General features: G+C 36.5%; 22 protein-coding genes across 37 annotated transcripts in view; 14 read left to right on the forward strand and 8 right to left on the reverse strand.

The window, feature by feature from the left end:
- The window catches only part of LOC109094016 (zinc finger protein 638-like), a 27,534-nt gene extending 27,300 nt beyond the window's left edge, over positions 1–234 (reverse strand). Inside the window, exon 1 of the mRNA XM_042759648.1 lies at positions 98–234. Coding sequence (XP_042615582.1) covers positions 98–219 — 122 coding nt within the window. The 5' untranslated portion in view covers positions 220–234. The remainder of the gene's footprint in view (positions 1–97) is intronic.
- A 19,012-nt stretch (positions 235–19,246) lies between these two features.
- On the forward strand, positions 19,247–36,635 carry tkfc (triokinase/FMN cyclase). The gene is made up of 16 exons (XM_042759653.1): positions 19,247–19,345; positions 19,524–19,713; positions 30,144–30,436; positions 30,526–30,604; positions 30,722–30,811; positions 31,303–31,337; positions 31,640–31,724; positions 31,829–31,918; positions 32,176–32,292; positions 32,598–32,714; positions 33,274–33,411; positions 33,544–33,650; positions 33,779–33,882; positions 34,020–34,053; positions 34,820–34,912; positions 35,009–36,635. Exons 1-16 carry the CDS (start codon positions 19,328–19,330, stop codon positions 35,159–35,161), a joined length of 1,743 nt encoding a protein of 580 aa, XP_042615587.1. The 5' UTR covers positions 19,247–19,327; the 3' UTR covers positions 35,162–36,635.
- Positions 36,636–37,023: 388 nt separating this feature from the next.
- Positions 37,024–48,079, forward strand: LOC109094030 (circularly permutated Ras protein 1-like). Of its 3 annotated transcripts, XM_042759656.1 has the most exons (21): positions 37,024–37,163; positions 37,289–37,435; positions 38,095–38,178; positions 38,616–38,708; positions 40,032–40,124; positions 40,337–40,423; positions 40,509–40,606; positions 40,696–40,896; positions 40,983–41,033; positions 41,120–41,209; positions 42,249–42,400; positions 43,006–43,087; positions 43,336–43,460; positions 44,021–44,105; positions 45,180–45,286; positions 45,422–45,531; positions 45,703–45,814; positions 46,046–46,186; positions 46,270–46,363; positions 47,045–47,095; positions 47,237–48,079. In XM_042759656.1, exons 3-21 carry the CDS (start codon positions 38,097–38,099, stop codon positions 47,330–47,332), a joined length of 1,950 nt encoding a protein of 649 aa, XP_042615590.1. In that variant the 5' UTR covers positions 37,024–37,163; positions 37,289–37,435; positions 38,095–38,096; the 3' UTR covers positions 47,333–48,079. The 3 variants fall into 3 exon arrangements, with proteins under 3 accessions (XP_042615590.1, XP_042615589.1, XP_042615588.1); XM_042759655.1 differs by lacking the exon at positions 37,024–37,163 and having other exon boundaries at positions 37,226–37,435; XM_042759654.1 differs by lacking the exons at positions 37,024–37,163; positions 37,289–37,435 and having other exon boundaries at positions 37,451–38,178.
- Positions 48,080–49,084: 1,005 nt separating this feature from the next.
- On the forward strand, positions 49,085–56,513 carry LOC109093691 (zinc finger protein RFP). 2 transcript variants are annotated; one of them, XM_042759657.1, is made up of 9 exons: positions 49,085–49,204; positions 49,764–49,945; positions 50,137–50,828; positions 51,954–52,049; positions 52,247–52,480; positions 53,518–53,665; positions 53,767–53,826; positions 53,939–53,965; positions 54,528–56,513. In XM_042759657.1, exons 3-9 carry the CDS (start codon positions 50,139–50,141, stop codon positions 55,067–55,069), a joined length of 1,797 nt encoding a protein of 598 aa, XP_042615591.1. In that variant the 5' UTR covers positions 49,085–49,204; positions 49,764–49,945; positions 50,137–50,138; the 3' UTR covers positions 55,070–56,513. The 2 variants fall into 2 exon arrangements, with proteins under 2 accessions (XP_042615591.1, XP_042615592.1); XM_042759658.1 differs by having other exon boundaries at positions 53,767–53,811; positions 54,528–56,508.
- Positions 56,514–60,496: 3,983 nt separating this feature from the next.
- On the forward strand, positions 60,497–66,658 carry LOC109094022 (putative transcription factor Ovo-like 1). The gene is made up of 4 exons (XM_019107701.2): positions 60,497–61,058; positions 64,036–64,274; positions 64,505–64,796; positions 65,706–66,658. Exons 1-4 carry the CDS (start codon positions 60,959–60,961, stop codon positions 66,041–66,043), a joined length of 969 nt encoding a protein of 322 aa, XP_018963246.1. The 5' UTR covers positions 60,497–60,958; the 3' UTR covers positions 66,044–66,658.
- An 830-nt stretch (positions 66,659–67,488) lies between these two features.
- On the forward strand, positions 67,489–73,689 carry mus81 (MUS81 structure-specific endonuclease subunit). The gene is given in 18 exon segments (XM_042759659.1): positions 67,489–67,585; positions 67,830–67,994; positions 68,105–68,118; positions 68,120–68,232; positions 68,367–68,479; positions 68,555–68,671; positions 68,819–68,899; positions 68,983–69,071; positions 69,160–69,336; positions 69,463–69,648; positions 69,748–69,875; positions 70,619–70,731; positions 70,895–71,014; positions 71,094–71,189; positions 71,302–71,430; positions 71,797–71,900; positions 72,231–72,314; positions 73,491–73,689. Coding segments are annotated over 17 exon segments (1,884 nt in total). The 5' UTR covers positions 67,489–67,585; positions 67,830–67,841; the 3' UTR covers positions 73,558–73,689.
- Positions 73,690–73,822: 133 nt separating this feature from the next.
- Positions 73,823–81,824, forward strand: LOC109093688 (transmembrane protein 151A-like). The gene is made up of 2 exons (XM_019107378.2): positions 73,823–74,530; positions 77,598–81,824. The coding sequence occupies exons 1-2, from the start codon at positions 74,471–74,473 to the stop codon at positions 79,362–79,364; spliced, it is 1,827 nt and encodes a 608-aa protein (XP_018962923.2). The 5' UTR covers positions 73,823–74,470; the 3' UTR covers positions 79,365–81,824.
- Positions 81,825–87,134: 5,310 nt separating this feature from the next.
- Positions 87,135–92,063, reverse strand: LOC109094029 (transmembrane protein 179B-like). Its single transcript, XM_019107708.2, has 5 exons — positions 91,873–92,063; positions 90,557–90,747; positions 89,471–89,608; positions 89,269–89,347; positions 87,135–88,504 (listed from the first exon to the last, which is right to left on the reverse strand). The coding sequence occupies exons 1-5, from the start codon at positions 91,966–91,968 to the stop codon at positions 88,349–88,351; spliced, it is 660 nt and encodes a 219-aa protein (XP_018963253.2). The 5' UTR covers positions 91,969–92,063; the 3' UTR covers positions 87,135–88,348.
- Positions 92,064–92,967: 904 nt separating this feature from the next.
- On the reverse strand, positions 92,968–97,362 carry prox3 (prospero homeobox 3). The gene is made up of 5 exons (XM_042759660.1): positions 97,093–97,362; positions 94,654–96,196; positions 93,921–94,028; positions 93,421–93,621; positions 92,968–93,329 (listed from the first exon to the last, which is right to left on the reverse strand). The coding sequence occupies exons 2-5, from the start codon at positions 96,160–96,162 to the stop codon at positions 93,141–93,143; spliced, it is 2,007 nt and encodes a 668-aa protein (XP_042615594.1). The 5' UTR covers positions 96,163–96,196; positions 97,093–97,362; the 3' UTR covers positions 92,968–93,140.
- Positions 97,363–102,725: 5,363 nt separating this feature from the next.
- Positions 102,726–108,376, reverse strand: snx15 (sorting nexin 15). The gene is made up of 8 exons (XM_019107688.2): positions 108,173–108,376; positions 107,686–107,721; positions 107,497–107,617; positions 107,172–107,287; positions 104,953–105,292; positions 104,697–104,846; positions 104,381–104,590; positions 102,726–103,769 (listed from the first exon to the last, which is right to left on the reverse strand). The coding sequence occupies exons 1-8, from the start codon at positions 108,272–108,274 to the stop codon at positions 103,657–103,659; spliced, it is 1,188 nt and encodes a 395-aa protein (XP_018963233.1). The 5' UTR covers positions 108,275–108,376; the 3' UTR covers positions 102,726–103,656.
- A 1,684-nt stretch (positions 108,377–110,060) lies between these two features.
- On the forward strand, positions 110,061–111,676 carry sst5 (somatostatin 5). Its single transcript, XM_042759666.1, has 2 exons — positions 110,061–110,300; positions 111,418–111,676. Exons 1-2 carry the CDS (start codon positions 110,169–110,171, stop codon positions 111,607–111,609), a joined length of 324 nt encoding a protein of 107 aa, XP_042615600.1. The 5' UTR covers positions 110,061–110,168; the 3' UTR covers positions 111,610–111,676.
- Positions 111,677–112,115: 439 nt separating this feature from the next.
- Positions 112,116–120,959, reverse strand: LOC109094014 (thyroid receptor-interacting protein 6-like). Of its 4 annotated transcripts, XM_042759664.1 has the most exons (11): positions 120,830–120,959; positions 120,344–120,462; positions 118,892–119,114; positions 117,488–117,645; positions 117,100–117,204; positions 116,225–116,788; positions 115,144–115,237; positions 114,874–115,043; positions 114,589–114,767; positions 114,273–114,393; positions 112,116–113,915 (listed from the first exon to the last, which is right to left on the reverse strand). In XM_042759664.1, exons 3-11 carry the CDS (start codon positions 119,103–119,105, stop codon positions 113,784–113,786), a joined length of 1,737 nt encoding a protein of 578 aa, XP_042615598.1. In that variant the 5' UTR covers positions 119,106–119,114; positions 120,344–120,462; positions 120,830–120,959; the 3' UTR covers positions 112,116–113,783. The 4 variants fall into 4 exon arrangements, with proteins under 4 accessions (XP_042615598.1, XP_042615597.1, XP_042615599.1 ...); XM_042759663.1 differs by lacking the exon at positions 120,344–120,462 and having other exon boundaries at positions 118,892–119,115; positions 120,831–120,920; XM_042759665.1 differs by lacking the exon at positions 120,830–120,959 and having other exon boundaries at positions 115,144–115,234; positions 120,344–120,797.
- A 9,450-nt stretch (positions 120,960–130,409) lies between these two features.
- Positions 130,410–137,174, forward strand: LOC109093686 (B-cell CLL/lymphoma 6 member B protein-like). Its single transcript, XM_042759667.1, has 12 exons — positions 130,410–130,546; positions 131,141–131,205; positions 131,631–131,859; positions 132,220–132,450; positions 133,120–133,266; positions 133,387–133,582; positions 134,124–134,347; positions 134,476–134,573; positions 134,660–134,800; positions 135,141–135,271; positions 135,529–135,666; positions 135,788–137,174. The coding sequence occupies exons 3-12, from the start codon at positions 131,639–131,641 to the stop codon at positions 135,935–135,937; spliced, it is 1,677 nt and encodes a 558-aa protein (XP_042615601.1). The 5' UTR covers positions 130,410–130,546; positions 131,141–131,205; positions 131,631–131,638; the 3' UTR covers positions 135,938–137,174.
- Positions 137,175–138,713: 1,539 nt separating this feature from the next.
- LOC109093685 (monocarboxylate transporter 13-like) lies at positions 138,714–146,326 on the forward strand. Of its 2 annotated transcripts, XM_042759669.1 has the most exons (7): positions 138,714–138,909; positions 141,478–141,719; positions 141,827–141,970; positions 142,059–142,315; positions 143,080–143,350; positions 143,480–143,605; positions 143,965–146,326. In XM_042759669.1, the coding sequence occupies exons 1-7, from the start codon at positions 138,902–138,904 to the stop codon at positions 144,252–144,254; spliced, it is 1,338 nt and encodes a 445-aa protein (XP_042615603.1). In that variant the 5' UTR covers positions 138,714–138,901; the 3' UTR covers positions 144,255–146,326. The 2 variants fall into 2 exon arrangements, with proteins under 2 accessions (XP_042615603.1, XP_042615602.1); XM_042759668.1 differs by having other exon boundaries at positions 143,080–143,605.
- A 382-nt stretch (positions 146,327–146,708) lies between these two features.
- On the reverse strand, positions 146,709–165,165 carry LOC109093684 (arf-GAP with coiled-coil, ANK repeat and PH domain-containing protein 1-like). 4 transcript variants are annotated; one of them, XM_042759674.1, is made up of 24 exons: positions 164,940–165,165; positions 164,500–164,674; positions 162,513–162,570; positions 161,444–161,563; positions 160,502–160,555; positions 160,306–160,362; positions 159,904–160,089; positions 159,702–159,746; positions 159,490–159,585; positions 156,176–156,250; positions 155,964–156,076; positions 155,161–155,212; positions 154,808–154,908; positions 154,511–154,622; positions 153,214–153,413; positions 153,068–153,137; positions 152,851–152,945; positions 152,564–152,757; positions 150,985–151,032; positions 150,721–150,893; positions 150,493–150,602; positions 149,472–149,582; positions 149,289–149,344; positions 146,709–147,526 (listed from the first exon to the last, which is right to left on the reverse strand). In XM_042759674.1, exons 2-24 carry the CDS (start codon positions 164,550–164,552, stop codon positions 147,432–147,434), a joined length of 2,274 nt encoding a protein of 757 aa, XP_042615608.1. In that variant the 5' UTR covers positions 164,553–164,674; positions 164,940–165,165; the 3' UTR covers positions 146,709–147,431. The 4 variants fall into 4 exon arrangements, with proteins under 4 accessions (XP_042615608.1, XP_042615605.1, XP_042615604.1 ...); XM_042759671.1 differs by having other exon boundaries at positions 164,500–164,770; XM_042759670.1 differs by having other exon boundaries at positions 164,500–165,165.
- A 2,366-nt stretch (positions 165,166–167,531) lies between these two features.
- On the forward strand, positions 167,532–181,801 carry LOC109094013 (arf-GAP domain and FG repeat-containing protein 1-like). 3 transcript variants are annotated; one of them, XM_042759675.1, is made up of 14 exons: positions 167,532–168,937; positions 169,515–169,608; positions 170,985–171,100; positions 171,253–171,403; positions 173,656–173,776; positions 173,981–174,085; positions 174,667–174,699; positions 176,382–176,570; positions 176,711–176,795; positions 176,964–177,010; positions 177,398–177,481; positions 178,463–178,567; positions 178,767–178,837; positions 180,661–181,801. In XM_042759675.1, the coding sequence occupies exons 1-14, from the start codon at positions 168,771–168,773 to the stop codon at positions 180,706–180,708; spliced, it is 1,416 nt and encodes a 471-aa protein (XP_042615609.1). In that variant the 5' UTR covers positions 167,532–168,770; the 3' UTR covers positions 180,709–181,801. The 3 variants fall into 3 exon arrangements, with proteins under 3 accessions (XP_042615609.1, XP_042615610.1, XP_018963228.1); XM_019107683.2 differs by having other exon boundaries at positions 167,538–168,937; positions 173,650–173,776; XM_042759676.1 differs by lacking the exon at positions 174,667–174,699 and having other exon boundaries at positions 167,535–168,937; positions 173,650–173,776.
- A 1,077-nt stretch (positions 181,802–182,878) lies between these two features.
- LOC109109299 (insulin receptor substrate 1-B-like) lies at positions 182,879–224,936 on the forward strand. 3 transcript variants are annotated; one of them, XR_006160413.1, is made up of 5 exons: positions 182,879–183,670; positions 201,128–204,505; positions 214,854–214,955; positions 223,869–224,171; positions 224,365–224,936. XR_006160413.1 is itself a non-coding variant. In XM_042759677.1 (4 exons), coding segments are annotated over exons 1-4 (3,831 nt in total). In that variant the 5' UTR covers positions 182,879–183,321; the 3' UTR covers positions 223,871–224,936. The 3 variants fall into 3 exon arrangements, 2 of the variants coding, with proteins under 2 accessions (XP_042615611.1, XP_042615612.1); XM_042759677.1 differs by having other exon boundaries at positions 223,869–224,936; XM_042759678.1 differs by lacking the exon at positions 214,854–214,955 and having other exon boundaries at positions 182,880–183,670; positions 223,869–224,936.
- Positions 224,937–232,063: 7,127 nt separating this feature from the next.
- LOC122145589 lies at positions 232,064–236,164 on the reverse strand. The gene is made up of 3 exons (XM_042759679.1): positions 236,075–236,164; positions 235,928–235,986; positions 232,064–235,367 (listed from the first exon to the last, which is right to left on the reverse strand). Exons 1-3 carry the CDS (start codon positions 236,092–236,094, stop codon positions 232,216–232,218), a joined length of 3,231 nt encoding a protein of 1,076 aa, XP_042615613.1. The 5' UTR covers positions 236,095–236,164; the 3' UTR covers positions 232,064–232,215.
- A 666-nt stretch (positions 236,165–236,830) lies between these two features.
- Positions 236,831–238,373, reverse strand: LOC109109297 (RING finger protein 227-like). The gene is made up of 2 exons (XM_019122439.2): positions 237,812–238,373; positions 236,831–237,642 (listed from the first exon to the last, which is right to left on the reverse strand). Exons 1-2 carry the CDS (start codon positions 238,368–238,370, stop codon positions 237,584–237,586), a joined length of 618 nt encoding a protein of 205 aa, XP_018977984.2. The 5' UTR covers positions 238,371–238,373; the 3' UTR covers positions 236,831–237,583.
- A 5,628-nt stretch (positions 238,374–244,001) lies between these two features.
- On the forward strand, positions 244,002–247,767 carry LOC109109686 (E3 ubiquitin-protein ligase RNF186-like). Its single transcript, XM_042759229.1, has 2 exons — positions 244,002–244,305; positions 246,886–247,767. The coding sequence occupies exon 2, from the start codon at positions 246,969–246,971 to the stop codon at positions 247,575–247,577; it is 609 nt and encodes a 202-aa protein (XP_042615163.1). The 5' UTR covers positions 244,002–244,305; positions 246,886–246,968; the 3' UTR covers positions 247,578–247,767.
- Positions 247,768–253,623: 5,856 nt separating this feature from the next.
- Positions 253,624–268,140, forward strand: LOC109073613 (segment polarity protein dishevelled homolog DVL-2-like). Its single transcript, XM_042759681.1, has 15 exons — positions 253,624–254,184; positions 260,531–260,600; positions 261,554–261,699; positions 262,245–262,354; positions 262,487–262,616; positions 263,232–263,319; positions 263,621–263,690; positions 263,797–263,936; positions 264,278–264,354; positions 264,834–264,901; positions 266,001–266,123; positions 266,219–266,350; positions 266,478–266,654; positions 266,781–266,999; positions 267,113–268,140. The coding sequence occupies exons 1-15, from the start codon at positions 254,024–254,026 to the stop codon at positions 267,667–267,669; spliced, it is 2,268 nt and encodes a 755-aa protein (XP_042615615.1). The 5' UTR covers positions 253,624–254,023; the 3' UTR covers positions 267,670–268,140.
- Positions 268,141–270,473: 2,333 nt separating this feature from the next.
- Positions 270,474–286,585, forward strand: part of LOC109073618 (very long-chain specific acyl-CoA dehydrogenase, mitochondrial-like) — a 16,189-nt gene continuing 77 nt past the window's right edge. Inside the window, exons 1-21 of one of the 2 annotated variants that reach the window (XM_042759682.1) lie at positions 270,475–270,739; positions 270,819–270,971; positions 271,513–271,582; positions 272,351–272,425; positions 272,637–272,709; positions 272,952–273,016; positions 273,378–273,512; positions 273,628–273,772; positions 275,314–275,443; positions 279,120–279,245; positions 279,397–279,595; positions 280,672–280,776; positions 282,378–282,464; positions 282,594–282,656; positions 284,192–284,293; positions 284,471–284,568; positions 284,687–284,759; positions 284,928–285,000; positions 285,279–285,351; positions 285,799–285,874; positions 285,964–286,585. The exon at positions 285,964–286,585 is cut by the window's right edge and continues 77 nt beyond it. In XM_042759682.1, the coding sequence (XP_042615616.1) occupies positions 270,898–270,971; positions 271,513–271,582; positions 272,351–272,425; positions 272,637–272,709; positions 272,952–273,016; positions 273,378–273,512; positions 273,628–273,772; positions 275,314–275,443; positions 279,120–279,245; positions 279,397–279,595; positions 280,672–280,776; positions 282,378–282,464; positions 282,594–282,656; positions 284,192–284,293; positions 284,471–284,568; positions 284,687–284,759; positions 284,928–285,000; positions 285,279–285,351; positions 285,799–285,874; positions 285,964–286,101 (1,980 nt within the window). In that variant the 5' untranslated portion in view covers positions 270,475–270,739; positions 270,819–270,897 and the 3' untranslated portion in view covers positions 286,102–286,585. Of the gene's footprint in view, positions 270,740–270,818; positions 270,972–271,512; positions 271,583–272,350; positions 272,426–272,636; positions 272,710–272,951; positions 273,017–273,377; positions 273,513–273,627; positions 273,773–275,313; positions 275,444–279,119; positions 279,246–279,396; positions 279,596–280,671; positions 280,777–282,377; positions 282,465–282,593; positions 282,657–284,191; positions 284,294–284,470; positions 284,569–284,686; positions 284,760–284,927; positions 285,001–285,278; positions 285,352–285,798; positions 285,875–285,963 lie in introns of both variants that reach the window. The other variant, XM_042759683.1, reaches the window with a different exon arrangement.

Genomic DNA, 286,585 nt, shown 5'->3' on the forward strand with positions numbered 1-286,585 from the left:
TTAAGCGCTGAATCTGGATCAACTCCTACCATGAAGTAAATCACAACTGATCTAAAATCAGAGTAATAGGATGGTGTTAAAACACGTCTCCACTTACCTATTTGGGGCATTTGGTTGAGAGAAGAGAGCCAGGCTATTAGCCTGTTTGTTGACATTGTTAATTGTGATAGCATTTGTTGAGCCATCTTGGGAATTTAGTTTCTTATTGTTCTTTATCATACTTCTGCACCAGAAAAGCTGAATGGAGGGTAAATGTGCTCCTGTAGCACTCACACCTGCTCTGGGATACTAAGAGACCTTAAAATCCACAAATAAACCAACCCACGGGAATACAGGGTCTGAAATGCTTTCAGAAGGATGAAAAAGTGTCTTATTGAGGAGAAATCAACACATGATGGGATGCTGTTGTTGTGGATATTGGATGTTGTCTCAGGATGATTGATTGGTTGCTGATCCTTACCTGGTGGTGCAAACAGGGTATTGTTTATGGGTTGCTACATAAAATGACCTGGTGAATGGGTAATAAATAAGCGCTGAAAGTCCCAAAATAATGACTACGTCCAATAGATGATACCAGAGCTCTGTAGTTAGAAGATCTTCATTTGACATACATTGAAGAAAATGTTCTTTCTTCAACAAATGATTTGATAAAACCAAGCCGGCATTGCCTTGTTGACAAAAATGACACACTTTCATTTGCTGCAAATACTCCTTTAAAAAATGGAAAGTCTCAAAACAAGGTTGGATTGCAAAGAGTGTCCTGGGATTTCAAGCCACACAGCTTCTGCCTCCCGGATCAGTCAGTTGGTGTAGCTGGGCCAAAGTGTCACATGCCGGACGTCTGTAGGGAGGGGAGACAAGGGCGAGAGAGAGAGAGAGATATGGTATTTCCCTCTCTCCATGCTTGGTAGCAAAGGGTAATTTAAAGAGACATTCCTTCCTTCTATATCCTATGCCCCCATTCCTCTCTCTCTTTTTTATCAATCTTTTGTTCTCATACCTACTGCTGACCCCATGTGCTGGCTCAATCTCTGGCAAATTTACTTTTTAACTTTAAAAAGAGTAATTTTAGCGATTGAATTAAAATATCCAATTATTAAGATTAGCAGCACTCCATTTCCTTGCAAGGCCTCAAGATCACATCACCTGTCCTTAGTAACGTCCAACATTTAGAGCCTGGAATCCTAGTCAAAAATTGTTCACCATTCAGAATTAATTTTAGATTGCCTTATAAATTCTTCAAATTTAATCAAATTTAAACTGAGATAGAATTAGAACATTTGAATTTGAATAAAAAGGAAGTGGAATGAAAATTTTAATTACAAGACTATGTTTGAAAAGACTGAAAATAGCTTTGAAGTTTAATAGGCCTTATGGATGGGTGGATGAGCTCACCTTGCTCATATATGACAAATCATAAGTTTTGTGACTGTACAATAAATTTGGATTTATTCCCAGTCAACTGTGTTGAAGCCTCTATGAATTCCCTTAATCAGATCTGGAATGCAAACTTATCCTCCACTCAAACTCAGCTGTCCCTGGAAGCTCAAGAGATAAAATATCATAATAAGTGTGTCCTGTGTGAGTGGACAGGTTCAACTGTACCTCTGCCCCCTCCATCCACTGGCAGTAAATCCCTCACTTTTGACCTCCCAGATATCAATTACTACACTCCAACTGTGTGAAGAGGAAACTGCATGGCTGTACAACTGAAAGTGCTGTTAAACATATGAACCCAGTTTTTTGTGTGTTCATTTCCTATTGAAATAAGATGGGGTGGGATATATTAAAAGGGCATGTTCTTTTTAGAGATGTTGCGAGGATCCTCTTAGAACTGCTCTGTAGATTTTTAATTAGTTCAAGCCTGATAATTCTAGGCTTGTAAGATTTATAAATGTGCACATTTTATACATTTTAAATTTGTATATTTGCTAAAAGTTTATTTTGTTAACACATGCATATTGGCAGCTTAAAAAAAACAACAGACACAGACTAAAATCCACAAAACTGGAGATGGACTGCAGGTTAGATATAATTTTAGGGTAAAATGCATGTCCTGCCTACATTCTTGAAATGAAAGCAAATATATATTTAGACCAGGACAACAAGCATCGAGCCCAAAATTGTGATCATGTACAAGAAGCATAAAATGCAGGTGGTGATAGATGTGGCAGTTCCAAACTTATCAGCAACATCAAGTGTATAAAAAGCAGAAAGAACATCAGCGACTAAAGAAGGAGTACAGTTGCAGTCCCTTTAACCATTGCTTGTTGAATTTTCATGAGCAAATTCAAGTCACTCCATTAGGCATCAGTGTAAACAGGAGTTTCGCATGAGGGAGAAAAAAATCCCCATCAAGATCTTAGTTGATCACAACAGAAAGCTGCTTGCTTTGAAAGCAACATCTCTTTGCTATTGACAATATTTCACTGAAATGCCACTAATGTGATCACAACTTTAGAGATTGTGGAAAAATATCTTCAGCAGGTACGGGAAAATCAGCGAAAGCTCTTAAACTAAAAGAGCACATTAGACTGATAAAATGCTCTGATTCTTAATAGATATACATATATCCAGAGTTTGGGTGACACACTGGTGCTGACAACACTTTTGTCACCTAAGGTGTTTGCACTAAATATAACACATAATAATACACATAATAAAACTGCGGAAGGATAGGCTCTGAGAGGAGGCACTATTATTGTCACCTGTTAATGTCCTTGCCAAGTAGTGTCATCAGAGACGGGCTTAGCACCTTGTTCTAGGAAGGTTAAATGCTGGTTATGATAATATTTCTGTTATGGGATTATTTTAAGTACTGACACACTACTATTAAAAGTAAAAATTAGATTTGCATCCATTGCAACCATTGCATCGGTGAGAGGTCATCTAATTTGGGTCCGTAGTTAAATTCATTAGATACTGGTGATTTATCTCCTGTATTCAAACTGGAATATGAGAAACATGAGGTCTTTCAAATCTTCAAAGGTTGTTTTGAAATGTAAAGGTATGTCATTATACTATGCATCAAGATGGCTCTATACATTATACAAAGTCTATATGTTTACTGTTTACCGTTTCTTATACAACAAAATTTGGTGGTTGGAGATTCCTGCTCACTGACCATGTGTATATGTATTTCTACAAAGCCATCTATCTATTCAACCATACTAAAATCACCACCTGCAGAGCAAAAAATGATATTAAATGGAGAAAATGGAGGTAATTTGGCTCAGGTTTTTATTGACTATAATTTTACCTGAGGGTGTGCTATGGTATGGCAGCAACATTGTCATAATTCTGCATTTTGGTTGGTTCATATTGAAAGGGAGACTTAACCTAAACATGAAAATGTTTGTAAATATGGTCTATATGCCTATGTATACTGCAACCCCCCTCCCCCACCAAATACATTACTTAAAGGGATACTCCAACCCCAAATGAAAATTTTGTCATTAATCACTTACCCCCATGTCGTTCCAAACCTGTAAAAGCTTTGTTCATCTTCTGAACACAATTTAAGATACTTTGGATGAAAACCGGGAGGCCTGTGACTGTCCCATAGGCTGCCAAGTAAATAACAGTGTCAAGGTCCATAAAAGGTATGAAAGTCGTCGTCAGAATATTCCATCTGCCATCAGACGTGCAATCTGGGTTATATGAAGCGGCGGGGAACACATTTTGTAATGTTATAAGAGAAGAATAATGAATTTATTAATTTATTCATTTATTGTTATTCTTCTCTGTGTATATACATATCACCGTATGCTGTGTATGCTCTTCTGTATCATCCGCGCCAGAAGGATGCGCTGTTTCTACGTGTATTTAGCTTTGATTTGAAAGAAAACAGTGCAAATCAAAGCTAAATACACGTAGAAACAGCGCATCCTTGTGGCGCGGATGATACAGAAGAGCATCCGCAGCATACAGTGATATGGACAGACACAGAGGAGACTGTTGACAAAGGAATTGTTGAATAAAGTCGTTATTTTTGTTTTCTTAGCTTACACCATGATTCTTGTATTTCTAGCACCTTGCTTTACTGATTGAGCTATATAATGCTTTTCAACAGACTTTCTCCTGAACTGCAGCTGCTCAAACTCATTAATGCTGTTAATCCTGAAAATGCAACTAATACATATTTTGATTCTAAACGTTAAATGAAATTGTACTAATATTTTAACTTAAAAAGGAATTATTCATGTACACAATTAACAGAAATCACAAGAATTGTTTGATGTCTGTGTACTGGTTTTATGTGGCAATTAAACGTAGTTGCTACGCCTCATTCTGCTCTTGCCCCCGTTTGCCACCCTAATTATAAAATCCTGGAAATGCCCCTTACCCTGATCTTTTGTAGCTTATGTTGCCTGTAAAGATTAATTAATATAATTAATCAATTAATATAATAGTCAATTAATATAATTTTATTTCACTTTGAGTCCAATGATGTTTTAGAATAAGTCTAAAACATGAGTAATAAGAATTAGGTTTGATTACATAGCAGTCCCTCTGAAATCTCTAAGCTCAATATAATCGCACAGGTGGGAGTTCAATTCCAGTAGCATTTGAATATGATCGTTTCAGGCATAAGTTTAATCAGATCTCATAGGTACTTCAGAAACATTGTTGACCAGGTTGGCACAAACATTGTCAGTGTGAGGAACGGAAGAAATATCATCTCAAGGCTTCTGTAAACACTCGACCGGGTTAGTGGGCCACTTTTGATGTGTTATTGTACTGTGTTTACACCATGTCATCCATGTGAAGTTGGAAAGTAATTCATCATAATTATTATTATTAATGTGAGCCTTGCTTTTCAGTCTATTGCTTTTATCTTAAAAAAACATTTGTTTAATTTGAAAAGTGAGAAATATATATATGAGAAATAAATATAAAACAATAAAAAGGAATGATGTTAAATATATATATATATATATATATATATATATATATATATATATATATATATATATATATATATATATTTTAACATCATTCCTTTTTATTGTTTTATTGTATTTGGGGAAGTCGTGGCCTAATGGTTAGAGAGTCGGACTCCCAATCGAAGGGTTGTGAGTTCGAGTCTCGGGCCGGCAGGAATTGTGGGTGGGGGGAGTGCATGTACAGTTCTCTCTCCACCTTCAATACCATGACTTAGGTGCCCTTGAGCAAGGCATCAAACCCCCAACTGCTCCCCGGGAGACGCAGCATAAAAATGGCTGCCCACTGCTCCGGGTGTGTGTTCACAGTGTGTGTGTGTTCACTGCTCTGTGTGTGTGCACTTCGGATGGGTTAAATGCAGAGCACGAATTCTGCGTATGGGTCACCATACTTGGCTGAATGTCACGTCACGTCATTATTTTGTTGACTTCAGCAAAAGCAGTTTGGATGGAAACATGAACACCAATATCTCTGTCAACCAAACGTCCCACAACTATGAATGTTTTGACTCTTACCCAGGGATTGTCATTTTTGCCTTTACATTTCTGGATTCTTTTCATATGCTTCAAAGAGCTGACTAAAGTGGAGGGTATTCCATCGACTGATGTCTTTACAGTTGTCTTGTCTGTAATGGAATTATCTCATTCTTAGGCTTTTCAATGTGTATTATTTCACTAGTTTTTGAAGTTTATTGGACCATGTACATGGCTGTGTTCTTGCCTGGGAAATACCTAATTGGACGGTCCATAATGAACTGCTTGATTTGTCTGGAACGCCTCGTTGCTGTCATCTATCCTGTGGTTTTCCACAAGTTCGGCACTCTGAGGCTCAGATGTGTTGTGATGGCCTGGCTGGTGACCTGGTCTTTTGGAGCATACGCTATTTTCAGTTTTCCACAAATCCCACTGCAAGTCTACAGTATCTTTCTCACAGTCAGTCTCTTGTGCATCACTGCCTGTAATTTACGAGTGCTAAAAGCTCTGCTGAAACCCAGTCCTGGAGATAAAGAGAAAGAAGGGATGCACAATAAGAAAAAGAGAGCCATCTGGGTCATAACACACATTCTAGTCCAGTTATTTTTGTCTTATTTCTCATTGTTGGTAATTGTATGTATAAGCAGACATTTCATATGACACTTTTTGTTTGTTGGGAGGCATTAGCATGTGGTTTCTGAGACCAAGTAGTGCAACCTGTCTTGTATTTGTCCAAGTACAATAAACTGCCATGTTTCAAAATAACATGAACAATATTCCATTAATATATTCAAAAATATTAAGGAACAATATTCTTTTAACAATATTCCCAGACTCAAAACACTATTAAAAAAATTATAGCACTGTATTTTATATGTACTCCTTTTTTATTCTTAACTGTTTTAATTCATTTTAAATCAATCTTTGCTTTTATTGTTGTGATTATATTTATGATTGATTTAATTCCTTTTTTACGTCAAGTATTTTGAATTACCATTGTGTATGAAACTTGTCTTGTCTTGCCTTAGGAAGACTTGTGTAGGGAAAAAAAAGTAAATAAAATAACTAAAAAATAAAAAAGGTATGTTTTAAAATTATTTTATGAATATTTATTTTATAAATATGAGATCTGTTAACTTAATTTTAGTGAAAATAACACATATCATGGATTTTTATGTGTACCTCCTACAAAACAAAAGCATTAATAATGTATATGTAATGGTGTAAACATTTATTTTTAAAAAATTGTAATCTAAAGGTTTTGTATAGTGATGATGATACTTGATGAAACTTCTGGATATTTATTTTTGATTCCTACAACTGGTTAACTATATGTTTGATTTTTCATGTATCTACTGATCTATAGATAAACAATGCAATTTTTTGTAAACTATAATCACACATTTTCTTCTCCAGTTTCCTCATAGGCCTCTTTCAATATGGATGAGAGGAGTGGCTTTCACATTCACATTTATTGTATTCTTACAGACTCTATCCTCAGATTACCTACAGCTACAGGCTGCACAGTTATGCATTTGAGTATGTGATTTTTTTCTGTTTGAAATATCAAAAATCTATGATGGCCTGTGAAGATTTTGAAGATATCAAATATGTTGTATCTTAATATTTTGTAAATTTCGACAATTGCCTACATGGGATTAATAAATGCAATTGAATCATTAATGATTTTCATATAATCTTATGAACTGATTTAATTTAACAAATATTCCACACAGAAAGCAAAGAAACTCCCTTTTCTGTCCTACTAGAAAATATACTAGAAAAAGTAATAACCTCACAATTATATTCCTTTTTAAAGAAAAATGGTATCTGTGAGGATTTCCAGTCAGGATTTAGACCGTATCATAGTACTGAAACAGCTCTCATTATAGTTTCAAATTACCTGCTCTTATAATCTGATCATAATTGTATCTCTCTGTTAGTACTACTGGATCTTAGTGCTGCATTCAACATTATCAACCACAGCATTATTTTGAATAGACTAGAAAACTTTGTTGGCATTAAGTGCATTTACATGGTTTAAATCATACCTATATGACTGCCATCAATTCATAGCAGTGAATGAAGAGGTAACTGTGGTCTAATGGTTAGAGAGTTGGACTTGTAACCCGAAGGTCGCAGGTTTGAGTCTCGGTGCTGGCAGAAGTTGTAGGTGGGAGGGAGTGAATGAAAAAGCACTCTCTTCCACCCTCAATACTCATGGCTGAAGTGCTCCCTGGGTGCTGGATATATGTGTGTGCACTTGGATGGGTTAAATGCAGAGTATGGGTTACCATACTTGGCAAATGTCACGACTTTCACTTTCACTTCATCATATCGATCACAAGTGCAGTATGGAGTACCTCAGGGCTCAGTACTAGGGCCGTTACTTTTCACGCTTTACATGTTACCCTTGGGAGATATCATCAGGAAACACAGTGTTAGCTTTCACTGTTATGCTGATGACACTCAGCTCTATATTTCTTCACGACCCAGTGAAATATACCAATTTGAAAACTAACAGAATGCATAGTCGATATAAAAAACTGGATGACAAGTAATTTCTTACTGCTAAATTCTGAAAAAACAGAGGTGTTAATTATCAGACCTAAAACCTCTGCAATAAATAACCTAGAACGCTGTCTAAGACTTGATAGCTGCTCTGTCAATTCTTCGTCATCAGTTAGGAACCTAGTTGTGCTATTTGATAGCAATCTTTCCTTCGAAAGCCATGTTTCTACCATTTTTAAAACTGCATTTTTCCATCTCAAAAATATATCTAAATTGTGACCCATGCGCTCTGTGTCAAATGCAGAAATGCTAATTCATGCATTCGTGACCTCAAGGTTAGATTATTGTAATGCTTTATTGGGTGGTTGTACAGCATGCTTAATAAACAAACTCCAGCTGGTCCAAAATGCAGCAGCTAGAGTCCTTACTAGAACCAGGAAGTATATGACCATATTAGCCAGATTCTGTCAACACTGCACTGGCTCCCTATTAAGCATCATAAACACAACTGCGGGTGGCAGATCCTTTTCCGATTTAGTGCCCAGACTTTGGAATAATCTACCTAACACTGTTCAGGAGGCAGACACACTCTGTCAGTTTAAATATAGATTTAAGAACCATCTCTTTAACCTGGCTTACACATAACACACTTACACATTTCTATTACTCAAATCCGTTAAAGGATTGTTAGGCTGCATTAATTAGGTCAACCGGAACTGGTAACACTTCCCATAACATAGGATTTACTTGTTACATTGTAAGAAAAATGGCATCTACACTAATATTAGTCTGTTTCTTTCTTATTCCGAGGTCACCGTAGCCACCAGATCCAGTTTTTATCCAGCCCAGATGGTGGATCAGCACCTAGAGACGACCTCTACAGCCCTGAATTTCAGCGGAGACCAGGACAACTAGATGAGCCCCAGAGACAGATCCCCAGTGAAGACCTTGTCTCCTAGACGGCCATCGGGACAAGACCACGGAACCAGATGAGCCCTCTTTACAATCTAACTTTGCTGCAGCATGGATCAACCTGCTGGTTCGTCTGGCCGGAGGAGAACTGCCCCCCCCCATTTGAGCCTGGTTTCTCCCTAGGTTTTTTTCTCCATTCTGTCACTGATGGAGATTTGGTTCTTTGCCGTCGTCGCTTCTGGCTTGCTTAGTTGGGAACACTTAATTTCCAGTGATATCGTCGACTTGATTGCACAGATAGTAATTAAACTGAACTGAGCTGGATAATGACATCACTGAATTCAATGATGAACTGCCTTTGACTGAAAATTGAGTGTTTACTCATTTTCTTTTGCATTGACACAATATTTTCCTAATTTGATACTGTAAAGCTGCTTTGACACAATCTGTATTGTTAAAAGCACTATATTATAAATAAATATCCAGGAAATATTCTCACTGCCATTGGCTTACTGTTCAACACTGTCCTTTTCTTGCCTGTGAACTGCTGGATTCTGTGGCTGGTGAGTAGAACGGCTGCGATCCATCCGTTGATTTAACTAAAATACACAAAAAAAAAAACCCTCAGATGAAACAGTCTTTAGCTGTGCTTGTCTGGCTGATTATCCTGATAATGGGATCTTAAATTGTGAATTTTTACCCAGAAATGTCTGTATGGCTTGCAATGGGAATTTTTCTAGCAGTGTTAGTTGTGTGTTCATCTTGCTCTGTCATGATTTTATGGGTGTTGAAGCCAAGCACTGCAGTTCAACCTTACCTTTAAGGTATTTTTTGTGCTGAAAGTCTTGAGAAGTCTTCATAAAACTCTTGCAAAATTTGGTAGCAAAATGTAATTTTAAACTATTGTCCCTTCACTAAATTTATTACATGCTCTTGATTACTTGACTCTGTTTGGTCAGTTGTGGAGAATGCAGGTGAGATTATGAAAAATGCAACTCAAACCTGTATTTAATAATACATTAATAAAAATAAACTTTTAAATTAAATGATGGATAGTAAATGACTGTGTGTAACAAGAAGATCAAGGGAAGCAAGAGGAAACAACACTCTAAAAAAGTGTTGGGTTGTTTCAACTTTGAGTCAAATATGGACTAACCCAACTTTTGGGTTAAAACTTGTATTTAAAATATTTGACCCAAAGTTGGGTAGAAACAACCCCACATTTTTTAGAGTGAAGGATCTAAATTCAGCATTTAATCAGTGAGGGGAAAAACCTAGAAAATGAATCCAGGAGAACTGAAAACATGAATCACATGGAAACCAGGGGCCTGTACCATGATGGTAGCTGAACAAATTCAGAGTTACAGGATTAGTTTCGATTTGACAAAACCAAACCTCTGCTGGGGTTGCTGATCATCAACTTTGTCAACTCAGGCTTCGATCCTGAATTTGTGGAGCGCGTGCACATGAATGTGTGACATCACTAGTGAACAGCCAATCACGAGCCTTGCAACAGAAAGCAAGTTTGATTTACTTCTCAGATAGATTTATTTTTAAAATGAATATTTATAAATATTTATTTTTTAAAATTAAACATATTATGGATCAGATCAGATGATGGCATGTAACAAGAGCATGTTTTCTTTTTCAAGTGTGGCAAATACACATGACTCCTGCAGTTACCTAACATCTCACTGTGTATTGGAGGAGTGGCCATCAGAACATCATATACAAAGAGTAAAACCTCACAATGCACTGCAGGCTGCACATATGTAAAACTATTCTTGTGTAAGTACAGGGGTGGGTTTCTTTCTCAAAGCAGTTGAATCTTCTTTTTATTATCTAGTTTATCTGGTATTATCTTAAACACTGTTTGCTGTATTATCTACTAATAGTAATGTGTGCTTAAGCCGTGGTAATATAATGCATCTAAAATGGATGTTCACCTTTTCTGCTAAATGTGCAAGATTAACAGTTTGTGGCTTTATTTGGAATATTCTGACCATTTCTGAAATGATACATACAAAATATGGACTATATTTTTCCTCTATTTCATACCAGGGCAAATCTCACTGAATATGGAAGTGAACAGCACTGTTGACTTTTTATCCAGTTGCACCTCTCAACCTGGAAGCAACTGTTCTGGTGATCCATTTTATGAGTGCATGGACTCCTATCCAGGAAATGTTTTCACTGGCTTCTACATAGTGCTGAACGTCATTCTTTTTCTGCCTCTGAACTGCTGGATTCTGTTTCTGGTGTGGAGGAACAAAGGTGTTGTATGGTCAGACTTTGTCATTCTGAACCAATCTGCTTCTGAGGTCATTTGTGGGATTTCCCTCACTGTTTTTCTGTCAGGTACTTTGCTTAATAAGAAAGTTGTTGTTCTCATCTCTAATTACCTATGCAGTACATTTCTGGTGGGTCGACCAGTCTTTCAAACCATTTTTTGTATGGAGCGCTACCTGGCTGTGGTCCATCCTTTGGTTTATCTAAAGTACATGAATTCCCCTAAAGCTAAAGTATTATTTGTTGGGCTGGTCTGGCTGTTAATCATGATGTTTGGATGGCATACAGTGGATTCCTACCCTAAACTGCCTGTATGGCTTGCAATGGGACTGTTTCTAGCAGTGTTAGTTGTGTGTTCATCTTGCTCTGTCATGATTTTGTGGGTTTTAAAGAGACCCAAGCCAGGGGATGGAAAGGAAAAAGAAGGAGCATATCAGCTGAAGAGAAAGGCTTTTGTAGTCGTCACAGTCATCTTTATCACACTGGTGTTTGGCTATGGGACAGTCTCATGTGTTATTATACTGAGGGATCAACTTCCATACAACATTTTTTGTTTATTAATAAGTTTAGGTTGGTGGACCCTTTTGCCAAGCAGTGCCATTCAGCCATATCTCTACCTGTCAAAAATCAACAGGTTGCCTTGCATCAAAAATGCTTAATATTTTCAGAGATAATCATATCATTTGTAGTTTCTTTGATCAGTGGTTCCTTTGATTGTTTAAACAAGTGTGTCTTATTTCCCTGTTAACACTTATGTATTTAAGTCCTGGATTCCTTGTGTTCCATGGTCACTTTATACAGTTAGACGTGTTTTCAGTTTTCCTGGATTTTGTTCCTGGTTTGTTTTTGTTGATTAAACTGCTACATTTACATCCTTCCTATTGCTTCCCTGGATCATCTTGTTACACATAATTATTTATAGGCAGAACTGTATTATTATTTTTTTTAAATTGTGTTATTAATATAGGCTTGAGTTGCAATTTGTATAATCTTATACCTGTGTTCAACTTAGCTTCTGTGAATGACCAATCAGAATCAAGTATTCCAGAGAGCCTTGTAATAAAAATGCTTAACTTAATCTGCATGTGAATATACTTATTCAAACTCCCTGTTTTATGTAACTGTCCAAGAGCATGTTTTTTAACATACTATGTGCGAAAGCTTTAGGTATGGTACAGATAGTATGTCAATTTACAATATGGTTACTTTTTCAAAATGTCACACTGTCTGCTGTAATCACCACATAAACTTCACTATGCATGATTTTGTGGGTTTTGAAGAGGCCCAAGCCAGGAGACGGACAGAAAGAAGAAGCATATCAGCTGAAGAGGCTTTTGTAGCCGATACAGTCATCTTGATCACACTGGTGTTTGGCTATGTGATAGTCTCATGTGTTATTATACTGAGGAATCAACTTCCATACACATTTATTGTTTACTTAGGTTTAAGTTGGTGGACCCTTTTGCCAAGCACTCTAGTTCAACCTTACCTGTCAAAAGTGGACAAGTTGCCATGCATCAGAAATGTTTAATGTATCCATAGATGTTTAATATAGATTATGTATTAAATAGTGTGTTTGAATTTTTTTGAATTGAAATCCTTAAATGCTCCAATATTTGGTTGTCAATCTTACCATGATTTTCTAAAAATTAAGTTTCAAATACTACAATACTATTTGTCAAAAACTTTGTCAACATGTGGTCTATAGGCTTTGGTAGAAACTACTACAGAAAACACAAACCTACAGCGCCATCAGGACGAACTATAGTGACAGCCTCTTTACAAAAGACAAACAAGATTTTTAATAATCATGGTCCTTACACTTGCACTTGTCTGTATACTGTTTAATCAAGGTTGGAACTAAACTCTGCAGGAAAGTGGATCTTAAGGGCCTGGGTTGAGAACCCCTGGTCTAAAATAACACAGCCAATGGTAACCAATGTAGCACATGCACAATAAATTATGTACAGCAAAACCAGTTCACTGGTGACAGTTGTTTTTAATCTTTTTCCAGGGTTTGTCTCCCTGTAAACCCAACGTTTGAGTTTTTCAAAATAAATAGTTATGTTTAATGTCAAATAAATTTGTAAACATACACTATAGATAGGCTAACCATTTTCTAATTTACACCAGTTATTAAAGGAAATACTCAGCTTATACAAGTTACAAGAGTCCCATTAGCAAACACTTTTCTATGACATCATTTACTAGTCACCCCTGTCAACATTTGGTCTATAGGCTTTATGGAAACATGGTGCTTACAGGAGGCACAAACCCACAGTGTCATCATTTTCAGTTCATTTGAATGTAATGCAATCTGTAGTAACAACCTCTTTACATTGTCACATCAGTGTTTTTCTTTTTGGAAAATGATCAGACATTGATTTGCCTGAACTGGGTATGTGTTGGTTGAATAATACAAAGGAAAATCTTTTTTTCTGACAAGGGATCAGCTTTGAAGCTCTTCTTAAAAATATAAAACTCATATGTCTTGGATGGAAAGAAAGAACAGCAAGAATTATAAATGTTTATTATTTTTTTTCAGTAAATGAGTTAAAGAGCAGCATAATATAAAAATGGTTATAACATAAACACAGATTAAAATTGTATTAGCCTATTAATTTATAAAATATTAATTTAAGTATTAACTTACCTCATTACTTAACATGTACCTTATTACAGTATATATAATTTTTTTGTCATTGTATGGGATTATTTTCTGAAAATATACATTACTTAGAAATTCAAAAATATTCTTATAAATTAAATAAAGGGGTTTCTAATAAAGTGACTACTGGGTGTAATTAATTAGAGAAAGTGAGAGTAAATAAATGCTGTTATACCTGCAACACTTTAACACTATACGACTTTAATTGATTTTTCTGGACATTTCTGCCATATGTACATTAACTGACATGGTCACCACTGATAGGCTACTACTGCTTTGCAACGTATTGTGAATTTGTATTGTGAAAAGCACTATACAAATAAACTTGAACTGAACTGAACACTGAATGACAAACGTAATCTGCATGTGACTATATATTCATTGTTTGTTTTTCTGTAACTGCCCAAGAACATGTTTGGTTCCTAAACTTTCTACATAATTATGTATGAAAAGATTAGATTTGATCAAATAAATAAATAAATAAAGCAATATGTAGGTGCATGAGTACTAAAATGCTGTAATAACCCCACAAAACTTCACTGTTGGAGGGATTGGCTTTACACTACAGGCTGCATGTATATGTGTGAAACTATTCAAATTATGAATTTAATCCATTCTGAAATAAGGCTGAAACATAACAAAATGGATAAAGCGAAGCGCTGTGAATACTTTCCAAATGCATTGTAAATAGATAGATAGATAGATAGATAGATAGATAGATAGATAGATAGATAGATAGATAGATAGATAGATAGAACATTAAATTATTAAAAAAAAAATAATAATTATTAATCGTGAAATTCACATTCAAATGTTACAATATCAGCTCCCTTCTCCTCTTTTGAAGAAATTTTGGAACTGTGTAAACATTTTATTAAAAACAACAAAACATGAAACGCCTGCTTTCTATTTGCATATTTTCCAGGTATAATTCATCCTCAGACACACAGCTGTTATAAGTCATGCACACCCATGTAAGATGAACTTCACTGCATGAAAATTACGGAACCAATTTATCTGTCCCGTACTAGGTCAGTATACAATCTATTAGCTACATTTCTGTGTCACTATTGCTAACAGTTTACTTTTTCACTAAAGTCTGTACTTTCCTCTGTTTATACCATTTAAATGAATTTTCATTGCACCATTTTATTTTAAATGGCTCTTTAGATACTTGTAGACTGAAGAGCAAGATAAACACCAATTACTCAGTGAACCAAACATCCCCTCTTGTTTTCACATGCACAGGCTCTTACCCAGGGAACTTGATTGGACTCAGTGTTAAAGTATTCCAGATCCTGGTCCCACTGCCCATTCATACCTGCGTCCTTTGGCTTGGCACACGTGACATTAGAAATGGAGGAAATCTGGCAACCTCAGATATCTTTACAGTGAACCTGTCTCTATTAGAACTTATGACTGTCTTAGTTTTTTTTTTTGTTTATGCTGGTTGCTTTCACTCATAACTATCAACACACATTGATCCTTGCTATGTTCTTTTCTGGAAGCTATAGCTGGTTGGATGTCCAATTATGAATTGCTTGATTTGTGTTGAGCGCTACGGGAAGTTGTGGCCTAATGAAAATTATTAAAGCAATTAAGCAAAAATTATTGCAAAATAAAGCTCTTCACAAGATCACTGACTCTATATTAGACCCCATGCCTTCATAAGCAATGAACACTCCATACAGATTTTTAAAGATTGTTGTGTTTGTTTGATGAAAGAGTTGTACTTTTGTCATATTCTGCAGTGCAGTGCATGGAGAGCATGATATACTCCATTGTTCGGTGTTTTGCTCAAGACCTTTGGGTAGCAAGTCTGACTATTAGGCCATGACTGTCCCTAATTATTTTGTTGTTTTATGAACTTGTATAATATATGTACTTAAAAAAAAATTTTTTTTAAATTGTCGAACTGCCAGACCAAAAAAAAAAAAACGCACTAATGAAGGCAAAATAATTAAAATAGGTTAAAATGTTAAAAGAAACAGTGACCAGAAAAAAGACCTACGACTAGTGGCAATTTCAGGTCTGGAGGGCGACTATCATGCAAAGATTAGCTCCATCCAATCAAATCAATCTTATTTTTAATAGTATAAGAATTAAACTGTATTTAATTGTGGTATCAGAAATGTTTGACAAGAGGACCAAAATGAATTGTAAATGAATTGAAGGCAAAAGGGTGATAAAGTTGACAAGATGCAGGATGTACAGACTTTCCCAAAAATTCATATAAATTTTCAAATCCTGATTAGTTTAACTAGATTAATAAGCATCAACCCTATTATCATATTTAGAAACCAGAGCATTAAATATAAAACTTACTGTCAAATGCTGCAAAATGCTTCTCTATCTGACAAAGCATGGTACATTTTCATGCATCAAAACATTTCTTATTAATACAGTACAATTTGTTGAAGCCACTTCCTCGTCGAAACCTCAGTGGGTCTCAGACAGGAGACGCAAGGCCAATTCTGGGTTGGGCTTTGTAACCATCTTTCTCCCTGTCATTTTTTTATTAAGATATCAAGAAAAAAAAATCATGAATTTAATTGTATAAGATTGAAATTGTATTTAAATCTGATATGAATAAATATTTGCCAATGAGGTTCAGCCAATTAAACAATAAAATACTGTAAAAAGTGATTTTAAAATGATTGAGAATGCTGATGATGTGTGTAATGTAAATTAACTGTTTAATAATATTACTGATATAATAACAAATGTTTTTTTTAATAATAAAGAGATGCTATACCACATTTAAAACTATTTTGCAATATTATGCCATTTTTACTGCATGTAATATTTATACTTTTGAAAATCAGTTTGGCACACAAAATGAAATAAATTTGAAATGCAAAATGCAAAAAGGTATTCAAATACATACATACAAATATATTTTTACCTAAATATATAAATCAAACATCAGGATTAAATGAAAATCTCCATCGACACATTATGATGCATGAATGTCAATATGCATCAACCCTATTGTGACAAATCAGAGCATTAAATATGAAATTTACTGTCAAATGCTACAATATCAGCTTTCTTCACTTCATATTTTGAGAGTTTAAAACTGTGTACACAAGCTCCAGTGAACAGATGTTAAAATACTGCTTTTCATTCCATATTTGCATATTTCCATATATGGTTTCCTTTCATAATTTACACTTAGACATATAGATGCAAACATACACGTAGCCTAGGTGACAAAACCAACATGAGAAGAGCTGCAGGAACAATGCTTGAACCACTCTGAAGGTCCAACATCAGGTCAGAGTAAATGACATTTCTTTATCGTTCATGGTCACAACAGAGGATAACAGGTGCTGACTTGTATTTATTTATTTATTTATTTATATTGGAATGCATTTTCATTGCTTCTATTCTGTTATTTGTTCTTCTTGATGTCTTTTAGTTCTACTCGTGTGTCTTGAACTTGAAAGGAAACATGAACAACTCTTCTTTCAAGAACCAAACATCCTCTCTTGTTGTTGGATGCACCAGCTCCTACCCAGGGTATTTAATTCAGCTTTCTGTGCTAGCACTGGACCTCACTGTCCTCCTGCCCATCCAAATCTGGGTCCTCTGGCTGGGCATAAGTAATATTAGAATAAAGGGACGTCTGGCAGCATCAGAAATCTTTACAATGAACCTATCTGCACTAGAGTTTCTTGTGATCATACTTTATTTCCTTACTAATGTTACTTGTGCTTTTAATGATCAAGACACAATCTTTCTTGCTATGTTCTTTTCCGGAAGCTTACTGGTTGGACGTCCATTTATGAATTGCTTGATTTGTGTTGAGCGCTACATAGCTGTGGCTCGTCCAGTGATTTACCGCAACCCAGCCTTTGTGAAGCACAGATATATTGGTGCTGGATTGGTCTGGTTGGCAACTTTGGTTTATGGAGGACTTTCTGTTTCCACCTATCCAATTTCCGTAATTAAGGTGTACATTTTTTATCTAGCAATCAGCCTGTTGGTGATCACAGCTTGTAGTCTAGGAGTGCTTAAGGTCCTGCTGAGACCAAGTCCTGGTGAAACACAGAAGGAAGGGATGCATCGTCAGAAAAAGAGGGCATTTGTAATTATCACTGTCATTCTAGTTTACATATCTGTTCCATATGGCATGGAGATTTTCCTGCTCATTATGAAGAAATATTTGGCAAATGATACTTTTGGCCTGCTAGTGGGCATTAATTCCTATATAATGATACCAAGCAGTGTAGTACAGTCCATTCTCTATTTGTCCAAGCGAAAGAAATTGCCATGCACTAGAAAAGGTTATTCATAAAAATGTGGGGGCCTGTATGTTTATAACAAATGTAGCTCTTTGCTTTGTTGACTATGACTATAATTGTTTTAGTTTTGTTGATCTGCATTAAGAAATGTTTACTCACATTTCACTGCTGGTTATATATGCTCTATATGATCGTGTATGTGATGAATAAAAATCTTGAATCTCGAATCTAAACACTTGGAGTGTTATGATACTATAAAAATAGATATATGTGTATATGTGTAATGTGTAAATGAAATCTGTGCCTTATTATATAGGTGATGTGGTAAATTGTAGTCATTATATTTAACAATAAAGAGAAGAAAACAGTGTCTTTGAGAACTTTATGAGTTTTTTATTATCATTGTTATTATTATATATCATGACATTCAGAGAACAATAAACAGCAAACGAGAATAGCTAATCTTTGCATTGCAACATACATCCATACAAAAAAAAAGAAAAGAAAAAATTGAATAATGGAAGAATTAAACTCAAAATTAAGTATGAAATTTCGCTTAAATTGTTTCAAAATAAAACGTAATTTCAAGACCTATTATTTCCAACTGGAGACGAGCACTCATGATCTGGGGCAGCTCTGTGACATCATCATCGAATTCAAGAGAGTGATATCATTTGAAGTAAGTAAGAAATGGCAAAGTTATGGAATAGTGGGTTTAAAGGAAGACATCTTTTCCAGATTCAGGAGAGTGTTGGAAAGGAGAGGAAAAGATATGGAGGAAGAAAGATGTAATCTTTTCAAGACTGAGAACTGGACATACAGCATTGAACTATAGTCTTTATAAGATAGGTAAGCTTGAATCGGGAAAGTGTGACAAATGTGGAGAGTTAGAAACAGTGAGGCATATTGTTTTTGAATGTTCTGCATATGAAAGGGAGATATTTCAATTAATTTAAGAATTAGGATGGCTGGGAGTTGATAATATTTCTTTAAATGTATGGTTAGGAAATGGGTCAAGGCAATCAAGAGTGCATGAAATATTGTTTAAATACCTGAAAAACACAGGAACAATAGGTAGAATCTATCTTTTATTTATTTATTTTTGGTTTGTTTCTTTCTTCCAAATCTATGCACACTCCACACAAGTAGGTGGCGGTAATGCACCTTTTTCGCTGGTTTGCCAAACCGCCATAAAACACTAGAAAAAGAAGAAGAAGAAGAAGAAGAAGAAGTAGTAGTAGTCGCTTGTTTGCGGAAGTGATCATAGCCAAAGGGCGAACGTTATGCAGGCAATAATGGAGGTATGTAACGGTTTCTCCTGCATGAATCTTTAAACAAACAGTTAAATTTTGACTGAGCAGAGCACACACACTTTAAGATTCCTTTGTCTCTGTGATGATTTTAAAGCAGTATGTAACTGCTGAATAGTGGCAATTAAGCATGCAAAGGTCTCAAATTATTTTTTTATGGTCGGAGCAGGTGCGGAGGAAATTATTGAACTCGGTTGAAAAGTGCGTGGACGAGGCTTTGGAGGGTCTCGTCAGGAGTAACGTGGGTCTGGCGCTACTGCAGGGCCACAGAGTTGTGCTGCGGTCCGATCTGGAGAGCATTAAGGGAAAGGTAGCGCTCCTGTCCGGAGGAGGATCCGGCCACGAACCCGCGCATGCAGGTAATGCATGATACACCAGCACCTCCCTCTTCCAGGCCCCGTCCCAAATGGCGCACTTCATGTGGACTTTCGGTCACGTGGACTTAAATTGCGCGTGCTCGACGAGTCCGTAGGCCGTCCCATTCAGCCTTTTAACGCTCTGAAGGCATTCATACGATCTAGAGCCAGGTGGATTGAGGAAGGGGAAAAAAATTCTTCATATTTCTTTAATCTAGAAAAACAAAAACAAGCTTTGAAAACTATTAATAGACTTAGCATTGATAATTGTATAAGCCAAGAAAAAACACAAATTGATGACTACATATATTCCTTCTATACCGATTTATATAAATCTAAATTTTCAGAAAGCGATTGTGATCTCTTCTTTTCCTTTATAAAAGATAGAGTTCCTATTATAGACTCTGATTTTAGAAATATGATGGATGCTGACATTGAGATTTCAGAATTAGACACTGCTATAAAGCAAATGTCTAATGGAAAGTCGCCAGGTATTGATGGCATCACAGTAGAACTATATAAACATTTTTGGCACGAAATAAGAATTTTAGTTTTTTGAAGCACTAAAGGAATGTATAGATAAAGCTGAATTATCTCCATCAATGAAGCACGGTTTAATTATTCTAGCTCCAAAGTCGAACAAAGATAAATTATTTTTAGACAATTGGAGACCAATAACTCTTTTATGTAATGATTTCAAACTGCTCTCTCATGTTTTTTGCAAATAGACTAAAAAAGGGTATTGGTGAAATTATCAGTGAAACACAATCGGCTTTTATTAAAGGGAGAAGTATTCACAGTCATATTAGACTAGTTCTTGATATGCTTGATTATAATTTTTTAATTCCCCAGACAAGCTTACTTCTATTTCTAGATTTCTTCAAGGCATTTGATACCCTTGAACACTCCTTTTTGTTTAGATCCTTAGAAACTTTTGGTTTTGGCCCTATGTTTTGTAAAGTAATTTCCATGTTTTATAATGATATTTTTAGTAGTGTTTCTCTCAATGTTGGTTCATCACCCAAAATCCAAATTAAACGAGGAATTCGTCAGGGATGCCCTGTCTCACCATTACTTTTTAATCTTGCAGTTGAACTTATGTCTTTATTTCATTAAAAACTTTGAAGATAATATAGGCATAGACATTCTTGGTAGAACCTTTACTATAAGCCAATTTGCAGATGACACTCTTTTATTTCTTAAAAATAAAGAGGTACTTCCATTAGTTATTGAAAAAATTTCTGTTTTCTCAAAGGCATCAGGCCTGACTCTAAACTTTAAAAAATGTGAATTAATGGCAATCCATAATTGTAATTTAGACGTTATAGAGGGCATTCCAGTAAAAAAAGGAGATTAAGTATTTAGGGGTTATGATTACAAATAATGTTGTTAATAGAGAACATTCAAATTTTAACTCTAAAATAGAAAGTATGAAAAAATCCTTAAATCATTGGTTATCTCGAGACCTATCTATATTGGGTAGAATTCTCTTAACTAAAACTGAGGGAATATCCAAACTTATTTACTTATCTCAAGCCTTGTATACTGCCCCGAGAGTAATTAAATCGGTGAATTCAATCTTATTTAAATTTATTTGGAAAAATAAAACGCATTATCTACGTAAATTTCATATGGTAAAAGAGTATGAACATGGAGGTTTGAGAGCCATTGACTTTGAATCTCTTCTTGGTACATTCAGAATAAAATGGTTGAAAGAGTGTTTAATAAAGTCACATTCAATATGGTACCATATTCCCTAACCACATTTTTTAAAAAAATTGGCGGCCTTGATTTTGTGTTGAGATGTGATCTCGACCCTTGTAAAATTCCTCTGAAGGTATCTAATTTTCATAAACAAGTACTGTTATTTTGGAAAATGATGTTTACCCATAACTTTTCCCCTCACAACTCCACTCTTTGGAACAACAGGGTTGTAATTATTAATAGAAAATCTCTGTTTAAAAGTGATTGGTTTAGCCAAGGTATTTTTTTTATTCATGATTTGTTAGATGATAATGGCTTTTTCTTATCTTATATTGATTTCATTAGTAAATACAAAGTTAAAATTACATTAAAAGGTTATAATAAGGTATGCAATGCTATACCTACTGGATTGTTAAGAACAATTCAAAGTAGTTTTTCTGATCTTTTATCTAGACCAGTAGTTTCTCTTCCCTCTTTGAAAATATGTAATGTTGACCTCTTAGACTATAAGTGTAATAACAAACTTATTTATAAAGAACTTAAACGTATCATCACTGGTGATTATAAATGTTATTTTCTGGGAGATGTTGAAACCTCAGTAAGGGACAAAGCTTTTACCCGTTATATGGCTTACCCAGTTGCTCCAAAGGTCAAGGAGACTCATTATAAAATTATGTTTAGGATATATCCCGTTAGTGACTTATACAAAAACGATTTCATTTCGATGTGGATCCTTGTGGTTTCTGCTCTTCATTTCCTGAAACACTTGATCACCTTTTCTTTTACTGTGAGGTTTCTTCTAAATTTTGGTTTGATATACATAGCTGGTTGTCAGTAAAAATGAAGACAGTTTCTCCTATAACCCAGCAAGATGTGCTCTTTTTTAAATGTGATTTAAATTCATCCTTCTCTGATGTTGTGAATTTTGTTTTGTTGATGGGTAAATATCATATACATACTTGTAAATGGAAAAAATGTAAACCTTCCTTCAATATATTCTTATGTGAGTTTGTTAAAATGTTTCAGAGCTTAAAATGCCTCAAAAAAACTTAATCGAAAATCGGAAAAGTTATGCTTCTCTTTGTCAAAATATCTATTATTTTAAAAATTTTTTTAAATAACTTTATCGACTACAATTTTGGTTTCATCCTTGCTCCTTGTTATTGTGTTTTTGTTGTATTTTATTTTATTTTATTTATTTATTTATTTATTTTTATTTTTATTTTTTTGTTCTTTAATGTAAACTCTGTGCTGGTCTATATGAAAGTGTCTTACAATGTTGGTTCCCTGTCTTGTTATGTAAATTAAGCAATAATAAAAAAAAAAAAAAAAAAAAAAAAAAAAAAAAAAAAAAAAACGCTCTGAAGTGTGCTCAGCAGCGCCCCCTTTGTACCCTTGAAGCGGTCTTCCGCGAAGCCCGCATAGATGCAGGCTCCGCACACTTTAACTACCCAGCACTGGTGTCAAAAGTATTCACATTCATTACTCAAGTAGAAGTATAGATACTAGGGTTTAAAAAAGACTTTTGTAGAAGTTGAAGTATCAACTCAAGCTTTTTACTCAAGTAAAAGTGTAAAAGTACTGGTTTCAAAACTACTTAAAGTATAAAAGTAAAAGTAATGTAAGGAAAAAAAAAATCCATTAAGAACAAAAGCTTAGGTCGCGCTATTGTGCACTACCGCACCTCCTCAAAAAAAACTTTTTTTTTAAAGGCCATGGGCCATAATGACTATAATGTTATATTAAAATGTTCATGTTGAAAAATTTGGGATTCACTAGGCTACCTGTTTCAGCCGCATATATGCCCATTGAAAATGAAGGCACTTTAGTACAATGCAAATACATTAAAGAACTAGAGATATGATGACTAGTTGCCTATAGTATTGTAATGGTGCAAAAAGTCAAACTTCAGAGGCATGTCATCAATAACCTTTAGTGGAATGTAAATGTACATCCAAGCTTAGCTGCAGGAATCTGCGAGGGCAATGGACAAGAAAATTGGTGCAGGCTTAGTAACAATTATCCTTGAATGGTAGTCTATATACAATAAACATTAGTGCTGTCAAAATGAATGATTAATCCAAGCGGTGAATCAAAAAATAAAAATAACTCTTAATCCTAATACTTTCTCGATTGATAGCTTCCTGTATTCGCTGCATACGTCTGCTATGTCCAGTGTTGGGGGGGGGGTAACGAGTTACAAAGTTGGTATAGCCTACTTATCACAACATTGTCAATCCCGTTGTCAATCGCAAACGCTTATTTTTCAAAAGTCTCGCTCCCGAACTACCTACAGTAGCTTAATTTTCGGAGGAAGAAGAGAAAGCACCCATTTGATAAATGAGCCAGTAGTGAAAAATAATAACTTTTAAGAAATATATTTTTTGATAAACGAACCCAACACTGGCTATGTCCTTGCTGGAGTGTGATGTGATTTGTGTCACGTGCAGGTGCGATGGATCGCGTACAAACCAATAGGGTGTTGGAATGGTATATGTTTATACTTCTCATCCAACCACAATCAAATTCACTTCATCCGGATGGCGTGATTTATCTCGATAGGGTTTTTGTTTTCTTTGAATGATGACAAGCCGGAATGAAAACAAGATAGAATGTGTAGAAAGTACAGAAAAGTAGAAAGTACAGATAATTGCGTGAAAATGTAAGGAGTAGAAGTAAAAAGTCGGCTGAAAAATAATTACTCCAGTAAAGTATAGATACCCAAAATTTCTACTTAAGTAAGGTAACGAAGTATTTGTACTTCGTTACTTGACACCTCTGCTACCCAGGAATCCTTGCGAAATGCCAATCAGACAACGGATGGGAGGAGATTTCGCTCAAGAGCAATTGATGACATGGCTAAGAAGAAAATATTTAAGTGTAGGTATCATTACGGTTTTTATGACCTAGGTGTACATTTTACCAGTTGTAACCTACAGTTTATACAAACATTATGGTCGACGAGCCAGTGGTTAATATCTCAAACATAATAATAGCGCGTTGAATAATATGATCGCATTATGATTCATTACATAAATAGAACCGAATATCAGGGCTTTACTGAGTCATATGTAAACCTAGTATTTATATTTAAACCTGTAAATTCATCTGAAACTCACGCACATGTTTATTGTGTGTTAAAATTGTAATCTTAGTTCAAATTGAACATAGGCATCATATTCCCTGAACCTGCAGCTCCTGTCAAAAAACAACCAGACCGTTATTTCCGGCGTGACGATCGAGTCTGTCCCAAAAATATCTCTCAATGCGCCCTCGTGGACTCACGCCAAGGGCCCTATAGGTCTGCACTACATGACATCACCAAAGTGTGGACTCTGAGGAAGTCCACAAGTCCGGAGTGTGTCACTGGCTCTCTGGCCCTGTCCCAAATGTACCTTAAACCCTTGCAAGTGTCCATTTGGGACAGAGCCACTCTCTTGTCTCTTTCTCGCTGGCACAGACACGACCATGTTTATCTTTCTACTTAATATAGCTCTTAAAAATACATTGATTGGTGTACCCTAATGTAGTTATTTGGAATCCGAATCAATCATTACAAATGTTTTAAAATATATACAATTTTTTGACTTGAACAAAAATAAAGGTCATCTGACAAAATATTATATATTAGAGTTAAGTTAGAGTAAATATGATATATTCCTAAGTGGACCTTTCCACACTGAGGAAGAAAGTATTTTGACAGAATTGCAGCCAGTGGTCAATTGAATGGGCCGAATAACATCAACAATGCAACGGATATTAACTAAGGGTGCTCCGATCAGGATTTTTGGATCACAGGAAGCAGTATCTGCCGATACGATCACAGATACCGATCATTTTGAAGCCTTCTTTTTATCATGTAGAATTAATTATAGTGATGCTCCAATCAGGATTTTTACAGACATTCATCCAGGGCCTGAATTTCATTTTAAATGAGGGGAATTACCCTCTTAGGTGACTCTAATATATAATTGCCCTTACCAAAAAGTAGTATACTTCAAGTTTATTTTATTAAGTATACTTAAGTAAAGTTCAAGTATATTTAGACTTTTTGTAAGTATAAGTCAAGTATACTTAAATGTCATTTTAAGTATATTTCTGAGAAGTACATAAAAAGTAAACTAAAAGCATACTTTCCTATTTTTTGTTTAAAAGAATTATACTAATAGCACACTTGAATAAACTTCTTTTTCGTAAGGGTGATCATGCAGTGCATTTTTGTTTTCACAATGGGGCAATTGTGATTACGATTACGATTCTTCCTGCCCCGTTATTCTGCCTTTTTTTGTGGTTTAACCATATGTTAAACCCGTATGACCATGATTCAAATAAAGCTGCAGATGGATCCCAACCATAGTGATGCCTCATTAAAGAAGACTTCATTAACACACGATCCAGCAGTGATCTGTATTCTGAACTGTCTGCTCAAGCTTCACAACTTGCCACTCATCAACACCAGCTCCAGAGACTTACCTCTTTCACTGAGGAGGTAGTGAAAACACTACAATCACTCCAAGTAACCCCATCTGAGAATGTTGCTCCCCAGACCAACGCCTCTATTTTATCCACGCCAGGACACACAACCACCGTAAGTCCCCATTTGGCATTCCTTGAGAAATAAGACGGTAATCCACCCCAATGCAAAGGACTTATTCTCCAATGTACCATGTTCGTCAGTCAACAACCATCATTGTATGTTCCTGATGCCGAGAAGATTTTGTTTGTGTTCTTTGCTCACAGGAAAAGCTTTAGAATGGATGACGGTGATCTGGAGGGATAACGGCACATCATTTCCTTCATTCGAAGCCTTTCTGTAATGCTTCTAGGAAGTTCTCAATTATTCCAAAGATGGCAAAAGTGCAGGCGAACATTTGCTGGCCTTAACTCAGGGTAAAAGGACCGCTGAGGAGTAAGCATTGAGCTTTTGCATGCTCGCTGCCCAGACCACTTGGGTGGAGGACACACATAAAGTGCTTTTCAGAAATTATTTGAATCATGATCTATAGAACGAGCTGGCATACCGTGATGAAGGTAAAATCTTGACCAATTTATTGAACTCACAATCCAGATCGATTATCTACTTCGAGCTCGCAGACCCATGTCATATTACCTCAACTGAGCATTGCCTGTGATGTCGTCCGATCATGCTGAACCCATGCAAGTCGGTTCATATCATATCTCTCCCGAAGAAAGCGACGTATAAATCTAAGACTCTGCCTTTACTGTGGCGAATTGGGCCATATGAGATTCTCTTGTCCATCACGTCAGGCGAAAGATTCTTCTTCACGAGTGAGTGTTACCATTCAGGCACTCAATGCTAAGATGTGTGTCACTGTACCTGTTAGCATAACCCTTTTCAATGAGATTTCTGATTCTGCCATGTTGAACTCAGGGGCTGCGGTGAACCTTTTGTCAAGTGAGTTTTCTCAGCAACACAGAATCCAGTTAATAAAATGTATGTCTAAATGGGTGCCCGCTGCTCATGTATTTCCAACTTCGTTTTACTCCTAAACGAAGAATGAAAAAGAACTTTGTTTTGAGTATATTGGGGCCTTAAACAGCAGGTCATATGGTATTTTAAAATGTCCTTATATTGTGTTGGAGGGACCAACAACAGGTTTAAATGCATCTATTGTCAGAAAACATTGTAATTTTCTCAGAATATACATTTAATATTAAAGTCATTTGCCTATGATTTCGAAACGATTCGTTCCAAGTAAGTTCGGAGCAAACCCCTCCCTTCCATAGGCCTACTCTGCTCTGATTGGTCAGCTGGACAAGCCTATTGTGATTGGCACAGAGAGGAGTCTTTGAGCCAGTTAGCCAGTGCTACCATTGACAAAGCACCTTTACATAAAACAATATAGTGCTCCAATCCATTCTTATAATAATGTCATAAAATACAAAAACACTTATGTAAGCGAATCGTGCCTACAGCTAAAGTTTAGGTGCTAAACTGTGAACACATGGTGTATACGTTAGCCGAGTGCTAAACCAAAATATGTCTACTGTAATGTTTGAATAATGAAAGACAAGCTCTGTCATAACTTTTAATCAAAACGCAGAACAGTATCACAGGTGCAGCAGCCTGATAACTCGCTCGACTCTCCCACATTAACCCTATAACGGCCGGTGCAGCAAAATAAACAGCAATTTCACAATGATTATAAAGTCTGTGTGCTACACTACATTCTTTATTATTAAGCAAAGTAATTAGAACAACATAAGTCTACAATAATTGAGGAATCAAGGAACACTCTTAGGAAATAATAGGTTCACAGCGAATTATCAGAACTACTTCGGTAAGACCGTAATATTGGGCTTTACCTGGAAACCTAAAGCTGCTCTAGGTATACATCACATACTGTATTAGCACAAAAACTTTTTTTTGAGCACCCAATTGAAAACGTACACATAACGTATCAATTGTACTTACAGTTTGTGGTTTGGAGATCTTGTTAGTCCAAATTAAGAAGGAAGATTAGAAGCCAACGAAGATAAAAGCCAAGATTAGAGAAGCAGTCCTTGATAAAATGACAAGCACAAAACAAAAGCTTTGAGTTGTATTTCTGTGGTATCCTTGAGAATAGCGTCTTCTCAACATCATGTAAACACACTAATAGCATAAGTGTTTGTGGGCAGGTCAGACTCTGTTCGTATTTCGCGGGCAGGCAGGGATTATGCAAATATGTTACCCAGTGACATATACCTGTAACAAGCAAAAGATTTGAAAATATAACCACTCGTTGAGGCGATTCAGAACTGACTCTCTCTTTTGAGAGACAATATCTTTATTTATCATGCACTTTTTTGATTAACAACTTTGCAGATTGTTTTCATTTAAGGATAGCTACATTATAAACTGCAAAAGAGATATTTTTCAAAAACCCATATGACCTGCTCTTTAACACATAAACACACGCACTCAAACATTCACACAAGTTGCAGAAAGAGAGAAAGTGAGGAAAGAATAATTTTAAACAGAGTGAAAATGTGAATCCCCAGTTTATAGCAGTGTATGCAATTGCTTAGATCTGAACAACCATCAATCATTTAATTAACCCTCGCATTGAGTTTCTCAATGAGGCTATTAAACTTTATATTAAAGGTGCTGTATGTAAGATTTTGACTCTACTAAAGCATAAAAATAACAATATTTTTGCAGATATTTAAGAAACATGCTAAGTTAACATACTTGTTTATCTGAAAAACAATGCTGCAGTCAGTTATTCTCCTTTGAAAATGTGCGTTCCAGGCTGGAATGTCTGTCTTTGTTTTGGTTTGTGAAACCCGCCCTCTGCCAGTTTATCCAATTGTGTGTTCCGGCCCAGAATGTCTGTTTGTGTTTTGTTACAGCGTATTTCATTTCATTCGTTGTCAAGTGCGTTCGTTCCTGTTTGTGTCGTCAATCTGGTGACCTGCATGTGAGTCAAGTCAGAGGAGGAGGGGCCGGGTGAAAAAACCCTCTCCAATATTTAGAATTTGGACTGCAATACCTAGTTCAACCACTCGGTGTCAATCCTACATACAGCACCTTTAAATGCACCAGTTCAGCTAGAATCAGAGGGGATTTAATCCGTCAATGAAATCTGTTGGGGGTTTCCTTCGGTGATCCTCTGGTAAAAAGGGGGTTCCCCAGGTTGTTGATTCGCTGGAAGTCTAGTAGGTGTTCAGAGCCAGTGGTTGGGCATTGGCTGAAGAATGGTGCAAGCCAGAGCACACTGGGAAGGGCTCGAAGAACTTGAAGGCAAAAAGCCATGACAAAAAACTAAATTTGATTGTGTCCTGAGCTTTTAAACTCAGCTTTTGGACACATCCCAATTGGTGTCTTGACTAATTAGACATTGTCTTAGCTCGGGGTGTTACTACATTTCTCCTTCTCCCAATACAGAAATCAACATGTTATCTTATTAGTCACATGATCCGAATTTTCCCACTCTTGCAGAGCATAATTTGCACAATGGTTTCTATAACAAGAAACTGATACATTTTTACAAAGAATTGATTGATAGAAACGTTTCAAGTAGGACTTTTCACACACATGCATACCAAACTCGAATATAAACCTATAAACTATTCAGTAGTTATTCGAAAGGACATGCACAGTGAGTGATTAGAACGTGATAGTCAAATGTGTGGGTAACATACATGATATGGAGTAATGCAATGGAATGAAATTTCATTTATAAGTCCTTTTAGCATCATTTTGTTGCATATATATGTAAAAGACTGTCTCTATATATCCTACACAGCCTTGGATAAAAATACTTTTTTGTTACAGATTAATTTTGCTTAGTCTTTTTATTTTACATTTTTGTTCCACAAAATTATTAAGCAGCACAACTGTTTTCAGAATTGTTAATAATAAGAAATATTCTTTAGCAGCAAATCAGCATTATTACAATGATTTCTGAAGGATCATGTGACACTGAAGACCAAAGTAATGGCTGCTGGAAATTCAGGTTTTGTCATCACTGGAATAAATTACATTTTAAAATATATTCAAATAAAACAGTAATTTTAAATTGTAATAATATTTCACAATTTGACATTTTTTTTAAGTTTTTTTTTTAATCTGTATTTTTGAGCAAATAAATGCAGCCTTGGTTAGCAATCTTACCGACCCCAAACTTTTGATTAGTAGTGTACATGTATGCATGTGACAGACACTTATTATGGTCTGCTATTTTGAACTATTATGACATTTGACAAATCTCACTCTCACTCAGGTTACATTGGTGTGGGAATGCTGTCCGGAGCTGTGGCGGGGGCAGTATTTGCGTCTCCTCCTCCAGGCAGTGTGCTGGCCGCCATTCTGACTCTCTGGAAGGGAGGTGCTTCGGGAGTCCTGCTCATTGTGAAGAACTACACAGGTGACCGCCTAAACTTTGGCATAGCTGTTGAACAGGCCCGGTTGCAGGGCGTGCAGGTGGACATGGTCATTGTGGCCGATGACTGCGCCTTCGCTCAGCCCAGCAAGGCCGGCAGGAGAGGCTTGTGTGGAACTGTGTTAATTCATAAGGTACCATAAGGAGTTTAAGTGGCAACATTAATGAATTGTAATCATCAATTATGGCAAGTTTATTTTAAGGAGTGCTTTTTTATTTTTAGATAGCTGGAGCTCTGGCAGAGAAAGGCTGTCCATTGGATGAAATCGTAGCACGGGTTAACAAAGCAACAAAAAATATTGGTGAGCGTAGTACTATCTGGGTTGTTTAGATTAAATGTTGCAGTCCTGCATTAAATTTGTTTCTGGTGTGGATGTACATCCGCTGCCCTATATTTAAATATTTTGGTGTTTTTACAGGCACGCTGGGTGTTAGTCTGTCTCCATGCAGTGTGCCTGGATGCCTTCCATCTTTCCAGCTTCCACCAGGAGAGATGGAGCTGGGACTGGGTAAGAGAGATTAATATCTAAAGAGTGAAAATAATTTATTTAGTAGTAAGTATACATACATATTTTTTTAAATGTTATTTTTAAAAAGTCTCTTTTGCTCACCAAGGCTGCATTTATTTGATCAAAAATACAGCGAAAACAGTAATGTTGTGAAACATTATTACAATTTAACATATCTGTTATCTGTTTGAATAAATTAAAAAAAAATTAAATCCTGTAATGGCAAAGCTGAATTTTCAGCATCATTACTCCAGTCTCCAGTGTATGCTGATTTGGTGCATAAGAAACATTTATTATTGCTATCAATGTGAAAATACTTGTTAATATTTTTGTGGAAACTGTGATGAATAGAAAGTAAAAAAAAAAACATTTATCTGAACTGGGAATCTTTTGCAATATTATAAGTCTGTTTACTGTCACTTTTGATCATTTTAATGCATGTATGTATATTTTATATTTATTAATTAAAAAAAACATATTTATTTATATAGGGATCCATGGAGAACCAGGTATTAAGAGATCAAAAGTGAGTATGTTCAACGTGCCGATAATCTGGTAACACTTTAGAATAGGGAACACTTATTCAATATTAATGATGACTTTTCCCTCAATAAATTCCTAATTTGCTGCTTATTAATAGTTAGTAAGATAGTTAAGTTTAGGTACTGGGTAGGATTAGGGATGAAGAGTCCTAAAGAAAAATGAATAATATGCATGCTAATAAATAATTAAGAGACCCTAAAATAAAGTGTTACCAATAATCTCTACAATGAAGAGCAGTGTATGGTCTTTCAGATTGATGTTTTTTTCTTTCTTTTTTTCACACAGGTGGCCTCTGCTGATGAAGTTGTGCAAACTATAATAAGTCACATAACCGATTCCTCGAGCAAATCACATCTGTCCTTGAAATCAGGTAAGATGTGTAAATGGTCAGCACAGAGTTGATTCTGAAGGTGCGTTTACTGCGTTTGCATGAATGTGTATTTAAACGTGTATTTGTGTGGTTTAAATACACAGGAGACAAGGTGGTGCTGTGTGTGAATAATCTTGGTGGACTCTCATGTTTGGAAATAGCTGTGGTTTCTAAAGTGGCTGTACACTGCCTAGGTGAGACTCAAGTAGCACAAAACATTATTTTATATATATATATATATATATGTGTGTGTATATATAAAAATTTTTTTTTTTTTTTTTTTTTTTTTTTTACATAAATAGATTATTCAAATAATCTTGTTATATCCTAATATTTGAATTTTACTATACTGTTAAGTTTTTTTAATGAGTTTTGGAAACTGTTGTATTTATAAAATGAGATGTCCCTAACAGGCATTGACTGTGTCTGATTCGATGGTTGTCATTTTCAGAGGAGCGTGGTGTGCTGGTTGTCAGGGTGATGGCGGGATCATTTATGACATCACTGGAGATGGTGGGAATGTCTCTTTCTTTAATGAAGGTCGATGAAGAGATGCTCAGACTGTTTGGTGTGTTCTGTTTAAAACCAATTTTACAAGCATATTTACCTGGATGAGATTGCAATCATTTGTTTATTCTCAAAAATAGAGTAATATGACAGATATAGCTAAAATTATACCAAATTAAATGCATGGACAATGTTTCCCTGCCAAAGAAATTGCTCAATTGCCAGTATACTCTGAGTCTGAATTGAAAATGTAGTGAATATATGTATATACTGTATATATGTGTGTACATGTGTATATATATATATATATATGTGTGTGTAGTGCAGTGCATATATAGTAAAGTATCTCTGATTTGTGTTTCTCAGATGCTAAAACCACAGCCCCGGCCTGGCCTAACCTCAGCACAAGCTCTGTGAGTGGGAGGAACATGTTCATCAAACCTGAAGAAAAACTTGCTGCAGCTTCAGATAATTATAATGAAGGTAGGGAAGAGACAGAGAGACAATCCATTTATTAATTGTTCAAATTTCAGTCATATATTCCTCAGTTTATTTGCATTTCATTTAATGTAGTTCAGATTTAAATATACAATTTAAACCTTATTATTTCATTAGTAATATAAATATAATATTTGTAATGAAAATTAACATGGTTAAATATTTTTTGACAAATCATATCCCATTTAAAAGGTTATGGTTGGTTAAATTTTTAAATGTTTTTGAATCTCTTTTGCTCACCATGACTGCATGTGTTTGATCAAAAATACAGAGGTATTACAATCCAAAGTAGCAATTAGTTTTGTATTTTAATCGATTAATTAGGATTCTTTGATGAATAGAAAGCTCAAGAAAAGCATTTATGTGAATTAGAAATCTTTTATAACATTATAGTATATGTCTTTACGGTCACTGGGATCAATTTATTACTTCCTTGTCAAATAAAAGTAATAATTTCTTTGAAAGAAATGTCTTACTGAACTCAAACTTTTGAATGGTAGTGTATATACTTGAAGCACTTCAACACAGTGGTGCTGATCCACAGGTTCGCTGTCTTCAGTCATTCGTCTGGTGTTGGAGTCCGTGTGCAAGATCCTCCTGCAGCACCAAGAGGAACTCAATGCTTTGGACCGTGCAGCAGGAGATGGAGATTGTGGGAGCACACATGCTCTCTTAGCTAATGGTAAAACATTTTAATTTAAACAAACATACTGGTTCACAATCATGTAAACCAACATGTTGGGTAATTTTGTGTTAATGTATTATGCTGTTAAAATTATTGATTTACTTGATCTCTAAATGTTGTCTACTTCAGCCGTTCAGGAGTGGCTCCACACTAGCAGGATCCCTGGGAACCTTGGCAAGCTTCTAGCAGATCTTGCTCTGTTGGTTCAGCAAAGCATGGGAGGATCATCAGGGGCGGTATGTGAATATACTTCAGGTTCAAACACTTGACTTACTAAACCAGTGCTTGAGCTGATTTATTACTCAAAAAAAAAATTGTCTTTCTCATGAAATTATCAAAGTACGCTTGATCTTTTTCTCCCCAGTTATACTGCATCTTTTTGTCTGCGGCTGCCCCTCATCTAATGCAAAGCAGTGATGGTGCAGCTTGGGCAAAGGCGTTGCATGCCGGGACAGAAGCCATGAAGAGGTCAGTGACAAATATTAGCTGAACACTTTCAGTCTGAATTGTTTTCCTTTATACTAGAATGTAACTGTGAACTTGACGATGTGTATAAAGTATAAAGATTTTATTGCACATATAAATATTTCCTTGCTTTCCAACAGATATGGAGGAGCTGAACCAGGGGACCGGACCATGGTATGATTGGTATAATGGAATTAAGAGTCATATTTTAGTTGTAGCAATTGTTGTATACAAATTGGTAATCTGAGTTATTAAAAAGTAAATGTAGATTAGGTGACATATGCATGAATTCATGAATTACGTTATCGTTTAAAAGTTTTTTTTTTTTTGCATTTTTACTCCAGTCTTCATTCTCATATGATCCTTCAGAAATCATTACAATACGCTGATATGTTGCTCAAGGAACTTTTTTTTTTATTTTGGTAATGCTGAAAACAGTTGTGCTGCTTAATATTTTTTGTGAAAAACAGTGTTTTTTTTTAAGGATACTTTGATGAATATAAAGTTCAAAAGAACAGCATTAATTTGAAAAAAATAAAATAAAATAAACAATGTAAAAGTCTTTACTGTCATATTTAAGTAATTTAATGAGTCCTTGCTGAATAAAATAAAATAAATTTCTTTTAAAAAATCATACTGACCCAAGACCTTTGAACAGTAGTGTAGATCCCTGTTTACATTTCAGAATATATTGTTTATTTAATAATCATAAGTTTATTGGGTAAATGTGTAATATAGTATTGATCAACACTACTTTTTGTGAATGTCGAAAATGGATTTCTTTTTTTTTTCTTTTTTTTGTAATAATTGATCCCTGACACAAATAAAAATCTACTTGAGCAGTGTTTTGAAATAGTCTTATCCTAGGACCTTGATTAAATTGAGTCTTTTATAGTTCTACAAATCAGTGATAAAACTGACCTTGTGTGTTATCTTTTAGCTTGATGCACTGTGCCCTGCTGTGGAAGAGCTGATGAAACTTTCCACGGCGCCTCCTGATGGCCACATAGCTATACTACAATCAGCAGTGGAGGTATGGACTTTAATACCTCTTTAACCATTTTTTGCTTTCCTGTTTTCTCATAATTTCTTCCATCTATAATATTAGCCTCTTGCTTATCTGTTACAGAAAGCCGATCTGGGGGCGGAATCTACCCGCAATCTCACTGCAAGGGCTGGACGTGCCAGTTACATTGCGTCTGAACATCTGACCCAGCCTGACCCTGGTGCTGTAGCGGTAGCTGCCATTCTGAAGGCTATACTCAACGCTTTGAAGGCCTAGAGATAGAGAAGCTCACCAACAGTTTCTTAAGGAACAGTAATGCAAAAGGCTGTAAACAAAACACGAGTTTGCAAGATGATGTGTGGAATTTTAAAATACATTCTCCGATCGCTGTTAAATGTGATTTTTCGTAGGTTGACATCCTTAAAAGAGTGTAAAAGCTGTTGCTCAACACTCAACTATGTTTGGCCCACATAGAAGCAATGGCTCAATCAGTTGTGTGAGTTTGGTCCAAGAAACTCTTCGTCATTTTTGCACTGCAATTTGGTGCCACTTTTTAGCTTTAGCTTTTAATGCTGGATATACTGAATAATTAATCAATGCACTTTCATTAATGAAACAATGAGTGACTAATACCAACCTGTGTTAAAATGAGTGCTTTTTAGCTGAATTGTTTTTTTTTTTCTTACTATTATAAACAATTATGGTCATTTAATGCATGTAATTTGTTTATTACAAGTTTTGTTGATCGCTTTGGTACTATTATCTCAAGTATGTGGTAAAACCTCACAACTGTTAGTACAAAATTCAAAGCAGATCATCAAAAAGGCTGTTTTTTCAAACATCCAATCACATGTTCAGTTGACTAAGTACAAGTCACAAAATTACACATTAACTTTTTCACCACACCTAATCAGTGTGTCATCAAAGAAATACCTTTCATATGAAGTACTTGTCTTTCACAATGCAATGCTCACAATTCTTTTGATATACTTCTCTTCTGATTTGAGTAAATACATTTGACCAACACTTAATCCAACTGCTCTTAATGGTTAATCACTGAACCGCTTGGTAAACCTGTACATTTTAAATAGGTTTGTTAGCTATGCAGTATATGGATTTTGAGATCCATAATAAAAAAAAATGTGTTTTTGTGCAAACATCTAAATTTCATGTAACCACACATGATGAATACTCATTATTGCTAATTGAGTTCACATAGTGGTAATCACAATTGGTCACTATATATAAACGTGGGGGTGTAAATACTGGAAATTTCTTTCTGTAAAAGTTGGGTAATCTAAGTATTGCCTATTATGAAAACTCTAATCTGTCTTTTACAGTACTGTAGCATACTTATTTTAGCACTAAGGCCGTACTAAACTGAAAGAAGATCATACTGTTGTATTTCGGTGATTAAACCAAATGTTGTCATTACATATTACAATAATCTTGTGTTTGAAACCATGATTATGTGGACTGAAGATATGTGCAACTGAATAAAAGTATTACATCAGGTTTTGAAAAAAAGAATGACAGGCACAAGCGTGATCAGTTTGGATTTTTGTACTAAGAGTTTTGAAAAAGAACACCTTGTGAAATTAGTACCAAAGAGATCAAAAAAACTGTATTATAAATAAGGTGTAAATGTCGATTTCACACTAATAAAGATGTTTTAACATGCAATTTTGAATGCAAATTTAAAGTTGTAAAATGAATAAATGTGACTAATAAAACATGTTTTAAAAAAAAACATTTGCCATATTTTAATCTGTGGTGACCATTGACTATAAAAACAGGTGGTGACATCATTTTTGAATAATCAGACGTTAAAGGGATAGTTACCTCAAAAATTTAAAATCCGTTATCATTTATGACTTACTTTCTTATGCAGAACACAACATTTTGAAGAAAGCTGGTAACCAAACAGTTTTTGTTACGACTTCCATTGTGTGAATAAAACATCCCGAGACTTTTCTCAAACTATTTATTTTATTAAATAAAGTCATAATTAATTTTTTTTGGCTTAACTATCCTTTTAATATGATGATAACTCATATATGGTAATATGTTTTTCATGCATGTTAAGGATTATGTGTTCATAAACCCCCAATACATGCCTGCACAAGAAACTTGACAATCCGGTTTTAAGCCTAGGGTAATATTTATTGTGATGACGTTAGTGTGATGACTATTTTTATAACACTTAGTGTGAAAGCCTTGCCTGCTGTAAATGACTGAATGACTGAGTTGTCTCTCTGACATCCGACTCAAAGCCCATGTAAGATGAAAGTGGAAAAAAAAAAACAAGTGTATTTAAATCTACACAGAGACGCACAATCGAGCTGGTCATCTTGTTTCGTTTCTCTCTCTCGCTCTCTCTTTCTTTACCTTTTATTTTTCTAGTCGTGCACCCACAGTTTCCTGACTTCCTGTATCATCAAGCACACAGTCAAACATGCACAGTATGTGTGCGAAGAGCAGGACCATAATGTTACTGGCTTTCTACGCAAGCTAAATATCAGACACTTTATTTTGAGCTCCCATCACCAGGTAGGTACATTTCAAACGTTGCAGAGTTTGGAGTAACCTCAGCTGTTTCTATTATACTGTATGTCACCATGTATTTTTGTATTAATAAAGTAAATAATTATTTTCAATCCCTCATTTTTTTGCTTGTAGTTTCACTGAATTGAGTCATACTGACGTGATATTATTTTATACATCTTATACAAATTGTAACACCAGGGTGTGTTGGCTCTTGGTTTTTTGCTAGAAAAGAAAAGAACAGAGAATAAAGATAAAACGCCATTGACTGATGATGGCTAAGGCATATGCTAGCTTTGCTTTAATGATTAATCACTTCATTATCTAAAATTAAAATCACTTTTACAAGGAAATCAAACTGTGCCACAGTGTTTACTGCAGGTGTTACTCCCTTCAGCAACTGAGATCAAGGTGAAAGAAAACCATTTGAGCAGGAAATGAAAGTCTTAAAAAAAAAAAAACACTAGAGTCTTGCCTAAAATGCTTTGAAAAACACAGTATTATCTAGTTTTTCTGTGTACACAACACAACCAGGAAAGAGTGAAGAGATACATGCTGAAGTTGTTTATTTTAAAGTGCCTGGGCGTTACAGGTTCTAGTTTAATTAGACTGTAAAGAATAGAACTTGATGCAAGTATCAATTCTGACTGTTTTTTCACCCACAGAGATGGAGTTTGCTTGCAGTCATGTTGTGTGTAACTGGAGGTCGGAGAGCTTATCAGAAGATGAGGCTAAAGTCTCAAATCAAGGTCAGTTGTATGCTGTAAAGTCATGAATGAGAATGGAGAACTGTTGTCTGTTAATATTCAATATTACAGCACACATAATACTGATATTATTACATGTAAAGAGACAGAATTACTGAATGAAAAATAATAAGTAAGTATTAAGGGAAAGCTCGGCAACAACATTTTGAGACAACAGTCCAGTTACACATGACTGATTTCTCTAGCTATGTCAGATTCAATATCAGGTTGGAGCAGGTTTTTATTTTTGTACGTTGCTTTTTATATTTTGCTGTTTTGTACTTGATAATTGTTTCATTATTAAAATTTCACTGAAAAGACATTAAATAGTGTCTAATAGGCAGGTTCCCATTGTGACAACAAGGCCCATGTTGTGTATTGGGGTATTTTTATATAGTTTGGCCCAAATAGTCAGTGTGTAACTCCATCATGTTTTGTAGGTTGTGCGTCCACGCTTCCCTGTGGTCTCTCCAGAGCTCAGTCTGTCTCCGATCATCCTTATGACAACCGCGTTACCTTTGTTCCGAAACCAGGTGAGTAATTGAAACCTTGTTTCTCACCTTAGCATTGCTTTATGAATGTTGTTACCAAATGTGTGAGGTGGCTTGTATGCTCTCTTTACATGTGAACATGCCTGAGAAAATGTTACTACTTCAATGTTGTTTTTGTACCAATTGTTTTGTTATTAGTTCTGATAAAGAACAGCAGGATCGACTCACTTTATTTGACTGATTTTAAATGTTGAGAGGAACAGCTCTTTCAGTTTAAAAGACATGCCCGTTCCTTTGAAAAGAAAATGGGGGTTGGAAAAAATAAGAAAAAAAGAACAACATCCTTTTTTGGTGTGAAAAAGTTCATAGACATTTCATAGGTGCAAATTGATATGTGATTTATGTACAAAGGTTGGACAAAATGATGTGAATACCCATTATTATACAATAGAGGTTAATATAATTTGTTTAGACTACAGTGAAATAACAAACATTGCGATTATATATTTATATTTTCATTGTTTGTACTCTCTAGGTTGTATATTAGTGTAGTACAAGTTGTGTTCAGCAGTGGATAGTACTAGTGAAGAAGAATAGTGGTCAAAAAATGGAAACTGAATGATAGGGACTGTTAAACACTAAGGATTGTGACCAAACAACGCAGAACTAGCTATTACAGCAAAAAAAAGCTGCAAACTTCATTTTCACTTTGAACACCATGTTACCACAAAAACCGAGAACTTCAAAAAGATACAATCACAGATACAGATCTTTTTAAAGCCTTCTTTTTATCATGTAGAATTATTTATCGACAGTGATGCTCCAATTAGGATTTTTACAGACTTTTATTCAGGGCCTAAATTTTATTTTTGAAATAATATTGGAGACCGACGATCAAACTTCCCAAAGCGATTATTGGCCGATAGAACTGGCCGATAATCAGAGCACCTCTACTAAGAAGGCTGGAAAGCTGTATTAAAGGGGTCATGAACTGCCTTTTTTTATTATTTTGTACTGTTCTCTGAGGTCCGCTTATAATGTTACCAAGATTTTTACATCAAAAAACATAATTTAGAAGTAACAAGCTATTTTCTGTCCTGTTGTTTTGGAGGGGATCAGAAGGAAGGCAATGCAAAGACTGTGTTTTCCCACATCTTGGCACTGCACAGAGTCTTGTTGTCTTCGGAGTCTTCTTTATTGTTTGATTTCTGCGTAGACCTGCATTTGCCTCTCTTGTTGTTTACTCACTACATGTGTGAATCGGTGTGTAGGGCTAAACAGGCAGTGATGTAGAAGCAGGCGTCAATAGGACCTGGCTTCAGTTAACATGCACTTGCACTCTCAATTTAATTTTATTTTTTACAGCTCCGTCAGTGGCTCCACCACCTGTACCACCCCGAACCATACAAAGGAGAGACACTCTGTTTAGCGCTCTCCCACCACCATTACCGCCGAGAGGTGAGAAGACATTCTCACACTGCCTTCTGAAGATGAACAAGCACAGGAAATATTCAGTTATGCAAAAACTTAATCGATACACTAAAAATACTAAGATGTTTTACAATAAATGGATTCAATGAGTTGTTTTATTTGATTTTGTGAGCTGAATTACACAACAAACTCTGTGTTCCAACCTTTTATATATTATTTTCCTTCACTCTCTCTCTCAGGTCTGGATAATAATGGAGAGACTCACTTTAAAGCTAATGTAAATGTGGTGTCGCTAAAAGTGGGAAGCCTCGTGGACATTAGTAAAGGTGTGCTTAACTGTTAAACAATCTTTTTTGAAAGCATAAATATCCTAAATGTTCCATTTGTTTAGTTCACTTACTGTCTCTTTAGCATCTGCTATACAGTGTAGCCAAAAACCAGTGCATTGTGGGAAATGCAATGCTGTCATGTCCTCAGCCAGCAGTCCAGGGACACACCATAAAACAATAGTAAGTTATACCAACATGTGTAAAACCATCAGATTGTGTTTATATGGCATTTACTTATTTTCAAAGTGTTTCATGTCCTTTTTTTCTAGATATGGATGTGTGAGTTTTGTGGGAAGGAGAACGTTTACCCCCAGACTACACTGAAGGGAGGCCGGTTTCATTTGCGCAGTCCTCCAGGCAGGGATATACTTTACATGGAAAACGATGAGGACACAGAGTATGAGAATCTAGATGACAGTCTTATTGTCCTGTGTGTGGACATTTCCGGAAGTATGAGCGTCACTTCTGAGGTGTTGATCACTTTCATTACAGACGTCCAGAGCTGTTATTATGTTCTCAACACACTAATATTAAATTAAATATATTTTCCTCTCAGATCTCTCCCGGGAACAGCATGCGATCGGCCACATATGTTTCACGACTGCAGGTAAAAAAAATAAATAAATAAATAAATGTTTTGCTTGTGTAAACAGGTACATTAAATGTGAAGTTACTCCCATTTTTTTGGTTCAGGGAGTCCAAGAAGCTCTTCAGATGGTGCTGTCCTCCCTACAGAAAACCTCATCTCACCGAAGAGTGGCACTGGTGACATTTAACAATGAGGTAAAGATACTTATGGGAAGCACAAACCGTTTATTATTCCCAGTTCTGAAGATAAAGATTTTCTCTTTTTTTTCTGTACACTTGTTTGCAAAAACTGCCAGACTATTATTTGAAGTTTTTGATTTTTAAACTGGGTTCTGGGGAAAATGAGAGGAAAAAAAATATTTTGTATTTTTATATATTATGTAAAATATATTATATGTATATTATTATATATAATGGAATTGTTAGGTGTAATTTTATATATTTATTGTGAAAAGCACTATACATTCATATTAGTTCATAAAGTTTATACTGTACAACATTATTCTAATGTTAGGTAGAAAAAAAGATAAACTTAATACAAAACATTTGAATATTTGCTTTGCCTTATGTGCAATTTCAATATAAAGGCCAGTTATTTATTTTTGCCAACATGTTCTCTTTATATCATGCTTTTTCTCGTTTGTTATAAATGGCTTTGTACATGAAAATATAGAGCTTCTTTTATGTTATTTGCAGGGGATCATTATATTTGAGGGGTCTTAGCGTCAGAAAGTTTACAAATATCTGGTGTAATATATTTTGGATAGATTAGTGGCTAAACAACACCAAAAACTGTGGCTGGTCATTTTACATTTCAGTCACATGGTCTCTTCCTTTCTAAGTGGGCTATTTTTTGTCAGAATAAGCAGCCCTGTGACCTAGAGTTTATGCTGGTAGATTTTGGCAACACGGGACCAGGTTGTAAAACTACATACTTCTGAAGCCAAAACTCAACAGACCTATAAAACTTACTGAGATGTCAAGCTGTGATGACTGAGCATTTCCCATTCTTGGTTTTGACAAGCTTGTGGCTACTGATTTGTGGAAACCTAAATTCACTGTGAAGGAACTATAAGAAGCATATAAAACTACTAAGATTAGCCATTGAAAAGTAATTTTAGAGAACTAGATACAGAGATAAAGAATAGCATCAGCATAGTTCGCATAGAGGTTTATTTTACTGTCGTGGGAATAGATTATGGTTTAGAGAAGCATGAATGTGTGTGGTTTTCAGGTGACAGTATATGGTGATGGAAGAAAGGTTCCTCTCACTCTGAGAGACTGGGCACTGTTGGACTATGACTATCTGAAGAAGGAGGGCGAGAACTACAGCACCCCTCACTGCATCGCAGAGACTATCCAACCTCTCACCCAGAAAATCAAAGAGTGAGTGGCACATTCTCAAGCTGTTATTGTATGTACAGTGCGCGTAGAAAAGAATCACCCTCCTTTAAAATAATCATATTTTGTTGCTCTGTGCCCTGAAATGAAGACGGACACAGTTTTTGTTTTATCCAGCTGTATCTACTCAGTGCAACTTATAACACCCAAGTGAAAGAAAAATTTGATTATTTTAAAGGGGGTGATTATTTTCTATATCCACTGTATATCTGTCAGAGGTCATGTAATCTTGTCTGTATTTTGTGTGTGTGTGTGTGTGTGTGTGTGTGTGCATGTGTGAGCACTGAGCATCTTTCTGCTGGTCTGTCTATTTTGTGTGTGTGTGTGTGTGTGTGTATGTGAACTAGAAAAAAACTGAAAAAATATTTCTATAAATATATATAAATGCTATAGTTTTGCTTATGACTACATTTAACAGTGTTGTCAAATATAAAATGTTTTGCTGATCCTAATGTTTCATGAAAATGCTTCAGTATTATTTTATTTCTGTTTTTATGTTGTTCATGAAAAGCAAACTATAGTGTTAAGTCAGTATTTGAGTTGTCTGTCTCAACTTTAACTTTATAATTATAGTTTCTTTTTCTCGGCAGACTCAGAGAACATGGAGCCACAGCACTGGGACCTGCCGCCCTCATCTCTGTTGCCATGGCATCTCAGTTCACAGGGTCAAAAGTCTGTACCCATAATTACATGTTCTGTATTTTGTTATGATAAATGTGTGCTGTAATGATAAAACCACTATTCACTGAGTTAAGCCATAGTCTAGAAGAGGACTTCATTATTTAAATTACTCACTTAAAGCATACATTACATTTCATACTTATACAAATAGTTGCTGCTTTAGTTACTGATGCTATGCATTTACTGTACATGATTATATGTATGTGTCTGTGTGATTTTTTTAATTATTTTTTTTCCAGGTTATAATTTGCACAGATGGTCAGGCCAACATAGGCCTAGGCCAATTAGATCAAGAGCTTTCCCATTGCCCCATCCCCTCACCTTATTTTTACAGCCAGTTGGCCCATTATGCTGCTGAAAAGGGGTGAGCGACTGCAAAGCACAAATGAATTTCTGAATATTATATTAATTTTAACCAGTGTTGGGTGTAATGCATTACCAGGTAATGAATTACTGTAATTTAATTAGTGGAGACCAGGGGCAATTGTAAGATTTTTTACATTTTCTTTCATAACTCACAGACTTTTTGAAATAAACTTGTCCTCTTTTAAATTAAGAAACAAATATAGGTGCACTAATTAATTATACAGTTCATATATTTTCACTAATAAGAAAAAGACTATAATATTAATTGAAATGCAAGAAGTCAGAGTGTTACAATTGCCCGTTTGTATTAATCTAAAATAAAAGCCTACCTCAATGATCCCAAGCATCAAGCACCCCGAACATCTACCTCAATTCTAATTACACTGTTGAAGATGTAATTACCTGCTAGTGATTAATTACTTTTTAAATGTAGCTTACCCAACACTGGTTTTAATGAACAACGATGAATGTAGACCAGTGTACCTAATGAAATCATGTCATGTCAACTGTTTTCATGGTAAATAAGTCATAGATTTCTGTTGTGGTGGTTATTTATAGAGTGATAGTGTCCGTGATGACCTTTGAAGGAGAGGACTGTCGTTTGGCAGAGGTTGGGAGATTGGCAGATCAAACAGGAGGCAGAGTGAGTTACTGCGACTGCTCATCTGCAGTCTGCCTTTTTTACTGGTTAGCGTTCTGGGTCATGTTGCTAATATCAGAAGATAAGATGGTATAGACTGACTGTTTGAGAAACCTAGAGGTACATGATTGCAGCAACAATCTATTTGAGGGTGTTGTCTTTCACTAATTTGGTTACATCTCACACACTTGCAGCTCATTGTAAACTATGTGAGAAATGCTCACATTTTCTGTATGACCCCTTCACTCGACATTTTCTGCTAACAGCAGCTGTTTGTCACTACATTTGTTACATTGCAGACTTCTAACACATCCTGAACCTCGTCTGCAAAAACCCCTCGGTAGAAGCTCAATCTATTTTTAATGAGTTTAAGACATGTAGCTTGAAGCCTATTTCAGAGAAACTGACACTTATCACCAGTGACACCCACACATTGGGTGCGAAGAACGATTTGTGTTCAGTAGTTCCCCTTCTGCTGAATGTCAAAAGGAGATTTTTGCTTTGAAACAATGATAATAGGAAACTGGTGCAAGACATCAATAACTTTAGTATCATGCATAGTGTGTACCACAAGTTTATTAGTTTGCACCTAGCTTGAATAATAAGCACGTAAGGGTTTTTTTTCTTTATTTGTAAATGAATACTTCTATTAAGCAATGATGCATTAAATTTATCAAAGAGACAGTAAAGACATTTGCAATCTTACAAAGGATTTTTACCTAAATTCTGTTTGTTAGACCTTTCTATTCATCAAAGCCATCGAAAAACAAAAAAAAATCATCGCAGGTTCCATAAATATTTTAAGCAGTTGATGATAACAAGAAATATTTCTTGAGCAGCAAATCAGCATATTACAATAATTTCTGAAGCATTATGTGACTCTGAAGACTGGGGTGGTGATGCTGAAAAATAATCTTTGCCATCACAGGAATACATTTCAAAGTATATTGAAATAGAAAACCGATGTTTTAAGTTGTAATAATATTTTACAATATTACTGTATTTTTTATAAAATACATGCAGCTTTGGTGAGTATAAGAAAAAAACAAATTATCTATTTTTTCCTCCACTTTCCAGATAAATATTGTTAATGTTGGTACAGTTGCCACAGAGATCCAGAGCGCAATAGCTGACAATGTCCTAGCAACAAGTGTCATGGCAACACTGCTGGCACCAGATGGCATGTAAGTATCCATTAATACCATTCACAGACACAAACACAAACACATGTAAATACATGCAAACACACATATGCACTATACACTTTATACACATTTCATAAAGGCTCTATTTTTATCTGTCTTCTCTGATTGACGCAGGTACTTCCCATATGAGGAGGATAATCATCGGTTAGTACGAGAGATTGGCAACGTAACAGATGGTGTTGAGATCACCTTCCAGTTTGCAGTCAGACCAGAAAAGGTTGAAAGTAAGCAGAAAATATACAATGCATTAAAAAAAAAATATTAAGCATTAGAGAAAAGATGGAATTCTTTTTTTTCTTACTCCCCCTCATGTTGTTCCAAATCTGTTTACTGTTATTTTTTTGTATGGAACACAAAATATAGAACTTTTTATGTATCCTTAAATGTGTTTTCAGGTTTCCAACAACGGGACCGGGTCCCTTTTCAGCTGCAGCTGAGTTTCAAGACTCGAGATTTGCAGAAAGTGACGAGAGTCATCACTCAACAGAAACGAATCACCACCAGCAGGCAAACCACTCAAAATATTACACAATAACAGCAAACACCCTCCAGATCTACAGCTCATGACACATCTCACTTTATAGTCTTGCCATAAACTACATGGTGATTTATAGTCAGCTGTTTCACATTCAAAATAACTGCAAAATTGTAATTGTAGACATAGAAGATCAATTATTTATGTATATATATAAAACAACCTTCCTTTGTCCATCTCTGTGTCTTGTTCTGTGTGTGTAGCTGGGTGTGGGCAGGCAGTTTAAATATGTCTGTGTTGGGCGTTCACTGTGCCCAGCTGTGTGCCAGGCTGACTATGGGGGGCCGAGTACAGGAAGCACAGAGACAACTCATAGCTCAGCAGGAGCTTCTCAAAGACATCAGGTACAGCAAACTTCACCAGATGGCTCTCTGCTACATCATATGTGTATGTATAAAATATGTCTCTCTCAATGTTTATCTTACAGTCAACAGAAGCCGAGTCCTAAAGAAGAGAGTATCTATGGGAACTGGATTAGTACCATGACTATGATCTGTGACGACCTCACCATTATCAACCAGGTCTGAATACACTCTCAACCATCCAAATAATAGTATATAGTATATATATACATATATATATATATATATATATATATATATATATATATATATATATATATATATTATATATATATATATATATATGTATATATATACATATATATATATATATATATATATATATGTATATATATATATATATATATATTATTTCAGTTCATTTTTATATGTTATGAATTTTCAGCAGTCACTACATTTCCTGTTATTATCAGTGCTAAAAATAGCTGTGCTGCTTAATGTTTTTGTGGACTATGATAAATTTTTTCAGGATTCTTTGATGAATACAATGTATAAAGTAAAAATAAACAGCATTTATTTAGATTTTTTTTCGTAACTTTGTAAAAAAAATTTGATGAATAAGTTTTATAAATAACAAATTAAAACTATATCAAAAATAGACACTTTAGCAGAGCATTTATCAAGTAATGTTATTGTTTACTTAATTCAGCATACCACAGTCAAGATTGACACACTCTCACATGCTTGTAGATATGTGTCAGTGATTGTCTTTAACATTCAACATGTTTTGAAATCTGCTCAGCTCCAAAAGTGCCCCAAGCCATATAAGCATTCTAGATGAATCATTGTGACTAAATAAGTCCTTGTGCTAAAAGCATGACACACTTTTACTCGAAACAGAACACAACAGAAACTGATCCCAAACAAGTATCCCGAACACCTTCCACTGCGGTGAGTTAAAGATCTCCCACACTTTATATATAACAGAGAAAATCTGGGAATCTTTTTAGGATTTGTAAAAAATGTTATTCATAAAATGAACAAATCATGCTTAGATATCATGGATCATCACATAATTTTTTTCTCCTCCAGAGTCTCTCAGATGCAGCGGCCAATGTGGTCTACCAAATGAAGAGAGCGAAGAGCGTGGCAAAAAAGGGACAGAGAGTTGCCATGATGGAGAACTGAGCTCAGATGCCATCAAGAATTGTGAGCAGTCATTTTAAGTGTCATGTAGGCTGCTATATCAATCTCAAACTATGGACAATGAATACTGCTTGGAATATATGCAATATAAAATATATGCAAACTATGAGTTGATAACCTAGTATCCGGCTGGTGAGCTGCTTTCAGAGTCAGAATCAGAAAGAGCTTTATTGCCAAGTGTGCTTACACACACAAGGAATTTGTCTTGGTAAGAGAAGCTTCCAGTGCACAGACAAAAAAAGTGAGTAAAAATAAATATGTAAAACAACACACAATAGGCAAAGAGACAGTAAACAGTATATTGTATGAATAGATGTGCTATATACAAATTATGCAAGGGAATGTGGATAGATGTATGGATAGAAGTATAGATAGTTGGGTATTGCACATGTTTTATTGCACAGTGGGGAGAACATTTAACTGTTCATGAGGTATATGGCCTGAGGGAAGTCACTTTTCCTATGTCTGGCTGTTTTGGTGCTCGGTGCTGTGTAGACAAAGATGAAGTGGGCTGGATGTGATTTTGACAAACCTTTTACTCACTTTTACTTTCCATGGCATCACTGCTGTATTTATTTTTGGCTGGTTTGTGCATTTTAGACATTTCTGCATGAGTAACATATTTGACATACATTTGCAATTGTGTAAATGCAGTCAAATTACCAGCTTGGATACTAAGGACTGTATTAATAAATATAATGCAATAAAATAAAACATGTTTTAAAGAAATCACAGACTGATTCTTCTTACTCTTTCTACTTACATCACCTTAAAACTGTCAGTCTTCAAATTATTTTATAATCTATGCTGATTTAAGGGATAAACACCGGTGAAAGTATGTCAACAAGAAATGGTGAGAACTAGTTAGAAGCAACTTCAGTGAGGTACGTGACTAAAATGCCCTGATCAGTTGCACTCTTAGTGTTCTTTCTTATCTCTCTTTCTTTCCCTAATGTTAATGGCAGATGCAGAGCAGTGTTTGACTTTTGAAAAACATCTGCCCACTAAACTATGTCAGGTTTTTCCATACTGATGTTTTATTTTGTAAACACGACCTCTGATTCACCCCACAAACAGACCGCAAAAGACCTTTAATTCAACCGTATTCAGTCATGATCAGGTCCAGATTTCTGAAGAATCGTAGGTTTTGCAGCTCCATCTCCTACTGTTATTTGTTTAATTATTATTTATTCATCCTTTGACAATTTTTTTAAAAATATTTCAGCTACCAATAAGCATGCTGTGCTTTCATCTCAGTTTAACATGTTTTACAATATTCAAAATCATTTAATAGAATTCCACCATTTTCTCAAAAAAGAAAATGCAAAAATAAATAAATAAAGTAAAATAAAAATGTTAAACAAATGATGCAAAGCCTTTTCTCCAAAGTAATTTTTCTGACTTTTAGCAATGACTTTTCTCCTACTGGTGTCACTGTGTGTAGTTCATCATATAAATATTTCATTCATATTAACAAATGAACTTTTTTTCTTAATTTTGAGCTGTATTGAATAAAGAGAAATCTTTGCAGATTCTGTCTGGGTTTGGTCATGTCAGCATTAGTTACATCAAAATGTAAACTACTTATGTTTCTGCATGATTTATTTGACAAAACCTGACACTGAAGTGTGTCTGAAACAAGCATGTAATCTTGCTTGGAATCTCATCAGACAGGTTTGACCTTACTGTGTCTGGGAGAAGGGGGTGGGGGGTAGAGAAAGAGCTGAGGAGGGAGTCAACCAAAAGCAAACCACATGTAAGATTTTCGATCATACCTGTGAAACTGAACCGTCAAGATACAACACAAGCACTGATGAGAGACCACCGGATAAAGAAAAGAAAAGGCTTACAGAGGTAATTTTCTCAGAGATTTAATGTAAAAACAATTTAATGACTGTTAACATAGATTTGGTTTTAAGCATGTAAGTCAAAAACTGTTAATAAAAGATATAGTCATACTTAATCAGTATTTTTACAAAAAATATTGTTGACACTTAAGCCACACTTAAAAATAATGAATGTCATTAATCAGATGATGAATGAAACCAGGTATTTATTTGAAAGAAAGATGGCACAAGCCCACCTCTCAAGCAAAACATTTTTTTTTAAGTTGTAAAAAGGGACAAAACCTATTTTACCACTTGTCAAATTTGGTTCAGACACACTGGTGAAGAACACTGTGAACCTAAAATCATGGGCCAGCTGGTTAATAGTCACTGGAAAAATGGCTAAAAAAAAAAAGGTTTGTTCTGAGAAAATGGTTAATTTGTTAGTAGATGTTACTTAGTTTGATGTTTTGATTTTATTCAATGAGATTCTGGAGTTTTAAGTGCAGCTGGAGTTTTAAGCGTATAATAGTACAACTGAATGGTTGCATTTGCATTTGTGTGCTTTTGTTCATTTGTTTCCTCAGTTACAAATAAGTTTGGATTCCCAGACCCCACTAAGCTGCTCCACAGGACTAAGATAATTGGCAGCTAAGGAAGGAAAATACCACTGAAGAAGACAGATCTAAAACGTGACAAGTGCTCTTACACAACATATGCACAGTTTAGCCAGTAGTGCCTCATTCCAGTGTGAAACTGCTGATTAGAGGTGAGAACACCATTTTCTTAATCCGTCTAATTTAGTGAGATTTACAAAACATTTGAAGTCATCTCAATGAAACTAACCCCGATCCTGGATTATTACTACAAACATTCACTGATCCAGTCATTCTATAGTCATTTTCCCTCGTTGACATTTTTCCTTGTCTCCTCTGTATTTTTTGCCGTCCCTCTGCACAGCCATGCCATTCTCGCGAAGCTTTCTGTCTGAAGAGCAGCTGCTGTGCTCCATCTGCTTGGATGTGTTTGACAATCCGGTGTCCACGCCATGCGGCCACAACTTCTGCGTGACCTGCATCGGCCACTACTGGGACTCAGTGAAGCACTGTCAGTGCCCCCTCTGCAAGCAGACCTTCAAGAGAAAGCCTGATCTCCACATTAATCGAACTCTCCGAGAGATCACTGAACAGTTCAAGCACATGAAGGGAAACCTTGGGACCTCTGGAGGGGACGAGGCAGATAGAGACGCTGAGAAAGGGGGAACGACACAAGAGCCAGTTGGTAGTACACTTAGGCCAGGCCAACTTCCAGGTTATCTTCTTGAGGAAATGAAGCAGAGACTCACACGGCACAGGGCACACAGCAATACTCTGGCCTCTCAGAATGAAACGTGGTCTGAACAAACTGTTACACCAAACACCAATAGTACTAGTGACACCCAGCCACCTGATTTTGCCAGACAGGTGTCCCTGCGAAGGTATACCTTGAGTGGGGCGGCAGATACCATGAAAGTCCCCCTTTGTCCAAAACATCACAGAAACCTGGAGCTGTTCTGTCAGTCTGATCTGGAATGTATTTGTGTCGAGTGTGGACAAACGGAACACCAGTCACATGACATCACATGTGCCGAGAAAGAGTGGCAGAGTCATAAGGTAGGATGAAATGAAGAATAAGTTACAACTGGTAATGACAGAAAAACCTTTAAAAGCCTTCACATCCAAACCAAGAAAAGTGGCCCCAAAAATATTATTACTTAAGTCACTTTAAAAATGTGAATTTCATTGTATTAGGTTAAAAAAAATCAAATATCAAAGTTGCATTTGCAAACAAATAAATGACCTTTTCTGGGTTTTAGCAATGACTTTTAACTAGTGTCACTATACTGCAGTTCATCAATAATTGGTTACCTGGGAAAAATTAAAATAAAATCTTGTTTGAAAAGTGTGCTTGTGCTATTGATCTTTAAAACAAAAAAAGTACAAAATAAATGTTTGTGTTATAAATAAAACATTTAAAAACATTACAAATAATAATAAATAAAAAAAAACAGCAGAATCGTAAGGTATGATAAAAAAGGAATAAGTAAAATTGGAACTGACAAAATAAATCTGTAAATCCCCTGCATCATTACCCCTTCAGCAGGCCTATCTATACAGTGGCCCCAACTAATATTAATACTTAAGTCACCTTACAAATATGTGAATTTCATTGTATTGGATATCAAATCAAAGTGCACAAACAAATGAACTAACTTTTCTGAGTTTTAGCAATGACTTTTCACCAACTGGTTCATTACATTAACTGGTTTTTGATGCAAAGATGAAACTGTCTTAATTTTAAACAGTATAAATTCTTTGTTTGAAAAGTCTGCTTATGCTATCAATCTTATGAAATTGAATAAAATAACAAAAGAAAACAAAAGAAAAAAACTAATTTATAAACAGATCATAATAAATGTGAAATGCATTGTTTTTGTTCTTTTGTAAACTAACACATGAAAATGAAACCTTGTTTGAAAATTGTGCTATCGATAAATAAATACTGTAACAATTCTTGTTTGAAAGGTATGCTTGTGCAATCAATATTTAAAACAAATGTAATACAAAATTCCACTTGATTTGATTAGCTAATCAAATGGTGTTCATACACTTTCAGAAAAAAAAAACTGCAAAAATTTTACCTTCTGGGGTACAATGTTGCATTCCCACCATGCATTGACTGGTAAAATCTGGGGCACTTCCTGTTGAATCATTTCCTGTTTTCTTTCACACATGCAGATGAAGATTGGTATCACAGAGAACGAGATACAGGAGATGACCAAGCAGAGGATGGAGAAAGTGGAGGAGATCAAACAATCACTAGTTGATATCAAAGTGAGTAACGCAGTAGCTTCACTTGTTTTCTTCGTCCCACAACATCAAAAAGTGAACAGCTACGGGTTTAATGTCAACTGATATTTAATGATAACAAGTACTGGACCTTTGGTCACACAGTAGGGTTTTAAATCACCCTAAATCTAGATCCATGATGAAAACCTACATCTTTGCTTCTGCTTTCCCCTGTGCTGCAGACGCTGTCAGAGCATGAGGTGCAGCGCAGCATGCAGCTGTTTGGAGCTTTGATAAGCTCCCTCGAGCGCAGTCAGGCAGGGCTGCTGGAAGTGACTGAGATAAACCGTCGCTCAGCAGAGCACCAGGCTGAGCTCATGATCACAGAGCTGGAGCAGGAGATCACAGAACTGAGGAGGAGAAGCACAGCGCTGGCTAAACTGGCCCAGACGGAAAATTACATCACCGGACTGAAAGTCTGTAATGTGTCAAGACAACATACTCATACCTTAGGCATCAGATTTCATCTGAGTAATAGACTCTCCAGTTCTTACATCTTTTCAGTTTTCTATTTCTATGTTCTATTTCAAATATCACAGAGACATAAGTGGGTTTGTTTGACATGAGCCAATGAGAAATCACCTCAACACCCTGGTGAAGGCATAGCAACATACTAAAATTCCTCAGAACACCTTAGCAACCACATACCAAAGCCCTTAGCATTCATTCACAACACCACTGCATTATGCCGTGTTTTGTTCTGACAAAAGCCATTCTGTGGAGGACTATGACTGCCAATTATCAATTTATTAATTAAAAATAAAAACATGCACACTACCGATCAAATGTTTTACGTTGGTTATTATTTTTTTAAGAAGTCTCTAATGCTCACCAAGGCTGCATTTATCTGTCCAAAAATTCAAATGTAATGTAATTTATTTCTGTTATGGCAAAGCTGAATTTCAAGAAACAGTTTTTTATTATTATCATAACTGAAAACAGTTGTGCAGCTTAATAAACAAACAGGGATTTTTTTTTAGGATCCTGTAATAAAGAAAGTTCAAAAACAGCATTTATTTGAAAAATCACTTTTTATCAATTTAATGCATCCTTTCTGGATAAAAGTATTACTAACTTCAAAAAAAAAAAAAAAAAAAAAAAAAATCCCAAAGCTTTGAACAGCAGTGTAAAAACTGACAAATAAGTTATATTTAAATTAAATTAAATTTCTAAGTTAAAAAAGTTAAATATGAAATGTAATTAATTATTTCCATTCTAAAATAGACATTTAAAACTGTCTATTAAACTGTTATATTTAATATTTGTTTAAGAATATATAATGTATTATATACCGAACACCTTTCTTTATCTATTTGCCAGTGGAGTTAATAATGCTATTAGACATTTTACAATGGGAGCAGTCAATGAATAACTGGCAAATTATGACTATAGAGAGAAAATAAGCATGATTTGACAAACAAGTTCAAAAATTGCTCCTGGTCTTCTCCAACAGGGCTTCTCTGACGTCAGCACTCCCAAGACAATGAAAGACTGGACGGGTATCTCACTGACCTGTGACCTTGGAACTAAAACAATTTACACCTCTGTCTGTCAGCTACTGGAACAGTTTAAGGAGGAGCTTCAGAAAGCACCTGCATTCTGTAAGTGACACTGTCAAACACTACACTGCCATCAAGTGGCAGATGGAGAAGTTACTTCATGCGCTTTGCCTCTTTCGATTGACAGTTTCTTTCTGCTCTAGGCCTCTCTGTGTCCGCTAACCAATCACCTGTGAAGTCACACCCAAGTAAGACTTCTGTTGGCAAGTGTTCGTCTTACCATGATTCATTATAAAACTATGGATCTAGAATTACGAAATGCATTTTTAAACTTCATCTTTTCAATAACAATGATCTTATTTCAATGTTTTGCAGAAGTAAAGAGAATACAGGAATATGCAGGTATGTGTTAGAGATGGCATTTTATTGCAGTGTATATATAAGCAGGTGCTATAAAGTGTTTTCCCCCCCTCTCTCTCAACACTTGATAACAGCTTTGCCCTGTTATGGATAAAGTCCTAAATAGTTGAGATAACAGTTTATTGATTGTTAATGCTTGCACATCACATCTGCATCCATTAAAGGCCATAAAAACTTCAGTTTGTTCTTGTGCAAGTAGTTTTTGAGTTGAATGTTTTTGAGCATTTGCTAAATAAACAAATTAACTTAAATCAATACAAAGTTAGAATTTACATATAGCACCTAATTTTAAAATGTAAATTATTCCTGAGGTGGTCCTTCAGAAATCATTCTAATGTGCTGATTTGGTGCACAAAAAAAAAAACATGTCTTTATTGTCAATTTGATGCATCCCTACTGAATAAACATATTCAATTGTTAATAAAATATATATATATAGTGTGTGTGTGTGTGTGTGTGTGTGTGTGTGTGTGTGTGTGTGTGTGTGTGTGTGTGTTAAACATCCTAAATATAAAAAGATAATTATTTTAACTTTTTACACTAGTGGATGTAACCCTGGACACCAACACTGCTCATCCACGTCTCATCCTATCAGAAGACAAGAAGAAGGTGTGGTGTGGTGAAAGGCATCAACAAGTTCCCAACAACCGTGAGCGCTTCGACCGTGTAGTGTGTGTCCTGGGCTGTGAGGGATTCACCAGTGGCCGACACTACTGGGAGGTGGAAGTGGATGGAAAGACTGACTGGGACCTGGGAGTGGCGAGTCATTCCTGCAACAGGAAGGGTAAGATCACAGTCAGCCCCAGCAACGGCTACTGGTTTCTTAGCTTGCGGGACAAGAATAACTATGCCTTCAGGACTGAGCCTTCTACTGCCCTACCCCTCAGCATGAGACCTCAGAAGATAGGGCTGTTTGTGGACTACGAAAAAGGCCAAGTGTCCTTTTATAATGTGGACGCAAAGATGCACATCTACACGTTTATGGACAACTTTTCTGAGACTATTTACCCATTTTTCAGTCCCTGTACCAACAAAACAGGTCAAAATTATGCTCCGCTGGTGATCTCACCTGTCCTTATGGACTGAACAGTGAAATGGAAACATTTTATGAGCAAGCATCTGGTCCAAAATGTTACGGACTTTCCTTTTTTTACCTTGTAAATGAGTGTAAATAAGTGTCTGCTACCATCTTGGCACTTAATTTTCAATGATAACACAAAGAGAAATTTCACTAGGATGACCATATGTCCTCTCTTTCCGGGTTTTGGCTTTGTTTTCCTATTGACATACTCTCTACAGTCGTCATACATAATATTTAATGCAGATTTGGATTGCTTTGTTCATTCACTGTAGATCCAAGCCATTTTGATAATGATTATTATACAATGCTTTTATGTTATTGGTCAAACTAATTTTCAGTCATTACCTTCAGCAAATATAAAGCAATATAAAACAATAAGAAAACAAACCCAAATCCCAGACATTTTAGGCAATATAGAAATCCCAGCCAGGACATGTCTGGGGAAAAAGAGGACATATCACTGCTGAAAGTCTTTTTTTGCCAACAAATATGCAAATTCCCCTTGTTACATTAACATAACACCAAAATCAACAGGAGTTTTTAATTAACCTTCTCTCCAGGATGGAAAGACTAAAATAATACAGTATATGTTTCTTAAACAAGACTGCACTGCAATCCACTATGAATAACAGTGAATACTCATTGCTTTTCAGGCATTAGAGAGAAAGTTAATACTTTAATACAAGATGAGTATTAGTAAATTCATGTTGTTCTGTTTGTAGAATTGCTTCATTCACTGTTGCAGGCCTATACAGTTCATTTGGCCTACTTTGAAATGTAACCTAATTCTCATACACTGCACTTTAAAGTTTCTGTTAAGATGAGTGTACTTACCCATGATGAAATAAACCTTGCGGTGTCAGATGGCAAGTTACTGCAGGTAATTTGTCTCTTTATGCTTTATGACATCCCACCCTTTCTCTCTCTTTCATATATGTAGCTAGTACCAAGACTGGGCCCCATTTCCCTACAGTGGAGTGAGACTAAAGTTATGCTGCTTACACTTACAATACATTACAACCACACGTGTCTGTTAATGGCACTTTTTAATCAACACTAACTGTCTTTACATTGTTGTTTTTACCGCTATAGGTAACTCCCAAACCAAATCCTAACGGTATTTTCTCTCTGTACATCGTTCGTGTTGAAGCATGTCAAAAGTAACTGTCGGACTCGGAGAGAAAATACCTGAGGGCTCACTGGAGTCGGCGAGGCTGCGTTTCCTCAACGCACCGCCAGGTGGCACACCTACTGATTTTATAACTGCTCTTTTTTCTTAACGTGAAGCAAACACGTGGTTACATTCCTCTTCGCCATCTAGCCAAACTGCCCTTTATGACTTATTATTGGCATATAAAACTACATATAAAGCCAACTTCACAGATGTCGACCTGTTTTTCCTTGCCACTGTCAATCTGTTAAACTAATCCATACAGAACATAATACAGAAGACTGAGGCTTGTTGTAAAGCATTGAAGTAGTCACAACAGCAATATCTCAGTATCTGCATGATGTTCTATGTTTTATATAATCGTTTTACTATTTAAATTTGACTGAAAACTTGTAATAGAATGCTTAATGGAGGTTTCCATTGTGACAACATGCTACACTATATGCAAATGTGGGGAGTAATACAGGAACTGTTTTTTTTTTTTTGCCAAATTTTTTAAGGTAGACTATTTTCTATTCAGAAATTGACTTCCCACAGTAAACACAGAAAGAGAATTATTCACTGGAGTACAAAATTGTGACATCTAGCTCCCTGAATGCCTTATTTAATTCATCCACATTCACTGATAATTATCATTATTATTATTTATTTATTTATTTATTTGCAAGAAATCAATACAGAAAATTCATTCATATTAAAACATTACATTTCTACAGACTTTTTAGCATTTTGTTTTTATTGTATTTAATGGAAACTTTTTGTTCAAGTTCTCTGGCACCATCTGTTTCTGTGTTTTTAAAGGGGTCATATGATGCGATTAAAATTTTTACTTCCTCTTTGGAGTGTTACAAGCTCTTGGTGAATAAAGATCTGTGAAGTTGCAAAGACTAAAGTCTCAAATCCAAAGAGATATTCTTTATAAAAGTTGAATCAACCACGCTCTCCTAAAACAGCTCGTTCTAACACGCCCCCACATCTCTACGTCACTATGTAGGAAGATTTGCATAAGATGTTCACGCAAAGAAAGAAGGCGTACCTTTTATTCTCATTGTAATATTGTTGTTGCCATTGCTGCAATGTAGTATAGACGCTGTGTGTTTCACTGTGAAAGCGAAACTACTTTGTTTGACCTTCCAAAAGAGGACGATATCCAGACTGCGGTCGTCACATGTGGTTGCCGCAAGCCCAACGGACGCTCCTTCGTAGAGTCCACCGGCCACACCGTTCTCAAGCCTGCTCGCCTCTGCTCACTCAAACCGGCCAAGGCTCACTCTAGGCCTCCGGTCTCTGCTCACTCAAGGCCACGGTGTGTGACGCTGTTACATTGAGAAAGTGAAACTACTTTGTTTGGCCTTCCAAAAGAGGACACGACTAGAAATCATGTTTATATCACGTTTATAATGGGATTTAATGTTTATGTCTCGTCGATCCGGCCGGACAGGGCATCACAATATGTTAAGGGGAGTAACATTTCTGTCACATGCTTGAGGTATTCCGCCAATCACAACACATCTAGCTTTCAGACCGATGAGATTTGTAAAAGTCAACGTGTTTCAGAAGGCGGAGCATAGAGGAGAAACTATAATGTACAGTATGTGAAAAATAATGTGTTTTTTGAACCTTAAACCACATAAACACATTTCATTACACAAAATAATGTTCTTTTAAGCAGCATCATATGACCCCTTTAAGTACTGATGGTAAATAACTTAATAGTATTGATTAATGTTTGCTATTTTCACTTCTAAACAACATTAGATATGAATTTCAGTAACTTGTAGAATTAGATGTACAATCAAATATGCCATGTGAACTTAACAATTAAATGTGCATGAAATGATAATTCAAGGGAAATGAATAAATAATGTATCAGGGTCAGAAATTAACCAGAGACAAAAATTCCTTTTTTGTTTTTATTTTTGAATATTGATGCATTTCACTGATATTCTTGGTCAAACATGCTCAGCATGGTTTAAATGTCTCTATAGATACTGTACTAATCTACAGTAGCTGTCAGGTGCTTATATTTGCTGCCTCAGAAGTGTATGTTGTTGTATGTGTAGCAAACATGAAGTGTGTTTTTTTTTTATTATTAAAATTATTTAATTAAATCTCTGAAAACACTGAACGTATAGACAACATTACAAAAAAAGCTTTGAATCTGTGAACTTGTATACACAGACACCAACCGGTTATTTTAAAATGAATTCAAGCAGAGCCCTTACTGTGCTGTTATATTTTGCACATTAGCTGCTGCTGATATAATGATCCTCATAATGAAAATGAATTCAGTCCCTTTCAGTAGAGGAGGGGGGAGGATGCCCTCATAAAGTAAAAGAAAAATGCATCAAAACAATTCCACGTGGCAAATATAGCAACTTAATAATAAAGAAAAAAAGGTAGTGATGAGAATAATAAAGCATTCCAGGAAGCATCATGTGAACTTTATGTTTCAACATAGCAGAAATCACAGGTGTAACAAGCCAAGCAGGACATAACAACTGACATAACAAAAAAGACAGAATGAGACAGCATGTGTGTGTGATGACTATTACCATATTTCAATAGTAACCAACATTCCGCACTAATACACTCTAGAATGTGGATCTGTGAGAAGAGTTTTTCCAAACTACCTTTTCAGACCGCAAATCGATTCTGGACAACAGCTGTGACGCACGCTAAAGGCATGTCACACAAATACTGTGACAGTAATGCATGCTGGTCACAACTCCACCCAGCTGTGAAAAAAAAAAAAAAAAAAAAAAAACATAGCTTTATTAAAAGTCACTACCAGTCATTGTTATGGCTTAGAAGTGAATGAAGCAAAGCAGGCTCTGAGCAAGATGAGAAGAAGAGAAATGGGGGAAGGGATGGGGTGATTGTCAGAGAAATGGTCGTAGGCCGTCTATCAGGTTGAGCTTGAATGTACTGACTCTTGCCCTCCTGCCAGATCTACTTGCATGCAAGCCAACGGCTCCGTCTTTGAGACCAATGTTTGTAACAGTAAAGTTACAGTGTAAGGTGCACCTGACATCCGTCTTGTGGCTGAACTGATTTATAACGGCGAATGCAAGCCCTGCAGATATGAGTCTTGTTCACTGGAAACACTGAATGTATTTTTGAACTATAGACCCAAGTTTGAAATTGTGATAATTTCTCAGATTAAGTTTTAGTGAGGGATGGATGGAGAAGCTGATTAAACAAAACAAAACAAAACAAAACAAAACAAAAAAAACCTTAAGCCAAATGTTCTGCCGCAACCTCTCCAACAGCCCAGACAGCATACCTGTCATTCTGCACACCTCCTTCTTTCACTCAAAGTCTTTCTCTTTCTCATTTGTGCTATCATCTCTTCATCTTTCCACCTGTTTGCTTTTTTTTTTTTTTTACCTCAACCTGTTTTCCATTTATAAACTGTTCTCTTCTCCCATTATCTAGGTCATTTACAGCTAACGCACATGATTGAGAAAAAATAAGCATATTAGGAATTCGTGTAAAATTTGGTTTTCATATCATGGGAGCACTCTGCAGGCCGAAGAACAGCATGATCATTTTGAGAAATATACAATATGTTTACTGCAACTTCAGCAGACATTTGGCTTACGCGAAACTACAAAACAGCAGATATGGTCTTCAGAAACTTGCATGCCATCAAGAAACTGTTGGAACCGAGTATTTTCCTAATTGTTCGATTAGCATCATGATGAACTGCTGTTTTGTGTACACTTGAGGTGTTTTTGTTAGCTCAACTGTCATTATCAATTGCCTCATAAATAAAGTGTGAAATGCTGGAGGGATTAGGTCTCAGAAGTTTCACTGTAACATTGTGAAAGTTTTATTTTTTAGGGACTAAGAAAGAGTGTTCAGTTGCATTTGGCAGCTGAGTTACACAAAACCTATCATCATCACATTTCTGGCTGTTCCCATGTCTAATGCTTAGTCTAATGAACAATTAGCAATATGAATTTGAACTAAACAAGTAAATGACCTTCTGTCATTTGAGCTGTTTCGACCATATATAAATGCCCAATGCTCTTAAGGTGTCAGAGATTACTATCGGTGTATGATTTCTTTTTAGTTCGTTTTTTGGTCACATCCTGCCTCGTAGACTATTACCTCTACATTCACACCGGTGCCACCTTGAAGCGGAATTGTTCAGGGGAAGGGGGGAGACAGAAAGAGAAAACCGGTTGGACAGGTAAGACGTAAAGGCCGGACTGGGTCGGGTTTGTTGTCACCGTTATATTCAGACGCATGCGCATTGTTACCTGTTTCCTCATGAAATGAGTACCTGCGCTCTAATCAGCCGCTGAAATTCACTTTGTAGTCCGTCGTTGAGCAGCTTGGACTATTTACCTGCCACAAACATCACCTCCCGCCTTGACAAAGACACCCAGCTGTGTCTTAAAGTGAATTTCCGAGGAAGACTTCGTGAACTCGGGGTAGCGGAAGACGGCGGAAGGTGTAAGCAGAAGCGGGTGAAGGTAGTGGGAAGCTCCACGGAAACCTGCACAGGTACAAAAGTTTGGAGTGAAGAGGTGTGCGTATCGAGCGAAGAGCTCGGCTTTGCTTTTCCTAAGGATAAGGCAACTGAAGACACCATCCAAGAAGGACTTGACGCTTAATTTGTATTGTGGAGCAGTTTTTCCAAAAGTAGGATTGGTATTAGAAAGCCTGCTGTTTAATTTTGAGAGATAGCGGGGAAGGACCTCGGGAATAGACCATGCCACGAGCTTTCCTAGTGAAGAAAACGGGAAATTCACCCTGGAAGAGAAACTGGAGCGATCTACCGGATCATGAACGCGGAGACATTTATATTCCAGGTGAGACGATACAAGAGTAAACACTTTTAGCTCTCAATCCGGATAACGGTACGGATGCATCGAACGGCACATTCAGTTAAACATGAGTTTATTCCCAGGAACAGGGTTAGGGACAGTCCTGCGTAATTTAAGATCTTATTTCGTGTAGGCTATTTTGTTTTTACAATTTTTAAAAACTTTGTGTGTGTTTCGCGTAGTCTTTTTTTATAGGCTAGCTATACACTAAATTGAAAAGTAACCTGTATATAAAACTTAGGCTGCCTAAATTTGACCATTTCTTTGTGAGTGATGAACATGATCTTATAAAATGAGTTTGTGTGTAAGAGGGCCGTTATTGCTCTTTTGGTTGACCTTCAGACCCAGCTGTCTTCCTTATAACGTGAAACTCATTGCAACACACGGTGCCAGTGGCCTATAGCTACACAAAACCTTTATAGTCGTCTGAAATTAAAGCACTAAGTTATAGCCTGAAAGGTTTAGCCTTTTTTGTTTTTCTCGAGAGTAAGATAAAAATTTCCATTGAAAGCTGGTAGGCTATCTAGATCAGAAAAATCACTAATAACTTTTAGATTGGGTGATATTTATTTATTCGTATTGCAAGAAAGTTACTGATAATTGCTTCATTTTTTAGGGTTTTTGGAGGTAGCTATAATCATATTACTGCGGATCACCTAACGGAGCACACACAACCGTTCATTACGAGCCCCTTCTTCAATCTCTGCACTTATCATTATATTACAGGCCTAATAAGATATTCTGAGATATTAGGCTGCTCTTTAGTGTTTTTTTTTTATTATTATTATTATTTTTTTTTTTTAATTATTATTATCTTTAATTACGGTTAACGATTAAGCAATTCAAATGTCTGTAGCCTAGTAGAAATTTGACATTTAAAAGGAATGCGTTCAGATGTTTTCTGTGTTTGTCAGCCTGGGAGTTTTGTGAAAGTTTAATCCATTTGCATAACAGCCCATTCATAAACTGAACCAACTTGAAACAGAGACATTTATACTATTGATTCATGCAGGTATGTCAGAAGGTTGTTGTACCTGTTCCGTGTGTTGCCATAACGTTTACTGACTTGTATAGGCTATATAGCCTACTTAAAAGACGGTATAGCCAAGGCTACCTATTAATCGGTGAATAATGGATTTATTCTGATATTTTCTCTACAGCAATCCTGACATGAATCGTTCTTTCTTTCTTTCTTTCTTTCTTTCTTTCTTTCTTTCTTTTTTTCTTTCTTTCTAATCAATGCAGCATCCGTTTTAAAGCTCTGTGGTCCTTTAGTTTGTCGTCCGTGATATGGTTTTGGGTTAATGTTTACTGCGGTAAAGGAAATAACGGGCTTCGCCGCGCTGTCTCCCTTTTCCCGCTACACCCTTAGTAAACACACACACACACACACACACACACACAAACACACACACACACACACACACACACACAAACACACACACACACAGTGAGTGTACCTTTCACCTCACTTTTCGATATCTGCTGAACAAACCCGGAGCACAAGCATTGTTATATTTATCGACGTTGCCTACCCATTTTATGACTCTTGTTTTAAACACATTCATTAACTTTAGTTTCGTTTTTTTAAATTGTTTTATTCTACTTCGCCAGCCATGTCACGCATAGAAATTGTCAGAGAAGTGTGAAACTGACTTTGAAACACAACGAGCAATGTAATAAATTGAAAAACTAAAATAATAGCAATCATTTGGAAAATGATACACACTTACTTGAATGACTGAGAAACCAGTTAAGATCAAATATTATTTTTTATTTTTTTCGCCTAATAGTTATGGCTAGGCCTAATGCATTTAATTAAAATGCCTTTTTTACCTATCAGAAAATCCCAAAATATTTTTCAAAGTCGAATCTGTTTGTGATATTTAAGATAAAATCTGTTCGGTTATGTTATATTTGTGGTGTGACTTTCTGTGAAGGGAGGTGTTGGCAAACAGGTGGTGTTGGCAAAGGCAAAAAGAAAAAAATCACTGCTGTTTTTACTTGTAGATTATGTTAAAAAAATAAAATAATAATAATGAGAAGAACTTATGAAATATATAGCAGTCACATTAATAAATCATACAGACATTCGGGTCTCTTCAGCATCAAACTACTAATTACTAAACATACAACTAAATATTTGGATTTCTTTATGATAGGAAACCAAGTAACCCTTCTCTGCTTGGATTATATGGTCATTATGAAATAGATTGTTGGATTTTACCGTTAGCCACTGCACACATAAGATATTTGCATTATAATTTGCAACCCAGTTGATTGTGCCCCGCCAGAATCAACAGATTCATTGTTCAGGCTACTAGTATTAGTGTTCTTGACCATCTGAAATCTGTCTCCATGCAACCAAGTGTTTTTTTTTTTTTTTTCTCCCAGTGACCCAATAATCTCTTCAGTAGATAGTATGATCGAACAACCTCTTAGGAAAGAACATGATCGTTTACCGGCAAACATTTGCCGATTATCCATCTGATGTATTGTGTTGCAGGAGGTTTGTATAAAGGGAGCTCGAGCCTGTGTCTCTAGCTCAGCTGGTCTGACTGGTAAAGCAGTAACAGGAGTGGTTTGACTTCAGCCCGGCACAATAAGCTCACACACTCATACGCACCAGCCAACCCACCCACTCACACTCTCACACACCTAGCCCGGAGGCACAACTGTCCCCCTTAGCCTCGAGAGCCACATACACACCCAGTTTCTGATTGTCTAGCAATAACATCCTTCATCTTCAGCTATGTAGGATGTAATCCACACTTGTTCACAAAGCCAAGATGTTATGCTGGAAAGATTTGTACATCTTGCGCTTGTCATCGTTTGTCTTTAAACAATACTCAGACCAAATAAGCAAAGCAAATATTGTTGGGACACAATGAATGATGCTTTCTGTTCTACCTCAATTTGTACTTCTAAAATTTGATGCCAGTGTGTTTTCTGTTTCCTCCAGTCTCCATGTCTCCCATTGTGCTTCAAGAGGAGACCGAAGCCAGTCCAGCAGAGGTGGCGCTGTGCCTGTCCACTCGCAAGAACCACAACATGTACACGTACCACCAGATGTACACCAATGACCCCGGTGCAGTGGTTCCTGCCGCTGAGCTCCCATCATGCACTGCTCTGGGCCAGAGTCCAGAGACTGAGCACATCCGAAGCACACACAACAATACATATGAGCGCACTAAAATAAAGGTGAGGCTTCTGGAAAATGTTTACTTTTACTATATTGATCTAAGATCTAGTTACAGCGGCAATAAGCTCATATTCAGCTGCAGAGAGCCATTGTGCCACCATTGAACATAATTGATTTGTGAATTGCTTGTGTGTGTGGGTCATACTCGTATCACTTTACTAGTTTGAGTGTTTACACTACCACTAATTTTGTCTTTATATTTCCCTCTTTGTTTGTTATCTCACTGCAGGTCACCACAGGTGAGCTTCCCAAAGAGGTTCCACCTATTGCTCCTAGTGTAACTACAAGTACACCTGCTTCTATAGCGACATCTTGCTCCCCTCCTGCCACTAAGTCGTCTTCAGTGCAGTTGAGTGGTGGTACTTATGTTTGCCAGGTGTGTCAAAAAGTTTTCCAGTTCCAGCGCATGCTAAACAGACACCTGAAATGTCACAGCGAGCAGAAGAGACACCTGTGCGACTTTTGCGGAAAAGGCTTTAATGACACCTTTGATCTCAAGAGGCACGTCCGCACACACACAGGTAAGAGCTTCATTTGTTTGCGATGAAGTAGAAGTAGCCACAAATAATTGGTTGCTGATTGGATTTGAGATTTGGATGTTGTGGAGGGGCAGGATTTAAGCATTTTCACTGAAAGATCAAGACACTTTGATTGAAATATTATGAGGTCAAAAAACTAAAAATATATATATTTATATTTATATAGATATATATTGATAGATAGACTAAAGGTCAAAAATGCTTAGAATAATTAAAAATGTTTTTAGAAGGACCAAAGCTGCATTTATTTGATCAAAAATACATTAAAAACAATAATATTGTGAAATATTATTACCATTTAAAATAACTCTTTTCTATTTGAATATATTTAAATATTTGATTTTTTATTATTATGATTTGAAATAACATTTTTAGCCATTACTCCAGTGTTTAGTGTCACATGATCCTTCAGAAATCACTCTAATGGGTGCTCATGTATTATTATAATTGGTACACAGTTATTAATAATTGTTTATTATTATCCATACTGAAAACTGTATGCTGCTTAACATTAACATATGTGGAAATCATGATACATTTTTCAGGATTCTTTAATGAATAGAAATCTTTTGTAACGTTATAAATGTGTTTACTGTCAGTTTTGATCAATTTAATGCGTCCTTGCTGAATAATTTTTTTTAAGTTATTTTATTTTACATCACTATACTTTACTTTACTTTCTTTAGAATAGTAGTGTATCAAAACTGTTTTCAACATTAATAATAATAAGAAGTGTATTATTGCTATAGACGTTGAAATCATATTAATTAAAAAAGGGCAATTTCCTTCTCAATTTGATTTATTTTTATTAAAAGAAAAAAGTGCTGTTATACCAACATGCAAAACAGCTTCAATTTATAAAATAAGAATATTCTTCTGTTCCACCTGCAGGTGTTCGTCCATACAAGTGCAATCTCTGCGAGAAGGCCTTCACTCAGCGCTGCTCTCTGGAGTCCCACATGAAGAAGATTCATGGTGTCATGCAGCAGTACGCTTACAAAGAGCGCCGCAGCAAGCTGTACGTCTGTGAAGAGTGCGGCCTTACAGCTTCTACCCAGGATTCATTGCTGCGTCACCTCCACACTGAACATCCAAACAGTGTCCTCCTGCGGGCAAAGGGCGCACGAAGACTGTCACCAGTGGGGAATGCTACCAAAGATGACACCTCCCAACCTGGTTCCCCTCTCTCTCATAATAGCGATGATACTGTAGGGTCAGGAGGGAGGTAGAGAGAGGGATGTTTCCTAAACAATATTTTTGTATATATAAAGGGATGTGATTAATGTGCATTCTGATGATTTCATGTTTCATTCAGAATACAGACAATAAGGGAAGAGGTCATTTAAAAAGGGAAAGTAAAGTCATGCAAAATGCTGTTTTAATGGCAGTACGCTGAGATTCAGTTTACACTTTTGCTGCAGAATGGGGCTGTAGTTTTCCCTGTGAAACACACAATAGCAGATTATAACCTCTACAGCATAAGTATGCACTACTTCAGTTTACATAATAATAATATTATTATTATTAAAATAGATGAGATGAAACACAACTCAGGAGAAATACACAGATGAATGTGACATTAAATTGTTCCATTTGTACTGTGCGTGACAATGATTTTATGTAGCAATGTTTCAAAACTAAAATAATACCGTTGTGAACTCCGTGGTGACTGATAGTTACATATCAGCAGTCTCTGAATGTTTGAAAAAAGGGATTTTGAAAGGAAATTAATTTTGTGTTGTTGCTGTACTACTGTATGTAATATATACCTGCATAAATTTATCATAAAAGATTTATATTTATCCTGGTGTAGTTTTTATATTTTCTTGGGTATGTTTTTGCTAGATTTTATACATTTACTTTCACATGTAACAACCTTTAATACTTTTAATACTTGTGTATTTTGGGTTGCATTATTATTATTTTTTTTTTGTACTTTTTTATATTCAAAAGCATCATAAATGTAATAACATTTGAATTTCTTGTCACTGTTAGATAAATTAAGTAGTCTCTGTGGCAATCTATAACAACACACCTCCACAATAAATGTGTTTTTGTTGATGGTTTAAAAAGAAGTGTGTTTCATTCTCTTGTATTATTTCAGGAATAAGCAACATGCTATCAGAAACCAACTACTTAATTATTGATGTTTTAAAATAATTTTTATGCATAATTGCATGCATGCAAACATTTATGGTTGGAGATAAGACCTATAAAGCATTTTAGAATTTGCATGCAAGAGAGAATGGATAAGAGATCACAAAAGAGAAAGAGATTCAGTGGGCGCATGTTGGCGGATTCCAGATCCTTGTTTGGTCTTGTTTGTGGAATTCAGTGGCTGTTTCATTGTGGGCCCATCAGGCATTAACGGCTCAAAGGTGCCTAGGATTTCCCTTTAAAACCGTTATTTATAATAATATAATAATATTTTTAAACGTATATAATACTGTACAATAATTTCTCATTTAAAACAAACATAAGTTGAATTGAGATTAAATGTAGGCTACTTATTAATCGAGCCCAAGTTTGGTAAGTTAACCACTATAGTTATATCTTACTGAAAAACATTAATATCTAACATCATCCAAACATTTTGTGTATGTGTAGTCCAAATAACTCTCATGCAATATGCCATGTTTCTACGTTTTGAGGTTTACTAAAATGCACCACCAAACCTTGGTGTGGCGCTACTTGTGTATCGTCGGGCGGAAATGACGTAACTACAATAATTTCGAAAACACAGGCGGGGAAACGGTGGCAGCTAAACTAAGGTAAATAAAGCATCCCAAAACATAGTAATAATAATAATAATTTACATGCATTTTAAAAGATGATCACTCTAGGATTTTAGCACATCAGTTGCAAGCAAATAACTAAACGTGTAAATAGGCTGCTCATTTAGTTTTTAATGTAACGTTACATACATTTATATAGTACGTGTCCACGCTTTTATAATGAGGTTACGTCAGTTGCATTACAAATATTTAAGCAACATGAATGTCTTTTGCTTTATAGGATGTAAATTGCATGTTCTATGCAAATATGCCGACGGATCAGGTGTGTTTGGGTCGGAAGCGCCCGGTTCCTTCATGCCCGAACCCTCTGTTCTTGCAGTGGTTAACAGAGTTGCGTGACAGCGCCAAAGAGAAAGGCCTGAAAACGCAGTACGTGTACCAAAAGGTGAACGACTGTGTTAGATTTACCTTCGAAAGCTGGAACGCAAATACACGTAAACAAATGCATTAGTAACCGATTAAACTCAGCGACTGCAATGCTGTGCTTTTTCACAGGCCATAAACTCTTTGAAAATATCCTCTGCCGCTGAAAAACGGGAAAGAGGCGAAGATCCTGCAGAATTTCGGTGACGGGATCTGCAAGATTTTGGACGAGCGACTGCAGAAGCATTATAGGGAACACGGTGAGGGACCTCAGTTTAGCGCAGACGGTGATTTTCTCTTAAATGTTTAGAGCATCCACAACCTTTCATTATCTTAAACCGTTGTTTAATCTCTTGGTGTCATGTTTACAATCCTGTTTTATTCCTCCTGAAAGGTTCTGATGCTCCAATCCATTTGGCTACTTCTTGCCAGGGGAGCAACGTGGCTTCCTCCAAACAGATGGAGGAACCCCGAAAGGAGCCTTCGGGAAACTTGAGTGAACCTATGGTTGGTTTTAAAAAGGAAATGAGTTGCAAGTACTTGTTTGGGTTAATATTAGAAAACTAATGACTCGTTTTGCAGAAGCGAACACAAAGAGAAGTGAGAAAGGAGAAGGGAACTAAGAAAAAGAGAGAGTATGTGCCCCAGAAGAGGTCTGGAGGTTACGCTGTACTGCTCACTTTGTATAGACACGCACAGGTAAAACGAGCACGTTTATTTTCATCTCATTTTATGTTATATTTATGTAAATTGTCAAAACTAAGATATGCTAAAAAAAAAAAAATGGCGGGTACTAACTCACTCTATAAAATGTAAGGGTAAGTTTTTCCCTTGTTGTTTTTTTAGATGCCTGGCAGTAAAGGCTTCATGTTTAGGAATGAACTACAAACTGAGGCACAACCCTTGTGTGAGAAGTCCTTCACAGTGGTAAGGCAAACAGCTCACTTCTGCACAAGACTCACTGTAACCACTGCTCGTACCTTAAGTATGTTGTTGTCCCCTACTCATAGCCGGATCTTGGTAGCAAGTACACGGCATGGTCCTCGGTGAGCACACTCATTCAGAAAGACCTTCTGGTGAAGACACACAATCCTGCTAGGTGAGATGTAAACTGCAATCCCAGCCCTGGATTTCTGCTTTACCTTGAGTTCAGTCGCTCATCTCTGTCTTTCTATGTTTTATTTCAGGTATTCATTGACCGATCAGGGTCTGGCTCTAGCCGAGAGGCTGGATTCTGAAGAGACGGGGATGGCTAAAGAACATGGGGAGCAAATGAGTGGAGAGGAGGACTCTCGGGATGGACCAGACGTTGTAGACCTGACTTTAGTGGAGGATGAGGAGGAGCAGGAAGACAAAGAGAGCTGGTGAGTAGAAGCAGGTTGGCTTTTGCAGAAGTGCAAAGATGTGCCCAAAATGTTTTGCATGTTGGGAGGGTATGAAGCAGTGCCACTAGTGGCATATTAACTGTATAAACTTTCATCTGCCAGTAGGTCCAGCAAGACTTCAGAAAGGCTTGCAACAGCTCTTTCTGTAAACCAGGCCACAGGTCACATCTCTGAATCAGATGCCGCAGGAAAATCTCAGACCCTAGAGACGGGGAGAACAGCAATGGGTTGGCATCTTCCACCTGGCTCTTACGACATTGTGTTGTGTGTCGACGTCATCGAAACAACAGGGTAAGAGGAAAAGAGACTGAATTTTCTCTAATGAATTGTCTTTTATAAAACAGAAATTAGTTAGTAGAATTATATCACAGTGATATTCTGAACTCAAAAGGGAAGCAGTGGGCGCAAACAAGAATTGGTTAAGGAACTGCAAAGGAATTGTGTGACCTTTGACATCAGAAAACTGAATGTGGGCGATTTCCTTTGGGTGGCGCGTGAGAAAGTGACACCTGTTCCTGGTAAGTCAACTAGCAATTTTTCCTTTGTTTAACAGAGATTCAGGACTAGTTAATAACCAGCAGAGGGCATTGTTGCTCTTAGAAGAAATGCACAATAAAAGTTTAGTAGGTCAAATGAAGACATTTATATAATGTTGTTCTCAACCCTTCTAAGCTGATATGTACTTCTGTTGTAATAAAAAGTGTAATGTTGTACATCTTTATTTTTATTTATTTATTTTACATTTTAATTAAAATTATGTCAATATAGCAATTTAACAGTTTAAAGTAATAGTTCATCCCAAAAATGAAAATTTACTCATCTTCAGTTCATCCAAGATATAGATGAGTTTGTTTCTTCATTGGAACAAATTGGATTATTGTGATGTTTTTCTCAGCTGTTTGGACTCTCATGCTGACGGCACCCATTCACTGCAGAGGATTCATTGGTGAACAAGTGACGTAATGCTAAATTTCTCCAAATCTGTTCCGATGAAGAAACAAATTCATTAACATTTTAGATGGCCTGAGGGTGGTTCAGTTTTATGCTAATTTTTATTTGTGGTTGAACTATTCCTTTAAATAATTTTAAGACTTTTTGCCCCACTTTTTGATGATTGCAGAGGCCCCCTAGTTGAGAAACACTGTTTTAATAGATTCAATCCATTAAGTTTATTATTATTATTATTATTATTATTATTATTATTATTATTATTATAAAGGTTCAACATGTACAAATTCCAAAAAATTGTGTCCTCCTTCAGGACAGCTGCGTCCACCTGTGGGGAAAGAGCTGGTACTTGATTACATAATTGAGAGGAAGAGGATGGATGATCTGTGTGGAAGCATTATAGATGGACGCTTCAGAGAGCAAAAGGTTTGAAACATGATATATAAATATGAAAATGAACCTCGAATCCCTTTTTTCTCGATAACCTGCTCTATTTATCTGCTTTCTAGATATAATGAAAAGAATTGAGAATTCATTTGTGTTTTATTATTTTCCTATTTATTTTTTCCTTTCACATTCTCATGCTTAGTTTCGACTGAAGAGGTGTGGTCTGCGTAAGCCCATTTATCTAGTGGAGGAGTGCGGATCAGCGGCGGCTCATCTCAGTATACCTGAGAGCACATTACAACAAGCTATAGTCAATACACAGGTATACAGCAGGCCATACAGAGCATCATGAAATAGTGGATGACGATGATGATGTGCTTGTATAAGTGTGTAATTCACAGGTGGTTGACGGCTTCTTTGTGAAGCGTGTACAGGATGTGAAAGAGTCTGCTGCTTACCTCACCATCATGACCAGATACCTCCAGAAACTCTACCATGTATGTTTTACAGTCAAATCAATGCAGCATGCGTGAAGCACTTCTTAATTCATGTCAGGATTTTTTGTGCTTAATTTTTGAGACTTTTTTTTATTTTATTTTTTATTGTCAGAATTGCACATTATTCTGTCACTCCAGAGAACTGGAGGGCGATGGAGGAGATGAGAGTGAGCAAACGGCAAACCTCTCTTGTTCTCTCATGGCCTTCACAGAATTTAACTATGGGGCTATTAAGAACAAGGTAATGTCAACAAATCATTTGATATTTGAGAAAGTAGGGTTGCACTGATATTAAAATTATGCCCGATATGATTTCATGATAACATGAAAATAATTATTGCTGGTATGATGAATGACTATTAAAAAATCTGTACTAAAATAAAAATATAGCACTAAAAGTTTAAATTGGTATTGTGACGCATAAGTGAATTTAGACATCACAATATTATATTATACATTATGGTTAAATATTCATTTTGAAATGAGAAAGTCCTGAAAACAGCCTTTGTTGAAAGAACATTTAAAGAATTAAAAAAATATATATATATTTTTCATCATAAATCTTACTATTATTTCTAATCAAGATCTCTGTCTCATGCAAACACAGTGCCAGACAGTGCGGGAAGTATTTGCACGACAGCTTATGCAGATCAGTGGAGTCTCTGGTGATAAAGCAGCCGCTGTTCTTGAACACTACAGCACAGTCAGCAGGTGTGACTCACTCTCCACTTTTGCAGGAACCCTCATCATTAAAACTAATTTACATTCCACTATCACAGACACTCACTCATTAAATGACTGTCTACCGTCCTGCTGTCACAGACACACACTCATTAAATCACTCATTTGTATTCTACTATACCAGACATTTACTCACTGTATGATATGAAAATTACTGTGTTCTATAACAACTGATTGGTAACACATACAGACGACATTGTCATAAAACCCATTGGTTTGCTTAATCATCTGGAAAAGCCTATTGGCTTTTGCTTGATTTTTATTCTTTTTTTTTTTTTAAATCATTCATTCTTTCTGTAGTTTATTGCAAGCATATGATCGGTGCTCCAGTGAATCAGAAAAAGAGAAGCTGCTTTCATCCATCAAATATGGAAAACTCAAAAGGTTTTTGTTCTTTAATTTGTTTGTACTATATCTATCTATCTATCTATCTATCTATCTGTATGTATTTGAATTATACTGCTTTTCTGCTAAGAATAGCTATATATATATATATATATATATATATATATATATATATATATATATATATATATATATATATATATTAGGGCTGTCAAATGATTAATCACGATTAATCACATCCAAAATAAAAGTTTTGTTTACATAATATATGTGTGTGTGTATACTGTGTATATTTATTATGTATATATAAATACACACACATGCATGTATATATTTAAGAAGAATATGTTATGTTTATATATTAAATATATTTATATATAATATAAAATATAAGAATATAAATATATAAATGTATATACATGTAAATATTTTCTAAATATATAATTTATGTGTGTGTATTTATATATACATAATAAATATACCCTGTACACGTACATATATTATGTAAACAAAACTTTTATTTTGGATGTGATTAATCATTTGACAGCCCTAATATATATATATATATATATATATATTTATATATATTTTTATTTTGGATTATATATATATATATATATATATATATATATATATACACACACACACACACTTCTGTTCAAAGCTTTGGAGTCAATAGGATATTTCGAAAACAAATGATTTTTAAAGTATTTATTAGGATAAGTCATTTAAGGAAATGTTTAATTTTTATTCAGCAAGGTTGCAATAAATTTATCACAAGTGACAGTAAATACCTACATTTTATTTCAAATAAATGCTGTTTTCTTTGAACTTTCTATTCATCAATGAATCTTGAAACGAATGTGTTGTGGTTTCCACCAAAATACTAAGAAGCACAACTGTATTCAACATTGATAACAACAAGAAATGTTGAGCACCAAATCAGCATATTGAAGGATCATGTGACACTGAAGACTGGAGTAATGATGCTGAAAAATTCAGCTTTGCCATCACAGGAATAAATTACATTTTAAAATGTAGTAAAATAAAAAAACAGACATTTTAAATGGTAATAATATTTTTACAATATTACTGTTTTTACTGTATTTTTGATTAAATGCATTCTTTGTTGAGCCTAAGAGACTTAAATTATACACATTTTTAAAGTTGCTTTATTATGATGTATATGTATTTTTTTTTTTATTATTGTTGCAGGAATCTCGGACCAGCTTTGAGCCGCACTATATATCAGCTTTACTGTACACGTGGACCTCTGTCATAGGCCTTTGCCTTATTACAAATACAAATGTGTGCAGAACTTCAGTTTAATCATTGTATTTTCATTTTCATTCTGAACATTTGTTGACTCAAATAATGTCTAAAGTAATAAAGATATAAATTACAGTTTTTCTAACTTGCGTTATATATGTTTCTCACCCCTCTGGAGTATTGCAGTTCAATTCTATGCTTCCAAACAAAAACTGCTAACTTGCTGTGCCTAAGCATTAATCACTGAAGCGTATGGTTTAAAAAAAGGCAAAATGTGCATTAAAATGAGGAAAAGAACTGCAAGAGGCATTGGTGCAATGGATTGGGACTAGCTGTATGGGGAAGGTGGGTGACATCAGTGTTAAGAAAGGAGTGTTGAGGTAACAGCTGTTTTGCCTTACAGGAGATTGGAGGGGGACTCCGCTGACGTCCTCTGAATTTTTCTCAAGGAGAAACACGCTTGTCAACAAACAAGGGCGCCTAGGATTGACGGTGGTTGCTTCAGTGGAAATGTGTTATAACGTTTCGCTGCCTGCATCCAGTATTCAGACAGGCGCGTGCGTTAAAAAATCCTCGATGCATTCTTTTCCCATCGTCCATGTTTCTGAATATACAGTCATAACAACAACCTCATCACCAACACAGTGAAGGTGATGAAGCTGATGGTGAAATGGTCAGAACCGAGAGACTATTTGAGAAGATATGCATGCACTTGATGTGTGAAGGGCAAGGAGGAGACGCAGAGTGCGGGTGGGTAATGTGGCGTTGTGTATGCGACTTCGCCCGGGCTGCCGGTCTCGACCAACCGTATCGGGACCAGCGGCGGATGGGGTGACTTACCCGCAGGGGAAGACCCAGACGTGGGCCGCCACATCCTGAAGCCATCCCCGGGGTGTCTCCCTGGGACTGGGGGGACGTGGGGAAAGATGCAGGAGGCGACGGCAGATGGAGAGGAGCCCATTCTGAACGGAGCTGGGAGGGAAGAGGTGAGACGAGGGCGTGTAGATTCTACAAAATCCTAAATAAATGGTGTGTTTTGTGTTTACATAGACAGGTAAGCTGGTATTGTAAAGTACAGTCGTCATTAATGCTGAGCACAGGAAGACTGTCACGACATGTATGGCAAGCCGTTTTAACATTTTTCCCCTCACAATTTTTAATTACTTAGTATACAGTCCAGTAATGAATACAGTGATATTTTTCTGTTTCACCTGTATTCATTTGATACTAGTTCTTATTTCATATTTTTTTTTCCTTGCCTAGTACTTTTTAGATAATTAGACCTCCATAAGACAAATCTATCCCATTTGCTACTTTAGCAACATTTCTTATCTTGTTACAGTTCACTTATAAATGTTTACTTGTCATATATCATGACTAGTCAGAATGGCTTATTTATAATTTAATTAAAAATATTACCAATTACATAAAGCAACAATAGAAACACAGTACTGTCTAATACATAAATACCAGTGTGTCTATTCAGTTGCTACTACTAATACTAGAACAAACATTTAACTTGTTACTGTTACTAAAAAAAAGCACTAATACCAAAGTAAGTTCTTAATAATAATTTAATTAATAATGCAAATAAAATTAATATGTAATGAATAAGTGTAACCCCTCTCTCCCGGGTCCTCACCGCCACACCTTGTACTTGCTCCGAGTGGGCCTAGAACCCAAGTCTCCGGCACGGGAGGTGGACGCACTAACAAGGAGGCTAAATGACTGCAGCCACTAGCATCAGTCGTTAGTGCATCTCTTGAGATCAGGGGAATGAGTTTTTTTTACCTGCACAGCACCTACTCGCTGGCCTCCGTTACATAAGTATAAGTGACTGTTATAGTATACATATTATTAGTGAATATTATGAAGAGTTATTAGTGAAACTGAACAAGATACAGGTCTCTGCTGCAACATAAAACAGTAACTAGCTAATAATAGGAATAAATATCATAAGCCATATAAACAGCTTGCCATATGACATGATCAAGCTGTACTCTTACCAGTATTTCAGTCTCATCATTGTTTTGGTGGTGAACAGATCAGTTTAATATTATGTCTCTCCACAGTGAACATGGTGCAGTATATTTCCTGTTAACTATGTGTTTTATCTCTGAACTTCAGTTTGTTGTTTTTTCTAGATTTCTTTGTCCTCAATCTGGCTATCTTTTCTCTCTGAAAAAAAAGAGGTCATATTGGCACCAAATTTAATTGAACAAAAAAGGGTTGTATTGATACATTTATGGTATCATATGCTAATATTGTCATACAGAATGATTGCCATGTTCACATAACATAAGATTGCATGGTATTATAAGGTACTATAAGAAAGGCATGGTAGTAACAGATTAACATTTCATTTTTTTTTTTTTTTTTTTTGCCGTCTTAGTTTATTAATCTGAATATGTTACTAAAAAAAGTGTTTTACCTATAGAACACAGTTTAAGTAATGCATTGGTGTATCATAAAGTGATACATATTCTCCACACAAGGTAATGTTGTCTTTTTTCCCCTCAGGACTTGGCAGAGCTTTTCCCTTGGGGCTGTTGTCTTACTACCAGCCTTCTTGGCAATGTTTCTTCCTCTCTTTCACATTTTGTCTGCCACTGTACTTAGCTCTTTCCCTTTAACATTTATCATGCTCTTCCATCTGATAGATGTCCTCTCACTGGTACAGTATCTGATCAAAGGAGGTCTGTGTTATTTCAAGGCAGATAATGACTTCGGTTAGGTCAACAAATCTGAGACAAAGCTCAAGACCAGAGTCAGCACTGACCTCCAGGCCATCTATATTAACAAACTACAGCATTCACCCCCCCCCCCCCCCCCCCCCACACCTCCCTCTCTCTATTCATTCATTGGTGCTGAGTTAACCTCCTGTCTCTTGTTACATGAAGATCAATAGAAATGGAGACAGCTTGAAGGGAAGAAAGCTGTGAGTCATATCAGAAATGCAATTTTAAATTAATTTGGATGGCAGCAGTAATAGGCTACAACAGATAGTGTGCTGTTTCTGTGCATTTTAGTATGGCATTAGTGTGGCACAGGCTTTTGAAGGATAATGAAATACTGAAGTACTGAAATACTGAGTCTGTCTTTGGCATATCACTCTACCTGCCAACATACTTATCTCTCTGACTGTAAAGATGTATCATATTCCAATGTCTTTCTTTGTGTTATGTTCCTCACTCTTGCATAGTCCATGTTCTTTCAGTCATTTTCAATTAACCAAATCACAAATTCAGAATCTTAAGATTCAGATAGCTACACCAGTCATTCTATAATCCTCCTGCTACTTACACTCCAATGTTAATTTCTGAATTTGTGGTTTGGTTAATAGAAAAAGACTGTTAGAAAAGGGGTTATGGCTTTATGGAAGAGAGGAGATCATTATGCAGAGTATTCAAGACAGAGTGAAAATGCACATTACAAATCTAGAATGTGCAGTTTTGGTTTTTTTATGTCATGGACAAGATTTACTGTGATTTTTTTTTTCTTTCAGAAAACTTCACTTGCATCCAGTTGAAATCTTATACACATAGAAAGAAGCATTTAGCATTCCTCATTCTTTCATTATTTTTCATGGTCCTGTGACATCAGACTGTTAAGGATTCTCTGTCATGGCAGGTTTTTTTTAATGCACGAGAGAACTAATTAATTGCAACCAACACTACTGTTAATAGACTAAAAATGCTTAAAAATTCAGAATACAGTTGATAATAAGAATTTGCATAAGATCCATTAGGCTCAAAAAATAATATTCCAAAATAAAACAGCAGACTGTTTCTCAAATGGCAACGCATTTTCTGACAATTGCAGTAAATAATACTTGTTTGAAGTAATTAAGTCTATATTTTGTAACCTAATGTGCATGTAATTTATTTCAGGCCAGGCCATGAGTGTTGTTTAATTTAATCATACAAGTAATTTGTAAATATAAAATGAGATTTTTCTCCAGGCAATATTCAATCCTAAATATGTCTTTATTATTATAACCTATTGTCCACATGCTCACTCTAACATATTCTCTTTGTCCTTACCTCTCTGCAGCAGCGTCCAGTGAAGCAGTCCTTGGCTCCCTCTCTGTGTCGAGAGTCTCACTGGAAGTGTCTTCTCCTCACTCTGCTCATGTTCGGGTGTTTTGGCACACTGGCCTGGTGCAAGCTGTGTAAAGTTCCAGTGCTAGCTCCGACAGAGCCTGAGGCTGCTGTTGTGGAGCCTAGAGACCCTTCTATGACCTCAGCAAGCTCCGATGTCTATATCCCCCTAGAAGTGGATCTGGATAGTCCCTGTTCCAGTGGCTACATTTATATTCCTCTCGCTTTTCTGGCCATGCTGTATGTGGTCTACCTGGTGGAATGCTGGCACTGCTACTCCAAGACGGCCATGTTGACTCAAGCAGAGGTTGCGGAGGTGTATGAGCGTGTACAGAGGCTGCAGCAAGCAACGCCGTGCATTTGGTGGAAGGCCATCAGTTACCATTACGTGCGACGGACAAGACAGGTAACGCGCTACCGCAACGGGGATGCCTATACCACTACGCAAGTGTATCATGAGCGTGTAAACACGCATGCCGCAAGCTCAGAGTTTGACTATGCGAGGTATGGCGTCAAAGACGTTTCGAAGGAGCTTAGAGGCCTAATGGATTGCCAAGCGGTACGGCTGCGCTTCACCAAATGCTTTAGTTTCGCCAGTGCCCGAGTGGAGGCTGCCTACCTCACCCAACGTGCACGTTTTTTTGGTGAAAACGAAGGACTTGATGATTACATGGAGGCACGGGAGGGAATGCATTTGAAGAATGTGGACTTCCGTGAGCACATCCTTGCTTTCCCAGATCCAGCCAGACTTCCCTGGTATGCCAGGTGTAAAGTTTTCTGGCTAGCCTCAGCCCTGCTCCTGTCCTGGCCACTTCGGGTTGTTGCGGAGTATCGTACTGCATATGTGCACTACCATGTAGAGAAATTGTTTGGTGATGCTGATGATAACAGTAGGGGTGAGGTAACTGAGAATGGTGGAGGCAACGTGAATGGAAATGGTCCTGGACCTGTGACTGGATCGAGCTATCATGCCATTTCACGTGTCAATACGGTGGACATGACAGAGCTGGAGTGGCACATTCGCTGCAACCAGCAGATGGTGCCAAGCTACTCTGAGGCCCTGTTGATGGATCCCGGTTCGGGGGATAACCAAGGTACCAACACTCCTCCAGCAGGGCAAGGGACTAACTCAACAGTGGGTGGCCCGACTCTTCCTGTGGCCTTCGCTTCGGCCTACTTGCTCCAGAACTGTCCTCGTTGCCGCCGCACCACAAGTAGTGTTTCTCTGCCGTCCCGGCTGAGAGGCCCGACTTCAGCTCTGCTGAGTGGAACCATGTCTGGGATGAGAGCTAGTGGATCAGGAGTTGGTCCTGGAGGCCCGGGACGGCTGGTTCTAAGCAGGAGCGGCTTCTCATTAGGACGGCTCCAAGCTCCTCGGCCATCATCCCTCTTCCACTCCCGAAGTGTTGGTGGAGGACTTGCGACAAGAGGAGAAGAGGCAAGTGGGGGAGGTGGTTTCTTATGTTTGGGAACTAGACAAGATGAAGAGAGCAGAAGAGTGCTGTGGGGACAGGTCGATGAGGATGAGGAGGAGCCAAATGTGGTGGACGGAGAAGAAGGAGGTGAGAGAGACGGGGAAGAAAGAGAGCAACAGGAGGACGCAGAAGAAGATGAAGCCAGGGAGGGAGACGGACCTCCTACATATCAGGATGCCTTTTTCTTCCCAGTGTTGATTGTGCATGGAGGGGAGAGTTGCCATTCAGGTGAGGACATTTTCTGAAGACCCCCCCATCAAAAAGTGCATTGAGGTGGCAATAAAAAAGAGAGATGATTAGAAAAGTCAAACTGACATATAGAATGTGAAGTAATTTGTTAGTTGAGCTCCACTCCCCTTGGTCACTGTTGCTAATTCAGACAAACTTTGCAGAATATACTATAGGAAAGAACAAGATATATACATACACTGTGAGTTTTTATGTTTTAAATTATGCATGCATATGAATGAGTAAAAAAAAAAAAGGTAAAAAAAACCGACGTGAATGCTGACCACAGGAAACTGAAAAGAGACACACCAATTTTTAATAGAGATGAATCAATACGTATGTGGTTAAAGATTAGATGAAAATATGCAGCCTATATAAACTCCAGGTACCTCGCGCCACTATTATAAGTGACCTGGCAACAATGTTTTACCATAATATCTTGCATTTAAAAGTATCCATTCACTCAGATCCACCATAGACTTTCATTAAAAGTGCAAAACTTGTCTGAGAAAAAAACTAATGCCAACAATTGCTAAGTGGGATTGGCCAATAAAGTTTATAAGACAGCATTTGGAGAATGGTCAGTTGGTTCAGTTTAAAACGGATGCATAAATTGACCAAACAATGATTGATGTTAATATAAACTTATCTATGCAATAAAGAAAGAGGAAGAGAGTGTTTGTAAAAATGTAGGGGGATAAGCAACAAAAGAAGAACTTTTAATAAACTGCACCTCCTCTGGTCATGGAGAAAAATGCACCAAAATACATGCTATTGAAAGACAAGACCATTGGAAAGTCTTCCAAAGATGATGAAGAGAAGAAAACCATTCAGTTCATCAAGAGGAAGGTTAATCTATACACATAGCCAACATAGAGCTGTGTCCCATAAGTAAAAAAAAAAAAAAAAAAAAGGGCCCACCAAGAACAAAGTGAAGACCCTGATAAACTTGCACAAAATGTTGGGATTCAACTTCTTGAGACATTTCATTGTAACTATTTGTTTAGTTGTTCTTTTTTTAAAAAAAATGGATCTTTGCTAAAACTTATGGATTCCATTAATATTGCAAGGAATATAATCATATTAAGCTGTTTTCTTGCAGCTTTATTGAGAGTATTTTCTTTCTGCAGGCATACAAGTCCCAGTAACACGTTTTTGGTTCGCTTATAAAAAAAAAAAAAACTAACTACAGCACTAAACTAAATCTTGCTTTAGTGAGGTGCTGTAATCACACTGTGTTCACTTTCTTTTTATTGTTTGTCAATAATTGTTTATTGGTACATCATAATATCACCAATTTGCCTCATGAAGAGCTTGACACAGGTGCAACACACAGACAAAAATAATGGTACAGCATGTTGCCCTCCATCGTAGCCTCTTTGCTTGTCTTTGATTGGCTGAAGTGTCATGTGAATAAATAGGCCAATCATAGATTAGACTGCTTAGTGTGCCAAGATACATCCATCTCCTGGTAACTGTGGATCCTCGTGAGACATCGTAGTAGTGAGTTCACTGCAGCACACACGTGAGTGTGCTTAATAATTGGAAAATGTGTACAAACCACTGATCTATATTATAGATCAGTGGTACAAACGCAAAATTTCCCACCTGTGTTTGAGCTGTCAAGCTATAAATATAATCTGCAAATACACATTGGAAGTCCAAATGCACATGCTTAGTCCTAACATAAGCCTAGAGCATGCAGATACGCTCTCATTTATCCTTTAGCAGGTCACATAAATGTTGCAACTGTACTGCAAATAATTTTAAAACATCTTTGATTAAGAAAAATAACGTGTTTTTGCAATACTGTCAAGTGTGCTGTCACAACGTGAATGTTGATCTAACAGTGATGTGGTGTCTAATTAAATCACAATAAGAATGTAAAGTATGCCATCTGTATTTTACTGTGCAGTGCATTTTATCCATTCACCTGTTGTTGATACCAAGATGGTGGAAACGGAGTTTTTTTAGATTTACTTTTAAATTGCAGAAGTTTCAGGTGGTCTTGAGATCAACTGTCTGTATGTTTGGCATCTCTATGTGTGTGTTTTCAAGGAAATGCAAGTTTGTATTTTTTTCCCCCAGACAGATGAAACATAAGGACCGTTTAATATTAAAAGTAGCATCAAAATTAAACCAATACTTTACTTTTTGTCACAATACCATTTCTGATGTAGCCAAATTCATTGAGATGTCTGCGGGATACAGTACATTTAATTTGTTCAGTTGAAATAGACAGGAGCTTAATAGTTGTCCCTCCCCAAAATTACTATGTTTTTAGCAAGCAAAATATTGCTGTTATGCCTCAAACAGGTTTGCCTGAAATGTTTTACAGTGATTTTTGGATTCTTGGAGTTATGAAAGGTTGTTTGAGTGTGTTGGAAGGAAGGCTGAATATAAGGATTGTCACAACTGATGAGCATGATAAACATAATACTGATGGTACATAATAAACAGCTTTATTTGAAATCGTATTTGTGCCTTGACATTGTTATTAACTTGGTGTCCAGTTATCATTTCGTAAATTTTAAGTCCCCATGAAATCATAATAGAAGTTCTTTGGCTTTTTGTAGAAATATGCTTGCCATACGGTTATCTATAAGCTAGTATGCTCCAAAACAATGACAAAATTTGCATTTACAAGAATGAAGTATTCAAACCTTACAGTCTCTCACTTCGGCCAATATAAATCATCGATTTTGATGACATCACCCTGCACTTCAGCTTCTCATCAGATTTTCTGTCCAATCAAACGCTCTTTAGAATCCGAAATGTCCTGCCCTCTACACTATAAATACACACTGAAGCTGCAGCTAAAATCGATCACTTGTTCACAGAGGTAGTATTTTCTGTATGGTGAATGGCACATAGTGCACTATATAGTGGACAGGAAACGATTCAGATTGTAAATATGCTTTCCATCGGGGTGAATGAAGAGTGGTTTTGCATTGTGTCATGCAAACCGTCGAAGCGCATACACAGTCTTCTCCGGTCTAGTCTTGCGTAGCCAGACCTTCAGACTGATGGCAGAAGGTCTGGGAACCTTGGCTGCTTTGAATAGCCAAGGACTGCTCAAGAGACCATATGACTGACAGGTAAAGCAACCAATCACATTTTATTTTTGTGCCTTGTCCTGTTATTGACAGACCAGTGGGCTTATTTTCTTGGACTTATTTTAAAGGTTCTGTTCCATAAACTTTGAATATTTCACATATTTTTGAAAATATAGCATTTAGTTGATCATGATAAGAGCTCATTGGCACAGTTGTAAAAATTATGTCTTTCTTCTTCCATGAGGTGGTTTGGTGTCACGGCATCTTTTTTCCCAGGCAGAACGTTAAAAAACGTGACATGCACGTCTCCCGGAAATCCTGTATATTTCAACAAATCCAATGACAACTTTGAACTTCCTGAAGTGTTTCCAAATTTGTGTGCCATATGCATTAGACGTTCAGCCAACAAACGGTCTGTGGGGATCACTGAGACTAGATCCATTCCAGAGACACGATAGTATGGAGTGGATCATATGTGGGAGTCACGCTATCCACAGAACGTATTGGACCCATTTGAATTCTACAGAATGCTATATTTTATAGCGATATGGATGAAATTAGGACAAGGAACTGTTAGAAAGACTATGTATTAAAAAAAGCACTGGTGAGTAGAAGCAAGTAGGGGAAACTGCAAGTCAAGTCACCTTTATTTGTATAGCACGTTATACAATACTGGTGGTGTCAAAGCAGCTTTAGAGTGTCAAAATGAAAAATAGTTTGTCAATAATACAAGAACACAATGACAGAGTCATAAAGTCAGTTCAGTGATGATCCAGTTCAGCTCTCTTCCAATAGTGTCAGTGCAATTAGTCAAGCATCTCCAACCAAGCAAGCCAAAGGTGACAGTGGCAAGGAACCAAAACTCCATCTGTGACAGAAATGGAGAAAAAACCTTGGGAAAAACCAGGCTCAGTCGGGGGGGCAAGTTCTCCTCTGGCTTGACAAAACCAGCATGGCGTGGTTTAATTCCAGGCTGCAACACAGGCTGGAGCAGTATAGGCATGGCGAAAGATTACGGCATGTGGAAAGGTACAGGGCGTGGATAAAGGTCTTTATAATTGGTTAGGGGTTAGTTTCTGTTGTAGCATTCACCTTTCGGCACGCCAGCTTTTGCCATGCCCATTACTCCTACCTGCAGCTACCCATCTCAGTAGAAGAGATAACACAGTACCATTCCCCAATATAAAACACGCTTTTAAAACAACACATCCTCAGTATGATTATGATCACTGAAATAAATGATAAATGAAATGCTAAGGGCTATTTTAAAAGGTGGTGGGGCTGCTCGATATCTCCCGCCATATCTTCTTGTTTCGGTTGAAATTACGTCACCACATAGAATATGCTGTGCGTTTCAAAGCACTTCAGTGGACCTTTAACCAAAGCCACTAAAAGGCAAGCCTGCAACCTTTAGCCAAACAAGCATAACAGCTAATGCTCACACTTCCGGTTTGCCGGTACGTGGGAAAGGAGACCAGAGGCCCTTTTTTTGTCAATGGAGGAGAGGCTTCATGCACTACGCTAAATAAACAGCTTTTTAGAGGAAACAGCTTATTTAATGAATCGACAGCCCATCAGCTAATCTCCAACATGTTTTACACTAAGCAATACCTTTCACTCAATGTATTTTCACAATAGAATGCATATAGAAATACACATTCGTATAAATAAAACAAACTGCAGGCCTGCACAACAATAAACAATCAAAATAAAGAACAGTATGCACAGACAGGATTAGAACTAACAGACTGTGATTCAGAAGCACCAGGCTGTCCTTGTGAAGTTGTAATTTCCCCACTTTATAGAAACAGACACCGGCCTTTTAGGCTACTCTCACAGGAAACAGTCCTTGTCCTCCGCAAAATGCGCTGCACACATCTGAATATTTGGGTTGAACTGTTCCAGAACAGTGTTGTAAATACAACTTAAACACTTATTTCCAGTTGTTTCCTCTTTTGGAAGTCCAAACAAAGTAGTTTCGCTTTCACAATGACACAACAGCGGCTCCACAACATGGCGGCAGCGGCAACAGCAAGAATAAAAGTTATGCCTTCTTTCTTTGCGTGAACATTTGGGTGGTGTTATGCAAATCTTCCCACATCCTGACATAGACAAGTGGGGCGTGTTAGAACGAGCCATTTTAGGTAGGTGTGGTTGACTCAACTTTCATAAAGAGTATCTCTTTGGATTCGAGACTTTAATCTTTGCAACTTTACAGATCTTCTTTATACACCAAGAGCTTGTGACACTCCAAAGAGAAAGGAAAACTTGAAATCGCATCGTATGACCCCTTTAACTGTTTATTTAGTAGCTTGTGCAAAAATGTAATTCACAGTCCGATCATATGAAAAATATACTTGTGATTCATTCGTCAAACTGTAAATGGAAGATCAAGACAAATGCATTTGACCTTCCCATTGCAGTGTTTCCCACAAATTGTAATGTTAAAATGCAATCCTGACATGTCCACAGGTTTTATCTCACATTTTAAAGTTTTTAATTGCTAAACAGCCCTCGTGTGTAGAGGTGCTTCCCTGTATCACTGATTAAGTTTCTTGTTTTTAAGCTTAAGCCCCCAGATCTAGTATTACTTCATAAAGAACGTGTTAAAGTTATATGGAGGTCAACATACCTGGAACAACAGCAGTGGTCAAAACGAATCCATGGCATTGATCATCCAATCCGAACCAAGAACTCAACAACACCGGATATGATGTTGGACACACAGGTTGTATTATGCCAGTATGCGGCCAATGCTGGTATTACAAGTTTAAAATCAATTCGGTTTAAAATTAATTTACTCACTTGTAAGAACTTTTCTCTTTTAGTCCAGTCTATTTACATTCAAAGGGGTAAACAATTGTAAATAGAATCCTGTTATGAAAATGTCTCTCCCAGTCTGTCCCTGTCTCTCTCTCTTAATCCTGTCCTATTTAATTTGAGGTGAAGTAGATTTAAGCCACACACAGAGAAAATCTCGGATTTACAGTAACAGTCACTCTGAATCGCGTCCGAGGCACAGCAAGCAGAAAAACTACATGACCAAGACTGAGGGAAAAATCTGGTAAGTCTGCTAATTATTACGACTTTACCTGTTGTTGTTTTTATAGGGTCTAGTGTTTTAACAATGTTAGCTATTTGAAGAGATTGAGAGAGGCTCGGTAAGCCTCTGTAAGCCGCTTGACACCGCTTCAAGCCCGGCGGATCAAACGATAACCGCTGCTGTATAATGAGGCGTTACGACTGATGATGATTGACGCATTCTCACTTTGACCGAGTGTAAATGCTCGACTGATGTCTGCCGGTATGCGTTTAATGACAGTCCTTGGCAAGCACTGTATAAGTCATCTATACTTTGGGACGCAGCTCGTGAGTTTCTGTCGGTTGTAAGTGTAGAAAATATTGGATCCACAAAACGAATAAATACATAAATACAATGAAAAAAAAATAGCGAATATATATTTTAAAATGATTTTACAAAATATATAGATATATAGGCATGTATTTTATAGCCGCAAAAGTTTGTATTATATTAAAGGGATAGTTCACCCAAAAATTTTAATTGTCATCATTTACGCCCCTTCCTCTTGTTCCAAATCTGAATGAGTTTCTTCTGTTGAAAACACACACACACACACACACACACACACACAATTTAGATAAACTTGTTTATATGGCAGCCACTGACTTTTCCATAGCAATTTTACTTCCATAGCAAACTATATGAAAGTCAATGGCTACCAACACCTGGTTATCCACATTCTTCAAAATATCTTATGCGTTCAACAGAAGAAAGAAACATTATTATTGATGTTTTTATTGTATCTTTCAAAAGACATCAGAAAAATCCATCAAAAATTTTAAACGCCCCGTATTTGCATCTTCCTTCAATTTCTCAGCTTACTTCCCTCCCATCTTTACCCATGACCATGCTCACCTCTTTTTCCCTCTGCCAGATGATGACTGAGATAGCAAAGGCACAGACTGATTCGGTGGTGTCCAGTGTGGAGTCCATGTTGGCGGATGCGGCCCAAATACAAATACAGTGCAAGGAACGCAGCGCGGAGCTGGCTGCAGCCTCAGTGGAGCTGCACGAGGAGACCCAGAGCCTGCGGGAGCACTGTGAGGCCACACAGCTGGACATGGCCCGCCTCCGACGGATGCTAGACGAGCTACTGGATACAAAGCATGCCTACGAGGCCCGTGAGAGACAGACCCGAAAACTTAGCAAGCAGCTTTAAAGAAAGAGTACCATATTAGATTAGAATTGTCAGAAAGCGAATGCATGAGAGAGAGTAGGCTACAATGTAAAAAGTTATTTATATAATTTCAAAGTATATAAATAAAGTTTCATTATGAGCAAACATGCAGTCCTCTAATGACTCTGCATGTTTGCTGGAGTGGACTGGAGTTGTGTGGATTATTTGTGGATTATTCTGAGGTTTTATCTTTTTTGACTCTTATTCTGATGGCGCCCATTCACTGCAGAAAGTATTGTAATGTAATGCAAAATTTGTTCAGATGTGGGAACAAACTCATGTACATATTGCCTCAAATTGTATGGAAAAGGGTGCCATTGTTTCTCTAGGCTTATTTTTTAATCATTGTTATTCATATACTTATTTCATATAGCAGCTGAATGAAATCCCTGGGCATAAAATCCCATACACTAAAATATCAAAGAATTCATCATGCACCTTTAATACATAGACATATTCTGAGACCATAAGCTCTTGGTTGATAAATTTAATTGCTTTGAAATGTTCACATAGCCATAAACTCTGACATAGTGGGTTATACAACAGATTTAGTATTCATAAAAAAAAAAAAAAAAACATCAGTGCATAATCCATAACCAGCAGGTCTAAAACAATAGTCGTAAGTTAAATGAAAACGTACAAAAAGTTGCACGAAAAGAGGAGGTGAAACGTTTTGATGATGATGAAGCATTTAGTGGACAAGGACACTGTGTTTCTGGGGACTTTAGTGCTGTGGGCAGCACCTCAGATTTGGCACTTCGCCTGTGGAAAGCGGATACCATCACAGGCCAAATTATGGATTTATGTCCCTGTCATCCCAAACACACACACACACTCCTACCTCCCATGGTTATGTGCAGGAAAAAGCCATTAAAAATGACACATCTACTGGGCACAAGATTAATAGCCAAACACTCTCGGAAAGACACTCTCAAGCAGTTTTGCCCATGTTAAGGACGCCAAGGACTATGAGTTGGAGAAATGTGAAATTGGGGGGAAAACACTTATAAACACATAAAAAATATGCATAGGAGCACTGTCCAATGGGATTTACAGAGTAATTCATATAAACAGACAGCAGAGGGCGAAAATGTTGTACATTGATATAGAGCAGGTTTTACTTAAGGTTGAAAGTTACACTACAGTTGTTAACTTGGTTTGACTCCAGGTCAGTTAGGTTCAATTTAAAGGTTGTTATAATACAAGTCTTTAAATTGACTTATGTACTCATGAAGTGTTTTAGCCAGAGAGTCATAGTGTAGAAATATAAAGCCTTTTTTTTGTGAAGATTTGAGTATCAGCTCCTCAAGTTTATATTTTTTTTTTATATTGTTTTACCGCTTATAGAAGCACTGAAAATGCTGTCAGATTTGATCTCTTTACATAAAGCAGTGTCTCAATCAGTTCAGGTCGCACCACCAATCTGGCAACCGCACACTATCACCTGCCAGGTCTGTGCTGCCAGCCACAGATCAGTAACCATGGCAACTAACCCTTGGCAATGCTAGTGAACAAAATCAAGACCGTATACTGGCGCTGCCAAAATCCTCTCGGCTCAGCTAGCCAACTGCTAGCCAGCAGTGCGATTGTCAATGCAAGCGTATGTATGTATGTGTGTGTGTGTGTTCAGGCGGCACATAGACTGCTTTAGTGTGGAGCGACATAGATTAGCCGTGTCTCTGTTCACTAAGAGTGTCCTGGGCGGTTGAAGAAGGGCTCAGTTTCAGAAGGGGTCACTGATGGGTCCTCTGCTACTGTCTGGATTTCTGACCCTTTGTTACGCTGGATCAGGACCAGAACTGCTATGATCAACCAAAAGAAGAAATTCACCCATACTGCTGTCTGAGAGAGAGAAAAACAACAGTTTCTTAAAGATGATGTCCAAAATAAATAAATAAACCAATAATAAAAAGTGATATTTGTAGGGCATTGTAACTGGAGACATTTTTCCAAATAAATAAATAACCAATGATAAAATAATTTCATGATAAGGTATTGTATCTAGCTTTTCTTTATATTTTATCCTATTGATCTTTTATTTTATAAGATATTTTGTTTTTTAAAATGCCATCTCTCAAATTTCTCTTTATTTTATTTTTTAAAGAATGATTTCTGAAGTATGTGACACTAAGGACTAAAGTATTAGCTGATAAAAAAATGTATTTGCCATCATAGGAATAAATTAAATATTTAAGTATATTAAAATAGAAGTTATTTTATATTGTAACAATGTGTCACAATATAATTGTTTTTTCTGTATCTGTAAATCAAATAAATGTAGCTTTTTGACCAGTAGAGTGTAATATATTTTTAGCTATTGCCAAAGCAACCATTTTAATTTTTAATCAGTTAAACATAATGTACTAAGACAACTAAAACTGAAATAAAAATTATTAAAAAACTAGACATGTTAAAAAGACACCCCCCCACCCCAAAAAACAAAACAAAACACAAAACTAATAAAAATGGCAAAACACAGAACAAAATTACTAATTTAAAAATAAACAGACAATACAAAAATAAACACTAAGTAATTCAAAATAGATATGAAAAGCGATTACAGTATCTATTGTGTTTGTGATCAAGAGAGTTTGTAACTACAGTACCTCTGCACTGTGTAGTCTGGAGTAAAACTGGCTCCCATTTACAGGGCTCATCCAAGGCTTATTTTGCCCTTCTTCACATCTGCAAATGCACAAAACAGTTTAGATACACTCATAAGTTCTACAAGTCATTTATGGCTGTTATCATGTTCAATACTGTCTGCCTGCAATATTACAGAGCTCTCTCTCTCTCTCTCACACTCACCTGGTTATATTCTTCACTGTTTGAATCACCGAGTCACACAGTCTGTCTCGGCCGATTTTCAGGATGCATCCCGTCACCAAGAGGAAGAAGAGGAAGACTCCAGACAAGCCAAGAGTAACATTCATCCATATTTTCTCTCTGATATCAGACAACATTGCACAATGTTTGCATTACATTTTAGAAAAAAAAATGTTGCTATTATTACATTTTTTTATCTTAATGTATTTAACTATTTTTATGAGTATTCCTAGTCACTTACAGATTAACAGTCTTAGTGAAAAACCTGTGAACCAGGTTTACACTGACAGTACAAGGACTGCTGTAACATCTTTTACTGGATTTGAAATTATTATTTATTTATTTACATTTAATAATGGTACATTGAGGGGATTCTGATCATTTTGTGTATATCATAATGTATTAACAGCTTGTTATTAATATATATATACCACCATTTAACTGTATTTAATATGTTTTTGTAGTTAATATTTTTGCTCACCAAGGCTGCATTTATTTGATTAACCTACAATAAAAAAGTAATACTCTGTAATATTATTAAATTATTACAATCTGTAATATTACAAAAAGTGTTTTCTATTATTTTTTGATTTCCTTCAGAAATCATTCTTAAATGGTGATTTGGTGTTTAAAAACATTTCTTATTAATATCAAATCTGAAAACATTTGTGCTGCTTAATATTTAACCATAACCATGATACTATTTTCAGGATAGATAGTTCAGAAGTGAAATGATGAAATAGATTTCATTTAAAATCTTTTCTGACATTATTTAATCGTTCCCATCACTTTTGATCAGTTTACTGCATCCTTACTTGAAAAGAAGAATAAACTTCTTTAAAAAAAAAAAAAAAAAAAAAACCTCACTGACCCGAATGTCACATATCTAAATACTAACAACTTATTTTTATGAGTTCGCATCATGTCCATTTAGAGTTCCACCTGCAATCCATTCGTACTAGTGCAAGACATAACAGGAAACAGAAACAGAGGTACCTTCAGATAACCCCTCTTCCCATTCTTAAACCAAACTCACTAGCATGTGATTTACTGTATTCCTGGACATACCTTTTCACCTCTCCGTCAAAACAGGCGATGTAGATCCAGTAGAGTGTGAGTGAAAAGCAGAAGACAGCCACACACACGGAGATGGCTGACACAAAGTAACAAAGGGAGGGAGAACTGGATGAAAGCACAGCGATGGATGAGGAGTTCAGACGTACTGAACCATACAGCATGCACTTCCCATCAAAACTGCCCTGTTTTAGTGAAAAAAGAAAAGAGAAAATTCTGGGTTACAAAAATTGCATCGTGTAATGACCAAAGTAAACACTTTTCAAGAATAAGATATAACAGAGGTCTGAGAAAAAAAAAAAAAAAAAAAAAAAAATTAAATGAGCAGTTTATATTTTTTTAAATTCATTTTCTATGGGGTTATAGATATAAAAAAAAAAATTCAATTACTAATTTTTTTACAACAATGGACTGAATATCAATTTAATCAATTGTCAGAATTATGATTTATTTTTAATTTTTTTGGATGCAGTTGGTTAATTGTTGGTTCAATACCTCAAAGTCCAAATAAAGGAGTGGAATATAGACATTTGATGCATTTCAAAGATACTGCTGATGTTTATTGTTATGTTAGATAATAGTTTAACAAACATATCTATTATCTGAAATACAAACAAACAAGGCTTGCTTCTAAGCCTTTAAAAAAAAAAAAAAGTACATCTTATTAATGAAATGTGCCTGTACTACATAAAGACCATCATTCTTGGTGGACAATATCTTGACTGTTTTTTTTTTCTCCATCTCTTCATTCTTCTCCTTATGCTAGCAGGATGAAACCCGACTGAGGTTCCTGTAAACATTTTTTACACAATCTTTTTCTGCTCATCTGACTTTAATAAGCCAATTACTCTTGGAAACAGATGGTCACATGACAGTAAAAAGCAGAGAGAGTGACTGAAGTGTGGAAGATTTACTTCTCACACTTTCAGTTTGACTTCACTTCCGGGCTTTACCTTTAAAACCTATTAGTTCTTCTACAGCATGGATAAATAGGCTAAACTTGACATCTTTAAAAGGACTTCTGGTCTTGTTTTCTTCAGTCACATGACTATGACGATTTTAAGAGCAACTCGTGCGACAAGCACAAAATACCTCCAGAGGGAAAGTTACGATTTTACATATCGATATTGCTAAAGAAAATACCAAAACACATTCCATGCAAAGAACGGTGCTAAACAAAGCTGTAAACTGTAAACAAGCTTTCAGCTAACATTATCAAAGTTTGAAACTCGCATTTTGTTTCCGGGCGCAAAATACACACCGTGTATCGCCAAGGTAAAGTTCTGTATGAAATAACAAACAGCAGATACCTGTGAGATTGTAACAGAGGCGGCTGTGACGATCCCGCAGATGAAACAGCCACCGTACAGCAGCAGCTCCAGCAGCAGAGGCCACGGAAGCGCCATAGCGTGTATGTGCGTGCAACAACGCTACAATGTCTTTAACCAGCCGCGGCGGCGCGCTTACACACTCATGCGCCCAAAACGCACCACGAGTTAACGACGATCATGTGATCGCACAAAATCTTCAGTTGAACCACATTCCCTTGCATTTTTAAGGATAGCATCAAAATAGATCACATTTATGATAATGACCATACCACCTTATTTTAGTAAATACATAAATGTTTTGTTTTAAATGTTTTACCTACTTCTAACTAGATTTTAGCGTATAACTAGATTACTATATCAAGACCTTATTACTTGTAACTGAATTATTTTAGTTTCTGTTCAGATCAGTCCACACACAGCAAAAATAAAAAAATAAAAAATAAAAACCCTTACTTTTCCAATTGGCAATACAAATCTAAAATTGACCATCTCTATTGACTGCAGTAGATGCTCATTCCACTGTAGACTCGTGGTAGCTGTCAGGTGTTTGGGCTTAGCCTTAGGGTAAGTAACTGTCACAATTTCATAATTTGAGAGCCAGGGTCTCCTTACTCTTCCACAGTAGAGCATATGAAATTTTCCTGTTGTTTAGGGTACTCGGCCAGTATGTCATGTAAGACTGCATACACAATAATAATTTATACTATAGCACTAATTCGTAGCGTTGACTGCCAGCAAGGAGGGTCGACTTATTTTATTACACGATACCACAGGTTCACATAAACTCAGCAACAGTGTATAACGAGTAACAAGTAATATATATATATATATATATATATATATATATATATATATATATATATATATATATATATATATATATATATATATATATATTTAAAAAACCAAAAGCCAACCAGGCCTGCATTTTTAGATAAATTAATAAGCATGAATGTAACAGCAAATAAAATGAGAACATTTTTTTTTCCATATAATCAAAACATTTTTCAGTGCTAACTGGAACAATGCTGGACTAAAGTAGAATTATCAATCAAGTAATACGTTAAAGCATCATGATGATAATAAACCATTTATTCAGTGTTCTCGATCTTTACAGAACAATTTTGTATTTCTTTCTTAGTTCTTTGTCACTAATTGTTAACTGCTCTGTGCACACTCATGATATCAATCCGTGCACAATGTTTTTTTATGTGGCTGTGGATGTGTGTGCGTGTGATAAACTCTATTTAACCCATCCGGTAAGTGTCCGTGGGGCAGCCGGGCAGACGGAAGCTGTCAGGCACCGGGCTGTCTAATTTACAGATGATCTTGTAGATGGCCTTCTTCCAACACGGATCAGCATCCCGTCCACTCTGTATGGCAGTGAAAAACTCCCTCAGGGCCACCTCAGATATTTCCACAAACCTCTCTGGAACCTGGTAAATGGGCATGATGTTTTTACACATAACTGAATGGTTACACGTACCACTTTACAGCCTTTACACATGTGCACATGCACACACTGACCTGGTAATCATTGCTCTTATTGTAGTGCATGTTGAGAATGCGGTAAAGCTCAGTGTCTCTGCCCAGGCGGAGTGCTCTTTCCCTGGCAGATGCAAGCCCCTCTCTGGCTGCCTGACGGGCAAAGCGCTCCATCTGGATATAGAAGAACTCCCGGAAGTTACTGAACCACTTAATCAGCTGGGAAGTGACACAGCGATTGAACTGTGTAGAGAAAAACAGAAACGCAGAGTTAAATCCGGCAGAATATCAATCAAGATATCAGTACAGCTTTATTATAATACAGTCATGTAATTTTAATAAAAATTCCATTGATATTAATGCATTATAAATGTAGTGACATTTCTCTGACTGTTCTGATTGATTCAAACTGTTTCAAAAGGAAACACTGCTGTATATAGGTCAGCATAAATTCATTCAATAAGTCATTAGCCCATATAATTTGTGCAGGTTATGCACACACAGCTATACTATTTTGTGTTCGGGATATGACTAATGCTCACTTTGACATCAGGGAAATATGTCTTGAGTGTGCTGGAGCTGGGGTAGCGTGTGTAGAAGAACATGAGTTTGGCCTTCTTCAGGTGGCACGGAGAGAGACCTTCCTGAGAGTGTAGATGGTTAAGGAATATTTGGTACAAATAAACAAACAAACAAATAAATACATGAAATATATACTACCGGTCAAAAGGTTTGGGGCAGTAATTTTTTTTTTTTAATTATTATTAATTTTAAAGTAAGTCTCTCATGCTCACCAAGGCTATTTAATCGAAAATACTGGGAAAACTGTAATACTGTGAAATGTTATTGTAATTAATAATAACTGTTTTCTATTTTAATATATTTTAACATTTATTTTAAATAAAATGTTATTTATTGCTGTCATGATATGGCTTAATGTTTAGCAGAAATTAATTCAATCTTCAGTGTCACATGATCATCATCATTCTAATATACTGATTTGCTGCTCAAGAAACATTTCTTATCATGCTGCTTAATATTTTTTGTGGAAACCATGATATGTTTTTCTTTAGGATTCCTTGATGAATAGAAAATTCAAAAGAACGGCATTTATTTAAAATATTGAATGACATTATAAATGTCTTCACTGTCAATTTAATACATCCTTATTTATTTCTTTTTAAAAAAATCTAACTGACCCCAAATTTTTGCACAGTAGTGTACATATATTTATATATATGTGTATCTATTTTCATCATTTTTATAAAAGGATATTGACCCAGCAGCAAGATAGAGTGCTGCATCTCCTCCATCTACCACTCCTGCTCCGCCTCCTCTCATCCCCCCTTCCCTCGCTCTATCTGATGGAGGGGGTTCTAGCTGGCCCAGCAAAGGGAGGGGTGGGAACGCAGAGTTGTGTGAACGGAAGTCCATGAAAGACTCAGACAGGCAGTCCTTGTGAAGAGGCAAACTGGAGAGGGAGCGGGCAAAGAGATTCTGCATGGTGTAGTGAAGAAGGGGCAGGGGAACGGGGTTGTCTGGGGGATAGGAGGGCAGGAAGTGCTCTTTGCTCCTAGGGGGTAAAAGTGCCGGGAGAGGAGGCTGGGGTAGCGGAGTGAGGCTGGGATTTGCTTGAGGGAGGAGGAGGTCCTTGGGCACACTCTGAGCAATAGGGGCCCTCTTATCCTGAGGACTCTTTGTGAGAAGTGGCAATGCTTCCACCTGCTCTGCCGGATGGGGCCTCGGCCTCTGGTCTGGGTTTAGATCCAACGTCATGCTGGTTTCTTGGGGAACACTGGTCATTGTGACTGCTGAGGGGTCGGTTTCGGCATAGAGACGGACAACTCTGTCGATAACTTGAGCCACAACATTTGCCAGCTCCTGTTTTAGAGCTTGAGCAAACTTCTGACCTCCTTCTGCGCTCTCCCACTCACCTCTGATCAGGCTGCATCCCAGCCACACTTGATCACCATTTAACTCCAAATCCAGGTCCACGGACGTCTCTGGAAATATCCCAACATTGCCATTGGTTTCATTGGGTTTCTTAGACGAACAGCGCGGAGGAGAAAAACCACTGCCAATGAGCGGATCATCGCTGTCGGAAAACATCTCCGCAACCTCATCGAGATTGATCGGCCCGTTCTCTTGTTCTTCCTCTCCTCCTTTCTCGTCATCCGCCTGCCCTCCATACACTTTCCACACCTTGCGTTGGAGTTCTAGAAGTTTCCCTCTGGTTTCCTCCAGCTGAAGCTTCAGTTCTTGCCGCTGTCGCTTCCTACCTTCCCTGCTTTCCCTCCTCTTCCCTTGTTCTGCTCCCCTCTTCTCGTCCATTCTAACCGAAGCAGTACTCTTCCTCCCCCTCTTGCCTTCTTTCCTCATTTCTTCTTCGCTTCTAGCTGCCGAGTCCATCCTGAGTCTCCTGACTCTAGCAAAATCCTGCCCCCAGTCTCCAGGCTCAGGAGCCGAACCTTGTCCCCGTTCTCCCGGACAGCGCTGCAATGATGGCGTAGCCCCAACGGCAAACTCTCTCTTCCCAAACACATCCTCCTCACTTACATCATCATCTACCAGAAGCCCAGGGAACAAGCCCTGACGCTGTCGGAAACTACCCCACCTTTGGGACACGCTGTTGGGGTGCATGAGAGGGGAGAAGAGCGGGTGGGAAGACAGGTTGCCTGGGGAAAATCGGTGGTTTGAGGGGTTGGAATCTGGCAGGCTTCGATACAGTTCGAAGGGACACATCTGGGAGGGCTGCTGATGAAATCGATCCGAAGGGGAATCCATTGCCCCCTTTTCCGTTCTAATCTGGTTTCAGGATCTTTAAAGAGAGCACAATTTGCTAAAAAATTAATGCATAACAGCAGACAAAAAATGCAGCTATTTGGATCGGTTTAAAAATTGTTCATAATCCTCTCATTGTTATCGGCATCATCATCACCTCTTTTTTTCCTCTCTGCATGTGTGCGTTATCTATCCGCTGACAGCTGTACCCTGTGTTTGTTCAGACTGTTGACTCTATTGCTCTCTTCCTTCTTTTTCTCTCTCTCCCTCTCCCACACATACTCAGCACAACACAAATATACGGATGGCGAGACAGTAAATATTTTAATGAGATTACCATAGTCCCAAAGCTCTAAATCTGAATTTTTACTTTATTCATACCTTGTAGTACTAAATAGTTTTGTTTATAGACAGACAGACAGACGGATAGATAGATAGATAGATAGATAGATAGATAGATAGATAGATAGATAGATAAAACCTCATTTATCCTAAAATCAGATTAATAGAAATTACTCTCCTAAATGGACGTTTATGCCTTTTCCTCATTGGCACAAATGCCACAGATGTCATCAGATTACTGCTCGAATATAAAGCCGTTTAACTGCCATGAAAAAAAGTAGCAGATGGAAGGACAACACCCTCATGGATAAATTATAGAAACTGATTTGCGTTAATTACTGACACACGAACCAACTCGCCGTGAATAATATCGTAGAGTTCACATTAAACTTTTCTTCTCGTTATGAAGACGGATATATCGCTCCTGCTCGAATAGCGGTGCAGAGCGCCCGAGCGGACATTTGTAAACTCTGTGCGCGCGCCTCACAGACTCATTAACAGATAATAATGAGGCGCATTTGACAAGGACAAACAAATACGCAGATGTCCCAAAAGGTAAAAAAGGAATTTTTTAAAAATCTAAAAACTTACAAAATATTCAGTCTGAAAGCATCCCCCGGTCCGTCGCTTTCTTGTCGTGTTATATTTCGGTCTTGTCGAGGTGTCCACTGGTCACCGGCAGCATCAGCGTTAAAAGCGACACCGAGTTTCCTGTTATTGCTGTCGCTCCTGTCTCGCGCTGTCCATCTCTCATCCTCGCGCACTCTATCGCGTGGTGATCAGCCAGTAGGCGTTGAGGCGTGAGGGAGGGATGTCCGCTGCTCCGTTGCGCGCGCGCGCACGCACGCACGCACGCACGCACACACACACACACACACACACACAGAGACAGAGTTCACTGTTCCTCTCTCACTTTCACTCTCACACTCTCCACGTGGGGCAACTACTTGGTTATGAGCGTCCACCAATCAAAAACGACTTGATTTACCAAAATAATCTGAAGTACATATAAGGTAATTTTACCATGGTGACCTTTTTTCCCCTGACAAAATTACTACAGTTATTGCTAATATTTTAAATTAATTATTAATTAGTGATATATCTCATTCAAGCAATGTAAGAAGCTTTCTGCTTCATCTGAAGTCATAAATCAAATGGATAAATCATAAAACAAATGGAATTGTTATTATGATTGAAAGTGATACTTAAAAGAGAGAATTTTCTTAGAGCAGAACACACAATAGATCTATATCTTTTCTGATACATATAGCTCGCCACAGGACTACAATGTTCCCAATAGGATAAAATGTCTATCTATTACACTACCGCTTCAAAGTTTGGGGTCAGTGATCATATTTTATTCATCAAGGACACACTAAAGTAGCAGTAAATATTTTGCTACAAAACATTCTATTTAAAATAAATGCTATTCTTTTTGATTTTCTATTAATCAGAGAATCCTGATCCTTAAAAAAATTGGGCAGCACAACACAGCACAGTTTTCAATATCGATAATAATAAATGTTTCTTGAGCAACAAATCAGCATACTAAGGTGATTTCTGAAGGATCATGTGACACTGAAGACTGGAGTAATGATGCTGAAAATTCAGCTTTGCATCAGAAGAATAAATGATCTTTTAAAAATATTAAAATAGGAATCAGTTATTTTGAAATTATTTCACACTATTAATGTTTTCACTGTACTTTTGAGTAAACAAATGTAACCTTGGTGCACATATAGAGACTTCTTTCAAAAACATTAATAAATCTTACCAAGCCAAACTTTTTATCGGTAGTGTATATAACAAGAAATGTAAAGAAAATCTTTCATAATTTAAACCCTCTTATAGCTATTTTAAATGTTTACTAAGATATTATTACAATAGTAGGTTTCCGATAAAGATCATGCAAAATTCCATAGGACTCTAAAAAAAAAGAATTTGTTTATCTTGTAGGGACATATTTGGTAATGGGATGATTCCTTTTTCACTGGAATGCTTTAGGAGAGGTTCTAAATAATAATAGAATTCTAATAGGAAATGTACACATTCTTTTTTAATGTATTTTTTTTACATTTTCTTTTTATTGACAATTATGACTTATGCTACATAAGAGCTAGATCATAACAACACTGAGTTTAGTATGATGGAAACCTATGATTACAGTTTTTGTCAGGAAGCCTGAATAAACTTCTGACTTAGAATTGAGTGTTTTGAGAGATTATGAATATCTACCAGCGTGCATAAAATGATGTTAGTAGATAATTGGCTGATACATAATATACACAATATTTCAGAACTAAAGGGTCTGTTTTTTGTTGTTCTAAATGAACTTTTTTTGATTACGTATTCCCCCAAACATGTGCCCTATGAGGCTGTATGCCAAGGCCAGAATGAAAAAGCAGCAACAGAGCTCTTTATAATCAGAGACTCCTCCACCCCTCAATGTGTGAAAGCTGATTATCGGTCCCTTCACTCCTCTTCATAGCACCCCTTCTCTCTCTTTCATTGTTTCCATCACTCCCTCTCTCCCCCACTTCACTGAAATACCCCTCAACCAACCAAACTGTTCACAATAACCCTGTTGTTATGGAAACAAGAAATGTAACACAAAGCCTTATTAATAAAAGGTGCTTGTGACTATAGAGCGATCCAAGTGTAATTGAAAACATAAATATTGGATAAATACAGTACAGACAGGACATTAACACATCCTGCATACTTTGACAAGTGGCATTAATGCTAACGGATTCCTGTCTGTTTCATTTCATTTCTTTGTAAAAACTGTGCAATGCAGGTGTTAAATGCCTTGCTAAATTCCTTATCCGTTAATACAGTCCATTTGCACTGTAAACATACACACACCTTTTGTAAGGTCAGGCCAAAAGGCTTTTGAACTACATTAGCAACTCACACTGAATCCTTTGAACTGGAGCCAAATGACTGACAGCAAACAATATTAAAATGCATGAGCAATTCTAACAAAGAGCTATGAAATACACCAAAGGGACGCAGCCATTTGCGAGCAGTGTTTTAAAAATGCCACACGAATGTCGATCCTTTCAAATGGTGGGAGACATATCAAAATGTCTCATTTGAATGAGTCACGATCAAACATATTGCATTATGAGTTGGTAATATGCACGGAATGAAAATGTGGTTTCCAGCAGGGAGAGAGAGAAAGAGAAAGCAGGAGTGGAGATAGACGTTTGAGGGGGTCGATGGACAGGCAAAGTGTTTGCCCATTGGCCGCCTCTGAGGGAAAGTGTGTATGAGAGAAAAGAGCACTCACACATTCAGCCTTGGGCAAGGTGACTGAGGAGAGACAGTGAGTGACAACTGCAGTTGAACTAGAGGATATTTAAACTGAAGGGACAGAATAATGAATCGAGTCCTCAGGAATTAGTACCATATAGATGTAAAAACACCAAAGAAGACACATCCACACAATGCAGGATGTGAGAGTGTTTAAGAGGATATTTTCTATAGATGCATACATCAGCCAGGCTGATCAAATGGGAGATATTTTGACATTAGCAGACAATAACTGTGCAGAATGACTGAGAAATGCTCATTTTACTAGTGTCAGTATGGGAAAAAAATCACTTTATGCACATGATTATGCATATCATGTTTTCAAAAATATCTTTAGCGACCTTTGCAACAAGGTTTAGCCTGTTAACATTAATAAATGAATTTGGCATCATAATTTCACTTCTGCAATACTTTTTTTTCCTTCACTTTTTCCTTCTGCAATATTTCATGTTTAATTCAATGTGTTACTTGACATTTCTTTGTTAATTTCTGAGTGAAAAGTGTTTCAAAGCCATTTTTCAGTGTACTGTAACAAAAAAAAAAAATATATATATATATAGGCCTATATATTTTAACAGCGTTTGTATATAAGTTTAAATCTAAATTATATTTGTTTGAGGTTGTCAGGATTTTTTTAATGTTTTTGAAAGAAATCTCTTATGCTCTCCAAGGCTGCATTTATTTGATACAATTAATAAATAAATAAAAGTAATATTATACAAAAAACAAAAAAGCAAAAACAGAAATATTATTCAAATTTAAAAGAACGGTTTTATATTTTTACATATTTTAAAATGTAATTTATTCCTGTGATGGTAAAGCATCATTACTCTCATGATCTTCAATCATTCTAACATGCTGATTTGGTGCTTAATAAATATGTTTTACTGTTATCAATGTTGAAAACAAAAGAACAGCATTTATTTGAAATAGAATAATTAGTAACGTCATAAATATTTCACCGTCACAATACTGGATGCTGAATGCAGTCGAGCCACTGTTTCAGCAGCTTTCTGATAAAACTGAAGCTCTGTTTCGAGTTTACGCCTCTGACCTTGAGCTTCACTAAACTGACTGCGGTAATGCACATCATTAAAACGGTGAGTGTGTGCATGTCTTCAATGGATTGTCCTTGTCCTCTCAGCACCGCAAACATATTCTTTGATCTTTGACCGAAATGACTCTCACAATGCGGTGGAGAACCTCAGGAACACAATCAAATGCACCGACTCGCGCTCTCACAGATACCACAGACGTGAGAAAACGCGCTCGCGCACACACAATTTCACTCACTCTCCCTCTCAGTCGCTCCGCAGTACTCAGGTTGCAATTATCCTCTTTGGCTGGAGTGTTTTGATGGTATAATTGCCATGGACACTGAGGAGAGAGGGATTGGTGAGTGAGAGATAGAATGAGGGATGGAGAGGGGGAGAGAGGGACATCGAGAGCTGACACTCTCAGCATGCTAATGCCCAAACACACTCCATCTCCCCCCGGTTTCCTTTTTGTCACTCTCTTCATCACACACACACACACACACACACACACACACACACACACACACACACACAGGTGCGGTAACATCTCTCCATTCCACATTCTCCCCAGGCAGCTTAAAACAGCAAATACACAAGCCCGACGGGAGAGCGAGAAAGAGAGAGAAAACAACAGTAGGAGGGAAAAGAGGGATATTTTCCATCCACTGACAATAGAGATGATCCACGCTCATCCTCTGCTCATCCCTTAGTTCTTTCTGCTATGTAATCTTTTTTTTTGTCCTTTATACTCGTTACTTCCCTTTTACCCCACTCCAGAAACAGAGCCAAAGTGCGCCCGACACACGATGGCTCTAAGACATGGTGATTTATCTGCGCTGATGTCTTGATCTAGTTCAGGCAAAACAGCGACACCTGGTGGTGTATTAAAGAAACTGCACCCAAACTCATTAAAGTCAACATGATATGAAAACGGACCTATTCCTGGTCCTATTGTGCACGATTCATCAGTTTTGTCTTTAAGGGGCTTTTTTTGACATCACCTAGGCCATGCAAGCTGTTGGTTAATATCTAACAATATTCAAACAGCCATTTAGACGAATATTCCATATTCAAAAAGAACTGAATCAATTTAATTCATTATGTTAAAGAATAGTTCACTCAAAAATGAAAATCTGCTCAGAATGTACTTGCCATCCAAGATGCAGATGAGTTTGTTTGATTTGGAGAAATTTGCTCACCAGTGGATCCTCTGCAGTGAATGGGTGCCGTCAGAATGAGAGTCCAAACAGCTGAGAAAATATTACTATAATCCAGTAATTCATAGTACAACAATAATACAGTAATTCACATGATTCAAGTATACAAATTATTGTCTTGTGAAGTGAAAAGCTGCATGTTTGAAAGAAACAAATCCATCAAGATGTTTTTAATCTTTAAACTAGCCAAAATACCAGTCCATAATCCAAAATAACGCTTCCTTTAGTGAACAAGTCCATCGCCTGTTGTACTTTCACATCAAAAATCCATATTTATTTAAAATGGTTTAAGACTGTTTTTGCTTGTAAACAGTGCTCGATCAGTGCATATCTCTCCTGATTCAGACAACTTTTTCGAAAGCAAAGCATTAATATAGAGGACTTGTATTTTAGCAGAAAGCAACAGTTTGAAGTCAAAATGTCTTGATGATGGATTTGTTTTTAGTTTTTTTTTTTTTTACAAACATGCAGCTTTCACTAGAGTCGTGTGGATTGCGTGTGGATTATTGTTGTGTTTTATCAGCTGTTTGGACTCTCATTCTGACAGCACCCATTCATTGCAGGGGATCCATTAGTGAGCAAGTGATGCAATGCTAAATCCAAATCTTCAAATCTGTTCTGATGAAGAAACAAACTCATCTACATGGCTGGAGGATAAGTACATTTTTAGCTATTTTTATTCATTTATTTTGGTGAATGATGTGACTTCTGTAACAGTAACTATTCCGTTACAGTTCCAACTTGTATTGTACCTGTAACTTTTCCTTAAGCTACTGTTGTATGAGCATGCAGCAATTTAATGCCAGCTAATGCTAATGCAATAAAAGCTACAGCAATAAAAGCCAATAATGACAGCCTCCCCAAAAAAGAAAAACACAATTTCAGGAGTGGAGTAGCATTTTACAATCGACTGTAAACTCTGAAATGAAACGCCCACCATCCAATCAATTCCCAGTGGATGGAATCAAACCCCTTCCCTACATTTTGAATACACACTCTCACTGAACATCCTGTTCCATAATGAAATGTCACATTACGGAAGTAAAATAGTTCACAAATGCCATTCCATGTTGATAACAATAATTCATATTTTAAATAACTTATTTACAAAACAGGCAGAATTCATTGAAAAGGCAATGTCTTCATTTAAACAGTCATTTACATAACATAACAGCTTCATACACACAGCAGATCAACCACTAGATTATTAAAAGACATTTCCAGTGCCTTAGGATCAGAAAATGTATCAGATTATCAAGTTAAAATAGTGTAAAATGAAGTAAAAATCTGTTGTGGTGGTCTTACATTACAGGGAGTATAGTACTGTTGGACAGATCCTACAAATGTAACTGAGTAAGTGGGAAGGTTAGTGTGGGAGTCAAGTGTGTGTGTGTATGTTGACTGTGTGGGTGGCCAGCGAATTGCACTTAAGTGAAACTGTGGTGGAACTGTTTCAATATATGTGTGTGTGTGTGTTAGTCAAAACTCAGGTTGATGAGAGTACGTATGTGGGAGTGTGCTTGGGTATCCCAGGTTTGATGAAGCTTGAGTTGGTATGTATGTGTGTGTGTGCTTAAATTGTTTCTCTATGTATTGTGCTCGTGAGTGGGAGTCTGTATGGAGAGAAGTATCTCGGCATGCTCTAGGATTTCTGCAATCTTCCTCTTCACTGCTTCTCTCCTCTTCAAATCTACATCTCCTAGCGAGAGAGAATGAGTAATAGAAAGAGAAGAGAAAAAAGGTAGAACAAAGGGATGTTGTGAGGTTTAGTTTCGTCCTACCATTTAAATATTTTGTATTGCATCCAAATAGAGCTCATTTCCTGCTTTGAGGGAAAAAAAATACATTGCATGTTAACAGCAAACTGGTATTTGGCCGATTTAGGATCTTCAGTCTGCATATGTAATCTGCCAGTTTTTCAATTTTGTTTTTATTTAGATTAAAAAAACAAAACAAAATAATTTATTATTTATATATTTTTTATTAATAGATAAAATGAATGTAATATGTAAATAAATATGCACTACCGTTCAAAAGTTTAGGGTGAGTATGATTTTTTTTTTGGAAATAAATGAATATAAATAAATGAGTATTTTTTGGATCAAATAAATGCAGCCTTATATAAGCATAAAATATTAATATATTTTACCGACCACAAAAGGGTAGTGTAGATATTTTGCATTTTACCCTCAATTTTGTACACATTATAACTTTTAGTTCATTAGTCACTCTGGAACTTGAAGTCAAGTCAAGCATTGTGGGATACTGCTGTTTGTTAGTACACTATCAAGAACAGCCTCCTTCTCTTACCTTGCACTCCTTTCATAAATATATCAACAGCCGTCCTATATCGTTGTACTGCTGTACTGTATTCACCCTCTCGCTCTCGTTCCTTGGCAGCATTCAGCTCTTCATTGGCCTGGTACACATAGCTCACATCTCCAGCAGACTCCGTCCCATCTGGACCGGTTAGAGGAACAGATAGGAGTTCAGCATGGCTGGGTGATCCATACGGTTGATCTGAAAGATTGAGTAAGGTGATGAGAGTGAGGTTTGCATTGAAAAAAAAAACAAGAAAACCAATTACATGTAGAAATGATGAGTAAAACTGTGCAGACATCATTACCTTCTTTGGCACATGGGTCAAAAATAGCAAGGTCTGTATCTGAAAGCGGAGGCGGGGCCTTGTATGAATGTTCATCCAATCCAGAGTCAAACAGTGAATCAAACTCTTCTGATTGGTCAACTGGAGAGCCTGGAATTTCAAGTGAGACCGCTGGAAGATGAAGAGCAGCAATTGAAAAATCAGCTAAATTAGCTGGAAATCAAATAAAAACAGAATGAAAAGACTTTTTAGGATTGATAACTATAAGGGAACTAACGTGTTGTAGTGTCGGTAGCAGCAGAGCATTGGTCTGTGCCATTATTCTTATGTGTTGTGATGTCAGTCTCTCTCTCTTTTTCTGTCAGTCCTTGTATTTCTGTTTCTGTTTCTTGTGTGGGGCTGCTTTCCATGTCACTGAGAGCCTCTACTGCCATTTCAGGTTGGCTGAGATCTGTCAGTCTTTGGTTGGACTCCAGCTCCTGGACCTGGATTGGAGCCTCTCTCCCTGTCTCCTCTTCAGCCAACAGCTCAGCGTTCCTCTCAGGAAGGGGAATGAGAGGCGGCGGAAGAGATGCAGAAATGGCAGCTGTCTCCATTGGTCTTCTCACGTCTCCTCCCTGAGACAGGAGAAAAAAGACCAAAGGGATTACTAAAAAAAACATTCTGTCATTTACTCACCCCCATGTTGTTCCAAACCTCGACATTAGGATGATGGGAAGTCAACAACAAGACACAAACACACACACACACACATATATATACAGTACAGGTCAAAAGTTTGGAAACATTACTATTTTTAATGTTTTTGAAAGAAGTCTCTTCTGCTCATCAAGCCTGCATTTATTTGATCAAAAATACAGTAATATTGTGAGATATTATTACAACTTCAAATAATAGTTTTCTATTTGAATATACTTAAAAAAAAGAATTTATTCCTGTGATGCAAAGCTGAATTTTCAGCATCATTAATCCAGCCTTCAGTGTCACATGTAACATCCAGTCTATCACATGATCATTTAGAAATCATTCTAATATTCTGATTTATTATGAGTGTTGGAAACAGTTCTGCTGTCTAATATATTTGATGAATAAAAGGTTAAAAGAACTGCATTTATTCAAAAAAAAAAAAAATTCTAATAAATATATATTCTAATAAGATATTTTCTTTACTATCACATTTTATCAATTTAACACATCCTTGCTGAATAAAAGTATTGATTTTTATTAAAAAAAAAAAAAAAAAAAAAAAATTACTGACCCCAAATTACTGACCAGTAGTGTATATTTTTATTACAAAATATTTATATTTTAAAAACATAGCTTTTTTTTTTTTACTTTTTATTCATCAAAGTATCCTAAAAAAGTATCACATGTTCTGAAAAAATATTAAGCAGCAGAACTGTTTCCAACTTTGATAATGAATCATCATATTAGAATGATTTCTAAAGGATCATGTGATAATGATCCTAAAAATTCAGCTTCGCATCACAGAAATAAATGATAATTTAAAGTATAATAAATTGAAAAACATTCTTTTAAATTGTAATAATATATCACAATATTACATTTTTTTTCTGTATTTTTGATCAAATAAATGCAGGCTTGATGAGCAGAAGAAACTTCTTTCAAAAACATTAAAACTAGTAATGTTTCCAAACTTTTGACCTGTACTGTATATATATATATATATATATATAACACATTACAGATTATATATTTATAAAATTCAATATTTTATCTGTATCATTAAAAAAGTTTTTAGTTTTTATTTAACTTATTTAAATTTTATTTTCAACGAAACTGCATTATAAATATTCAGAAGAAAAATTGTAAAATCTTGAAATGTTATTACAATTTCAAATATTTTAATTTATTTGATTTATTTATTGATTTTTCAGCAGCCATTACTCCAGTCTTTAGTGTCACATGATCCTTCAGAAATCATTCTAATATTCTGAACTAGTGTTCAGAAAAAAGTGACAGTTAAGACTTTTACAGAAAATTCTATTTCACATAAATACTGGTTAGTTTAATGTATCCACAGTTTATATGTCACAGTTTAAACATTTACCTTTATTATTATCAACATTGACAACTGTGCAGTTTAATACTTTTGTGAAAACTGTGATACGTTTCTTTTCAGGATTCTTATGCTGAGTAGATTAACCAGTATTGAAGAAGAATTTTCTGTAACAATGTAAAAATCTTTACTGTCACTTTTTTTTTTTTTTTTTTTTTTTTTTTTGGAGGCACGGATGGGCTACGAACCCTTCGGTTTACGATACTTTACTGTCACTTTTGATCAATTTAATGCATCCTTTCTGAATAAAAGTATTAATTTCTTTAAAGAAAAAGAAATAAATAAAAAAAAAAAAAAAAAAAAATCATGCTAACCCCAAACTTTTAAATGGTCGTGTACAGACTTTATAGGTAAAAAAATAAAAACAGAATAAATTATATAAATGTATATTTCCATAAGGTCTGTATATGTCTTACCCTGAAGAATTCTTTGAGTTGAGGGCTGTTGTACAGAGCAGGAATATTTATGGTGAAGAGCAGCATGGCCTCAGCTGCTTTCCTCCTCTCTTCAATCACAGCCTCATCAAAACGCCCTGTGAGAGCGAGACAGAGAAATAAATGACAAAACAGAGAATAGAGACAGCAGTGAGAAATGTTAAACAAACACAAAGAAACAGACATGCAGTCATAAAAAGTGAAGTCATAAAAAATGCAACTGAATTTATTAATTTTTTTTTAGAAGGTGAAGCAGGTCATAAATCTTTTGTTTGTATCATGTCTCAGCAATTCTGTGTCACCTTACCAAAAACCTGTGCTCGTGGAAAAGGCGGAAACTCCTCTTGTCGCCTGAACAGGTTCCTATGAGTGTACACCAGCTCTCCATGTAATTTCTTCAGCTCTGAGTACCTCTTCCACACCACAACCTGCCAATCAAACCAACAATGAGCCCCACGTAACGTGCACAAATGCAAGAACACAAGGATAATGATACCTCTTTAACATTCGCCGGCTGTGTCTTTGATACAAACTGCGGAGAAAGACACATATAAGTTAAACCACATTACACCAAAAGGGAGAGGATCTGAAAGGGCTGATTATTGTCAGCATGAATGAGGAAGGGGGAGACACTGATGTCACGTGACCTCGTTCCAGACTCTTTAAATCACGAGTTTCAAAGCAAACCAGATTAACAATGCCTTGTACTAGTACTTATTAACACTCTCTACCAGTATAAGTTATCTTGATATATTGTTTTTGTAGTTATGAAGCACAGTTTATCAAAGTGTACAAAGCAGTTGACGAGTAAATGATAAATATCTTGGTTATTTAGAATATTAATAAATAAGATACTATTCCTGAAATCAACACAACAGTCCATTCGAAACAAAATGCTCAGAAATCTGAGATCAACTGTAAATAACGAGACTGTATATACAGTATTATTCCTCTCTGTGATATAGAGATTTGATGCTACTAACCCTTGCTGTTATTTTATATTCCGTGTGTCCTTTCTCGTGTGTGCGTGGATCTGTCACAGTGAAGAAGCGATAGTATTCCTCTTTTTTGGTCTTTCGAGACATCACTGTCACATATATGTTTGAATTCAGTGTAGTATAAATATGGGGACAGGATCGAGCGGCCGTGATTGGTCTGTTGTCAGTTTGTAACAGATACTTCCTGCTTTGTGACGAGCGCATGCGCAGACTGATAACAGCGACACTTCCAAAATACAAGTCATGTTAGGGCAATGATTTTTGTCTGTGGTGTCTCCATCGAACGTGCTGATAAATGAAAGCGTTTGACCAAGCTTTGGATCAGCAGCACGTACAGAAGAAAGAAAGAATCCATGTGAGCGCCTTTGTTTAGGGAATATTTGTATGAGTGTGTACATTGATAACTGAGGCACATGCTAAATAAATAAAATAAAATAATTATGTGACTATGTAAGTGCAATGTATTTGTAATCAAGTTATATCAAACCACTGTGAGCCTGCCATTTAGTGAAAATTCTTCTTTATGCAACTGTAATATTTTTTATGTACAGGTACAGTGGATTCAGAAAAAAATGTCGACATTTTAATTTTTCACATTTTGTTATGTTGCAGCCTTTATGCTAAAATGATTTAAAATTATTATGTTTTTCAAATACAAATGTATTTAAAAAAATGAAATGAGAAATTATTAACATAATAAAATATTAAATATTATTATTTAACAAAATTATACATCACACACACACACAATTTTGTTTCATGTTTCTATTATATATATATATATAAAGGTTTGTCTGCACCTTTCTCATAGGCTATAAATGTAGCTCAGAGTGCAGGTCAGAATATAACAACATTTTTATTTAATAAACAAATGAATAATTAAGGATAGAACAGTAACAGCAATATTTGTTTACATATTTATTTAGCTAAATTTAATTCAGCAGCCCATTTCATGTGTAGAATGTTGCTTAAAGTGCAGGTCAGAATATCAATATTAATAACAAAATATATTAAAAAAGAAAGCACAATGATCGATAGATAGATAGATAGATAGATAGATAGATAGATAGATAGATAGATAGATAGATAGATATATAGATAGATAGAGACAAAATAAACTTCACGCATGTTAAACCAAGGATGAGACAGGCCTCATTTACATGCTCAGCATGATGCCCATAGCGCTGACATGCCCACCTCTCCTTTGTAAATGTTAATGGCCACCCATTGAGACGGCCAAGTCTGAGTAATTGCCCTCTGAGATCTTGAAGTTGGTTTATGTGTGGGATTTAGACTGTCACGTATAGCTGCAAACATAATTGATATCATCCACACACGAGTATCAAATTTGATACAGGATCTCTCTATATACTGTATTTGCAACGCAGTCAACTAAATCACCAGAGATGGAAGACGGTGTGAAATAATGACAAAGCAGACCTATTAACATTTGAGTCACTTTGCATCATTAATCCCTTAGTCTAACGAGGACCTCATAGTGAGAACAAGACACAGAAATGCATGGCTCTTCAAATTGCAAGTGACACCACACGCCTTACCAGAACATAACAGCATCATCACCCTGTAATAATTAACACCCTACCAGTTCATTAGGACCTTTCCACTAAAGTTAATAACATTTCACCTGTCAAAAAGGAGTATATTTAAGTCCTAGACAATCCATTTTTACTTGATATATTGTTGCAAATGACAGAATTGATAATGCTTCTGATGCAAAAGTAACATCTTGGTGTGACCTTATCAAACATCATTCCTACTGGGACTGAGAGTCCCTCCCCATGCACAAATGTCTCTTCACCCTTCAGCCCTGCTCCTCTACACCCACCACACACCACCACCGTCCTATGTGGTTATGTTTCGACCAATACATAAACCGACCCCAGGATGCCACCTTTGGCGCCTATAAAAGCCTGTCATCCTTAAACCCCTCCAAAAGGCAGTGTTTTACAGTCCTGAAAAGATGTTCTCCCCTTTACAGGTGGTTTTGGCGACTCTGTCCATGTCTTTGCTGCTTTGCAGCGTCAGTTCGGCACCAAGAGGAGACATGCTGCTCCAGCTGCTACGATCAGAAATGGATCCCAAAGAGAATGAGGTAAGACAGAAACTCTTCTACAATTTTTTTTATTTATTTTAAAATTCCATATTTGATTCAATGTGTTAATTGTTTCTACTCCATTTTTCAGTGTACAATAAAAAAATGGCAAAAATTGTAAAAAAAAAAAAAATTCAAAATTGTAAATAAAAAAAGATTATTGGAGTGTTTTACAAGAAATTTCAGTTTAATTTCATGCTTAATTTAGTGTTACTTGCCATTTCTTTATAACTATTTGTAAATTTGACTGAATTAATTTGTGATTAAAAATGGTTTCAAAGCCATTTTTGAGCATTTTGAAACAATTCTATCTCAGAAATTGGTAGTATATTTGGTAAAACTTTACAATAAGTTTTAATTTATTAACATTAGTTAACTACATTAGTAAAAATTGAACTAACAATGAAAAAATACTTCATAAACCATTTAACAATCTTAGTTCCTCTTAAACTTTTAGTATAGTTGAAGAGTTATATTTTTTATTAAGTAACATTATCAAAGATTAATAAATGTTGTGACAAATGTATTGCTATTTGTTAGCTAATGCGCTATTGTTAACTAATGGGACTTGGAAGTGTTACCATTAATTTCAGCTGTTGGCTCAGTTCCATTAAATACTACAGATACAACTTTTGCTTTTAGTATTCATTACTATATATTGAATATTTAAGAATAATTACTATTTTAGAAATATTTTTCATGTTAGTTATCTAATGTTAATATATAAACCCTTATTGTTAAACGTCGTCAAATTTACTAGCAATTTCTGAGTGAAAATTGTTATTAAATTGTACACTGAAAAATGTCTTTAAAACAAATCTCACTAAGAAATCGTTAATGAATACCACAAATAATTACAAATAAACAGCAAGTAACACATTTAACAAAATGTGAAATTTCAAAGTTGAAAGAATGAATGGTATTTTCTTTTAAAACACACCAATAATCTTTATTCACAACTTAAAATTTCAGTGCACTTAGTTGTGAAGGTAATGTCTGTGTAAATATAGAAAATAATAACATGCATGTCTAAGCACCAAAGCAAGTTAAAATTAGAGTCTTGTTTTTCTTTTTGACAGTGAAAAGTTTCTGAATCATCAATCTTTTCTCTCTTCAGCTTCAGGATTTCTCGCGTTTGCTTCTTCTGAAGCAGCTTTCTGAGTCAGTGGCACCTGAGGAGAAAGATGCTCTTGAAAGCATTGATGATCTTGAGGCTCGTAATGAAGTGGTTCGCCAGATTCCTCTCTCCCAACGAGAACGCAAAGCAGGCTGCCGGAATTTCTACTGGAAGACCTTCACTTCTTGTTAATCAACCTGCTTGGTTTAAAATTTCAACACCATTTCAAACATTGTTATACTTGTGTAGGCATCAATATTAAGAGGATTTCTGGTCATGTGCATACATCATGGATTGTAATAACCAATCTATATGTTCTTCAGTTTCTCCTCTTATACCATCTGTATTAACAAACAATGTTCTTAAATTCACTAGCACATGACACCAGTGATACTATTCCAGTACAAGAGACTGTATGCACTTTTATGTACTGTATTCTATAAAGTATCTGTTTCATGGGTGGAATTGATTGCCAAGTGATTATAGTAAAGTTTAAATTAAATTAAAACAATTCTTGAGAGGTTTTTGTGTTGACCATGCAACAATGTCATTGGACTGCCTCTGTAATAAAGCGTGATCAGAGAAAGTGTGTTTATGTGTGATTGGCTCTATGCAAACAGCAATTGTCTTTTTTTTTTTCACAGTTCATCAAATCATAAATCAGAACATGGCCAGTACAAACTACAAGTCAATACACATTTGCAGTAAAAACAGATGAATTTATAACTGAACCTTTTCTCTCCCTACAATCAACATCAGAGAAAAAAAGCAAACTCATCCAACCATGCCCTGAAATAAATTGGCTGCTTACAAAGTAAATCAGTCATTAAAACAGACTGTGCAGTTCCAGGGCAGTTTATCAATTAGCAATCATCTGCAATGACGGGTTTAGAAAAAGTTTTTTGGCAGCAAACTGACCAGATGGACACTATGTTGGAATACTCTTACAAACTATTCCAGACAAATCAATAAATAAAGCATGCAACCATCTGAACCACTTTATGCTTTTAGTTTCTAGATAATTGTGTCATTCATCAAATGCAAACACCAGCACTTAATTATTTTGCTTCAAACGATCAACAGCTTATTTGAAACCTTTTTATATAACAGCATTAAGCAATTGATGCTTGCTGCTACACATTATTCAAATAACAGACCATTAAAAATGCATTTTGACATAATACAAATACAGAAAAGATGTAAAAAAAAAAAAAAAAAAAAGCCAATCAGTAACAATCTGTGTAACAATCTGAAAGTAATTTCTCTAGTACGTACTTTACCTCCTTGTAACCTTCATACTTGACCACTTACATTCTGTTAGTCAAAATTGCAACTAAGTTCCTTGATGTTATGGGTTGTTTCTAATGAGAAGCCACATTTGTCATTCATCTAACCTAGTAGATTCCTTTCACTAATCGCTCTCTATTTCTCTCATATTCAAACTCCTTGAAAATGATGCACCCTGCTGCCAAAACCAAACCACTGAATGTAGCAGAAAACTCAATTACCTGACAGCAGCTACTCAGCTTTAATATGAAATCAACCACTTTGATCAAACACACACACCTGTCAAAAGATTTCCTTCATTGAAGCGGTCATTAAATACACTGACCCTTTATTATCTGACAACACGTCTCATGTAAGAGTTTCAGAAATCAGCATAAACCAGCTAGAGACTGAAGGGAAATCAGAACAAAACAGCTGCCCGTGTTAAACTTTTCCCACCTTTTTACCAGAATTATCATTAGCATCATGATGAATGAACCAATATCAAGCCAGTAAACGAAATACAGTAATAATATCCTTCAACATTCGTGATTTCAAGTATTAAAATAGTGAGTATTGGATATCCGCCGACAACACGTTTTTGTTTTTGAGAGGATAAAGAACAGATGATCTGAAAGGGGACAATATGAAGTGACCCCAACTGCCAGCAGAATTGGAGCATTATTTGAGGAAACTGTGTCATTGTTACTATATTTCCATTAAAGGTTATTATTTAAGTGTTGTAAAAGTGACTGCTTCTCCAAAGGCAGAAATGCACCCTGTTCACAAGACTCCCATTTTTTTTTTATAAACACACATACGCTGAGGATTATACACAAATACCATCATATTTCATTCACCACCTGTTTTTCTATATTCTGGAGGAAACAGCTTTCCAGTGGAACTACTCTAAGCACAAGAGCTATTTTTTTCTCCTCAGCTCTATGCTACCCTGAGAGGGACGACTTCATATTATTTGTGTGATCAACACGTAAAGTCAAGGATGGAAGAAATACCAGGTGGTGGATGTTTAGATAGTGGTACATTCTGAAGAATAACCATGAAGGAGAGAAAGGGCACAGAGTGATGGCACGGGGGCATTAGCAGTCAGTGGAGATTTTGGCAGAAAGATCTTGGATGCGACGGGCGCTGCAGCTCTTGCACAGGATGTGTCCGTCCAGGGGATAGCAGCCTCTTCCCTCACCCTCTGAAGAGAGGAGAAGACCACAGTCCTACAACCCAAACACAGTTTTCTGTAGCACTCATTTAGTCCATTTCACTTATTATTATGCATTTACATTATTTCATATTCAATTTTCAACATTTTATATAAAAAAAATCTCATAGTATTATTCATGCAATTGCAACTGCAGTGTAAATGCATTCATGCCACCTCTGAGCTGCATTTAACAACGTGTAAATACATCTAAATGTCTAAATATGTCGCCTCTCCAGTGCAAAGATGGCTTTTGTTGACGCTGATTTCATTTGATCGCTAACAGCCCTGAAAGTGTTGTCTTATTCTAATTTAATTAAGGCACTGCACTACAGGAAACAACTGCCTCAAAATTTAGCCTTAAAGTTCTTACCTCACATACATAGCAGTTAACATGGAAACTGCGATCCAGTGCAACGATCCTCACTGTCTCCTCCTGCCCAGGCTCTGGCATTATGGGCTGGCTGCATACTGAGCAGCGGGGAGCAAACTTCCTGTTCAAAGCAGCAGCAAACAAGGTTTTAATAATAAAATCCATGTAGTAACTGATCAGACATTTGGTAGAACCTCATATCCATTCAAAAAACAACAACATGGCATTCCACTATCTGCATTTGTTTGTTTATCAATAGAAACAGAGACTACACACCACACAGTAACAGCAAAAAAAAAAAAAAGTTGCTGAGTACCTGTGAAAGTCATCAATACAGTGGATCTGAGATGTGGCATCCACAGTAAAAGGCACTCCATCCAGGCAACAGCCGCAAACCACACAAGTGAAACAGCGAGGGTGGTAAGCCTTTCCCATCGCCCTCAGGATCCGGTCTAGGATGGGCTCTGAGCATTTCGAACAACGCTCAAGTGTGCTCTGTAAACAGAGAGGAAGAACAAGTGAGAAAAGTTTCAATATCAATAGAAAAAACATATAATAAAGGACAGAAACCAAGAGAAGTCGACAGATAAATAGAACTCACTATATAGCAGCTCTCGCAGTAGCTCTTCCTGTCTAGTGCATAGAAGGGCTGGCCTCTCAGACGGGCATGACAGGTGATACAGGTGAAACACTCCACGTGAAACACCTGCTCCATGGCAATGCAACCACTGCCATCTCCCAGAACATTATCCCCACACCGAGCACATCGACCTGAGAAAAAGACAGAGAGAGAAACCCATTACAATGATTGAAACATAAAAAAAGTAAAAGCAAAAGCACAGCAATGAGGATGTAAAATATTGGAGCATACCAAAATATTCCTCAGTAGGGGGATGATTCATGTCATACACTAACTTCTTGGTGAGTCGTTCCAACTCTTCCTCTGGATGTGGTGCTGCCCCCTGCTGGCAGAACATAGAAAGACATTGATAAGTATACTGGACATATGAAACATTTTTGCTGTTCACTTTGTACACGTTATCTGTCTTATACGGATGCATTCTTTATACAGTCTCTTACTTTTCTGAGTTAAAACACACAAAATCATACTACCTCTCAGACATGTTCACATTCACAACCTTTGTGAAATCAAAGTGCAGTTAATTGTATTGCATGTACTTGTAGTGTGCGTCAAATCTTTTCAAGTCTTTTGTCAAAAAATGTACTTGCATATATTGAGAATGTTTCTTAACACTTAATTTAAGTACACTTAAAAAAAGTACTAATAATGTCAAATTAAAAGTTTAACTTTAATTATTTTAAATCATTAATAATGTTTTAATAATCTTTTTGTCCTAAAGTACATTTATTTTGATGTGCTGACTAGCATAATAAAGCACAAGTAGTTGTAATTGTAACTGTAGTGTGTTCATCAATAGAACATTTAAAGTAAATTTCAAATGTGTAATTACAAAAATATTTAAATACAAATTTCAACAGAAATTACATTACAATATATTTTAATTTACCATAAATTCTTGTCACTTAAACCATATTACAAATACAAACAAGTAATCATGCAATTACATATAAAGATATTATATTCTTATATCCTACTTAAGCACTCTAAAAAGTGTAGCTTATTGTATTCAATATAAATGTACACTACAAAACATTTTATCTAATTGCATTGAAGGACAATTGATATTATATATTTTTATTGATTTATCATCAAGCCACATATATCAAAAGTATTTTATTTCGTATCAAGTCAGAAAATAAAGGACCATTCACCTACAATGAATAAATCAATCCAGAAAGATAAAAAATCACTTTTTTCTTCTTTTTAAATGACACTCAATAGAAACCGTGTTCATTTTCATGACAGAAAATTTCCATCTCTGCTACAACTTGACAAACCAGCATCAACCTCACTGACAAATAAGTCTTACCTTGTTAGACTGATATGCTGACACTTGGTCTTGACTCTTCTTCACCGGTGGTCCCTGGCCGGCTCGCCCTCCTGACATATTTCCTGAGCCCCCCTTATAGGCAGCTGGATCTCCATGAGGTTCTTGTGCAGGAGGTGGTGGCGCTGGGTACCAGCCTTGTCCCTGTGGCTCATAATGCGGCCGTTCTTGTTGAGGGGGACGAGGGGCATGCTGGCAGGGTGGTGGAGGGGTGTAAGCTTGCTCTGCCTGCCGTCCGCTCTGAGAATAGGTGACGGGTTGAGCCGTTTTCACCTGTACGGTGAAACGTGGACCGGTTGGCGTGGAGGCAGTGGTATAGGAGGCAGGCACTGGTTGTGGATAAGGTTTGTGGACGGAAGAGGCGACGGAGGAGTAAACATAGTCTGGCTGAGGCGTAGAAGTGTAAGGTGGGGCGGGGTGGTACTGGTTTTGGAGTGGAGGGGGGTAGCCCATTGATGGTCTGCTTGGTGGTGGAGCCCCCATCTGGTTGGGAGGGTTATAGCGGTCAATAGGAAGGTGCTTGCTGTAAGGCACATTGTCATACAACTGTTGGAAAAAATGAGAGAATTTTATTTTATTTTTTGCATACAAAATGCAGATTTTGGGCAGACTGAGACTGGAGTTAACAGACTTCACAGAAAATCAAGTAGTGTATCATGGGTAGTTTTTGACTAATATTGTTTTTTTGGTGGCAGATGCCAATATCTCAGAGAGTAGGGTGGCTGATGGTCAATAAAGCTGAAAATATTATATCAAGCAAAACGCAAATACTATAAGTTGTGTAGTGTATTCCAGCCTTAACAAACACATTTACTCACTAGCATACCCAAAAGTGTTACAGCATAGGTGTGCTGTACCTGTGTGCTTGAGTTCTGAGGGTGACTGTCCAGGTCAGCCAGCATGCATGTAAGAGAGTCTATCTCTGCATCAATAGTAGAGATGTGCTTCTCTGATCCCCGATTCTGAGCAAACAACAAAAAATGAATTAGAAGCCATGCCAGTATTCTTCAAAATATCCCCTTTTGTGTTTTGCAAATGAAAATAAGTCACAGGTTTTGAAGGACATGAGGGCGAGTAAATGATGACAGAACTTTTACTTTTGGAAGGACTTTCCCTTTTTTTCCATTTTTAGGGATGTTTAAGGAATAATTGACCAATTGAATTGTCTTCCAATCCTATTTAGAACACCACAACAAGTCCTGCTGAATAATAATAATTATAAATGAACATGCAGGCATCACTGACATGAAGTTCATGGCTGGTCATGTGGGGGTTCCATGTGTGGTGGTCTTCTTTAGGTCCCTGGCCAAGAGCATAGTATCGGTCTCCTAATTGTGGAGACAAGGGGTGGTAGGTAGTAGACCCTGAGCGATCATCTTGATGCTGGTGTTGCATGGTTACACCTGAGCACACAAACATGAGTTCAGCTTACGAAGCACAAACTGTCAAATAGATTCAAAGTGTGTCTTAAGATAAAAATTCAACAAAACAGATAATATTACAAGCTTCATAAAATTTTCTGTGTTTCATATATATCTGTGTTTGTAAGGTTGACAATTCTAAACAGTTTTAAACGTTGTAAACACATGTAAAAAGTTTTAAAGGGGACATCGGATGACATTTTTTTTTGCATTTGTATGGTTCCTGGCATGTCTGTCATCCAAGAAATGCTGAAAAGAAAACACAAGTCTAGTTTGTTATGGGCTGTCTGGGTCTGAAACTGTGTCATTCAGCGAGCGGTTTCAATTTGCAGCCGGTTTCTACATAGATAGTTAGCTATATAATTAAGACTACCTCCAAGCCATATATGGATATATTCATATGTCTTGTGTCGACACGCCCCACGGAAGAGAGGGGTGGGGTGAGCAGTAGCTCATTATCATTTTTAGAAATGTGCACCAAAACGGGTAGCTCTGAACAGAGCTGTTTTTTAAAAAAGGTAAAAAGGGTGTTGTTTTAAACAACCATTGAGGAATTTTAACCAAAGTATGTTACAGACATTTCATGAGGTCCCTAAAGAATCATACCAACTTGTGGAAAATGGGCATCTGATGTCCCCTTTAACTACAAAAAGTATTCAAATATGCAACCCATAGATGTACCAGAAAAGATCTGGGTCATTTTTGCACTTTCTTCCATCACTGGCCATAATTCTAACCTTAAAATCAGGATTAGGCATAAAATATTGTCTTCAGAATCATCATACATGTGAAATGAACAAACAATTTTAGCCTGGCTCCTAAAATTAGGAATCATGTCTTTGTGGCAGTTTTCCGGCAATTAAGGGAGAATGCAAACCTTATTCACCTATAGCTGTTGAAAGCAAAACCTTATTCACAAATAGTTGTTGAAAGCTAAACATATTTTGTGAGAAAGTGTGGCATGCATGCTAGAGCAAAACAGGCACTTTTTTAGAAATTAGCCACTCAAAATTGGCAAGAAACAAGTATTGGATTTCATTCAGCAAATATGATGCGGGGCAGTGTAATCTATTTAAGATATTTAAATTCTAAACTACATGGATTTACTTGATTAAAATCCTTTTTAAGTGTATCAGCAGAATAAAACAATTTTCTTCTCGGAGGAGAAAACATGATGCATAATCATGCACTAAAAAAAGTTTAAATGTTTCTGTTATAAGTCTCTTACCTGAAGGTCCAGTAGCCATATATCTTACAGGCATACCATTTCCTCCTGTTCCACCATTTTGGTCATACATGCTATATTTGGGCCTCTGGTCGGGTAGACCTTTCTTGGGAGGTCTGTAGAGAGCGGGGGCAGAGTGGCCAGAGTGTGACATTGGTGTTGTGGCTCTATCTGGGCTACCCAGGGTTCTTGGAGGCAGCCAGTTGGGGCCAGACATACCAGGTTTTCAAGGACAGCACAAAATGTAAATGATGTCACTGTTGTGTAACTTCTTTAATTTAAAGTGTCTTATTTGTACATTCTGAACATAATTACCGCAAACCTAAGAGTTAAGGCCCTAAAGCAGTGCTGTCCAAGTTTGTAAAAATGCATAACTGTAACTACACAAAACAGGTTGATGTTGGGTTTCCAGTGGCAACGCATGGTTTCCACGATAACAATAGGTGCTAAGTTAAAAAGCAGGAAAAGGCAACCATTCTCAGCCAAAAGGGGAATTCCAGGGTTCCTTAGTTGAATTGCATTTCTCTCTCACACATGCATTCAATTCCCACAGGTGCACAGCACTCGCAATGTATTCGTTCCTTTCTCAAGTCTCCCATTGGAACAATAACCATTGTTCCCAACACTTAATCCACAATCCTTTATCTACAGAGTCTGTCCATGAAAATAATATAGGAAATGTTGAGTAATGACCAATTTTTCATTTGTGCCATCTGGTGTCCGCTGGACAATGTCCTGTGTATCCAAGTGCTGAGGAGTGTTTGTTATTATAAGCTTATGAAAACAAAGCAAATAAACCTCACAACAATATAAGAGTCTAACAAATGCTGTACAATAACAAATACAATAAGAAATGATCTAATCTTAAGTATTAAAATACAAACACATCCTTTAAAACTGTGCAGGATGGTCCAGTTTACGATGGTAGCTGGTTTCTAACTGGTAATTAGCTGGTTGATCAGTTATCATAACTACCTTAATATAACCAACTAACGTTAATTGCTGGGTTGTTTGTTGCTGGTCTTCCAGCTTGGACCGGATAATAACCAGCTATCATGTAATGGAACAAATAACATCTTGAGATGGATTTTTCACCTGTGACTTTTGCTCTGATCTCTAATCACCGCAGTGGACTACATCCAAACAAATGTGCAAGTTTGCAACTAGAGTAATGTCCAACCTCACCGCCTTGGATTGCACTGCAATCCTTGAAAACTCGTAATCAAAGCCGGGGATTGTTAGGCCGATGAATCACCCGTATGCATGACAGTGTTTTTCATCGTTTAAAACCCGTTCATCTACTATAGCCTATATAGTGTTACATCGCAAAGTTACATCGAATGATAAAAGCGCGCCACTGCCGCGCATGAACGTTTGCGATAACTCATCTAATGTAACTTGTGTCCTGTGTTTACTGGGTTGTTTAAACAATAGGACGTTAACAATTTCCCGTACCTCTTGAAAACGCCGCAGACTCCCAGTCTACCGAGCATCTGCTTCTCCTCGCTTCGTTTTCATCTGCAAATTCAGCTTATGAAATGAACCGGCGCGCTGCGTCCTTGTGTCTGATATTTCTATAGGGTTTCATTTGTAAAGTTCAGTTCATGCAGTCTCAGATGACCCGTGCACAACTAAGTATTATATATTAATGAAACTGTTAAACATTATAAATAAACTCTCTGAGCATTAAATAAAATATAAACTATCGTTCGCTCTATCGGTGAGTAACAATAAATCCAGTTTATGTGTTTGTCAGATAATGCGAATACTGCAAGTCGCCTCGGCTGATTTAACCGAGATTTTTTCTTCTAAAAATGAACACTTTAACACGCTGTGAGTAAACACTATCAGCAAGCTGTGTTCGCTTTAGGTTTGTGGTTGACCTAATACACTTGTGAAGTACTTTTTTAGCTCTCTGTCGGTGTCATTTTAGCAACCTACTTTTCCTGGAGGATCCAGCAGCGTCTGACAGAGGCCTGTGTGGAGCAGTCCAAACGCATGACGTCACATGGCAAGCTGTTTTAACATTTACCTGTACACTATCTAGGATCTATTTTTACGTTTCAGTACAATATTTTTCTATTGCTATTAAGAAGATAAAATAGAGACTTTTATCCCTTTTTAAAGTTTGTATTACATATTTATCTATTCACATAGTTACACTTTCCCAGTGCAAATTAAACACACTCACACCTATTTTACAGACATGCAAAATTTCGAATCATCTAAGGCTACTTGTAAGACTTTCAATTGAAATTTTAAATGGCGATTAAAATTACTAAATTGTTTAAATACATTTTATAGGTTTTTATATTAGCTGCCATTGTGGCTGGTCATTAAATACTACAGACAGATATAATCAGTGTGCGATTTGTGAACAAACCAGAGGGAGATGTTTTGAAAATATAGATTTTTCCCCCTTGAAAATATATCACAGTGGAGCTATAAATATATCGATTATTTTTGGCATCTACAGAAACATTTTTAAAGGGGTCATATGATGCTTTTTTAAAGATCATTATTTGGTCTATTTGGTGTAACAGAATATGTTGACATGCTTTAATGTTCAAAAAACACATTATTTTTCAAATACTGTACATTATTGTAGGTCCTCTATGCCCCGCCTCTCTCAAATGCATAGTTTTCTACAAAGTCCCTCTTCCGACAAGAGCAGTCTGCTCTGATTGGCCAACTGACCCAGTGCATTGTGATTGGCCAATCACCGCAAGCACTCGTCAGAAATGTAACGCCCCTTTCCATAATCGCCAGCTTCATCTTTCAAAATAAATGTAAAGACAGTTAATAATGTCCTTAGTTTTACCATCAGTTCAAGCCCGAAAGGGGAACAGAATCGCGTGACAGACACAGTGATGAAGCTCATATGTGTTTGCAGTACACAAGCCACGGACGGTTAAGACAGCTGACTCCACTGTTTGACCCTGTCTCTCTCTCTCACAAACACACGCAACTTATCCAAATATCTCTTTGGATTTGAGACTTTAGTCTTTGCAACTATACAGATCTTCTTTATGCACCAAGAGCTTGTAACACTCCAAAGAGTAAGGAAAAATTTTAATCGCATCATATGACCCCTTTAAAACAAATCTTTTGATTTGACCATTATTTATGACAATACTTGGTAACAATGACTCTAATAGTTCTGATTTCTGCTAGGAATGCAAAATCATATTCTGTAGTGTCAGATAAAAAACGCGATAGTACTAGTGAAACTGAAAAAGGTACTAAGAAAAGTGACCATTGGATTACTTACTAATAATTTAGAGATCAGTGCTAGTAACAAAAGAGAAACAAAGATACTAGTTAGTTTAAAGGAATACATGTTAAATTGGCTTTCCATAGATGTCGGGGTGTTGTGAAGCATATTTTGGGATACCCGCTGTGTGTGTCCCATATTGGAATGACATATGGTCCTTGTAAAGGAAGAGAAAAATAGGGATTTATTTATTGCCTAGGGCAGCTTAATCCAGGGCATATCACTTGTTCTCAGATTGTAATGGAATGTTGAGCTGTCTTCAGTTGCACTTTGATAGATGAATTTATTATTTAACTCTTGGAGTTGATTAAACCAGCCAATGCAAAAGCAACTAAATAATTAACAAAACTGTAGAGTGTATGGATAACAACATGCATGTCCATTATTTTAAGTCTTTGTAGAAAGCTTACAAAATTAATTTTTGGGTCCAATTTTAACCAATTAACAGAATCTCAGCCCTCTTGTGCGAGACCTTGAGATTTACTTGCCAGGTTTGGTTTTGTCAATAACCAATTATTACAACTTCATTTTTAATGAAACACTTACACAATGTGCTCCACTTAAACTCCTGCCTAGATAATATCTGCCCTATCACCTCCAGACCAGCATGTGAAACACCCTCCAGCGTCTGGCTCTCTGAAACCATACGTGACCATCAGACTAAGCTCTAGGGCTCTTGAGAGGAAATGGCTGACATGAACCAGTATCAGTTTCTCTTCTCCTCTTTCTCCTTTAAATTTTCTGCTGTCAAGGTCAATTACTACCTGACAAGATCAGGACCACTTCAGACACCCACACACCACAGTTCATAACATTCACCTTCTTCCACCATCTCTCTGACTGACTCTCTGATGGCGATTGCTTTCTGAAAAAAATTCACACTCTAACAATAGAGCCGGCCATTAAATTCTGACCATACATACAAGGTATTTCCCATAGTTGTTTAACATATTGGTCACTCTCATTGCTGCTCTTAGAATATTTCATTAAGAGAGATCTGGTATTTAAAGAAAAATTATGAATGAATGGTCTTCATGTGAGCATTCTGTCTACAAGTTGATCTGATATGATCAGTGTATTTCAGACTACAAGGAAATGGGTTTGAGACTCCCATTACATTTAATCATTTAGCAGACGCTTTTATCCAAAGCCACTTACAAATGAGAACAACAGAAACAATCAGACCAACAAGAGAGCAACATTATACAAGTGATGTGACATGTCTCAGTTAGTCTAGCACTGTACACATAGCAAGTTTTTTTTAATAAATTAGAAAAAAAAATAGAATAGATTAGAATAGAATAGGTAAGTGCTAGTATTAATTGGTCAGCTGCTGACAAAAAAAGATGAAAGTTGAAAATGGCTAAAGACTCAGCTGCTCGAATTGAGATTTATTCCATCAGCTGGGAACAGTTCAGGAAAAGGTCTGTGAGAGTAATTTTGTGCCTCTTTGGGATGGCACCACTTGCAGTACTCAAGCTTCCGGAGGGAGCATAAATCTGAACTAGTGAGTTTAATTATATTGGAGAAGAACCAGTAATTGTCTTGTAGGCAAACATCAGTGCCTTGAAAATGATGCTAGTGGCTATTGGCAACCAGTGCAAACTGATGAAGAGAGGTGTAATGTGGGCTCTCTTCGACTCGTTGAAGACCACTCTCACTGCTGCATTCTGGATCAGTTGCAGAGGCTTGATACTACATGCCGGAAGGCCTGCCATGCAAAAGAGCATTGTGATAATTCAGTCTGGAGAGAACAAGAACTTGGACAAGGAGTTGTGTGGCCTGCTCTGATGGGAAGGGTCTAATCTTGCTAATGTTGTATAAGGCAAATCTGCAGGACTAGACAGTTGTAGTAATATGGTCTGTGAAGCTTAACTGATCATCAAACACAACTCCAAATTTCCTGGCTATCCTGGAAGGAGTTATGGTTGACGAACCTAACTGTATAGAGAAGTTGTGATGAAGTGCTGAGTTGGCTGCAGAGATCATGAGCAGTTCTCTCTAAGCAAGATCATGTTTTTGAATGACAGATCCTAACGATGACATGTAGATAGAGAAGAGAAGTGGTCTAAGCACTGAGCCCTGAGGAACCCCAGTAGCAAGAAGTTGTGACTTCAAGACACTCTGAAGGACCTACCTTAGAGGTAAGACTTGAACCACTGAAATCCGGTTCCAGAGATGCCCATCTTAATGAGAGTGGAAAGGAGGATCTGGTGGTTAACTGTGTCAAAAGCAGCAGACAGATCCAGCAATATGAGTACTGAGGATTTGGAAGCTGCTCTTGCCAGTCTCAGAGTTTTTGTAACTGAGAACAGGGCAGTCTCAGTTGAGTGGACGCTTTTGAAGCAAGATTGGTTGTTGTCCAGGAGGTTGTTCTTTTTGAGAAACATAAAGAGTTGGTTGAGCACAAATCGCTAAAGTGTCTTTGCAGTGAATGGAAGAAGGAATATCGATCTGTAGTTTTCTAAAAGTGCTGGATTTAGAAAGGGTAAGCAGTGGGGTTACCTTAGCCTGCTTAATTGCTGTGGGAAATGTACCAGTGTTAAGAGAGGTGTTGAAAATGTGAGTGAGCGCAGGTATAATTGAAGAAGAAATGGCTTGAAGGAGGTGAGTGTGGATAGGATCAAGTGAACAGGTAGTAGGATGATTGGAGAGGATAAGTTTGGAAACAAAAGTGGAGAGAAGGAGGAGAGAGTGTGTATTTGTTGTTATGATGTGTTTGTCAGTTTGTGGTCTGGAGAATTGGCCGCTGATGGTTCTTGTTTTATTTATGAAGAATATTGTCTTTGCTAAAGTCTTCAGCTGTAAGAGGTGATGAAGAAGGGGCGGGGGAGGACAGAGAAGAGAAGAAAAGGTTTTGAAAAGTGTGCGAGAGTCAGATCAATTATTAATTTTGTTGTGGTAGTATATCGTTTTGGCAGTGGAGACATTTGCAGAGAAGGAAGAGAGGAGTGACTGATACAAACTAAGGTCAGTAGAGTTTTTGGATTTGCACTACTTCATCTCTGCAGCCCTGAGTCTAGAGCGATGTTCCCAGAGAACATCAGACAGCTAGGGGGCAGAGAGGGTCGTGCGTGCTCTTCTGGATGAAAGGGTGCAAAAGTTGTCTAAGCAAGATGTTAGAGTGGAGCAAAGAGTGTCAATAGTGTTAGTGTCCAGCGCTGAAAACTGAGAGGGCGGAGGAAGTGAGGATGAAACCATAGAGGATATGCGAGAGGGAGAGAGTGAGTGTAGGTTATGCCGAAAGGTGACCTGCAAGGAGAGCTGCAAGTAACATGTGTATGGTCCAACTGGTTACCTGATTTGTGACTAGCCATAGTAGACAATCACTTGAGGTCAAACTTGAGGAGACAAGCAGAGTGTTGAAGTTAGTAGCCTGTGGTTTTTCTAGGTGGATGTTGAAGTCAGCAAGTAGTACCAGGGGATTACTGTCCTCAGGGAAGTTTGAGATTAAAGCCCAATTTATACTTCTGCGTCGTAGCCTGACGCGCACCTCTCCAAAAATCTAACAGCGCGTCAATTCTATGTGGACCACAAGCGCTGTGATTGGTCTGCTAGAACCCCTCCTTCCATATGTACTTTAGTTGTGTTTTAATGTTACACCTTCTTATATAAAATAAAACAAAGCAAAGAACAAGTGTCCTTTCATTTATTATACTACATAGCATTTTACATCACTTGTTGTCCGCGACCAACAATGTTGATCTGCTGTGGAACAAGTCCTTGTGGAGATTGAAAGAATGCCATCTTCTTTTGTTCCATTGTTGTCTCCTTTTGTAGTTTTAAATTATGATTTAATGATTTGATATTTATTTGCAGCCATCATGGCTATAATGCGTCTCTGACGAGCCACTTCTTCTTCGGCTTTTGCCGTGGTACCGTGGGTTACACCAGCAACAATGCCCGTGGACACTGCAGACTAGCGGTCTGCATGAGTACTGCACGTCGACGCGGACATCGATGCAGAAGTATAAATGAAAACTGACGCATAGTCTATGGCGTAAAGGCTACGGCGTAGGTCCAATGCAGAAGTATAAATCAGCCTTAACACATCCAACTCCTCCAAAAAGTACCAAGTTGACCTGGGGGACGATAAACAACTAAAAAGTGCTATTTCTGATTAATTTCTAAAGATTTTAATAAAATTCTCTATTAAAAAAAGAAATAATATCAGTACAAAAGTTTGCTCTTGGCATAATTTTCTTCAAAAAATACTTGCTGACAGCGATATGAATAGGGTATTGTTGATTGTGGGAATTGTTCTTAGATCTTTTGCTGATAATTGTAAATGTTGCATTAGACTCTATGAATAGCCATGTAGTGGTTATGAAAGAGATTAACTTATGACCCAAAATATCTTACACATTTTTAGCTGCAGACAATTCAGCAAACATCTTGATTAGTTGGCTGCTCGTCTAATGATCCTGGCACAGCATTTTAAGAGAAACATTGTTCTCTAAATGGGGAGCACTTACATCAAGATTTCTAGGTTTTGGAATGTTAATAATTTCTGGCTCATACATGGTTTATTTATAATATTTCCACAAAAATATTAAGCATCCCAGCTGTTTTTAACATTCAACAAATCAGCATATGATTTCTGACGGATCATGTGACACTAAAGAATGCAGTAATGATAATGAAAATTCAGCTTTGCATCACTGGAATAAATTATATTTTAAAATAAATTTTAAATAGAAAAACCACAATTTAAAATGATGCTTTTTATTGTATTTTTGATCAAATGAATGCATCTGTGTTGAGTATAAGAGACTTCTTACAAAAACATTTTAAAATCGTACTGATTTCAAACTTTTGAATGGTAGTGTGCATGAATTTTCTTTTGCATATGACTTGATCTTAACATGTGATCCCTTTCAGTACATCCTAATTTTCTTTGTCCATTTTTGTCCATGACTTTACCTCCTACCACCTTCCTCAAGAGGACAAACAACCCCCTTCATGCATACTCCACACCGGATGAGCTCAAAGCATGTCCTTATATGTGCAAATCTCTCCGCTTCAACAGGAAGAGGCAGTTTATTAAAAGTGCAGTCATTCTTTCTGCACATTATAAATACAGTTAATATGTACATCACATAGTATGAACCACACTGATTTTAATTTTATAAGCAAAACAGAAAAAAACTTTTTTTTTTAAATGATCATCTTTTGTGTTCCACTGAAAAAAGTATAGTCATTGATTTTTGAGTGAACTCCTTAAAAATTTTCATCTTCAGTGCATCTTTGTCAAAACAACATTATATAATTTTTTCATTCCATGATTCATGATTTTTAGAAAGAAAAAGCAGTGACTCAACTATGCTGCAGCTACATAAAAACTCATTAGAGAGTCCCAGCAGCTCTGAGAATCACAATGCAGCGGTTCCAGCCCACTCCAGCCGTGCTGCCGGACACTAGCTGAGGCACGCAGCTCTGAGGATCTGTGCTGCTGCCAGTCTGTATGGTTTCCGCTAATTGGCCGAGCTCGTTTAGTAATGGTCTCACTTTTCCTCGGCCGCCCCCTCTCTTCCGTGGCTCGCACAATGCCTGGAAGTCGCCTAGACCCACAGCTCCCTCTCTGTTTTTTTCTCCTGTTGTTTTTTCTCTCTCTCTTTTTTTCCCTCACACCAAAGACACAATTGATGCAGTCAGCATCAAAACAAATAGGAGCACAAGGACACACACACTCAACACCCTCGTCTAAAAGATACTTCCGACTCACATTAACAAACATGGTGTGTGTTTCAACAAAAACAAAGGATGAATTCAGTAATTGCATAATAACTTCTCAAAGCTCAACACCTATATGCTGTTTTGTGATGGATGGCATTATTATTTAATGCAAAACTGAATTATGATCAATTTCACTTTAATACAAGAAACTGACTGATTTTTTAGAAATTTCAAATCATTTGCACGTATTTGGTTTTAATTATTTTCATTTCTTAATTTATTTAGTCCTAATTTTAAGTAAGATATGTTAAAGATTACATTTAAAAGTGTTATTAAAATTATTAGTGTTTCTATACGTGAATGTATAATGATGTCAAAGGCAATCAAAATGTAAAAACCATGGAAATGCACTATTGCAGCAATATCAAATCAACTGACAGCAATAAACCAAAAAATTTCAAAAAGAGAAAAGTTTCATACTAATATATTATGCAATGTTAAGCAATCATTGCCTGGTGGGCAAGGAAAGAGTAAACTAAAATGAATTTAAGAAACCTGAACAATATAGGTGTTGGTAATATTATTTTTATATTTTCTTTTTTTTAAGCTTTTGTAATGGCTCTTTTGCTCACCAAGGTTATTTGATCAAATATACAGTAAAAACAGTAACACTGTGAAATATGATTACAATTGAAATTACTTTTTTTTATATTTTAACCTGTAATCTTTTTCCGTCATGACAAAGCAAAGTTTTCAACATCTATGAATCCAGTCTTCACTGTTATTACATTAATACTGTTTTTTGAAACATACGTTCTAAATGTGAAAACTGTGGAAATAACCATGCACAATTAAATATAACCTGATAGCAATAACTAAAAAATAATATAGCCTAACACTGGCCAAAAACCATGCAAATGCAATATCAAAGCAATCATTGCCTGGTGCATGATAAAATAGTGAACAAAAAATTAATTAAAGAAACCTGAAGCTAAAAATTTCATATAGACTTAATTATCTTTGTCTTTATGCCCATTGGTAAGTTTTCCCTCCAAACTCTCCATGAACCATGAGTGAAGAAGTTGAGGTAACTTTCCGCTTGTTTTTGAGCTATTGTTGGAGACCTACACGGGCCCCCATATCCCCTGTCTCATTCTCCTGCCTGCATTATTGTCGGATGTCCTGCGCAGGCGTTTCATCCCTGTCTCTAGCTCTGTGTGTGTGTTTAATTGTATGTGTCTCACAGGAAGCCTTAAGGGGGGCAGGCGGTGGAGTGGAAGGGGTGTTCCACAGTTCCTGCACATCTGCAGGCTGCATTTCTCTAGGTGTCACTCAGTTGTTTTTCGATCGTGAGAGAGGGATATCACCCATATCAATTTTTTCTAAACTCTCCTATTTCCTTCCGCTCATTGCCCATAACAAGCTTCCAGAAGCAAATACATACACACACACTCTCCTGTCACAGGAAGCCAGACAGAGGTTTCCGGCAACCCTTGAGAGAGGCAGGTGAGGCCTAATTTGGCCGTACCTGCTGACCTGGCTGCATTCATGTTGCTTATCTTTGGTCTGAACTAAGGTCATGCCCTTTGTTTTGGCCATGTTTACTGTGTAACCTGGTTCAATCAGTCTATTCTAAATTACTTATAGGAAGTTAACTCTCAAGACTCATTTCAGATGGCCTACTTAGATTACTAATGTATCCTCAAAGTACTGGAGTTGATTTAGTTAAGACAAGACTTTGGTGCAATACTTATCCTGCAATGTTTGTGCTATACACGAATGACGTCTCAATGTAGATAATAAATATTGGAATCATACATAAAGGATTCTGATTAATAATATTCATTTTGGCTAAGCAGTTTATCCTCAAACGTAGATTAGTGGAAAAAATTATGTAAAAAGCTGTCAAAAAATTAGGTATAAAAAGCTGGGATTTTGTTGGATTTATTTGCTTTGCCATTGGTCTCAATCCTCAAAAGACAAGCTTGTCAGAAGAATTCTTATATGACTAAGTTGATGTATTTGCACAAACTTCCTCTGAGACAGTTTCCCTTGTCCTGGACAGAGACTGGGTCATGCACGTTTGCTTTGGTTAGCTGAACTCCTGGACAGTGTTGAAAGGACATCTGACCCGTTGACAATACTCATAAGCCCACGCAGGCCAACACACCCTACACACTCTAACACACAAACCTACATTCCCTGAATTCTTAAGTTCCATACAAACATTTGCAAAACACCCATCAACGTGCATCAAAACGCACTCTACCCACTTTCCTGTCATCATTAAACACAAAAGAGCTCTAATACACAACTATAAATACTGACACACAGGGGCCTGGAGCCTTTTCCCGCTGAGCTTTCAGCACGTGGGCAGCAGAGGGGGATTCAGCTTGGTGTTTTTTTCCCCTGATCAGAGACCATCTAGATCCGGAACTCAGTCATTATAAGAAACGCCAGAAAACTGACCCAGGAGCAGTGTGAAAAGGCAGCTTCTACTAACACAGGAAATAAACACCCTGACTGAATGAGACTTCCTGCACAGCGTTATAAAGGATGCTCTCTCTTAGGTCAGACTGGTCAGTTCTTCAGAGACACGTTTGAGCGAGGGAAGTTAGACTGTGTGTGTGTGGCTTGTTTAAAACTGGGATCAGAAGAGAGGGGCTGTAAGAACAGGGTGGCGTGTGTTCTCGTCCCTGCTGGTCGGGGTGAGTTTTCCATTAAAACTTTTTAATGTATATTTAGATTGTATAGATATTTTCTTGCAGACAAATAGTTTTACTTTTAACATATGAATTCCCATTTCCATTTATTTCCTCAAAAATGTGATGCTTTTTGATTGTTATGCTCAAATCACATGGATCCTTACTCAGTTAAAGAGGTGTTATGAATGAGGTTTCATCATTTTCATGGGTGGACTAAATGTGATGAATGAATAACAACTTGGTCATTTTTCCACTGTTTTCAAATTCAGCAGTTATTTTTTTTTACTTTGAATTATTATGATGCATATCTAAAAGGTGGTGTGAAATTGAGTAATTTTATTTAAAAAAAAAAAATTTTTTTTTAGAAAGCTTTACTGGCCCAGTTAGACGTTTCACTACTAACTAAACTAATGCGATAGTCAGTGCATCACAATTTTATTGTGTATGATATTTCACAGTTTTGCAGAATGCTTCTGACACCTGCAATTGTTGTATTAATGATATTGTTTTTAAAACGATATTTTATTTTAAAGATGTTTTACTTGATGCATGCGAGTTAGAATTAATTTTTTTTTTTTTTTTTTTTTTTGATGGCAGGTACGAGTAGGGAGCTGGCCTCCCCATATAGGTGCTTTTGAATCTCATTTTGTCATCTTTGTCAGGTAAAGATATGCTTATGTTTACTGATCATATTTTCTGATAAAGCTTCACAGGACCATAATTCATATGACTGGACTTGTTATTTAATTAACCTTAATTAAAACTTTGGTTTATGTTTTTAACATTTGATAAATATACAGATGTAATTATAATATTATTTATAAATATCAATAAGTCTTAATTGGCTTTAAAAGTATTTTTTTACATTTTGTAAATATGCATGTTAAATTATAATATTATGTATAAAAATAAATGCATATTTTATTTTTAGAATATTCTTTCCAACTGCATTTATATATATATATATATATATATATATATATATATATATATATATATATATATATATATATATATATATATATATATATATATATGAACAGCATTATTATTAGTTAAAATTATATTTACATCCTTTATCAAACAGAAAAATCAATGCAAATGGAAGAGGGATACAGAGGCTACTCCGAGCACGCTGCTGCTGCCGCCGCCGATGTGATGGAGGTGAAAGGCTACATAAAGGAGTTCACCCGTCACTCCAGCGACGTGTTGCTAAACTTAAATGAACTGCGGCATCGGGACATCCTTACAGATGCCACGCTGCTTGTGGGCACCGCCAGGCTGCGCGCCCACTGCGCCGTGCTCATCGCATGCAGGTTGGTCTACAGCGAGTGCCAGGATGTACAGCCATTCACTTTCTCTCACCCTCCCTCATGTCTTCTGTATTGCCCCCCTCTGCCTTTTTTCCTGTTTGTGCCAAGATTTGTCTTTGCTGGAAGACATTAGCTCACTCCTGCATGAGATCATATTCCGTCTGCGGATCTTTTATCTCACAAGTATTGAATCACAGCTGACACACTGTTTTGTTTTTAGAGTCTACTGTTGATTGAATCTTTGTTTCTCTTATTAAGATCTTCCACTGTTTCCACAATCAAAATTGTAATAATTTTTTTGAAGGTTTGGTTACCTTTTCTTGCACCTAAATATATATATATATATATGTGTGTTTTTCACAGTGGATTCTTCTACACTCTCTTCTCTCGTCGAGCGGCCGGTGCTGGCGGTGAGCGGGGGTTTTCTCTCACCCTCCCGGTGGGGCTGGACGCAGGCAGCGTGTCCCTGCTGCTGGACTTCATGTACACCTCCTGCCTCCCTCTCACGCCCCGGACAGTATCTGGCGTGCTGGCCGCTGCCACCTATCTGCAGATGGAGCATGTCGCTGACACCTGCCGAGCATTTATTCACAGGTGAGAATGGGAATGAAGACCAAAGCAGAGGAGGTAGCAGAACACTGCAGTCGTAACGAGACAATGGTGCTACAAATTTGGTCAGAGCTCAAACTTTATGCAAATAAGCAGCAATGTGACACAGAAACGACCCAGCTAACAAAACAATTACATTTGAAAAATTGAGTGACCCTTGCCAGAAAGTTCTGAGAACATTCCTTGTTAGCAGTGTACTCTACCAATGATTTCTTAGAAAGAAAGTACAAAGCACTCACTGGGTCTGTACCCTAAGGTACAAAAGCTAAAAGGTGCATCTTTGTGTTCTACTTACTCCTAAATGGTACATATTAGTAACTTTTTAAAGGGTATAGTTTTACATATTTTTAACTGAGAGTAGGAGTTCAGACAGTGATTCATTAACTGACACAGGATTGGATTCCACAATCAAGTAGCCAAAGAAACTCAGAAATCACCAGTGATTTTATTGCTGTCATTGTGAATGCCTTGTGATACACATTTACATTTATCAGTTCATGCATTCCCTGGGAATCAAATCCATGATGTTGGTGTTGCTGTAGTGCCATGGTCAGATTGTTTCTGATTTTGCAGTATTGTGGCCATCCACTTTTTAATGAAATGTAGTAATGTTCTGGAATATATAAACTGAAAGTTTGTTCTTTTCTCATTCAGTGAAAGGATCTCTGTCAGTCCTTCTTTGATGGAGCCAGCCTCTAGAGCGCCCCTTGGTGGAAGGTCACCACCTGCTCATCCCACCATCTTCTCCTCCCCCTCCAGGCCTATTGCTGAGGCAGACGATCCCATCCCAGACAGAGCCAGGTAAAAGGGTTATACAAGGATTGTCTAATAATAAGTATTTGAATTGCATTTGATACTTAAACTGTATCCCATCTCAAAAAATTATCAAAAAGGCATGAAATGCATTGACTGTATCTACAGGGTTCCAAGTGAGAGCTTTGCCTCACCAGATCTAGAAACTTGCCTGATTGCTGTCCCCAAGTCTCAGACCCTAAAATTAGAGGAATCTTCACCTGGAACCCCATCTACACCATCTCCAGACAGTCCTTTTCATTCCAGCGGGCAGCCCAACTCACCTGCCGAGTCCAGTGGCTGCAGTCTGTCTCCCCAGCTAAAGGTGTGTATGTTTATATTTACTCTACCATTCAAAAGTTTAGGATCAATATTTGTATTTTTTGATAGAAATTAATATTTGTAATCAGAAAGGATGCATGTAAATTGATCTAAATTGATGATTAAAACATTTGTTACAAAAGATTTTTAAATAAATTCTGTTGTTTTTTTAAATTTTCTATCCATCAAAGAATCCTGCAAAAAAAGTAACACTGTTTCCACAATAATATTAAGTAATAGAATTGTTTTCAACATTGATAATAAGTATCATGTGACTGAAGACTGGAGTAATGATGCTGAAAATTCAACTTTGCCATCACTGGAATAAACTTAATTTTAAAATATATTCAAACAGAAAACAGTTATTTTAAATCGAAATAATATTTTCACAATATTCAAGTATTTCCTGTGTTTTTGATCAAATAAAATACACTGCATTGAAAGTTTCCTAAAATGTCTTTCTTTATCCTTCAATGTAAATCTTTAATGTTTTGCTAAGCCTAAATGAATTAGTATTCACTGATTTCAATATTTCATCCTTACAGAAGCGATCTGAATCCAAGCCTTCTCCTGACCCAAAGGCCTGCAACTGGAAGAAGTACAAGTATATTGTCCTCAACCCTCTGTGTGCCACACCTATAAAGGAGGAGGAGCCTGGAGAGGGGCGGCAAGCACAAAGCCACACCCCCTTTGCCAGTGATAAGATGGAAGCCTCATCTAAAACAACAAATAACATTTGGACAGGGGAGGAGCCTGGACTGAATAATAAGTATGTTTTATCTCTTCTCACTTAATTGATTAAAGAACTTCTGATGTAACTGATTAATAAAGTATTGTTATGTAGGAATGAACAACATTTTCAATGTAATGTATTGACCATTGTTCTGTTTCCTGTAGGAATACCTTGTCTCTTCCATATAACACATCAGAGCAAAAAATATACTTTAGTCCCCATCATGTTATGGACAGCACCCTTCCAATCAGTGAGAATAAAGGTCAGTGAGCATCTCTTAGCTTTACTATGAATACATGTGCTTACAAAAATACACAGACTGATCTGATCCTCTTCATTTTTAAATAGGCCTCTGCAGTCCTTATGTTTGTACCCAAATTGCCAATCAGAGTCATTTACTGAGCCAACACCCAATCAAGTTTGAGAAGCCCTCTACACAGCTCAGTTACCCTGGAAATCAAGCCACAAACACAAAACCTTCCTGCTCCGGTGAGGCTGCTGACTCAACAGATAATGTTGGCTGAACTTACTTACAAATTCATTTGTGGAATCTACTTCCAGTTGTGATTTGTGAGGCACAGTCACTTAGTGTGTTTAAATCTTACTTGAAAGTAACATTTTCATGTATATGTGTGTATTATTGTTTCATTATGTAAAGCACTTCGAGAAGGCTCTTATAAAGGCACTGTTTAAAACATTAAAAATAAATTATAATTATAAATTTAAAAAGATAAATTGTATTATATTTGTAAATAAACTAACATTTTAGTATTATTACTACAGACCTCTTTCTCATTCATTTCACTCTTTTATGTCCCCACTGACTCAGGAGACAAGCCTTACTGCTGTAATGTATGTGGAGCACAGTTCAACCGGCCTGCAAATTTAAAGACTCATTCCCGTATCCACTCTGGAGAAAAGCCCTACCGCTGCGACACATGTGGAGCCAGATTTGTCCAGGTACATCTGCACAGAATCGCATGTATCATTTTAATTGGGACAATAATTTATAATAATTTATTAATAAATTAATTATTTATTTATGTATGCACACACACACACACACACACACACACACATATGCATACATATATGTCAAAACAAATTTATTTGTTGATTTATTGTCTTTTTCCTTTTTTATCTCTTTTTTTGAAAAGCATCAATAAAAAGAGTTCAACTAAAATTATATTCTTGTAAAATGTGTATGTGTGTTGTAGGTCGCTCACCTGCGTGCCCATGTTCTGATCCACACTGGGGAAAAGCCGTACCCATGTAACACCTGCGGAACACGTTTCCGCCACCTGCAGACGCTGAAGAGCCACCTGCGCATCCACACTGGAGAGAAGCCTTACAGCGTCAGTTATATTTTAACACGTATATTTTAATATCTAATATATATGCACGCACAACTTCACACCTCTCTCTACTGTAAAATGATGTTGAAATCTCACTCTCTGCACTAATTGTTTCTTCCAGTGTGAGAAGTGTCACCTGCACTTCCGCCATAAGAGCCAGCTGAGGCTTCACCTGAGACAGAAACACGGCGCAATCACCAACACCAAGATCCGCTACAAGGTTCTGGTTGACCCGTACCAACCTGGGCCCACACTGCTACAAGCTTGCTGAGGGGCATGTCGAAACATCTCGGGCACTGTTGCTATATGTGCTATCTTCAGATAGGTCAAGATCTAAGGCTGAATTTGATGGATCTATTAAAAAGTATTGTAAAGAGTTTAAAGAGGTGGAGTGCTGCACTCGAGGACAGCTTGACTATAATTATATCAATGAATGTAGTCTTCCAAGAATGCAGTACTCCTGCACTAGATGTGCTGACTATTATCTTTATTATTTGTTAAAATGTTATTATTTATTTTGCTTTGCATACTTTATGTTCTTCGCGCTATTTAATATTTTTAATTTGCAAAAAAGTATTTTGTTGTCATATTGGCCACTTTTTCTGTGGCAGGAAAAATGGTGAAAATCATTGTGATAAAGTGTGCAGCCCTATTCAGATGGTAATTGTTCCCCTGGGGAATATGAAAATATTGTGACAATATGATAAACAATTATCATCCAAATAAGGCTTAAGACAGTAAAATTAAGAGAATACTTCAGTAGATATGGAATGATTTTTTTGTTGTTGTTTGCTGTTAAGACTCAAAGATGGTTTGTGGCAGAGTGTGAAGGCGTTTATTAGGAGTTCAGATTGGAAGTGTAAGAGCTGAATGAAAGTAAAAATGATTGCATAAATGGAATTCTGCAATAAAGTGAGAACAATTATGAAAGGAAGATAGATAAAAAAGAAAGAAAGTGTAATGAAGGATTTAAGAATGTTTGAGAAAGAACATATAAAAGATACATTTGTATAATTTTTTTAATTAATATGCTGTCATTTTATTTATTTTGTTTGTTTGCTTTGCCCAAAAGTATTACTCTTATTTGTTAATGGATCCTTTGTGGTGTTTGTACTATATTCTGTTTCCTATTTAAGAAGATAACAGAACAACCTGAATGGCAAACTTAAATGTAACCTCTTAATTGCTTATTTACCAGTTATTCAGTATGTCAATATCCTAATTAAAAAGGCCTGGAGCCTATTTGTGTTTAAGTAAGAAGAAAGAACGAACATTTGTAGACGATTAGCCTCTCAGTGTATCTTTTTTTAATGATACCTATGTTGAAGAGAGCATTTGATGGTTTTTATGGTGTATTATAGTTGCTGAGAGTCCAAGCAGGTTGAGGACTCACACTAGCCAAACTAATATACATGTAAAGAGTGATGATTATGATGATGAGGATAATGATATCAACAATATTATGTTGCGCTCTTTTGCTGGACAAAGACCTATTTTATATAAATTAAAGTTAAATTAATTTCTCTTAATTGTGTTTGTGTTTGTCTGTTACAGTTTTAGTATCATGGCCATGTTATTACATAATTTATTTTATATTATTTTATATATTTTATTTTTGTATTTTAATTTAGTTAAAGTTTTAGTAATTTTGATATGCGTTGATTTTTTAAACATGTTTATATAGCCTAGTTTTTATTCCTTTTTATTTTAGTTAAACAATGAAAATGCGAAATTTTGCCTTGGCAATTAGATGAAATAAGTTTAAGGGTTTTTACTCAAATTTTTATGGTTTTAGTTTTAGTTTACCATCATAACCCTGGTCAGCTGTTCTCATGCAATTCTACTTCTTCAAAATCACATGAATAGTGAGAGACAATGTCAGTTATGAAACTGGTTAAACCTGAAGGTAGTCAATCAAGAAACTTATGAAGTAAAGTGAAATATTTCAAGTTCAATGCCTGTGTGATTCTTGGAGCCCAGAAGAACAAAGAATTCACCTCTTAGCCCTTCCTTCCTCAGATAAGCTCACAACGACTCACCCGATTAGACCCCTCGACTAAAACGTGTCTCAGCTTCTCTATGGGTGGTGTTGGAATAAGAACAATGGAGCAGCTGGCACCTGTTTCCGGCCTTAGACAAAAACTGGCCTCATGTACAAATTACCTGTCTGTCTATATATGTGTAATTCTGTATGGAAGTTTTCCTCTTAGGTTGACCTAGGAGCACCACCCGCTGTTTCTTATTTTATTAAAGATCAAACACTGAAACTGCTCTCTGGTATGTAGTTCTGAGGTTTAGTCCTGTTCCTGTTTTCATCTGCTCCAGAAGGCAAACGTGGCATGTGGAGATCATTGTATGGCATAACTGATCACAGCTCGAAGCATTTGTCTCATATAAGCCACATACATGCAAAAGTTTTATACAGAACCGAACTAAACAACTATCAACATCAAGTAGGTTAAACTTCTTAATATGTATATAGATAGCAAATCTGTGTTAAACTAGATTTTATTTATTTATTATAATTATTTGAATATGCTGAGCTAAATTTTTGTTTAATCTATAGCTGTATCTTGTGTCTTGTGTAGAGTTTTATTAAATGAAACCAGAGCAATGCACAGAGGTTGTCAGGAAGATGGAAGTAGCTATGAAGTGTTGGTAAGAAACATGGGCTGCCGATATAATTAAAACACATGCACAAAAACTTTAAATAAGTCTAATGTGTTTTGTTCATCTTAGCTGGCCACAAGGCCAAATCACCTTTTTTTCCCCAGCAAGGATACAATAACCATATTGTAGCCAACTGCTTCTTAAGTGTTTGTATCTGATATATAACATTTAACTGAACTTACAGCTAGGGAGCTTTTATTTCATCTCATTGAGAACGTTAATCTTCACTGACACTAGTTTTAATGTTTGACAGCATGCTGAATGTGCTCTGTTGTTGTGTAACTTGAACCTAACATTGCACGCGTGGTTTATAAGTGACCAGAGATACATTTTTGTAAAGTAATGGAAACTCAAGCTTGCTCGTGAGCGCGCTCTAGAGGCGGAGCTTTGCTGAAACTAAACCGCACGTGCGAATTATTGCCGCTTATGTCAAGAGCAGGTGAAGTACAAAGTCTCCATCGACGATGTGCTTAACAGTACGTGTTGATTATCAATGCATTTAAAAAAGAGGCTGTTTATCTGATTCAACCTAATGATGAGTTGACAGGAAAGGGGTGAAGGAGTTATGGGCAGGTAACTACCGATCTGTTCCAGACACGTTAACCTGAAACAAATGCATTTTCAAACGGATTATATTTTGCTTGCTTTATTTTACACTAGCCTACTTTAGGGTCGTATATGTCATTCAGTCCGCTCATGTCACACTGTTTTGTCTAAAATGTTTTAGTGTTTCATTGCAGCACTACCGGCAGTGTTTTGTTCTAACACGTTTGATCAAGTCCAGCGGTTCGCGTTTGTATTGCTAGTTATGTTATGCGTCATGAATTCATGACTAAATCGCGTCTTTGTCACTGTCATGTAACAATATGCTAAATATCAATAATGCAAGATGACGAGACACAGAAACAAGCTGTTTTTTCTACGTCACTATACAACAAGACTCATGCTTATGTTATATGCTGTCACGTTACTTAATTAATATTTATAATATTATTTTTACGTGTGACCATTTTTTTAACATTACTTTATAATAATTGTCATAAATCCGGATATCAAGTATGTAGACCAGTTGACCGATATTTGAAACTGAAATGTAATACCAAGCTATGAAATAAATATTTAAAATAATTTAAATATAGTTTTGAAATATATATTTTCCATATTGTTCCTCATCCTAAATGTTTACAAATTCATATCTGGCAATAAGGGGTGCTCCGATTGATCGGCTACTGATCACGGGATGTTTGATCTGCAGTACTTTTTTTGTAAAATTAATTTACATATACAAACATAAAAATGTATAAAGTGTATTTAGTGGAGGAAATTATATTTAGGGCAATTTGTATTATTTTTTTTTGTTTGTTTGTAAAATATGATTTTATAAGTAATACTTATTATTTGCTTATTATTTACTTATAAGGACTTTCACAGAGTTCCCTACATGATCAACTATATTTTGTCTGATGGTCTCCATCGTTCACAGTATAACATGTAGAAACATGTTATGGCACACATACCACAAAGTCTAGATATCAAATTCACGACTCTATCCATCATCAAGTGGCTATAGGTCAACAATATGCTTATATATCAAAATAAGTAACATGAAAGTGTCACGCGGTCGTGGTTGTAGTAAGAGCGCACGAGGAAGGAGTAAACATAGGGATACTTGAATGAACAAACACACTAAGACCATTCAAAATAACATTAATCCGAAACAAAGAACATCTAGAAACTGAAGGTAATACAACACAGGTGAACAGAATGAATGATGATTAACTGATAATGAGAACAGGAACTGAACCAAATAAGACAAAACAGGAACTAAACGGGAAACACAATGAAAACTAAAACCAAACCAACTGAACATGTGACAGAATGTTTATTCATTGATATGTTTTATTGTATAATTCTAGTATAGATTTATAATAATAAAGATGTGCTTTTGAGGTAGCTGTACTTAAACATATATTAGGTATTTTTCATGTAAAGTAGTTCATTACAGTTTTTTGGAGGCTTGTCATGTTACATCTACGTTTAATCTGAATTTATCCGGTTTGTGATATTCTTCTCTATCTGCAGGTATTGATTTGTGGAATACTTTTCTTTACCGATAGAGTTTAGAATGTGGTTTTGGAGGTGTTTAGGTTACCATTAAATGTGTAATTAATTTAATGTAAATATATAGGGTTTCTCATTTGTTAGAGACTAAAACACAGCTGTCTGTGCATGAAAACACTGTTAAGGGATAGTGTATGGGTTTGGTTTAGGAATATACATATGTGCTGCTTGACAAAATGTGTTTTTAACACATTTATTACAATGATAGCTTTTTATATGCACTGCAAATGTTTTAATGCATTTTGTTGGTAGTACATCCTGTTTCTACCGATGTTTTAATGTTAAAGTTTGCTCATTCTGAGAAAAAAAAAAGAATTTTGTTGATGTCCCAGGGGTCATCCTGACCTGAGCGATAAGCTTTTCATTGGTTCAAATTGTCAAACCATTGTTAATGACTGTTCAGAGTCCACCTCATGATCAGCGTTTTGTTACAGGACTAAACTGGTATGTGTCTGTGTGCTAGAGGACACCTAGCATGGACACCTGACTGTTAAATGAATGTAGATCTTCTTAGTTTTAGAATTTAAACTGGTAGGTGTTTATCAGCACTGTGATGCACAGTGAACAGATGTGTCTAATTTCAAGGTGATGTTAAAGAGACCATGAACAGTATGACAGAGGCCAGTTATTTGTCAAGAAACAAAGCCCTATGTAGTAGATGGGGTAAAAAAAACTAAAAGTAACTTAATTAGTTTCATTGTTTGGTTGAAGTAATTAAGGTTAAAGGTTTTGTAACTTGATCTAGTCTTCTCTTAAATGAATAGTTTATTAATTTACTTCACAATATGTAAATTGATGGACTGGAGTCATGTGGATTATTGTGATGCATTAATCAGCTATTTGGACTCATTTTGACGGCACACATTCACTGCAGAGGATCCACTGGTGAACAAGTGATGTAATGCTACATTTCTCCAAATCTGTTCCCATTAAGAAACAAACTCATCTACATCTTGCATGACCTGAAGGTGAGTCAGCTTTCATTTTTCAATGAACTATTCCTTTAATCTGTCTCTTCAGTGCAATGATGGAAAAGCCCCAAAAGACGCAGGAAGAGCAGCAGTCGTCCACACAGATGGCGGCACCTGATGGGTGTTGGTGGTTGGTGGTGGTGGTGTCTTTTTTTGTGTTTTGTGCTGTTGTTTTGGGTCTTATGCTGTGTGTGTGTGTTTTTTTTGTGGAGTTTGTGCAGTACTTTGGTGAGAGTGCCCAGGCGGTGTCCTGGATAACATCTATTGGCTTGGCCATGCAACAGCTAATGAGTAAGTTCACTCATTCATTTGTTCTCGTATATATCAACAAACACAATATGGTAAAACAACACACTTTGGCTTTCAGCATTCAGTTGATTATATGTGCTTGCCTGCAGGTCCAATAGGCACAGCCGCATCTAATGTGTATGGAACTCGTCCAGTAGTTATGATGGGAGGATTCCTTTCAGGCCTGGGATTCATTCTGGCTTCCCAGGCAACGTCTCTTTTACATCTTTACCTGACCATGGGATTCATTTCAGGTAGATGCTCTTGTAAAGAGTGTCTTTAATACTAACCAATGGCAGGATCCTGATTCTTGTTTTTACTCTCTGTGTTTATTTCTGTCAGGTTTAGGCTGGGCGCTGGTCTTCACCCCTACAGTTGCATCAGTAATGCAGTACTTTACCATGCGGAGATCTCTAGCCATAGGCCTGGGCTTCACAGGCGTTGGTCTTGCCTCTTTCGCCTTCTCCCCACTTTTTCAGTATCTAGTAGAGGTCTATGCTTGGCGTGGAGCTTTGCTTGTCCTCGGAGGCCTCAGCTTCAACATGATTGCTTGTGGAGCTCTCATCCGGCCTCTAGGGAAACCAAAGGTTGTGTTGAAGGTATGTATTTTGATATTACTGAATAAATTAATGAAATTTTCTATACATACATACCATTTAGAAGTTGGGTCAGTAAGATTTTTAAAATAGAAAATAAGAATTTTATTCAGCATGGGTGCGTTCAATTGATCATAAGTGACCGGAAATTACATTTATAATGTTACAAAAGATCTCTATTTCAAATAAATGCTGTTCTGAATGTACAGTTCATTGAAGAATTCTAAAAAAAAATATTTCCACAAAAATAATATTAACAACTAGGATGCCGAATTTTGCAATGGAAAAAAAGTGACAAAAAAAAAATGTTACAAAATATTTATTTTTCACATAAATCTTTCTATTCATCAAAGAATAGAAATAAAAATAAAATGTATCATAGTTTGCACAAAAATATTAGGCAGCACAACTGAAAATTCAGCTTTGGCATCACAGGAATCAAATATATTTGAACATTTATTTTAACAGTAAAATGTTATTTTTAATTATTATAACAATTCACAATGTCACTGATTTGGCTTTATTTTTAATCAAATAAATGCAGCCTTTGTGAGCATAAGAGACTTCTTTTAAAAACATTAAAAAATCTTATGGTAAGAGAATATTTGAATGATGGTTTATATATTTTTTTTTTTTATTATTTTATTTTTTATTTTTTTTTTACCATTAGTGATTAATACATATTATAATTATTATTATAATATTATAATATTAATGTTTGAGGCTTAATTACTATATTGGCTGGTTTCTTTTTGTGCCCTTCTCAGACTGAAAACCTGACCAAGCTCAACAAATGTTCTTCTTTATTGTCCCGTATCTTCGAGTGCTTTGAGCTCTCCCTGCTTTCACACAGAGGCTTCCTCACTTATGCCGTGGCCATCACCTTCTTCAATGCTGGCTACTTCATCCCTTACATTCATCTGGTCGCCCACAGCCGTCACATTGGTTTCACTGAGTACCAGGCAGCCTTTGTAATCTCTGTAACCGGTGTGGCAGATATCGTGGGTCGCGTAGCCTCCGGCTGGTTCTCGGACTTGGGTAAAATACGGATGCCGCACATGCTGGTGGTGTGGACTGGGTTACTGGGGCTCTCACTGATGCTCATTCCTGTTGCTGTGGTTTACTCAGGACTTATTGTTATTAGTGTGGTCTATGGGTTTTGTGCAGGAGCGATGACACCGCTGGCCTTCGCGGTGTTACCAGAGATCGTAGGCATAGGTCGAGTGCTGGGAGCCCTTGGCCTGCTGCAGCTCATAGAGAGTGTTGGAGGGCTGCTGGGAGCGCCACTGTCTGGTAGGAGCTCATGAGATCATCACATTAATTTTATTTGAAGCAAAAGTTCACCCAAAAATGAAAATTTGCTGAGAATTTAATCAGTTTTATCAGCTATTTAAACTCTCATTTTGACGGCACCCATTCACTGCAGGGGATCCATTGGTGAGCAAGTGATATAATGCTAAATTCCTCCAAATTTGTTCCCATGTAGAACAAACTCATCTACATCTTGCATGGCTTCAGGATAAGTAAATTTACTGCAGATATTCATTTTTGGTTGAACTATGCCTTTAAAAGGCCGACATTCAATTGATTTAGATCTTTAGGTTCACAATCAGCAATGAAATGATAATTCCATCTCTATTTTTCCCTCCCAGGCTGGCTGAAGGACTGTACTGGGTCATACACAGTATCTTTTATTGCTGCTGGAAGTTTCCTTGTGTTAGGTATGTTAGTTACTATGTCTCTTCCCTATTTCTGGTCTTGTACGGCCCCTCCACTCCCATCACCTTCAAAGAGGAAGTCTCAGGATGGCTCCATTGAAGATGGACTACTGAAACAAACTCTATCCTTAAATTCTGTACCTGAGAACCTGTGCCCTTTGGATGATACACCCTACTCGGATAAGGAGTTGAAAAGTGATGTTGCATGTCCAGTGCAAGAATGAGATGAAATACCTCAGGAAATGGTGCATCATACTAATTTAGGGGAAATAATATGATTGTGTGATGCTAGAAAATAATTAGTTGTAGGCATAGTAGTAGTTTTTAGAAGGATATTTTGCATTGTCATGCGGGATATAGGCAACTATTGGCATTGGAATCACAAATCATGTTGCACTTTTGGTTTTAAACCACATTTTGCAGAAATTTTTTTAGTGGGTAATTTCATAAGAATAAGTTCAATTGGATCAATCAGATGGACATTCTCAGGTTTTGAGAGAGTTTGAAAAGCAACAGTCTACAGCTCAAATTTTAAAAAATATAAAGTTCAAAACAAATGTGGATTATTTGATCATTCCTTATAAATGCAAGTACACACATTTTTGAACATGCACCATGAAATTAGTGCCCTTCAAAAGTTATAATAGGTCAATGGCAGCATAAATGTTTATCATGACGTAAATGCAATATAGTAATCAAGTTATCATTTATCTAGCCCAGCTATTCTTTTTGATTACATAATAATGAAAATAAGGTTAAATTATTATTACACTTAATTATTTTTAATTAATATTTACGTTTTCAAACATATTGTCAATTCAAAATCACCACCAAATAAGGATTTTTGCTGATATTGTCCAAATACCCCACTTTGACTTGAGTGTTTCTGAATTTATGGAGGGCACTGTATATCAAATACAATTTTTTTAAATTAATTATTTTTATTGAATTATTAACATTTTTATTGTAAATTATTGTGACATACTTGACCTGTGGCATTCTCTAACAGGAAGTTAATTATGATGCACAAATACAGCTTCAGGGTTTGGTGGAGAGACTGATGCTTGTGGTTTTTGTTAATCAGGTACAGAGGAGAATTTTGTATTCATGGCTAGTAAAACATGAGGGCTGCTAGCAAGAAGTCCCTAGATTCCACACAAGCTTTTAACTGCTTAGTCAGCAGACTCCGCACATGCCTGACGTGCTGTCACATCAAGTAAAATCCAAGGTAAAGACAGTACATTTTCTTTTGCCAGTAAGTTTGGTGATGGAGGCTACTTCAGTATAGTATACAAAAGCAGGAAAGCAAGCTAAATGCTAACGTAGCCGTGCTAATCCTGTTCTGCTCCTCATGTAGAGCATTATTCCTTCACTTTTTTTACACACAACTTACTGTACCTTACCTTGATTACAGCTGGACTGTTCTTGAGTTGCATATGGAGGAATATGATGATCACAAGATATTCTTTGTGATACTAGCATTGTCAGAGACATGACATTTTGATGTTGTCCTTTCAGGGTTGAATTGGACCATGTGATTTGTGTATTTCATTGATGCTTGAAGTATTGTATGATGGGAATCTTGCACATCGTGAAGGGTTTTCACTGTGATTTTTCAAGTTCCATGTTTCAGAGTGAAAATTGATTTACATTTTCCACAGAGGTCGCTGAAAAACAAAATTCACTTATAAATCATTGACCAAAGTGTCACACACTAAAGTCTTTGTTACACCTTTTTGTTTTTGCTTAAAATTTTTATTTTTATTAATGCAAGAGATCTACTGTTCATAAACTAGTATAGATGCATTTAAACCTTCTTTGAATACTAGTCAATAATGCTGTTGTAAAGATGCACTTCTCATAAAACCAAACACGTGAGCCTTAATCTCCATAGAGTGCGAGTCAATGAGCTCAGCTACAGACTTTGCTTTCTCATGTGAGAGGGCCTTATTGTGTTGAGATTGACAGCACTGCCTTTACCCACAGTTGTCTTCAAATGCACTGTATTAATGCATTTAAACATGCGCTTTAGTGTATTGACCTCAGTATGCTTGCATAGTGTGAGAAGTGAGACTTGAATGAATTTGGATCAGTTTAGTAGTATTCTAAACTATACTGCAGTGCAAGTCTGTTAACTTTGGAGTGCCAAAGCAGGAAATGACTCTTAAGTTATGTTGTAATTTTCCAAGAAGCGCACAGCATGACAAGATGGGTTTTAATTGAACAGTACAGTACAAATCTGTGTTTTGGTAAACAGATTTGTGTTTTAATGTGGTTAAATAAAAGGCTATTTCTGTTTTTACTGTGCTATTGTTTTCTTGCTATATTTTATGTTTGTTTTTATATTATTATTTACAGACTTCATAGGTTCTAATATTATGATCTTTTGGGGTTTTTTTGAATTAGAATTATGGTATGAAATATCATTTAAACTAAGATATCATGACAGATGTACAAGTAGGAACATTTCATATTATTGTCAATGTTGAAAACTGCTTTTGTGGAAACCATTATACACTGTTTCAGAATTATTTGATTAATAGAAAGTTCAAAAGAATAGCATTTATTTAAAATATAAATATTTTGCAACGTCTTTACTGCCCCTTTTTAATTTAATATTGAGAAAAAAAATCTTACAGACCCTGAACTATTGAATGGTATTAACAGTAGTTCAAGTGTTAAAGGTGTTTTAGGTTTTATTGCAAAATTCTCAGAAATGCAAGTCACGTAATTCATGAATCATTTATTTATTTAGCTACACATTCTACCGTTTTCACGGTTATTAATTTCTACATGTTAACATTCTACAATTGACCATTTTCAAACTTTTTTTTTTTTATATAAAAAGAGAAATAAAAATTTTAAACAATAAAATAAAATAAAATAATTCAGGAGAACCAAGCAAACAGTGATCTCTCACCCAAAGTAACAAGTACATTCAAGTTGCATTAACACTGTGGCTCACAACATGGTGATTAAAAAGAAGAAAAACAACTTGAGCAAAAATTAGGAAAAATCCATTGCTATCTAAATGAGAAACATAGAAGCATCCACTCCACCACTACAGTCTGGTTTGATGCCTTGCTTTCATACCATTTGGAATGTAAACCTGCTGAAATGATTAATTATTCAGCTACAGAAAGTCAATGAAAAGAACTGACAGGAAACACCAAAATGATTGATGACATCCTAAAGCCTAAACTGGGATAAATATGCTAAAACCCAGAGGTTTAGACCCACACTCATGTACGGCAGACAAACCAAATGAAGCAGCATTTCATAAGAGATGTTTACGGCAAAACAAAGAAAAGCAATAGTATGTGGCAACTTCATTTTGTCTACTGGAGGTTGTGTAAGAGTGTGTGTGTGTGTGTAACATTGACATCTAGTGGTCAGGTGGTTCATTTCATGTCAGCACTACGGCGCTTAAGCTTCTCTGGATTGTTGGAGGCCATTTGGGAGAAATCCCTGAAAATATCATGATAGGTATCATCACCTGCAGGAGGAAAGAAATACAGAGAGAGAAAAAATATTAGCTGAATATTGCCTAGGGGGGAAAAAAGGTTTAGACAATCTGAAAAACATAATTTTTTTTTTCCTTTTGAATCCTTTACATATTTGTTGCATGATTCTCTCTGCACATGATCTCACAGAACATTACGTTTTACTTCCAAAACAAACAAGACTATGTACTACAATCATATACTGTATGAGAGTGTAAATTATATCCCTGTGCATGTGAAATGATTGAAACCTGGAGTCTAAAAAGATGTTTGAATCAGCCTGATGAGAACACCAATCACCTAGAGGAAGAGCTTTGATTTGGATTTGTAACTGTACGTAAGTACAGCAGTTATGCATACATAAAGGCGTATGGTAGCAGTGGATTACCTGTAGCACGCAGTGCAGAGGACACACACTGCAAGCAGTAGACACCTGGCCACCCGTCCCAGGACATGCACATATGCACACACACACACACGCTCAAACAGCAAAAACAGATTTGTATACAGAGACACAGATGGACAAACTGCCATAAACAAGATGCAAAAAGCAACAGATGCAAAAAGCATAAGCACCACAAGATAGCACACTTGTAAACAACTGGCACTGCAATAAGAGCATCAGATTCAGAGTAACAGAATCCTACAGGAAAGCCAAATATTAAATTAAAAGTGATCACAATAAAATGATCACCAGCGACTGAACTTTTGACTTCAGTATATTTATGATACTTAATTGTACACATTTTGGTTGAATGGTGATGATAGCACATACAATGCCAAATATCCATGGACATCCCATAACAGCTGAATCCTTTGCATTTTCTGAAGGAAATACTAGTGCTTGCAAGATAGCAGTTTGATGTTTTTTGGTATGATTAGATAAACGATTAGACAATTAGAGGAAGAGAAAGAGACAGAAAGAAAGAAGGAATGAAATACAGATAGATAGATAGATAGATAGATAGATAGATAGATAGATAGATAGATAGATAGATAGATAGATAGATAGATAGATAGATATGTAAGTCAATGGGAGCTTTTCTAAATCAGGTTATATACAAAAAGCGGGGTCTACAGAACATGTTAAACAGTTCAAGTTGAATTGTGTAACTGCAGCAAATTGTAAAGAAAAATGAAAAGAAGAAGAGAAATTCCAACATGCTGATTTCTTGCAAGCACTGTAATGACCGGCTGTTGAGTTATGCTTTATCTTAAAGTGTTAATGCCTGATCAGGTCTCTGAACATTAAATAAATCAAATTTAGCTTGTTAATGGAGTAGTATTCTGATTTTTCAATCATCTGAAGCCTATGACAGACAAAGAGAAAACACTATACATTCCACTTGAGGTGTTTCTAATGGCTGAACAAACACCAGCCATACAACAAGATCAGATTTGTGTAAACGCAAAATAAAACATACTATATAACATTTTATTAAAACTTGACCACAGGTACTAAAAGCACTGAAATTCGATTCATTTCTTGCTACTGAAAGTAGTGTTATCTGTTGACATTCAGTGTTTCTATATGTTTTAAAGTGCTCAAATCCACATACTGTCCTTTCTTTTCTGTAATTATATTTTAAGCTCAGTTGTCCTCTGTTGTGTCATCTAAGTTTACAGTCGGTTAATTCTGGCCACCTGGTGCCCGACCACTGAGATGGTTCTTGATAGTTTGAAAGCTTTTCTTAGTGTGTCCAATCACAGACCCAGTCCCGCCCCCACCACCAGAGCCCCGCCCCTCAGAATGACCTGATGGAGTGCCGTCCATCTCCCGCATCTCCTTGTTCATCTTGGCTATCCGGAGTCTAGGAGGAAAACAACAGTGAATGATATGTTAATTGCGTTATTAGCAGGAAGCACCTCATTAACTGTACTGAAAGCTAATTAGTGTCCTTTTCATCTGATACTCTCTGTCTATCTATGTCTACTTACAGCGTGACAATGTCAGCGTTGGCAGCATCTATGGCAATGCCGATCGGATCCTTGTCATCAATGTCTTTTGCGTTGTAGTCCGCTCCTCTCTTAAGAAACAGACACACCAACCTACAACAACACAGAGACACATTTGAGAAATGTTTGACAGTACATGTATGACAGCAGCACTGGGTATTGATACTGATTTGCTTCACAAGCTCTTGATTCATTTTTTATTCTGATTTCATATAGATTTGATTTGATATAATGTCAATTTTGCTTACACATGAAAAAATATTTATTATTCAAAATTGGTTCATTACAAAAATGTTAATTTAAAAAATGTCCAACAGGGCACTAACCTATGCAGTTCACTTTCTAATATTTTCATTTTGTACTTTAACAGATAATAATCAACAACCAAATACTGCTCGGTGGGTACTAACTAAAGTAAAATTTAAATTGTATTTCTTATGTAAAACTGTCTTTATAACAATATGTAAAATTATTATACAATCATAAACTCCCATGAATGAGTATAAAAAGGTTGCTTCTCTAGTTGAACAGTATGTTTTTTTATTAACACACACACACACACACACTTTAAAAGAGTCATTCAATGAAACAGACTACACTAGTAGTAGCTTTTATGTCTCATATTCTATCAAATGAAAATGAAGGTATGCATTAAAATGATTATTTTCTTCAGTTTTTATTTTTTTAAGTCTTTTTATGATTAATTTGTTGTGTGTGCAGGCTGTGAGAAAACACTAATAGAAAATCATGTTTTCTTGGACCACCAGCACCAGTAAAATCTTATTTTCCACATGGCTTTAAATTCAACTGCAGTATCATATATTCAACAGCAGGGTGCACCACTGTTGAAAGTGTTGCAGGAAACACTGATGGAGAGTAAAAGATCAATCTTAGGATTTTAAGAATCAGTATTGCAATTCTTCAAATGAAGATTAATCAGAATTATTCAGAAAAACGAAAAAAAAAAAAAATTACGCAGCCCTAGTATCTAAGCCTGTGTTACCCTGTATGTCCCAGTATGGTAGCATGGTGTAGTGGTCCCCTCCCGTCTGAGTCCACCTGGTTAACATTAGCGCCGTTCTGTAGGAGAAACTCACAGGCTGCCAAGGAATTCTGCAGAGAGAATTACACAGTGATTATTCACTGTAACACTTAGGCAATACACACTCACAACATGAACAATGGACTCTCTCTCTCCCTCTCTCTCACACACACACACACAAACACTTACAACCATAGCGGCTTGTATTAGTGGAGTTTTGCTGTCTTCAGCCACATTGACCCAGTTGACATCAGCGCCGTGCGCCAGAGCATCTGCCATGAGAGGGAAATGCTGCATAGCCGCAGATCGATACAGCAAAGCCCCGGGATGAAGACCACTCAGATCCTCCTCTTCATCATTCTCTGTACAAAGAGAGAGAGAGAGAGAGTGAGTGAGGAGTTGTTTGTTTGGTCAGATAGATGCGTGAATATCATGTGAGTGTGTATGTGTAACCTTTATGAGAGCTGGAATTGTTCTTCATTATCTCACTTGGGTTCAGGCCTGTAGGGGAAACATCAAGTAACAGCACACTGATTAGATCAGTGGAGACTGGAAGAGACACTTATTTTCATTGTTTCAATTAACTAGTGTCTTCAAGCTTGTTTGTGTATGTGTATGTCACAACTACATTTACTACAGTTTTGCATTTTTTTTTAATACTATTTTCAGATTAAGTGTATTTCAGCTTGGTTATTGTTTGCATTTCTTGTTTAAGTGATAACAGTAAAGGAATCAGTTAGGAAAGCAACAGAAGCAACAGAGTTTAAATTTACTTATCATAAAACCCAGACCTTTGTTAATAGACACCACATAAGTATTGGTTCTCATACTTTATGACCTATAAATTTCCATGTTTTTTTTTTTTCCCAGTCGTTTGTGACCAATACAGAGGTTACACTCTCTGTATTTATACTGGCAATAGAAATTCCAATGACTTTTTAAAATTGTATTGATTTCCATGACTTTTCCATGACCTTTTTAACAAATTTATTAATTTCCATGGCAAAGTTTAATGTCGCTCTGATGCAGTGTTTAATTTACACTGAATTATTACACAGCTACATCTTCAGTCTTTCAGCTGCATCTTTTAAAAACAGAAACAAAAGAGGATACAGTTTAATGTTTACAAAGCTGACCTTGACACAGCATACTTGTGCGCTCTTCACTGCAACCTACATGAAAGTTATTTCATAACAAAATGCAAGTTTCTCTCTGGTGTCTGTGTTATAATTAGTGTCCATCTTTGTTTTCAGTAAAAGTAACTTTACTGGCATCTCATTGCCAACTGCATGTAGGATGTCTTCCCCCCACACAGACACAAAGGTCAAATTATTCCAAGTGATGAGTATTTGAGGACTTTTAAAAACAGTTATGTTTTGTTCGATTTTCAACTACTATTTTTAGTTTAGCTGCATTTTAGTTTTTAATTTACTTTACATTGAAGGAATAATTAATGATAAACGACTCACCATCAGGCCATGCATGATGTAGATACATTTTTTTCCTTCATCAGAAAAGATTTGGAGAAATATACCATTGTATCACTGCCTCACCAGTGAATACGGTACCTCTACAGTGAATGGGTGCCGTCAGAATAAGCTGAGAAACATATCCACAAGTAATTCACATGATTGCAGTCCATCAGTTAACTATCATTCTGACGGCACCCATTCACTGCAGATGATCCATTGGTGAGCAAATGATGTAATGATTCATTTCTTCAAATCTGATTTGATGAAGAAACAAACTCATCTACATCTTGAATAGCCTGAATGGTTTTGTAAATATTCAGAAAATAAAAATTTTGGGGTGAACTATTCCTTTATTTTAAAAAAATAATATTTCTTTCTTTTTTATTATTTCTGATATTTATTTTGTTTTAAACCTATAGATTTTGTCTTATATTGCAATAATATACTGTGTGTTTCTATGCTGAATTGCAGGGGATAAACACAAATAAAACTACAGCTTTTTGGGCGCGTGACTGTGGAAGTAAATGTGTAAATTATAGCATGTTTTTGTGTCTGTGTACCTGTGAGTCGTGGCAGAGTGGCTCGGTTGGGTTTGGGTTTGATGGCAGGGCGTGTGTTGTGTCTGTCCTGTGTGGTTTCTCGGTTCCGTCGGGCACTGGAGCGCCGCAGGACCGTTCCTCGACCAGTCTCTGGGAGCTTGTGGATGAATTTCTTCTCTACATATTTAGAGCGAATCCACGACTCCTTATCTTGTCTGAGGAAACAGTTCATATACAGATTATATTTAATAATAAACACATTTTTTTGTGGTTTTCTGACTATAACACCAATATATATATTACTGTACCTCGGACTAGAGGAGTGGGGCTTCTTGATTGTGATCTCATCAATACGTGCCTCATAGATCTTGTTAATGGCTGTGTTTCCTAACTCACACATGAGCTGAAGAAATAGTGACAGTGGAGAAACAGAAAGAGCAGAATGGACAAAAAGAGAGAGAGAGTGAAAAATACTGTAACTATTCATCTCATACATGAATATAAGAACATGACATCCTTGCTTACCTTGACGAGCTCTGGCTCCCATGAGTCCAGCGTCAGGGATCGTACCTTCGAGAAGTGCACACCTAAACTCCTGCAAAACACAAAAAACAATTCAGATGCATGTGCATGTGATGCATTATATAATTCTGTGTGTGTATGTGTGGTACCTGTGTATGCCAGAGCAGGTGATGCACAGCGTGATGCCCAGATTGATAGAGGCCCAGTCGGGTCCAGGCTCCCCGCAGTCACAGCACTGCCCGTTCCCCGAGATGGCCTGCACCTCCTCCAGGGCCTCCCGGCCAGATGTTTCCGGCTCCCCTGCACTCAAACGCACGCTTCCCGCAGACACTGAGCTACAGCGATCTCTCTATTTAACACATACACACACACAGGTTTACTTAGCTATCTAAATGGGGCCATTACATAGACTTCTATTGTTTTTATATACAGATAGCTATACACTTTTGAACCTAAACCCACCCCTACCCCTAACCCTACCTCTCACTGTAAACTTTCTGCATTTTCACAACTTCAAAAAAACCTTGTTTACTTTATTTTTATACCAGTTTTACAAATGAGGACATCCCCAAATGGAGGTTTTTGGTGATTTTGTCAGGTTTTGCTAACTTTTGGGTACACACACACCCTTTTATAACAAATTTATGTTCTTCATTAAAATCTAGCATTTTAGCTAATTCTGTTTTAATTCAACACACTTTTGGGCATGGTTGTGTAAGTGGAAAAATATAAATTGTTTACTCTAAAAAAAATAAAGTATTATTATATATAAATTCTAAATAAAAAATATAGTCAATCTAACAATTAACTGCTGCAACTACTGTACTCTCTAACTAAAATAAATCATATAAAAAATCTAAATAAAAATTATTATTTTATATTACATAAAATATAAAAATTATATTATATATAAATAATGATTATTCTTTAAAGAATAAGGGGTAATGTTGTGGTTACAAAAATTCACAGTAATCAATACTAGTGTAATTTCAAATTAAAAATTAAAAAAGGAAAAAAATATCTGATTAAAATATTAACAAATTGAATAAAAACAGTAACATATTTTTCACGTATTTGTCAATTAAGTAAAAGCTGCTTCATTTTTTTCCAAGTAATTATTTAAGTAAACAGTGGAGAAACAAAACAAAATAAGTAAAGGCTTTTCAGTTTTTCCTCATATTAGTGTAGTTCGATTAATACTGACAACATTTTAAATGGCATGATAGCAAGATGTGATTATTCAGACAGCACTCACTGACTCAGTACTACCAATACTGTGAAACATCATTATCATTACATTATTATTTATTTTAGTACAGACTGGAACCTGTAGTAATATAGTTATTTAATATAATATAGTATTATAATAGGTTTATATAAATCCGTAGAAGTCTATGGTATGTCTACAGTTAGGGATTTAGCTAAATGGATATGTGTGTGACATACAGGGCCAAGGGTGTCATCTCTTCTGTCCTGGAAAGCTGAGGCGATGCTGTTCTGGACAGCGGTGATCCAGCTTTGCTGCTGTCGCTCTGAATCAGCCTGTAATAAACAGCTCCTACACAAACACACACACACACACACACACACACACACACACAGTTTACAGCACTGTTTACAGTCTAAATACAGCGAGAACCCAAACATTACAAGAATCAGAAAAATGTTGCATGTTAAAAAATACACATACACATTATATTCCAGTTCTGACAGATTTGTGTACAGAAACAAAGAGAGACTAACTTGGAGGGAGAGACGACCTCAAAGCAGAATCGTCTGTCTTGTTCACTGCAGGGCTTCACTGTGCATAAACGCAAGTCCTCCACAACAACAGTGATCTGCTCCTGATACAGAGAGAAAGAGAACTTGTTTAAATAAAACAAATGTGGTCTGCACGTGCGGTGTAAGTTTATAAGGTCACCAAAAAAGAGAACAAATAAAACAGCCTCTTAATTCTCTATAAATTTCCAATTCCCAATGTTTCGTCTAGTTTGTGGGTGGGTAAATGTATCAGTATAAGTGTGTGTAAATTGATGTGTCATTACTGTTATTGGTTAATGCTACATTATCCTTATGTTAGGCAATCTGATACTTACATTATGTTTCTTTTGGTAAACCAACTGGTTCTTCTGAATGGAGAACCAGCGCCTGCGGTGTGAACACACACAGACACACATATCATGGCCATGTAAGGTATTAATAATGCAATCAGATATATGATTGTAATTCATCTCAGAACTCATAATCTCTGAAATCACACTCAACCGACAAATGTGCAAAAGAGAAAGAAGTAAAAGAGCAAATACATCTATGTAAAAGAACATTAGATTAGATTAGATTCAACTTTATTGTCACTGCACATGTAAGGTACAAGGCAATGAAATGCAGTTAGTATCTAACCAGAAGTGCAATAAGCAGTAAGTACATGTGTGTAATATTAAAATTATATGAAATAAAACATGTTTCAAACAGAATATTTGCCAATAATGATTGAAACTGAAATCTATTGAATTAAAAAAATATATTTTTCAAATGGACTAATACAACTACAAAAAAACAAATAAAAAGAGACAGATAGAGAAAGACTGCTCACAAAACTGCACATAAAATGATTACACATAAAATAATTAGCATTTACGACAGCTTCAAAAATATAGCTAAAAACATTGTGAAATCACAGACCTCCAAAAACTATACTTAAACAAAACCATTAAATTTTTTTAGCAAATTATTAATGAATTTAGATTACTATGAATATTATATTAACATTAATTAATAATATTAACATTATTATTTATTATTTCATGTTTAATAAAATCATTTATTCATTTGAATTATTTGTTTTAAAATCATGTTAATATTTCTGTGATTGAAATCATAAATTGCTGGAGTGCTGTACCTGCTCCATGTTTTGAAAGCATTGCTGGCTCTTTTGTACAGGTAACCTTCCATTGCAATGCCATTGGGTGCATCTGGGCTGAAGTCCATTATGGAGTCATCATACGACACATCCTAAAGACAGACACACACATATATCTTCCCTTAGATGCATGTTTAGTGTCTTTGTGTACAGATACAATAGTGAGTTTGTCTGAGAAAGAGTCTTACTACCTTTTTCTTGACAGCACCAAGTCTCTGCTCCATGTCCCTTTTCTCTCTTGCAGAATTCAGGACTAGTTGAGTATACTAGAGAAAATGACAATCACATTATTTGTGCCTAAACCGAAGTTACACGGTCAGTGTTCACAACACAGTGGCCCAAATCTGATTTGTTTTTTTTTTGTTTTAAATAAATGTGCAACAAGAAAAAGTCACAGTGACTGAGATTTTAAATTCTGATCTAGGTCACTTTGTTATATGTAGAAATAAAATGGATTCTAATCAGTTGGAATGAAATTATTTGATTTTACATCAATCTAATTTTCATCATAACTGCATGCTTGATTTATTGTTAATGTGACCTATAAAATAAAAAATATAAAATAATCTTTATACATTTAAATCCATGTATTGCCAGTGCAAGTCCAAAGTTTATTTAAGTATATATATTTAAGTATATCTATATAATTATGTTTTGTGGATGTTATAATGGTTATTTACACATGCAGTCAATTTAAAAATCATGTGACAACCTCACAAACATCAGATTTAAGCAGAAAATCCAAATTGGGCATGTTTGGCACATAGGATAAAAAATCCTGAAAAGATGGAAACTCTTTAAGACTGAGGTTTGGACCATTTAACTAGATCTCAGAATGGAAGTTTAATTGTATATCATACAATTATAAACACATGCAAAGAGGCTCAAGTCTAAATCCCCACTGCTGCATATAGTTATTATGTGACTTTTCTAGTCAAGAGCTGCAAGGATAAGTCTTCTATAATTGTAGTCTATCTGGGGTGCAACAGGATTTTGGACCACATTTAGTGGTCAAAGTGCATGTCACTCAAATCTGAACTGAATGAGAAAGAATGTAAGACATGTTGGCACTTGCTCAACTTCCTGACCTATACCAAGAAGAGGTCATGAAGATCACCTCCACTTTCGCTTGTTATCTTCCACAGACTTTCCTGTTCTCTCCCCCTCACTTTTCCGCTCCCTGCTGTCACTTCGTTAAAACACTGCTTTTCCTTTTGTCCCTGGTTCTCTAACACTATATTTGTAAAAACACATCTCTGTCCCAGCCACCTCTAATTAGGGCCAGAGCTCCAATGGTGTGAGAACCCTCTTGGAATTGCTTTGTTTCTTCTTCTTCTCCAAAGTGAAGCAAAGTTTTGTGGGCCTAAACATGCTAGAAAACTTACGAAACTTTGCACATGTCTCAGAACTGGCAAAAATGTACATCTGATATGGGTTGCAGAATTGGGCGTGGGCGTTTCAAAATGGCTCAATAACGCCACCTATAAAATTTCAACAAAGTGCCCCTCCTGCTACTTTTCACATGTGTACAATATTCAGTACATTCATGTAATGTCCCAGTACCTATAAAAAAATTATCTTGGAGCAAAGTCCTAAATGCAACAGGAAGTCAGACAATTTTAATTTTCTCTACCATTTTTTGCCATTTTCAGGCCTCGTACTTTAAAGAACTCCTACAGTTTTAATCGGTTCATCTTTAAATTTGGTGTGTGTAATCATAAGGCCTTTGTGATGCTAAATTGTGAAGATCTTGAGTTTTTGTCGAAGGGCATGTCCCTGGCAGCCTGACAAATTTCGATGTTTCACCATGAAACATAAAGTTGTTGTAACTCAGCCATACAATGTCCGATCTGCCCCCAACTTTACTCGTTTGATAAGAGTCCTGGCCTGAACACATCTAAAGGCCAGTATTCAGTTTTAATCATAGCACCACCTGCTGGCAACAGGAAATTACTTGTTTTACACTAACTTATACATGCAAAGTCCTGGTGCCAGTTGCATAAACTGTTTAGACTAAAAACTCTTAAAAAGTTAGTCATCTAATTTTTTTTCTTTAAGACTTGTCATAATTTTTTTAATTCAGTTATGAATTACTGACGGCAGATTGGTCTTATTTGTATTGGAAAAGTAAGACTGATTACCCCTTGACAACAACTAGCTGGTCAAACTAGTTCTTAAGTCACAGGCTTAACATGGTGGCTAAGTTTATGCAACTGGCCCCTGGTCTACATCTACATGCCAAAAATCAGTTATAATTTATAGTGCCACCTGTTGGCAACAGGAAATGTCATGTTTTACTCTAACTAAAACATGCAATGTCAATTTTTTCCTCAATTTCTTGTTTGTTAAGAGTCCTGGCCTGAAGACATCTAAAGGCCAATATTCAGTTCTAATCATAGCGCCACCTGTTGGCAACAGGATATGTCTCAAATATACCATGTTCAATCTGCACCAAACTTCAGTTTGATAAAAGTCCTGGCCTGAAGACATTTACATGCCAATATTCAGTTACAGTCAAGTTTAGCACATATAAATGACTTTGACATATTCCTCTTATATTTACCACTTTAAATGCATATTGCCCACGTTCACTGTGTTCCTAAAGCCTACGGGTGGAGGTGGCTCTGGTTGCGAGGGCTCTTTCAACACTGACTGCAGCTTTAGTTATAAATTGTTCCTCTATGTGTGTTTTGATTTTTCATTTTTAATCTGTATATTCCTCTAATGAACATCACTGATATGAACTGGCTCTAGAGATCTCTCTTGACATTTGTATCGCTAAGCTTTTCACCATATCCTGTGCTTTCAGGAAGCTATGAGCAGGTTTTGTGGTTTTCGCAGGCCAGTAGAAGGTGAGTAAGTTTCCTGTCTAAAACTTCTACATTTCAACTTCACGCTCCTCAGTAACATCAAGTCATTGCATGTGTTAAAACACTGCTGCATAAAAACATGAATCTTCAATCACTTTTAAACATCAAATGAGCAGTTTTTGATCTAAAGTAACTTGTCAGTAAAATTAAAAGAAAACAAATCTTAGAATTTGCATCTGAGATTTAAGTCCACCAACTTCAATTGGTGTTTGTAAAATTGGTTGGTGCTTGCTATTTTTCAAGCAGTTTTACAATTCTGCAAGCACAAAAGTGTTTGCCAACACACACAAACCTTGCGTGATACATACTGTTTCCTGTTGTTGCTCACTCTGGCAGAAAACTTCCTGTCATGATGGGCCATCATGTGATCTCTGAATGTACCATCACACTCCTGTCATTAGACCTTCTGTCCTCTATTTCAGTTCAAAATTTACACTTCTGAATTATTTTATGTTTATGTTTCCCCCTCCAAGTAACACTTGCATTTGTCCTAATTGGTACTTCACACTTTTCCTTTCCCACCTTCTTTCCTCTTTTTTCAGTCATGTGTCCAAGCAGCTTTACATGCTTTTGGCATACATATCAACTGGATTGATAGATGAACAGATAGACAGACCGACAGACAAATATCTTACCTCATCACTCAGTTGTTTTTGGTAGTTTTTCAGTTCTGTGAGTGACTGGTAGCCTTGATGGAAGAACAACGCCTGGGCCTCCATAAGAGAAAGCATCTGACAGACATTCACACAGAAGGCAAACACACAAGCAAGAGTGACTGTAAGTTACCATTTAGTCCTGATTATTATAATAAGATTCCCAATTATATACATTACATCATGACACATACCGCCATTAGAATTTCAGTCTTCTTCCTGGACTCAATGACATTAATCTAAAGTTAGGAGGAAAGAAAATGTGAAAAATACATAAGCACATGAAGCATAATACAAGAAAAAGTGCAATAATGCAAAGATATTTATACATTTAAATGTGACTCAAGTGTCCAAATACATTTTGAGGCCACTGTATATGGAAGTATATGTTTGTACCTGCAGCACATAGTCCAGTGCCCCTGATCTGAAGGCTCTGCGTGCATTCAGGAGGTTATTGCTGGCTTCTTCCACCTCATGTTGTTTCCCGCGTGGTGCCTGTGCGTTCCTGCTCAGTGCCGCCTCCAGGTTCTCACTGCTACGCTCAAACTCCTTCCGTACATCCTTAAAACGCTTCACATCCTCAGGAGAGATACAGTAGAGAAGAACTTAATAATCACAATAAAACCATCCTTTCAGTAATAAAGAGATGCAGAAAAATGTATGAGTTTTCTGACTTTTTCTTTACTCTGACTCAAACGTTCATGCATATGTTTACAAACAGCTTCATATTATTGGTGGAGTGGTACAGAAAAGCAAATGTGCCTTCGTAAAGAGCCAGAGGAAGAAAACACCTTACTCTTTCACAAAATTCTGCAGCTTCAACTTCACAGACTTTTGTGTGGTTTCAATCACCTCCTGTTGGGAGAGGTATCATTCATGGAATGGGATACAAGCCAGAAGAAAAGTAAAAACAGGAACAGGATCCCCAGATAGATCTCTGGTACACTGGTTACTAGTAGTAACAGTAAACGTAAAAACGAAGAACTTGACTCACCTCTTGAGCACTAACGATATCTGACAGCTTTTTAGAAAACTTTTCTAAACACTCCTGAAAGAAAGAAGCACAGCCTCTATTAGGATTCTATAAACTCTCAATCATTTTCAACTCATATAGCTACAAAGGATCTTCCTTTTCCATTTTCAATTTAGCAAAGATTTTCTACTGTTTTTGTAAAAAAAAAAAGTGGTCTCTTATACTCATCAAGGTCAAAAATACAGTAAAGACATTAATATTGTGAAAATGATTACAATTTACAATAATTTCTTATTTAATATATTTAAATTTTAATTTATTCCTGTGATGGCAACGCTGAATTTCCAGCATCATTACTCCAGTCTTCAGTGTCACAAGATCCTTCAGAAATCATTCTAATATGATGATTTGGTGCTAGAAGCAACATTTCTTCTTATTATAATATTAATGTTGAAAACATTACATTTTTAATATTATAAATAACTTATACCTTTGATCAATTTAATGCATCCTTGCTGAACAAATGTATTAATCTCTTTAAAAAAAAGAAAAGAAAAATGGATTTTACTGACCAAACTTCTGAACAGTCGTTTATATGTGGTACATTTTCTTTTTTTATAATGTCTAGGCACACGTGTTCTGTTTGCACGTACATTAATATTTTCAAATCTTTGTTTCAAATACTTAAAGCTTCCAACCTGAGGTAAACCATCCCGTATTTAAACATCTTCACATCCCATATTTTACACTACACTGGAAATTTTTGTTGTTCTTGAATCTATTGTGCAGGCATATGTGTAACTGTACAGGTCTGGAATTTACAATAATGTTGTATCACTTCCTTCTTATTTTGATGCTGTTATGGGTGATCACATGTTCATTTACCGTCTCAGGTATCAGCTAGCCCACATGGGTTTTGTGTACAGTAAGAAAAGCTCATTTAAAATCTGTTGATACACTCACCCCCATGGTTCGGTCCTCAGAACAGTGGTTTCCAAGCTCTTTGAGGCCATTTACAAAGCTCTTACTGTTCTGGCAATAGGCACGGCCTGCATCCAGCATAGTGTGGCACTGTTTCACCAACTACACAAACACACATTTTTTTTTTTTCAGGACGTTAAATAATGTCATATTATTCATAACATAACATAAACCTTACAAAACCCTTTACAAATGAATTTTGTGAGCAATTATTTAACAAATTTTCATGAGATGAATAGTAGGTCTCTGTGGTTTGAAACCAGACAGTCTAATAAATTCAAGGGAAATTATCTTGGATTGTGGTTAAAAGCTTTTCAATTGGCAATTCCTCTTAGTAGTTCCTCTGCATAACACTATACCTCTTCACAAGACCATAGAGCAGGATATGTATGCCAGAAGAGAGGAACAATGACTTTGTTTCAAATTAGGGAATTGAGCATTAAAGTTCCAAACCATAAACCCTGCAGCAAGGATATTTGGGTGTTTATTGTGTATTTATTGTGTAAGTCTAAATATGAGACTGTGTTCTGTTATGGTTAAAAAGAGTAGCAGAGACTTCAAGCAAAGTCCAATAGTAGAGAATGCATCTCTGGGAGAACTGTAAAGTCAAGGTGCTCTCTGGTCTAGGGTTTATAATAGTCCATCAAAGAAAACTTTAGCATGACCATGGCACTCTTTCAGATTAAAAGCCTTTATTATCAGATAGCTAGCTGAGACTGAAGAAAATGTGAGTGAGTGTGCAGCTTGAAGATGCAAAACTGCTGAAAATAAATACTGGCCCAAATCTCTAAATATGATGCCAATATCATTTTTTTCCACCTGTTTTATGTTTTGTCATGCACAAGGCAACAATCATAAATCTGAACACTTAAAAAAGTAGTAGTACTTTCACTTTTCTCTTTAACAAGCCACATGTTTTGAGGTATGAATAAAGTCTGTAGTAGAACGAGTTATATGCTGACATTTAAATCTAAGTGTTGCTGGTTTGTTCGTAAGTATGAACTTTAGCGTGATTCTGCCATTAACGGTGAGTCTTTCAGCATTTCCTCACCTTCTCAAGTCTTGTCTCCAGTTCATTAACGTTGACCTCCACCTTCTCGATTTCTGCCCTGTTGAAATAGCAGATACTTTTTTACCATTTACTTGCACAAAACACAACCAAGTTAGTCAAGGGAAGTATTAAAAGGACTATTATTATTTAAATTAGTGGGACAGTGATACTGTGTCCATTTATATCTGTATTCAAATGTGTGTTTGTATCAGTGAATCTTCACTTATGTGTCGTCAGACTTTCTCATAGAACACACAGTAAAATAGCTCAGCTCTTTGTGGTTTCCCGCTTTTTCACACGTACAATTCAAACAGACATAGAAATAAGATGCTTAAATATAAAAGCATACTTTAATTCAATTTTTAATACAGAAGTAGTAACTGAGAAACATAATATTACAAAAACTTGTCAAATAAATGGGCTTTTTAGAAAATTTGCAAAATTTTTAAAGGCTGGAAAACACTATCAATTTACAGTCTAGATGAGTTGACGCTAGTTGCCGAAAGTCAGAGCAGGTCTTCAGAGCTGACAGATTTCACAGAAAATCACAGTGTATGATGATCACAGACCAAGATTTTTTAGCTTCAGACTATGATTCTATCCGATCTGGAGATATCAAACACATCTGAGCTGATTTTTAAACACATTTCCTAATGAGGTGCATGTTATTGCATGAGTTTGATTTCGTCTAAATGATTTGAATATTCGGTAATATGTGATTCTCATGATGCCCAGTTTCTGTATTCTCAAAGTTGGCAAGTGTATGATACCTAGTGTTTTAAAATCTATCATGTATTCCAGCCTTAATGTGTAATGTGAGCTTACATGCATGTGTACGCAAAATAAATGCACTTTTTTTGTGCATGAATGTGTGTGTGTGTATTTAAGAAAAAATTTTAGTTTCCGAAGCAATCCACCCCTAATACACACTTCCTGTCTCCTGTTTATCATTTCAGTATCTCACTCGTCTCACTTCCTGCTCCCCCACCACTACTCAGCCGTTACTTAGCAACCGGAGGCAGCCGCAGTCTGAAGTAAACTAGGCCTCGAATGTGTTTGTGTCAGTGGTCTTCTTACATCTTTATGCAAACTCTTTCTTTTCAGTTGCTTTCTGTGCATGAAGGTCAAACGCGCCCATGCACGGCTGTGCATTTGGTGTAGACGAGTTCCACATGTTCTGTATCTTTAGATCCGCATATGACAGATAAAAAGGGATATTGCGTGTGTTTATGCAAGTAAATTTCTAAGTGGCGATGACCTAATTTTTGAACTCACTACACCCTCTGAGTCTGTTCCCTCTGCAGCCACTAAAACATGGCACTCAAACTTTCCATTATGCTGCCCACTAAATCTACAGCCAAACCAGAAAGAAAGAAAGAAAGAAAGAAAGAAAGAAAGAAAGAAAGAAACTTTCACTACAAGTTGCATATAACGATTTTAAAAAATCAAAACTTTTTATCCTGATTACAATATGCTTTAAGGAAACTGTTTTCTAGCATTATATATTAATGTGAATGGTCAAAAAGAGCTAATACGGTGAAAAAATAATCCCCTCCTACTGTCCACAGATCCATTTAATCATCATCCCATTCATTCCTTGGGACCTAGGCCTAATTAAATTCTTTCCAGTGCTGTGCGCTACACTGACCGTCGCGGCTACATTCGTCGCTGATCTGAGATCAGTTTTAATCAAGCACGCACGGGCCAAAATCATTAAACTGAACCCATTGACCTGATCCTGGAACTGCTTGGAAAGAAACCTGCTACGTCATCCCTTCTGCACATGACAGTGAAGTTTATCATTTTAATGTGGTCCACGTGATCTGTCTTTTGTAATATATATATATATATATATATATATATATATATATATATATATATATATATATATATATATAAAACGGTGTATAATGTGCAGTCGATAATATTATTTTTTGCTGTTAAATATTTTCACAGTGACATGAAAAAACAACAACGAGTATCTTACCTGAATCGCGGGGAGTCTTTCAGGCATTCTTCAAAATCCAGTTTGACAGTCATTTTGAAAATTACAAAGAACACAGTCGAAGCGAACAATTCTTTTAATTCCTCACAGTTCTTTATGTGGTTTGTCCTAATAGAGTTCCTTTATGCTGTAAACGTCCAACGCTGCGAGAGCACTGCTGTTGACAACATCAGGAATCGTTTAGAAAAGATGACTTAAACCAGTCGTTTCCATTGGATGGTTTTGCTATAAATACCGGTCAGTCGGGTGTTGCCTTGCGAAAGCAAAAAGCATCTTTTCAAAACTAAACCCAAGTTTGTGTTTTTCAGGGAATTCACTTGAACGACCAGTCACGGAAATAAAAAATAAAATAATAATCATTTGTTAATAATATAAATACAAAAAGAACGAGCACTGGGATAAGAAAATTAAGTAAACCGTACCGATAATTATGGCCTCATCTCGTTCTAAATGTTCAAGAGCGCGCTTTCATTAAACGTTCCATTCTGCGCGTTTCTTCCATTTATTAGTCCATAGGTTCGTAGTTTATACATCGATATGTGCTTCAACTCATCAAGCAGCATGTCCGTGTACGTTTCCTTGTAAGACTGAAACTTGTTCGCACTTCGCAGGAGAACTTTTTTTTTTCCGCTCTTGAATTTGACACAGTTGGTCCAGCCCACTTCGCGCGAGCGCACATTATTTCCGGGTTTCGGATTCTGGTGCACCACCAACAAAGTAAAGCAGGCTGTGGATTAGCTGTTTTCAAGAGAGATTAGCATTTATTTATTATGCTTCTAATGTTATTACTGATTTACTATTTATGTTTTAGGTGACCTGAAAAAAGATATGTTTTAAGCATTTTGCTTTAGTCTCACAGTCACTGATTTCAAAAGGAAAAGACATGACTATGATGAATGACTATTCCTCCACATCTCAGTTTCATATGAAGGGTTTTTCAGGGAGTGTTCCCCAGAGTTTCTACATCACGTGTCAACAAAGCCCCACTGGTTTTGTCACTAAATCTGTTAGCAGTTTATACATACTTGTCCCGGTTAAACCTGTTGTTCATAACACAGCCCCACCTGACAGCAGTGAAAGAAATCAAGCGAAAACCGAAACACAAGCAAAAACTGTGACTGAGTCAAAGATGTAAACTTCAAATAATCCCATGCAGCAAGTGTACGTCTAATACGTCTACATATGTAGGCTAAATAAAACTTTACCAACACTGATCTCTCTCTCTCTCTCTCTCTCTCTCTCTCTCTCTCTCTCTCTCTCTCTCTCTCTCTCTCTCTCTCTCTCTCGATGTAATCAAAGTAGTAGCAAGTCTACTCTTGCTACTCATTTTTCAGATTTTAGCATAATAGTCAGATCTGGGTATCAACTGATTACATGTAATCTGTATTATGTAATCAGATTCCAAAAATTAAGTACTTGTAATTAGATGAAATTAGCCTACATTTTAAAATACTCGTAATCAGACTACAGTTACTTTTTTATGGTTTACATGATCACATATTATTCACACAACAGCAATAAATTATTCATAATTTATCAATTCTCCTAATTCCTCTTTTTCAACTTTTAAATGTTCCTTTCTAAAATATCCTATAGCCTACTGCTTATATATACAATCAGAAAGTCTTCCAGTTTTGTGGACATCACTAGTCAGATGGCTACACAGCATTTGACCACAGGATTTACAAAAATCATTTCAAGTGTTTCAATGTTGCATCAACTGCTGATGACCACAATTCATTTTTATTTGAATTATCACTCAGTATGTTATTTAACCATCTATAATGTCTTTGAAAGGCATTTGTCTTTCAAACACATTAAAATGCACATTATTTCTTATTTATATAATGCAGAAATTCCCAAACCTTTTCTGATTTCTGAACATCTTTCATCTAATACAGTATATTTACTTAAAGTACCCCTAAAATTTTTATATAAATATTTTAATAATTAAGTATCACATTTGCATGTTCACGGTTCTCTGATGTTGGTTAATGGTCACATGATATGCAGGTAAACATATATTTTTTTTTTGGAAGTTTTTCAGTTCTTTCTATGTATTTTTTAAATTATTTATTTTAATTTTTACATTTTTATGATTTAATTAATGATTCACTTTTCGTTAAACTCACAAACCTCCTGCAGTTCCTTCACAAACCCCTGTGTGGGGAAACCTTGACTTAATGTAATGTTTAATCCACTTTATGTTGTTAATTTCAACAAATGGAATATATTTTCTTTCTTTCTTTCATATCAATATAAGATTTTCTTATTTAAATCAATGTGATAAGTGAGTAAGGTCAAACGTAATCAAAAAGTAATCTGATTATATTACCTGAAATGTGTAATGTAATGGATTACGTTACAAACTACAATTTTTGTTATGTAATTTGGAATCGGTAACAGATTACAATTTGTAATTAATCTACCCAGCTCTGATAATAGTAAACTAATTCATATCGAAACAACAAAAAAGGGTTTCTGCAGGCTTTATTGAGATAAATGTAAAACTTTTTTAAAGGCCTTTAGACCAAGTAAAAAATAAATTAAAAAAAAAACCCAGAATAAATGGAAGGGAACACAATACATCAACGTCGTAAGTGTCTGGAGCAAAAAAAAAAAAAAACTTTTGTAGAAATTTGTAGAAAATAAGCAATACTTTCAAGTTTAAAAATACAACTTCCATCAGCTTACCAATACTTTTTAATTTATAAAAAATATATTGAGCCTTGAATACCTGTGTTTCTAACCACTAGAGAATATGGAAATAACTTTTACACCCTTCTGAACACACTGCAAAAAGTGTTTTTTCCTCAGAAATTGTCTTGTTTTCCAGTGCAAATGTCTCAAGATTCTTAAATCAAGATACATTTACTTGAGAAGCAAAATTATATAAGCCTTGTTTTCTGTGAAACTGAGAAAAAAAGTAGATTTATGATTAAAACAAGAACAAATATCTCCCAATGGCTCATAAAAATCATGGGGGCCCATCAGGACTGCCTATGCATAGGGCCCGGGATCTTGTGTAACGCCCCTGAATACGTCTATAGGATGTTTCCTATCAGATGTCAAATAGACGTTTAGAAAATGTCTTTAAGATCTTTATGATTTAGCATGTTAGGTAAAACTGACTGTCAGATGTTTGTACACAGCAGATGCTTTGCAGATGAACCGATCTTTAACAGACATCTTGCAGACGTACGTGTGCTATCTGGATAGTGACCTTGCAGATTACATTTCTGTTAACCAATTTAAATTACCCCTAAAGCTAAATCGGATGTTTGGCGAAGCAGCTACCTCTGCTGATTGGATATTGCCACTGCAGTTCACGCATCCTGCGTTTTCACCATGGTTTTCACTCACTGCAAGACCAGGAACCAGCTCAACATTACATCAGTATAACTGGCGAGATGTCTCCGTTAATGTGATTTAACACAAGAATGCGTCAAAAGGAGCCACTCACTTAAATTCATCAAAAGTGAATTATTTTTTATTTTTTTATCATTATGCTATTCTTTCTTTTTTTTCTTTCAGTCGTGGTCCACACTGCATATTTATTGGATTCTTCATGTAAAGAGTTAATAAACACGAAGGACAGCATTTTTTATTTCAAACGTCATACAGAAGGGCGTGATAAACCCTACTCGTGTCCGAGATAAAAAATCTCACGTTGCTGGGTAACACTGGGAATAAATAAGCACAAAATAATGAGCACACAGCCATCACAAACAATATACTGTTAAGCAGATTAGTCCCCACTTATCCCGCTGCGTCTATTCGCTTTCCAGAGGCACAGTGTGCACTAAGTTGCCTCCTTCATCCTCGTCTTGGTTTCTGTTCGCAATCCCCTCAGAATCGGAGAATCGGGTGCGCAACAGCAGAGTCTGCGCGCCGTGAACGTTGTGACACTGTGCGAACGGAGAGGAATCAGCAGAGCGCGGAAGAATAATGATCCCGCTCCGGGAGAATCGGATTTTCTTTGCGCCCAGCAATGAATAAATAAACAGGACGGTTGGAAAAACTCCGGGCGGATCGGCCAGTCGTGACCACGGGAGACTACGCATATAAGATCGTTTCATGTCAGTTCAAGTCAGTGCATGAGAAGACCACCAACCGCATAGTCGCTCTCAGAATGCAGGCGTGAGAAGAAACGTACTACGGCGGGGGAATTAAAGTGCGACGACGGGCGAGTGAACGGCACCCCCACAACAGTCTTGAGGGCCAGGGACTGCGCGCGACTGCAGGGCACCAGCATGTCGAACCGAAAGCACCGGGACAACCAGGAGATATGCGCCCGCAAGGTCCGAGAGCTCGCCCAGACGGGAGTAAACAAGCACTGCTTCGAGTGCAACCAACCCGGGGTGACTTACATCGACATCACCGTGGGCTGCTTCGTATGCACGTCATGCTCCGGAATGCTGTGAGTAATAATGCATGTGATTATTGCATATCAAGATTTGTATTCGTATTCTTCAGCAAACTCCGGAAAATATGTGGCTACAATGTGGCGCTGTCAGCGAGAGTTTGAGAGATCTCTAGTTGTGTTTACATTCAAGACAGTCGGTAATTACTACTTTATCGTTTTCAGGCGTGTCTCGGTCTCGCTTGCGTTACGTATCATTTCGTCATGATTTCAGGTTTGCCATCTATATAAGCGTGTTTTCTGCATGTCAGCAACGGAATGGTGTGATTCCACTGAGCGGTGCTACTTCAAGTTCTACACGATTTCAGTATGCAACTGCACTTACGAACACAAATAGCTAGTTCTTCACTAACACTGGAGAGAAAAGAAAAAAAAGCAGCACACTTCCTTCACGGTTTTGTAATTTGTTGCTGCAAGAGGTTGTTGTTCACGTTCACAGCCCTGTCACGTCCTGCACCGTTTATCTCACACGTTTTTCCTGTTTGTATTAAAATAAATGACAACCCACTGAACGTTTCCTCCCAGTTTCGTGTTTAACCACGCAGTTTGTGCTTGCTGTTTGTTTCTGTTTCAGGAGAGGGCTCAACCCACCCCACAGAGTTAAGTCTATTTCCATGACCACCTTCTCCCAACAGGAAGTGGAGTTTTTGCAAAACCATGGGAACGAGGTGAATGACAGGTCTAGTAGTACATAAGTGATGCTGGTAAACACTTGCCTTTTATTTTAGAGGTCATACAAGTTGGCAAACTTGTATTGGTGTTGTGCAAAATCATATCCTCCTTGGACCCCAAAGTAAATAAAATGTTCTTCTATTTGGTGCATGATTAAAAAAACTACATTATTGCATGTTAATATATGCCGTATTAATCATTAAATATATGTCATATCATATACCATATTACAATATGGTCATAATTATAGATAATTGCTTGAAAAAAATGTCAGAATCAGAATAAAGGGTTACTTTTGAATGAAACTTAATGGGGAAACATTTTTGCCATTGTGGTAAAAATTCCTGACCCCTGGACTAAACAGTAAACCCGAAGGTCCATCCATAGAAATGAAAGACTAAAAACATTTGATGCCTTCCATCATATAAACTGCAAAACCAGGCTAACTTAGTAGTGCATTTAGCAAATGTTGGATAGCTTGACACCAAGAGCCTCTTTTAAGTTTTGTATTAAATCATGGGTGCTTAACTGGTGTGTGGGCAAATAATAATATATAGATTTTTTTAGTACTGTGGTTTTCCCGTGAGTGTGTGAGCAAATCTGAATGGGGTTCAAGTACAGACACTCCTCTTTCACTCTCCAACCAACACACACATACTCACATTCACACCCGCGATTGGCACTCCAGGATTCTTGCTCATTACAGTTGAAGCCAACTCTGAATGCTCAGAGGGTGGGTGCCATTGCTTGTATAACACTGGCAAAAATTAATGTGACTCATTCCTCCTTACTGTCAGTTAAGCACTTTGAGTATGAGAAGGAACAGACAGGCACAGCAAATATCAATGCTAGTGATGACATTGAAGGGAATGATAAATGAAAACTACATGGCTAAATCGTTACTGATCCGATCACAAATCACAAAGTGTAACTGAGCCTGATAACTTGCATCTAAGCTTATCTATGCTAAAAATGTGTACATTTGGACACTTTTTTATTTATGTTACTGAGCATCTGGGTCAGAGTCTAATTTGTTGAAGTACCTCTGAAACATCAGATTAGAAGAACACATATTAGTTTCCTTGTAATGCAACAAACAGTAGCTGTTTGGCATGTTAACATTAACTATTAATGTTCAGTAATAATAAAGCTTTTAAGTTAACTGCAAATATAGCCACAAAGATGCAATATGCTTTCTAAATAGTGGTGCACAGTCTCAATTTTACATTAAAATGCTAGTAAACATCTCCTCTGAAGTCTCTGAGGAAGAAGTCTATGCTATATGACGATTAGCCTGTAACAGGCTGAATAAACTCTGTAAATGAGGCTTTAAAAGGAGATTAACTATGTTCTTGGTTTATGGGATCGTTAGGTTGGAAGGAGGACCTGGCTCTGCACATTTGACCCCAAAACAGATGGCTGTTTTGACGTGCGTGACACACAGAAGCTGAAAGAGTTCTTGCAGGACAAATATGAGAGAAAGAAATGGTGAGTGAGTAGAAGTGTGGTCATAAAGGCAGTTTCAGTGTGGATCAAACTGAATGATCAATGCATGCCCTAAACCATTCTGCTTTTTCTCCCTGCATTATGTGTAGATTAAAGTCAAAGAATGCAGTACTAAGAAGTGTCTGTTTTTCCAGGCATTTCTCTAAAAGCAAGATTCGCAGGGATGTGAATGAGTCACCATGGGGTCCAGGGGTTCAGGCTGTTCCAGCTCCACACGGACCCGCTCAGAATCAGCCTCCGCCTGGACATCCTCTGAACCCCAATGCCAGACCCACTCGCACACTGGTGAGGAAGAAATGAAGAAAGCTCAGGAATAAAAAAAGATTTGAATAGACAAAAGAAAATGAGAGAGAAATTACAAAAAAATTCAACAGTCTTATCAAATTTATTTAGTATATTGGATTGATCAATTTGTTATCATTATGCTAAATGAGAATCAATTTATTATTATTATTATTTGCATTATAGCAAAAACATTGGCCATAATAATAAAATTCTTAATGTAATTGATTTTCCATTATTAATAATAATAATAATAATTATCAATAATAATTATTATAAATGCAAATTATTTTTTTAATAAAAAACAATTATTGTCAGTGCTACTATAATTTCACTTTAATTGTTACAACTTCCTTATTTTGATCTAGGGTTAGAAGAGGCAACATTGAGATTGCGATCATTTAACGTGCTGGTGATGGTGCAAGAGACAAAACGCTACGCAAATTTGCCAACAAATGTAGTTTATTTTTACAATTAAAGAAGGTGGTGTGAGATAGCGTTAGTAATTATAGAAATAATGGAAAAGTATCAAAATAGCAAAAAGGAAAAAAAAAATACAATTTTTACATTAACATTAGAAGAGAACAAAATCATAAACTGGGGGGAAAGGACACAAGTGGCACCTAAGAAAAGAAAAAAAAAACAGTCTAACTCAAGTTCAACGTCTAACCTAACTAATAATAAAAAAAAATAATAATAATAAAATAAGGAAAGCAAGTCTTCAAGTTTGTTCCATGCCCTAGCTTACCTTTTCTACCTAACCAAAGCATTATTAAGATCTAATAATGAACCAATATGAGCACATTTCCGATGTATTCTTCTGACTCCCAGCTATGTACTTTTGTCTTCTGTAGAGGACATTATCTCTTAGTGAATTCTGGTCTGGATGTCCTGTACAGAGCACATTCAGAGCTTTTCAGAGATATCAAATGTTTGGAAGTTTCCCAATGACCACTTCCTCTCCTTAGTCTTTAAAAATGGCTTACATTAATTTAGTGTTCAAATTCAAAACCCTTAGGGAAATATAACAATATTTTGTAATTATCATTTAAATCTGACTAATTTGCGAATTGTTAGTCATAAATCAACATCTTAGGAAAAAAAAGACATCGATTTCATACATGTCCAATGTAGAGGACACCAGGACTTAAAGCATGTTTATTACGGATTTTAGAAGGTACAACAAGTGAATAGGGAAAGAAATTATATATCAGTATTCCTATGAAATATTAGATATTATTATGAAAATCATGTCAATTATTACTCCCATTATTACACTTCTTTTTTCATTACATTTTGCCCCAAAAACACATTAAAATGCAAATTAGATACAGTGTGTAGATACATTGTATATAACGGGAAAACCTGTTGAAGGCTATTTCACACATACTGCATAAAGCAAACTTATATATTAAATCATTCTGTTATATCTTTCATAAAAGTTGAGAATCATCTTTATACAAAGTTTGGTGAAAAAAAATAAAAATTGATTTGTGAATTCAAAAAATCCCACCTTTTTTTGCCTTTTCATTTCTATTCATGTCTTATTAATAAAAATAAAAAAACACTGAGTCCTGGTGTGCTCTATAGAGGACAGAGCATAACAAATAAATATATTTTTTCAAAAATTTTCCCACTATATTTCTAAGGCTTTAAACAAATGTAATAACATGAACAAAATTCTAAATTCACAAACCTTTTTTTTCTGGTAGTCAGGAGGGAATTGCTTGAATTGAACTGTAAGAGTGAAAGAGGGTTTTGGTTCGAGCTGTCTAAAACCTTGAATACACAACACAACTTTTCAGTGATTTACAGTCTGGAGAATTTGATGCTAGTTGACGAAAGTCAAAGCCAGTCTGCAGATTTGAGTTGACAGATTTCATAGAGAATCGCATAGTGTATGATGGTCCAAATTCCAATTTTTTTAGCTTGGTTCCATCCATGTTTGATATTTTGTGTCTCATGTTTCTGCATGAGATTGTTGTGATTGGAACAACTTGAAAGACTGGTAGTGTGTGATCCTCAGTAGTGTAGTGTACGATGACCAGTTTTTCTATTGTGATTATTTACAAAGTCGGTAAGTGTGTGATGCACAGTGTTTTAAAAGTCTGTTCAGATTTTAAAAGTCATGTAAAGTATTGCAGCCTTAACATGCTTTCATCTCAGATCTGAAAACCAGCCCCAAAATGTGTCACACCGAGGGTGCTGATCTGATTTTTAATACTGAACGCGTGTGTGTATCCCCACAGTCCCAGTCCCAGTCCCAGTTGTCAATATGGGACAGAGGTCCTGCTGTCTCCCCAGCTGATAACTGTACTGAGGTGTTCACTGCCAGACCAACTCGCTCACAGAGCTTCAGAGATCATCCCATTAAAGGTACAGCCTTCAAACTCTCTTCTCTACCCATCTGCTTTCCTTTCTTCCACTTTTCCTTTTCTCTCTTCCCCCTCCTTCTCTTTTCTACATCCCTCTTCTGATTATTAACACAGATGTACTGTTCCATGAGTCATCATTAGACTATGATTTATTCTTTGATTTTTATTGAAAAGATTTATTGTCTGTTCCTCTCTCTCTGTCTAGACACATTGTTAAGTGGTGTGGAGAGACAGAGACCAGGAACGATTTCTTCTGGAATGGGACACCAGAATCATCCCTCCTCCTTTCCAGCCCTTCCACGTCCTTCAGGTACACAAAGACAAACACGTATTGTGTCTATCACATAAAATGCACTTCTGTACAGTATAAAATGGGGTTCAAAAATCCACATCGAAAATCTGGGGTTTCATTTTATTTAAACCTGGAAATAAATAGAATGTTTTTGAAACACTTAAAACAAAGAGTTTTGTTTGAAATGTTACGATTTAAATTTAAAAGTAATCTATGATCTAAATTTGAAAATAATATATTTAATATAATTCAGATTAGAGAGTAATATTTAAAATTCTGGATTATTTATAAGCCACTAATCAATTGTAAGCAAATTTGTGACATTGACGTGTAAACAAATGGAGAAAAATAATAATACGAAGCTATGAAATTCATGTGTATTATAGAGTTAGACTTTTCACTTCAAAATCAAAATGCATTGAAACATTGTATTAAATTTGAAGCATTACAAATCTGCCGACTCAAAATTTTGGATCCCACTGTATTAGCTACATTTCTGTAGTGTTTAAAAATGTATTGTCCATCAATTCTTTCTTCAATATTGAGCCATAATAGTTTCATTTCATCTCATCTTCCTTCCCTTATCCTTTATTTCACAGCAAGTAGCACTTTCAAAAACAGCTTTACTTTAGGTAAGTCGCTTAAACGTTATATGTGATTATGAGTGATTGCACAATGCAGACACTTTAGTTATACCTCAGACCATCTGGCTGCAGTGTTGAGTGAGCCGGCCATGACAGGCAAAGAAAAAAAAGACATATAATCTTTGTGCATATGTGAGCATGTCATAGAGAAAGAAACAGAAAGAGGCAGAGGAAAAGTTTAACGCTATGCATAATTGAGCCCACATGGAATAATGCTGTTAACAATAAACCAGTGGAAAGACTGTGGTTTAGATCAAGATCAGATGACCAAGCTAGTCTTAGAAAAGAAAAATACAGACTATTCATGATTTCAGCAGTTTGTGGCCACAGTATTATATAAGCCAGTAAAGTGAAACACGCTACAAAAGCTAGGAAACTATTTTGAAAACACCTTAGCTCATCACTCATTTCAGCCAAGCTTCGGAGATGTTTCTCACTGCAGAGTTTCTAAATACCAGCAGTGCCATGCTAAAGTCACAGAATGATATTGAATGTGTCCTGCACCCTGCTCCAGCCAGCTACATCAAAGCCCTGCCAGGTCAAGGAGAGACAGTCTGCTCTTTGATAATGAAAAAGGCACAGGCTTTAAAGTAAAGATATATTTAGACAATAGCCCAGACCAGCGCTTGCTTTGTCTCACGTCTGTACTCACAAATAACTTGTTGATGTGGAAGAATGTGTAGAATTATTTGTAGAATATACTGGAATATTAATGTTATACTAGGATGTGGTTGAATCATCTTATATATTAAACTTAAGCACATAATGCTTTCATGCTATGGACATGTGTGATCATCACAACTCATGCAGTTTGTTGAGGAGAGGGGTGTAGTTACTTCTCTGAAGTGGTCGGATGTATGATTTTTGCCTCACAGGCAATAAATACAGGCAGAAAAATCCTATCAGCTAACATCAAAGGACTGACATGAGCCACATCTAGAGACTAGAATATCACAGAAACTCAGGGGTGAGACCTTTTGGCTTGGGCCAGTTAGCAACTACCTAGCAACCACCCAGAATACTTTAGCAACCACTGAACGATGCTTCTAGAACAAGCATAGTAAGCGTATAGCAACAGCTTGGCATCACTCTAGCATTGTGTCAGTAAATTTTGCATGGCATTTTGAACATTCTTCATGAAATGTAAAAATATGGTATAGAATTGCATTGGTGTTTGAATTTTTCCTTTGAATCTGAACATATGTATGTTTAAGATTTAGATACTTTTCAGAATGTATGGGGGAAAATGTAGATGTTACATTCTTAAATCTGAAAACCTAAAGCATTAAGTTAAAATATTTTTCATGCATCTCAAACAGTGTCTTACTTATTTAGCATTTATTAACATAAGAATAAGCTTTTTTTTAGATTCATATTTTAATTTTAGTTTACATTTTAGTCATTTTCATGTGTTGGTTTGGGATTAAGGTTTAATTTTTATTTTATTTTATTATTATTATTATTATTTTTTCAGTTTAAGGTTTAGTAATTGTAGTGATTTAACTTGAACTTATTTCAATTAGTTGCCAAGACAACATTTCTAATTTTCGTTTAAGTGTTAAGTGCCAACTTTATTTCAGTTATTGAAAATAGATTTAGTAGCTTAATAACAGCAATAACTGCAAAATTATTTTGAATATCATCACTGATAGATTTTCTGATTGGTGCAGGTCGCACTCTGTCAACTGGGCGTGGAGCTCCATTTAGAGCTTTTCCTAAATCGCTAAGTTTGGATTTTGGGGGTCTAAGCCACGCCCACAGCACTCTAAGTTCTGCTGCTCCACCCCCTGTCACTCAGGATAAGTATGCAGCCTTATCACAGCTTGATAAAGTGTTCTCAGACAACACACCTGTCACAGGTAAGAAATAATGTTATGGATATTATCTGTGCCTTTTTCTTATATCATTATTAAGCCTATCTCAGTATATCAAATAATGTAAAACTTTTTGTTGCTACACACAGTATGTAGATTTGACAAGCCCTTTTACACTTTTGTAGCCATTACAACAGCTCCCTCTGATGGACCCCCTCAGTATAGCACCCTCTTTAGTAACCGAGTGTCCTCCAGTTCCACCCCTGCAAGGTAAAACTTTAAATAAAATAGAAGTTATTTCACATAAACCACAACTAAATAGAAAAACAATATCCTCCAACCCACATTACTGTTAATATGTTTGTTAATGGCATTTCTGTGAACTAGTTAATTGTCTTTTCCTTAGTTTCCCTCAATCTATTTTTCTCTCTTTTGCAGCTCTCCAGGTGTTCCAGAGGCCACCTCTGGATCTCAAACATTTGCATGTAAGCAATTCAGAGTAGTATTCTGTATTTGAGCTAGTTAGCCAGTTCAGAACTGATTCTGATGTACAGTAGACATTGCCTTTCAGTTTTCAACTTTAACTTAGTCTTTAAAGTAGTTCTTTTTGAATAAACAATTTATATTAGATTGAAATATATAGATACTAAATTATCCCATGTCCCAGAGATTTTCTAAACCAAACCATAGCTTGGGGGTGACACTCAACATTTGGATGATCTTATAGCAAAAATTCTCTTGAGATGGAAACATCTGCAAATTCACAATAATTAAGTGAAAACAGGGATTGGATCCAAAGTACAATTTGTGCTAATGAGAGACGTTCTGCAGTGTGTGACACACAACCACACTTTTTTCTCTCTCTGTTCCAGATTTCCCAAACCCCTTCAATTCTACAGCCAGTTGTACCCAGCCTGTTCTGTCTCCTAGCAACCCCTTCAAAAGCACAGCCTCAGGTAAGAGATGTGCATCCATGTCCACTTCATTTTTGCCTTTTGGAAAACAGGAAGACTGTAATTCAGTACAATGCAGATTTTTGAACTGTGATGTTATCAGCACTTGTGGAAAGAAATCAGAGCCTATACCTTTAATATATCAATAAAATGTGTTTATGGACTGAGGTTATCTTAGAAACTGACTGTAAAGAAATGATGCAACCCCTATAGTTTCTTGACTGCAGATTAACCAAGCCTTCATTTTACCAGTGACATATATGGACATTTCCCACTGAAAGGTCTATGCAGCCAAGGGTCATCATTAATCTGATTTTGGGACACAAGCCCATGGTTATGTCTTGCGAAGGATACATTTTTACAGTGCTATAAATCTGACAGAGTGTCCTTGGCTTAAAAGGAACTTAATCCATAAAGCAATGAATCTGATAACTGGATATGCTGGTGTTCCCGTACGGAACAATTGTCAGACCTTACTTCTAATAAATCAAATAAAATGCTTACTCCCACAAATGCTGTAAACCTAGTGGTAGATCTCAAAGCCAACACAAACAGTGATGTCACCTGGTGAAATTCCAATGCAAAGAGAGTGGTTTGCTGGATTTATTGTTGGCTGAATACACTTTGTTTTTAGCAGTCAGCACATTTATCATGATGTCCTGAACGCTGAGTTCAACACTCTTTTCAAACATGCAAACTGTCTTTTATGTCCAGAATAAAACTCAACACTATCTATATATTGTCTGACTGCATGTCTGCTGATCTACACATACATATAGACATAAATATGACAAATAGATGGACAGACAGATAGATAGATAGATAGATAGATAGATAGATGATAGATAGATAGATAGATAGATAGATAGATAGATAGATAGATAGATAGATAGATAGACAGACAGATAGATAGACAGATAGATGTTCATATGTTTGTTGTTTTCAAATGCAATGTTCAGAACATCATGGCTTTCTGATTGACAGATGATGCCTCCTCCTCAGCCGTCTTTCCTCAGTCTGTCTCTTTTCCTGCACCTGCCACCCAAAGTGCTTTTTCACACCAACAGTCTAGTAACCAGGAAGCGAACGGTGAGTATAGCTAGCTTAAGTCTTTAAATCTCCTTAATTGCAGTGAAACTCTTGTTCTTAAATTAGTCCATTAAGAATCAGCCAGGAATTAGTGCTTAAGAAGAGACTCTGCAGAGTGAAGATGACCTCAGAGAGAGGCCGTTTCATTGAGCTGAACTGAAATGTGTGCTATTTTTATCCTGTTGGTTTTTGTTTGTAGGTTTCAACTCGTTTCCTGCCCCCGAGTCTGTACCTAAAGTCCCACGACCAATGTCTGTCAACCCCTTTACTGTAAGCATGATTCTCTTTCTATGCTAAGATTCAATAAAAAGAGTGTAGTAAATAACCATAGACGCGTCCCAAATCACGTACTTATACACTATTCTATGACTTTTTTTAGTATAAATAGTGCAAGTAGTGCATTCACACTGAAAATTCCAAGAAGAAAAAGTGCACTTTGAATACCTGGATGATGCACTTAAATAACAGAAAAAAATGAAGTGTGAAATCTTGAACACTTCATGCATTCAACTGTCACTGCATTAATTACGTAGCAAAGAGGGAGGGGCTATCAGACTCTGATTATGAATGACAAAATACCCTTATATAATTCATGCACTACATGGTTGAGTACATAGTGTATGAGTGCATAGTGTATAGTGCGTCATTTGGGACGCAGCTCATGTTCCTCTACATCGTAAATCACTTACGGACTGTAGTTTCAACTAAATGACAGACTATTACCTTATATTGTGCTGGGTAGTAACTGATTTTATGTAATTAGATTCCAAAAATTAAATACTTGTAATTAGATTACATTTCATACATCAGGTGGAAGGAAGGAAGATTGAGAGGCCATACAGCATAAATAAATTAAATTAAATATTTTGTCTTTTTAGTAAGTGTCTTGATTGTTTTTATTTTAAAATGGTTTATTTCTTTTACAGTTTTTAAGATTTAAAGGAATAGTTCACCCAAAAATGAAAATTTGCTTAAAATGTACACCTGCTCAGGCTATCCAAGATGTAGATGAGTTTGTTTCTTCATCAGATTTGGAGAAATTCAGCATTCCATCACTTGCTCAACAGTGGATCCTCTGCAGTGAATGGGTGCCATCAGAATATGAGTCCAAGCAGATGATAAAAACATCACAATAATCCACATCCAGTCCATCAGTTAACATCTTGTGAAACAAAATGTTGCATGTTTGTAATAAACAAATCCATCAAGACATTTTTAACTTCAAACTTCCACTTTAGCTTCCAGCTAAAATATGAGTTCTCTAATATTTTCTTTCTCCAATGAAAAAGTTGTCTCACCTGAATCAGGAGAGAAATGTGCACAGATCAAGCACTGTATACAAGCAAAAAGTTCAAAACAGTTCTAAACAAATGTATTTTGATTTGAGAGGAAAAGAGGGGATGGACTTTTTGACTGAAGGAATCGTTATTATGGATTATTAACTTGTATTTTAGCCAGAAGTGATGGTTTAAAGTTAAAAAACATTTTAATGGTGGATTTGTTTATCACAAACACGCAGCTTTTCACTTTGTAAGATGTTAACTAATGGACTGGAATTGTGTTGATTACTTTTGAATTATTGTGATGTACGTCAACTGTTTGAACCGTCATTTTGACGGCACCCATTCACTGCAGGGGATTGGTTGGTGAGCAATTTCTCCAAATCTGTTCCGATGAAACTCATCCACATCTTGGATGGCCTGAGAACGAGTACATTTTCAGCAAATGTTCATTTTTGGGTGAACTGTTCTTTTAATTATTAGTTTATTAATTTACGAACCTCCTGCAGTTCCTTCACAAGCCCTAGTTTAGGAAACCCTGCCTTAATGTGGTGTTTAATACTCTCCATGTTGCTGATTACAAAGTATGGAATACATTTTCTTTCTCTTTGTAATTACGAGATTATCTTGTTCAAATCAATGTGATGCAATGTAATGGATTAATAGAAAATTGATATGATGTCATTTGTATTCAGTAATGGACTACAATTTTTAAGTAATCTACCCAGCACTGGTCTTAGATTTCTATAAGCACATAACATTTTTCAGTATGTGTGTGTGAAGGGTTAAGAGCGTTTCTATGACTTCTCTTAGGGGAATGTTTACCCGAGCAGAGGAGCATCACTGAACCCTTTCATCTGAACCACCTCGGCCATGGAAAAAGAGGAGAGCGAGTGGAGCTTGTTTACTTTGCCATACCTACAAAAAACACCCAACACTTTTGTGTGCGTCTTCTTGTATGTTTAAAGGTGTGTGTGCGTTTGTTAGCAGATATTGTACATGTACAGTAACTACTTGTACATGCTTTGTTGTATGTGTGTATGCGAGTGTGTGTTTGTACGTGCCCTTTTGTACCAGATGCTATAAATTAAGCTGTGAGTGTGTGTGTTTGTGTACATTTGTGTGGGTTTTGCCTAATATCAGAGGAATTTTTCTGTTAATAGGAGAACTTCAGATGAAAGGTGCTTATGAGAGCCATTCACTCACAAACACACACACACACACACAAGCTGCTGCTTTGACCTTTCTACACATTAGAACTTCTCGTGCCAATATCACCCTAACCTGAGTGCCCACGTACTTCACTGAAACACTGAGGTCGACACATTATAATAAAACAGTAGCAATTCAAGCTTCAGATTATCTCAGTAATGCATTTCTCCTCAGTGCCGATTTGGTTTATTTGATTCAGATGCATGTTAAAAAAAAAAAAAAACGGCATAAACAAAACAGTCACTTTTTTGTCTGTGTATGTATGCCAAGCTTGTTTCTATTTATTTTGACGTTGACGTTTCATTTCAAACGTTAATAAGTATTTGTGTGTGCGTTGTTGAACTGCATGCGCTTCTCAAGCTGAGCAGGAAGCTGCTGAATGTACTGCAGTTTCAGTTATTATGAGGGAAAAACCTTTCTTGTATGGACCAAAAATTGTCTAATATCGTCAAGTTTTCTGTATAATGTAGAGATGACTTCTTTTGCAAAAGGATTCATATAGAATGTCTTTGTATCCAAATGTATCCATATACATAAAGCTGTCCATAACTGTTGTGTCATTGTGTATTGTTTATGTGATGCAAATCAAACTGAATTTGCTGCTTTTGGAATTTCATGCAATATCTTTTTATGACAGCATCATTTGTATTCTGTGAAGATCATTATTGCATTTTGAATGTATTTGCACTCTATGAACATTAGGGCTTTCAACTGAAAATTAAAATGAAAAGTATAAATTTCACCTCACACTTGACCTAGTCTAATTTTTATGATCGGGTGATTGAGGTTTAATAGAGTTATAGTTGAAATAGCCATGTCCATTTGTATATGTACTTCTAAGTATTACTTACCACTGCATCTTCTAAAAATGCACACATCGCCATATATATTTATTCATATAATTTTAATTTAATTTTTAACTTAAAATTCCTGTCCACGTTGTCAAATACTCAGCTGCAATGGACCAATTAGTTCACTAGGGGTCGCAAGTAATCTATTTGAATACGAGTAAATAAGTATTCAAAGTATTTAATAAAGAATTTGAAGATTTCATTTGTTTATTTTTTCTATTATTTATTATTTTTTATTTATAATGTACGCCTGCATTACTGAGTTATTTATACTGTGCAGCCAAACCCATTTTTTCTCCTCACGGAAAGTAAAACCAAAAATGTTTGCCAATGTATAAAGGATAATTAAGCCTGCCTTATTTTTAAGTCTTTTGCTCATTGTTTTCCTTCTACTGTCACTCCTACTATTTTTCTGCAATAAATTAAGAGATTTATGACGACAAGTGTAACAATGAACATTTATTACTTCAAACAAGTGTGTAAAAATAGTAAATAATCCAACAGTGATAAGTATTCAGTTTTTTTTTTTCAATTGCAATAGTAACTATTCATTGGAAATAAATACTAGTTGGTACTAATACTTATTGTTTTTCTTTTTAAAAAAAATCCCTATTGAATTAAATGGCAAAATAAATCAGTAAATTTTTGCAAACTTAAAGTGCATTAGAAAAATGACTACGCAAAGGAATAAAATACTATTATGTAGGCTACTGAACATAATAAAATCTATACTAATCACAGCTAAGATACCCACAATTGAATTCCTCAGTAAAAAAAAAAAAAAAAAAAACTACTACTTCTATCATTACTACTACTAACAAAACAGATACTGTTTTTTAAAAGAATAAATTTTTGACCTTTAAAAAAAGAGAAATTTGTTTAAGGCAGTGTTGAGTCAGGACAGTCCAGAGGCGAATGAAACGCAACCTCGCGCTCTACGCAGCTTTAGCTCTCCGCGCTCCCTCTCTCTCTCTCCCACACACACACACACACACTCCAGAAGACTGAAGAGTGACAGAGCTTCACAGTAGCAGTGAACGCTGCGCTGGAGAGGAGGGGTGACGGGGAGCTGTCTACTGTACACTACAGTAATGAGATTATTCACCTCCTAAAGCTTCTTCTAAATAGTAGTAGTTGCGCTATTTCTCGCGCGCCGCGCCACATGTGCTCGCGTGTGCGCGGACGAGGACTCGTCTGCTCCCTCTTTCTGCTCGACTCCTGCCAGGAAAAGCGTAACGTTTAATGACAATATTTTTTGAAAAGAAACTGCTTATTGGAACCTCTCTGGCCATATGCGCACATGACTTTTTTAATACAGAAGAGGTGGACGGAGGTTACATTTGTTGTCGTCTGCTACGTCTAGGGTTGAACTTTTTTTCAACGCGGTTGAGCGAAACAGACCCCGCGAGCCATGGAGAACCACACAGACTCGCAGAGCAGCACAGAGGACGTTCGTAAGAGCGGGTATCTCCGCAAGCAGAAATCCATGCACCGGCGGTACTTCGTGCTGCGGACGGCTTCGGAGCGTGGTCCGGCCCGACTCGAGTACTACGAGAGCGAGAAAAAATTTAGAGGTAAAGCGCCCGTGCCTAAAAAGGCTTTGGCGCTGGAGACGTGCTTCAACATCAACAAACGAGCTGACTCGAAGAACAAACACATGATAGTGCTCTACACACGGGCTGAGAGTTTCGTGGTGGCGGCGGAGAACGAGACGGATCAGGAGGAGTGGTACCAGGCGATGGTGGAACTTCAATGCAAGAGTAAGTCTGAGAAATAAAGCATCAAGAGATTGCAAAAGAGTGGTCAACTTAGGTGTTAACGTGACAATCTTCGTTTCATTGCATCTTGCAAGCCATATCTCCTGTATAATAAAATAAATTTGTGGTAGCATCATGTAAAAAGGTAGATTAGAGCACATCCCCAGACTTTCTCGTTGCTTCAGAAGCCTAATGCAGACTTTGGGTCCTCAGCTATGGAGGACCAAGCATGCACAAATAAAATAAATAAATGTAATAGCACGAAAATAAAGAAAGAAATAAATGACTTGATAAAAACAAATATAGTTAATTTGTAATAAAATTTAATCCTGAATTTATTTTTTAACTTTTTCCTATATGTATTATTTTCTGTATTTATTTTTATATCTATTTTTATTCATTTGAACTTTAATTTACTTATTCTCTCATTTCTCTGCGATTCCAAACCTTTGATGCAACTGATTTATGAAAAACTTAATGCTTTTGGGAGTCTTTTCTCTGTGATTACAAAATGAACACAACTTCGAAACCTCCACTGAGTGTGTCTAGAGGCGTTATCAACCTAGAAATACATCGACGATATTGATGGTTCCAGGCTTAATGACGAAGTTGTTAGGATAAGTAGCTGAATTCAGTCGCTATAAAATAATTCAACATAATAATGTAAATCTTTGAAAATATCTTGCAACTCTCCAGTTGATCCCACAAACTCCGATCTTTATCATTAATTTGATCTGACGCTTCTGTGTGAGCTCTTTCAACCAATGATTCACCGGAGCTCCGCAAGGACCGCCTCCCTCATTTCCATGTTGCAATGCACACGGAAAAGTAAAACGAAATAAATGAATAAATAAATGTGGAAACAAATACATGTGGGAATTAAAAAATATATAAAAAAGGAATAAATGTAAAAATAAATGAAGTTATAAAGTTCTAAAGAAGTTAAAGTTATAAAGAATAAAAATAAATGTAAAAATAAATACATAAAATAATAATATACTGTAATACATAAAGGAAAAATACATAAAGGAGAAAAGTAATAAAAAAACCAATTCAGGGTTACATTTTATTACAAATGAATTTAATTTGTTTTTATGAAGTCATTTATTCCTTTATTTATTTTCCTGTTATTTTATTTATTTATTTATCTATATATTTATAAGTTTTTAATTTCTGCACGTTTGGTCCTCCATACTCAGCTGTTGGTGGTGTTGAAACAACAGTGTTCTTCTTCCTCTCCAGTAAAGTAGATGGCCCCCCCAAGTCGGGCAGAGGGGCCTCCTGTGTTGTTGAAGCCTGTTACTGAAGTTCAGCTTGCTCCTTATCCACGCTGCCACCTGAGCGCATGTTATCGTGTCTTCTCACTTAAGCTCAAGTTGAGATACATTGCGCGCTCCCTCAGTAACATTTTCCCCAATCTTTCTTTGAAGGCACTGCGTGTTTTTGTACTTCTATTTATATCTGTTAAATAATATTTAGAATAGCCCAGTGTTTAGGACATTATTACAGATAGTGTGTGAATTATTCAGTGACTTGTTTGCTTTCAGTCTGCTGATATTTAGTTCAACTTTTCTGATTGCAAGTAATTTTCAGTTTGTTGAAGTTCATCTCAAGCAAACCATATAGTTTGTAGGGTATCCTAGCAAAGTTAACGAAATGTTAAGGCGACTTGAACAAACAATTTTTCTGATATATAATAAATTCTAAATAATGATATTACTACTTAATCAAAAGTGTGGATTGTGGCATTACATTTACTGTAGATTTGTTCACATTTCATCAGATTTCTTTTTATGCGTGGATTGCAGGGTTGAGCATTATAACCAGTCATATGCGTTTCTGTTTAGCTAATGAATGTGACAGCCAGTCAGAGACGTTTTGATTCATCTCAGCGGAGAATGCCGGAGTTGTTCAGTACACACACTCACTAACTGAATTTTGAATCCACACTCTGACAAATTCTCTCATCATCATTAAACAACAAAGTGCAGAAAAGATGTCATTGAAACACTCATTCTGTAGTGTAATCAGCTTCGAAAGTGAACTCTTACTGGACTGAAGTCATGCATCGCTTCAGTGTTCTGTGCTCGCTGTCTTTATATAATTTATTCTCAGTTTGAATGATCATTTTGTGTTTCACTCTACTGAAATAACCATTGAGAAATCTTGATTTTCTAAACTGTAAAATATCCCTCAAAATAATAAAAGGGGACTCATTTAATTAAAGGGCTCATAGTCTCTCCACACCCCCTGGTTACAGAACTACCAAATTAACTTAGCAAATACATAAATGACAGACATACATATTTACCATGTTTCTTTGTTTCAGTTACTACTGTAAAGCTTTCTATATTAATTTATATAGGCCCCTATTGGCCTATACAAATGATCTGCATTTCTGTATTATTCTGCTTTTGTGATACCTGTCAAAAAACACAACTAAATCATCTCTGTTAATGCTTTCTAAAAGCTGCTAATTAAATCACACAGACAATTTCTTTACATAATGTGAATTTTAAAAAGATACTGAATATTATATAACCCCTCACTCCTCTTAGAATGAACTGTACTGACGAAAGCAGGTACACTTGGAAAGAGTAAACATACAAAAAGGGCAGTGACCGTGACTCCTACAGCAATTACACAGCCTTGCTTGTTCCTTGGCTCCGGGAGATACCGCTAACAAACCCAACATGTGAGGCAACCCTCACAAACCAATATCAAGAGTCCAAGCTGCTGTTACTGCATTACACAATGAGTGCATAATGAAAGCACCAACCATATGCACAAATACACAGAAACATATGCAGATTCCTTATATATATATATATATTTGTGTGTATGTATGTATATGGGCTTTTTTATGCCTTTAATCGGAGAGGACAGTAGAGCGCAGACAGGAAAGCATTGGGTGGAGAGAGGGAAGCAGGATGGGCAAAGACCCTCGAGGAGGGACTCAATCTCTTGTTGCCGTGAACGCAGTTGCACTATATGTCGACACACTACCCAGGCGATAAGTGCCGACGACAAATGCAGTATCTGAAAAGGATTTATTTGCAACCAAAGGGTTGAAGTTCATATGTTAACTCTGATTGCAATTCAAAGACTCCTTGAATTTACATAGGATAAAGACAGAGAGACAGAATGTGTGTGTGTGTGTTAAGGCACTTTGTGGTGGTTAGTAAAGGAGATGACACCTTAACAAGATGTGAGGGTCAGGCTAGAGATGACCCTCCAGCTGTCATCCAGAAACCCCCTAACTGGATAAGCTAAACAAACCAGTCTACTGATTGGCTGGTTAAATATTTTGACATCTGTCTTACCTCCATAGTTGCTTTCTGCTGAGTTTGACATGTTGATGGGCCGGACAACTGTGAGATGACCTGTCGGAATGTTGTCCATATCTACTTTACACATCTTAATGCTCCCTGTCCATATTCTTTACAGACATTACTAGCCATGATAATTGAGAATCTGTCCAACAGTAATCTGCACCCTGCTTTTCAAATTACGATGTGCTTTTTCATGCGTTCTTTCATTCATTCTCATGCATGCATCAGTTATCTACATATCGACATAACTTGACTTAGGCATTAGAAATTGTATTTATAAAATGTAATTTGGATTTAACTAGTAATCATAACCTCATACTGATAAGCACAAGAATTTGCACTAAGAACAACAATTGCATTGTGGCTAAGGAGTTAAGTGATGCAAACAGTTGAATATTTTCCCTTTGACTAAGGTTTTGGACTTGCAGCTGTCTATTTTGTCTTTATATTACTAACCACTTACTGAACACAGAGAACAGTCATTAAAAGCATCAACTGTGGAAAGTTTTGAAAACAGTAAAGAACAATGATGAACAATCTGGTTTAGGGGGTGGACTTAATGAAACATTCAAGCACATGCACATACAGACAAAGCTAAAAACAGTTAGTGTTAACTATTTTTTCACGTAAAGGAAATCTTTAAAGGACTGTTTATTAGATGGGCCAAATAAACATACATTTCACTTCAAAGGTTTGGGGTCCAAAAAAGAAATGAATACTTAGTTTATTCAGCAAGGACTCATTAATTTGATCCAAAGTGTCAGTAAAGACAATTATAATGTCACAAAAGATGTATTTAAAAAAAATGCTGTTTTTTATTTATCATAGAGTCCTAAAAAAATGAATCACAGTTTTCACAAAAATAGAAAGCAGCACAACTGTTTTCAACATTAATAATAATAATAAGGAATGTTTATTGAGCATTAAATCAGCATATTAGAATATTTTCTGAAGGCACATGTGACACTGAAGACTGGACTAATTGCTGCTCATTCAGCTTTTCTATCACAGAAAAAAAAAATCATTATAAAATATATTAAAGGGATATTCCATCCCAAAATGAAAATTTTGTTATTATTCACTTACCCCCATGTCGTTCCAAACCCGTAAAAGCTCTGTTCTTCTTTGAAACACAATTTAAGATATTTTGGATGAAAACAGGGAGGCTTGAGACTGTCCCATAGACTGCCAAATAAATAACAGTGTCAAGCTCCAGGAAAATATGAAATGCATCATCAGAATAGTTCATCTGACATCAGTGATTCAACTGTACATGAGATGATACAGAAGAGCCTACACCGCCTGCGTACAGCTCAGATTTGCCAAAATGGCGCTACGCTGATTTGGAGAGAGACAGAGGAGAGGAATTGTTGAATAAAGACGTTATTTTTGTTTTCTTCGTGTACAAAAAGTGTTCTTGGCGCTTCATAACGTTATGGTTGAATCACTGATGGCAGATGAACTATTCTGACGATGCTTTTCATACTTTCCTGCACCTTGACACTGTCTATGGGACAGACTCAAGCCTACCGGTTTTCATCCAAAATATCTTAAATTGTGTTTTGAAGATGAACAAAGCTGTTACAGGTTTGGAATGACATGGGGTTAAGTGATTAATGACAAAATTTTCATTTTGCGGTGGAGTAACCCTTTAAAATATACTTTTTATCAAATTTGATCATAAGAGCCTTTTTCATAAACATTAACAAATCTTACCAACCTCAAAACCTTTGAAAGGTAGTGTATACTGTATGTTACAAAAAAGGGTCCTGGGAAACTCACCTGCATGTGTTGTGTGGATTTCTGATGCCAAATTCGATTGAACAAATAGCAAATAGGCTCGGCACTGTGAGCAGATATTCCATGTTCTGGATTTGTACAGCTGCAAAAAGAAGGAGGAAATTAGGTTGGAGGAACTGGTTTTCTCACCACTGGACACAAATGGGCATTATTTGCAGGTGATACACACTTTACTATGTAAGTTGTCTGGTATTTTGAGAAAAAATGCTACTTTCTGTTTAATAAAAAAGCAATTTATTAAATTAAATTCTTTGTTGTCAATTACAAAGATACAGTCAAGTCATGCATGTAGCCTATTCTGACTAAATGTTTATATGGAAACAGAAATGACCTTTGTGAAATCAAACAAATCTTTCTTTACTTTACAGCACCTCACTACATTGACACTGCTGTCTCAAGTACAACACATTGTGTTTGAGTATTAGTCTGTGTGTATTTGTTCTGTATGTGCCTGTGATGCTGGCTCATGGCTGATGCTCAAAGGTTAAACTTCCCTAAGCGTCACTCATCTCCTTAATATGGTGGTAATTCTTGTCTTTGTGAGATTTTGGACACACAGACACACACATACAAACACTCGCATGCACACACAGTCACTGCCAACAGCAGTGAAAGCTTGTTCTATTTTAACTGCTAAATCTGATGTGATTAATCAGATCACAGAATTCCTTACTACTGTATGAACCCTATGTACCCTGTATTACAACTTAGTTTGTCCTTAAGTGCTGTTTAAACATGACCAGATCCTGAAATGTAAGCCTGTGACAAAAATTTCCATTAGGCTCCTCACAGGGTTTTTCCTGGGTCAAAATTGGTCTTCGGTGGTGGCTGACCGACATGGTCATACACACACATCAAGGAGTAACATAGTACCCACATGATCCGCAAGCCCAATATCGACAATAAATGTTAAATTTAAAATAAATACAAAGAAACAGTTTGTGATTTTTTTCTTATCCTATTTATTCATGAAAAAACGATCACTGTGAGGCTAGATAGTAAAAGAAAGCGATTACAACTTATTTTACATGTAAACATCATCGATACCAAAGTATATTTGAAATGTCAAAGGTATCATAATTTATCTATTTACAAATTATGCAATTATCAGACAGATATTACCTGTCACTCTCACTGTCATCCTTTCTTGCCCTCTTTGCAAAAAAAAAAAGCTGTGATTTTTCCACGACTGGCTTTCATAGTTTTGAAAGATAAAATCCTTTTTTGATCGACCTGATAATTATTTTAGTATAATCATATCAATTAAAAAGCAGCATTAAAAACGTAGTTAAAAGGTGTAATAGTGTAATTTTTACCATATATAATTTAATAAAATTAGCAGCTAGATAGCAACAGCTTGTTTTGTGCTTTGATCTAGTTTCATCTCACTCCAGTCTAACTTTAAACTAAATGATTTTATAGGTAATTTACTACACATTGTCATAGGTCTATACATACTGTGGATTATTAAGGCTAAATTTTACTAAACACTCTTGCTAAATGGGGTAAGCACACTTACTTTCTCATTTCAGATGTGTATGTTCTTCTAAGAAGTAATGACTTGTTATACACCGATTCAGACACTGACGGGCAGACCAACTGCTTTAATCATTAATTAAAATGAATCGGCTCAAAGGAGTCATTAGGTCGCGAATCGGACTTTAGCGGACTGTTAGGAAATTGCGAAAGATTTGTCAACAAACACGCGCGGGCGCGCACACACACACACACACACACGTCATAACTGGATAGACTTTTTTTTTCTATCGTTTATTTAAAGTTATGTCAGCTGCATGTGCGGAATGCTTGTCACAAGTTATAAGAAAAGATAAGGCAACTTTTTTTTTACTTCAATTCTCACCCAGCGGTAATTCAGCAAAAATATTCTCCGAATGCACCACGTGAAACATGGATTCGGTCTTCCGAGCTTTAGGATCAGTTGATTTTGATGCGAGGGAGAGAGCAAAGACAGAACTGAAGACGGAGAGTGCGCGCGCGGGGGAGGGGCGCTGTGCTCGTTCTCTCCATCACTCAGTCTGTAGGCTGCTTCATTTACAAAACACAATTACACATCAAATAAGGCTTTGGCGGGACAAAAAATCGTTTTGGCGGCCGCCAAAAAATTTTCAATGTAGGAAAAACCCTGTCCTCAGTGTATATAAAGCAATTCACAGGACTAGCCCAGCAACAGCATGCTTCTGATCATTAAGTTGCTTTGGATACCATGTCTGCTAAATAGATACACTGTATTTAAGTAACACATTAATACATATTTTTAAAATCATATTTATGTGTTAATATTAATTAACATTATTTTATATGTATATATTCAAATACTTGTGTTTTGAAATTGAAACTTGCATTAAAATTAAATACATATTTAGAAAATTTTGATAATTTCAGAATAGACACATATATGAAAGAAAATAAATAGTTTGTTTTCTAATAATTCTAAGAATGTTTGTATATATTTTTTCAGGATACTTAACAATAAATATATGAAAATAATCCTGTGTTAATCACAGTAGTGATGGTGACCTCAGAAGTGACGCACTTGGAACCGCAGCAGAGAGATCAAAACAAAACAATTAGAAGGACAAAACGAGGATTTGTAAAGAAGATTGTTGGAGGATTTTGATATAAGCCAAGAGTAGATTGGTTTTCCTGGATATTTTTCTTACAAAAATGCATCAAGTCGCTACAGGAGGCCTTTGTTCACCCCCCGGATTTCTTATGGAAGGGTGCTTTTTATTTAACTTCTTTTGGACTGAAGCAATGCAACACCCACTGACTGCAATGATAGAGCTTGAAAGATCAAAAACAATTTTTAATATAACTCCGACTGGATTCGTCTGAAAGAAGCAAGTCATATACACCTAGGATGCCTCGGGGTTGAGTAAAACAGCCTAATTTTCATTTTTGGGTGAACTAACACTTTAAGCTTTTTCTACCTATTTTCTCGCATTATACACACCCTCACACTTATTTTGTGCCAAAATAAAAAAAAGTTGACTTCATTTTATTGCTTCTTGATTTAATTAGTTCCGTTGTGAAAAGGATTATTCACAATGTCTTTTGTTTTCTTTCATGGTTGATCTCTGAGGACTGTGAGTCAGAGAAAGGTTGTTGGGTTCAGTTGTTCAGGACTAGAGCGATATTTCTAAAATATTCTAGACTAAGCCTAAAGAGAATGTATGGTCAGTAGTGTGAGTAGTATGGTGGCAATCACTCAACCGCTGAAGCACCACTTAGACTGAAAAGACTTCTGGGAAATGATTGTAGTTCTCATGGCTTAAACAACAAAGCAGTGTTTTCGTGGAAGTCAGCTTCTTATTTCTATAGCTTGTTTTGAGTAAAAATGGCTTGTTTTTAAGGTTGTTTATCTCTAAATGGTAGTGTGCTAGACACAGTTCACAGTGTACCAAACAGGAGAGTGTCACTATCGTAGGCGTCATTTACAGTTCACACTGTCTCTTACCATGACCAGTTTTGTTCTCACCACTTTATGAAACATCTCACAGCAGAAATGTATCTAACTCCACTGAATGGCCTTTGCAGTTTTATATATATATATATATATATATATATATATATATTTATAAAATATTATATATATATATATATATATATATATATATATATATATATATATATATATATATATATAAAGTTATGATCAAACTGAACATGCCCCTGTTAGTTTGACCCTCACCACCAAACTTGACATTGTACGTTCTTGCTGTTTATTAAGTAGCTCATACTAAATTTACTAAAAGTTAACTTTAAGTTCTTATGCAATGTCAACTTTCTCTATATTTAGTAGTCCAATTAACCTTCAAAATAGAGTTTGTCTGACAAAATTGAGGTTGGATGTTTTACAGTATATGCAAGAATTGGATGGTTGGATGAAAAAAAAAGTTTTTTAAATTAAATATGTCTTGGTAAGTGTGTTTGTGTGTGTGTGTGTGTGTGTGTGTGTGTGTGTGTGTGTGTGTGTGTGTGTGTGTGTGTGTGTGTGTGTGCAACCCACACACAATCACTTAACCTTGTTTAAAATAGTTACTGCATTGGGCACAAAAGAATTCCTGTAAGCCTTCTTCCTAGCCAAAGGAGTTCTAAACCGGCAACCGGTGGACAGCAGACTTTTCCTCTCGCTTGTTACGTCTTTCATCACTCCAAATCTGGTTTGGCAGAGTGAAAACCACTAATATGCTTCCATATGGCACTGAAACCAAAAATCACAAGCAGATCTGGAAACCTCATGATAATGCTGACCAGCAAAGAGTTCATCTGGGTTAACATGGCAGTGCCAGCATTTGTGTGAAAGTAACTTTAAAAGATAGTGTGTTTGTGAGTGGGGGACACTTGTGCATTCCTTGTGGAAAAACTAGCCTAGATAAACTATTTGAAAGGTTTTGTGTCAAGCTTGTTTGTGAAGGTGACAAACTGTTGAGTCTTCTCAGTTGGATCAAGATCACTTAGTCTTTAGGAAGACATTTGGTGCAGCATAATCACCAACCTTTTTTATTATTATTGCCACTAGCAGCATGATCACAGCAATCATGTCTTGTTAAAATATTTTCTTATGTAATATTTAATTATATATTTATGATGTGTAAATTTGTGAAGGAATAGTTCACCCAAAAGTGAAAATTTGATGAAAATGCACTCACCCTCATGCTATCCAAGATATAGTTGAGTTTGTTTGTGTGGATTACTTGTGGATTATTGTGATGTCAGCTGTTTGGACTCTCATTCTGACGGAACCCATTCACTAGAGAGGATCCACTGGTGAGCAATTGATGTAAAGCTAAATTTATTCAAATCTGTTCTGATAAAGACAAACTCATCTTTTGGGTGAACTATTCATTTAATATTTACATTGTTTATGTGTAGTTACTATTTGAACTGCATAGCATTGTCTATTTTGTGGAATTTGTGTTGAAAATTTATGACTGCCTGTGCAGTTGACATGCTACTGTAAAGCTACTGTATAAAGCCTAAGCACTGTCAACTTGATATTGTTGCATCTGCTGTTGTGCTTTGTGACCCATAAGCCCTTGAGATGGAATAATCTACCTTTGTGTTTTTGATTAATGTATGACTTCCAAATAACGTATACAATGCATTCTTTGTACAATAATGTGTACATAATTGCTGGTTGGAAACTTGGAAATGATGTTTTAGCTCTATTTGATGCTTTTGTAAATGGCAAACAGTTTTGCATGAAGTCACTAGTATTCCCTTTGGTGAATGTTGCATAATATTAGTACAAACGAAATGATTTCAAGAATTGACCCATTATCTCACCATCGACACTGTAGGAGCTAAAACATTTTTTGATTTGTGTCAATTTGCAAGTAAGAGACTACAAATAGAACGCATATTGAAGTAATTTAAAACCACAACAGCTGTTCGAACTTACTGTACACCTAGTTTGAGTTTGATGTATGTATATACCTTTAATAACCTAAAGTGTTTCACATCTAAGTCCATAATTTAAATGTCACCCTGAAATTTCTTTAGAGTTTTTGTGTGAATACTTCTATTTGCTGAGGGAAAAGGCAGTAGGGGGAGACGTGAGACAGACAGGTACGTTGGCTGTGAGCGGCTCTCATACACACAGCTGTTTCTGTACTCTGCTGCATTCTGCTTAACTTTCAAAGCGCCAGGAGAGAGAAAGATCAGGACTGAACTTTGGCCCTAAAAAGAGCAATTAGCCCTTATTTTAAAACCCTTATGTGCTCACATGCACACAAATCTCAGCTGAATTGCTCTTTTGTTGAAGTGATTGTTCGTGTTAATGGCTATCACACTAGTTTTATGCAGTTAGCTGTTAAAACAGGAGTATATCCAGAGTCAAAAATACTTTCATTTGCATAGAATAATGTATTCAAGTTGATGCAGTCATAATAAATATTTCACTTGACCAAAACCAGTTAATTTTTAGGTTGCATGTTCAGTATTTGAATTTTCCGTCGACATGTGTTTATTTATTTACAGACAGCTGCGATTTGTGCTGCATCTACACTTCAAAACAACGCTTATGTAACAGTGCCTGTTCACCTTAAATGCCCCCCCCCCCAATCCTGTCCCTCTGCTGGTGTATGGTAACACGCATACCGCCAGCGCGGCTATGCTGTCCTCCTCCAATACGCTGAGTGAGTATGATGATAGCAGACTTAAGCTCAGATGAAGCACAACATTGGATCAAATGTGGTTTATGGTTGCAGACGAATCAAGATTAGAAATTTTTTTTTTTTTTAATAATTGATTGATTAGATCTGGATGTGGCCTGTAGCTGATTTTAAGGTCATTTTGTTGGTTTGGTTTGTGCCATACACTGTGCCACAGCTGCAGTGACCTTGCCAGACTTTACTGCATTGTTATTTGTGACCTACATTCTTAGTGTTTGTGTGTGTGCTGAACAATTATCAGTGTGTCAGTATCCATTGGGGCGTGTTTGTCTATATCTAGACACCTGAAAGTAGATAGGTAATGTTTATTAAGCAAGAAAAGACAGCCCCAATAAACAAAACAATAACAGGCATACACACTATAGTGTGAGTTTATCTGTGTTAGTGGTTATATTTATATATATATATATATATATATATATATATATACTATATACATAGTTTGCATATATATATATATTTATGCAAACTATGTATATATATATAGAGAGAGAGTTTTCCTTTCTCTTTGGAGTGTTACAAGCTGTTTGTGAATAGATAAGATTCCTAAAGTTGCAAAGACTAAAGTCTCAAACCCAAAGAGATATTCTTTATAAAAGTTGAAACTTGTCCACGCCCTCCTAAATGGCCTCATTTAAACACGCCCCCACATGTCTACGTCACAATATGGGAAGATTTGCATAACACCGCCCAAATGTTTATACAAATAAAGAAAGCATACCTTTGATTCTTGCTGTTGCCGCTGACAATGTTGTGGAGTCGCTGTGTGTTTCATTGTGAATGTGAAACTACTTTATTTGGTCTTCCAAAAGAGGGCACAACTAGAAATTAGTGTTTAAGTTGTATTAACAACACTGTTCCAGAACAGTTCAAACCAAATATTCAGATGTGTACAGCACATTTTATGGAGTCCGAGGACTGTTTCCTGGGAGAGTAGCCTACAATGCCGGCTGTTCTGTCTCACAGCCTGTAAGTACGTTTTCATATTTAAAGAATTTGCCACTGATGATTCCAACGCTAGTTTTGAGCAGTGTAGAGTAGAGCTTGTTGTTTGTCCTTTCTCTGATCACAAATGCAGACATGGTTTTATGTTTACGCCGCGTGGTGCAACACAACGCATAAAAAGACAGTATAAGTCATTATAATCAGTAATTATGTCCACACTGGATGCAACAAATGCCTCGTTTGTAATGGGTTTTATTGGTTTTGTCTGGACGTGCCGGGACATGGCTACACAATATGGTAGGGGGCGTAACATTGCCGTCACACGCTTGAGCTATTCAGCCAATCACAACGCACTTGATAGCTGGCCAATCAGAGCACACCTCACTTTTCAGAACGATGAGCTTTGTAAAAATCGACGCATTTCAGAAAGGAGGGGCATAGAGGAGAAACAATAATGTACACTATGTTGAAAATAATGTGTATTTTTAGCAATGTAATATGACCCCTTTAAATTGTTTATTACTTTATTGTAAATTGTAATTTCACAATATAACTGGTTTTCTGTATTTTACTGTATGATCAAATAAATACAGTTTTGATGAGCACAAGAGACTTATTTAAAAAACTTAAAAAAAAAAAAAATCTGGTAAAACTTTATTTAGTAACACTTTATTTTAAGGACCAGTTCTCACTATTATCTCGTTGCTTATTACCATGCATATTACTAGCATATTGGCTGTTTATTAGTACTTATAAAGCACATATTAATGCCTTGTTCTTCCTGACCATATTTTAGATCCCTTAATCCTACCCCATACCTAAACTTAACAACTAACAAACTTCCTAACTATTAATAAGCAGAAAATTTATGTTATATTGAGGAAAAAGTCATAATTAATAGTTCGTTAATAGTGAGAGTTTGACCTTAAAATATAGTTTGACTGAAAATCTTAATGACTACAAACCTTTGAATGGTTATCTGTTTATGTGTGTGCATGTGGGAAATACTGCCATAGCAGGAGAGATACACCAGGACAGGGGTATAATTAATCTGATCATATTTAATGGGCATATTTAATCTGATCTAGAGCTAAGGTAGATGACCCCATCATGCAAAATCAGAGGAAAACCAAGGGCAGTGCAATTAGATTAAAGTGAAGAAAGACTATTTGCCCTGCCTCCCTTTGTGTATGAGCAAGGGAGAGTGTGTGTGAGGTTTGCAGATGCTTTGAATATTTAGCTACTGTAAGCTTCGTTGGTCTGTGTTTGACCATTGCTACGTATTTATAAAATAATTTACTTTATGCTTTAAAAAAATCCCATCCCAAATTCACACCATTGGTTGAGCTAATTATCGAATAGAAAGAGCAGTTTTCAAAGCACCACAGTCCCATTGTGTTTACACTCCTCATAAGCTCAACAGATGATTTAAAGTTTTCTCTGCAGATTAAACTGAATGAAAGGGAACATTTGATATACAGATGCATTAACAGTAATAGCTATTTTCAGTCTTTCCATAAACATGCCTTTCTTCTCATGAAAGCTTTAGTAAATGCTGAATTATGTATGACCATGCTGCTATGTTTTTTGGAGATGTCACGCTAGTGTTTAGCAAGGCCCTCATAATTGCAGATGTACTGTGAAATGCTGTTCTCATGAGATCATAGCTGTTAAAATGTTGGTCGTGTTCAGATGTGATTTATTTATCAAAATATCAAAACGAGGATGGCATGTTATGTTCAAGAGATCAAAGGTACATGGGCTATAGCAAGCCTCAAGTGGTGGGTGCTTGTGCAAAATTTGAAGCAAGTGATCTTATGAACACCAAGCATGCTGTTAAAGCAGTCTTTTAATGAACAAGGGGTGGCTTTTTAGCATGGTCTAATGTCAAGAAAATGCCATGCATTGAAGAAGAGACCCAAGCCATATCTATTAATATCATAGAGACTTGCAGGTGTGTTCTTTTGATCTTGTCTAACATGTAACCATCTGAAAATGACTTAGCAACCACCTAGAACACACAGAACAGAGTTTTTTAGAAGTCAAAAATCTCTTAATTTCAGTTACTATTAGCCTCTTCAACGCTCTCAATTTCTTGCTTTTTAAAAATGTAGACTGAATGTGTCTGAGACTGAATGCATTGTTCAAGAGTGTAGGACCGGCAAAGAGAGAATCTTGTATGGATAATCATTAAAAAGTCATGTGCGGCTTTGTCTATGACTCATCTAATGCAGGCTACCAGCCTCACTTAAGTTCACACAAGCATCCAGGGGAGGCCCACATCACATAAAATCACACACACATAAAGTGGGGCAAACCACCTTTAAAGGAAGCTGCTCATTCTTCCGTTTAAGTGAAAGACCGGAAGAAAGAATACACGCAATTTTGTGACCACAACAGAAATATTCTGGAAAGGGTAGCGGATATTTTGGTCAGACAGCAGAGGAGGGTGTCCCTTCTTCAGCATGCTTGGTGTGCTTTTTGTGCATATGGTTGTAATTCTCTCATTTGTGTTGGAAGCATTGTGATGCTCAGATTCACAGCAAGAGACTGGGTACAATGATGTGTTTTTGTGTGTGTAGAGTGTGTTTTTCCAAGCAATATGTACAAACCCTCAAGAACTCACTTATTTTCTAACATGCTCTTATTTACTGGGAGCCTGGGACACTAACAAACTGACTATATTTAGTGCCGTAAACACATAAATATGAATTATATAGTATTGGTAATGCATTTTGCATAGTATAGTAATGAGAAGTTCATCTCGCTCCATTATTTCCAGATTATAGTGGGTGTTGATGCAGTTGGTACATTTATCCAAACTATAGGCAAGCAAATTTTATGCAAAGACCAGAGAGCAATGATTTTGGCAAGCAGGTTTTGGAGGTTAAGCCACAGCAGACTAGGAAAAGCCTTCAAATTTAAACCAGACTTAAAGAACGAGTTCCTAGATGATTATGAGCATCTTGTGTGTTTTCACAGAACTGTTGGTTGTAGAAGTTTGCCAGCAATTGTACTAATAGAGAGTGAGAGAAAGAAAGCCTTTACTAACAGTGAACACCTAATGCGGATGAACACAGGCTGCAGAGAGGAGAGTTGATGAATTGAAGATGGGATGCTTTCTCAGTAAGAAGTAACCAATCTAATTGCCTCAAAGTCAAGGTTTTTCTAAAGAAATTAAGTGGAACTTGGGAAAGTTTGACACTGCCTACCACATTCTCATAAAGTTTCAAGCCATGACTGTACATTTGTGTTGAAAACCATCAAAGGCGTGTATGATATTTGATAGAATGATTTCCTTATCTTATTACCTTATGGCCATACATCACATTAGACAGGCCCTGTCTCTGACTTGATTACAGCATCATATGAAGTATGCAAACTTTTTTAAATATTTGCAGGTGCAATATTCAAAACACTAAGGGCCCCATAAGAGTGGAGTTTGGGGGTAGAAGGGTTCAGTCAGGCGTTTCTGTGGCTGTTTGCAGATTTGGAAAGTGTGTGTGGGAAGCTTGTTGGTGTAAGTGATTATTCCAGAGTTTTTGTTTTAAAAGACATCTTTTGCAGCTCATAATTATTTATCTGTCTCTGTAGGACACAAATGTTAATTTTTTTTTACTTTATGGGATACATTGCATACACTGCAATATTGACTGTTGATTCATACTGCATCTCATATGAGTATCAAGTGTTCATTTGAAGTTGTATTAATAATGGCCTATTGACTTACGTCAGTGACCTTTGTCTTCCTTGTTTGCACTGTCTAACAAACCACTTCTAGTTTAAAAAAATTAAGCTCTCTACTTTCTCAGACATTTCTAGAATTAAGTGTATGTTTACTAAATTGTCCTTTGGTCACATTCACATTGGTGTTGCATGATGCACAACATGAATTACAAAAAGAATGTTAGTTATTTGTAGATTAGTTATTTATACATGATGCATGACTTTTGTTATTTAAACATCCTTATTTATGGGGACATCGGACGCCCATTTTCCACAAGTTGGTTTGATTCTTCAGGGTTTTCATGAAATGTCTGTAACATACTTTGGTTAAAATTCCTCAATGGACATGTAAAACAACACCCTTTTTACATTGTCAAAAACAGCTCTGTTCACAGCTACCCGTTTTGGTGCATGTCTCTTAAAATTATAATGAGCTACTGCTCACCACACCCCTCTCTTCCGTGGTCTTATTCAAATAGCTAGCTATCTACATAGAAGCTGGCTGCACAATGAAACAGCTCGATTTATGACAGTTTCAGACTCAGACAGCCCATAACAAACTGGCTGCAATTTTTCTTTTTCACCTTTTCTAAGCTGCCAGACACACCAGAAACCTAATTAAAAGCAAAAAAAGTGAAAATTTCAGCCGATGTCCCCTTTAAAGGGATAGTTCACCCAATAATGAAAATTCTGTCATTAATTACCCTCATGTCATTCCAAACTTGTAAGATGTTTGTTCGTCTTTGGAACACAGATTAAGATATTTCTGATGAAATCCGAGATCTTTCTGACCTTGCATAAACAGCAACAGAACTTCAACATTCAAAGCCCAGAAACATAGGAAGAACATTGTTAAAATAGTCCATGTGACATCAGTGGTTCAACCGTAATTTTATGAAGCTATGAGAATTCTTTTTATGCACAAAGAAAACAAAAAGAACAACTTAATTCAACAATTCTTCTCTTCTGCATACCACCTCCAGCATCAGTCAAGCAAAGGAATGCACATGCATGCATTGTGGTGCTCTTGTGAATGGTGGTGGAGACTGATGTGAAAGAGAATAATTGTTGAATAAAGTCATTATTTTTGTTTTCTTTGTGCACAAAAAGGGTTCTTGTAGCTTCATAAAATTACAGTTGTTCTTATGGTTTCTTTGAAATGGTGTTTTTTAATGGTGTTTTTTATTTATGTGCTTTTTACATTTTTGTTCTTTTGGTGTATTTGTTGGTTTGGTGTCTATGCAGGCTTCATAAAAAATATATTAATTTGTGTTCTGAAGATGAACAAAGGTCTCACGGGTTTGGAACAACATTAGGGTCATTAATTAATGGCAGAATTTTCATTTTTGGAAAAACTATTCCTTTAGGACGTGCTTAATTTCGGTTTATATGATGGATTGCTGAATTTACCTTGTGGTGTAAGGTTAAACTGACATGTTTGTTTGTTTTGCTCTCTGTAGGTAAAGCACTCTGTGACAGTGCGAATGGGGGAGACTATGGATTACCATCCCCTGGTCCTGCCTTCAAGGAAGTCTGGCAAGTAAAAGTTTGGCCTAAAGGTCTGGGCCAAGCCAAGAACCTTGTTGGCATCTACCGGCTCTGCCTGACTGAAAAGACAGTCAACTTTGTCAAGCTTAACTCTGATGCAGCTGCTGTCGTGCTCCAGCTTATGAATGTGAGGCGTTGTGGTCATTCTGAAAACTTCTTCTTCGTGGAGGTGGGTCGCTCTGCAGTAACTGGCCCTGGAGAGTTTTGGATGCAAGTGGAAGACTCTGTGGTAGCACAGAATATGCATGAGACTCTGCTGGAAGCCATGAAGGCTCTGAGTGAGGAGTTTCGCCAACGTAGCAAGTCTCAGTCAGCTGCCGCTGGAGCGGGAGGTGGCACCACTTCATCAAATCCTATTAGTGTTCCATCTCGACGGCATCACCCCAATCCTCCACCCAGTCAGGTTGGATTCACAAGACGTCCACGGACTGAACCACCTGGGACTACCGGAGGATGTAACAGCACTTCTCCAACTTCTCGCCACAGCTTTCCCCGAACTCGAACATCCAATGATGGTGGAAAAGTTGATGATGGAGGTGGTGCAACAACTGGAGGGATTGCATCATGCTCAAATTCCACAACTAATGGATCATGTTCTAATACTCCTATACTGAGATCAACATCCGTTCATGCACCAACCCCAGTCAAAGCACAGCATGCACTAATGAGATCCACCTCAACCCCTGCTCCTTCAACTGCACCAAGCCTGCCTTCTGGCTCAGGACATGGATCTGAGTTTTGGGCAGTAGGAACTGGGACAAGCAGCAGTGGTGGGGGTGGTAATGGTAGCATGTACAGTCGAATACCTCTCCGACAGCCCTCTGTCTCTGGTTCTCTTAGCGACTATGGTTCCTCAGATGAATACGGCTCCAGCCCTGGAGATCATTCTCTGCTAACTCCAACAATGCAGGCAGAGTCTGCAGGCAGCTCAGGTGGGCATTCTGTTGGGGATGAAGCATCCAACTACATCCTAATGAGTCAGAGAGGAGCATCCAAACCTCAGCCAGGCCAAAATGCATTGCCACAAACCAGGAGAGTTCTGAGGCGCTCCTCTAGCAGAGAATGTGAAGCGGAGCGCAGGATAATGAGCAAGCGGGCTTCCTTGCCACCCATGGCCTTAGAGAGACTTGCACCACACCATCGAGCTGGGGATGAAGCTGTTGAAGAGGATGACTATGCAATTATGACTCACACCACCACCAGCCGAGAATCCTTTCGATCAAAGCAGGATTCTGGAGCGGCAGCAAGTGGAACAGGCTACTTGGAGATAGCTGCGGAGCCTAAAAGTGATGCTGGTAGCGGTGAAACAGGTGTCCCTGATGCCACTGGAGTAGCTAATGGAGCAATGGATAATGGCTACATGTCCATGTTGCCAGGAGTTACAGCTCCCCCAGTATCCCTTTTTCATTCCCTCTCAGTAACAATTTCAGATCCAGACTCAAAATCTGCTGATGACTACATGGCCATGACCCCCAATAATAGCATTTCACCCCCACGGCAGATCCGTCCACCATCTTTTGGCACAGATGGCTACATGATGATGTCTCCCAATAGTAGCTGTTCACCAGACCAACGAGGGGTCCCTACTGTCTGGATTGGCAGCAGCAGTGCTGACAGCCGAACTGGCAGTGACTACATGAATATGTCACCTATCAGCGCCCGCTCTGCCAGTAGTACCCCGCCACCAGCTGAGCCCCACACTCCATCTGACCAGCATTCTCAGCAGCCTCCACCTAAGATGGTATATTCCTACTATTCTCTACCCCGCTCCTACAAACATAATACTTCAACACACTTTGGGGAAGGGCCAGGAAGAGGAAAGCATCTGGTTAGTGGTGATAGAGGTCTTTGTGGAGGTAGGGGGCTTATTAATAGCAAAGCTAAGCATCAGGAACCCCCTGTTGGCCGACATCTGTCCCTTTCATCGTCCTCATACTCCTCCAGTTCTGCTAGCAGTGAGAGCCTAGGTGAAGGGGAAGAAAAGACTGTCAAAGTGACAGGAGGAGCAGCAACAAGTACTTCTGCAAAGGATGCTGAGCAAGGATCCTTGCAGCAAAGACAAGGGTCTGGAAGGGTAAAGCAAGGACATCTTGGTCAGAGGGGCAGGCCTGTTAGCCTGTTTGTGGATGTCTCTAAAGCCAACACTTTACCCAGAGTTCGTGAGACACCCCTTCCTGCTGAGCCTAAGAGCCCTGGGGAGTATGTCAGTATTGAGTTCAAGGGTGAGAGGAACCTAAAGGCAGGAGGAAATGGAACCAGTGGATTTCGGCAAGATGCTTCTCTTCCACCCAATACCCACCGCAACTTACCCAGGCCTACCTCTTGTGTCGCTGGGTTCTTGCCTTTCTCGCATAGCTCTTCAACCCCTGTCCCTCCATCAACTGCCTCTGAGTATGTCAATATGGAGCTAGGAGTTTCACCATCCCCCTCACCAATCTCCCTCACATCACTTGGATTTCCACCATTTCCCACCCCTCCTGTCACACCTGTAGCAGCCCCTAAAGCTTATGATGAGCAAAGATCAACAGTTCTAAATGACGATGATGAAGAGAGTGAGATGGGACATAGAAAAAGCAGGCAGGTATCAGTACCACAGCCAGAAGACTCACCCCCAGCCTGTGGTGACTACACAAAGATGGCCTTTAGCCTGAACTTAGGCAGCACGTTAAGTTGTTCATCACCAAAAGCCTCTTTGCTAGACCAGCCTGAGTCGGTAGTTCCAGCCCTAGGTTTGGGACTAGGACTAGACTTTCCACTTGCCAAAATCCCAAACCCAGATCACGGGGCTAAAGTAATCAGAGCAGATCCTCAAGGTCGTCGACGCCACTGCTCTGAAACGTTCCAAGCTCCTTCCTCGCTTCTTTCTTGCTCTGCAACAACATCTTCCTCTGCATTCCCTGATCACACCCAAATTATGGCCCGTCGGCATGGTTTTGAGGGTATGCTTTGGGGGAACAGTGGCTCAGCAGACATCTCATCTCAGTTCATCAATCCTGGACTACCCAGTCTATCTGTTTCACAGACATCCTCCATGGAACAGGGCCTCAATTACATAGACTTGGACCTGGCTAACAAGGAAAACTCCCATACTGCCACAGATGGGCAAGCAACTGTCCACACACCTGTTGCCCGTATCTTTTCCTCTGTGCTGGGTGGAGGAGCAGCAGGGGGCTCTGTGGGAACTGGTGGTTCAGGCGGTAGTGCTTCAAACCTCAACATGTACGCTAGCATTGACTTCTACAAGTCAGAGGAGCTACGGACACACCAAGGTAGCAGCAAAGATAGTACAGGTAAGATCAACTCTAATCTCTAAATTAGTTTAGTCTAAAAAGTAGGGGTGCACGATAAATATCGGCCGATAATTAATGCGCATCTCGTCGCATTAATTATCGGCCGATATTTATCGTGCACCCCTACTAAAAAGTATAAAATCCTGAATCTCACATACAGTCTAAGTTTTATTCATATCTTCAGCAAACTGAACATATTGTATGTCATAGAATTGAGTGTATAAGTACTCATTTTGCCTCCTCAGGTTATAAATCGCTTGCAGAAAAGATCCATCTTATTTTTTATTTAGCACTGCTCTTCAGAATATTTCATAGGATATTTTTCACAAGACAAACAAGACAAAAAATAACATTTTACACTTTCTTGTTGAAATTATTTTTCAATTCAATTTTTACAAAGGATAATATGTGTAAAATCTGTTATTATTTTATATTGTGAAATAGGAAAATAAATTAAGTGAAGTAGCTTAATCACTGAGGAGAGTACTACATAAAAATGCTATTTTAATGGTCTCTCTTATTTTTAATAAATGAAATACATCTGGCAGATTCTGCAAGGGGTATGCAATCTTATATGTGCAACTATAATATATTGTCACCCCATTAATGCACCTATAAAGGTGACAGAATTGTGCCTGGTTGCTTGCGTGGCTGATTTTAACTCAAAGTTCCACTTTAGTCAATAACAGGTTGTGATGATACACTGGAAACAGAGTACAGTCTGTTCTATAACAAAACTTTATGAGGCCATGGTTTTGTTCTTTATTCATATCCACCTGGTGCCTCTAGATACAAGAGCCACCTGTCTGCCAGGCATTACAATGCCAACAATACTGGTCAGAGAGCCATGGAAAGTTCCCTTTCGCAAATCTCATAACCTTTGGTTTTCTCTGCCGCTTGTGTCATTCCCTGGGATCCTAAATTTGATTTACCATTTTAAATGTATTTTAGAAATTTCCAGTGTTTATCTTTGAGCCTAAACATCAAAGCATCCTCAATAGTTATATACATAGAAGGGTTACAATGACAGGGTAAATGGCTAAATACAGTGTTTTCATTCTGTTTGAGTTACTGTTTTTTTGAGTTCCCTTTGTATGCTTTTAAATGCACTTATTGGTTTGTGGCTAGATTTGGGTTTGCCATTCAGTGATGGGATGTTTGCATAAATTGTCTTTTTGTTCAAATAGTGACAGAGCAGGCTAACCACATATGTCTGAATCTTCATGTTCAGTTTATGTTATGCAAGAAAACAGTGACTCTTGTGGATTAAGAGAAAGCCTACAGTGGTTGTTTGCAGAAATCTCTGATCTGACCATCGCTCTCTTATTTTCTTACTAAAATGTTGATGGCCCAGATTTGGTGCCTGCTTTTAAATCTAATGATAAGATTATCACAGAGTGTAGAGTTGAATTGAAAACAGAGAGAAATGAAGAGAGAAAGATATGGGCTTATTTTTGCAGCACTAAATGGTTGAGCGAGTCTTTTGCATTTAGTGGACAGCATGGCATCAGCGCTGGGGGGGAATGCGGCGAGCTGGCTGTGAATGTTGAGAAGGGGCCAACACTGCGCTGGCCCAACGTGGTCACAACCCGCAAACCCCCCTTTTCTGCATGTAATAAATGATCCTTTTGTTCGTGGCTTTCCTCCCTGGCTGCGGTGTATGTGTGTGTGTTTGTGTGTCTATGCCCTTGCGTGTGTGTTTCAGCTCCAGTAGGCTTGAACTCATCGCTCCCTTGCACCGTTTTTCTCTCTTGCGTTTTAATAAAACGTTTCTGTCTGAGTAGAGTAAGAGAGCACAGACAAAATAGATTTTTGGGAGAGAATGTAGAATGGGAAGCCCCCCCCACTCTCCTTCAATCTGAGAAAGGATTAAAGCAAGTGAGAGGAAGAGAGAGAGATAGTACAAGGGTGAGAAAGAGATGGCACAATGGGAGGGAAAGAGAGAAAGTGAGATACAGACAGGCAGTATGCGAAAGGCAGATGGAGTAAAAGATGGGAAGAGGGAAAGAAAGTGAGAGACAGTCGAGAGAAACTTCAAGTCAGATCAGGTTTTCATGTTGGTGGGAGTTGAGGAAATCGTATGAACATTTCTGGGTTCATTTGTTATGGGTTTCTGTGCTTTTGCGGAACAATGATGAAAGCAGTTTCCCTGGCTGAACTCCAGACTGGATCTCACTGGCCACATCCAAACTCCCACTAGCAGTCAAGGGAAAGAAAATAGAGAATGAGATGAATTAGAGGTTGCAATATTGGAAGAAATGGAAGGAAAGTTGTGGGAGAGAAAGTTGAGGGTGAATTCCTGAGAAATATAATGTCTATGACTTGATATAGGATGGTATATAGAAGTTTTTTTCTTTTTTGTGCATGAGAGGGAACGTAACCTGCTATCAGCAAGGCAGCCGCTTAATATATGCAGCTTAAAGTCTCTCAAACACACACCTACATACTCGTACACATGCTGAGACTGTTTGAAGCTCTGGCAGGACTCCTATTCTTGCTGTGTGGTAGTGCCACGTGTATCTCAGTCTGTCGTAGAGAGCAGTGGATTTAGACCAGCGCAGCTACTGACACAGATGGAGGTGAATTCCTCTACTGTGCCAGTGTGTTAACAAGAGAGAGTGAGAAAGACCATTCATCCATATCATAACCACAAGACAACATTTACCTAAACGGAGAGTTATGGGTGAAGTGAAGCTGAGGTAATTTTTGAATCTCTTAAACCCACACACAAATACCCATAACCACATAATACAACACAGAGACACAATTTTGTAACGGTCCCCTACACTGATATTGTTGGGTAATAGTGGCTTTTTTTTACTACTCATGGGGATTTTGCTTAACTGGATCATAGTTTATATTTCCACCACAGTCTGCACGCATTTGCACATGTTCAAACACACATCCATTTATTCAAAGAATGTCATCCGTTGTGCACTCATGTGCCCTAAAACCTATACATACTTGTAAATGCTACTCTTGGACTTAATTTATGCTTTGCATTGACAAAGTGAATGCACACTTACCATATCTGGCTATACTGATTTTGAGAGGCCTGAATATTTAAAGCGATTTATAGGTTTAGTACATGTTAACAGCAACTGTGGTACAAGGTTGATTAACACAAACTATATTCAACCTGTCCCTAATTTTATATATTTATGCAGAAATGGGTGAGGCACTTATAGTGGCAATAAGGGGGGCAATTCATAAATGTTACAGTACTCGACAATTTTCTTTAAAAAAAAAACTAACTCCACACTTTTGAACAATAGTATATATATTTTCAGCGTAATGCCACTAGTGCTGTCAATTTATTGTAACTTCTTCTATTGAGCATGTAATATTCCTTTGAATAACTTATAAAACCACTTTCACAAACACTGATTCTTAACACGTCACACCAGACACTGATCAAGAAATCTGCCTGTTTTTTCCTCTCAGTTCTGCATTGGAAACTGTCAGTGATACTTCAGCTAAATGTATAAATCCATGGAATGGCCAAACACAGCTGTGTTTTTGAATCTTACAACTGACTCACTCATTTCTTACCAGTATGTTTATCACTGTCAACATTTTCCAAGTTTATTTATAGCATCCCATATACATGATTTGTGTTCCTTTCATATAACTGATAATCTCATCTGTAATGATTAGTTTATTATTACTGAGAGCTGTCATAATATTCAGTCAGTAAAGACTGAATCAGAACTCCAGAATCCCAGTAGTCCTGAAGGACCAAATCTGGTTGTAGCTGGTTTGATAGCGGTCAGCCAGAAAGCGAACACGAGAGATGGAAAGTGTGCATATACATGAGAGAAAGGGAGATGGAAAGGAAGATATAGTGAGAGACGGAGAGGGATTAAAGTTGACAGTAGGTAATCTGTGGTTATTTATGGACATCCATGGGGTGGAGTAACGTATGATCCCACAGGATTCCATGTCCCAACAAACCCTGTGGAGTTGGAGAGTGGACAAGCGAATGCGCCAGCAGATCTTCTGGAACACGCAGTTCCTACTGAATAATCCAAATAGGATTATATGCTGCTCAAACAGCTGTAAATGTGTCTGCACTGCTTTGACACAAAAGCTGTTGCGCATCAGAAAGAGGAATTTTGTATTTTATTTCATTATATACTGTATGACTGTGATTTCATTGACCTCTGTGAGATGCCCTAGGTTTATAGTTAGTCTGATTAATTTTAGCTAAAACGTACTATATTTTGTAGCTATAGATGTTAAGTAGCACTGGTCCAGGAGGGCAGAAAGTAGGACGGGCTTGGTAAAGTAATATTGGATGTCCTTGTAGAACAGATGTAGCTGAGAGAGATGAACAAAGGTGTCTGTTTCTGTAGAAAAGCCTACACCTGGGCTCTATAGCTGCTCTTTTGCTCAGGGCTGTGCTGATATCAGCATCCATAGCCCAAAAAAATATGAGTTAGTTGAGTGTTGATGTATATAACAGCTATATAAAATATAATAGCTTTTAGAACTTGGTTTTTTAAAGTGTTATTTTTTTTTATGTAAAATCATCATTTATTCACCCTTGTGTTGTTCCAAACCCGTATGACGTTCTTTCTTCTGTGTAACACAAAAGGAGATGTTAGACAGAATGTTAGGGACTGACAGCCTCAGTCACCATTCACTCTCATCTTTTTTCCATACAATGAAAAAGAATGATGACTGAGGCTGTCATTCTGGCTAACATCGTTTTTGTGTTCAGAAGAAAAGACATTTATAGAGGTAAGGGGGAATGAAGCCAGAACTTTAGTTTTTTTTTGTATCCCTGTTTTTAACCTTTTAGGGTTTTCAACCTTTTTGATTATACACTACCATCCAAATGTTTGGGATTCTTTATTTTCATTCTGCATGGATGCATTAATTTGATCAAAAATCAAATCAAATCAAAAGACATTTATAATGTTACAGTACAGACCTTTTAATAAAATAATAAAAAAAAAAGTTAAGCATCACAACTGTTTTCAGCATTGATGTTTACAAATTTCTTAATTGGCAAATCAGCATATTAGAATGACTTCTGAAGAATCATATGACACGGAAGACTGGAGTAAAAATGCTGAAAATTTTGCCTTGTCATCAAAGGAATACATTACATTAAATTTTTTGTAATTTTGTTTGTTACTACTGGTGGTGCAGAAATGACACACTTGAGATTTAAATACTGAATTAGGTGTTTGTGTATGCGAGTGAAGTGAAAGGGCTCAGCAATCCTAATTCAAAAGACTAAAGCTTCAAATCTCCTTACAGTCCAGGTAACTGTGTGAGTGAGTGTGTGTGTGTGTGCATGCAAGTGTGTGTTTCTGTATATCTGGTGGCTGCTTGTCCAGCTCTATGAATGGAGCTGTTATGTTTGGGTTTTAGTGATTAGAGACTGAACATTCTGACGAAGGATTCAGATTTAAGAACTGTTGATGTGCCTTACAAAACCTACAATGCTATCCCTCATCAGTCTATAGACCATCACACAGGTGTGTGTGAAATATCCTCGGCAGTATGCTGCAAATAACATTTTAATATATTAAATGCTAACTCACTTTTGCACACATATACACTTAGTTAACATAAAATACCAGTGGAAAATTCTTCTAAACATTTATTAATCTTAGTTAATTTCAATATTTAATAACACGTTAAAATGATGATGAACTCGAGCTAACATGAACTAACAGTTGTATTTTTTTTTACAAAGTTAAATAACTTCTGTTGCAAATATAGCTATTGCTCATTGTTAATGTTAGTGCATTAACTAAGGTTAACTAATGAGATCTTATTGTAAAGTGTAAAAAATAACATGCATTTGGTATGATCCTTCTTATTTAAACATTTTGCAGATACTGCAAAGTGTATGTTAAATTTTGACCACAACTGTGTGTGTGTGTGTGTGTGTGTGTGTGTGTGTGTGTGTGTGTGTGTATGTGTATATATATATATAATGTTTTGTTAATTCCAGTGATGTGGTTATGTAATGTTTGTCTATGTACTATTGCATCTGCTCAGACAGTGATTACGTCAAAGTCACTACATCTGTCAGTAATACTGACCCCGTTCCACCTGCAGCCATACCACCCGCATGACTGCTTTGTGCCTCCGCTCGTCTCTCTGGCAGGCCTGCTTAACTCAGCAGAAGTGATTGTAGAGTCGCAGTTTTTTAGCATCAGGGTGTGCAGCAGAATAAAACAAAAAGGGCAGAATTTAAACCCGCACACATAGATTGTGCAAAGTGTGTGTCTGGATGTGTGCCCGGCAGTAAATGTATTATACAAGTGCCCAGTTTACTGCAAGGTTTGTGTGTGTGTGAGAGTGGCATCAGTTAGAGCCCAGGGCTACTGTCTTTTGACGCTTAATCTCCCATTGACTGCACTGAGAGAGAGGACATGGGAGGATATCTGTGCGTAAAGGATAAATAGACAACTCAATCCCTATTTTACGCAGAGCAACGGAGAGGGAAAGGGAAAAAGAGAGTGAGATTAGGCATAAAAATATATATATGTAAGGATGTGATTGCAAAGGCTTCTAGATATGCAAGCTTTATTTTATGCATTGATGCAAAATATGTCACATTGCATTCTCAGCTATTTTCACATGGGGTGCAACAGTTTGAATAGAATCTTTCTGAGCAAATTTGTTAACGTTAGTTGAACTGTCAATAACACATCCGATTTAATTGTACAGGTAACTGAACCCTGAGGTTTTCTACTACAGTAATGTAAAAACAATCATTTTGTGCAACAGGCCCATGTACTCGTTTGCATCGACCAAGAATTTACATTTGAGTGAATAAGCGATTAAAACTACCTGTGCACACAGAATCATATCATTTACCCTTCCCTGTGAGAAGATGTTCAATTGCATATTCTAGAATTGAATATGCATTTGAAAGTCCTGTTGCACTTCACCTACAGCATTGACCCATGTGATACTCATTCAGTTTTATTTCAATAGTCCTATTGCACAGCATAGAGCAAGGCCAAACAATGACTCACAACACGGCAGTAAGGAGCCAGTATTTTGATGTGGAGCCAGAGAGAAAGAACGAGAGTGTTGTCGAGTTTGATCTGATTCTGCCATTTTATTGCGTCAAAGGAACAGAGATACACACGGTTGCCATAGAGACGCATATGACCATGCCTCGGTTTGTCTTCCTCTCTGACCTCACAGAGAGTTCTTGCTCAAGTTTCACTGCCGTTTTATTGCTCGATTCAGAACATCTTGTCTATTTTTGTCCACTTTTTTCCTTTGGCAATTTTCTTCACCTCGTCTTTCATTTTTATAATTTTCTTTTGTCATCCATCTATGCAATCTCTCTCTCGCTCTCTCTCTTTAATTTCAGGGTTTAATAAGTATTATTTCTGCTGACCTCATCGGGTCAGTAGTTCAGATTTCTTTTTGCCAATATTTTCACTGGCCTCACCACAAAAACATTTCAATGTGTTTTTAGGAAAATTATTTTTATATGTGTCAGAATGAAATGCATTTTTTTTTTGTTAATATTAACATGCTTACAAAAACAAGTTTGTTTGTTACAAAAATATTTGTTTAAGGCTTAAACATAAAGCTAGAAATTACACAATCTTTGCCATGTTAATTCAACACTGATGGAATTAAATTTTACTTTTATGTTGTTATTTTTACTCCAAGGAAATTATATTTAAAACAGAGCTTGAGTTGTAGCTTGTGTTGTTATTCAGGACCTATACAAAAAAAGAAAAAGGAAATCGTTTTTATATGCATCCGAACAGATACATTTATATATATTTTTTTTCATTAGAAATTAAAATTTGTCTACAAAAATAATTTTAAAAAATCCAAATTTTTATAAAAGCTCTAAATTATACAGTAAACTTGGCAGTTTTAATTTAACATTGATTGGGTTCAATCTAACTTTGGTAACTTTGTTAATTTTACTCCAGGATATGTATATTTAAATTAGAGTTATAACTTGTGTGTTAATTCATGACTGCTACAAATAAACAAAAACAAGTATTGTAAATTTAAAATACATGAAATATAATTGCAAGATATAGTGAGAGCGTCTGTCTTGAGCGTTGTTTATAAATCAGCTGACATTTTCAAATCGACCGATCATCGTAATGTCAGAGAGGTACAGTACATTTTCATTAAGTGCATGTGTGAGCGTATGTGTTGTGTGTGTGTGAATAATCTCTTTATCTCAGACCTGACAGGGCTCATTCCACTGAGAGTGATGGTGTCAGCTGAGACAGCCAAGACAGAACGATGGACAGATAAGAGAAGGACAGGAGGAATAAAGGCACATGGGTCTGTCAGGGCGTTTTTCTCTCTCTTTCTATTTTGGCTTGATGTTATGGGTACAGAAGTGCGTTGGAAGGACAATGACTGCGTCTCTCTCTAAAACCTATGGGCGTGAAGAAAAGTGAGCATGTGTGTGTGTGTGTGTATTTGCAGAGACTGGAGTAAACATAGTCTTCTTCAGATCTAGTTTCACAGGTTAAAGGTAATGGAAAGACCCACTCACATTACCCATTCCTTCCCATGTTAGGGTGTGTGTTTAGTGCTGTTCTTCTTCTCTTAGTTACATCTCTCTTCAGGTCATGGCATTGTTCAGTAAGCACTTCTGTCGAGTTTCACACATCCTGAGTGAAAGAAATACAGTAGATCTCTTACATTCTGCAGTTGTAGACGTAAGTGTGTTAGCATTAGGAACACGTTTAAAATGGACTTGTTGGGTGGGTTGAATGAAGGACAAGAAGTGATGTTGACTAATCTGTCTTAAGGAAGTCTGTATAATCATACTGTTTTCGGGTTCACATGACCCCAATCAGACGAGTTTCTTCCGGTGACTTTAGATAAGGCACATTCTTGCAACAGCCAGACAGAGTGCAACAGAATAGAAAACAATGCATTTAAGTAGTTAAACTAATATTCATTTGATACACTGCCTTAAAAATGCATAAATGGTTTCAATGTGAATGCTCTTGCAGCAAATGAAAAGCACATGCAAGTTTTACATTGCAAACTTTCTAAAAGCTACAAGAATGATACTTTAATCACCACAGTTAAAAATAAAACAACTAAAAAGTATATAGGTAAAAAAAAAGATTATTGTGACCTATTCCTAGTTTGTATTTATACTACACTACTGCAAAATACAGGATTTCTGTGATGTCAAAGCTGAATTTTCAGCATCATTACTCCAGTCTTCAGTGTCACATCACATGCTCCTTCAGAATGCATTCTAATATGCAGATTTGCTACTCAAAAACATTTCTTATTATTATCAGTTGAGGTACTTAATATTTTTGTGTTTTTTCAATATTATTTGATTATTAGAATGTTCAAAAGAACAGCAGTTTAAATATTAAAGAGCAGTTAAAATATACAAAAAAATAAATAGCTTTAATATTTTTTACTATACTTATATATTATATTTACTTTTTTTTTGACATTGTAGAGATCTTTACTGTCACTTTTCAATGTAATGCATACTTGCTGAATAAAAGTATAAATTTCTTTTTAAAAAAAAAAAACTTACTGACCCCAAACCTTTGAACAGTAGCGTGTGTGGGCTTGTATGCACCAAAGGTTATTCTTTCATTAAAGGTGTTCTTGCAGGAACAAACTGATTCAGCAGTCAATGGGATCTCAGCAGTGATCTGGAAAATCAGCTCACATACACTTCTCTTTATATTTTCTTAATCCTGTTAAATGGCTTAAAGCATTGTTTAGACTTCCGGTCTTAGATTATTTGTGTTTGTGTGTCTGAGTGTGGGTTTAAAGGTCTATAAAAGAGCACTAATTAGATTATACTCACCTACACAATAAGTGTCATTTAAAGAAACATTACTACATTTTTTTTAAACCCAGTTTTTCCTTTCTCTTCTGTATCAAATGAATACTGGGAAGTTATTATATACACTATTACTCTCTTTTTTCCCTGAACATTTAATAACATACATTCATTTTAAAATAATTTATTTGACTGTGAACATAGCATCAATTTTGTGTCATTTAAGTGCACAAAATTAATGCTAACATCCTAAAATGCTTAGCTAGTCTCACAACCCGGTCAGGCTGGTCTGTTCTGTTTTGAGGGTTTTGAGCACTTGTCAACTGATAAAGCTTGGAGAGCTGCTAAGTCAGTGGAAGACCAGCTTGGGCAGGCTTTGAAACCAGCAAAAACCAGCAAACCATCTTAGGCAGGTTTTTTCAGCAATATGGTTGGAATTTTTTTGTTATGAACATTAATATCCCTGTGCAGTAAGTACATTGTGACTCTCTTCTACTTGAACAGTTTTTTATGTTCTTTTGCAATGTTTGATATTGCTTAATGTTTCTAATTCTGTTTTAGAGTTCAGTTGCTCAATTCTGTCTTTGGCCATGACCACCCTCCTCAAACGTGTGCTCACTCTCCAGAGATGGGATCTGGCCTTCTCTGCACAAACACACAAATGTAAATACCAAACACATGAGCACACACGCACACACACACACACACACACACACACACACACACACACACACACACACACACACACACACACTATATACTTTTCCTTGCCATTCGATTCCACTGTTAACTAGGCTTGTGTGTAAAAAGCTTATGGTTACTGGGCCTTTGGGAAACAAAACTGATTAAAGTCTGCTAATGAATCGTTTTTTTCCCACCGTCAGAATTTTGTTTTGTTTTTTTGTGTGTGTGTGTGTGTGTGTGTGTGTGTGTGTGTGTGTGTGTGTGAGAGAGAGAAAGAGAGAGAGAGAGAGAGAGAGAGAAGCAAGAAAAGTACTAAAGTACTTTTAGTATCACAGAAGAGCATCCAAACGGATCATTTGCAATTAATTTGATCATTTATTACTTTATTATTATTGTTGTTGTTGCTGTTAATAGTAATTATTATTATTATTTAAATATTAAAATATTTTAATATACAGTAGATAATATAACAAATACATATTTCTTATATTAGTATTAAATGAATTATAATATTAACTACTATTGTTAATAATTTTTAGTTATACATATTTTTTATTTATAATATGTTGTATTATCTTTTGTATAAAAATAACATTTTTATAAATAGGTTTTCTTTATAAAATGCAGTATATTGTGTATATTGTTAAATATATTGTTTGTTTTTATATATTGTTAGATATTGTAGGTTTTAGAATTACATTTTTAGAAATTTAAGGAATTATTAATTGTTATCAAAATCTTAATTATACCAATCAAAGCCACAATAATCTAACGGTATAGTATGAGTGCATGCTCATTCATGCAGCTACAGTAGATCAATATGCACATTTGTACATTGTAGATTTGTAAGCAAGTGTGTAGCCGTCAAATACTGGTTTAAGCTTGTTGGGAGCTAAAAGAATAGACTGGGCCTCAGGCTAAATTATGTAACACTCCCATACATCTAATTAACTGAATCAACCTGTCTCTGCCCAGCACTCCAGTCCGAATGTGGCAGTCTCACACACTGAAGCTGCTGTTTTCTCAGAGATCTGCTTGTTTGCACGTTTTACACTGCTCAAAGTGTCAGCCTGTCGAAGACTTGAAGGGAAAGATCACCCAAAAATCAATTCTGAAACTTCATGCCTGGTTTCCACAAACATATTACGCAGCACAACAGTTTTCAACATTGTTTAATGTTTCTCGAGTAGCAAATCAGCAAATTAGAATGATTTCTGAAGGATCATGTGACACTAAAGACTAGTGTAATGGATGCTGAAAATTCAGCTTTGCATCATTGGAATAAATTAGATTTATAGGATAACCAAAGCTCTTGTTTAGCTTATGTCTAAATTCAAAAATGATGGCAAAACAGCATCGGTTCAAGAGCGTACTTTTGTGTTCCTCAGAAAAAATAACAGCAAACACCACCTGTTTATAATGACATGAGGGTAAGCAAATAACAACAGAATTTTCTTTTTTGGCTTAACTGTCCTTATAATGAAGAATGATTCTCAACCTCGGTTCTTCACATCATTTTCTGTGTGTTGTTCTATATTCTCTTTCAACCCTCGCTTCATTTCTTTGCAACTCTTTTAATCTTTCAACTGTCTTTGTTCTCCCCATTCAGCATTTTATCTGTTTCTGTCTTTTTTTCTGAGTTTGCTCTCTTCCTCTCTTTGGTTTGAATATTCAGTGACTGAAAGGCTTGAGGAGTGATGTACAGATGTGCAAAAACATCAGCTAGCTGCTTACTTCATCATGTGCGTCAGCATTGCTCACCCCTTATTCCTTTCTGCATGCTCTCCATCTTTACACCTCCCTCTGTAATTACTGTCCACGTACTTTCTAAAAATGTCTTGTTTGTGTTTTTGTGTGCATGTTTAGTTAGTTTTATTATTTATTTAAAAGGGAACAGGAAGGTTACATTTTCTTATATGCAGAAACTCACACAAACAAACACACAGACACGCTAACACTGAAGCGCACACATGGCTTTAAACCTCCAGAGGGATAAATGGCCTTGCAGCATCTCATCATCGCTAGCGAGATGAGAAAGAGTGGAGATTAAACCCAGTGACCCAGGAGGCGGCACTTTGTGTGTGTGTGTGTGTGTGTGTGTGTGAAAACAAACACTCAGCACTTTCACATATTGTATTAAACATGCCATACCTTTGCTGATTCTGCCCGGTGTGTTTATTTTTTAATATGATCTATGTGAGAGCCTCTCTCTTTCTGTTTTGTGAATGATGTCAGTGTCATTCATCAAGTGTGTATGTACAGTATGTCTGTGGGGGTTTGTGTGCCTATCTGTGTGTGTGTTGACAGGTTAAATGCTGCAGGGCTTCTGACATGCTTTATGAGCTGCCCTGACAAGACAAAAAAAAAAATTCTTGTATAACTTTCCAGTCCCTCGCTTTTTCAAGCTCTAAAATAGTATCTAAACACTTAAGCCACACTTTAAAATACTACTGTTCAAAAGTTTGGGGTTAGTAAGTTGTTGTTTTTCTTTCTTTAGAAACTTTTATTCAGCATTAATTGCATAAATTAAATAAACTGATCAAAAGTGCAAAGTTTCTTTTGAACTTTCTATTCATCATAAAATCCTGAAAAAACATTTATCATGATTTGTGCTAAAATATGTTTCTTGAGCAGCAAATCAGCATTTAAGAATGTTTTCTGAAGGATCATGTGGCACTGAAGACTGAGTAATGGCTGCAGAAAATTCAGCTTTGCATCATAGGAATAAATTAAATTTTAATATATATTAAAATAAAAAACAATAATTTTAAATTGTAATAATTATTCATAATATTGCTGCATTTTTCATCAAATTAATGCAGCATAAGAGACCCCAAACCTTTGAATACTTGTGTATGTCATTGCATTAGGGCAAATGTCATTTATTTTTAAAAAAGAAAATGTTAATATATATATATATATATTAAAATGCCATTAATACTATTTTATTAATTAAGTATTAAAGAGTTAATAAATTAGTTCTGGAAAAAGATTGTTTGATTGCACATGGCACTTGTTTTTATATTTTGAAATTAGTTTAAGTTTTAAATAAATTCAGTATTAGATTTTCTTAAAAATGACATCCAGCCATTCATCCATCTGTTTTCTAAGGCACTTGTCCTGCATAGGGTTGCATGGATGCTGGAGCCTATTTCATTGTCTCTAACCGTAGGCAGGGAAACACCCTGGATGGAGGGTCAGTCAAGTGGCGGAAAGACAGATTGGCTTGGTTGTTCATCCCTCATTTAGAGATGAGGCGGGGATAACACATTTTTTTCTGTTCATTAATAAATATTTTCCGCAGCCTGTTGCCCTGTATGCAAGTGTGTGGACCAGATTGGCACTTGGCCAAGTTCTCACTGAAGCTCTGCAGAGTAGAGTTACAGAGTGAAACCTTAAACTTTCAGGGGAAAGGGGGGATGACAGTGAAAGTGAGAGAGAGGAGGATGGTGGGAAGGGAAAAAAAACTAGAGAAGTAAGCGCCTATTAATAATAAGACATTTAATCAGGCAACATTTTGGATCTGTATTTTGACATGGTTTTCATGGGTAAGTGCATGTGTTTTTATTTGGCTATATTTTGGGGACAAATTGAGCAAAATCTGACAAAACCTTCCTTCAGGGTCCTCATTTAAAGAAAAGATTAATATATAAACCAAATCATGTTGTTATTCTAAATATTCAAAAGCTGTTTGGCTTAGCTTTTAGTAATTGAAACAGATATAAAGCTAAGTAAAACAAATTCAGTCCAAAGCTGAAGCTCTGAAAGGGCTCAGTCAGCATTGCTCAATAAATATACTGCTTCCTCTGGAGTCTTCTTAATACCTAGAGCAAAACTCTTCCTAACTGTGAGCACATATACACACACACACATTTTCTTACCTGTCTAAAGAAGGGGATAAAGTACCATCGACATCTAGTGTTTTATATAATGAGAGAAAATTTTCGACCTCACGCAAAATTCCTGATCACATGGATTCCTACTGAAATGGCATGAATTTGGGTGCGGAAATTGTTGTTGGTTTTTTTTAATCACTTATATCGAAATCAGATCGGAATTAGCTGACTCCAGATAACAGTTTTGTCAACAAAGTTCACACTGTTTTCCTGATTAATGCTGTACAGTTGCTTTGACACAATCCATTATTGTTAAAAGTACTATATAAATAAAGGTGACTTGACTTGACTTGACAAAGTATTTTTAACTTAGCCTGTGTATACCGTTTTTGAACATGAAATCTCTTGAACATGAGCTTGAAATCTCTTATGCTCTCCAAGGCTTTATTTATTTTAATAAAAATACAGTAAAGCACAGTAGTGTTGTGAAATATTATTACAATTTAAAATAACAATTTTCTGATGAATTACATTTTAAATGATAATTTAATCCTGTGATGCCAAAGCTGAATTTTCAGCAGCTGTTACTCCTGTCTTATGTGTCACATGATGCTTTAGAAATCATGTTATTTGATGAGTGAAAAGTTCAAAAGAACAGCATTTCTTAAAATATATATTTTTTGACATTATGAATGTTTTTATTTTTGCTTTTGTCTAGTTTAATGCATCCTTGCTGAATAAAAAGTATTAATTTCTCTCTTACAGACCCCAAAAGTTGAACAGTAGTGTTCATATAGTGCAAAAACCTTTCTTTCTGTGGTAATGCAAAAATAACTTTTAGTATTTTTATTAAAAATATGTCTGTGTTTCTGTACTAAATGTGCACTGATCACAGGGACTGTCTCTCTGAAACAGCCTGGGGTTAAATGTCAAGCCCAATGGCACAGCAGTGAGTTGAACTGAGATCTCAGATCACTCACTTCATAAGATATCGAGTATGCTGTATGTGAAGGGTATGTGATATATCTCATTTAATTTTAGTGGGCTGCATTGAGATATTTAAGGTAATTACCCAGTGATATTATTGCTGTGTTATATTATATAGTGTTCTGCAAGGAGAAAGAGACATTCAAACTATGATTTATGTTGCATGTTTCTGCAAAGACGTTTGGCAAAAAGTGGTTGATCCTGAGGAGCGAGAGAGAGAGGGTACAGATGAGTCAGCAAAGTGTGTTTGTTAGTTTAGTGCTCGTTGTTGGGTTTTCACCAGGCCCTAATGGAAAATGCAGACTTTTTTCATGATTTCTGTGTTGATTTTAGAGGGAAATCTATTTGAGTTTTGGAACAATTTGAGTATTTATTCAAAATAGTAAATAAATTAAAACTCAAAGGGGTTGTCACAGGCACACAGATTTTCATGTACTTTACATTTCCAACACACACACACACACACACATGCTGATACCTGTTATCAACTACACACACACTTTAATTAATAAACCCTGATTACTTGAAGGACTCTCCTTCTTCTTGCTTTCCTAAAGTCATTCATTTACTCGTTCTCTTAATCTGTGCTCTTTCCTTTAGTGTTAGATATGTGATGGACTTCAACCACATGCTTTCCCAGAAGGCATTCTCCATAAAGTTTGTGTGTGTGTGTGTGTGTGTGTGTGTGTGTTGAACTTTCACAGCTGTTGTTTCATGTCAGCGTTGTAAGACGCCACTGAATGGCACACACACACACACACACACACACACACACACACACACACACACACACACATATATACATACATGGATAAACATATTATTAGCTGGGTTTCCATCCAAAGGTGAGAATTTAACTTTTGCGCAAAATTGGAATATCGCATAAAACATTAGCGAATAAGCACCATTTCCATCCAACGAGTCAAAGAGAACAAAATCGTCACTTCCTGATAAACTGATACTAAATATTACTAAGAAAATTAGAAGGAGCCACTGAATATAATAATTTTCATATATAACAAATTACTTTAATTAAATTAATATTTGTTAATCTCCCATTATTCGCATTAACCCTTTTCCACACAAGTCAAAAACCACCTCAAGCAAGCGTAAAACGTTTTTGTGAATTAAGGTATTTTTCTTCTAAATTTGGCATTTACATCACTCGTTCCGGATGCGATATGTCAAAATGTGCAAAAAAACAGGGTGATGGAAACACAGCTACTGTGTAGTCAGTGACTGACAACCTCAGGGGATGAAAAGGCAATGTCACTCACATACTTGAGCAGAGAAAAAATCAGCATGTCACATCTCTCCCACATACAGGCACTCGCTTTCATACACAGGAGGCATTACATACTATATGTCTTCATGCTATTCAAGGCCTCTCAACAGCTTTTCTTTCTTTGTCACTTAAAAAGCGTAAACGCATGCCAAAAAAAAATATATATATATATATATATATTCACTGTTTTCATTTTTGTATCTATACTGCATTTTTATACATTTATTTATAATGTGTGTGTTTTTTTGTAGTATAAATGGTTTGGTTTTATATATATATATATATATATATATATATATATATATATATATATATGTAAGCAAACTTCCTCTATGATGTATGATGTAATTATATTTAGTTACATTTAAATTACCATTCAAAGTTTTTTTTTTTTAGATTTTTTATTTTTTGGAAAGTGGACTCTCATGCTCACCAAACTTAATTTATTTGATCAAAAATACAGTAAAAACAGTAATTTTTGTGAAATATTTTTACAACCCGAAATAACTGTTTTCTATTTTAATTTGTTTTAAATTGTAATTTAATCCTGTGATGGCAAAGTTGAATTTTCAGCAGCCATTACTTCAGTCTTCAGTGTAATATTTAATTTCATAAAGCATTCTAAAATGCTGATTTGCTGCTCAGGAAACATTTCTTATTATAATCAATGTTGAAAACAATTATGCTGCTTAATATTTTTGTGAAAACTGTGATTCAGTTTTTTAATGATACTCTTTTAAAGTGAAAATAGAAATCTTTTGTAACATTACAATTGCATTTAATATATTTTTTTTTCTGAAAGGTATTAATAAAAAAATATATACAGACACCAAACTTTTAAACCTTATTTATGTTTAACTTAATTTAATTTAATTTAATATTTATCAGGTTATTGGTATATTTTAAGCTACAAAGCAGTTTTAGTAGTTCAGCTTGGTTGGTTAATCAGTTAATAAAACTGTAAAATATACAGGCACCAAAATGTCATCTTGTAATGCTTGAAACATTCACACACACACACACACACACACACACAGTCCCCGCTGTACTCGCCTTCACACTCACACTGAACTAATGTATGCTGACCCAGACAGACAGATAAAACATGTCACAGAGCAGAGACTGAGAGAGGGGGAAGAGAGGGAGAGAGATGGTCCCAGAGGCATTGTTAAATTGATCAGTGTACGGATGGCAGGATACGTGATGAAATGAGAGAGATGGATGGATGGATCTGTGGTCTCGTCTCATCATGGCTCTTAGTGCAGGAAATGGCTTTCTACCTGCAGCACTGCAGCTGTCATGTCCAAACTAGTGCTGTTAGCATAAAGTAGTTAGTGTGGTGATGAGAGGAATTTTTAACAGTGTGCACACTTTTCTACTTCATCGGTTATTGAAGTGCCACCATTGATTATCAACTGAGAAATGTATGTGGTGAAAAAAGGTGCAAATAAATAATAATAATGCATAATGTAATTGTATCAGAGTGATTATTTTTGTGTTTATTTTTTATTATCTTCTGCATAAAGGTTATCGCAACACAAATAATAATCTTTATTGAACACAGTAAGTAGTATAACGAAATCTCAATGTTTTCTTTTGGTGTTGAAAAGGCTAGCATGACCTGTCACCGCCATAATTTGTGTCTTAATTGCTGCATTGCCAAATGTTGGTGTAGATGCTCATCTGATTTCTGCCTTTTCCTCTCTCTCTCTTTCTGATTGAGACTCTTTGTGTTCTGGTTGGAACCACTTGTTCTGGAAGGAGTAAATATAGCTGTGTGCAGTGAGGGCAGAGGTGGAGGGGGGCAACCTTTTTACAATTAGAGTCAAGACTAGAAAATTGAGAACAACAAGAAAAAGGAACATTGGCCAATTTTCAGGTCATCAATAATAATTTTGTTTACTTCCCTTTGACAAAAACATGTTATTTTTATTACTAAATCAGTTACAACTATAGAAAAAGCTTTTCTCTCTCTTTTTTTTATTAACATACTGTTGATATTGGATTTGGGTGATATTTCACCTGTTGGTTCATGCAACGCTTTTATTGGCATGTTACTTTATTTTATTTTTTGCAAAAATTAAGTTTAGAAGATGGTACATATACAACACCTTGTCCATTAGATCCTTAAATCTACTGTAATCCTCAGTAGATGCTACGTCTTCTGTTTTTATTATTTTTAGTCATTCACCTCTCATAAACACATTTACATTTTCAGAGCAATATGGTCTCATACATCATCATGACATTAAGGCCATTTAACCACATACAACTCTATGTCACAATGCATTCACAAATAGTTATTCTGAGAAGAACAGCTGCAACAGAACATATCTATTGATTTTCTTGCAGTTGCACAAATCACTGAACAGTGTGAGGTAACAAGACCTCTCAGCCAGAGTTTCAGTTTACCTTATTCTTAGACTGCAGATTTATTCATCGCAGACATCAAAATGTAACAGCCTCAATGCATTTTATATTTATACTAGAATTTCTTAATTTTTTTTAGCATTATTCTTAAAACTGAATCTCCCCTGATCAGGTTTATTATAAAATTAATAAAATATAAGCTAAAACCTAAAAAAAGTACATGCAAACTAATGGAAAGACACCGCAAAATTATCAAAACTTAACTAAAATTTAAATATTGAAAATCTAAAAATAAAATCTAATTCAGAATGTTATCAATAACTATAATAGTAATATCAATGATACAAAAATAACACTGCCACTCATTTGTATTAGAATATACAACAACCTGTATCTAATTTCTGTGTTTTTCAGAATGTTGATGCCGTAGCAACATGGAACTCTGGGAGACGGAACACCGGCGCTCTCCCGTGCACCTGAATGCAGAGCAGAAACACGGAGTAAGGTGTGAGAACAAAGCCCAACAAACTTCGCAAGCACTTTTGAAAGACTGCTGCAGTGATTGGTTGCTGCAACCAACGGGAACATGCGCCAGACGAGAAGAGCAACAACCGCCTGTGCTCTCTGGACTCTCAACAGACAAGCACAGTAACCTATCAGAGAGGAAAATGAAGACTATGGAGCCAATGACAATGACCTTCAACAGAAACTTGAACAGTTTGTGTCCAATATTCACAAAAATGGTTTCAGTGATTCAGTCACAGTTGTTGAACATATTATGTGTACTCAAAAAGTGCCTCTGGTTTTTGATTGTCGCTTTCTGAATATAGACTTTAAATTGTTCCAGAATTGACTGATGTGCTTGAAAATAAGGTTGCTATTCTTTAATTTTATGTACATTTTATGACAGGAAAAGAGGGTCTTTAAAAAGCATTGCGGCAAGACATCAACAACACTGATGGTAATTCTTCTGGTGATAATGATGAAGTAATTATGAATATCACATAGTGTTCTTCGTGGTGTTTAGCTAATCCAGCATCACAGATGCGTTAACTGTCTGGTTCATCGTCCTTCCCTGTTCCATGTTTCTTGTTTCTTTCTTTACCCCCTTTGCCCCATGCGTGACATGTTCTAGCCATGCATTAGTATTTAAGTGCCTGTCTCTTTTCTGCATCTCTTCCCTCTGCTCCCTTCACAGAAGCGTCCTTAAAGGAACCAGCAACAGACATTTGGCTCAGTTACACTAAGCGTCTATTTTTACTCTAAGGGTGGGGTGCTTCTGTGATGGTGTCCTGCGGTAGCTTACCTCCACTGGCACGCAAGGATGCTAGCTGACCCAATCCACATTGGATTATACCAATGATAGTCCGGAACGGGGGTGTGTAAAGGATATAATTTGGAAATTGTCCCCACACTCTGTACCACAGTGACACCCATTGCTGGCCATCAGTGGTAAAATAAAAACAGGAATGTTAAAAATGATTTTCTCATGTGTTTTCTGTCCCTTTTTTATTTTTTTTTATTTATATATTTGTTTTACTTTTTATTATGATGAAAGATCTTTATCTCTTAAAGATTTTCTTCTGAATTAATTTAAAGAGATAGTCGACCTAAAATTTAAAAAAATTTCATTATTTACTCACCTTCATGTCGTTTCAAACCTGTATGACTTACTTCCTTCTACTGGTTTGGAACAACTTGAGGTTGAATAAATGATGCCAGAATTTGCATTTTTGGGTGAGCTATATTTTGCCTTATCATCTGCCTCTGACAAACCTCAGTGATTTATATGAATTTTTATGATATTCAGTGTGTGATGGTTGTGTTTGCACTAGTGTGTATATGTAGTATGCTTGTTCCTGACTCTTTACTGATCTGTTTCAGGGTGTTCCATCTTGACGTGTGTTACAAATGTAACAAATAGTGTTTACTGGATCATGATTATTCAAATCCTATAGGACAATACAATCAGACCCCTGACTTTCAATGTATTAACAAAAACAACACTGAGACATTTTCCAAAATATATTCTATAGTGTTCCATAAAAAAATAAAGTCATACAGGTTTGGAAGGACATGAGGGTGAGTAGCCTAAATGATGGCAGAATTTTCATTTTTGGGTGAACTATCCCTTTAATCTTATTAAGAAAATCTTATTTTACACATTAAAATTATATGAAAGATGAGAGGGGACTGTTGTTATATTGCATAAGAAACTTGTAAAGCTATTCTAAGGCTGTGTTTGGTTCATGTTGACAGAGATTGTAGCAAATATATATCTTCTATATATTTTTTTTTGACCGTTATATTGAGAATTTCAAGATGCTTCAAAAAAGGGCAGGCAAGCCACTATATATAAACAGGATAAATTGTGGAGCTTATAAATTTATAGTGAAACTTTGCTCTATTTTTGCTCAAAATCTTGAACAGCCAGGCACACACACACACAAAAGAGACAAAAAGGACAGAAAAAAATTTCTCATAACATTAACACATGCAAGCACATATAAAAGGCCTATATATAACATATAATTTTTGCCTCTTTATATTTAGCTGCTATTGTATTCTGCTGCTATTGTATGACGCTCTTTTTAATCAGAGTAAAACAAAAGAAGGCACTTGCGTCAGCATTTCTCACACTTGTGATTTTTATGAAGAACCTTTAACATCACTGGAACCTTTCCATTCCACAAAAGATTCTTTATAGTGGAAAACCATCTTTATAATTTTATAATGTTCTTCAAATGTTTCTTCTATGGTATTGTTACGAATCCCACTTTTTGGAACTTTTTGGAACATTCTAGCCAATCACACACAACAGTTGTGTTGAGTTTATGAATGCAATGGCCAATCAGAGGCGTTCAGATGAGTCATTGCTGAAACGCCAGAGTTTTGTTCAGTGCGGGCGCTCGCTGAATGAATTCTGCTATATTGTGAATTCACTCTTCATAAACGACAAAGTTTTTGAGAGTGCTTAAACTGAAGTCAGTGATAATGTTTGAAAATGTAATGGTCTTTGCTCTTTGTGTATACAATTTTTTTCGCTGTTTGAATAACCGTAGAAATGAAAGCATTATAATTAGTAGCTTACAATGTTTTTATTTGATTGTGATGACATTAAATACAAATTCCGTCGTATTAAAATATTTTATGACATCCTGCCCAACCTCCAAGATCTCTTATACCTCCAGAGTGAAGATAAGGGTTAAAGGGAAAATCACTCTGGACCCCTCACAGCAGCCCACTCTCTTTCGACTGTTGCCTTCTGGTAAGCGCTACAAAGCTCTGACCACCAGAACAGCCAGGCACAAGAACAGTTTTTCCCCCACAGGCTATATTCAGCCTAAACAATTAAAACTTTCATAACTATACATTGTCCATTATAACTGACCCATTTATACATAGCATCTGAAAATTGTACATTTCTAAACTACATAAACTGTACACTTGTAAATGACACATCTGTACTTCATTAAAGCAATTCTGTTTTTTCCTCTATATTTCTATTTCTGTATTATATAGCATTATTTAATTTTCAGTTTTTCTTATATTAGTGTTATATTTCATCTCTACTGTGTAATTCCTATGTGTGTCTGCGCTATCATGTATGTTTGCTCTATGTCTGTATTTTCTTCTGCGCTGGAAGCTCCTGTCGCCAAGACAAATACTTGTGTGTGTAAACATTCTTGGCGATAAAGCTCATTCTGACCTCTGACTTCTGACTTCTGGCCTGGTAGGCTACTTGCCTAAAATAGATGGGTTTATGATGTGCGTAGTTATTAGGCTACTTTTAGCTTTACCCTGGAGTTGGTTCACCTTCTGCATGTTGCAGAGTGACATTATTTGTCAGATTTTCAACTTTATTTCTGTATATCTTTCAATTGTGAGTTACTTATAGTTAGTTATTTCATTCTCTCATAATTGCCTTTATTCATTTTTGTTCTGAGGTAGAACCAGCTTCTATAGTATGTGCCCTGTCATGCATTCACTGTCCTCTATAGACAGATAGAGTGGTAACAGTATCTCGGCTATACACCAATGAACAGCAAGCTGTCTAGTTTTACTCAGAGCTGATAGCTTACAGTATACAGAGTCTTAAGGGTCATTCCACAAATTTTTCATGCACATTTCACCAGTACAAAAGAGATCTATATGTGGAAATGTCTGGTTTCAACTTGTGTGTGCACACTGACATCAGTTGAAGGCTGGGTGTCTAGAATTGGAAGTGAGGGTGCATATTCATGGGTGGCCTATTACCACAGGAGTACTTGTATTATTCAGAACACACAGTGGCCCGGGACAAGGTGAATTAAACCTCAAACTCTGTGCACTGAGAAACACTTGCTATGCAACTGCTTTTTATATTCTTACCCATCAGCAGCACATGCAAGAAAAACCTGATGGCCTTTGTTCTGTGATGACACAAACACTCTCACCTACAGGAGAAACACAGAAGTGAAGGTGTGCACCACCCATGACCTGCTGGTAATCCACACGTGTCTGTATTTCACCATCTGTGGCTCAGCACATGGCTAAAGGCTGCAGGAAAGAAATGCGTGAGTCTTTTGAACTTTTAACATGAAAAGAAGTGACAGAAATGATGTCAAAAAGCTGAATGTATCAGCAGCTGGCAGCCAAAGTCATGCATCTAGCAGCAGCAAGCGTGTGTGTGTGTGTGTGTGTGTGTGTGTGCAAGGTTTAGGGCTCTTTTGACTCTGATAAAGAGGGTTTCTGTGTGTCTTAAAAAGTCTCAATTAAAAGCCTTCCACAAAAAATGCCTAAAAGTCTTGGCATTAAATGTTGCACGTACTGCAAAAAATGAATATCTTCCTCAGGATTTTTGTTTTTCAGTACAAATAAATATCTAAATATCCTTAAATTAAGATACATTTACTTGCAAACTGAACATATGAAGTCTTGTTCACTGAGAAACTGCACAAAATTAAGTTTATGCTTATGTCATGTCATTTTGCTTCTCAAGTGAATGTATCTTGATTTAAGAATCTTTAGGCATTTGCTCTGGAAAACAAGACAAAATGATAAATTTGCAATGTGATTAGAAGCTACAGTAAAAGTTATTTCCATATTCTAGTGGTTTGGAAGCAAATCTATTCAAGATAAAAGCTTTTATTTAAATCATTTAGAGACTATATTAACGTGTTCCATTCAGTGTATTTCTTTTCTTTTATAAAACCTGCAGAAACTCCGGATAAAGTACCTGAGTATGTAATCTTATAAAGGTCAATTGTGACATTAAAAAAAGAGAAACGATTCTCAGTAAAGGTGTGGCCTTTTTCAATATATTTATTTCAAAATGTCATTTAGATTAAATTGTTCAACATAATAGAAATCCTAGCCTTATGCTTGTTTCACCATACTTTAAATAAAGTATTTCTTTACTTTATATGCAGGCTACTGAATAATGTTAACAAATAACCAAACAATTACATAAGCATTGTTTTGCAAAATTACATTTTGCTCTTGCACCCAATTTTTTATGATCCATTCAATTACTAATGCATAAAGTCCTGCCCTACATATATTTCTCATGAAATATCTTGTTTCATTTATAAATGTTACATTACGAAGTAAACTAAATTGTGAAGGACATTGCCATGTCTTCAACACTGCATTGGCAGCGATGTGAAGCATACAGAAAATGTGCACTGTACAGAGGGAAAAGCAAACAGTCACACAATAGAGAAAATTGTCTAGTAAATATAGAACCAATAAATGTACTCAAAAAGGGAATATATATAGTACTCAAAAAGGGAATATATATATATACACTACTGTTCAAAAGTTTTGGGTTGGTCATATGTTGTAATGTTTTTGAAAGAAGTCTCTTATGCACAAAAATACAATAAAAACAGTAATATTGTGAAATTATTAATTGAAAGTAACTGTTTTTCTGTTGTATTGAAATTTAAAATGGAATTTATTCCTGTGATGCAAAACGGAATTTTAAGCATCATTACTCCAGTTTTTCAGTGTCTCATATGATCCTTCAGGAATCATTCTAATATGCTGAGATGCTGCTTAAGAAACATTTATAATTATTATTAATGTTGAAAACAGTTGTGCTAATTAATATTGTTGTGGAAAGTGAGATATGTTTTTCACAGGATTCTTTGATGAATAGAATGCTCAAAAGAACAGCATTTGTTTAAAACAAAAATATTTTGTAACATCGTAAATGTCTTTACTGTCATTTTGATCAATTTGATGCATCCTTGCTAGTTAATTTCAATTTTTTTCAGACGTAGTCCTGCCTCAAAGTTGTTACCTTTTACCTTATTCGAACTTTATATGGCGGCTAACAGCTTTAGCCTTGCAAAATTCATTCTTACAGCTGAGCTATACAGCAGGAAGTCCTCCTGCTTTATTACTTCCCTTTCGGCTCAGCAAGGCAGGAAGGCCAGTGAGTATGTGCACATGAAAGAGAGAGTGGCACAGTACTAGTGGTTATCACAATCTAATTTGGTATGTTTTTTCTTACAGTCTCCTGTCCTCACAGATTTAAATGTGGCACAGGTGTAGTCAGTAATGTGTTGTCATTGATCGCTCAGTCCTTTGAGTGGAAGGTCTAACCAAAGTTCAGCAGACGCAGGTCGATGGGGAACAGTAGTTCTGCTGTGTGTACTCATCGCCCACAGCATGGAAGGTAATTATGTTTAAATGCATTTTAATACCCTGTCATCATCGCTAAACAAAAACAGCTTTCTGTTGAAACCTTTTCTCTTGCCAGTTTCTTTCACTCCATGTATCTATATTTCCCTTTCGCCAAAGAGATGTGGCCATATTTGCCATGTTTATGTGCTAGTGAATTTTGTTTAGACAGAGTAACTCTAGTCAAACCAAGGTTTCTTTTGAAGCTCAGATGAGATTTCAGGGTTCTTTCTGGATGCTTGAGACTGAAGCTATCAGAAGCTGGCTTCACATCCCAACAAAAAGACTCCCTGTACCCTAGACTAGCTGTACAGAGTGTGAATAGCAGAGCGGTGAGAGAGCAGGGAGGGGTCACGGCACTGCGGGGCCTCTATATTTTATTTTCCCCAAGAGCTGCCTGAGAACCCACAGACACATGCTACAGAATTCCCCGCATGCGGCCTGAGAGAGAAAGAGGGAGGACGGAGAGAGGGAAACAACGAGACTTGGGTGAGAAAATGACAGAATGCAAAATGTTCCCGCACACACAGGCATTTTCCAGCATTTTTGTCTTTTGGTTCACCTTTACTTGTTTTTCAGCTAAATTGCAAATGGCCAGTCATTTGAAATATAATCAAATTTTACAGCTTTTACATAAAAGCTTTAGATTCTCACCGCAAAGTTCTTAAAGTGGAATGTTCCATTATCAAAGCATTTTAGGGGGAGCATGATAATCCATTGTACAATGTATGTAGTCATGATTGACAGAAAACCCCTCAGTTTTTTTTTCTGTGTCCTGGCCTCATGCTGGGTCAGTGTGGATGGAGCATAGACAAGGGGATTTTTTTTACACGGGCCCTTCTAGTGGGAAAAGGTTAGGGGTCATTCGGCTTTGATACTACGCCATTGTAGAAGCAAAACTAACTGTCATTAATGATTATGAGGATCAGAAAATATGTGTTAAGCATGGTGATTCGTTCAAGTGAGTAATACAAAATTAAAAATTCTTTTTAGAATTTTGTATTTTTTAATACTCACTAATAGACCTGCTAGGCTATTTTCAAAACAGTTCAGATTAATAATTGTGTTCGCACATTGCAAGCTTGCTCAAATACACATGCCTTTTCAGGTAGTTTGTTTTGGCAGTTCAGTCCTAATTAAAGAACAAAATAACTCCACAATGAACTCGAAGAACCCTGAGAGAGCATTCTGACAGCGCACACGTTCCATCTGGTGGCCATCTGAGGCACAAGCGCTGTGAAAATATTTTGGATCTACCTTCATAATATATTGTTGACATAAGTACCGATTTTAAAAGGGTTAAAAAGTCAAATAATTTCGTTTTGATCTGTACTTAATTACAACACAAGCATATTGATTATCTTTAAAGTTCGAGTTTAAAAGTTACTGCACAACAGAAATGACCCAATTAGAGCTTCATTAAAATATCATCATAAATGTCTAGCATAATGCAAAGATTTTTTTTTTATAAAAATTATTAGCTGACACGTGATTACGTTTTACATAGCTTTCCATTGGCCTGAACAACTGAAGTCATAGTTTGTCAGTAGCACTCAGGAAAAGCAATTTCTAGCAAACTGAATTCTAATCAGGGTTGCCAGGTTTTAACAACAAACCCCGCCGAATTGCTTGCCTACTCAAAACTAGCCCAAAACTTCCCCAATCACGTTTTGAGTGGGATGTCCCGGTTAAAAAAAAATAAAAAAGCATTTTTGGTGGGGTTCCCCTGGTAAAATTCACATTTTAGGGCCTAAATATCACCTTATTGGGGTCACTTAAATGTGCGGGCATGATTCTGATCCATGGACATTGAAGACTAAACTGCTGAGGGGGGAAAAAACAACAAGGAGAAGGAAATAGAAAGTGTGTCTGCGTATATGAGCCCATCCCTGCATTGGGGGGGGGGCGGGTTACCATGGGGAAGTAAAGCACAAACTATGAAACTCAGAACTCACCAATTTAATGCAAGTGAAAGTGACGACAGATCTGGTGCTATCTAAATACAGAAAAGAAAAACACATTTTAGTCTGTTGAGGTTAATGACAGTTACCATTGTATAGTACATACAGTAGAAAACTTTAAGAGGCAGATCTCAATCTGATGTCAGTTTGACCAGCAAAGTTGTATTGGGTATCAATGTTCCCTCAAAAAGTGGATCGGTACCCTCTGCTGTAGGTGTAGTAAGATTGCCAAGATCCCAAGAGGAATAGACAGTTGGTTGAGGTAGAGTATATTCTTCTGTAAATGGCAGCTGGGATTCTGTGGTGAAGTCTGTAGCAGCAGTTGGCATAAGCTCAAGGACAGTTAAATCCACTGTACTTTCATCAGTTTCATTTTGTGAGGCTGAGATCATAGATGAAGTGTTAAAAAGCAGCTCTTTAAAACTTTCCTCCATCACTGATGTTGAATTGGAGCGGTACTGGTCACTTTCAGGATCCACTTTTTTCTTCGCCGTGGTGTCAGCAGCGTTATTGAAGGAGGCGCTACCCGCTATATCTGAAAACTGAACTGGTTTATAATTGTGTAGGCCTGTTTTTGTAGAAGGCATGTTGAGGTTTGATTTGGTTGAGGTTTTATCAAATGTTTTAATGTACCTTCCGACTACAAAGCTGCTTGTGGGTCTTGATCCCTGGGCTTGCATGACGTTAGTTTTGCCAGAAGTTTTTATAGAAGATCTGTGTATAGGTGACTGGTAAGTGAGCTTTGCAGAGCTATTAGTTTTATGTTTATTAATGTCAGCAGCTCTATATATTGCAGATTGGTAGGTTGGGATGGCATAGACATTCTGGTGGTTTGAATTGTCATCAGATCTCTTTCCTTCTGGAGTCACTTCGACCCACCTACTAATCACAGTGCTGCTTGTTGGTCTCAATCTTATGGGACTGTAATAGTCAGTAATATTTGACTGTGTTATTCCAGCAGTGTTTCCGTCTTTAGTTTCCTTTGTAGGATTCAACAGACGTTCATGTTCCTTCATGCTATACCTGCGAAGTGGCTGGATAACAGCATTGTGTATTTGAGGATAGCCACTCACTTTGTTCATAAGAGAAGACTTGAGCTCAGATGTGGGATTCTCATGACTGTTTTTAGATTTTATGGATGTGTTGTATGAGTTGGGTCCAACAAACCTGGTGTTTGAGGATTTCACTGTCGGAATTTCACCTTGGTTAGATTCAATGTACTGTGCTGAAGCAGGCCTACTTGAAGTCCACCTCTGAGATGTTTTTGACTGAACTTCATCAACTGTCAACCGACCGTACCCTGTTTTAGGGTGGTTCTGAAGGGAAACAGCTCCATTATTTGTAAGGCTCGCTGAAGTATTCATGCTGCTCAGAGATGTTTTCATCACTACAGCTTGACCTTTAACAACATGGTGCTTTGGAGCATTAGACATCGGGTTACTTGCACCTACAGTAGAAGAGACTGTTTCATGCTGGGGTCCATTATCAAAAGAATCTGTCTGATCCAGATAAATTTGTTTTTCTTGGCTTGTTTCAATGTCCTTGAACTGAAAAAGTGTTTTCTGGTAGCTCTTACGCACCAAGGGCTTTTGAGCGAGTGCACTTAGGGTGGTATGTGGACGAGCAGGGGCATATTGCACCGAGTTTGAGAGAGGTTTTTGGCCAGAGTACATTTCTGTTTTTTGTAGAAATGTCTGAAATGTAGGGACAAATGTGAAACCTTTAAAAGCATATGGCTTTTTAGAAGTTAGATAATATGGTCTGTTTTGACCTGAATTTTCTGATGTGCCTTGAGTGCCAGACACATATGGACTAATGCTGTGGACGCTCTCTATTGTGTTACCAGTCAGCAGACTTGGCGCAGGATAATTTTTAACGAATGATGATTGCACTGCACTTTGACCGAAGGAATTCAGATCTGTCCAATTTCTGATGTTATGCTGACTTGGCTTCTTTAATGAATGACTTTTTGGGTATAGTAGGTTCATATTTTTAGCATATTCTGAAAATAACATGGTGTTTTTTGCAAACTGCATTTGTGGGGTCAAGTCTGTGTTTTGTTTTGATCGGTCAAGTAGCGAAGACATCTGGATGCCACTGTTCTCATTTGGTAGAAAGTAAGACCGGGCATTATTGGTCAGTGAAGGCCTAAAGGCAGATATACCTGTAGCCAAATTATCATACTTCTTTTGACTGTGAAATGTTTGAACGGGCACAAGATTCTGACTACTTTGTCCCCTATTTTGGTAATCATTTTGTGTAGAGGTCAACTGAATGTCCTTGAAAGTGTAGCTGCTCATGGCTGATTTTGTATTGGGACTGGCAACCCTTTCAGAATCAGACAGCTTGACATGATCATGTTGAGAAGAAAACATGAAAGATTTTTTTAATGGAAGGATGCTATGACCTCTATTTGAATTTGATCCCGAAAAGCCAGGAGATACTGATGTTGGGATTGTTGGAGGTTTGTACACCTTGGAAAGAGCTGCATCCCTTGTATTTGCGTAGGAAATTTGAGAAATGACTCCAGTCCTAGCAGAAAAAGCATGTGGTAATGGTTTGCTCTCTTGATGATTTGCTCTTACAATTGAGGGAGATGTATTCATCAGCACATTTTGATTCTGGCCACTGTTTTGAAGTAAATGATCAAACAGCATGTTTCCATCATTTTTGTGCCTCATTTGGTTCACAGTTGAGCTTCTAGACATATAATTAGTTGGAATATTTTCCCTGAAATAGGGTTCATTGCGTTGTAAACTTTCTGATTTCAGAATATGTTGATATCCAAATGAGCCAGATCTATACACATTTGCTGCATGCATTCCACCATTTTTCCTCACTAGACTTGGGGCCATATTTGTATCACTAGAGCTCATTTGGCTCCCTTTAAAGTCTAAAGGATTTTGTTCCTCTCTGACTGTTTGCAAAGCATAGCTTCGTTTGGCATCAATTCCATCATTAAATCTGACACTTGAAAATTCAACAGGATTATTTCTGCGATTTGTATTGGACTGGACTTTATTTGGGACTGAATGGTAATAGATAACATCTGCAGAAGCTCTTGTGTCAGTGGGGCTGAAGCTTGGATTTTTTGCATTGCCATCATTTCTCTGGCTGTATGAGGCGGAGTTGATCCTGGGTAGCTGATATTTGCTGTTAAATTGTTCTACGTTCCTTTGAAGTCTGCCTGTTACTGGACTTTGAATGGGTGGACTAACACTTTTGAAATTTTCCAACACTTGTATTTCGATATTTGAATCATCTGTGATGTCTTCTAAAGGCCCTGGTGATGAACCAACAATATTTTTAGTTATTATTTATAATAGCAACAAATTTAAAGACTGTTTATATAGATAATCATGCTATATATTCTAGGGATGCACGATCAGCACATTTAATGCGAATCTCGTCAGTAAAGCCGTATTGTAATCAGCGGTAAATCTCTACACTTGCATGCTTTCACGTGGAGCAGCATTTACTACACACAGCCGTTGTTCTCTGACAAGTTGCGCAAAACCATATCATATTTTGCACGTTTTGCGCAGCTTGTCAGTGAACAATGGCTCTGTGTAGTAAATGTTGCTGCACGTGAAAGCATGCACGTGTAGAGATTTACCTGATTACAGAACCGGCTTTACTGACGAGATGTGCATTAAATATCGTGCAAAAAGCACCCAAAGGACAATAATAAATTTTGACTACTTTTATAAAAGCTGTTCTAAATAATTACACCCTGAAAAACTAAAATACGTTTACATTACATTAAATCATATAGCAGATGATTTTATCCAAAGCGATTTACAAATGAGGACAATAAAAGCAATCAAAACAACAAAATCTTACCGACTGACACATCAGACAAACATCCCACAACAGAAAAGGTCAAACCAACCAAAGCCAGTCTATAAAAAAAGTAGTCAGACTTAAAATTTCAATGAACTATTACAAAAAATAAGACGGTTGTACTAAAATGAAGGCCTGAATGCTTACCTCAAATAGTATCGAGACATGCTTCCAATCCTCGCGCCCCCCTGCTCTGCACATTTTGTATGTTTTTCTTATCGCTTCAGACGTTTGTTCTATTCGAACGTAAGTGCCCTGCGAAGTGGACATCACGGGATATTCCCCCATGATTCCAGTTCGAAGCGAACGTATATGTTCCATTCAAAGTGCATTAAAGTGTGGGAGACATGAATTTAAATTGTATTTATTTACAGAGGTATATGTCACACTTGTCCGTGTGAAGACGTTGCTCCTCGCAAATCCGGGAATGAATGTTTCGAAGTGAAGTAAACTTTAACAGATTTCCCCTGCTCAGGGAGTAGGGAGCAATGAACACGGTGTAGGGACCATGACATTTGGAACACAGTTCATGCACGGAGCTCACTTCTAACGAGCTAATTATCTGAATCAGGTGTGTTAACAAAGAGAGACATGCAAAATATGCAGTCCTGGGGGCGCGAGGACTGGAATTGTGAACCGCTGTTTAAGAACTAATGCGCTTATATGTGCTTTCGTGACACACCTGCTCAAAGTTAGCCTACTAATGTGGTCTCGCTGAAATGCTAATATTGTTGATCAGTTTAATGGTAATCACTGATGAGACTCACATGAATGCATAACATGCACATTCACATTCTATGAGTTCTGAATGTATGATGAAAATTTGGTACTCTGCCCTTGCCTTTAAAACAAGTATATATGTAGTGGTAAAAAAAAGACAATGTGCTGAACTTGTCATAAAAATTGTATTAAAAACATTTATTTGGTACAAATCAGTATACAGTAATCCCATAATTTCCTCTAAAAAATGTAAAATACTTAAATACATAAAAAATAATTAATAATCATGAAACTTGAAACGTTTAAAAGGATAAATATAATCCAGGTTCTTTCATCTGATACAAATGTAATACTGAAAAACTAACTTTTTTTTTTATTAAACTTATTAAATACAAGTAACATTTCGTAGAAATTATTATACATCATTAAATTACAATGATTTAAAAGGGAGAAAACTTGTTGGGTACATTCTCCATAATTTTGTAACAGCAAAAACAGCACCCAAAAAAAGGCCTAAAGCTTTACTGGAAGTGTGGGTTTAAAAAAAAAAAAATGTTTAACATGTTTTTGTTGCTGTGTTTATAGGTTGCTATCAATCCTAAACGTCTGTTATGGTGACGAGCCACACCCGACAGCAAACAGTCCTCCTTCACTCAACAGACACTGCGACATTCCACCGCTTCAGCGCGCAGACACATCATGCCATCCGTAGACTCCCACTGCCGAGTGTCAGCCCTAACCTCCATGCAGGGCAGTGACACCCACAGACACAGAAGGGGACACATCCACCCAAATGTTCAGACTAGCAGTAAACCAGTGTTTTTCAAAAGGTGATTCTTAAATTAATGATTCCATCTGTTCCCTTAATTGTGTGTGTTTGCATCTTTTGGCACGAGGAGTGTCTGAATGACAGTCAACAACTTGAAATGTTGTCTTTCACATCATGTAGCAGGACATCATTGCCAGGTCCCTCAACTCTTCATCAGTCACACAATCTGAAAACACACGACACATGACACTTAACATTTACATTTAAATGACAAGCTTATCCAAAGCGATTTTTTGTTTACCTTTTATCTTTAGGTAACGTTACTCAATGAATGTATTAAAGGCATTCAAACCCACATGCTAGTTGAAAAGATGTTATCGAGGTGAAATACTCACTTCTCCGCGCATCCCCGGTGACTTTTTTGCACAGGCGACTTAAGCATTTCATCAGGTGTCCCTTTCGCGATCTTGGCGGCGGAACGTCCTCTTTTGGCAGGATGACCACGTCCCGGTTTGGCTTCTCGGTGTCTTCGTCGTCATCCGCGCATTCCTCCACGGTGCCCGCGGTTACTAGCCGATCAAAAATGTCTTCGTCTATCGGTAGGTTCTCTTGGATTCTCGCCGTCGTCAGCGGAGTCGCGTGACGGCACAGCGGACACATCATGCGGGGTTCAGGGCTCTCCACGGACCGCCCGAGCGTCACCAGACAGCTCTCACAAAACGTGTGTTTGCAGCACAGCTGTCGAGGACACCGCCGACTGAGGTTGTAAGATCGGTAGCAGATTCCGCACTCCGTTTCTGAACACATGTTGTTTGTTTGCTTCTCTCTTGATGCGAACTCTCGAAGCAGTTGGTAGTGAAGTGCCGGTGATTCATGACGGGGATTCTTATAGTGAAGGCTACGTAGGCGGTACTTGGCAACAGGACTAACATTTTCTAAACAAAGCGATGTCATCGTCTCTCAGCGCGGTGATGTCATTACTATTCACCTGTAGGTGGGGATTAGCGATACCACCATTTGTTTACGATTACCGATACTTTTAAGTAGCCTATCGTCGATATCTATACCGAAACTGAACTTTTAAATTATCAAATGTATAAAATGATTAAATTACTAAGAGTGAAATGGGTAATGATATCCAATTAACTTTATATTTGAAACATTTTAACATTCAATACGCCTTAATTTCAATTTATTAGGTTATATTTTTGTTTACACATGGTTAAAATAGCTTTACTGTAGTGGTAACCATGGAAATCTACAAATACTCACTTCATATATATTCACTTTAGTAAAACCATTCATTTTCATAATAGGGACTGACAGTGACAGGCTGTTTTATTTAACCTTTTTATTCTGACGGTGCATGATTTATACTAACATTACAGAATAGAACATGATCCATATGAATTTTAAACTTCAATTTAAATACACGTAATTGCACAAACTGTAGGCTACAATTTTTGTTTGTTTATTGTGATATAACTGAAACATGTTTTTTTTCTGTCCTCTGATAAGCATTATTCGTGGCTCCCGTTCCCCAAAGCATTAATGCTTTCTTATGATCACTCAGTAGCTCTGTTTGGATGGACTGTCAGAAGTGAGTGAACGCTCTCTGTTATTGATTGGTTCAGTCTAGCAGCATTTGCGTGTGTTCAGATCAGGTTCAGATGAGCAGGAAAATAGTTCGATCCTGCACAATTATTCGCCAACATAGGTTACTCGTCCAGGTCAATGCATAGTGTAGCTACGCATAATATTTGTTGTTGTTAAATAAACAAAATCACTGGTAAATAAAAATACTTAGTATCGATATTTTTGAGTAGGCCTATCGATACTCGCATCAGTATCGATATATAAATATTAAGGATTGATATGCCCATTCTTACCTATAGGCTTTTTTTGCCCTCCGATTGCATGACCTAACATCATCAGAAGTGAAATCATATTGACAGTGTGTTACCGTACTTCAAATTTTTTTTTAATTTTTTTTATTTTTACCATAGGCTAAATAACCTAGATATAGGCTAGTAAAGGTTTGTATTATGAAAAACAACGCATGGATTCCCCATCTATTGTTTGTGTAAACACTACTGAAACCTACTGTATATCTCCATCAAAGGTTAAACTGAAACCTGTGCACGGTGTGCGTCATAGATCTTATTGATATGAGAGGTTATTATACCAGTCAAGGCCAAAAGTTTTGGCAGTGACACAAATTTTGTTTGTAAAGTTTGCTGCATGCTTCAGTATTTGTACACTTTTTTTCCACATATTTCTATGGTATACTAAAAAACAATGATAAGCATATCATAAGTTTTAAAGGCGTTTATTGGCAAAAATATTATAACGAGTCAGTATTTACAGTGTTGACCCTTGTTCTTTATGACCTCTTCAGTTCACTCTGGCATGTTGGATATTAGCTTCTGGGCCAAATCCTGACTGATGGCGATCCATTCTTGCCTTATTAGTTCTTAGAGTTGAACACAATTTGTGGGCTTCTGCTTGTCCACTCACCTTTTGAGAACTGACCACAGGTTCTCTATGGGATTGAGATCCGGGGAGTTGCCTGGCCACATACAATTTTGATCCAAAGTGATGATGGCTGCACATGTTTCTTTGGAGGTAACCATTGCTATCAAGAACACAATGACTGGAAGCACTTCTTCCCTCCATCAGTCTGCTCTTCCAATCTAATTAGTATGATAGTGATTTCACCTGACTATTACTCATTCACACTTTCACATGTGCTGCTGATATGATTAGTCAATCAATGTTAGCTGGTCATTTTGTGTCAGGATCAAAAAACAGTGAATTATTATTATTATTATTTGGTGAAAAGTAAATTTTTTGGCCAATGAAGCTTTAGCAATTATTTAAAATGCACCTGATCACTCTACACAATAATCTAGAAACAATGTGAATGAACACCACAACAGCTTAAGTTGCAATCTTTGCAAAACACAAAATTTGTAACCGCCAAAACACGACTGTAATAAATCCAGTAAGTCCATGTCAAATGAGGCCCGGTTTACTTTAATTGCCCCTTATTGTTTTTAACAATGCAATAAAATTAATGATATATTAAATAAACACTATTAAACTCATTAAATTTTTTACATTTAATTTTGGTGTGTTTTAAGATTTAAGGTGACATCTAAACTAGTCAAACACAGAATTTTTTGTTTGTTTTTCTTGACATTTGAACAAGCAAACTGTAGATTGTAAATACAATGACCTTTTTTTTTTCCCTATAGCTTACCGGAATCCATGACTTTATGTTTTCTACTGTAAGTATGGAGGAAACAACTGTTTATAAAAAATAAACAGTGATTACAGCAAGGGAAATACAATACATCCGGGCTGTGCTGCACCTTATTAGCCTTTTCCAAACAAAACCACTCTACCCCACTGTGAGATTTCCCAGAATGCACTGGTCTCCTGTTTTCTCCCTCCCCGTCATTCCCTTACTTGGTCATGGGTGTGCCGTGCTAAACTGACTGTAGACAGCTGCCCTTTCCTTGGAGTTCTAGTGTATTCTCTAGTATCCCTCATAACTTTTTGAACTTTCTTCTTAAGAACACATACTTGTTTACTGTGTTATCTAATACTTTTGTGTTTAGATCAAAGTTCAGAGTTTGTAGTGTGTGTGTGTGTGTGTGTGTGTGTGTGTTTGTGTGTGTGTGTGTGTGTGTGTGTGTGTGTGTGTGTGTGTGTGTGTGTGTATGTATGTAATAGAAATATGAATATCACTAATATCATAATGTTGTAGAAATGCCTAAAAGTATGTAATCTTTGTGTGAATCCTAAAAGAGGAGTCCTGATGTCTTATACGTGATCAAGAAGAAAAAGGAGGAAATTAAGAAATAATAAGTCAACAATGAAAAAAAGGTTGACTGAGGATGTCGCTGCCAGCCATATCCAAAGTGCTGTTAAACACTCACTGCAAAACATGACCTGTGACCATCTAACAGTCTTGTGAGTTATAAATAGAACAAAAAGCTCTTAATCCAGTACTTACAGTAGGCTATGCAACAATACCAAAAAAGTCAGTCGGTTATGTCCCATGGATTTTCCATAGGTTATGTTACAGTTGTCATTTCAGTGGCAGATATTATGTCTGTGAAAATGAAGCATTGTATGAAATGTTTTGTCTTTTTTCCATGTAGCCTATGTACGTTGTAATGCTCAAAATTTATTTGAACAGTATTAAGTGAATTTTAAATAGCTTTCCAGACTCATAAACCTTCCTCTTTTAATTTTGGCATGATGGTGCCATGTTCTTTCATGCTTAAATGAATAATTTAGGCAACAATTAAAATTCTGTCATGAATTACTTACCTTCATGATGTTCAAACTTGGTGTGACTGACTTTTTTTATATTAAAAGATGTAATTTTGAAGAAGGTCAAAATGTCCACAGAATAAAGAAAGTCATGACAATCTTTTATTTTTTGGGCGAACTTTAAGACCAAACCAGACCAGTTTATTGAAGTTTATATAAGGTGTATGCACCTATTTTTAGGCACTTGCTATAGTGATAAATGTAGGGGTCTATCAACTTTTTCCACACAATGAATGGTAATTTCTGGTTATTTGGGCTGTACAAATTTAAAATGTAAATTTGAATTAGTTTATATATGAGCAATATCACACTCATACCTGTGATATCGCCCTATATCAGCCATATAGGCACGACGCCACAGAAAAATCACGGCCATGCTGATATAGAGCAATATCACATGGGTATGAGTGTGATATTGTGTTTATACAGGTCCTTCTCAAAAAATTAGCATATTGTGTTAAAAGTTCATTATTTTCCATAATGTAATGATAAAAATTAAACTTTCATATATTTTAGATTCATTGCACACCAACTGAAATATTTCAGGTCTTTTATTGTTTTAATACTGATGATTTTGGCATACAGCTCATGAAAACCCAAAATTCCTATCTCAAAAAAATTAGCATATCATGAAAAGGTTCTCTAAACGAGCTATTAACCTAATCATCTGAATTAACTAATTAACTCTAAACACCTGCAAAAGATTCCTGAGGCTTTTAAAATCTCCCAGCCTGGTTCATAACTCAAAACCGCAATCATGGGTAAGACTGCCGACCTGACTGCTGTCCAGAAGGCCATCATTGACACCCTCAAGCGAGAGGGTAAGACACAGAAAGAAATTTCTGAACGAATAGGCTGTTCACCAGTGCACTCTGGATGAGCTTAAGGCCGCTATCGAAGCATCCTGGGCCTCCATAACACCTCAGCAGTGCCACAGGCTGATTGCCTTCATGCCACGCCACATTGAAGCAGTCATTTCTGCAAAAGGATTCCCGACCAAGTATTGAGTGCATAACTGAACATAATTATTTGAAGGTTGACTTTTTTTGTATTAAAAACACTTTTCTTTTATTGGTCGGATGAAATATGCTAATTTTTTGAGATAGGAATTTTGGGTTTTCATGAGCTGTATGCCAAAATCATCAGTATTAAAACAATAAAAGACCTGAAATATTTCAGTTGGTGTGCAATGAATCTAAAATATATGAAAGTTTAATTTTTATCATTACATTATGGAAAATAATGAACTTTTTCACAATATGCTAATTTTTTGAGAAGGACCTGTACAACAGTTTGACGGCAAAACTGTGTAAATAAATAACAACCAGGAAATGTCTTTAAAATAATCTTGTATACAGAACTACTTTCTTCCGCTACGGATTCAAATCTCAAGTTGTCAGTTTAACAGCTGATCCCAAGCCTCTGTTACTAATTTGAAAATGTCACTTTAGAAGTAGTAACGAAGGAACGTTGAGTTGCTTCATTAAAAGTTCGCTGAAGAACTGGCCGAAGTAAGGCTGCTCTCGGTGGTTAATGATCACTGAACGGCTGTTGACACCCTGGAGCTCACATCTCCGAAAACGTTAAAGCAAATTTAGATTTATGATATCTACATTCTCGACCTAAAAATCCTTTAAAACTACATTCCGTGACACAAAAACAGTATTATTTATAAAACTATAGTGGATTTGTGCATCTGCCGTGACACTGCAAGCTGGAGTAATACAACTGGTGAACCGGGTGAATATCTCATGGGTGGAAAGACCTCTCAAGCAAATTTATTTTTCTGTTTTCATTGAAATTTTAGTAAAGCTTTAGTAAATTGTATGGTTTTTTGTATGTAAATTTTTGTAATTTGTATGTTTGTTTTTTTGTATGTTAATTTGTAAGTATGTATAGTTTTATTGTTTTTAGTTTAGTTTCAGTTTTTTTAGTACTTCAAGCTAAACTAAATGGAAATAAGAAATGTTGCCTTGCCAACTAGCCAAAATAAAATAAGTTTAAATTTTGATATTTTATTTTATTTTGGTTAACGTTTATTTTTTACTTTAGAATTTTTCCATAGTTTTAGTTTTAATAATCCTGGTGTATATGTCGTTTTACACAGCACTGCATTGTATCAAATGCAAAGTAAATTAGAAAAGTACAAATATATAAAAGTACAATTAATAAAAATAACAGTGCAGTGAGACACATCCATGAAAGCATCCCACAGCAACAATAGGCCTAGCACTTGTGCTGTTCCCTCTCCTAGTAACCAAGTCATCTCTTGATAATAGATGTCAGTGAAAGCAGCTCCCACCCCAGCCATACAAAGTGTGGCATCAGGGGAGGGAAAGAGACTGAAAGAAAGACAGCGGTAAATGCACGAAAACATGCAATGTAAATACAGACAGTGTTAAACGGTGACAAAGCTTAACAGTTTTTTCCCTAAACTTCTCACCTGTGACTTTAAACTGACCCAGCATGGACCCAGCGTTCAAGTTTAAAAGGGCACAGACTATTTCACCTTGAAAAAAAGAAAGGAAAAAAAAGGACTGGAACGGTGAGTGAATCTTTCATCCTTCTTTTATGCACTATAAACTGTATCGCTAATAGAACAGCTCTGGTTCTCTGAATGACAGCAATGATAATCTGTCAAATGCAATTAAAACTCCCTGTACAAAGAGTTCACAAATATGTAAATATATATTTACTTGTCCTTTCTATTTCTTTGCCAGTTCTTAATATCAAAGTGTAGATTGTTTATGAAGGATTTTCACCGTGTAGTGACATGCATTCTTTCTGAAAACAATGAATATCAACTCACATGACCAGATGTCAAGTGGTTTTGTTTAGTGTTATGTAGCATATTTCAGCTACATTTGCAAATTGCCACTACAAATGACAATAACTTACAAATGAACAATTCTGCATATGAAAATCTGCAGTGCTTATATTTTAATAAATGTTAAAGTCCAAGTTTGCACTCCTAGATATTGTCGCTAATTCTGTAGAGACCTGCATTGCTAGGCAGCCCCTCCTGTGAGTGATGGTTGCTCTGACTATGCCCACTCGAGAGTTGGATTAAAACTGCAACACTAATAAGAAAACAGACAGCAGGGTTTATTAGAAATAAACATTCCTTATAAACACTACGGTATTTAGCACCTTTTGTATGTGCAGTTATCATAAATGTGTAAACATTTCTTGCCCAATGAGTGAAAGTTTCAAATGCAAAGTTTTTGAGACTGCATACATATTTCACTTTAATACAATGTGCAGATGAAAGTGAAATCTGATTAAATCATCATAAAAATGTTCCCATGCAATTATATGCAGGTGTAGACATATATACATTTACTAATCTTAATCATGAGGTCTATGTGGCTTCTCAGTGAGTTTTTGTTGGTATTTTGGTGTTGTGCCAAGACCCAGTTTCTCAATATTTTAGTGATTTCATGCACAGGAAGTGCGAGAATAACTTATGAAACTGGGTCAGATCCACTTATTTATAAATTGGACAGGACTTAAGTAGGTTTAATCTGGTAAATAAAAAAGTAGTTCATCTATGAGGGGCCGTATAGGCCATAATTATTGAAAAGCCTCTTACAAACACTGGTGAAATGAAAAACATTGATTCACCTTAGTGTAATTCATTCATGTGCATAACTGAAAAGCCTCATACACATTACTGAAAAACCTCTTACATATGCTAGTGAAAAAATTTATCAACCATAGTGAAATTCATTCATATGCATAACTGAAACTGATGTACACTAGCATATGTAAGAGGTTTTTCAGTAATGTGTATGAATGAATTTCACTAAGGTTGATCAATGTTTTTCGGTTCACTAGTGTTTGTAAAAGGCTTTTCAATAATTATGACCTATACAGCCCCTAATATTCATCTTTATATGTATGTTTATATGGTTTATAGTTCTTATATGGTTAAAAGGACATACAGCACTTAAAACTCAGAATTTTTGTTGAACCGTTATTATTTCACATCACTTGCTCACTAGTGGATCCTCTGCAGTGAATGGGTGCCGGCAGAATGAGAGTCCAAACAGCTGATAAAACACCAGAGTAACCCACAAGTAATCCACATTAATTGTAAACACTTCAGGAGAGATACAGTATGTGCAAGCCTGCGATGGCATCCATAAACAGCGACTGAGTGTCACACAAATCTGACTGAAATTCAATGACATCAAGGCTGTAATGTGATTGGTTATTAAGGCACACGTGATCCAAGTTGACCGTTACGCTTTCTCCAATAGTAAGTAATACAGACCCTCTCAGTCTCATCTCCCTGTAGTAAGACAATCTCTGGTTCTGGAGGGGCCCAGAAACAATAGCTGCGCCCCTGTATAAATATTATATAGAAATATATGCAAATTATAATTTCTCCTACTTCTCCAGATACAGGCAGGTCCGCTTCCAGAATAAAATCACAGAGGGTGCTTCTGAAATCAGTGAGGCTGCTCTAGCCTTAACGCCTAGAACAATTTTGACACATTTTTGCCCTGTCCATTGACATCCGCGTATAAAAGCTCACAAAGAGCGCACCCTTTATAATAATTGAAATGCGGTCAGTCTTGAAGCTCTTCAGAGTTCAAACACAAATATAATAATAAAAATATGTTTCGCTATTTCTACAGCTTTAACCAATGTTCTCTTGCTTTTGTTTCGATCCCTCCCGTAGAATTGGCCCTGGATACAGTTAATTGCAAAGAAATATGTAATGAGTATTTCATACATGTTTTAGGCGTGAAAATTTATCAAGATCATATAAACATCAAGGCCAAAGGTTTTCATAAAGCAACAGGTTACTGGTAGCCACGTCAGTAGCGCAAGAGGCATGAAATTTAGCATTTATATAGCCTAGGCTACATTAAAAAACGAACTTTAAATCATTTTTACAATTTTTAATGAAATACGAATTCTGAAAAATGTTTGAGTAATGTTAAATCTGTTCATTCATTTCTGGGTTAAAAAACAAGAAATAAATTGACGCAAAAATACACGGACCATACAGCTAATATAATTAGTTACATTTACATTTATGCATTTAGCAAATGCTTAAAAGCAACTTATAAATCTCATATGGCTCTTATATTAAAATAATATAAAGTTTTTCTAGGTTACTTCAGAAGAGGACAACCCTGGACGTCCACACTGAAGATTAAAAGCCATATTCTCTTTGGCATTACGGTTTCCCTCATCATGTCAGAGACTCAACCAATTCCTGCACAAACTGAGGTGCCTCCAGAGTCTCCAGAGGTGGAGTGTCCAGTTTGCTATCAGGAGTATGACCAGGACTCCAAACTCCCGCGCATGCTGGAATGCCTTCATGTCTTCTGTACAGAATGTCTCTGCAAAATCCAGCTCACTCCTTTGCACCCTCCAGACCCCAACAGCGCCCCCTCAATCTCTTGCCCGCTGTGCCGCCACTCCACCCCACTGCAGGGTGGCGACGCATACTCTCTACCCTGTAACTCAAGAATTCTCGCCCAGCTGCCTCCTGTAGCCTTCCGTCTGCCTGTGTCGGTGTCTGCCCGGCTGGCCACGGTGACCCAGCGGTTGGTGCTATCTCTGGGAGAAAGGGATACCCGATTCATAATCCTGCCCACTGTTAGTCTGAGGGTGGAGCAGATGGGAGAAGGCACAGAAATGGTAAACCCACCTAGGGTGCTGCATCGAGAGATTGAGGTTCTGAGGAGACACAAGAAGACCCTGATGTGTGTTCAGGTTCTGGCTGTCATCTTCTGGATTATGTTTGTACTGACTTGTGTGATTGGGGTTGTGTTTGGGCCAAGCCTTTTTCATAATTAAAAGATTAAGGACATGAATGTATCCTGTTACATTAATATGTATTCTGTCCCTGCATTTTTCAGATGACAATATATAGATAATTATAAACAGATCATTTTGATTCTACATGTAAAATCGACTGTTCTAATGAACCTTTTAGTTACCTTTGATATTAGTTGCTTAAACCAAATTCAAAAATGGCAAGGTTAGTTCTGAAAATATCTCCACACATGGTAGCCTATTTGGTTTAATATTTTATTGAATTCAATCCATCTTATCCATTTGATTTAAGTGTACAAATGCTTTATGGACCTATTTTTCATGTTCATATTATTGTGTGTGTATAGTCCTACAATTATCCCTGTCATTAACTGTGTGAGTATTATGTGAGTATTTATTGTCTATTTTGTAAATAAAGCTATTCTCTTTTCTCTAACTTTTTGTATCATGTTATGTAAAAAAAAAAAAAAAATTCCTGGAGATTGTCCAGCACGGGTTTTTTCAAAAATGATAGCCTAATGAGTCCCTCTTGTGGATGATGCACATAAACACATCTGTGAGCAGTTTTGATTGCACGGCAAGGTATCAATTCAGTTGATTGAAAAAAAAGTTACCTAACCCTAACCCTAATTTTTTAAATGTCTGTATAAAAATACTCCTTAACAATTTTTTTTAACAGACATAGTTTAATTTAACAAATGTTCAGCGTTTGTGCCAACGTGCACATGATAGCATGTTTGTCGCACGTGACAAGTTGTCAGAATGGGAAAATTGAGTTTATCGACAACGATTTGTCAATATCATTATTAAATAGACCTACTCAAAAACTCGACATAGGCTATGTAATGTATTATAGGCTATATGGCTTTCAGACTGTAAATATAAATGAAAAAAAAGTATCACAAAAATATAAAATCATGTTTTGAACGAATCATTATAATTTATGTAGACTGATTCATATTTGTCTTTCGCTCAAGTCCTTTTAGAAGCGCGTGACTGTTTTCCTGTCTTCAAAGGTTGACTATAGAAGCATATGGAATGATATTCCAGACAATATTTGAAAGGAATCGCAAATTATTATATTTGCAATTGTGTTTTCAATTTGTGGACGCATGTATTGTGACATAATCCAAACGCAATCGCAAATCGCGCGTTTGTATTTCCATTTTCTTTTCCGTGTAGCCTATGTAACATGTCTGCCAAATTTAAAATGGAAACACAAAATCCATTTGCAATTGCACTTCCAACGTCTTACAAGTTATGATTCTGTCATTTTGGAAAAGCACACATTTGCTATTTCTCTTTCTCCGCGTCCTCCAACACCCACAAAATTCAAATGAAATCGCAATCTCTTTTGCGCTTGCAGTCAGCTGTCAATCAGTCTTGAGGGTGGGGTTTATTGAGAGTCAGAAAGTGTGCCACGCCCACTGCTGGTGGAAAACGAAGCATATTCATTCTTATGAGAATAAAAGAGAATATAAACAATGCCATTTTTTTTTATTAATTTTTTTCCACTTCAAACAAAGTCAAGAAGATCATGTTCACCTGTCAACCAGAAAAAAAAGAAGAAAAAAGAATATACTGAATGCAGAGTGGTAAAGTGCTTGGGAAACATTGGACTGGATTCAAGAATGTATCGAATGTATATCATCATCACAGTTCCAGATCAGAGAATCTGTAGAAACTTTGATGCGAGTGGTGTGTTGTCCATGTGACTGATCACAATCCAAGCAATCAAAAAACAAACAAACAAAAAACCTTCAATCATTGACAACAGTGACATTCAATCACAGCTCATGTTCAATTCGTAGGAGGATGCTGAGTTCTGTTTCATTTTTATTATTATTATTCATAAACTATATTTGTATCTCTTTGACGTAATAAATTATCAGACATAATTTTCGGTCTCACACAGGACGAGAAGTGCAGCGCCACAACAGGGCTGCGTTCAGCCCCGACAAAACGGTGCAAAACGTTTTTTAAACGGAAACGGTGGGGCGTTGAACACTCTGTTCTGATGACGCAAGAGTTGCAACTATGGTATAAAAAAACAGTATAAATACGTGTTTAATACTGCAAAATACGCTCGATGTTACAGTCACTTCCCTTGTTGTCCAGAATAAAAGAGAACATATCAATCGAGTGAAGGGATTTGTGGAAACTGTGGTTCCTAATTATTGTGTTCCAACATTTGCCTCGCATTTCAGGATGAAGTATAATCCACTTCTTACCTCCGAGACTGTGTTATGATCTATATGACCTTATTATTTTTATTGTAAGCATTAGGCTTATCATTACTGCTGACAGAGCCGGCCAAGCCACTAAGCGACCTTTGCAATTGCAAAGGGCCCCGTGGCCAGCAGAGGGCCCCCTAGAGTCACTGCTAGCTAGTGGGGTGAAAAAAAATCATACATCAAAAGTAACATAAAATAAATAAATAAAAATAAATGGGCCTACAGCGCTCTTTATCAGGCATCATGATAAGCACAGTTGTTATTTATTTAGTTCTTTATTATGGCGAGTTCCCCGCGAATCTTGACCCTGACTGACCCCTATGATGTCACTCGTCACCTGGTCAGTGTCTGTCAGTCAGTTACTCCGACGTCGACGATGTCTGACAAGAAATGAAAATATCTTTCTGGCCATGAAAAACGACAAGAGAAGTGACTAGAAGAAGCAAGAAGATAAAGGCATGTAAACCTGTAGGCTTAATTTTTCGATACCTGTATGGAGAATCTGCAGTCTAAAAGTCTTATATTGGGATGCAAACACTTACAGGGGGAGGGTGTTGTGAGGTTTTGCGCTTGTGTTCTCCGACTTCGCGTGCAGCCGTGCACGAGCGCAAACCTCACAACACCCTCCCTGTCGGTGATTGGTTGGAACACTATTTGTTTTGGTTTTGAGTGGTTGGTGAAACCAATTGTTTTTGTGTGTGCAGATCTTAGAGCCTAGGCTGCCTACAGAGACGCGTTTTTGACGGCATGCTTATGAGGCAGGCAGCTAGCGGATCGTTAGGAAAGATTAGATGAATGTGATCATTTGTGGTTGGGCCTTTTTTGGGCCTGATATCGCTGAAACAACCTTTAATTCATTTTTTTTGTTTTTTTAGCAATTACTTTTTTCCAAGGAGACCATGTATGCATGTGCGCGCACACAAATACACAAGTGTGGATTTTAATAGTTCTATTGAAATGTTACCTAATTCTTATTATTGTTACTATTAATCTTGTTTGTGGTGTTATTGTTAATTTTGTTTATTTGAAAAATTCAAACATTTAAATGTCCTATTTATTATTTATTTTATATAATATTTTATTTAAATGTTATTCTATTTGCTCTATTTCATTTAAATTATATATAGGCTGTTGTTTGTGCCTCTTACACTCTGGTGTCAATTAAAAATGTTTCTTTGATTGTCAGTGAAAATCACTTTATCAGTCTTTTTATTTAGCAAGTTAGCAAGCATCAGTGTGTGTTCATTGCACTTCACTGCCATTCAGCTCAGTGGTGTCATAATTTTCCTGTTAGACATCAAACATGGAACTCAACTCAAGAACTCAAGGTCTTTTATTGTCATTCTGTACATGTTGCCACATAAGAACGAAATACTTACTCAGGACCAGCAGCGTAAAAAAGATAATTAACATACAGCATACATAGTTTAATTAAAACATAATTTAATAGACTAAAAATTTTTAAAATAACATAGTAGATATATATGTACAGTATAGTTATAAGGTAGTCATTGCTTTTCTTTAGGCTTTACTTAAAACGGTCAAAGGGGCCTCCAACCAAATTTCGCTTAGGGCCCCCAAAGGTCTAGGGCCGGCTCTTACTGCTGATCACTGTTGTTGTGCTATGTCATTGTAATATTTACCATTATATAATCAATGTATAAAATCAAATATAAACATATAATTATGTTACATTAATCAGTGTCTAGCATACCTTCCTAAGGAAAGGATATGGACCAGAAGATATGGCAATTACTAAATGATATTTAGACAGACTTAAAGGAGTTCCAGATCTATAGCTACTTGTGCTCTTATTATTTCAGTTATTTTGCCTTTAATGTAAATAAACATTTACAAACAATATACTTGCTCTTGTGAATTTATTTTGATGTTAATTACATTGGGCAAGCAGTCTCTTTAATAAGCGTGGTTTATATACATGTTGCTGCTGATTGGGCTGACGTGACACCCACCAAACAAGAGAAAACATATATCAAACATAGACTGTAAAAAACATGGACGTAGTGTCCGTGACGTCACCCATAGGTTTCCAAAGAGTGTTTTTGAAGACTAAAGTAGACAGAACTGACCGTCGCCATCTTGGCAACTCGTCACCACGCGTCACTCCCAGATAATCAAAATGGGCAAAAAGGCGGGAGCTAGTTGCTGAAACCATGCCCACCTAGCTTGACGGCAGTGTCAGCAGTGGCAATCCACCTGTCACTCAAGTGGCCACGCCCTTAATTATGCAGAACTTTAAGGCTTAATATAATTTAAACAGATGAGTTATATATATATATAAAAAAATCACCCCCCTCACAGTTGTCATGAAGGGCAAAATTTTCTATATAGACCAAAATAATTTTTTAAACCAGGCTTTTTTTTTTTTGCTGTAACGTTGGGCATTTTAACATGGGGAGTCTATGGGATTGACTCCCTTTTACAGCCAGGCTGTAGCGGCCAGTTGACGAATTACAGTTTAAGTCACTTCCGTGTTGGCTTCACAAGAGAGAGCAGGAGGTTGCCGCTTGATCTCAAACCCCGTTGCACACCGTTTCCAGGGAAACATGTCGTTCAAACCGGAAACCGTAGCAAAACGTTGCTCACCGGTTTGAGCTTGAACTTGCCCCAGGTATCACACAGTGGAAGCGTTGAGTTAAGTTCAAGATGGCAGTTCAAATCACCAAACTGGCAAAAGTTCACTTCATGAATAAACAACGATTTTCGACGATTTTGAAGTTTGGTGTTTGACAAAGCAGAGCAAAAGGAAAGAGAAAGCGTGACTTTATTCAAGATAGACGTTTTGCTGAAAATGCACAATACAGTACACAATCTTCCAGCCAAGGACGAAGTCATTTTGTACATTAACAATAATCTGGGACAAATATAATGTGATTTAATGGAAAACTTGTGAGTGGTGTTTTGTGGCGCAGACTGTTGGTTGTGCGTACATTCATAGAAAATGTATTTTGTTTGTTGGCAAGTGATAAATATTTAGTTCCGTTTTTCCGTTCCGGCTTAGTTTGAAGTGAAAAAACAAACAAAACACTTTTACAAATTAGACACATTTATTGAATATTTGTCCCCATTTTCCTCATGGGAAGGAATAAAAATTAAAGCTGGTTTCGTTTTCCACCAGTAGTGGGCGTGGTATACTTTCCGACTATATCACTAAACCCCACCCTCAAGACTGATTGAGCTGACTGTGTTCTGCATTGGAAATACAAGTGCAAAGCAAATTACGATTCCATTGGAATTTTGTGAGGGTTGGAGCCGCATGCTGAAATAGCAAATGGATGATTTTCTATTGCTATTCCAAAATGACAGAATCATGATTTTGCATTTCCATTAAAAATTTGGAATACATGAAAACACAAATGCGCAATTTGCAAATGTGTTTGGATTATGTCACAACGTGTGCGCGTCCATTCGCCTGCACGTGTTCCGCATACGACAGTCAGTGGAAGTGAGAAAAAAGTTTTTATTACATTTGAAATATGGATATTTAGGGATGTTAAATAGGGATGTTTTATTATGGATGCACACTTTATTTCACATTTTCTGAACTGTTGATAACCAACACCCGCATACCCCCATTGAAAGGCTTGGAGGGGCCAGGACAATTTTTAATATAACTCCGACTGGATTTGTCAATATGGTGAAATGGTTGAGTGAATGATTCACTTATAAATCATGACACAACAGTTGCCACCTACTGGTTTAACTTGCAGAAAGGGTTCGTAAACAAATCTTTTAGTGAACTGATTTAAAAGATTCGATTCACTGGGATGAATCAAAATTCCCCCTAGTTCCACAAAAGCACTCATATGGACATGCCCCAGTACAAGGGACCAGTGGGAAGGCCTGGGCGCCTCTCTTTCGTCACACGCCTCGCTGGCCCGAGCCGAGAAGTATTTCAAATCCCCCATGTGTTTTTGTACGAGGGAAATGTTGTTACAGTGTAGCTGGTTGTAGGTGTGTTTTTAACATTTTTAAAGGAAACCATGACACTTTTGAGCGTTCAAGACACCAAAAGTTTGGCACAATAGCGGTGTTTTCTTTGTTTATGCTGGATGCGCGAGACAGGGCAGTGTTATTGGATAGTAGTATTGTGGTGTAGACGAGTTTTCTCAACCCCCTTCTCTCCGGAGCGCTGGCTAACATTAGCAGCATAGCTGCTGCCTCTTCCATACTTTCGTAGAACAACGGGAAAGTTGAGTTGAGTTTGGAGACATGGCGGAGACTAAAATAATTTATCACATTGACGAAGAGGAGACGCCGTACTTGGTGAAGATTCCCATAGCGGCTGAGAAAATCACTCTGCTGGATTTTAAACAGGTCTTGAACAAGCCGAACTACAAATTCTTCTTCAAGTCTATGGACCAGGACTTCGGGTGAGTGAATGCAGGAAAACACACAAAGATGTGCACGAATAGCCATAACAAAGGAGTGCTTTTATGTGTAAGAAATATATCTGTGTGTATGTTGTGTCTGATGTTGTTGTGAGGGTTAGATAAGGGTTTTACACGAGAAGGATACTGGTCTGGGTGGTCTAGTTAAGGCATCACTGCAAAGGAACATTGTGTGTCCAAATATCTCGACAGAGTTTATCAGTTTCTGCAGTCTGGCTTTGCAGGTATAGGCTAAATGAAAAATACCTGGTCCATAAATTAGTTGTGTTGTATGAAATTGTTTGTGTACCTTTGAGCAACTGTTTGATATTAAATATAGCCTAGTCATATTCTTTTAAGGCGGATGTAAGATTTATAATCTGTGTAGTTTCTTAAATAGTTTTTAATATGCGTTAAAAGTTAAATGTTTTTTAAGATTTAAAAAAAATAATAATCAGGACTTGTATTTGGCAAGGACACATTAAGTTGATCGAAAATGACAAGTTTCAACAAAAAGTCTTTTAAAGTGTTACAAAAGATTTCATATAAATGTTGTATTTTTGAACTTACTATTAATTTATTAATTATAAAAAAGCGTAACTAACACAGTTTCTACAAAAACATTAAGCAGCATAACTGTTTTCAACATTGATAATAAGCACCAAATCCGCATATTAGCATAATTTCTGAAGGATCATGTGACAATGATAGACTGGAGGAATGGCTACGGAAAATTTTACTTTGCCATCACAGGAATAAATTACATTTTAAAATATATAAACATTTTAAATTGTAATAATTTTCACAATATTACTGTTTTTAGTGTATTTTGATCAAATAAGTGCAGTCTTAGTGAGCATAAGAGACCTCTTAAAAAACACATTAAAGGATTTTACCGACCCTAAACTTTTGGTAGTGTGTAATTTCTAGCTATTCTGTCTTTTATCTACACATTAGATCTCATATTCCTTGTGTAGTGAAATTCTTATCCTTTCAATCACTTCTTTGCTTACAGGCCAAGTTTTTAGTGTCCCACTTCTGTCTTGACTGTCTTTTTTTTTGTTTTTTTTATAAAGAGTGGAGTTCTTTGTCTTTGACCACATATTTGGCCTAATTGTCCTGCCATTGACAGAATACCAACCAATAAATCTAAGCCACATATTTGTCAGTAATGCATTCTCCAGATGTTACTGGAATGTCTGTAATCTTAGCAAATTAGGATGTTATCACCCGACTGTAAATACTACATCAGTTTGACAGCTTACACTTAGGTTAATTTTGATATGAATCAAAGACATTCACCTGAAGCACTGTAAATGTAGAGCCACACTAAAACAAACAAACATTAATCTCTTGTATTTTTTTATATTGCATGTTAATTGTCAACTATTTTAAGTGCTGCTGGAGTCTGAGAGAATCTTTGAGAAGAAGAAAAACTCAGAATTTTGAGAAATAAACTCAGAATTCTGACTCTTTCCTCACAGTTCAGAGTTTTTATCTCACATTTATGAGTATATATCTTGCAATTCTGACTTTTTTCTCAGAATTCTGATTTTACATCTTGCAGTTCTTCAAATTGTGAGATAAAATGTCACAATTACCTTTTACATTTTTTTATGCTATGGCAGAAATGGCTTTCATAATATGGACTTAGACCATAAAACAAGAGCAGGTCTGTTCTGACTTTCTCATTTACAATAACAAATTTTCATCGTAAGAGTGGAGATAACATGGTTTTACAGGTAAAGGGATTTGCAGATTAGCAATTTTTTTTTTAAACCCTGCAGCCAATATGTCAGCCAGCTGTGTCTTATTCTAGTAAAATAGTGCTGAATTGATTTAAGTACATTACTGGGATCTGATTATTCTGTATTTTACCGGGAAAGCAAAATCTGCAGACTTGATCGTTTCTTCTTTCCTGTTTTGGAAGAAAGGCTGAGAATGTCTCGTTTTTGTTATTGTGGAAAAGGGTGGATGTGTGTGTATTATTGTTGAGTGGGGTTGGATGCTGATGTAAGCTGATACGGTAGTGGAGTGAGGCAGAGAGCAGGCGGCGCTGTGATGCTGCAGTGCTGATTTGCAGTGTGTAGAGCCAGCTGTCAGTCTGACTGTGTGTGGCAGTGGCTGGGGGTTGTTCCATGTTTGGGGAGGGATATGGTTGGAGGCTGGTGACGGACCATTTGCTCAGTGTCTGGGATAGAATCAACAGAAAGCGAGTGAGTGAGCGAGAGGAGCAGGGGACCCCTTGGTTTCTCCAGGCCTCCTCTACTGCTGTTTAAAAAAAAAAATAATAATTATATCCCCTTAAGGGTACAGACCAGGGCCCGTATTCATGAAAAATCTTAGTGCTAAGAGTTGTTCCTAATAACAAAATTCTAAGAAATGAGGGTGTTTCCTCTTAAAATTAAAGAAAAGATCCTAGTAAAGAAAAAAAGTAATTCAGAAAGCATCTTAACCCTTAAAAGAGGTCTGAAGATCCAAAGTTGTTAGAAGTATGGACAACGACTTTTAAGAGGCTTAAGAGTTTCTCTAGCAGTGGAGAAAATGGACTAAACATGAAGACAGAAGAAATGTGTTGCACAATGCATGGCAGTGAGTTAATAAGATGCTACACATTAGATCCTGCAAGGATTATGTTTGTGACCGATCTTATTAGAGCCACACTAACATCTCCGACACCGCACAAATATGCCATAGTGCCAGAAATGGAAGTAATTACTACATTAACATATTTGGCAACAGGAAAAATGCAACTAGGCCTATGCAGCAGTGATGATTTGGGTCTGTCACACAACCTTCTATAAGCAAAGTGATAACACAAACAATTACGGCACTTTCAAAACCTTATTGTGTCGCTTTCCTATCAAGTATGACAGTATGGTAAATAAAGAATATATATACATGTGTGTGTGTGTGTGAGAGAGAGAGAGAGTGTGTGGTAAAACAGGAAAAATTACGCCTGTAATTTCAAAGTGAAGGATTATAATAGACCCTACTCTTAAAAGCACTCTTTTATTTCCTTCTTGGACAACCAAGAAGCTAGATTGTGTCATAGCTAGCAACGGGGTCAGCCCCGCCTCCTCACTAAGATAGAGTTGCTCTCGGATTGGTCCTGAAACACATTTAAGATAAGACTCCTAGTTAGAAATTTTTAAGCTAAATTAGAAGTTCCCTGATAGGATTCGTAGAATCTTTAAGAATACGGGCCCAGATTTTTGTGCAGTTTTATTCCTGTTACATTGTTTCTTGGACTGTGTTAAGTGCAAATAGTCCAAATTAAAATAAATATCCAAATGGCTGCTGTGCCAAATTGTTACAGGGTCTTAATAAGTTCAGAACTCATTCTTTTGTAAGAGCTTTTGTTAAAATCAGTTTGTGTGGGCTGTGTTAGAGGTCAAGAGTTGTTTTTCAAGTACAGATGTTGGGCTTAATTAGCGTCATTAGAGGGTTTGGGGGTGGCTTTGTTTCACAAGCGTTAAAGTGCAGGAGAGCTTTGCTTTCAGGAAGTGCTTTCTGAAATTGTTGTGGAGTTGCATCATCTAGTCAAATGTTTGTTTGGTTGCAGATAAGAAATGGCAACGGTTTGTGCAGGGAAGACTGAGATTAGAAAACATTAATTCTTTTAATTATAAGTTATTAATATTAATTAATATAACTATTAGTCGTGTTTCCTAAGGCAAGCATAACTGTTATATTGCTGATACATATTCAAATGCCTAACTCTGATTAAACACTGGCATAATGTACTGCCAGTGCTGCATTACTACTAAAAATATGACATTCATTGATCTTGTTCATCCATTGTTATGCCTCGCAAATTTAAACATTTGTTTTTCAGTGCTATATTTAAAGAATTATCTTATGCTCACCAAGGTTGCATTAATTTGATCAAAAATCATTTCCCCAATAGTTTACAAACAGCACAAGCCTGATTTCATGATCTGTATGTGAGGCGGCCTTTTACACCAGGTTCACATACTCCACTGTGTAGTATAGTGCATATGCACTCCATGGGCAATCTAACTTAGAAACGAGCACAGATCTGTGCGCACAAATCAACTTACGACTTGCAGCCAATCTCATCATACGAATGATTGCACGTAGATAAATGTGGCGGAAGAAAACGATCTTCATTTGAATATCACGCCCCTCTTCTGCTCATCAAGGCTGCATTTATTTGATCAAAAATGCAGAAAAAAACTGTAATCTTGCAAAATGTTATTAGAATATAAAATAATGGTTTCTATTTAAATATCCTTTAAAAAATAAAATTTATATCTGTGATGCAAAACTGAATTTCCAGCATCATGACTCCAGTATAAAGTGTCACATGATCCTTCATAAATCATTCTAATATGCTGATTTATTATTAGAATTATCAGTGTTGGCAACAGCCAAATATTTTTTTGGAAGCTGTGATACTTTTTTTTCAGGATTCTTTGATGAATGAAAAGTTAAAAAGAAGAGCATTTATTTAAAATAGAAATCTTTTCTAACAATATACACTACCATTCAAAAGTTTGGGGTGGGTTAATTTCTATTTTCTTTTTTTGAAAGAAATTAAACCTTTTATTCAGCAAGGATGTGTTCAATTGTTAAGAAGTGATAGCAAAGATTTATATTGTTAGAAAAGATTCATATTTTGAATAAATGCTGTTCCTTTTAACTTTTTATTCATCAAAGAATCCTGAAAAAAGCCAAAAAAAATGTTTGGCAGCACAACTGTTGATAAATCTAATAATAAATCATCATATTAGAATGATTTCTAAAGGATCATGTGACACTTTATACTGGAGTCATGATCCTGGAAATTCAGCTTTGCATCATAGAAATAAATTATATTTTAAAGGATATTTAAATAGAAACCATTATTTTATAGTATAATAATATTTCACAATATAACTGTTTTTTTCTGTATTTTGGATGAAATAAATGCAGCCTTGATGAGCAGAAGAGACTTCTTTAAAAAAAAAAACATTACAAGTCTCACTGATCCCAAACTTTTGAACGATTTTGTTTGATTTTGTGTATATATATATATATATATATATATATATATATATATATATATATATATATATATATATATATATATATATATATATATATATATATAGTACAGACCAAAAGTTTGGAAACATTACTATTTTTAATGTTTCTGAAAGAAGTTTCTTTTGCTCATCAAGCCTGCATTTATTTGATCAAAAATACAGAAAAAACAGTTATATTGTGAAATATTATTACAACTTAAAATAATAGTTTTCTATTTGAATATACTTTTAAAAAAATAATTTATTCCTGTGATACAAAGCTGAATTTTCAGCATCATTACTCCAGCCTTCAGTGTCACATGTAACATCCAGTCTATCACATGATCATTTAGAAATCATTCTAATATTCTGATTTATTATGAGTGTTGGAAACAGTTCTGCTGTCTAATATATTTGATGAATAAAAGGTTAAAAAGAACTGCATTTATTAAAATAAAAAAAAAAAAAATTCTAATAATATATATTCTAATAAGATATTTTCTTTACTATCACTTTTTATCAATTTAACACATCCTTGCTGAATAAAAGTATTGATTTTATTTAAAAAAAAGAAAGAAAAAAAATTACTGACCCAAATTACTGACCAGTAGTGTATATTGTTATTACAAAATATTTATATTTTAAAAACATAGCTTCTTTTTTTTTTTTTACTTTTTTATTCATCAAAGTATCCTAAAAAGTAGTATCACATGTTCTGAAAAAATATTAAGCAGCTGAACTGTTTCCAACTTTGTAATGAATCTTCATATTAGAATGATTTCTAAAGGATCATGTGATAATGATCCTAAAAATTCAGCTTTGCATCACAGAAATAAATGATAATTTAAAGTATAATAAATTTAAAAACAATTATTTTAAATTGTAATAATATATCACAATATTACATTTTTTTTTCTGTATTTTTGATCAAATAAATGCAGGCTTGATGAGCAGAAGAAACTTCTTTCAAAAACATTAAAAATAGTAATGTTTCCAAACTTTTGGTCTGTACTGTATATACATACATACAGATTGTGTGGCTTGTGGACAAGATGCGTGTAGTATTACATTAGGTTTCAAATGCACAAATATTTCTATAGTCATATCTTTTAGGAGGGACCAGAGTCAGGGAACAGAATATAATATAAAATTGGGATATTAACATTAAATATCAGCATTGTGACAGTGAGTTGTTTTTTAAGTGCAAGCACGAAATAGACTAGATGCATACATTTATGTATAAATAGCCTACATAAATCTGTCAAAATGTGTATTCCTTCATTTTATGTCCTTCATGTCTTTGGTAATTGTCTGCTCAGGGTGGTGAAGGAGGAGATCTCAGACGACAGTGCCAAGCTGCCATGCTTCAATGGAAGAGTTGTCTCCTGGGTAAGAGCCTTTTCCTCCAAACAATATATATATATATATATATATATATATATAATAATAATAGTAATAATAATATTATTATTTTTTTTATTTTTTTTACTGTACTGTCATATGATGCTTAATAGTGTCATAACAGTTCTCGGTTGTATAAGTGCAAACTGTACCATTTCACTAAACCTAGCTGAAACTCGTCATCCCTGCAGCGACACGTCTGTTTTGATTTATGTCACAGTGAAACTCTAAAGAGCACCAATAGTGTGTGTCAGGCCCTTCACACAAAGACTGAAATCCAGCCTCATCTAAAAACCCTCAAAGAAAAGCAGGTGCTTAAATCAAAAGGCTTGGATGAAACCAGACCCTTCGGGATGGAAATAGTAGACTACCGTCAGGATAGCTCAAGGTCCCTTGAGGAGGAGTGTACAATAACCTAGCATCCATTAGCATGAAGTAAGGAGAAGGGCTTACAATGATACTGTATGTGGCCTCTTATAATGCATCTGATTTTTCTTTCGTATCTCAAGTACATGGCTTTGACTTTTTTTTTTTTTACGCTTTAGCAAACAGTGTTTTGTTGCAGATTGTGAAGATTGTCAATGTTTTTACTTTTCTCGTTAAGTGAAATTTTCTATTGCACTTCTATTCAAGCTTTTCAAAAGCCTCAAATCGCCCCAAACAGAGCTGAATAGAGTTTCCTGTCTGCTTGCAGCTATTTACCTCTCCAAACTTGGTCCTCATATAAATTGTAGTTACGCAAAACCCAGACACTGGATATGTTTGACCTGAAGCATTGTGTGATCAGTTTTACACTTTTGAATGAGCTCCACGAGTATGTGTTGGGTAAAAAATAATTTGTGTTATTGTTGTCATTAGATCTTTTCCCACAGTCCTTTTTTAGTTCCTTGTTTTTTATGGGTCACATTCACTCTCACACCAATCTTCTCTCTTTCTGTTAGCTGGTGTCCTCAGACACTCCTGCAGCCGAACCCCCTGCTCCTCTGGTAGAGATCCAGTCTCAGCCCTCACCTCCCCCTCCTCCCCTACCTCCACCTCCTGCCGAGAGGACGGGGGGCATTGGAGACTCCAGACCCCCTTCCTTCCAGTATGTTATTCTGCATGTCTGTTTTGCGCTATTGAATGTCATTTTGTGGTTGCTGTCTGCAGCAGTTCTCTCTCTATCCCTTAAAATACACTTTCTCATTATAAGTTGTCGAATGGGAGGCACAGCTTTACTTGAAGGGAAACTCACTTTTTTTTGTTTATTTGCTTTTCAAAATAGACAGATCTGTATCATAGATTAGTCAACATATGTCAAACATTTGCTTTGCGGGATTAAACAAGTGAAAAAAAAATGCTAATGAAACATGGTAAATTACTTATAGTCATGATAAATTTTATGAACATCTAAAAGCAGTTTGGCTTTTCAGGTAAATTTATTTGTTCTAAGATTTTTATTTACTGGAAATGAAGACAAATATACTTAAGAAGGTGATTTCCCCCCAGTGTCTCATGCTCTCAATTTCTCATCAGAGATTGGTTGAGGCAGAGGCAGCTGGCTTTTAAAAATGTAAGGTTCGCTCAGCATGCAAAGATGTACAGATGTGTCTTGAATGTAAATCATTGCGTTATGTGTGTGTGTGTGCTCAGTCCCAACACTGCAGGCAGCCTGGAGTCCTTAGATGATCAGACAGAGACAGAGTCAGTCGTGTCTTTCAGGAGAGAGAGACCTCGGCCCAGAGAGAGCTTGGATCAGCATGGTCTGTTCTGTCTCCTGTGTTGCTTGTTTGATGTTACCTAATCATTTTTTATCAATTATGTCAATAGTATTTCAATATGTTGACACAGCAGTCTATGTTCATTTTGCTGTACTCTTTCTCTTTTTGTCTCAGGGCCACGTATTAATGGGCAGTCCCGTATGGACAGACACCTGGCTGGCTATGAGAGTGCCACAACAGTGATGAGCAGTGAACTGGACACCACAAGCTTCTGTGATTCAGATGACGACGATACGATGAGCAGGTCAGAGCAAGTGTGCTTGATTAAAGATTGGACTGGAGTTGGAAAACATTTTTTAGCGTCAAGAAAATTACACGCTTCACCTTCTCTCTGGTTTCTCTCTGGTTTTAGGTTGTGTGTAATTTTTTTTTAATGTCAGAAGGTTTTATTTCTGTTATCTGAATCAAGTGATTGAACTTTACAAGAGCGTATCAGCATCAGTGTATGCTTTTAGTTTGGTTTTAGTCCAGTGGTTCTCGACTGGTGGGTCACGATCCAAAAATGGGTTTCGATCTATTTAGAGGTTTGCGTGCAGTATGTGAAACAACGCTAAATGCAAATAATATTTAGCATAACAATATATTTTCTCATAGTTAGGAAAGCAAAACCAATAGACTTATCTTTTGTTTTTCCAAAACCACGCTTCCAATCAAACTCAACAAAATTTTAATGCATATTCATCTGTCATTGGTAGAAGACAAAAGGTTTGTATGTTTGTATTATATTAGGTTTCCATGAGAGATCCTATATAATAAAATCTCTATCCTGAAGCAAAACCAGTTGAGAAGCACTGATTAATCAATATTGCAGATTATGCCTTGATTATAAGTGTTTATTTTACTAAATGTTTGTTATCAGGTTCAGCAGCTCCACTGAACAGAGCACAGCATCTAGATTGCTGAAACGCCATCGCAGACGCAGGAAACAGCGCCCACGTCTGGAGAGGGTATGAAACCTTTATTTTTCATCTGCAGAACAGAAATGAAGATGTTTTGAAGAATATTGGTAACCAAACGGATTTGGTTCCTATTTACTTCCATTGTATTGTCCATAAAATGAAAGTCAGAGAGAACTGAAACGGTTTAGTTAACAACATTTTTCAAAATATCATCTTTTATGTTGCACAGAAGAAAGTTATACTGGGTGGGGAGTAAATTATGACAGAAATTTAATCACTGTGTGGACTATCCCTTTATGTATTCGATACAGTTGAACAATTTGTTTTATTTGTTTGTGTTTTGTTATAGGCTTCCTCTTTCAGCAGTGTGACAGATTCAACCATGTCCCTAAACATTATTACAGTCACTCTTAACATGGGTTAGTGCCATTTCTTACCTGTTCCTCTATTTTTGTCCTGCTATTTATTAAATATGAATTGTATTTAATTCATAATGTGCTCGTTTCTGTTTGTTGTGTCCTACAGAGAAGTATAATTTCCTGGGCATCAGTATAGTGGGTCAGAGTAATGAGAGAGGTGATGGAGGCATCTACATTGGCTCCATCATGAAGGGGGGAGCAGTAGCTGCAGACGGACGCATTGAACCTGGAGACATGCTGCTGCAGGTGTGTGTTTGTGTATACACATTCATAGGAAAGAAGTTGTTAGTGCTGGGAAATCAGGCACAAAATGAGACCTGCACATCCTGATTTCTATTGAATGGAGGACTTCCCTGTCACATGAGTGATGTGACTGCTATTTTAATTCCTGTCAAACTTAAATACTCAACATTAAAATCGAAGACAATATTTTCAGGCCACGGCCAGCTTTAAGACACAAACATTGCAGCCATTTCAGTAGTAATTATCCTTAAACCAGTTCTTTCATTGCTGCAGGGTTAATGCAGTTCTGTTTTAATTACTGGTTGTAATGTTTTAAGACTGATTGTTGTCTTGTTTCTGTGCAGGTGAATGACATCAACTTTGAGAACATGAGTAATGATGATGCGGTCAGGGTTCTCCGTGAGATTGTCCATAAACCTGGGTGAGTCTGTGAGAATTGCCTTAAGATTGCCTTCAAGTCTTCATGGGAACGTCCCATTTTTAAAATGGACAGTTTCATAATAATTAATCTTTCTATTTCTGACAAAAACAGTACTTTATTTATTTTTTATTTTTTTACATTAATACAAAAAGATACACGTTGGTGTAATTGGAGGTTTAGCAGTGTATTTTATCATTTTCTGGGCTGCCACAGAAGATGATCCATTTATCCATCCATCTATTTTCATATCTTCCAACTCAGAAGTCAAGGCTCAAAGAAAATCCCATTGGTTTCCCACTGGACAATATAACCTTTCTCATAAATATATTGCTTATATTCTTAATCAAATTATTCTGACATGACTTACAGCAGGAGGACCAAGTATTGCACTCTATGCAAGTTGTTATTATTAGTAAATATATATTAGTAGACAATAATATATAAACTGCAATGTTATAATATCACTCTTATTCTCTTAGACCCATCACCCTGACTGTGGCAAAATGTTGGGACCCTTCTCCACAAGGTTATTTCACCCTGCCACGCAGTGAGTCTAATTTTAATTCCTGTTTAATAATATATATTTATATATTTATACTTATAATATTGCATGTCATTTATTAGGCCTAATAAATAACTGCTCAAATGTTTAAAAGTAATTTTATTCAGCAGGGATGGATCAAATTGGTCAAAAGAATAGTAAAGACATTAATAATGTTACAGAAGATTTCAAATAAATACTGTTCTTTTCAACTTTGTCTACATCAAAGAATCCTGAGAAAAAATGTATCAAGGTTTTGACCTAAGATTTCAACATTGAAAAATTTCACAGTATTTCAGTTTTTACAGTATTTTTGGTCAAATAAATGCAGCCTTGGTGAGCGTAAGTGACTTCTTTCAAAAACATTTAAAAGTCCTACTGACCTCAAACTTCTGAGTAGTAATGTAAATAGGGCTGTGCAAAAAATCGAAAACAACCGCAGACTTGGCAACACTGGTTCAGGTGGAGCAGCATTTACTACACAGAGCCGTAGTCCAACGACAAGCTACACAAAATCGCTTTCAAAATCGACAAAGAATCGCCTGCGATTTTAAAATCGATTTTGTGTAGATTGTCAGTGAATTACGGCTCTGTGTGGTAAATGCCAACCAGTGTTGCCAAGTCTGCGGTTGTTTTTCATGTCCGTGGGTTGAAGCGACCCCAATACCAATAACGTGATATTAAGCCCCTAAAATATGAATATTACCAGGGCAACCCTGACAAAAAACTTATATTTTAACCCCGGGATGCAATTTTTATTGGGGAACCTCCTGGAAACGCGATTGGGCTAGTTTTGGACTAGTTTTGAGAAGCAACTGGGCAGGATTTGTTGTGAAAACCTGGCAATCCTGATCTGAACGCACATGCTGGAGATATACTACTAATCACAGGAGCGTCTTTACTGAAGAGACGCGCATGAAAATCGTATTCGATTTTTTGCACAGCCCTAAATATATATTTATAATTTTAGGAGCGTCTTCACTGAAGAGACGCGCATGAAAATCGTATTCGATTTTTTGCATATATATATAAATATATATATATATATATATATATATTATTTGAGATTCAGTTATCTAACATCCTTCCCCATCTTGTCTGTCAGATGAGCCAATCCAGCCCATAGATCCAGCAGCATGGGTCAATCATTCAGTAGCTCTGACAGGGGTGTTTCCATCCTACCCTAGTAGCACAATCACCTCCAGCTCATCTGTCACTGAAACTGAACGTAAGTATTGTGCTTGTCTTCTCCTTTACTCTTTCTAGACCTTTTACAAGCACACTCTCTTAGCCCCATTATTTAATCTCTCTAACTCTCTGTAGGATTTGACGAGTTTAACCTGTCTCTTCGCTCTGACATGGCATCGGTTGCTAAGGCCATGGCATCTCCTGAGTCCGGTCTGGAGGTCAGAGACCGAATGTGGCTAAAGATCACCATTCCCAATGCTTTCTTAGGTCAGAGGCTTTTACCTGAGACTGTAGTTACACACTGTTCCTAAATGATCTTTGTGACTATGAGACAAATGGACCTTCAATCTAATCCAATGTTTGTTTTTCTCTGACTTTATGATTGTGTGAATAGGTTCTGATGTGGTTGAGTGGTTGTATCATCACATTGATGGGTTTCAGGACAGACGGGAAGCTCGTAAATATGCCAGTAACCTACTAAAGGCTGGTTTCATCAGACACACTGTAAACAAAATCACCTTCTCTGAACAGTGTTATTACATATTTGGAGACTTCAGTAACTGTGAAAATTGTAAGTAAAATCAGCTTTTATTATAGATAATATTTTAAAGAGACAAAATCACATACAGCAAAATAAATGTTATTTTTGCCTGAATTCCTGAATGTTATTTAATCTCTCAAATTTTCTTCCTCTCAGACATGGCCAACCTTTCTCTTAATGATAACGATGGTTCCAGCGGTGCTTCAGACCAGGATACTCTGGCCCCTCTTCCATTGCCGGGAGCAACACCATGGCCTCTGCTCCACTCTTTCACGTACCAATACCCTCACCCCTATTCCAACCAGCCACCTCCCTACCATGAGCTCTCCAACTACAGCTACGGCCCAGGCAGTGCGGGCAGCCAGCACAGTGAAGGTAACAAACTACAATGACCCTTAGTGCACTATTTTAATTAATAGTGGTATACAAATAAAGTTTTTTATGCCCCTGTCAACACCCTGTTGTGTTCTTGTCTCTGTTTCTCTCAGGGAGTCACAGCAGTGGCTCCACGCGCAGTGACGGAGAGAAGAGAAGGGGCAGTAAAAGTGTATCTGGCAGCACAGCGAGCGGTAGCGTACGTGACGATAAATCTCCTGGTGGGGGCGGAGCTGACTCACGTTCTGGCAGCGGCAGTGAATCAGATTACTCTGTTCGCAGCAGCCTGAGACGAGACCATGGCTCAGCCACACCTAGCGAACACAGTCGCTCGAGTCAGCGCTCGAGCCAGCGCTCGCATCATCGCGTCCCGTCTGCTCATCTCGCCCCATATCCGCCTGGAATCCCCATCCCTTACAACCCAATGATGGTGATGATGGTGCCCCAACATCCACATCCACATCCACACCTAGCACTTGGAGCCCCACACCCACAAACGCCTACTTTGCCGCCCCACCCTGGGTTGCTCCCCTCCGGCACCCCTGGTGGGCCTCCAGGAGCTCCACCAACCCGAGACCTGGGCTCCGTCCCGCCTGAGCTAACTGCCTCTAGGCAGTCTTTCCACTTGGCCATGGGCAACCCCAGTGAGTTTTTTGTGGATGTGATGTAATGAAGGATGTAACCGTCGATGCACAAGTGAAGGAGTGAGAGCAGAGAGGTTTGTAATCACATGATAACTGTGAGTTCTACTCTGTGACTGACAGAGATGTAGTTTACTGTATCAGTGCAGCTCTTTAGAGTTAGTTTTTGTCCTTGACGGTGGGAACAGGGTTTACAGAAGGGTAGGAAGTCTTGCATAGCACAGACTTAAAAATCTGTTTTGCCTTTGTCTTTGTGGTATTAGCCACAACAGGGTCTGGCTTTGATTAAGATCTCATGGTTTTCCAGAAAATATTTCTAAAAGCAAATTCGCTTTAAACACCTTTTAAATGACCGACATGATATTCACTAGAATACAAAAATGCTTTTAAAAAACACTAAAACTAAAATTTTATGAAAACCCTTCTATAAAAAGAATAAAGTATGGAAGCTTGTTTCCGTCATGGGGTAAAAACATAAAAAGGTAATTGCAACTTATCTCACAATTTAGACTTTTTTTTTCTCTGAGTTCTGAGAAAACAATTCAGAATTGTGAGATATAAACTCAAAATTGTGAGATATAAACTTGCAGTTCTGAGAAGAAAAGTCTGAATTGTGACATTAACTTGCAATTGTGTGTGTGTGGGGGGGGGTAGTCAAAATAGTGAGATTAAAAATTTGCTTTTTATTTTTTAATCAATAGGACTTAAAAAAAACACACAATTGCGGGATGCAAGCTTAGAATTCAGACGAAAAAAAGTCTAGATATAAACTAGGCATGCCTTCAAAAACCTTTAAAAGGATTCAAAACGTTGCAACAATCGATCAGGTGTATTATGTCTCTAAGTAGTGCTTTAAAGTGTACCAAGGAAATCTGAAAGCTTTTCTCTCATGTATTATGTACTGTATGCTTTAAAAATTGCCTTTGTAAACTGTCTTTGTACTGCTGATTGGAGCCAGGGTTCATGGAAACAAATATTTGGTTATCAGTTTCTGATTAAGAACTCTTCTGATTCCTGGTCTTAGAAAGCAATCCCTTTCAAAGACTTGCTAGTACCCTCACAAATAGGCAGACTATAAAATGATTGTACTAAAATGGTACGTGCAGAGGAAGTTTTAACCCCATAAAAGGTACTTTCTGGGTAGAATAGGTTGTTTATTCTATTTTCTACTCCAGAGATGATTTTTATTTTTTTGTCTCTTTGCATGGCTGATAATCATAGCGCCTTTTTATATGAGTTTATAGATATACAGGTCCAAATATTCAGGTGCTACATAATTACTGAGTCTCAATGGAATGCCATGTTGAAGTGTTACTTTTTGAATATCATCAGATACTGTCACTTTTGCATGCTGTCACTCCAAATAAATTTGATAGAATTAACTCAGAAACTAGTCATTTATTCTCTGAAAATTGTCAAGTGTTTGTTGCTAATGTCTCGTTTGTGTTTTAGTTTCATTCTTTATCTTACATACTGTATAACACAAGGAATAGTATTTATATGCATCACTACTGTATCAGTGTTATATAGAGTTAGATATAGAATCACCCTAGTTTGTTGTATTTTAGTGTATAAAACACACATTTTTAGTTATGCAAAATCTTTCCTTTCACTGCAGCTCTCAAATTTCAATAAAAAAATCAAACTGTCACTTTGACACCACCTACAACACATGCCAGAATCAATGGCATTATGAGTTCAGTGACATTAAATGTGGTGTGATGCATTAAGGTGCCATTTCTAAATTGATTGCAAATGAGACTTAAAGAGAATTAACTTTTAAGTGTTGTTATTTTGCTAGTCTGACAGGCTTTGTCACAAACAGCTATTGAAAAAAAACCAAATCTAAACAAAAAATTATCATATTGTTTTCAACTTAAATAAAGACTCTTGCAGATTTGGAACAACATGAGGGTAAGTAAATAATCTTCTGAATTGTAACTTTTGGATGAATATTTTTTAAGGCTGGAGCACTCTAAGTTGCCACTGGAGACCCATCACTTCAATATAAAATCAATGATTATCTAGAATTTAACACGCTGTCCAAATTTTGTCAATTTATTCAATGTATTAATTACAATATTTGTTGGTCAAAATAATGGTTTGATACTTTTCTATGTTGTTTTGTATATAAATGTGCCTGTACAGAAAATGATCTACCCAAAGATATCTTAACTTAAATAAAAAGCGACTTTTTTCAATAAAAAGTTAACCTTTTCTCAAAACGTAACCTTTACATATTTGTTTCCACGTTAATTGTAATAATTAATAATAATAATTAAATAATAATAATAATAAACTAAGATTTGACTTTTTCTGTTTTCTAATTGTCCTCCTGTCCTAGCTTTTTACTTTTTTGAATGATGACTGAAACCTTGAATAACAGGCACTTCTCGAGCTATCTTATGATACCTCGCTTGTTGTATTCCTCAACCCTGTAGTCGCTTTGGATAAAAGCGTCTGCCAAATGAATACATGTAAATTATTACTACCTATGTGGATGATTTTATATATATATATATATATATATATATATATATATATATATATATATATATATATATATATATATATATATATATATATATATATATATTTTTTTTTTTTTTTTTTTTTTTTTTTTTTTTTTTTTAATTCGTTATATATTAAATATGGCGAAAATGTAATCGTTTTGCATATAAAAAGTTAGCTCATATGTATATATATGGAATATTATATTATACATAATTTAATGTAATGTCTCATAAAAAATATCTGGGTTCAGTTTATGTCCATTTCGTTTCACTGTGATACACAAAGGAACCTTGGGCTGTATTGTAGCACCTCCCCCGAAGTGTCTGCAAAAGCTGATCTGAGATCAGCAGCGTTACGTGGCTCTTCCTTTGCCACTAAAGTAAAGGATATGTACTTCCGGTAGGCAGTAAGCTACACAGTGGATCAAAGCGCTTCGTTTATCCGTAGTTTTCATATTTGGAGATCTATTTCAGACGTGTTTTGTGGCAGAAGTGTTCAAGTGTTCGAGTCGCGTCACCGTACGCAGGAGGAGGGTCTGCAGTCTGCGCTGGACTGGAAGAGTCAGTCAAGGGCGAAATAAAACAGGTTCGGCTGCATTGTTGGACACTCCGTCCAGTTGTTTATTGGCATTTAATGACCTTTTTAATTTTTCCTCGATCCACAGACAAAGCGTGACACTTCCCCTTCACAAGAGACAAACAACGTTCGGCAAGAAAGACAAGAGTCTCGGCCTATTCATCATCATGTTGTTGCGTAAAGTTACTCAAAGTCCTGCGATCTGCAGCACTGTCTTCCGTCTACAACCAGCTATCACAGGGTGAGACCGTTATATTCATTCAGGTCGAGCTTATTATTATCTAAAACAAAAACGATTTTCGTTAGCTGAAGGGTGAAAAAATCGAATATACAGGAACTAAAATCATTTGAAATTGTCTCCCGAATAAACATATATTTATATGTGTGTGTGTGTGTGTATATATGTGTGTGTGTATATGTATATATATATATATATATATATATATATATATATATATATATATATATATATGTGTGTGTGTGTGTGTGTGTGTGTATAATATTGTCTATTATACAGTCTATGGCAATAGTCAATTTGACCGCAGGATGACGCCATTGTCCAATCTTAACGAAACATTAAAAATAAACACAATAATACTATGACTACAACTGAAACTAAAACTAATTAGAATATCTAACTATATGTGTTTTGATAGATAGATAGATTGATAGATAGATAGATAGATAGATAGATAGATTCAGAAGAGGTTAAGAGAAAATTTGTGATTGGGTTGATGATGAGGTTGTAATATGATTATCTCCTACTTTCTCTCCTTTGTCAGAGCGCAGCGCCAAACTGGAGCTGTTGTGGCAGTGCAAAATGGTCGTTTTTACGCGAGCCAGGCTGCAGAGGTGAGGCTTGTCATTGCATATCAATATAATGTATTCATTATCACATTTTCAAACATAGGTTATGTCACAGAGTCAGCTCAAGTACACAACAGATCATGATGTAGCCAATCCGGTCAGGTCCTGTGGAAAAAAAAAACGGGCTTGTCCTCAGACAGCCGTTAGTATAAATCTGGAGTAAAGTTCACGTCCAGTTCACATGACACACAGGAGCTTGACACTAGGCGTTTTGCCATGTGGTCTTATGTGTTACGTAAATATTGTGGTTGACCTACACAAAATCAGATGCTACATGTCAGAATAAATATTCAGAGATGGTAAGGAAAGTATAAAAATATTACTATGTGTGATTAACTTTCACACTTTTGTGTGTTGTGCATGAGGTTATTTGTTTGTGTGTGAGAGAAGGTTTATAAGGGAAAGTAATATGATCATTGTCATTGCTCTGCGCTCTACTTGGTAGCCTTTTTTGTCACAATGTCAAGCAATGGAAATCTTTGTCACCTTGTCACATTGTACTTGAACCCACCAAACCGAAAAGGGTTTTCAGCAGAAGAGCTTAGAAAGCCCTAGAACAAATGCAAATGTGAAAACATTCATCTAGTAAATTTTTTTAGAATTACTTTCATTTAAACCAACAAAATAAGTCATAAGCAATATAAGCCCAATGGTTATTAAGCACTGAAAAAACGAGAATACTGTAGATTTCTGTGTAGTTTTATTACGTGCATATAAACAAACCAGTAACTTGCAGTTGTTATTTTTACCAAGGCTGTTCTGGACAAGAATGTAGTCGGCAGCGACGCCACAATGACAGCTGAGAAGCTTGATAAGATGGCTATTGTGGTACGTGAGTGTATGTGCTGGATTCAGTCACATTGTGCACTGATTTGAGAGGCAGATCTTATGATAACTGCAAATGCTGCTTTTTATTCTCTTGAGGTATTTTCAGATGAGTTATAAGACAAATATGATGCCACACACTTTCATGATCTTTCTATAATATACAGACAGTGTTGATATTTTACTGTAAGAGGCTCATAACTTTTCCCCTCAGGAGTCAAAATCCTTTGCTGTGAACATGTTCAAAGGGCAAATCAGCACTTCTCAGGTGTTCCCCTTCCCCTCAGGTGACTCCAAAGTCTTTTTTCCCCCTGTGCTAAAGTATGTTTTAGATTGGCCTAGTGTTATTGTGTTGTCACCAGATGTTTGCTAAAACTGAAAAATGTTGATCTTAGACTGATTTTTGCTTTTAAATGTTATAGTATTGGTTATTTTGGTAGTGTCAATGCTTTATATTCACACTTCAGTGTTGCTGAGTGTGAGTTTACTGTATTTTTTTCCCTGAATATTCTCTCAATCGTCCATATAGTGCTCAATGAAGAGCAGTCACAGTTCCTCAAGGAGTTAGTTGGGCCATGCAGTAAGTTTTTTGAGGTAAGTTTATTTCACCTACCTTTCAATTTTAGAATAATGAATTCTTTTTTTATAGACTGATTTCCTTAAATATTTGAAAACACTTGTACATTGTAATCGCAAACAATGGGCAAATGTTGAGAAAATTAAGCTCAAAATTAAATTTTGAGAAAGGGTCCCATTATTGGACAAAACAATATTTATACTATCCACCCTTATTTTATTAAAGGCATTTAAATTTTATTACCTCCAAAACATTCTTTTAATATAATATACTAAAATATAGCTCACATGAAACTGAGAATTTAGAAGAAATATGTAAGCAGTCAAAATTTTTTTTTTTTTATAATTTTCTTTGCAATGTTCCTATGTGTGTTTCCAGGAAGTGAATGACCCCATGAAGAATGATGCTCTGGAGAAGGTGGAGGAACACACAATGGAAGGCCTGAAGGAGATGGGAGCTTTTGGTCTTCAGGTGCCTGCAGATCTTGGTGGCGTGGGCCTCACCAACACACAGGTAAGATCACAGATACATTCTAGTTCTTCTTCCATTTGAGTAGGAGGTAGAGACATAAACAAATAGAAACCTAGAGATACACATGAAATGTATGCATGTACCGCTCTGTTAACAGTACGCCAGGCTGGTGGAGATTGTTGGGATGCATGATCTGGGTGTGGGCATCACTCTTGGTGCCCATCAGTCCATTGGCTTCAAAGGCATCCTGCTTTTTGGTAACCCTCAGCAGAAAGAGAAGTACCTTCCAAAGCTGGCCACTGGTGAGTGAGCTACAATATGTTTGATAATGTGAAGAGCACTCACAACAACTGCACCAATGTTTAACTGTGACTTAAACTTAACATAGAATTTAGAAATAGCCATAATATTTGGGCATATTTTGTACTGTCAGTGCTTCACCCTGTATTATAAATAATACATTTACTTATTTTCTGACACATACAAAGTCAGCCACAAATATTCCAAATGGGGCTGTCATGACTGAAAAATTGGTTGATGATTAATTAGAAAACAAATAGTTGCAAACTGTGATTTAAGTCATTTATTCATGTTGAATAAACTTCATAAAATGCACTTTAAAGAACTGTAAACAAATATTGCACAATACTATAAGAAATAATATTTGATGTTCATGTTAGTTTTTTTTTTTTTTTTTTACAAATGTTTAAAATGTGTATTTTTGGTCCACTATCTTTAATGTTAGTTCATGGTCAATTCACACCAATATAAAAACAAAGATTAAACTTCACTGCACAGTAATTGCTTTTTTCTCAAATATTAAACTAATGTTACCAGACTTTCAAGATGAGCAGACCAAATCTAAAAATTGTAAGAATCTGACATAGAAAAACCCATAATGAGCAGTCATCTTAGAAAGAGATTCGATACAGTTTGATTCAACTTTATTTCCAGATTCAAGGTCCATAAGCTATACATATTAAAAAATATATTTATACCAATGTTTCAAATAACTTATAAGTGACTGATATCGCACCACAATAAGCCTAGGATTTAACAGCAACACTATAATAGCATTCTGTGAATCATCCAACTGACAAATGAATTTATACATCAGATTTCTCATTAAAGCCGGAAAGGATTGTACTCTTACCTTACAGAATAGATCACTTGCATTGGTCTACCTTGTTGTTGTTTTTTTCAGCAGGATCCTCAGATTATCAATGTAAGCAACCTGAAGCTTGCTTAGGCTTTCTTTAAACTTAACTCACAAAGGAGCAGTATAAAAAGATGTGCAATATGCTCTAAAAAGGTTTATCTTTACCTGATCCAAACACACATAAAATTTTCTCACCAACATATTTGCTTGAGCATATAACATACAACGCTGCCTATACATGTCCTCATCATCACTCACTCATTTCATCATTAATAGTGTGACCCAGATGTTTTGTTTTAGTGCACATATTTAATATTTGCCCTGACGGATAAAAATCAGGGAAATTAAGATCTTTATCTTCTTTTGTTCTGCACATCATGGCAACACTTTTTTTTTGTTTTGTATTATATTCTACATCATATCTAATCAAATGATCAGAACATATATTTAGCAGCTGGTAAAAACCAACACTACTCAGGGAAAAAAAAAACTAAATCATCAGCGTACATAAAGTGATTATAGTATTACCAAGCATACATCACTTAATTCTTCAGAGAATTCATTAATATAAATATAAAAAAGTTTATATGAATTAATAAGAGTATTTTAATTTTTGGGTGAACTATCCCTTTAATATTGCCTATTGTTGCTGAATAATAACTCTGTCCTGTGTGTTTTTGGTAGGAGAGCACATTGCTGCCTTCTGTCTTACTGAACCTGCGAGTGGTTCTGATGCAGCCTCCATTAAAACCAATGCAGTTCGTTCCCCCTGCGGACAGTACTACACCCTGAATGGAAGCAAGATCTGGATCAGGTGTGTTGGATGTGATTTTACTTTTAACAAATGCACACAAACACCCACACACAGTGTGTGGTGGCAAAGATGTTCATCTCTTTTGTTGCCACTAGGGGGCATCATCACTAAACATATTACAGACTGGTTCATGTCCACTTGGATGATATCTTGCCATTAATTGCCTCTCTCAGCAGTACAGTCATTCAAAACAGCGTTTCTGGGCATTTGTGTGCCTGTGTGTGTGTGTGTGTGTGTGTGTGTGTTTGTGTGTGTGTGTGTGGTGGGTAACAACCTGAGAACTTTCACAGTGCATTTTAGCAACTCATAAATGCATATGTTTATTAGTGTGAAGAACCGTTATACTTAGTGGAGCTTAGCAGGCATCATGGTTTTTATTGTCATACTGGAGGCAAAGGGGATTTTCTAAACCCCTAACTTTTAATAATAAACTTTGCCACGCTTGCCCGATACAATCACATTGTGCAGCTTGATGAGGTGAGGTGTTTTGCTACTTTTTAAATTAATGTGAAATATAATTTTGGGGGCTTGATGGACGTATAATGGGCAAAAAAAAAAAAAAAAAAAATTAAGTAATTAAAAAAAATTAAGAAAAGCAAAAAGAAATGTACAAACCCGATTCCAAAAAAGTTGGGACACTGTACAAATTGTGAATAAAAACAGAATGCAATGATGTAGAAGTTTCAAATTTCAAAATTTTATTCAGAATACAACATAGATGACATATCAAATGTTTAAACTGAGTTGATTTTAAATTTCATGGCATCAACACATCTCAAAAAAAGTTGGGACAAGGCCATGTTTACCACTGTGTGTCATCCCCCTTCTGTTTTTTAACAGTCTGCAAACGTCTGGGGACTGAGGACACAAGTTGCTCAAGTTTAGGAATAGGAATGTTGTCCCATTCTTGTCTAATACAGGCTTCTAGTTGCTCAACTGTCTTAGATCTTCTTTGTCGCATCTTCCTCTTTATGATGCACCAAATGTTTTCTATGGGTAAAAGATCTGGACTGCAGGCTGGCCATTTCAGTACCCGGATCCTTCTTCTACGCAGCCATGATGTAGTAATTGATGCAGTATGTGGTCTGGCATTGTCATGTTGGAAAATGCAAGGTCTTCCCTGAAAGAGACGATGTCTGGATGGGAGCATATGTTGTTCTAGAACTTGGATATACCTTTCAGCATTGATGGTGCCTTTCCAGATGTGTAAGCTGCTCATGCCACATACACTCATGCAACCCCATACCATCAGAGATGCAGGTTTCTGAACTGAGCGCTGATCAGTGTTGGGGAAAGTTACTTTTAAAAGTAATGCCTTACAATATTGCATTACTCCCTAAAAAAGTAACTAAATACGTTACTTAGTTACTTTTTATGGAAAGTAATGTGTTACATTACTTTTGCGTTACTTTCACGTTACTTTTAAAATATGAGCAGGGCTTGATTGTTTTTAATATAAGAAGTTTTATTTATAGCAAATGTAAAAGGCCTTTCACACCAAAAAGTGTAATGAATAAACCTCAGGCTGAAGGAAAAGTAAATTCACGTCTGTACAGTAGCACACAGGAGAAGATGGTTCAACACTCTTCAGCAGTAAAAAAAAAACAATGAAGCACAATTGTTAGTTTATCTAAAGTCATTTTTGATTATTAGTATGGTTGAACTGGATCATTAAAGGTCAGCAGCAAAGACACTGTTAATAAAATGGGAATAGATACATTTGTGTTATTAAATATATTTAGTTATTGCAGGTTTTCGTCATATTCTTTGTGTTATTAAATATATTTAGTTATTGCAGGTTTGCGTCATAATCTGTTTTGTTTTTTTTTTTTTGTGAGTGGGATGAATTAATGCACATTCACATTTAGTCTAGAACTACATTAACATCATGTTCACACAGTGCACACAACGCCTCCATACTTCCGATTTCTCCCAATATGGGAACAGGAGGCTTGTCAGTCAAAAAATGGGAATATAAAGTAACTGCCGTTACTTTTTTGAAAAAGTAACTCAGATATTTTCTTGTAAATTAAAAATTAATGCATTACTTTACTAGTTACTTGAAAAAAGTAATCTGATTACGTAACTCGCGTTACTTGTAATGCATTACCCCCAACACTGGCGCTGATAACAACTTGGGTTCTCCTTGTCCTCTTTAGTCCGGATGATATTTCCAAAAAGAACTTCAAATTTTGATTTGTCTGACCACAGAACAGTTTTCCACTTTGCCACAGTCCATTTTAAATGAGCATTGGCCCAGAGACACACCTGCACTTCTGGATCATGTTTAGATATGCCTTCTTTTCTGACTATAGAGTTATATCCGGCAACTGCGAATGGCACGGTGGATTGTGTTCACCGACAATGTTTTCTGGAAGTATTCCTGAGCCCATGTTGTGATTTCCATTAAAGTAGCATTCCTGTATGTGATGCAGTGCCGTCTAAGGGCCCCGAAGATCACGGGCATCCAGTATTGTTTTCCAGCCTTGACCCTTACGCACAGAGATTGTTCTAGATTCTCTGAATCTTTGGATATTATTATGCACTGTAGATGATGATAACTTCAAACTCTTTGCAATTTTTCTCTGAGAAACTCCTTTCTGATATTGCTCCACTATTTTTCGCCGCAGCATTGGGGGAATTGGTGATCCTCTGCCCATCTTGACTTCTGAGAGACACTGCCACTCTGAGAGGCTCTTTTTATACCCAATCATGTTGCCAATTGATCTAATAAGTTGCAAATTGGTCCTCCAGCTGTTCCTTATATGTATATTTAACTTTTCAAGCCTCTTATTGCTACCTGTCCCAACTTTTTTTGGAATGTGTAGCTCTCATAAAATCCAAAATGAGCCAATATTTGGCATGACATTTCAAAATGTCTCACTTTCAACATTTGATATGTTATCTATATTTCTATTGTGAATAAAATATTAGTTTATGAGATTTGTAAATTATTCCATTTCTTTTTTTACTCACAATTTGTACAGTGTCCCAACGTTTTTGGAATCGGGTTTGTAAAATGTGTTAACATGTTTTGTGAAAACAAAAATACAATATTATGTTCACTTACTCCAAAGCTCAAGTCAAGAAGTTGAAGCTTAGTTAAATGTTTCATTGGCCCTCTCACAAATAAAATTAAAATGTACAGGTATATGAATAATAGATCATTATTTATGTAAGCATACTAATAAAGTATATAAATGCATTAAAATAATACTGTATGGCTTGTTCACACCAAGAATGATAACTATAATGATAATTATATTAGCATCCACACCAACACACAATATGGTTCTGTTTATTATAACCACGCATTGCCATTTTGTCACTCATTGCTTTAATATGCTCAAGCTGTTTAAAATTGTGTGGATTCTGTTATCCATCAACTGAAAAATCCAATGAAATTGTTCCTCTGTGTAGTTTTCTTTATAGCTGTGATGGGGTCCTTCCTATTGTCATAGAATTAAACTGATAATTAAAACGTTATAGTTATTGTTGTAGTTTTCATCCTTGCTGTGAACGGGCCTTTAGAATGCAACACGTTCTAACAATATGTAACAGGTGGTCCCTTCTCTATCTTTCCATCCACAAAGGAGTCCTAGGCCTGATAAAGGTTGAAGACCCCATCATATTGCATTATTGATAGTAAGCAGGTTCTTTGCCTCCTCTGTCTTAGTAATGGAGGCATTGCTGAGATCTTCACTGTGTTTGCAAAGACGCCCATGAAGGATGAGAAGACTGGAGAGATGAAGGACAAAATTACAGCGTTCATTGTGGAGAGGAGCTTCGGAGGAGTCACACAGTAAGTGCTGGTTTTGCCTCTAAGCAGTTCTCTGATCAATAATCCTTTGAGTTAAAATTTTTCACGGACCATTTCCCCCCTCCGTCATCATCATCGCTCTTGTCTCTTTATCTGTTGTTCTTTCTAAATTCACTTTTGCTTTATCTCTCAGTGGTCCACCTGAGAAAAAGATGGGCATTAAAGCATCCAACACGGCAGAAGTGTATTTTGAGAACGTGCGTGTCCCTGCGGAGTGTGTGCTGGGAGAGGTTGGAGGTGGATTCAAAGTGGCCATGAACATCCTCAACAATGGCCGCTTCGGCATGGCCGCCGCACTCTCTGGCACCATGAAGGGTGTCATCTCCAAAGCGGTGCGTATGTGTGCATAAGTGAACGTTATCTGATGTTTGTTCTGTTTGTAAGCTGTTTGCTTCTTTCATGCCTATTCCAGCAAGTTTTTCTCGCTTTCATTTTCATTTCCTCTTCTCGTACTTAGTTTGTCTAGCATGCTGTTTTGTTAGCGCCAATGTAAGGCCACATCCTCCCACCCGCTGACACCCCTATCATCCTCACTTCCTCTGCTTAATATGCAGGGAAATTCCTCAGCATGCATTGCACTGTCCCTGTGCTGCGTGGCATCTGTGCTTGTATTGGCACATGCCTCACCACAATTTTCCCGCGTATTTTTCTCTCGTTGCTCATCACAGTTGGCTAATTTCTTAAAAGCTAATTTGTGAAAGTTATGAATTCTTGGGCAACTGATAAAATACAGCTTGAAGGCACCGTAAGTCGGTGTAAAAGCATCTGCCAAATACAAAAAAACAAATTCAGTTTCTTCTAAAACCATTGCAATTCTTAAATATGCACATTTTTGGTTGCTTAAAATAAATCCACATGTACAAGAACAGGATGCTGGTGCACTTTTTGCATTATGCTTTCATGATATTTGCAGTTGCTAAATGATTGTGGGCCACAACAGTTTTCTCGCAGAGGGAGGAGACGATTTCTCGACAGCCACGCTGCTTTCTCTTACACAGGCATCTATGTTTGTCTTCGTGTTTGTGCATCCGTCTCAGACCAGGAACTCTTAAATGCAGAAACTAAGCATAGACCTTATTCACTGCAGTACACTTGCCCTGTGGGTCTTCAGTTACTAGTTTGTTTTAAGGTTAGATTCAACATAGCAAGTGTCAAGCCATAAAAAATAAGCATTTGGGAATGCATATGCTGTAAAACCGTGCCCTCATATTATTTGATAAATACCAGTCATGTTTTTGTCTCATCAGTATACATGTAGATTTAATTTCTGCAATAACTCCAGCTAATTTTTGGATTAAATTGAATATATGAGCATTTTGCACATGCATAATTGTTTTTCAAGCTATTATGTCCATTATCACCAGTTACATAGTCTCTATATTTCCTCTTTTTTTTCTCTCTTGAACAGGTGGACCATGCTGCTAACCGGACTCAGTTTGGCAACAAGATCCACAACTATGGTGCCATTCAGGAAAAGATGGCCAGAATGGCAATGCTTCAGTATGTGACAGAGGTGAGCTTACTTGCTGCTTTGTCACATGTTGACTTTCCCCTCAGGCAACAAGGTAATTTGAAAGTCACACACTGTCTACTAACTATATTAGTGGTTCCCATCCTTTTATTCATGGGGCCCCACCTATGTACACATATGACAATCTGAGCCCCCTCCCCCATATATATATATATATATATATATATATATATATATATATATATATATATATATATATAATTATATATATATATATATATATGTATATATGCAGTATTTTTTTTTGTCTCAGAAATGCAAATTTGACAGTTGTAGTAGCTTGAGTTAGGATGCAGATGCAAGTTTATGTTCATTATATACAGCAATAACATCTGTATAAATTTTAACAACCTCATTTTTTTATGATTTTATTAAAATTAACAATTGTTCTTCCATAGTAGCATACATTTAGATCATGATAACCAGAGTTAAAACCACAAATATAGCACCTCAATACCCTGGTAAAAATTCAACAATGTGGTTTCTAGGTATTTGTATGAAAAACAGTAGTCTAAATACATTTAGTATAAATGCACAAATGCGTTATCTTAATTAGAAAATACTATAATTACATTTCATTACTCCTTTAATATGTGTAATACATATCTACATTAATAATATAATAAAGATTGATATGAATATCTCAAATTTCTCCCATAATACCATGGTGCCATTAGTGTTACTACAGTAAATACATGGTAAATGATGGCGATTTGTAGATTGAAAAGCCTTCTGACTGTATCGTTTTGCACAGTGTTTATGCTGTTTGTCAGTGCTGTTTCATCTGGCTTTAAACTGGTTTAAATCATTTGCGGTCGTCGCTGAATTCAGTTGCTTCACACTGGATCTCACAGCTCTTTTTGTGCTCTCGTGACTGAGATTCATCAGCGAGTAAACACATCTGCTCTAGTGAGCTCGTGCTGCCGTTTGAACTTTGAACTACTTCAAATGAGTAGTGCTGTTTCGTTCCGCTTTTTTCACATAAACATTTATCAAACTCTTGTTATCGTTTTATTTTATCACGGTAATTATCGTTATCGTTTTATTTTATCACGGTAATTATCGTTATCGTTTTATTTTATCACGGTAATTATCGTTATCGTTTTATTTTATCACGGTAATTATCGTTATCGTTTTATCGGCCAGCCCTACGGAGGGCACGGACCCCAGGTTGGGAACCACTAAATTACATATGACATCTTTTTATAGAGTCAAGTAAATTCAGCTTTTATTTGATCCCATACATTAAGCAAAGTGACACAGTCCAAAGACGAAGCATCTCTAATGGTCAGTGCGCTTTTTATGGACTTTGCAGAAATCAGCGTTTTAGCTGTGTACACTTTCAGAGCTCAGTCTATGAATGTCTTACTTCCACATGACTTAGAGGAAGTGGACGCTTCCCCATCATTTCTGAGTGATTTGAATGGGTCACATGTGGTGAAAGTCTAAAAATACATAGCTTATTTATCATCTGTTGTGTTTTCTGTGTCTGTTTTCCATTACATTAAGCAGTTTGTTTGTTCTGAACATTTTTATTGATGCTTCTTTTTTTCCCTCCTTTCATCTTTTCTCCATGGACTTAGTCCATGGCTTACATGGTTAGTGGGAATATGGACAGCGGAGCCAAAGAGTTCCAGATTGAGGCGGCCATTAGTAAAATCTTTGCTTCTGTAAGTGTTTAACATATTGTTCAACCCAGTTGTTCTAGTATTTAAGCCCACATTTATATTTTGGAATTTTTTAGGTTCAGAGGTTTAAAGAATATATTGCAAATTTACCATCGCTGGATTTTCCTTTAGGAAGCAGCTTGGTTGGTGACGGATGAATGCATTCAGATTATGGGTGGAATGGGATTCATGAAGGTCAGTGTGTGTGTTTTTGTGTGTGTGGTGATCGTATTGTGATCATTAAAATGTAAAATGTACATTAAAATGCAATCTGTGATGTTTAAGTCAAGTCAAATTAATTTGCAGAAAGTCATACTTTTATGTCCATAATCCCTTAAAGAAACGGTTCTCCCAAAAACAACAATTTGCTGAAAATGAATCACCCTCAGGCCATCCAAGATAGACGGTTCTTCAGAACAGATATAAACAAAAATTTTAGCATTACATCACTTGCTCACCAATAGATCCTCTGCAGTGAATGGGTGCACACCACGAAAATCCACAAGTAATCCACAGTAAACTCCAGTCCATCAGTTAATGTCTGGTGTGTTTGTAATAAACAAATCCATCATTACGAACTTTTTAACGTTAAAATCTTGTTTTCGGGGATCACAAGAGGATCCATAGGTGAGAAAGTTTTGTAATGCCAAATTTCTCCAACTTTCAGCAAACTTTCATATTAGGGTGATCTATTCCTTTAATGCTTTAACATAGAGCAATTTTTAGGGCTGGTATGCATGATTCTCTGGTTTTAGATCAAGTTAAATTGTTTTTATTATTTTGTGTATTAGATATATACAGGGCCATAAATAGATAAGATAGATAAGGTTTTGTTCAAAGATGTTTGTCAGCTTTTTCAGAAACTAGACTCTTGGTGGAAGTCTAATTTTGCTGCAATAACGTTGTAACATAATAGTGTCTGCATTGTGACTCAGAATGTGAACATTGAAAAACACCTACTGTGTGGGCAATCACCTCCTCGAGGCCTAAATGTTCTGTCCCTGGGTGGTGGAAAAACTGGAGGTGTCTTGCAAAGGAAGACCTCTGCAACAGTATGATTGGTTAGCGAGGTGGGGAAACGGACGTGCTAACCTTTCACGCCACAACACAAAACCATACACAGATAAAATTGGTCTTTGCTGAATGTAGGTCACGTCTGGAAATTGACTTTGTGCTGTGCTGTGCTGTGTTGTGTTGTATTGTTTTTTGTTTTCTCATGTCAGTTGGGATGCAAAATGTGCAGATGCAGCCCCTAGTCACTGATTTTTGCTAATTTCCAGAGAAGAGTTTAATCAGTTTCTGTCTCTTTTGCGGGCTGCTGATCTGATAGATTAGAACCACAAGTCTCTCAGCTCCACTTGTTTTTATACATATATAAATATAGCATTTAGTTGAAATATATATCTTGTGTAACATTATAAATGTCTTTACTGTCACTTTTAAATAACGTTTAATGTGTCTTTGCTGTATAAAGGTGTTATGAAAGTGTTATTTTTCTTACTTAACCAAACTTACGAATGGTAGTATATCATGGTTCCCATAAAATGTTAAGCAGCAAAAAAAAAATTCAACATTGATAAAAAAAAAAAAAAAAATGTAAAAAAAAGATTTCTATTGTGTTCTCACTTATTGTGTAAATTCCTATTTAAACTGAATTAAAAGAATGGATTGAACATTTTTGTTGGAATTTGACACAGTCTCACACTCACATTACAATGTTATTGGTGCAGGACGCTGGTGTGGAAAGAGTATTGAGGGACCTGCGAATCTTCAGAATCTTTGAGGGTACCAATGACATCCTGCGACTGTTCGTAGCGCTCAACGGCTTCCAGGTAAAAGGGGAAAGAAAACACTGCTGAGAACATAACTGCTTCCTGTACTGCAAAACCACCTTAAGCTCACAGCACGTGTGGTTGTTGACATCTGGCACTACTAAAAACTGCCAATGCACAAGCTTTTAATGCAAACAGTATGGAAATTACATTTCAAATGTGTGTTCTGTTCTGTAGAATGCAGGCAATCAGCTAAAGAGCTTGCAGAAAGCTCTAAAGAACCCTTTCGGTAATGCTGGGATGTTGGCGAGTGAAATCACAAAGCGAGCCAAGAGGTTAGACCTTCACATCTCTAAAAACACTCACAAGATATTTTGTTTTGCATTGTCATGTACTTTGCATCAACTTGATAAACCTGCAATATGTCTGTCTTTATCTCTCTGTCTCTGACAGGAAGGCAGGCTTGGGGACAGGACTGACGCTGCAGGGAACGGTCCATCCAGAGCTTAACCACAGTGGAGAATTGGTAAATTAAAGCAAAGCCATAGTGCTTTGAGATGATGTTCATCCATTGCTGGAATGATATTTATTTAGAAATAATCATAGGGAAAACAGCCAGGATACCAGCAAGAACACCAAAGCTTAAATAAGATGTAGATCACAGGGCTAAATTATTTTTTTTCCTCCTCTTGAAACTGTTAAAGCCATCGAGCAGTTTGGAGCTGTTATTGAAGAGCTTCTCTTGAAACATGGAAAGAGAATCATTGGTGAGTGATGTGTTTGCATAGTGCTGCTAGATCTTGCTAGATTATATTACAGTATTTGCTTTAGTCTGCGTTGGCATTTGCTGTGGACTTTTTGTGTGTGTGTGTGTTTTGCATGTTAATTCATCCTGGTTTCAACTCTTTTTATTTTGCTTTCACTTTACATATTTTCCTTATTACAGCTAAATATTGTGACAAAAGCTTTGTCAGGTGTCCATATGAGCATGTGGATTGAACTTTTCTCATTGTGATTGAGTGATTCTGTTCATGTGGCTTTTTAGATGAACAGTTTGTTCTGAAGAGAGTTGCAGACTGTGCCATTGATCTGTACGCCATGGTTGTGGTCTTGTCCAGGTAAGTTATTTGTATTCATTTTCAAAACCTATACAACTGCTCATACTCAGGGTAAGGCGTTTTTAAAAAAAATCCCTCACCCAAAGTGTTCAACTTTGACAATGTTTGTACTACAGATGTAAAGGTTACCTTAAATCATGCAGCTTAAAAAAGGAAAGGTGTGCTATTACCAAAAAAAAAAAAAAAATGCAATTGGGTAACAATGAATGAGAGATTCAAGCTGAACAGAATATCATAGACACTTTCGGATAGGCTCTGCTGATTTGGGACATTAAGCTCAAGATTTCCTACTTATGTATTAGTGAAATGAAAATGTAAACTGGATGCTCATGCATTACTGGAAATACAGTTGTTAATAGCCTAATTAAAGGAGAGATCATTCAGCTCTACTTATGATACAACATTTGCCCTTGTTTGTGTGTGTGTTTACTCGTTTTACTTTCTCAGAGCATCCAGGTCTCTCAGCCAAGCTCACCCTTCTGCACAGCATGAGAAGATGCTGTGTGAAACCTGGGTTACTGAGGTCAGTGTTCAGTGTCCATGTATTTTTTTTTATTACTTCTTTAACTTCTTCCAATCTTTAAGCATTAATCTATGATTTCCTTCCTTTAGGCCCATGAGAGAGTCATGCAGGACATCAAGTTCCTCAGGTCAGGGACCTCCAAGCAGATCTTCAAGAACTTGCGTGCCATTTCTGCTGCTGTGGTAGAAAACGGAGGGGTGGTATCTCCTCATCCTCTGGGCTTTTAAAGCTCTGCTCTTCCTCCTGTTACCTGACCATCTCTTCTCAAACCAGTCAGTCACACCTGCCCATATCTCTTAACTCAGACTGTTCAGTGCTGCAATCCATTATAAGTGGAGTCTGTCACATTGTGTACTTTGACCACAGGAGTGCTTTAATATTTCATAATTAAGTATGTAAATGAATGAATGGGACTTGCAGATTTAGGTGTACATTAAAGGATTGGATTTGTGTTTATGAATTTAGTACTTTTTGTATATGTAAAAAAAGAAATTTAGAAAAGGGTTGATTAAAATGAACCAATGGTGAAACCTAGTCTGCTTCGAAGAGTGTTAAAAGCTCTGACTGAAGTACTTTAGACTTGTCAACAAACCTCAGTCCAATATCCGGTCCAGCTGCTAGCATTTTGCAAATGTTTTCAATTTGTCATTGTTGAAAAACATTTTTATTTAGCGGTTTTACATTGAACCTCAACTTTAGCTGTTCCCATGG

Source organism: Cyprinus carpio, chromosome A7, assembly GCF_018340385.1.
Source record: "Cyprinus carpio isolate SPL01 chromosome A7, ASM1834038v1, whole genome shotgun sequence".
In the NCBI taxonomy this organism is placed as follows: Eukaryota; Metazoa; Chordata; class Actinopteri; order Cypriniformes; family Cyprinidae; genus Cyprinus; species Cyprinus carpio.

Bases quoted from the DNA above. Each gene is read 5' to 3' on its own strand.
- tkfc (XM_042759653.1), top strand. The intron at 31,338-31,639 runs GTGAGTATGTTC...TTTTTCACACAG, and splicing joins CAGGTATTAAGAGATCAAAA to GTGGCCTCTGCTGATGAAGT. The intron at 31,725-31,828 runs GTAAGATGTGTA...TTAAATACACAG, and splicing joins ACATCTGTCCTTGAAATCAG to GAGACAAGGTGGTGCTGTGT.
- LOC109094030 (XM_042759654.1), top strand. From the start codon at position 38,058: ATGCAAGTATCAATTCTGACTGTTTTTTCACCCACAGAGATGGAGTTT. The intron at 42,401-43,005 runs GTGAGTGGCACA...TTTTCTCGGCAG, and splicing joins CTCACCCAGAAAATCAAAGA to ACTCAGAGAACATGGAGCCA. The intron at 45,532-45,702 runs GTAAGCAGAAAA...ATGTGTTTTCAG, and splicing joins CAGACCAGAAAAGGTTGAAA to GTTTCCAACAACGGGACCGG.
- LOC109093691 (XM_042759657.1), top strand. From the start codon at position 50,139: ATGCCATTCTCGCGAAGCTTTCTGTCTGAAGAGCAGCTGCTGTGCTCC. The intron at 52,481-53,517 runs GTCTGTAATGTG...CTTCTCCAACAG, and splicing joins ATTACATCACCGGACTGAAA to GGCTTCTCTGACGTCAGCAC. The intron at 53,827-53,938 runs GCAAGTGTTCGT...AATGTTTTGCAG, and splicing joins CCCAAGTAAGACTTCTGTTG to AAGTAAAGAGAATACAGGAA.
- LOC109094022 (XM_019107701.2), top strand. From the start codon at position 60,959: ATGCCACGAGCTTTCCTAGTGAAGAAAACGGGAAATTCACCCTGGAAG. The intron at 64,275-64,504 runs GTGAGGCTTCTG...ATCTCACTGCAG, and splicing joins ATGAGCGCACTAAAATAAAG to GTCACCACAGGTGAGCTTCC. The intron at 64,797-65,705 runs GTAAGAGCTTCA...TTCCACCTGCAG, and splicing joins GCACGTCCGCACACACACAG to GTGTTCGTCCATACAAGTGC.
- LOC109093688 (XM_019107378.2), top strand. From the start codon at position 74,471: ATGCAGGAGGCGACGGCAGATGGAGAGGAGCCCATTCTGAACGGAGCT. The intron at 74,531-77,597 runs GTGAGACGAGGG...ACCTCTCTGCAG, and splicing joins ACGGAGCTGGGAGGGAAGAG to CAGCGTCCAGTGAAGCAGTC.
- LOC109094029 (XM_019107708.2), bottom strand. From the start codon at position 91,968: ATGGCGCTTCCGTGGCCTCTGCTGCTGGAGCTGCTGCTGTACGGTGGC. The intron at 90,748-91,872 runs GTATCTGCTGTT...TCACTAAAACAG, and splicing joins CCTCTGTTACAATCTCACAG to GGCAGTTTTGATGGGAAGTG. The intron at 89,609-90,556 runs GTATGTCCAGGA...GTCTGATATCAG, and splicing joins TTTGACGGAGAGGTGAAAAG to AGAGAAAATATGGATGAATG.
- prox3 (XM_042759660.1), bottom strand. From the start codon at position 96,162: ATGGATTCCCCTTCGGATCGATTTCATCAGCAGCCCTCCCAGATGTGT. The intron at 93,622-93,920 runs GTGAGCATTAGT...TTCTCTACACAG, and splicing joins CATATTTCCCTGATGTCAAA to TTCAATCGCTGTGTCACTTC. The intron at 93,330-93,420 runs GTCAGTGTGTGC...CCCATTTACCAG, and splicing joins ATAAGAGCAATGATTACCAG to GTTCCAGAGAGGTTTGTGGA.
- snx15 (XM_019107688.2), bottom strand. From the start codon at position 108,274: ATGTCTCGAAAGACCAAAAAAGAGGAATACTATCGCTTCTTCACTGTG. The intron at 107,722-108,172 runs GTTAGTAGCATC...CTTTCTCCGCAG, and splicing joins AATATAAAATAACAGCAAGG to TTTGTATCAAAGACACAGCC. The intron at 104,591-104,696 runs GTAATGATGTCT...TCAATCTTTCAG, and splicing joins TGACCCATGTGCCAAAGAAG to ATCAACCGTATGGATCACCC.
- sst5 (XM_042759666.1), top strand. From the start codon at position 110,169: ATGTTCTCCCCTTTACAGGTGGTTTTGGCGACTCTGTCCATGTCTTTG. The intron at 110,301-111,417 runs GTAAGACAGAAA...TTCTCTCTTCAG, and splicing joins TGGATCCCAAAGAGAATGAG to CTTCAGGATTTCTCGCGTTT.
- LOC109094014 (XM_042759664.1), bottom strand. From the start codon at position 119,105: ATGTCTGGCCCCAACTGGCTGCCTCCAAGAACCCTGGGTAGCCCAGAT. The intron at 117,646-118,891 runs GTAAGAGACTTA...TTGTGTGCTCAG, and splicing joins TATGGCTACTGGACCTTCAG to GTGTAACCATGCAACACCAG. The intron at 115,044-115,143 runs GTATGCTCCAAT...TCTTTTTCTCAG, and splicing joins CCCTACTGAGGAATATTTTG to GTCGATGTGCTCGGTGTGGG.
- LOC109093686 (XM_042759667.1), top strand. From the start codon at position 131,639: ATGCAAATGGAAGAGGGATACAGAGGCTACTCCGAGCACGCTGCTGCT. The intron at 133,267-133,386 runs GTAAAAGGGTTA...CTGTATCTACAG, and splicing joins CCCATCCCAGACAGAGCCAG to GGTTCCAAGTGAGAGCTTTG. The intron at 134,574-134,659 runs GTCAGTGAGCAT...ATTTTTAAATAG, and splicing joins TCCAATCAGTGAGAATAAAG to GCCTCTGCAGTCCTTATGTT.
- LOC109093685 (XM_042759668.1), top strand. The intron at 141,720-141,826 runs GTAAGTTCACTC...GCTTGCCTGCAG, and splicing joins GGCCATGCAACAGCTAATGA to GTCCAATAGGCACAGCCGCA. The intron at 143,606-143,964 runs GTAGGAGCTCAT...TTTCCCTCCCAG, and splicing joins GCTGGGAGCGCCACTGTCTG to GCTGGCTGAAGGACTGTACT.
- LOC109093684 (XM_042759674.1), bottom strand. From the start codon at position 164,552: ATGACTGTCAAACTGGATTTTGAAGAATGCCTGAAAGACTCCCCGCGA. The intron at 154,623-154,807 runs GTTAGTCTCTCT...GTGTTTGTGTAG, and splicing joins GAGGTCGTCTCTCCCTCCAA to GAGCTGTTTATTACAGGCTG. The intron at 147,527-149,288 runs GTCATTCTGAGG...TTCCTCCTGCAG, and splicing joins GATGGACGGCACTCCATCAG to GTGATGATACCTATCATGAT.
- LOC109094013 (XM_019107683.2), top strand. From the start codon at position 168,771: ATGTCGAACCGAAAGCACCGGGACAACCAGGAGATATGCGCCCGCAAG. The intron at 169,609-170,984 runs GTGAATGACAGG...TGGGATCGTTAG, and splicing joins TGCAAAACCATGGGAACGAG to GTTGGAAGGAGGACCTGGCT. The intron at 178,568-178,766 runs GTGAGTATAGCT...TTTTGTTTGTAG, and splicing joins TAGTAACCAGGAAGCGAACG to GTTTCAACTCGTTTCCTGCC.
- LOC109109299 (XM_042759677.1), top strand. From the start codon at position 183,322: ATGGAGAACCACACAGACTCGCAGAGCAGCACAGAGGACGTTCGTAAG. The intron at 183,671-201,127 runs GTAAGTCTGAGA...TGCTCTCTGTAG, and splicing joins GGTGGAACTTCAATGCAAGA to GTAAAGCACTCTGTGACAGT. The intron at 204,506-214,853 runs GTAAGATCAACT...ATTCTGTTTTAG, and splicing joins TAGCAGCAAAGATAGTACAG to AGTTCAGTTGCTCAATTCTG.
- LOC122145589 (XM_042759679.1), bottom strand. From the start codon at position 236,094: ATGTCTCGATACTATTTGAG. The intron at 235,987-236,074 runs GTAAGCATTCAG...CTTTTTTTATAG, and splicing joins ATGTCTCGATACTATTTGAG to ACTGGCTTTGGTTGGTTTGA. The intron at 235,368-235,927 runs GTAAGATTTTGT...GTTCATCACCAG, and splicing joins TTTGTCTGATGTGTCAGTCG to GGCCTTTAGAAGACATCACA.
- LOC109109297 (XM_019122439.2), bottom strand. From the start codon at position 238,370: ATGACATCGCTTTGTTTAGAAAATGTTAGTCCTGTTGCCAAGTACCGC. The intron at 237,643-237,811 runs GTGAGTATTTCA...GTGTGTTTTCAG, and splicing joins CACCGGGGATGCGCGGAGAA to ATTGTGTGACTGATGAAGAG.
- LOC109109686 (XM_042759229.1), top strand. From the start codon at position 246,969: ATGTCAGAGACTCAACCAATTCCTGCACAAACTGAGGTGCCTCCAGAG.
- LOC109073613 (XM_042759681.1), top strand. From the start codon at position 254,024: ATGGCGGAGACTAAAATAATTTATCACATTGACGAAGAGGAGACGCCG. The intron at 260,601-261,553 runs GTAAGAGCCTTT...TCTTTCTGTTAG, and splicing joins ATGGAAGAGTTGTCTCCTGG to CTGGTGTCCTCAGACACTCC. The intron at 261,700-262,244 runs GTATGTTATTCT...GTGTGTGCTCAG, and splicing joins TCCAGACCCCCTTCCTTCCA to TCCCAACACTGCAGGCAGCC.